This window comes from Ammospiza nelsoni, chromosome 14 (genome assembly GCF_027579445.1).
Source record: "Ammospiza nelsoni isolate bAmmNel1 chromosome 14, bAmmNel1.pri, whole genome shotgun sequence".
NCBI lineage: Eukaryota > Metazoa > Chordata > Aves > Passeriformes > Passerellidae > Ammospiza > Ammospiza nelsoni.
This window is the reverse complement of record NC_080646.1, coordinates 708,066-986,957: the sequence shown is the minus strand read 5'-3', so window position 1 is coordinate 986,957 and position 278,892 is coordinate 708,066. Positions and strand designations below refer to the sequence as shown.

At 54.4% G+C, this 278,892-nt stretch overlaps 8 protein-coding genes and 1 non-coding gene across 14 annotated transcripts; 2 read left to right on the top strand and 7 right to left on the bottom strand.

Moving 5' to 3' along the window:
* Positions 1–72,863: 72,863 nt before the first annotated feature.
* On the bottom strand, positions 72,864–99,863 carry UACA (uveal autoantigen with coiled-coil domains and ankyrin repeats). 3 transcript variants are annotated; one of them, XM_059482032.1, is made up of 19 exons: positions 99,744–99,863; positions 89,113–89,246; positions 88,522–88,610; positions 87,714–87,778; positions 86,958–87,015; positions 85,957–86,027; positions 85,760–85,866; positions 84,703–84,884; positions 84,230–84,267; positions 84,000–84,083; positions 83,113–83,220; positions 82,121–82,153; positions 81,520–81,618; positions 81,285–81,321; positions 80,577–80,629; positions 76,609–79,269; positions 75,915–76,067; positions 74,614–74,679; positions 72,864–74,533 (listed from the first exon to the last, which is right to left on the bottom strand). In XM_059482032.1, exons 1-19 carry the CDS (start codon positions 99,798–99,800, stop codon positions 74,462–74,464), a joined length of 4,167 nt encoding a protein of 1,388 aa, XP_059338015.1. In that variant the 5' UTR covers positions 99,801–99,863; the 3' UTR covers positions 72,864–74,461. The 3 variants fall into 3 exon arrangements, with proteins under 3 accessions (XP_059338015.1, XP_059338017.1, XP_059338018.1); XM_059482034.1 differs by lacking the exon at positions 82,121–82,153; XM_059482035.1 differs by lacking the exons at positions 81,520–81,618; positions 82,121–82,153.
* Positions 99,864–112,912: 13,049 nt separating this feature from the next.
* On the bottom strand, positions 112,913–127,583 carry MORF4L1 (mortality factor 4 like 1). Its single transcript, XM_059482088.1, has 13 exons — positions 127,426–127,583; positions 125,639–125,685; positions 123,651–123,718; positions 121,475–121,561; positions 121,242–121,322; positions 119,493–119,555; positions 117,482–117,507; positions 116,831–116,919; positions 116,624–116,725; positions 116,289–116,377; positions 115,036–115,208; positions 114,648–114,732; positions 112,913–113,578 (listed from the first exon to the last, which is right to left on the bottom strand). The coding sequence occupies exons 1-13, from the start codon at positions 127,463–127,465 to the stop codon at positions 113,494–113,496; spliced, it is 1,035 nt and encodes a 344-aa protein (XP_059338071.1). The 5' UTR covers positions 127,466–127,583; the 3' UTR covers positions 112,913–113,493.
* A 148-nt stretch (positions 127,584–127,731) lies between these two features.
* TRNAK-CUU (transfer RNA lysine (anticodon CUU)) lies at positions 127,732–127,804 on the bottom strand. The gene has a single exon. It is a non-coding gene; the product is annotated as a tRNA-Lys (tRNA).
* A 1,715-nt stretch (positions 127,805–129,519) lies between these two features.
* ADAMTS7 (ADAM metallopeptidase with thrombospondin type 1 motif 7) lies at positions 129,520–161,940 on the top strand. The gene is made up of 26 exons (XM_059482382.1): positions 129,520–129,764; positions 130,024–130,097; positions 130,140–130,480; positions 131,377–131,548; positions 133,699–133,904; positions 134,377–134,460; positions 135,037–135,161; positions 136,152–136,301; positions 136,916–137,059; positions 141,288–141,432; positions 141,705–141,797; positions 142,323–142,468; positions 144,108–144,277; positions 144,440–144,573; positions 145,004–145,124; positions 145,403–145,647; positions 147,268–147,409; positions 149,449–149,575; positions 149,934–150,147; positions 152,582–153,603; positions 153,916–154,645; positions 155,012–155,164; positions 155,246–155,419; positions 155,782–155,928; positions 156,015–156,174; positions 161,774–161,940. Exons 1-26 carry the CDS (start codon positions 129,520–129,522, stop codon positions 161,938–161,940), a joined length of 5,631 nt encoding a protein of 1,876 aa, XP_059338365.1.
* Positions 161,941–167,713: 5,773 nt separating this feature from the next.
* On the bottom strand, positions 167,714–170,331 carry CIAO2A (cytosolic iron-sulfur assembly component 2A). Its single transcript, XM_059482156.1, has 5 exons — positions 170,159–170,331; positions 169,723–169,887; positions 169,155–169,204; positions 168,781–168,826; positions 167,714–168,140 (listed from the first exon to the last, which is right to left on the bottom strand). Exons 1-5 carry the CDS (start codon positions 170,280–170,282, stop codon positions 168,043–168,045), a joined length of 483 nt encoding a protein of 160 aa, XP_059338139.1. The 5' UTR covers positions 170,283–170,331; the 3' UTR covers positions 167,714–168,042.
* Positions 170,332–170,946: 615 nt separating this feature from the next.
* On the top strand, positions 170,947–200,056 carry SPG11 (SPG11 vesicle trafficking associated, spatacsin). Its single transcript, XM_059481970.1, has 40 exons — positions 170,947–171,149; positions 172,218–172,402; positions 173,122–173,349; positions 173,847–174,033; positions 174,567–174,704; positions 175,385–175,842; positions 176,057–176,202; positions 176,807–176,924; positions 177,017–177,172; positions 177,633–177,808; positions 177,946–178,122; positions 178,858–178,929; positions 179,811–179,938; positions 180,506–180,678; positions 182,312–182,519; positions 182,959–183,162; positions 183,843–183,949; positions 184,658–184,803; positions 185,098–185,259; positions 185,614–185,680; positions 186,134–186,299; positions 187,308–187,486; positions 187,992–188,100; positions 188,303–188,462; positions 189,182–189,409; positions 189,724–189,924; positions 190,249–190,356; positions 190,919–191,078; positions 191,185–191,399; positions 191,807–192,497; positions 193,455–193,591; positions 194,162–194,360; positions 195,350–195,487; positions 196,005–196,138; positions 196,494–196,601; positions 197,085–197,253; positions 197,846–197,934; positions 198,387–198,542; positions 198,990–199,141; positions 199,673–200,056. The coding sequence occupies exons 1-40, from the start codon at positions 170,947–170,949 to the stop codon at positions 199,854–199,856; spliced, it is 7,122 nt and encodes a 2,373-aa protein (XP_059337953.1). The 3' UTR covers positions 199,857–200,056.
* A 444-nt stretch (positions 200,057–200,500) lies between these two features.
* Positions 200,501–208,458, bottom strand: EIF3J (eukaryotic translation initiation factor 3 subunit J). Its single transcript, XM_059481971.1, has 8 exons — positions 208,350–208,458; positions 208,161–208,261; positions 204,640–204,697; positions 204,327–204,418; positions 203,805–203,919; positions 202,837–202,995; positions 201,806–201,879; positions 200,501–201,494 (listed from the first exon to the last, which is right to left on the bottom strand). The coding sequence occupies exons 1-8, from the start codon at positions 208,375–208,377 to the stop codon at positions 201,366–201,368; spliced, it is 756 nt and encodes a 251-aa protein (XP_059337954.1). The 5' UTR covers positions 208,378–208,458; the 3' UTR covers positions 200,501–201,365.
* A 2,572-nt stretch (positions 208,459–211,030) lies between these two features.
* CTDSPL2 (CTD small phosphatase like 2) lies at positions 211,031–240,907 on the bottom strand. Its single transcript, XM_059482474.1, has 13 exons — positions 240,837–240,907; positions 225,661–225,869; positions 224,031–224,169; positions 222,453–222,602; positions 221,284–221,496; positions 219,616–219,694; positions 219,231–219,342; positions 218,299–218,385; positions 216,554–216,616; positions 215,845–215,924; positions 213,921–214,047; positions 213,595–213,690; positions 211,031–212,956 (listed from the first exon to the last, which is right to left on the bottom strand). The coding sequence occupies exons 2-13, from the start codon at positions 225,850–225,852 to the stop codon at positions 212,891–212,893; spliced, it is 1,404 nt and encodes a 467-aa protein (XP_059338457.1). The 5' UTR covers positions 225,853–225,869; positions 240,837–240,907; the 3' UTR covers positions 211,031–212,890.
* A 4,759-nt stretch (positions 240,908–245,666) lies between these two features.
* GOLM2 (golgi membrane protein 2) lies at positions 245,667–263,820 on the bottom strand. 4 transcript variants are annotated; one of them, XM_059482455.1, is made up of 10 exons: positions 263,217–263,820; positions 257,586–257,640; positions 256,512–256,614; positions 255,385–255,475; positions 254,395–254,539; positions 254,089–254,169; positions 253,652–253,750; positions 252,898–253,071; positions 250,033–250,200; positions 245,667–246,872 (listed from the first exon to the last, which is right to left on the bottom strand). In XM_059482455.1, the coding sequence occupies exons 1-10, from the start codon at positions 263,541–263,543 to the stop codon at positions 246,799–246,801; spliced, it is 1,317 nt and encodes a 438-aa protein (XP_059338438.1). In that variant the 5' UTR covers positions 263,544–263,820; the 3' UTR covers positions 245,667–246,798. The 4 variants fall into 4 exon arrangements, with proteins under 4 accessions (XP_059338438.1, XP_059338436.1, XP_059338440.1 ...); XM_059482453.1 differs by having other exon boundaries at positions 254,395–254,542; positions 263,217–263,818; XM_059482457.1 differs by lacking the exon at positions 250,033–250,200 and having other exon boundaries at positions 263,217–263,817.
* Positions 263,821–278,892: the final 15,072 nt, after the last annotated feature.

Below are 278,892 nucleotides of genomic sequence, written 5' to 3'. Positions count from 1 at the left end.
GGTTGGTATGAGCAGGTTTGGGATGAGCAGGGTTGGGATGAGCAGGGTTGGGATGAGCAGGGTTGGGATGAGCAGGTTTGGGATGAGCAGGGTTGGGATGAGCAGGTTTGGAGTGAGCAGGTTTGGGATGAGCAGGTTTGGAGTGAGCAGGGTTTGGAGTGAGCAGGGTTTGGGATGAGCAGGGTTGGGATGAGCAGGGTTGGGATGAGCAGGGTTTGGGATGAGCAGGGTTGGGATGAGCAGGGTTTGGGATGAGCAGGGTTGGTATGAGCAGGTTTGGGATGAGCAGGGTTGGGATGAGCAGGGTTGGGATGAGCAGGTTTGGAGTGAACAGGGTTTGGAGTGAGCAGGGTTGGGATGAGCAGGTTTGGAGTGAGCAGGGTTTGGGATGAGCAGGTTTGGAGTGAGCAGGGTTTGGAGTGAGCAGGGTTTGGGATGAGCAGGGTTGGTATGAGCAGGTTTGGGATGAGCAGGGTTGGGATGAGCAGGGTTGGGATGAGCAGGGTTTGGGGTTGACAGAGAGCCTAGGGCTGGGCTGGGGAAGGGCAGCTCCTGCTCTGCCACCCCAGAGCCTTCCCTTCTCCAGCTGAGCACTCTTGGTGTTCCCAGCCTGGCTCCAGAGGGGCTCCAGCCCTTGGAGGGCTCCATGGCTCTGGAATAGCTCCAGCAGCTCCACGCTTCCCCATGCTGGGCCCACCTGCTCCTGCACTGGTCTGATCTGCACATTCTGCACATTCTGCACACCCCACACACTGCACACCCTGCACACACTGCACACACACTGCACGCCCTGCACGCCCTGCACACCCTGCACACACTGCACACACTGCACACACTGCACACACTGCACACACACCTGCACACACTGCACACCCTGCACACACTGCACACCCTGCACACACACCTGCACACACACACACACTGCACACACTGCACACCCTGCACACACACCTGCACACACTGCACACACTGCACACCCTGCACACACACCTGCACACACTGCACACACTGCACACACACACACACACTGCACACACTGCACACCCTGCACACCCAGCACACACACCTGCACACACACTGCACACACACACACACACTGCACACACTGCACACCCTGCACACACCACACACACACTGCACACACTGCACACACTGCACACCCTGCACACACTGCACACACCCCACACACCCTGCACACACTGCACACACTGCACACCCTGCACACACACCTGCACACACACTGCACACACACACACACACTGCACACACTGCACACCCTGCACACACCGCACACACACTGCACACACTGCACACACACCTGCACACACTGCACACACACCTGCACACACTGCACACACTGCACACACTGCACACACACTGCACACACTGCACACACTGCACACACACTGCACACACTGCACACCTCTGCCCTCGTGCAGCAGGAGCAGTTTAACACCTCTTGAGCAGTTGGTGTGGCCCTGCTGTGACCAGAGCTGGTGACAAGGTGGCAATGGTGTGAAGGCAAAGTGACAGCAGGGTGACAGACGGGGAGGGTGCAGAGCAGGCTGGCGCTGGCCTGGCAGGAGCTAAGGAGGTGCAGGGTCCAAGTGCTGGGTACGGATGGATGCAGGATCCAGGCTCTGGATGGAGAATCCAGGTTCTGGGTGCAGGATCCAGGCTCTGGGTGCAGGATGCAGGCTCTGGATGCAGGATGCAGGCTCTGGGTGCAGATGGATGCAGGATGCAGGCTCTGGGTGCAGGATGCAGGCTCTGGGTGGAGGATCCACGCTCAGGATGCAGGATGCAGGCTCTGGGTGTAGGATGCAGGCTCTGGGTGGAGGATCCACGCTCAGGATGCAGGATCCAGGCTCTGGGTGCAGGATCCATGCTCTGGGTGCAGGATGCAGGCTCTGGGTGCAGGATCCAGGCTCTGGGTGCAGGATGCAGGCTCAGGATGCAGATGGATGCAGGATCCATGCTCTGGGTGCAGGATGCAGGCTCTGGGTGCAGGATGCAGGCTCAGGATGCAGGATCCAGGCTCATGCAGATGGATGCTCTTTTCCCCCAAACCCCTCTGTGCCTCAGCCCCCACAGCTGGCAGTCCCTGGGGATCTCTCCATGGGCACAGGGAACATCACTGCAGGTGAGTCTGTCCCAGCTGGAATCTGGAGGGGGCAGACCCAGCTCCTGGCCGTGTTTGCAGGCAGGTTTCACACAGGGGTGTCCACGGCTCTTTTTCCCTTTCCCCCCAGAGGATTTCCAGCCCCAGCGATCTGCACCGTGTGCTTCCAGCGCTCCCATCAAACCCATCCTTTACTGGAAATAAGGGGAGTCGCTGCTGGCTGGGTGGGAACAACCCAGGGATCACCATGTGGGAGCAGCTCGGTGAAAACCCCCCGCCAATCCGCGTCCTGGAATTTATTTATTCCCTTTTATCTCCCGCGAGGAGCGATCGGCTGGGGCTCGGCAGGAGCCGCCCCTGCCATGCGTTATCTCTGTGATATCCCGAGCCGACGATCCCGGCTCAGCTTTGTGCCTGACACCCTCGGGACGCGGCTGGAGCGGCCCCTCCGTCCCGCTGGGATCCTTCCTCCCTCCCTCGCCCTTGCAGCCCATAAATATTTGTGTAAGAGCCTCTCTCCCCCAGCCCCGACGCCGTTCCCATTGCTCCAGTGTCACGGGCGACTTTTTATTTTTTTTTTTTTTCAAACTTTTTAATTCCGTTCATTAATCATTTAGAGAAATGTGCAATTACTTGAGTCCAATTACAGAAAATGTGCAACTACTTGAGTCCCATTATGAGCCCCTAGAAAATGCCAAGAACTTGATTAGAGCAAAACCACCGCCAGTCCCACAGACTTTCAAAGCAAACACTGCGACTTCTCCTGGCAGGGGAAGAGAAATCCCAATTTATTTAGGCACAAACGTGTCCAAGCCTCGCTGACAATATGGGAAATCTTTCCTATCGGCTGGAATGTGAGCTCAGCGTTCCCTAAAGGAAGAGATGTCTCTCCCTTAATTAAAGCAAGGCCTGAACTCGCTGTAACCTCCCACTTTCATGGCGGGGATCTGCTCGGATTTTTCCAGAGGGTTTGTAATTACCCCAGGAGCCGACGGCTGCGGCTCTTCCAGCGGCGGCTGGATTGTCGGGAGTGGGGTCTGCTCCTCCTGGAGCCGGCAGCTCCTGCTTCCATCCCTAATCCGGCATCCCATTGCCTCCATCCATCCCTAATCCTGCATCCCATCGCCTCCATCCATCCCCTAATCCTGCATCCCATCGCCTCCATCCATCTCCTAATCCTGCATCCCATTGCCTCCATCCATCCCCTAATCCTGCATCCCATTGCCTCCATCCATCCCCCGATCCCACAGCCCATTGCCCCCATCCCTGATCCCACATCCCATTGCCTCCATCCATCCCTGATCCCACATCCCATTGCCCCATCCCTGATCCCACAGCCCATTGCCTCCATCCATCCCCTGATCCCACATCCCATTGCCCCCATCCATCCCTGATCCCACAGCCCATTGCCCCCATCCATCCCTGATCCCACAGCCCATTGTCTCCATCCATCCCTGATCCCACAGCCCATTGCCCCCATCCATCCCTGATCCCACAGCCCATTGTCTCCATCCATCCCTGATCCCACAGCCCATTGCCCCATCCCTGATCCCACAGCCCATTGCCCCCATCCATCCCTGATCCCACAGCCCATTGTCTCCATCCATCCCTGATCCCACAGCCCATTGCCCCATCCCTGATCCCACAGCCCATTGCCCCCATCCATCCCTGATCCCACAGCCCATTGTCTCCATCCATCCCTGATCCCACATCCCATTGCCCCATCCCTGATCCCACAGCCCATTGCCTCCATCCATCCCCTGATCCCACATCCCATTGCCCCCATCCATCCCTGATCCCACAGCCCATTGCCCCATCCCTGATCCCACAGCCCATTGCCTCCATCCATCCCCTGATCCCACAGCCCATTGTCTCCATCCATCCCTGATCCCACAGCCCATTGCCCCATCCCTGATCCCCAATCACTCCAATGTCTCCCGTGCACATCAGGAGCGGCTCCATCCCGACTCAGGGGCTCCAGCCACGCTCGCTGCCCCGATTTAGGTCAGCGCTGCCCTGTGTGTCTGCGGGAGCCAGAGGAATTACGGTTTATTAGGGATTAAGCCGGGATTTAAGGGCCTTTCTTAGCGTGGGGCTGTGGGGCCGGGGCTGCTCCGGCGAGCCCGGCTCCCAAAGTCTGAGATTTTCGGGAGAATCTCAAGCTAAGGGGCTTAGGGAGGGGAATTAATTTCCTGGGATGCCGCAGCTCGTCCGGAATAAAAAAAAAAAAAAAAAAAAAAAAAAAAAAAAAAAGTCTTATAAAAAGTATAATTTTCTCCTTGTTATTCGTGATTACGAAATAATAAGATTGTTTAAAAATCCAATAGAGTGGATGTCAATATTGGCAGGAGATGTAATTGCAAAGCACGTGCCAGCCGTCCGTGGCTTTTCTTAATTTTAATTAGGATAAAATTTACTAATCTTGCCGGGTTTGCAGAAGGAGGTTTGCCAAGAAGCCATCAATTGATCTGGATGATATTGGCTCCCTTTTAAGAGCCCCTCGCTAACTGCTATGTAAAGCCTGGGCTTTCAGCTCCCTTCTCAGATCCTCTCCGCAGTGTTTTTGGCATGTCAAAAGGCCAGATGTTTTTTATTTGAGAGCAAATTGACACGTTAAATTACATTGTGCAAACAGCAAAGCCAGCCATGAGTAAACAGGCGATGAGGATTCATTGAATTTTATGGGTCGCAATAATGTTTATGTAATTTAACAAATTTATGCTTCGTGTCAGCTTCACCGCAAGAGTTATTCATTCCAAAAGGAAAAACAACTTCCATGACAGCCCCCGTAGATTCTGCCTCGGAGCCAATCAGGAGCAAACCCAGCCTGGAGATGACAATGACACGGGCTGAGGGTGGCAATCAGGCCAGCACAGCCATGGCCTGGCTCGGCTCTTTTGGGGCTTTTCACTCAGATTTGGTGACTTTTCCTCCATCCAGCCAGAGCACAGGCGAAGAGCGGCTGGGGCTGCTGCAGGCTCTGCAGAAGGTTCCAGAATGCCTTTCCCAGGTCTCTGGGAGCGCGGCAGGCTGAGCAGGATTGATGGATCCGGCTGTCCCCACTCCCACCCAGCGCACACTGAGCCAGAATTCTGCCGGCAGGGAACGCGGTGTTACCATCCCAAACGCTCCTGGCTGTGCAAATGCAGAATTCCCTGTGGATCCCATCATCCCATCATCCCATCCCTGTCCTTTCCCACCTGCCCTGCTCCGGGTTAAGGTGGGAATGTGGGATTTTGGAGCAGCCAGGCGTGGGAAGTTCATCAGCCCTGGAGAGTGGCCTCAACAACCAAGGGCAGCACAAGGTGACAGCACCTGGTGGCTCTGGGTAAACCCAGAGAGCAAAGGAAAAGCATCTCTGACCTTTTACAGGGTCTGGAGGGACAGGACACAGGGAATGGCTTCCCACTGCCAGAGGGCAGGGATGGATGGGACATTGGGAGGGCATTTTTCCCTGGAAGGCCCTGGCACAGGGTGTCCAGAGAAGCTGTGGCTGCCCCTGGATCCCTGGAATTGCCCAAGGAGAGGGCTGGGAGCAGCCTGGGACAGTGAGAGATGTCCCTGCCCATGGCACTGGGTGGGATTTAAAGTCCTTTCCAACCCAAACCACTGCATGATTCCATGAGCTCCATCAGCCCCTCCAGGCTTTGTTCCCCTCCATAACAAGGTGGTGCCCTCAGGAAGCCCAAAAAACCCTGGAAGGGATGGCAGGGGAAGCTCAGGTTTTGTCAGCTGAAGGGAAAGGTGCTGCTCATGTCCCAAATTTCCCATCTGGCTCCTCCCTGCCAGCAGCAGTGCCCTCATCAGCAGGGAACTGATTCCCGTGTCTAAATGGGATTTAATGCAGGCCTGAAGGAGATCTGTGCCCAGGACATGGAGAGGGAACGCGGGGTTATTGCTGTCAATATAATTAATTTCAAGCTAATTTGAGCATCTGATTAAGTTTAGCATTACCATAAAAACTAAACTGCTATTTAAACCAGAGAGAGGTTTATTAAATAAGTGCTGGAATGCAACAGAAAGCAAAATGAAGGCAATAAAGTCACTCGAAGTAATAAAATTAAGTGAATGCCGGAGATAATCCTCTGATGGATCTTTCCTTTGCCCTTTCCCAGGATGGAGACCTTCCTTCCTCTGCTGGGATTTTCCATCCAGATCTCTGGAATTTTTATGGTCCAATGTCCAAACTCCATGAACTGGAATGTCCATGAAATGTCCAGATTCCATGAAGATGTCCAAATCTGCATGGAATCAAACCATGTAATAATAAACGGTCAGCAGAGTGATTTTCCTTTGGAGAAGGAGGGGAGGGGGCTGTCAGTGAGCTCCTGGCTGGAGCTGTTTGCTCGCACAAGGTCAGGGCCAGCTCATCCAGCTGGGAATTCTGCCGGGAGCAGAGAGTGGGTGGGAAAGGACAAATGGGATCCCGCCCTGGGTGCTGCTGTGGGGGCTCCCTTCATCCCTGCCCTGCCTGGAACGAGACATCAGCCCAGCCAGACAGCGGGTGGTGAAATCCCTGCGGGCTTTTCCCGCTCTGCCTGAGCTAGTGAGACGAGTCCCCTCCTCCCCAGGTTCCCGTGTCACCCCGGGAAAACACTTATTTGCTCTGAAGGCCACAGAAGCCTCGAAATCCAGCGGCTGAGATAACACTGATAGGATCTCACAGACATCCAGACTCATTTATCCCGATGGCCTAAGCGGGAGTGACTCGGGGAGTGCTGGCCCTGCGCTGCTCCGGGGGCATCCGGGCCAGGGTCACGCACTGGGGTGGGCTGGGGCTCCAGGGATCTGTGCCAGGGTCAGAGTTACACATTGGTGTGGGCTGGGGCTCACAGGGATCTGTGCCAGGGTCAGAGTTACAGATTGGGGTGAGCTGGGGCTCCAGGGATCTGTGCCAGGGTCAGAGTTACACACTGGGGTGGGCTGGGGCTCCAGGGATCTGTGCCAGGGTCACAGTCATACATTGGGGTGGGCTGGGGCTCACAGGGATCTGTGCCAGGGTCAGAGTTACACATTGGGGTGGGCTGGGGCTCCAGGGATCTGTGCCAGGGTCACAGATTAGGGTGGGCTGCTGCCCACCAGCCCCACTCTGCTCCTGGAGCCCCAGGCCCTGGCTGAGGCCAGCAATGGGAAGGGAAATGATGGAGGCACATCCTGAGGTCCTGCCCTGGCTGTGCCAGGCTCGGGAGCACTCAGGGATAGGGGTGGGATGGGATGGGATGGGATGGGATGGGATGGGATGGGATGGGATGGGATGGGATGGGATGGGATGGGATGGGATAGGATGGGATGGGATGGGATGGGATGGGATGGGATGGGATGGGATGGGATGGGATGGGATGGGATGGCGATGAGGATGGGATGGGATGGGTTAGGATGGGATGGGATGGGATGGGATGGGATGGGATGGGATGGGATGGCGATGAGGATGGGATGGGATGGGTTAGGATGGGATGGGATGGGTTAGGATGGGATGGGATGGGATGGGATGGGATGGGATGGGATGGGATGGGATGGCGATGAGGATGGGATGGGATGGGATGGCGATGAGGATGGGGCTGAGGATGGGATGGGGATGGGAGCACTCATGGTTCCCATGCTGAGCACGGTCCCTGTGCCCAGTCCTTGGCATCCTCTGCTTCTCTGAGGTCTCTGCTGCTCCAGCTCAGCACCAGCTCAAGGTGCCACTTCAACTGGTGCCACCCCTCCCATCTCAGGGACACCTCCCACTGTCCCGGGTGCTCCCAGCCCCAATGTCCAGCCTGGCCTTGGACACTTTGAGGGATCCAGGGACAGCCACAGCTGCTCTGGGCACCCTCCCAGGGAACAATTCCTATTTCCCAATATCCCATCCATCCCTGCCCTCTGGCAGTGGGGGGCCATTTCCCCTTTAGCAGACTTCATGCAAACCCTCAGAGTGCTCTGAGGCTTTTCCTGGTGCCCTCCAGGGCCCCTGGGGACATTGCCCAGGCTGTGACCAGACCTGGAGGAGCCCCACACCCACATTCCTCAATTTCAGGCAGTTCTGGCCAGTATTCCCCTCCATCCTGAGCCCAAACTTCCCCTCCTCGGTTTTCCATCCGGCACCAGGGTTTGCAGGTAACTTCCACTGCGATGCGATGCTGAGCACAGTTTAGATTATAAAATATATCCGCGGGCTGTTCCCTTAATTGATTTCTTTTGTTTCATTCTATTCCTCGAAGATTTGTCAACATTAATTTTTATATGCTTAACACTTTGCAAATACTGGCCAACTTTTTAAAATTAATGTGTTGAGATGGAGATTGAATGCCTTCCCTCCCCTGCGCGTGCGGCAGGGAAGGAACGCGGGGTGAGAGGAAAACACCTCATCAGCGTTTAACTGGGAAATTTGGGTTATTGAGAAGGGAATCCATTGGTTTAACACCGCCCATTCCTGCTGCTATTCCCTCATCCCGCAGGACAAAAATCCCAGCATTTCCCACCGAAATTTCAAAAAATTGGGGACAAAATCCCCACGTTTCAGCTGAAATAAGGAGATTTCAGCTGGAGTCGGGAAATCCGTGGTTTTTCCCAAGGTTCAAGTCAACAAACCAGCGAGGAATGGCGTTCAGGGGGAATTCTCGGGAAGAGGCCCAGGTGTGAATCCAGCGAGCCCCGGACGGTGCCGGGTCAGCCCCGGTGAATCCCCGGGCAGGAAAACCGACCGGGGCCGTGCCAAACTGTGCCGGGTCAGCCCCGGTGAGTCCTCGGGCAGGAAAACCGACCGGGGCTGTGCCAAACCGTGCCGGGAGCCGCTCCGGGGAATCCCCGGGCAGGAAAACCGACCGGGGCCGTGCCAAACCGTGCCGGGAGCCGCTCCGGGGAATCCCGCGGGGGGATGCGCGAACCTCTGGCTCCGAAAATACATCTCGGAGAGAGCTCCTATTAGAGCGCAATTACGGGTTAAGTAACGAACTGGCTGCGTGCCTAATCGAGAGGAAAGCGCTGTGACAATCGGATAAGGGAACGAACAACACGGCAACAGCCACCGGGGAGGGAGGGAGCCGCAAGGGAGGGAAGGAGCGGTCGGGAGGCACCGGGAGCCGGCGGTGGTCGCTCCCCCGGTCCCCGCTGTCCCGGCTCGGCCCCGGCGATGCAATGCGGACCCGGGAAAGCCGAGCCGAGCCGAGCCGAGCGCTGCGGGGCCGGCTCCATCTCGCAGCTGCTCCTCACGCTGTCGCCAAGGAAACCGGAGATTGCCGCAGCGATTGCCAGCGCGGCTGCTGCCGCTCCTGCGGGGCCGAGGATGAACGTGGAGAGCCTCTCCAGCCTCTCCAGCCTCTCCAGCCTCTCCTTGGGTCGGGGACAGCGCTCCGGCCGCGGGGGGACAGCGCTCCTCCGTCTCCTGCGGCCCCGCACTTCACCCGCACACGCAGAGAGGGCTCCGGAGGAGCTCTGGGGGCCCAAGGGGCTCCGTGGAGGCTGGGCAGGGCTCTGACCCCGGGAGTGACACTGGAGAGGGGCAGCGACACCGCTGTGAGCGCCGCAGTCACAGGGGACGGGGACAGGTGACAATGGCGTGTGGGCAGTGGGATGGGCCAGGAACGAATTGCCAGCCTGGAAAGGAGGGAGAGGGGTTGTGAAGGAGTCTCCAAGCTCTGGATGCGCGGAGGTGGCAGGGGAATTGGCAGGGACATCTCTCCAATCATCCTGGAGGGTTTGACTGTGGTTCCTCGTCCTGCAGGTGGAATCTCACAGCAGCTCTGCAGCACAGGCACTGCTCTCCTCCACAGGGCCTCACCACGGAGCCATGGAGAGGTTTGGCTTGGAAGGGACCTTGGAGGACACCCAGTGGCATCATCCCCTCGCCTCTGTGGCAGCTCTGCAGGTGGGACCTCACCTGGGTGGCCAGAGAGGACAATCCCCTCCTGGACAGAGAGAGCCAGCACACCCAACCTCAGCTCCTGAGGCAACTTTAGCATCCCCCAGCACCACCAGGGCCACCCTGGGCCCTGCTCGGGACAGAAACCTTTGCCAGGATCCGCCCTGGTGATGGGGAACACCTCCCGTTCCTCACCTGCCAGAGGGGCTGGAAAAGCCGCACAGGGAAACGCCTGCAGAGCACCCACAGGCTCAGGGATCCCGCAGGATCCTGGAGGGTTTGGGTTCGAAAAGCCCTGAGATCACGGAGCCAACCACTGTCCCAGCACTGCCCCATGTCCCCAAGTGCCACACCTGCACATTTCCCAGCTTTTCCGTCTCCATCCCAACCAATCCCCCTTGGAGCTGCTCCCAAGGGTGAGCAGGGCTGGCTGAGGATCCCTGCAGGCTCTGCCCGCTCCTCCCTCCACCCAACCCCACCCCAAATCTCCTCTTTGTGTTTATTCCCGCCTCGGCTCCAGCGGGGAGCGGCAGGAGCAGAATCCTCGAGCACAGCGAGTTCTCAGCGATATAATTCTCTTTAATCTTTTAAGCATTTGACAGTATTTGCTTGAAAGAAGAAGCAACAAGTACATAATTATTGCACTAATTAAGCTGCCAAAACACAAGCATGCTGCAAGAGCACCTTTGAAACAGTGAGCTCTCGATTCATTAGCATCTGCTGTAAGCTTATTAATCACCTAACAGGCAATTAGCAAGCTGTTACTGTTTGAGACTAGTATGTAAATAAATTCTTGGGTTAATTTCTTCCTCTGATAATAAAGAAAACATTATGAAAATTAGCTAAGCGACAATGTAAATGATCTTGACTGTTAATTATGTGCTGGTGTTACACACGCGGCCGCCGCACGGCAGAGAGAGGATGCACCTCTCGTTTGGCGCAGTTTGAAAAATAAAACTGTTGACAGAGGGAGCGGGGAGGCTTTCCTGCAGCGCAGCCACAGCTGTGTGCCTGCAGCTCCCCGAATCCGGGCATTGGCACTGCGGGATTCCCTGGCGTTTGGGCAGAGGGGGATGTGCCTGCTCAGAGCTGTCCTGGGGCTGGAGCCCCGCTCCTCTCAGCATCCCTGAGTGTGGAATTCATAAAAATTAATGGGAAATCCGCGGAGGTGCCTTGCCCTGTGGAAACCGGCCAGATGTGAGCTCACCCTCTGTCCTTGCAGAAGGGCCTTGTTTTATGGCCCAGACGAGAGGATTTGGCCGCAAGGACATAGATGATCTCCACAGATCCAGGCTGGTGGCATTGCCTCCTTCTTTCTGTTTCCTCAGGGGATAATCCCAAGGATTCCCTCTCCTTTTCCTGCTGAAGGAGCGGGATCCTGTGGCCAAAAGGGCAGTTCCAGATGTGCTGGAGGTGCATCCAGCCGCCTCTCCAGAGGGTTTGTCCTGGGGACAACCCAGGGGACAGCAGGCAGAGCTGTCCCCTCGCTGCTGTCACCACACCCAGCCCAAAGGAAGGGCCTTTCCCTGCCTGCCACCCTTCCCTGCCATGCTCTGAGCTCCTCTCTCCAGCTCCTCTCCCCCAGATCCCTCCCAGCTCCTTTAAAGCTGCTCCAGCGGAGCAGAAAACTCATTATCGAGAACTGCACAGAGCCAGCTCGAGTGAGGAATTACCAGCAGCAGAGGTTACCTCATAATCTCATTAATTTAAACTATTTTATCACCAGCTCCTGCCCCGTAATTACGCATGCAAAATGCACACAGGATATTTCACCGTGAGAAGCTTGAGACAGAAGATTGAGGGTGAGATGAGGCCCTTCCATGGGGCTGCAGGAGCTGGGGGCAGTGCCATGGCCCTGTCCCCAAGTTTCCCTCTCTCTATCTGAAGAGTTTCCCAAGGGAAAACTTTTGGACCACAGAAAAGTCCATAATTTTAACTTTAAAAATATAAAATATATAAAAAATGGCACCTTTTCAGGGTCCACTTTCTGAGTTTTGCCATTGGTGACAGCGACTCTTGGCCAGTGTCAGTCAGAACACAAACTCAGCAGCCCTGGCTGGGAAAAGCAGTCCCAGGTTTACCCCGTGGTTGTGCTCCCTTTCCCACATCCAAGTGCTCCAGCTGCCCGAGATTGGTTCAGTTCTCCACATGAAAAATTTACTTTTCAATGGGCCAGGCTGCGGCATTGCCTGAGCTGGATCCAAAATAACCTCTTAGCACACAGCTCCAAGGGGATCTCCAGCCATCCCCACAAACTGCAACACAGCTCGCACTAAAAAGCTCTTTACAGCCCTGCCCTCCTCGGCTTCTCAGGGCCTGCAGCGGTTGGAAAGCTCCAGCGCTTGCTCCAGGAGATGGAAAATGATCTTTTGGAACCACACTGCCCGTGGCTTTTGTTTTCCAGTTAAAGCAAGCTCCACAGAAATATATTTGGATTTATTTTTTTCTCCTCCAGGGTCCAACAGCAGAAGCAACCTCGGCAGCCTGGCCAAGGGCAGCTCAGGGCCAGGGGGAGCAGATGGAGGGAAGAGCTCTGGGATATTTTTAGGGCGTGAAGAAAGGTAGGACAACACTCATGGCCAGGGTGAGGTGGGGGCTCTGTCCGAGCAGGGGCAGAGCCCCACGTCCCCTCCATGCCAGAGGAACACGGGTCTGGTGCTGAGGGGATTCTGGGCAGAGCTGCAGCTCTGCTTTGGCCTGGAAGGAACCTCAAAGCCCCTCTCATTCCAACAGACCAGGTTACTTTTCATTTTTGCTCCTGGAGCTGGTGTTGTCTCGGAAATCTCCTTCGAAAAAAATTGATTTTGTACAACCAATCTACCTGCTGTAAGCAGTGCAGGAGGGCATCAGAACCACCCAGTTCATCCCAAACCCAACTGGGCTGTTAAACCAGCCAGGCCATGCATGGCCCTGTTAGCCCAGCGAGGCCCTGTTAGCCCAGCCAGGCCCAGCACGGCCCTGTTAGCCCAGCCAGGCCCTGGATGGTTCTGTTAGCCCAGCCAGGCCCAGCCAGGCCATGCATGGCCCTGTTAGCCCAGTCAGGCCCAGCCAGGCCCCGTTAGCCCAGCCAGGCCCCGTTAGCCCAGCCAGGCCCCGTTAGCCCAGCCAGGCCCAGCATGGCCCTGTTAGTCCAGCCAGGCCCTGTTAGCCCAGCCAGGCCCTGCACGGCCCTGTTAGTCCAGCCAGGCCCCGTTAGCCCAGCCAGGCCCCGTTAGCCCAGCCAGGCCCTGCACGGCCCTGTTAGTCCAGCCAGGCCCCGTTAGCCCAGCCAGGCCCTGCACGGCCCTGTTAGTCCAGCCAGGCCCCGTTAGCCCAGCCAGGCCCTGTTAGCCCAGCCAGGCCCTGCACGGCCCTGTTAGTCCAGCCAGGCCCCGTTAGCCCAGCCAGGCCCAGCATGGCCCTGTTAGTCCAGCCAGGCCCCGTTAGCCCAGCCAGGCCCTGCACGGCCCTGTTAGCCCAGCCAGGCCCTGAATGGTTCTGTTAGCCCAGCCACCAGGATTTCAGGATATCGATCCCTGAAATATTTCCCTGGTGAGTCATGGCAGAGCAGCCAAGCCAAAGTTTTGCCCATTTCAGGGAAGGATTGCTTTGGAATGGAGCAAGAGGTGAGGAAAATTCCTGGTCTGGCAGCAGTGGCAGTGCCACCCACTGCTGGGGCCGGGGTGTCACACAGCAGGGCCGTGACAGAGGGAGCACAGCACGGTGTGTGCCAGCAGCGGGGCTGGATCGATGGGCAAGGCTGCTCCCATTGGGCCTGACCTTGTCCCCAGGCTCTCCCACAGATCCAAAGGTCACCACAAAGCAAACAGCTCCCGAAGGACTGAGATATCCCAGCACAGGATGCAAATATCCCCGGAGAGCAAATAAACACCTGGAGAGGCAGCAAATAGCCCAGAGAGCAAATAAACCCCTGGAGAGGCAGATCCCTGGGCAGCAGGGAATCCTGGAAAGCCCAGCTCTGGGATATGGAGGGGATTGATCCCTTTGGCTCAGCCTGCTCCAGCTCTGGGATATGGAGGTGTTTGTCCCCTTTGGCCCGGCCTGCAGAGCTGCTCCAGCTCTGGGGTATGGCACCAGCACCACGTGCAGCTGTTGGAGCCACAGAGGAGGCCACAGAGTTGCCCCTGCCTCCAGGTGCCACATCCACGTGGCTTTAAATCCCTCCAGAGATGGGGACTCCTGCCCTTCCCATGAAGAAATTTCCCAATGGCCAACCAAATTCCCCCTGGTGCATCTTGAGTCCATTTCCTCTCATCCTGGCAGTGGATGGATGGGGAGACTTTGGCATTTTCCTCCTGATCTCAGTCTCCACCAGGGACAGCCCAGAGTTTCCCATTTCCCCCAGAACTCCCCCAAACCCCCTGGAATTGCTCTGCTCTGGCTCAGCAGAGCTCAGCACAGGGCTCAGGATGGTTTTCCCTGCAGGAGTGCCTGGCTCTCCCCCAGCTGAGGGTGAATTCCTGCAGTCCCAGCTCAGCTGGGTGTTCTGTGCTGTTCCACACAGCCATGCCCCGTGTCAGCTGCACAAACCCACCAGGCCAGCAAGATAAGGAGGCTCTGCCATCTCTCCCAGAGCTGCTCTGAGCTCCAGGTTGGATTTTTCAGGCAGGCAGCTGATGACTTCAAAGGCACCAGCGCTCATCTGATGGAAAATCTCCCCCTGACTGCCTGGGAGCCTCTGCCTGCTGGGGGGAGCCCTGCCCAGTCCCATCAGAGCCCAGTGCCACTGGGCAGGGACACGGGAGAGAGCCAGAGTTCCCAAGGGGCTGCCTTTGGGATGAGAACAAAAATCCAGGATTTATCCACCTTCCCAGGGCTGTTCAACCTCCAAGTTTAACAAGGGAGGAGGAGGAGGAGGGTTTGCTTTGATTTCCACACCGCTGTGGATTTGTGCACAGGAAATGCCCAGAGGGTTTGGGGGAAAACTCCCTCTGGCTGCTGCAGGAATAAACATTCTGCCCCAAAACAGGAGGAGGGCAGGGACGGATGGGATATTGGGCAGGAATTGTTCCCTGGCAGGGTGGCAGGCTCTGGTAAGTGTTCCCTGTGAAGAGAAGCTGTGGATGATCCCTGGCAGTGTCCCAGGCCAGGCTGGATGGGGCTTGCAGCACCCTGGCACAGTGGGAGGTGTCCCTGCCATGGCAGGGGTGGCACTGGGTGGGATTTAAGGTCCCTTCCAACCCAAACCATTCTGGAATTCTGTGATCAACCAGAGCTATTCCAAAGCTTTCCTGGGGCTGGGAAGCCAAGCACAGCTCCTGCATCTCCGGGGCTCCCGGGCACACCCAGAGCAGATCACCCCCTTGCATTCCCCATCTCCCCAGCACCACCCAGACCAGGATATCTCTGCCCCACAGCAATCCCTGGGCCCTTCCCAGCCGCCCCAGAGCCCGGTTAGGGGGTGGAAGCGCAGCAGAGACGGTTCAGAACGCAAAGGGCTGGGATAAATCCCCTCTGCCTGAGCCCGGCCATAAACCCCGGCAGGGAGGGGAGCTGCTCCCCCCGCCGTGCCCAATCAATTAGCGCTGAGTAATTGCAGCCCATTAGGGCCGGCCCCGCCGGAGGAAGGCTGGGTTAATGCTCCTGCCCACCGCACAGCCCCCAGAATCGATCGCGGCAGGAAATTGTTGCTAAGGCAGCTGCGGGTCAGCGCTCAGATCTCAGGCATTCACTGGCTGTGGATAATCCAGGGGAACAACCACGGGGGCATTCCCAGCCGGGAAAAGGGATGGGAGAACCCCACGGCAGTGCCCAATGCCTGGGGGTGTCTGAGCCTGGTCTGTGGAAGGTGGCCCTGGAGGAATGAGATGGGTTCTGAGGTCTGTTCCAGCCCAGGATTCCATGGAATGGCACTGCCAAAGGTGAATGAGATGAGTTCTGGAGTCTCTTCCACCCCAGGATTCCATGGAATGGCACTGCCAAATGCGAACTCCAGCACCCTGGTGCTCCACAAGGAGCTCTAGCAAACCCCCTTCATCAGCTCCATCCCTTCCTCCCATTTCCAGGATGGGTCTTCACCCTTTCCTTGGATGCAGAGAATGCAGGAAGGCCCAGAGGGAAGGCTGGGAGAGCTCGGATCCCACCCCAGAGTCCTCCAGCTCCATTTCTTCCCAATCCAGGATGGATCTTCACCCTTTCCTTGGATGCAGGAAGGCCTAGAAGGAAGGCTGGGAGCTGGGATAGATCAGATCCCACCCCAGGGCCCTGCAGCTCCATCCCTTCCGCCCATTTCCAGGATGGATCTTCACCCTTTCCTTGGATGCAGGAGATGCAGGAAAGCCCAGAGAGCTCGGATCCCAGCCCAGAGCCCTCCAGCCAGGGGCACAGGGCAGCAGGAGATGCCCAGAGCACCACAGAGACCTTTCCCTGCATGGATTAAAAACCATCCAAATGTAGGAGAGGAAAATCCCCCGTGCCCTGCCCTGGGGCCGGGGCTCAGCGTTCCAAGCATTCCCAGTGCCGGGGCTGCCCGAGGATTTCAATGGGATTGGCCTGGGCTAACACACTGTGATCAAAGCTAATCTCTGATTAGCCACACTGAGGAGATTTAATTTAGTTTAAAGCCTTACCTGAAATGCAGAACTGGGTATTATTGCATATCTGAGCGGGGCTGCTGTTGTAAAGCTGCAGTATTTATGGGAGAATTAAACCCTCCCTGCGAGCACCGCCCGAGGAGGCAGCGGGGCTGAGCGTGGCTCCAAACACTCCAAAATCACCCTCAGCCACGGAAATGGCACAGGGCTCTCAAGTGGCATTTATTGCTCTTATTTCTATCTAGTTTGAGAGAGCCGAGGTCCCGTTTTGAAGCCAGGGGGTTGAAATCTGCCTCTCCCTCAAGGAAGGGGAGATTTTCACCCAGATCAGGGATCCCTCCAGGGATGGGGGCTCCAAAGCTCCCTGGTCAGTTCCAAGGCCCGAATTCCTCCTGATGCCCAGCCTGAGCCTCCCATGGTGCAGTTTAAGACCATGTCCTCATCCTGCCCCTGTCCCAGCCCGACCTTCCCCTGGCTGCTCGCTCCTGGCTGGGTTCCTGCTCCCTGGGCTGGCAATTTCGGCCCTGAGGGGTTTTCTCAGCCCATCCCGGGAGGTGCAGGGTGCTGGGAACCGGGAGGGGTAAGTGCAGCCCTCCCCAAGCCTCAGTCCCTTGGGAAATCAGAGCGAGGAAGGGGGGGTGAAAATAACCGTAAGCGAGCTAATTCCTATTAGGAACGAGCTGCTCTCTCCCCTCATCTCCTGCGAGCGTTCTTGATTAGCTGATAAATGATTAATGGTGCCAAGAAAAGCCGGCTCCTTCATCTCCCGCTTTCATCCCCCAGCGCCTCCGGGGGACTCCGAATGTCAGGGGCAGATGAAAGGGGCCCCCCGAGAGCCCGGGGGTGCCCATGGGCCGGGAGGAGAGGCCGGAGCCCTCCCTGGGAGCCTCCGTGCCCTGCCCCAGCTGGGAGAGCATCCTTGGAGCTCTCCTTGCTCTCCTCCATGCCCTGGGATTGCATCCTCCCTGCTCTCCCTGCTCTCCTCCATGCCCTGGGATTGCATCCTTGGAGCTCTCCCTGCTCTCCTCCATGCCCTGGGATTGCATCCTCCCTTCTCTCCCTGCTCTCCTCCATGCCCTGCCCCAGCTGGGATTGCATCCTCCCTGCTCTCCCTGCTCTCCTCCATGCCCTGGGATCGCATCCTTGGAGCTCTCCCTGCTCTCCTCCATGCCCTGGGATTGCATCCTCCCTGCTCTCCCTGCTCTCCTCCATGCCCTGGGATTGCATCCTTGGAGCTCTCCCTGCTCTCCTCCATGCCCTGCCCCACCTGGGATTGCATCCTCCGTGCTCTCCCTGCTCTGCCTTTCCCCGGGAAGCATCAGGCACGTCCCTGGAATCCATCGCTCCTGACAAGGGCTCTATTTTAATGCTCCTAACAGCGATTTTTATTCCGGCACTATGCGGAGGCACTTAGGTTTCTGCGCGGTTTTTACTTTTTAATCTGCCATACTTCTTGCCGGTGTCAAAGTGTCACCAGTTAATAGTCTGACTGGAAAAAGGAGTGTTTCAGATCTTGTTCCCCCGTCCGCACTGTGAATACATTAGAGAGGCGCTGAATGATTTAAGAGGGATTTTTCTCCCCCTGAGCAGGCAGGAGAGGCGGAGGCGGGAGCGCAGGAGCCCGGCTGCTCCCGGATAAAAAGATGGGCAGCGCTCGCTGCTCCGGGCTCCCCCGAGGCAGCGCCTTTCGGCGTTTGGGGTGGGCAGAGCTCCTGCTCATCCCTCGGGGGTGCTGCCTCCCCTGGCACTCTGCAGCTCAGGCACTTTCCCCCAGGACTGAATCACCCCAGGGCTCTGAGCATCGGGAAAGCGCTCGGGCAGGCGGTGCCGGAGGGTGGGGAGCACGGGGAAAATTATTATTATTGTTATTATTATTATTATTATTATTATTATTATTATTATTATTATTATTGTTGTTGTTGTTGTTGTTGTTGTTGTTGTTGTTATTATTATCATTATTATCATTATTATTACCATTATTATAATTAATATCATTAATATTAACATTAATAATATATTTATTTAATTTTATTTTTAAAATTTTATTTTTACTTTAGTTTTAATTGTTATTTTTAAAATTTTTTTTTATTATTATCGCCTGCAGCCCACTAATTCCCCCCAGGAATCAGGGTTCCACAGGAAACCTGCTGAGGCCTGGAATGACCAGTGGGACTCTGGGGATTTTTTTGGGTTAAATCCGGCCTTACCCAGCGTCTGGCAGCTCCTCTCTCCCAATATATCAATATCTGATATCTGTCCCCGTATATGGATATCTGATATCTCTCCCAATATACCGGTATCTGGTATCTCTCCCATTATAGATATCAATACCTGATCTCTCCAATATATTGATAAGGTTTGGTGTGCCCACAGCAAGGGCTGGATCCAGGGAGCACCAACAGCTCTGACATCCACAGTCAGTGGGAGGGAAAGGGGCACTGACTGTGGGAGGGAAAGAGGAAAACCTGGGATTTCCACAGCCCAGCCCTGGCTGCCGTGATGCTCCAGCTCCCGGGATTACCTGTCAGGCCTCTGTGAATGTTAAATAAAAGGTAAAAGGGTTTAACGGGAACACGACACCTCCGAGCATGGGGATCAGCTCAGCTCTGGTTCCCAGGGACGCTCCAGAGCCGGATCCACCCCAGGCAAGGCTGCACATCCAGGGCCAGACACATTTCCCTTCCCTTCCCTTCCTTTCCCTTCCCTTCCCTTCCCTTCCCTTCCCTTCCCTTCCCTTCCCTTCCCTTCCCTTCCCTTCCCTTCCCTTCCCTTCCCTTCCCTTCCCTTCCCTTCCCTTCCCTTCCCTTCCCTTCCCTTCCCTTCCCACTCCAGTGGGACACAGGACAGGGCTGGGTTTGGGTGGGAAGGGACCCCAAACATCTCCCACCCCATTCCCTGGGTACTCAGCACACCTGCAGCCCCACAGGAGCAGGTCTATGGCCCGGCTCACCCCCGCACAGCCCTGGCATCCTGTTGTTGGTTCCCCATGGATATTTCTGGGTGCAGCTGATGCATGGGGAGCACTGGAGCCCGTGCCGAGCCAGGGCCGTGCTGCCAGGCCCAGGCATTAATTATTAACTCCGAGCAGGAGATTTGCCTCTCTCCCTGCACCAGGCGCTGCCGCAGCTCCCCACATAAAAGAGCATTAAGTGAAAGCCGGGATAAAGCCGATCGCTCGGCAAAGTGACGTCCCCGCTTTCAAGGCCCTATTGCTCGGCAGGAAAATTTACAATCCTTTAATTCCATTTACAAGGCGGCAACACAAAAGGGAGCCCGGAGACGGAGGCTGGAAGCCGGGGAGACTGAAGGGGAGGAATAAAATAAACAGGAGTCCAAGGGAGCCGGGATCAGGCCCCCCCTCTGAAATTCAGCCGCTCATTAAATTCCAGCCGGGAATAGAGGGGGAAGCGCCGGGTGGGGCTCTGCTGCCCTTCAATGGGAGGTGTATTAAGTTATATAGGTTCCATCTTGTCCCTATTCACGCCGAGCCGGGTTGTCTATACCCGAGCAGCTCGGCGTAATTTGCTTATAAATAATTGACTTCTTGGCGATTAAAATCTCTGGAGGGGCTCCGGGTTTATTCACAACAAGCCTCCTCGGCCTGCCGTGCAAATTAGGCCTTTCAAACCTGTCTCATCTCCAACAGAAATGTTATGAAGAGTGATTTTTTTATCCCCTGTAATAACCTTCAACTAACCTTTAAACTGAAGTGAATAATTTAAATCTTATTTTCATATCAATGGGGGAGTCAAGCCAAGCAATTATCTTTTATCTGTATACTCTGTCGTCAGAGCGAGGCATAATAAAGTTTTCCCAAGTGGGCAGAGTGAGGCAGGAGGGGAGGAGAGAGCGGGAGCGCGCTGGGATCTGAAGCCATTAATGCGGCGATGAATTATTCAGTAATGAGGACAAGATCTGCCGGCGAGGATCCGCCAGCGCCCGCCCGGAGCTCGCCACGAACCGCCGGATAAATCGCGGGATATTCGGCACAATCCGAGCGGCCCGGCTGGCTGGCTGGGTGGGAAGCTGCACCAAAAAACGGGGAAAAGGACAAAAGAAAAATCATCCCCAAACCCCCCCAAGCAAGGCGCTGAAATCCCCCCCCGTGCTCATTAAATGCTGCCGGGCTCGCTCCCCCCCGTCCTGCCGGGCCCTCCGTGATCTCCTTTTTCATGAATTCATAAAACACCGGCCCCGATCCCGCGCTGATCGCAGCAGCAGCAGCAGAACGCGGAGATGCTGGAACATCGAGCCCTCCAAGCCTGGGCAGGGGAAATCAGAGCCTGGCATGGAATATTCACCCCGTGCCCTGGCAGGGGCAGGCGGGAGCGGGATGGGGACCTGGGAGCCGGGAGAAGCCGGGGAAAAGGGAAATAATGGTCAAATAATGGTCAAATAATGGTCAAATAATGGTTAAATAATGGTTCAGGGCTGCTCCCTGAAGTGCCTCAGATCCCTCCTCTCCAGGCTTTGACCTGCAGCCACAACCACCCCAGGTTCGCATCCCCAAATTCCCCTGGCAGCATCCATAAAAGCTTCACACCGCTGTGCTCCAGGGGATCCATCGGTGTCCCCAAAGCCGGGGGTTGGCACAGGGACAGTCCTGTGCCCTCAATCCGGGCTGAGCACGCCCGCCGCAGCCCCCTGGCACCGGGTTTGTGCTGCAGCCCGGGGTTCTCTCTTTGGGATTTCGGGCACGGTTGGTGCTGCAGCCCGGGGTTCTCTCTTTGGGATTTCCCACCCAGCCAGTAAATGATGGACAGACGGGAAAAGCCCTCGGGTGCACAAAAGCAGGAGCCAGGGCAATCCCGGGAGGGAGCAGGGCTGGATTAGATGTCAGGGCAGCGCTGGCACCGAGCGGTAAATATCTTCATGTAATCTTTCCACTTAAACCAATGATTAAACAGATTTAGCAGATGATTAAACAAATAAAGATTAATGAAACAAGCAAAGCAATCAAATCTTTATGGGGGAATAAATGCGTGATCCAAAACAATATTAGGACAAATTGTCTAAAACTAATCGAGGCTGTGCTGCTTTTGTCTAAACAGTATTTGTTATGTTCGCACTTGGGTGCAATCAAAATATTTGCTCAAACCGGGGTGGAACTGAAAATCCCAAACACCATCGAGGATTAAAGGAAAAAATGAGGAATGTTTTGCAGGATTCCCTGTGCTCCGGGCCAGCCTGGGGGCCTGAGGGGTCCCGTGGGAGTTGGGTTGAGGGTGGAGAGGATCGGGATGGCCCAGGAATGGGAATGGGAAGGGATGGGACAGCTGGAGCAGGGCCAGAGGGACCTGGAGAGGCTCCATCATCCCACAGCCACCGGTGCTGGTCCCTCTTTAATAAATTTTATGGGAACTGCAGGATCTCCAAGGCCCCCCCCAGCCAGCCCACCCCATAATTCCATGAACTCAAGGCTTTGGTTGCTCCAGCAGCAGCAGCGGTGCTGGGTTTGGAGCTGTAAGTCTTTTTCTTTCATCAATTTTGCATAGGCGAAGATCGTGTTTGCTCTAAATACTTTTGTTTTTAAAGCCTCCTAAATTTTTGAAATGAAAATAACAAGGGGGAGAAAAGAGAAAAGACTTTTCCAGACAAACTGTCAGGAGGCTGCAGCCGCCAACAGACACAGACAGAGCTGAGCTTAATTAGGAGGGAAGGGAGGGAAGGAAGGAGGTGCCAAAGGCAGGGAGAGCTGAGCCTGGTCCTGCTGCGAGCAGGGATGGGCCAGGGATGCAGCGTCTGATGGGAATGGGGTGTCCCAGATGGATTTGGGGTTTCCTGGCTCTGGGATGGTGCTTGGGGACAAAAGCCCTCTGGGTGCTTTGGGTGCTGCTCCCAAAGCTTTGCTGAGGAAATGGGAAACTTGCCACTAATGCACATCCCCGTTTCCAAAATCAGCGGGCTGGGGGGAATTCCTCATTTCCCAGGGAGAAATCAATCGGGTTCCTCTGTCCGGGCCAGAGCAGAAACAGCCTGAGCTGCCACGCTGAGGGGAGCTGAGCATCCCTGTGGGCTCAGGGGATCCTGGCAGCCGGGACTGCTCCTGCTGGAAAAGCCCTGGGAGAGCGCAGAGCCAACCGTTCCCGGGCATCCATAAATCCCCAAAGTGCCCCATCCATGGGCACGGATCCTGGGGGAGCGGGGCCCCAGCCCTGCCCTCCCTGCCCGGCTGTGGCTGGGGCCGGGGTTGGGGGGAGGAGATGGGTACGGAGGGGTCCCCGTGCTGTGCCACAGGGACAGGACAGCCCTCTGTCCCTCTGTCCCTCTGTCCCTCTGTCCCTCTGTCCCTCTGTCCCCTTCTCCCTATCCTTCTGTCCCTCTGTCCCTCTGTCCCTCTGTCCCTCTGTCCCTCTGTCCCTCTGTCCCTCTGTCCCCTTCTCCCTATCCTTCTGTCCCTCTGTCCCCCTGTCCCCCTGTCCCTCTGTCCCTCTGTACCTCTGTCCCCCTGTCCCCTGTCCCTCTGTCCCCCTGTCCCCTGTCCGTCTGTCCCCCTGTCCCCCTGTCCCCTGTCCCTGTCCCCCTGTCCCCTGTCCCTCTGTCCCCCTGTCCCTGTCCCCTGTCCCTGCCGCCCTGTCCCCGTCCCCCTGTCCCCTGTCCCTCTGTCCCTCTGTCCCCCATCCAGCCCAGCCCAGCCCCAATTCCGGTGTCATTCCTGCCCCATCCCCGCGCAGGACAGGCACAGGAGCAGAGCAGGTGGATGCCATGGGCACGGGGGGATCTCCAGCATCTCCAGCAGCTCTGGCCCCTGTGCCACCCCTGCCACCCCTGCCAGCCCCTGGCACCGTCCCTGGTGTCCCACAGCCCCCGGTGCTGCCATTCCCAGCCGGAATTCTGGAGCCTTCCCTGGCTCTGCCCGGGCACACAGAGGAGGTTTGCATGGTGCAGCTGCAGCAGGAGAATCCAGCGAGTCCATGACACGAATTCCAAGTCTCCCTCCCTCCAGGAAGGGCTGGAGCCAGCTCAGCATCCCTCCTATCCCTCCTCTCTCCCCCTCCTCCTTTTTCTCCTTTTTTTTTTTTTTTTTGGAGACTCATTACTATATTGTGGATATTCTCCACTAAAGGGCATCTCTTTGAATGCATTTGCTTTTTTATTAATGTGTGCTAAGACAAGTCAAGCCTGATTATCATGAAGACAATTGCTGAATTCCCTCCTGGAGAAATCTCATCTAGACTGTGTAGGCGTTTTAATTTCAGAGACCCATTAATTGGCACAATTGCTTAAGCAGCTGCTTTCCGTGTCATTTTAGGACCACTTTATGAAAAACAGAGCTTAAAAAAAAAAAAAAAAAAAAAAAAAAAAGAAAAGAAAAGAAGGAAAAAAAATATATGACAGGCCGGAGCTTTCTACATGGCAACATAATTAATGCAAGGAGCTTCCTTGGAGCAGCAGAGCAACAAAAAGGCACCAAAACACGGCTGCCCTGTGCTGTGGGGAGGGGAGCCAGGCCCCTGCCCCGGAAAGGAGCCGGGAGAGCCGCTCGGCACCCTGGGCTGCCCAGCCCTCCTGTGGATCCTGGGGCACAGCACCCAGAGGAGCCAGCCGGGGCTCCAGGGTGGGCCCAGGCTGGCACTGGGGGTGCCCGGGGTTCCTCCCCGCCCTGGGGGTGCTGGGCAAGGGCTGGAGGAGGGCGAGGCCCTGGCAGCGAGAGGGGAGAAGCAGCAGGAGCAGAGGGGCCCAAAGGCACCGAGCTGAGCCCAAACGTGGGTGCTGCCAGGGCTGCTGCTGTGCCAGGGCATCCTGGCACATCCCAGTGCATCCCAGTGCATCCCAGTGCATCCCGATACATCCTGGGACATCCTGGCACATCCTGGCACATCCCAGTGCATCCTGATACGTCCTGGGACCTCCTGATACATCCTGGTACATTCCAGTGCATCCTGGTGCATCCTGGCACCCTCTGGTGCATCACAGTGCATCCTGGCACATCCAGGTACATCCTGGTACATCCTGATATGTCACAGTGCATCCTGGCACATCCTGATACATCCTGGCACATCCAGGTACATCCTGGTACATCCTGATATGTCACAGTGCATCCTGGCACATCCTGATACATCCTGATGTATCCTGGCACATCCTGGTGCATCCTGGTACATCCCAATACATCCCAGTGCATCCCGGCACATCCTGATACATCCTGGCACATCCAGGTACATCCTGGTACATCCTGGTACATCCTGATCCATCCTGACACATCCTGGTGCATCCTGGCACGTCCAGGCATGTGCCAGCACATCCTGGCACATCCTGGCACATGCCAGCACATCCTGGCACACCCCAGCACATCCTGGTACATCCTGGCACATCCCAGCACATCCTGGCACATCCTGTCACATGCTGGCACATCCTGGCATATCCTGGCACATCCGCCAGCCCCCGTGGCATCTCAGGCTCCTGGAGGCCCTGGCTGCCCCCCTGGCACTCACAGGCTCCCACCTTCCCTTCCCCACCTTCCCCACCTTCCCCACCTCTCCCGTCTCTGGGTTAATTCCGGCATTACCGAGGAGCCAACCCTCTCTCCAGGGGCAGAGCCCAGCCCAGCTCTGGGCTGCTCCTTGCCACAGGCAAACCCCACGCTCCCATTTATGAATGGCCAGAGCCCCTCCATGCCCGAATTATCAGCGGAATACATTTGCCAACCCAAAGCGGCGCTAGGAACAATTACTTATTAATAAAGCAATAGCTAAATCTAATTACATCCCCATCAGATCCTGCAAGTAATAAAACCACAGTTGCCTTCCAGAGCCGAGGGACCTGCTGACCTCAAATCAAAGTTTAAACCATCCATCAGCTCCCAATACATTCCCAGCACATCCAGCAATTACCGTGCCCTCCACCGGCTCCCCCGGCAGGGGCAGGGGTCACCCCATGTGCTGCATGGCTGGGAGCAGGAACAGAGCCTCAGAAATCTCATTATCCTGTTAACCATACATTTATCTGACAAGATAAAAGAGACTAGGTGACCAAGCTATCATTAAAGATTAATAGAAAGTATAAAAAATTCAGCTGCAACCAGCATTACTGTTTAGTGCCTGTGATAGGCCTGACAGGATTATTAATCAGGCAGCCGAAAAGATTTAGGGCTTTGCTCGGGGTTTCTGCGTGTGCAGCCCGTCCCCTCTGGGCACCCACTGTTAATCTGGCTTTGGCAGGACCCGTTCCAGGACCGGGACGGGGCTGGGATGCCCCGAGAGGGACGGGCTGTTTGTGCCAGGCTATTCATAAATGGCACAGATCAATGCCAGGATTCATTTTAATCGGGGGCTACGAGGATCGCGCGGCTCCCAGGGTGATTTTCACCTCATTCTTAATTCCATTTAAGTTTAACATGAAAGATTCCCAGGTAGCACCTACACGGGAAGAAACGAGATTTCCCTGTTTTTTGAGTCTTAAGTATTCTTTTTATTCTGCTGTGCTTTTTCCCTTTTGATCATGAATCAATGTCCGTCGCTGCTTTCCCGGGAAGCCGGGCTGCAGGCAGGGCTGCCCTGCATTTCCCCACCTGCCACAGACAAAAACCAATAAATCAGGGAAGGAGTTTTCCAAAAAACTCCTTGGAGGGGGAGCCGGAGGGGATGGGGGTCCCCAGCAGCCCCAGGGATCCCTGCCTGGGTTTCCCTCCAAACACACATTTACCGTAGGAAATTCCACTGGAAGCCTTTGTGGGTCCATCCCAGGGGGTTGGAACGGGATAATCCTCACAGTCCCTTCCAACCCAAACTTTTCTGGGATTCTGTGACTTTATTGTGATTTTATTTCCTCACATGGAAATATCCCAGTGGGAGCTCAGAGGGGCTCAGCCTTTCCCACAAAAATGGGACAGACTACAGCAACACCTGCGAGCCTCCCAGGAGAATAATTTACCTCAAAACAACCCCAGAAATTCTTGTTCCCTGAAAAAAAGTGCAGATCAACCTGTGGAAGCCCAGGAAAGGATCCAAGCAAGAGGCAGAGGGAGCAGGGGAACGTGAAGTGCCCAGAGCCTGGTTGGGAACACCATCTCCATAAGGACCTGGTTTCCCTCCCAATATCTTCACAGCGAGGTCTCTCTGCTGCAAAAATCACATTTTGAAGCATTTTTTGCCTGAATTTTTGTGGTTTCGATCAATTCCCTCCATTGTGTGGGATCTTGCACTTGGGAATTAATGACCAAACATTAACTGGGATTGTGCACAGAGGGAACTGGGCCTGGGGAGGCGCTCAGGGGGGTTTGGTGACATGGGCTGGGGGTGACACAGGATGGGACACACTACAGGGATTATTGATGTGGGCCATTTCCTTCCCTGAGGAAGGAGCAGCAGCACGAGAACAGGTTCCATTGCTTTTCCAGCAATGCAGAAATCCTGCAAACCTCCATGGAATCATGGAGTGGTTGGCCTTGGAAAGGACCTCAAGGCCCATCTTGTTCCAGGTTTAAAAGTGTCAAATTTGTACTTCCAAGGGAACACAGAATAGACCCAAGCGCTTCTCCTGGCTCTGTGTGCCAAACCTGCACGTGGCCTTTGGCTTTTCCCAGGGCATGCAGATGGCAGCCATGCAGGAATCCCAGGGTTTGGGAATTGAGCAGAGAGGTGGGAGCAGTGCACCCCCAGCCAGCTCCTCCTGCTTTGGGAAAACACCACAGTTTGTCCTTCTCTTGAGAAGATTTCCTTGGAAAGACTTTTCTTGTAAAGGCACTTTCCACCGTCCCAGGCTGCTCCCAGCCCCAATGTCCAGCCTGGCCTGGGACATTCCAGGGATGCAGGGGCAGCCACAGCTGCTCTGGGCACCTGTGCCAGGGCCTCATCACATTCCCAGAAAATAATTCCTTCCCAAATTCCTGCCAGGGCCTCATCACATTCCCATAAAACAATTCCTTCCCAAATTCCCTGTGCCAGGGCCTCATTACATTCCCATAAAACAATTCCTTCCCAAATTCCCTGTGCCAGGGCCTCATCACATTCCCAGAAAACAATTCCTTCCCAAATTCCCACCAGGACTTCACCACTTCCAATAAAACAATTCCTTCCCAAATTCCCATCCATCCCTGCCCCCTGGCAGAGGGAAGCCATTCCTCTGGTCACTCCAACTCTGCTGGACTGAGGAAATTCCTGTGCAATTCCTCAGAGAGGGGACAGCACCTGGCTTTGCCCAGCCTGGTGCCCTCCATGGTGCCAGGGTGCTGGAATGCCCAGGACCCTCCTGGTTCTGCACCCCCTGGTTCTGCCCAGCCCCAATCCAACCATTTCCAGAGGGTTCCAGAGCAGGGGCTGGCTAATCCCCAGCTGCAGGAAGGCAGCACTGGGCTCCCTGGCCTCTTTGAAGCTCACAAGAGCGAGATAAAAGGGAAACGTTAAAGCCTGTGCAGAGCGAGCGGGAGGGGATGGGAACGGCACAGCCCGGATGCGCCTGGCTCTGACACGGCTGGGATGAAAGGGAAACCTCCAGCACGTCCCCCGTGCTTCACTGGGGATCCCACTGCTCCTCCCGGCTCACACCGGGGCCGTGGGGCTGGTGCCTCAGTTTGGGGCCACAAGTGCCGCTTTCAGGTGTGGCAGGTGCCTCAGTTTGGGGCCACAAGTGCCGCTTTCAGGTGTGTGACATCGCCTGCAGCGTCACGCCTGCAGGAGGAGAAGCAAACCCACCCTGATCCAGAGCTCAGTGCATCTCCCAGGGCTCCACACCACAGGGAAACAGCTGGAAATTCAAACCATTCCTGGTTTTCTGTGGTATCCCTGCCCCGAGGGCCAATGAAAACCAGGTGCCAGGAGCTGCCCGAGGTGGGCTTGGGCTGGGGGGCTTCACATGGGGGTCCGGCTCTGGGACATCTCATTCCAAGGAAATCCATGTGATTCTTGCTAAAATATCCCCCCACATCCCCATTTCTCCCGGCCTGGGGTGTTGTGGCTGCACGAACACATTCCCTGTTCCTCTCCGGGTGACCCAGGGATGGTGCTGCTCCCCTTGGGGCTCCAGGCAGGAACTCCTGGGGACTGGAAATGGTGGGGACTGGAAATGGTGGGGACTGGGAACATCTGGGGACTGGGAGCATCTGGGGCTTGGAAATGGTGAGGACTGCAAACATCTGGGAGGAGAATCCGCCCCTTTCCTGGGGAGGAACTGTCCGAAGTGGATGGAAGATCAAGTCCAATTAATTATTTACTTCCATGAGCTCATGGAAACCTCCCCTGGAGGCTGCCAGGACCAGCGGGCTCGCAGCTTTTATTTGTTTACCAGGATGAGATGGGAGAAGGGGCTGGGGCGGGGGGAAGGCGCTTAATGACGGCGTCTGTTGATCATCAACGCGAGAAAAATGAATTGCTTCCCTGAACCTGAGAAATATCAAACTGCATAAATAAACCCATTTCAATTATTAATAAAGGAATTTACATTTGGAGCCTGAGCATGAGAATTAATTTCATTTCTTATGCTAAAGTGGCCAGTACGGCTGAGGAGTCGAGAATTGGAAGATGCAGAAATGAGGAGGAAATGGAGGTGGGGTGGGTTTGGAGGGAAAAAGAGGCAACGTGGAAACTCCTGCTCTTAATAAAACCATCTTCCAGCAGCTGTAAAGAAAATGGGAATAAAGGAGTTTGGGTGTGAGGGTGTTTTGGGAACGATGGTCCCGCTCCATCCTCGATGCTCTGCTGGCCAACACCTCCCACGGAAACATCTCCAAGCAGGATGCTGAGTGCAGGACGTTTGGGGACAGCCAATGCTGGCCCACAACTGATAAACACCAGATCTAGGCAAACCTGGGGCTGAAATCCTTCCCAAACCACTGCTGTGCCCTCCCTGCCTCTGCCCTGGGCCTCTCCCTCACTCCAAAGGGACCCTGATCAATAATTTGGGGTAAAGGCTGACCCGCACCATGGGCAGGGCAGAAATGGGAGCTGAAGTGCTGCAACCAGCACCAGCGGGATGTGGAGCTGCTGGAGAGACCCAGAGGAGGCCACGGAGCTGCAGCAGGGCTGGAGCCAGGCCGGGAGAGCTGGGAATGCTCACCTGGAGAGCAGAAGGATCCGGGGAGAGCTGGGAATGCTCATCTGGAGAGCAGAAGGATCCAGGGAGAGCTGGGAATGCTCACCTGGAGAGCAGAAGGATCCGGGGAGAGCTGGGAATGCTCACCTGGAGAGCAGAAGGATTCGGGGAGAGCTGGGAATGCTCACCTGGAGAGCAGAAGGATCCAGGGAGAGCTGGGAATGCTCACCTGGAGAGGAGAAGGATCCAGGGAGAGCTCAGGGCCTGAAGGGGCTCCAGGAGAGCTGCAGAGGGGACAAGGGATGGAGGGACAGGACACAGGGAATGGCTCCCACTGGCACAGGGCAGGGCTGGATGGGATACTGGGAATTGGGAATTGTTCCCTGTGAGGGTGGGCAGGCCCTGGCACAGGTGCCCAGAGCAGCTGCATTCCTGGATCCCTGGGATGTCCAAGGATGCTGGACAGGGCTGGGAGCACCCTGAGACAGTGGCAGGGGTGCCATGGATGGGCTGTGAGCTGCCTTCCCATCCAAAGCACTCTGGGATCTCCAGAGAGCCACTCTGGGGTCCCGGGGCAGGGGACAGGGGTGTCCCCATCCCCACAGAGCCCCAGAGCCCCGGGCCAGCCCTGCCTCAGGAGCCCACACAGCCAGCGCCGGGCGCGAGGCACAGCGGGATCCAAACCCTAATTTGGCCTGATTAAAGCTTAATGACTCCAGCTCAGTGATGGAGGAGCTGCCCCAGTTTCCTGGTGCCAGGACTCAGGTGGGTGGGCACGGCTGGGGCTGGCCCGGGCACAGGGACAGACCGGGCACTGCAGCGGGAGGAGGCTCCCGGATCCCTGCCCGAGGCTGAGCAGGGACACATCACAGAGCCTTAATGAGCATTTCAGCATGAGAAACAACCTGGCTGCCTCTCCAGCAGCAGAGAATGGCTCTGTGCAGCCATTTGGGGGGCCCAGAGCCACATTTGGAGGGTCCAGGGCCCCATTTGGAGCTGCAGCCTCCTCTGCCCAGGTCACCCCCAGCCTGTGCTGGGTCACCCCAGGGCTTGGGCAGGGGCACAGGGGCACAGGGGGCAGGGAATGGCTCTGCTCCCTGCAAGCCCTGGCAGCAAACCCATCTCCCCACATGCTCACGGGCTCTGGACCCCGTCAGAGGGGAGCAATGCACACAAGGTGCTCTCCTCATGAAAGCATCTTTTGATTATGTTATTGCAGCTATCAAAATATTGCCGAGTTCAGAGCGTTCCTGCGGGATCCCCGAGCTCTTCAAAGGCCGCAGCAGCAAGGCTGGGGAGAGAGGAGCCTTTAATTATGTCGGCTCCGCGCTCGCTCCGCCGCGCTTTCCTCGCAGAAAAAAGGCCTTTAATGAGGACAGGCCCGTATGGCTGCATTGTTCAGGCAGGGAAATAAAGCTGATTTTGGGGTTTTCTCCAATGGATGTGAGAGTTTTCCCTCCCAGCCCCACATTCCGAGGGGCTCTGGAGCACAGGGAAGGTGTGGAAATCCCAGCCTGGCTGCAGAGCTGCTCCCATCCCTGTCCCAAACCCAATCCCAGTCCCAATCCCAATCCCAATCCCAGCCCATGTTCTTGCCATTTCCCACCACTCTCACACCCTCCAGCAGCATTTTCCTCCTTCCCAGCCCCATTAAACCCCATGCAGAGCAAAAATGAGAGATTGCAGGGGGTGCCCTCCACCAACCCCCTCATTTTTGCTCAGGTTCCATTTGAATTTCAACGTAAATCCCCGTTTTTACCCCCAAAAGTAAATAGCAGAGCAGGGCCGTGTGCTACACACTCTAAAGGACTCACTGAGTACATTCTGCTAATAAATCCTGCTGTCTGGGGGATGTAATTAAAGGCCAGCGTGAGCTGCAGGATCCCAGCAGCTCTGCAAAGCTTTTGGACGCTTGGAGTCCTAATAAAAGAGAGTTCTGTTCAAGAACTCGCAGGGAGCAACCACAATTAATTGCCAAGGAGGGCGTGTGCCTCGCTGGAGTGACTAAACGTGAAAAATGATGGAGCAGAGGTACAGAAAAGCAACAAGCCCACGGGGTTTTCAGGAGAGCGAGGGCGAGCGGCTGTGACGCAGCAATTCCTGCCCTCCATCCCACATTTCACATCCCACATCCCACCCTGCCACCAGGCTGGCTTCTCCGGGGGGCTCTGAGCAAGGAAACCCAGCAAAAGTCACTCAATGTAAGCAAAATTTTTTTTTTTTTTTCCCTGGGAATGTTTCCCCGTCCTTTCCCCCTGAAGCTGAGGAGCAGAGCAGGATTTGCTCCCCCTTTTCCTGAGGATCTGTGGGCAGAGTTGGAGTCTCGCAGGGGGTCACGTTTACTTCCAAAACACAAATATTTACACTTCAATAAAAGATTGGTTTCCCACAAGGGATTAAAATCCACCTGAAGCCCGAGGTTCAGACTTTCCCCATTCCACATCACCAAAAATCCCCAACCCCCCATGCCCAGACGGAATCACAAAGAGCAGCCTCTCAAGGGCTGGAGAGGCAGCAGCGGCATTTTAGCGATTTTAGCTGCCAATTTCTTTGCTTTCCATGTTTTACATGACAATTGAGGGAAATCTTCCCCAGACAGCAATTCCCGTCCCGGTCAGCGGGACACCGGCACCACAATACACAAATTACAGCGCTGGCAGGAGCAGCAGCCGGAGCTGGAGACGCCACATTGATGCCAAAAAATTCCCATTTCAAGCCGCCACAAAGGCAGAGTTTTGCTGCGTTTCCCATGCAAATACCCAGGCAGGGGAGCAGCGGCACCTCTGGCTCGGGGAGCAGAGCCAAGGACAGGGCTGATAAGTTTAGGGAAAAGCTTGGGCAGCAAGTTCGGCTGTTTGGGGTAACCCGATGGATCCGAGCCTCAAAATCCCACAGGGTCGCAGACATCCTTTCATGAAAAAACCTCTTTTTTAGGATTTTTCCTCCTGAGAAGCTGGGAGGCCTCAGGAACAAAATGTAAACATTGATTATCTGCTGCTGTGGAATGCAACAGGTGCATCTGTGATTGGCCCATGTTAGATGTTTGTAATTAATGGCCAATCACAGTCAGCTGGCTCAGACACAGAGCCCGAGCCACAAACCTTTGTGATCATTCTTTGCTATTCTATTCTTAGCCAGCCTTCTGATGAAATCCTTTCTTCTATTCTTTTAGTATAGTTTTAATGTAATATATATCATAAAATAATAAATCATCCTTCTGAAACATGGAGTCAGCATTCCCATCTCTTCCCTCATCCAAGAACCCCTGCGAACACGGTCACACCACAGATCTGAGCCTCCCATGGATCTGAACTTCCCATGGATCCGAATTTCCCATGGATCTGAACTTCCCATGGATCCAACCTTCCCATGGATCTGAACTTCCCATGGATCCAACCTTCCCATGGATCTGAACCTCCCATGGATCCAACCTTCCAGTGGATCTGAACCTCCCATGGATCCAACCTTCCCATGGATCTGAACTTCCCATGGATCCAACCTTCCCATGGATCTGAACCTCCCGTGGATCCAACCTTCCAGTGGATCTGAACCTCCCATGGATCCAACCTTCCCATGGATCTGAACCTCCCATGGATCCAACCTTCCCATGGATCTGAACCTCCCGTGGATCCAACCTTCCAGTGGATCTGAACCTCCCATGGATCCAACCTTCCCATGGATCTGAACCTCCCGTGGATCCAACCTTCCCATGGATCTGAACCTCCCGTGGATCCAACCTTCCAGTGGATCTGAACCTCCCATGGATCCAACCTTCCAGTGGATCTGAACCTCCCATGGATCCAACCTTCCCATGGACCCTCCCTCGCTGCCTGGGGGTGAACAGCCCCCAGGGATGCAGGAACAGCCGAAGAGGTGCAGGAACAGCCCCATGGACGCAGGAACAGCCTCACAGTTGCAGACTCAGCCCCCACGCGGATGCAGGAGCACCCCACACATGGGGTTCACAGGCCCCTGGTATTTTGGGGCTCTTGCCCCAGCTCCAGGTTACATCCCCCAGCATTCCTGCCAGCTCCTGCTCCCCGCACATCTCGGGGTGCTGGGGGTGGCACCCGCCTGTGCTGGGGCTCCCCAGGCTCTGCCCGCCCAGGAGATGCCCCTGGCACACCCTGGAGCCGCGCGGGGATGCAGGAGAGCGTTTCCAATGGAGTTCCCAAAATCCCAGCCCAGCGGAGGCCAGTCCTGCCCCCAGCCCTGCAGCCACGGAGATCCCATTGATTTCATCGGGCAGGAATGCTGCGAGCTTCCAGAACCATTTCCCCTGCAATTCCTTCCCCAGCTGCCTTTTCCAAGAGTCCCTTTTTGCCAGGGGAAAGCAGCAGCCAACCATGGGAGCGAAGGCGTTCGGTTCCCCACCGTGGCCTTCCAGAACCAGGGATTAAAAATGGAAAGGGGCACCTTTAAAAGTTTAATACCATTTAAATGTTGCAGTGCCCCTCCTGCAGCAGATCGTTCCGTAAAGCAGCTAATTAAAAAATGGCTGCTGTGATGACAGACTCGATTAATAGCTTTTGAAGAGCAGCCAGTGCACCAACTGCTCCTGGAGCCATGATGAAAGCTAATAATGTAGAAAATTCTGCCAATTCTTCTAATTCATGAATATTTAAGCCTGTGAAAAATCTGTCAGATTATAGCACTTCTCTGGTGATTTTCTGCTTAAGTACAGGCATGGGTCTGTGCCAGGGGCTCCCAAACTTCGGGGAAGTTTTATTGTCTGCAGCTCCAGAGCCCTGCGCCCTCCTCAGGCTCCTTAACCCCTGCCAGGGCAGTGGGAGCCAAGGGAAAGGCTGGGCTGGGCTCAGAGGGACACCCAGACCGACACAGGGACACCCAGACGGACACAGGGACGCCCAGACGGACACAGGGACACCCAGAAGGACACAGGGACACCCAGATGGACACAGGGACACCCAGATGGACACAGGGTACTCAGATGGACACAGGGACACCCAGAAGGATGCATGGACACCCAGATGGACATGGGGTACTCAGATGGACATAGGGACACCCAGACGGACACAGGGACATCCAGATGGACACAGGGACACCCAGACGGACACAGGGACACCCAGAAGGATGCATGGACGCCCAGATGGACATGGGGTACTCAGATGGACATAGGGACACCCAGATGGACACAGGGACACTCAGATGGACAGGGGGACCAATGGAGGCATCAATGACGGCACTAATGCAGGGTCAGCCCTGGCACCAATGCAGGCTCAGCCCTGGCACAGTGCAGGGTCAGTCCTGGCACAATGCAGGGTCAGCCCTGGCACAGTGCAGGGTCAGTCCTGGCACAATGGTCAGCCCTGGCACAATGCAGGGTCAGCCCTGGCACAATGGTCAGCCCTGGCACAATGCAGGGCTCAGTCCTGGCACAATGCTGGGTCAGCCCTGGCACAGTGCGGGGTCAGCCCTGGCACAATGGTCAGCCCTGGCACAGTGCAGGGTCAGCCCTGGCACAATGGTCAGCCCTGGCACAGTGCGGGGTCAGCCCTGGCACAGGGCAGGGTCAGCCCTGGCACAATGCAGGGTCAGCCCTGGCACAATGGTCAGCCCTGGCACAGTGCAGGGTCAGCCCTGGCACAATGGTCAGCCCTGGCACAGGGCAGGGTCAGCCCTGGCACAGTGCAGGGTCAGCCCTGGCACAGGGCAGGGTCAGCCCTGGCACAATGGTCAGCCCTGGCACAGTGCGGGGTCAGCCCTGGCACAGGGCAGGGTCAGCCCTGGCACAATGCAGGGTCAGCCCTGGCACAATGGTCAGCCCTGGCACAGTGCAGGGTCACCCCTGGCACAGTGCAGGGTCAGCCCTGGCAGCTCCCTGGCTCCCCAGCTGGCTCTGCAGAGCCCAGCACAGGGCTGGCTGAGGCTGGGGCTGGGGCTGGGGCTGAGGCTGTGCTGGCAGCAGCTCCCTGGCAGCGCTGCTCCCTCACAGGGGGTGCTGCTGCTGTGCCAGGTGACTCATCTGACAGCGATTCCCTAACTCCAGACGAATGCAGCCGGTGGGAGCAGTCAGCAGCTCCTCTGCTCCTGCAGGCTGGCGCTGCCTGGGGGCAGGGGGGATCCTCCAGGCTGCCGCACAAGGGATGGTGCCCTGCTCCTCTCCCTCCTTCCCTGCCTTTTCCCCACCCAGCTGGCCTGGGTCTCGCCGCTGCACCTTGCTCCAGGAGGAGGATACGGGCAAGCAGCAGCAACAGCCACGGGCCCTTCTCCTCTTGTTGCCCATCCTGGAAGGGGGAATGGCCAGGGCTTGGTCCTGCCCTTCCAGCTGGGACAATCCTGTGCGAAGGGTCTGGGGCAGGGCAGCTCTCCCTGCCCATTCACAGGGCAAGGTGGGGAGGGGGCAGCAAAATGGGGTGAGGGGATGCTCAGCTGTCCCCCGGTGCAGGGAGGCCTCGGTTCAGAGCATTCCAGCAAATGAAGCACGGAGTGGCTTTGAAACAAAAACGAGGAAATAAAACCAAACATTCCCCAGACGTTACCTGGAGCTGAAGGGGCAGCCGATCCCCAGCCTGCCTGGCCCAGGGAACGCTGCCATGGCTCCATGGAAGCTCCCCCTGCCCAGCCCTGCCCTCCCTGCGCTGCCTGAGCCCTGCACATGTTCCGCAAACACTGCTCTGTAATTAAGGGCTTACAGCATTCGCAGCTCTGGGTTTCCTGGTGGGAAGCAGCTCCATTAAAGCTCTCAGGGCTTAGTGGGTCAGCCTAACCCCGAGGAATTCTCACCTCCAGGGATACCTGGCCATTCTCCAGCCACCTTGGGCAGATCTTGTGAAGGTGAAGTCGTTCCTGCCTCCCTTCCTGCAGCACCCACAGCTTCTCTGTCCCACTGGGAATGAGCTCTGCAGGCTCAGGGGGGAATTTTGACCTTCACTGGGGGCCAGGATTTCTGCCCAGCTGCCGGGGGATCCACCCATCCCATCCCCAGAGAAGAAGAGCGCAGGAACAGCCGAGCCCCCCTTCCCCTGCTCGTCACAGACCTTCAGCCACTTACAATGTCACTTCAGCTGAGTAATAAGCAATTATGATTTAATTACTCCAATGCTCTTCAGCGGAATTTTCTGAATAATAATAGTCACTTTTATGGCACCTCATTTATCCTTTCTGCTCCTCATCTGGGTTTATCCCACTCTGCTGCCAGCCTCGGCACTGCCAGAGCCACTGCAGCTGGTCACCTTGTCTGGGCTGCCACCAGCCAGGCCTTTGCTTTCCCCACTATTCCTGCCTTTGCTTTCCCCATCCCTGCCTTTCCTTTCCCCTATTGCTGCCTTGGCTTTTCCCCATCCCTGCCTTTCCTTTCCTTTTTCCCCATCCCTGCCTTTCCTTTGCTTTCCCCCATCCCTGCCTTTCCTTTCCCCCATCCCTGCCTTTCCTTTCCTTTCCTTTCCTTTCCCCCATCCCTGCCTTTCCTTTCCCCTATTGCTGCCTTGGCTTTTCCCCATCCCTGCCTTTCCTTTCCTTTTTCCCCATCCCTGCCTTTCCTTTGCTTTCCCCCATCCCTGCCTTTCCTTTCCCCCATCCCTGCCTTTGCTTTCCCCACCATCCCCAGTTTGGCACGGCGGGATCGCAGCCACACTCGCTCCCATCCTGGAAACTCTCAGCTCACAGAGAACCCGACAAGTGCCGCTAATTCATAAATATTTAACACCCAAATCTGCTGCCTCCTGATAGCTTTTTCCAGAGTTTCTATTCTAATCCATATTCCACCCCCTTCCCCTCCCCACCGGCCCTCCTCGGTTTTTCTCTCCCTTCCTCTCAGCCGGGCACCAATCCAAGTGCTGAGCTGACTGTTTCGCTTCCCCGCTGTCATCAGTTGTTTTTATCTTATCTGGCCCGTGGATGCCAGTCAGCACCCGCTGACAGCCCTGACCCGCCGGGGCTGCGAGCGCAGATCCGGCCCTCGGCAATGGGGCTGCGGCACTCGGCGCGTCCGTCAGCGCTTCTGGGGAAAACGGGGGGCAAGGGACAATCGGGCAGCTGGCACGGGGGGCAAGGGACAATCGGGCAGCTGGCACGGGGGCAAAGGGAGAATCGGGCAGCTGGCACGGGGGGCAAGGGACAATCGGGCAGCTGGCACGGGGGGCAAGGGACAATCCGGCAGCTGGCACGGGGGGCAAGGGACAATCGGGCAGCTGGCACGGGGGGCAAGGGACAATCGGGCAGCTGGCACGGGGGGCAAGGGACAATCCGGGCAGCTGGCAGGGGGGGCACGGGACAATTGGGCAGCTGGCACGGGGGGCAAGGGACAATCCGGCAGCTGGCACGGGGGGCAAGGGACAATCGGGCAGCTGGCACGGGGGGCAAGGGACAATCCGGCAGCTGGCACGGGGGGCAAGGGACAATCGGGCAGCTGGCACGGGGGGCAAGGGACAATCCGGCAGCTGGCACGGGGGGAAAGGGACAATCCGGGCAGCTGGCAGAGCTGACAGCCCGCGGTGACAGTGCCGGCAGCCCCGGCTCCTGCCCGGCCAGCTGAGCTGGGAATTCTGTAATGGGAATTCCGCACTGGGAATTCTGCACTGGGAATTCTGTACTGGGAATTCCGCACTGGGAATTCCGCACTGGGAATTCCGCACTGGGAATTCTGCACTGGGAATTCCGCACTGGGAATTCCGTACTGGGAATTCCGCACTGGGAATTCCGCACTGGGAATTCTGCACTGGGAATTCCGCACTGGGAATTCCGTACTGGGAATTCCGCACTGGGAATTCCGCACTGGGAATTCTGCACTGGGAATTCCGCACTGGGAATTCCGCACTGGGAATTCTGCATTGGGACTGCCACCCTTGCCCAGGGCCCCTTTCCTTCTCTCTTGTGTTGGGGTCTCCTGCTGCTCACAGTGACCCCAAGAAAAGTTCCAAAGTCTCTTTTCCCAGCCTGGAGCTCGAAGAAGGAGTCAGGGCTCTTCATTTTTCGATCTCAGAGTTATTTATTGTTCCTTATCTATAAAATTATTTCTCCTGTCCTGCCGAGGTCAGCTCAGCACGACAGTCCAGGCACTCTGCCTGCCCCAGGGCAGTGTTATGTCTTTATACTAAAAACTACATGTACAATATTTATAATTACTTTCCAATACCTATCACCTGTGTTAGACAGTGAGCTTCTACTCTAAACCAATCTGTGAGCGCCACCATCACAGCAGAAGATGGAGGCCAAGAAGAAGAAGGAGAAAGGCTGGACACATCCAGTTCCCTCCACCTTGCCTCCTGAACCCCCATACCAGAACCCCCAAAATCTACATTTCCACCCCAGGATAACTTCACTAATATTCTACTTAAACTGCTGTGGCTTGCTGATCTTCATACAAGGCTGGTGATTTGCTCCACGGGTCATAATCAAACCCAGAGGCATTCTGGGCTCTGTGCCAGGGCCTGTGAGCCCCCTGGCAGGGTCTGGGCTGCTCAGCACAGCCACAGGGATGTGCTGGGTCCTGATGGTTTTGGAACCCTTTGCCTCTTCAGGAGCTCCAAGTGCTGCCCAGAGCTTCCCCTTCCCAAATCTGCTCCCGTTCCCCGCACCCAGAGCCTCGTCCTTGCCACGTTCCTGTCCCTGTTCCTCCTCCCCTCTGGCAGCGCCGATTTGCACAGTTAATTTATCAGCTCCATAATGGCATCCCGGGGAAGGGCGAAGCGAGGCCAGCACGGAGCCAGCTCGACTTTATATACATCTCACCCAGAGTAAAAATGTCATGTAAGATTTACTCAACATGCATTTTATCAAAGTGCTCAAGCGCTGAAGTAAAAGGGCTTTTAGTTCCAGCAGATTGAAGGGGGTGGCATGTGGGGAAGGAGGAGAGAACGGATGGATTTGAGCTCTGCCAGAAGCTCTTGTTGCTTTTGCATCAACATCTTTATTTTCCAAGAGAGGATTTAAGACCTTGTTGTGTATAAACAAGCGAGACTGGAGGAACTCGAACGGTGAGGAACTGTAAAAGGTTATACTGAAAAATGCTCTTAGTCTGCATGAAATAAGATTCTTCCTGGAAACATGACACTGAACATTGCAGGGAGGGGGAGGAATAGCTGTAAAATGGCTAGAGAAAAGGGGTTACAAATTAAATATAATAAAAAGAATCCTTTGAATGAGATCTTAATTTAACCTCAACATCATGGCCGTATATTTCAGGAAATTAATCCCTTGGCCTCCAATAAATCCAAAGTATAACACAACCACTTACGGTTCAGCGACGAGCCATTAGCATGGGCTCCAGATCCTGCTGAACCACCAGAGCCATCATTCAGGAATGTGCTGAATTCCCATCGGGGCTGGGCTGCCCCCGGCACCGTCCTCATCCCCGGGAGTACCAGGAGGGGTCTGCTGGGTTCCTGCCCACCCATCCCGACCTTCTCCTTGTCAGGGATCACCTGGGGCGGGATGCACAGGATGCTCGGGGATGCTCGGGGCCGTTTGTGGGAGCACAGAAGTGCAGGAGAAAGCTTTTGTGGGAGCACAAGGAGGAGTGCAGGAGAAAGCTCCCTGCCAGCCTCTGGGAGCTGCTGCTCGGCGCTGCCAGCTTGGCACCGGCCTCTCCTCCTGCATATGCCCCAAGACAGACGAGGCAAGGAGCTCCTAATGAGCCGGGGGTGTAACCCTGCTCTGAGAGGGAACATATGCCACCGCAGCTCCCTTGGCACCGGCTCCTGGAGCCGCCTGCTGCCAGGGAATGCTCGTCCCAGCCAGCCCGCAGCTATCCGGGGCTCTGAGCGGGAGCACAGGGTGCAGGTGAGCAGCACTGGGGCTCTGCAGGGCTCCCTGAGCCTGCTGGAAGAGCTGCTTCGTGTCAGGGGGTTCCTCCTGGAGACACGGCCCTGCAAACCCACGGGGATGCTGAGGAGCAAGGGGGGGTCTGGGTGGTAAAAGGGATATCAAAGAGCAGGTCTGGATGGTAAAAGGGGAACCGAGGAGCAGGTCTGTATGGTAAAAGGGACATTGAGGGATCTGGATGGTAAAAGGGACATCAAGGAGCAGGTCTGGATGGTAAAAGGGACATTGAGGGATCTGGATGGTAAAAGGGACATCGAGGGGCAGGTCTGTACGGTAAAAGGGACATTGAGGGATCTGGATGGTAAAAGGGACATCGAGGAGCAGGTCTGGATGGTAAAAGGGCTCCTTACAAACAGCAGCCACTGCCTGTGACATCAGCCCTGGGGACAGGGACATCACGGCCCCAGCCAGGCTGGGATCAGAGCCAGCCCCTCTGGCAGCTGTCCTTGCAGGCAGGAGGAAGGATCTGGAGTGGGAGTGTGTCTGTCCCAATGGACAGCCCTGCAGAGCTGGAAATGACATTCTGACAGGCAGGAGAAACCAGCTGCCCATCAGAAAGCGTTTCTGTCAGCAGCACAAGCGCAGGGCAGGGCCCCAGCCCTGAGCCCCAGAGCATCCCAGGAAGCAGCCACAGGAAAGGAGGCAGAAGTGCAGCTTTTGGTGGGGAATCACAATGGGCAGGGGGCAGGGGACGGCTGGAGCTGGGGTAGGTGGATATTTGGAACAGGTTCTGCACCCAGAGGGTGCTGGGCAGTGCCCTGAGGCTGCCAGAGCTCCAGGAGCCTTTGGAACATGCTCCCAGGGGTGCCCAGGGTGGGGTTGTTGGGGGGTGTCACCCTGATTTTTGAAGATTTTCTAAGCCTTCTGATGCTGACATTCTTGTAGAGAACTTTCTCACACACTTTCTGCAAATATCTCACTGTTTTGCATTCCTTTATAGGAGAAAAAAAAGTTAATAGACTATTGTCCAGTGTCATTGGAGAGGCGGCACTGTCACCCTCCAATCCACAGTCACACTTAGAAAACTATAAATGTCAGAATAAAAAAACAAACTTCCCTTTCTTCTTCACCTTGAGAACAGCAGCATGCGCTTGTGTTCCTTTCGTGTCCAATAGCGACGGGGGGGTCTGGGCTGGGTGACCCCTGTGGGTCCCCCCCAGTTTGGGCTGTTCCCTGACCCCACAGGACCATCCCTGGTCATTCCCACATCCCAGCAAACCCTTTGCACAGGGGTCACCCCTTGGGGTCTCTCACCACCCTGACCCCACAGGACCATCCCTGGTCATTCCCAGCACACCCCTTGGGGCTCACACCACCCTGACCCTTTCCCTTCCCAACCCAAGGGCAGGATCTGCCTCCCAGGCCCGCACAGAGCTCCCCACGTGCCCGGGAAGGTGGGGAGCAGGGCAGCTCCGTGGTGCCCGGGAAGGTGGGGAGCAGGGCAGCTCTGTGGTGCCCGGGAAGGTGGGAAGCAGGGCAGCCCCATGGTGCCAGGGCAGGTGGGAAGCAGGGCAGCTCCGTGGTGCCTGGGCAGGTGGGGAGCAGGGCAGCTCCGTGGTGCCAGGGCAGCTCCGTGGTGCCCAGGAAGGTGGGAAGCAGGGCAGCTCTGTGGTGCCAGGGAAGGTGGGGAGCAGGGCAGCTCCGTGGTGCCAGGGCAGCTCCGTGGTGCCAGGGCAGCTCCAGGGAAGGTAGGAAGCAGGGCAGCTCCGTGGTGCCAGGGCAGGTGGGAAGCAGGGCAGCTCCGTGGTGCCAGGGCAGCTCCGTGGTGCCAGGGCAGGTGGGAAGCAGGGCAGCTCCATGGTGCCAGGGCAGCTCCGTGGTGCCAGGGCAGCTCCGTGGTGCCAGGGAAGGTGGGGAGCAGGGCAGCTCCGTGGTGCCAGGGCAGCTCCGTGGTGCCCGGGCAGGTGGGAAGCAGGGCAGCTCCGTGGTGCCAGGGCAGCTCCGTGGTGCCCGGGAAGGTGGGAAGCAGGGCAGCTCCGTGGTGCCCGGGCAGGTGGGAAGCAGGGCAGCTCCGTGGTGCCAGGGCAGCTCCGTGGTGCCAGGTGGGAAGCAGGGCAGCCCCGCGTTCCCAGCCAGCCCCTGCTGCCCCGGTGCCCGTCGCGGTTCCCCACCGCGGATGCTGCGGCCGGGCCGGGGGAAGCTGCTCTGAGCTGCAGCTCCAGCAGAGCAGCTGGAACAGAGCTGGCCCCGCTGGGAGCCCCTCCGTCGATGGGCTTACGGGAGATGAAATATTCAGCAGGATTAAGAATTTGGAGGAGGTGGAAATCAAAGTGGAAAAGGAAAACAAGCAAAAACAGCTTAATCTGGCCTCGGAGCGCTAATTGTCAGTGGGACTGGGGCTAAAACAAACACAGCACAGCGAGCTGCCGGCTGGAAAGGGGAAGGAAGAGGGTGAAGACGTTCCCATCGCATCGAAAGCAGCGTTTGTTTCGTCCCCAAAGCCACAGACAGCCCTGTCCCTGTCCCCTGTGCCCTGGCCTGGCTGTGACCTCCAGGGAACCAGTGCCCAGGTGAGTCCCCAGCCCTGCAGGTGCCCCAGGATGGCCCGGATGCAGTGACAAGGTGGGCACAGCATGGATTCCATGGCCTTGGGGGGCTTTCCCAGCCCCAGTGACTCTGTGACCCCCTCCTGCCCGGGCAGGGCTGTGTTCATCATCTGTATGACGCCACCACAGACACCCCAAAGCCCCAGAGCAGCCCCCCCGGGCCTGCAGCCCCCTCTGCTCCCTCTCCTGGCTCGCAGGGCCCCGGGCTGAGGCTCGCAGAGAGATTCTCTCAGCCCCAGCTCAGTTATCCAACACTGCAATTTAAGTTGACAATTACATGGTAACCGACTTGCACACAGAAAGAGGCTCTGGAAGTATTCCCAGAATACAGAAGTCTGACAGTATCCACCCAATTTGTTGCAACAACAAAGAATACTGGAATATGTCCTTTCATTTGGCAGAGGACTCCTTTATTTTTTAAGGCTAGGTGGGGAAATTTAGCCTGCTATTTAGGGAGCGTGTTGTGCCTTGAGAGTGACAAGCCAAGAGTTTCACTCGAAAGCCAAACTCCAACACAAATTGCAGCCTGCCACCCAAGGAAAGGAATCAGTGGGATGCATCTGCTGTGGGGGGCTGTGCCTGGGGGCCCTGCACAGCTCCCTTACATGTCCTCCCTCTCTGCAGGAGCTCCAGGAAAGGGAGCACCCAGCTGTAAAAAATCCCTTCTTCTTCAAAATGTCTGTGCCCATGGCAAAGGTGGATGGTGAGGGTGGTGAGACCCTGGCACAGGGGCCCAGAGCAGCTGTGGCTGCCCCTGGAGCCCTGGAATGCCCCAGGCCAGGCTGGATGGGGTTTGGAGCAGCCTGGGATCGTGGGAGGTGTCCCAGCCATGGCAGGGGTGGGATGGGATGGGATGGGATGGGATGGGATTTAAATCCCTCCCAAGCCAAAGCACTTTGGGGCCCTGGACTCCACGTGGTGCCTGTGCTCTGGAGCAGAGCCTGGCTGGGGATGCCCAGCTGCTGCCTCCCAGCCCTGCTCCTGCCCTTTGATCGCCCTCAGGCCTGGCTGCAGGAGGCTGGAGGGAAGGAAGGAAGGAAGTGGTTTGTGGAATGGTGGCAGCGCTGAGCCGGCTCAGAATGCGGCCGTGGCTTGAGGTTTGTGCCCTGGAACGCTGACTAATTTCCACCAGAAACAAGACCACAGGAATAAAACACCATCCCGACAAACAGCCGTGTCACCAGGCTCTGACAGGGAGCCCCAGGGGCCTGGGGTGACCTGGGGGTGCCCAGAGCTGGGTCCTGGGCTCCGTGTCCCCACTGTGACACCGCGGTGACACAAACCCCCCAGCAAACAGCCCGGGGTTCAAGCCCTGGCACCAAAACCATCCCCAGTAACAGACGGGGTTGGTGGGAAGGGCTCGGGGACCGCACAGGCACCCCAGGCCTGCTGCAGGCCGCTCACCACCCCCAGTGCTGCTCAGGTGCCCCCAGAGCCGTGGGCACGGCCCTGTGCCAGCAGCCAGGATGGCACAGCTCCCCAGAACCAGCCCCAGGCTGGGCTCACACCGCAGCCAGGGCTCGGCTGGCGGCACCGGCAGCAGGAGAAAGGTAATTAGGTGGTAGGAAAACATGAGAGGGAGAGAGCAGAGCGTGTTTTGGGGGGAGATGTTATCTGCGGCGCTCCTGGGAGCTTTGGCAGGGTTGGGGTGTTTCACTGGGGCACCGCAGCACCGGAACGAACCCTGGGCTGCCAGGGAGAGCCGCATCCCTGCCACCACCAGGGCCCCACTGCCACCTGGACACTGACACCCAGCCTTTCCCACCCAAATCTCCCCCAGCAGCAGCGGCAGGGGCAGTGAGCTCGCTGTGTGCAGAGCCAGAGCCGTCTCCATCCAAGGGCTCCGGGGCAGGAACAGCAGCACCCGTGGAGCTGGGAGCTGGGAGCTGGGAGCTGGGAGCTGCTCGGTGCCAGCAGCGCTGCTGGGGCTGCTGGAACAGCCACGTGCAGCTCTCCCCAGCCAGGGTTCTGCTCCTGGCTCGGCTCATCCAACCTGTGCCCCGAGCTGGCTCAGCAGGAGCAGCACCCCCTTCAAACCCGGGCCGGGCTGGGCTGGGCTGGCATTCACTGCCAGCAGCGCTGCTCCGGGACCAGCACCGAGCCTCCCCCTCCCTCCCGCCTGCCTTCCTCCTTCTTAACCTTTTTGGCTCCTTTATTAAAGCAACTGAACAGTTTAGAGGATTTTTTTCTCCCTCCCCCCTCCTCCTGTGTGGCTCTGGGTGTAATCTGCCTTGAATATTTGATGTGGAGTCTCTGGTGAGAGCGAGCGGGGTTTTTATGGGCGCTGGAGGAAAACTCTTGCAAGGCAGAAGTGGTAATGAGCACCCCTGAGTACCCTCTCGCTTTCACAACCGCCTGTCTTTAAAAATGAGCAGGAATTGGGCAAGTGGTTCTCATGTGGGAGCGGCGCTCCCAGCCCTGCTCTGCCTTCCAGGAGCTGCAGCAGCCCAGCAACACTTGTTTATTCCAATTGAAGCTGACACCAGCAGCGGGCCAGACCAACCAGACGGGCTCGTGTGTGTCCTGCTTTATTTCCAGCCCGGATTAACAGCATCTCTTTAATTCCTAATGGGCCGTTCTGGGACTCGCAGGGCTGTTCAAACAGCAGCCCGGGCTGTGGCACTTGTGTCCCTGCTCCTCCCCTGTGTCCCCTCCGTGCCCAGCTCCTGATTTCCCTCCCAGCCCAATTACACGCCATGAACTCCTGGGAAGCTTTTCATCACACCCACACGCGTTTTTTTTTTTCCACATCCAGGTCTCTGAATTTAACACAGCAGACACGATTCCTCTCCTTTTCAAAGGCACAATATTCCCTTTCATTTCCAGCCCTCTGTACATCATAACCCTGAGCAAATTCTGCAGGAGCTGCTCGGCACCGCTGCGGCTCCGGGCCGGAATAAACAGAGGGGAGAGTCCTGGGGGGCCCTGCTCATCCCCAGAGTCTGCCCCCAAAGCACACACCTGTGGGGCACCTGGCCAGGCTGGCACGGCTGGGCGCTGGCAGGGCTGATGGGGAGGAGGCTGGGGTGATGATCTGTGGGTGTCTCCCTGTGCCTGCAGCCAGGCCCAGCATCCAAACGGGACCAGCTGGACCCTGACAGGACCACCTGCACCCCAACAGGGTCACCTATATCCCAATAGGATCACCTGCATCCCAACAGGATGACCTGCACCCCAACAGGATCATCTACCTCCTAGCAGGATCACCTGAACCCCAACAGGATCACCTGCACCCCAATAGGATCACCTGCACCCCAATAGGATCACCTACACCCCAATAGGATCATCTACACCCCGAGAGGACCCCCTGCACCCCAAGAGAACCCCCTGCACACCCGGCTGGTGCCCCCCAGTCCCACAGCCACGGGATCTGGGATGCCTCGGGAGCAGCAGGGTCCCAGCCGGGGGCAGGGGACGGGCAGCAGATCCTGCTGCAATGCTGTCCCCTATTCCCAGGGACAATGGCAGAGCAGGCACTGAGAGGGAGGAGGTGCCAGTCCCAGTGGGACAAGCAGGGCATGGCTGGGATGCTGCAGAGCCGGTCCCTGCCCGTGCCAGCTGCAGGAGCTGCTGGAGCCGCTCCCGGTGCCCGCAGGGATGCCCGGCTGGGCGGCCAAGCCCAGCCCCGAGCTCTGCAAGGGCCGGGGGTCCCTTTGGGCCAGGCAGGCTCTGATTGTCCTGGGGAGGATTAAAAAGCTGATTAGTGCAGCTCGGGCTTTGTGCGGGAGCAGCTCCGGTGCCTCCTCCTTCCTGTGCCCTCAGCCAAGCGAGACCCGGCCGGGCTTTCCAGCTGCTCCCAACAAAGCCGGGCCCAGCTGGGCCAGGGCTGGCTCCAGGAAGCCCCTGCAGAGCCCCAGGTCATGCTCAGGATTCCCCCTGCAGCCCCTCAGGGATGGGAAAAGGGGCATTCACAGCCCCAGTGCCCACGGAAAGGGGCATTCCAGCACCCCATATCTGCTGGGAGGCACAGGGGATCAGCAGTTCCTGGGACGGGCTGAGGGTCATTTCCTTCTCCCAGTGACGAGGCCACGTTGGACAGGCCTTGGAGCGACCTGGCAGAGTGGGAGGTGCCCCTGCCCAGGGCAGGAACACAAACACGTGTTTGGGATTTAAGGTCCTCTCCCACCCAAACCGTGCCAGGATTCTCTGATTCCGTGTCCAGCGCCCTCTGTGCCAGCTGCCCCCTGCTCGCTCCGTGACCCAGGCCGGGCTGGCAGCTGAGGGGGCACCGGGGCTCAGCCAGGCTCTCAGCAGACCCAGCAGCACCTTACAGAAACGTGGGAAGGAGATTTGGTTTCCCCCCAGCTTCCTCCAGCCCCTCCCTGCCGAGCTGCAGCAGGATCAGAGAACGTTATTAAAACAGTGTCATGTTACCTATCAATAATAAATGACCAGAATAAATTCACTGCTCCCTGCCTAATAACCCTGCTGGATTTCCATACCAATATCTGCACAGAAATGGGTGCTCCTTCCAGCAGCCCTCCAGGTGGACATCTCAGACACAGCCCAGCACCCAGCCCAGATTTCAGGGGGAAATTCTTATTTCCTGCTGCAGAGGGAGGAAGGGGAATTTGGCACTGATGAAATGAATCCAATATCAGCGATGTGCTCACGTTCAGATGCAGCCCAAGCATCCCCACCCTGGTATTCGCACTGCTGGGAGAGGCTGGGATGTGCTGGGAGGGACTGGGCCATACTGGGAGAGACTGGGAGAGACTGGGAGAGACTGGGCCATACTGGGAGAGACTGGGCCGTGCTGGGAGAGACTGGGAGAGACTGGGCCGTGCTGGGAGAGACCGGGCCATGCTGCTGTTCCTCAGCCCTGCTGATCCCAGACCCTGCCCGGGGCTCTGCTCCTTCCCCAGCTGTCTGAGCTCAGCTGGCTCTGCTGGTGCCCCAGGCCTGTGCTGCAGCTGAAGCTCCTTCAGGGTGATGGAGCCATACTTGGGTGGGTGGGAGGTGCCCTACATCCCTAGAAATCCCCTTTTGCACCACTGCCAAGTGGGACAGCCAGCTCAAACAGCCCCCTGGCAAGGCCCAGCCACCCTCTGCCCTCCTCCCACAGCACAGCCCATGCCAACCCTGCTGTGCCCTTGCACAGAGGGGGCAAAGCAGGGCCAGCACCCCCAATACCCACACAGGGATATGACCCAGATCTCCCCATGGGGCACAGACAAACCCTGGCTCATCCTCCCTGCCCAGGAGCACTGAGGGTGATGCCACACCTGGCTGGGGATGCCCAGCTCAGGATCTGTGCTGCCCCAAGAGCAGCAAACCCAGGGCAGAGTGTTGGAGCTGCGGGGTGGGTGCCAGCAGCCCTGGCTCCTGCCGTGCTGCCCAGCGTGCCAGGGGGCTCTGCGTGCCTTTCATTTGGCTTTTTCAACATGTCAAAGCAGACTGCTTCCCTCCCAGCGCTCTCTGATGTGGTCAGATTGTTTTCGCCAAAACTTCCCAAATACAAAGTTTCAACCTAAAGCAGACGCTGCCCACAGAAAGCTTTTCCCCCCGAGCTAACCGTAAAGTTGTAAGCAAATAAAACTGGATTTAATAATGGGAAATATTCCTCATTCTTGTGCATACGCCTCTGAAGTCAAACCACCCTCGTCGAAGACGTCCCTCTGCAGCAAAGGGGGTCTGTGCTGGATGCTCGGTGCTCTTTGGACCAAAGCACATGGAAAACTGGGTTTGTTTCCCTTCATGTGGGCACAGCCTCCTGGCAGTATTTAAATCTCCTTCCCTTAGAGTCTCAGCATTACCGAGGAGCTGCTTTGTTGCAGCCTTTTTCCAAGAGCTCCCCGAGCCAGGCTCTCCCAGCACGGCCCTGCCCTCGGGCCTGCCAGCATCCCCAATCCCACGGGGCAGCCCATGGGCACAGCAGGGTCCTGGCCCAGTTGGCAGTCAGAAACCAGCTGTGAGGGTCTGGGAGCACCTGGCAGTGGCTGCAGAGGGGTGGCAGGAGGGCACTGTGCAAATACCCAGCAGAGCAGGCAAGGAGCACATCCCACCCCACCCACCCACCACCACTGCCACAGCCAGCAAGGCTTGGTACTGCCACAGCCCTCAGCGCCCCAGGCTCTTTGCTCTTCTCATCTATAACCTAATTAAACCCGACTGGGGCCGGGTTTCACATCCTGTGCCTCTTTCCGTGCTGTAAATCACGAGAAGCAGCCCCGAGTGCAGAAGCAGAGGCGCAGCAGCCACGCCAACATCCAGGGGCAGCTTCTCACGCCATGCCACGCCAGGCCCTTCCCGAGGGCTGCTGGTGAAACTGCAGGCTGGGATGACACACCAGGCTCCCACAGGAGCGGGCAGGACCGGGCAGGAGCACCAACACGTGTTTGGATGTGTTTGGGAGGCCCCGGAGCCGCTGCGGTTTGTGACGGGACCTTGCGCAAGCGGCACCGCCGGGCGTGGTGGGGTCTGTCCCCAGGGCCACCCTCGCCGTGGGGCTGTGGGAAGGGCACCCCGAGGTGCCCCGGGCACCCACAGAGGGGCTGCCAGGCTGCTCCCAGCCCCAGGCACCCCCGTGCCCCTCCAGTGCCACCCAGGCACCGGGCTGGGCTCCCTCTGGGGTTTCACAGCTCGAGGTTGTCACCAGAGCGTGAGGTTTACCAAGAGGGTTGGAGACAGGAAAATCAGCAGGAAGATAAAAGTCCACTCCAATCAGGCGCAGTGCACAGACAAATCTCTCCCAGGACGTGAGGAGGGAGGAAAACCAACAGTGCTCGGGGCTGTTTTTCTCTCCCAGGAGCCGGAGCAGTGGAGAGGGCCACAGCCAGCCGGAGCAGCGCTGCACTCACCAGGTGCCTTGGAAATCTGGGATGCGAACGGCACTTTGCCTCAATCCACAGAGCCCCCAGCTCCTCTCCCTGCACCCCTGCGCTGGTGGGACTGAGCTGAGCCTGACCTGCTGGCGGTGGCACTGGTGCAGGTCCTTGTGCCCCCGGAGCCGGGCAAGGGGACATAGCAAGGTCCAGGGTTCAGTGTGATGGCACATCCCTGCTGATCGTCCCAAACAGAGCCCTCAGAGACAGCCAGGTCGCACCCCCAGCTCCTTTCAGCCCAAAAGCAGCACCAGAGGCAAGAGGAGCTCACCTGACACGGGGACAAGCTCACACCTTGATCCAGGAGGCCACACGTGCCTGGAGTGTATCCAGCAGGACACACCTGCCAGCTGTGGCGAGGAGGAGGAGGAGTGTGGCTGAGGAAGGACACAGAACACTGCCAGCTCTGCCTCTCTGACACTGTTGTCTCGCTCCTTCCCCATCCCATCCAGCCCACGCTGCTGCTCTGCCAGGAGCCTGGGGCAAGGTCGTGCTCCTGACCCCGCATCAAGGCACCTCGCCATGCTCCCTGATCAGCTGTGATCCCTCACAGACATCCCCTGTATCCTTCCATCTCACACAGCCCTTCCCTGCCAGCCTGGGAGGCGCTTTGAGCCGCTGCCTCTGGTTTAAATGGAGGATCAGAGGCACAGGGTGGGAAGTGGCAAATCTGCCGTTTCCCCGGGAGCACAGCACCAGCCTCCCAGCAAAGCTCCTCTCCCTGAAAGGGAAGAGAAGGAAAAGAGCAACGCTTCAGAAATCAGAGCCTCCTTTGCAGGGATCTAAAAGGCAGAAGATGCAAAGCACGCCGTGAATTCCCCTCTGCGCAGCAGGGCTGTGGAGGTGAGAGCACAAAGCAGCGCAGCACAGTCCCTGCTCTGGAACGCTCCCTGGAGCCTGGAGATCCAGCCATTCCCACATTGGAGCCTTTGAGAGCCTTGGGAGGGACAAGATCGGCCTCATCCCAAATTCCTGCGTCCCTCTGGAGCTGCTGAGGGCGCTCACCATGGCCCTTCCTTAGCCCTGCCTGGTGTGGTGGAGCCCCTGGGGAAGAGGGGACCAGGGGGCAGGAGGGGCTGGGATGAGCTGAGGGATGACACCCAAGGCAGCCCCAGGCATGAGGGACACGGGGCAGTGTCACCCTGACACTGCACAAGCCGCCCTGATGCTGGGGAGGCCCTCTGCCCCTTGGTGATTTGGCATTTTGAGCCACTCAGATGTTGGGGAGCCCCTCTGCCCCTCGGTGATTTGGCATTTTGAGCCACTCAGATGCTGGGGAGCCCCTCTGCCCCTCGGTGATTTGGCATTCTGAGCCACCCAGCACTGCCAAACAAGCCCAAGCCACGGTGCCAGCAGGACTGGGCTGCCCCATATCCCAGTCACTGCTCTGCAGGGGAGGAAAGCATTTACAGAAATCAAGAATTCAAGCCTGGGAATAATGTATCAATCAACAGCCTCTTCTTTTGGGCTCACCGAGTGCCATTCAAAGCACTCAGAAAAAAAACAGTGATTCATCTGTGCTGTTATTGTTAAAATCCACACCAAGGTGCTTTTGACAAATATCAAGTGCTCTGAGGAAGAGCATCGGGAATAAAGACCTTAAAAAAAAAATTAGTATTTCTTTCAAAGGAGAGCTGATTTCTTACATTTTAATCCTAACAATCCATAGTCAGAGAGTCCAGAGGAGGCCGTGGGCAGGGCCTGGCACAGGTGCCCAGAGCTGTGGCTGTCCCTGCATCCCTGGCAGTGCCCCAGGCCAGGCTGGATGGGGCTTGGAGCACCCTGGGACAATGGGAGGTGTCCCTGCCATGGCAGGGGTGGCACTGGGTGGGATTTCAGGATCCCATCCCATCCCAGGATTGATGCCCAGCAGTGCAGGGGCTCCTGTGAGCGCTGCCCAGCTGGCAGGGAGGGGTGCAGGGGTTGTTCCTGCACCTCTGGAGGGATGCAGGGGTGGCTCCTGCACCTCTGGAGGGATGCAGGGGTTGTTCCTGCACCTCTGGAGGGATGCAGGGGTTGTTCCTGCACCTCTGGAGGGATGCAGGGGTGGCTCCTGCACCTCTGGAGGGATGCAGGGGTTGTTCCTGCACCTCTGGAGGGATGCAGGGGTTGCTCTGCACCTCTGGAGGGATGCAGGGCTTGTTCCTGCACCTCTGGAGGGATGCAGGGGTGGCTCCTGCACCTCTGGAGGGATGCAGGGGTTGCTCTGCACCTCTGGAGGGATGCAGGGGTGGCTCCTGCACCTCTGGAGGGATGCAGGGGTGGCTCTGCACCTCTGGAGCTCCCCAGGTGCTGCTGAGCCCTTGGCACCACCAGGAACACCCAGGATCTGGGATCAGCCCCAGCAGCAGGTGCTGCACAAGCCCTCACCACCCTGCCTGGCATCCTGGCACTGGAGGGGAGCTGAGAACCCAGAGGGCTCCAGGATCCCTCCCCAGCACGGGCAGCCCCAAATGCTAATGCAGATGCCAAACCCTTGTAAAATGCCTGCTGAATTCTGGGGAATTAGGAAATTTCCATTTCAATTCAAATACAAATTAAACTCCAAGTTGCCATCAAAGAAAAGAAGAAGATGAGGATCAAAGTGATGCAACACTCTGGGAAAGGAAAAGATTAAAGAAAGTAAATTGAACAAGATTTTAAAGAGATATTAAAAGGTGTTAATGCAAGCTAATGCGGCTAATGAAGAGAAAGGGAGGCTATTCAATTAACATTTGCAGCAAGGAGAGGAGAGCTTTCTACACCTCCGCTACAACATCAAAGGCTGCATGCTACCTCTTATTAAAAGGGAACATAGAATATTTAAAAGGCAGAATAGATTAAAATAGATTTCAGATAATTACGTCTACCTCCATAATGGCAACAGTTTATCATTATATTCCAAAAACAAATCTAATAATATGTGCCACATACTGCGGTTAGAAACATTCTTTGAAGTGCTCCAGAAAAGCAGCAATTAAACCCGAGCACAGACGGGTCTGTGGTTCCTCGGGGCAGTGGGAGGGCCGGGGTGTCCGGCTGGAGCTGGGAATGGTGCAGGGCAGGGAGCTGGGTGTCTGTGGTTCCTCGGGGCAGTGGGAAGGTCGGGGTGTCCGGCTGGAGCTGGGAATGGTGCAGGGCAGGGAGCTGGGTGTCTGTGGTTCCTCGGGGCAGTGGGAAGGTCGGGGTGTCCGGCTGGAGCTGGGAATGGTGCAGGATGCTCTGCATGGAGCTGGGGTGTTCAGGCAGGAACCCAGGGCCGTGCTGGCACAGCCCAGCCTGGGCACCCCTGCCACCCCAAAGTCACCTCTGGAAATGTGCCTGAACACTAAGGGTCACTATGAAAAGTGAACATGGAGCCATACCAGCCCGCTCATTTCCTAGTACTTATAAAAGCAGGAATGGAACCTACACTAGAGGAATCAAAACCCTCCATACTTACTTTATATGACTTTCTAGTAGGGTCAGCTAAACAAGCTATCTGGCCCATACCCCGAAAATGATGGTTCAACTCCTTCCCCTGCTAATGAACCCTCAGGCAAATCCAATCTTCATCACTGGCTTACTCCTAGGAACAACCATTAGTATCTCAAGTAAGCTCTGAATTGCGGTGTGGACGGCAAACCCTGGAGAGCAGCCCCAGGCAGGGCTCAGCCTGGGGACCCACAGGTGACACCAAAGCCTCCCTGTGATGTCCCCAGCAGGGCTCTGGAGCTGCTGCCAGAAGGGAACCCAGTGCTGGTTAACCCAGGAGAGGCAGGCTGGGCGGTTTCCAGCAATAATTACAGATAATTTGGGTGTTCGCAGACACCTCCAAAGCAAACAGGGCGGCCCCTGTGGCCCCGGGTGCTCCTCGGGTTGGGATTTCACCTGCAGGGAGCTCCTGCAGAGCTCTGCATTCCCGCAGGGATCTTTGCCACAGCACACCACCGGGAAGAGATGTGGCAGATCTGGGTGCTGGGAAGGGCAGAGGGGCACAGGGCACCCGCTCGGGGAACAGCAGAGCCCCAAACCCAGCTGGGAGCAGCCAGGGCAAGGCTGGAGAGCACGGGTGGGATGTGGGGTCTGTGCTGGCACCAGCTCCACACTGGAGCTCTTTGAGAGGTGTGGGCTGTGCAGGAGAGAGGCCCTGGAGGCATTCCTTGGGCCCTGTGTCTCTGTGCTCCCCATGCCAGGCTGCAGCCAGGAGGAGGCAGGGAGGTGCCAAGATCCCATCCCATCCCATGCCACTGATCCCATCCCATCCCACCCCATCCCATCCCATCCCACCCCATCCCATCCCATCCCACTGATCCCATCCCATCCCACTGATCCCATCCCATCCCATGCCACTGATCCCATCCCATCCCACCCCATCCCATCCCATGCCACTGATCCCATCCCATCCCATGCCACTGATCCCATCCCATCCCACCCCATCCCATCCCATGCCACTGATCCCATCCCATCCCATGCCACTGATCCCATCCCATCCCACCCCATCCCATCCCACTGATCCCATCCCATCCCATCCCATCGCACTGGTTTGAAGGGAACGTCGCTCTCACAGCTCCCTGCTCTCCTTGGGGGCCCTTTGTTGGCTCCTCACCTGCACAAAGCTGTCAGACCTGGGGAGTGGGACCTGGCACTGACTGAGGGCCCAGCTCGTGCTGCTGGACGTGGGCACTGCTCCTGTGCCATCCCTGGAGCAGCCCCATCCCACAGCAGAGGCAGCTCTGGGTGCCACAGCAAACCCCCTTCCCAGGAGCATTTCTGCTCTCTCCTGCCCTTGGATACTTCCAGCTCACTGACCTTGCCATGGAGAGGATTTGCTTGGCCAAAATTTCTTTTAGCCTTCCCAGATACCGCTGCTGCCCCTCACTGCTGTCCAGCTTGGAGCTGCCTCCATCCAGCAGGAGAGGAACAGCTGGAGCTGTGGTCCAGACCCAAGAGGACCCCTCAGGGCAGGCACAGATCTCCGGGCAGCTCCTGCTCTGCTCCTGCTCTGCTGCACAGAGGGAGCTGCCCAAGGCACGGAGCCCCCCCAGCACTGCAGGGCCCCGAGCAGGGGGAATGGGAGGCGTCAGCCCCATCTCATCCCAATCCCTCGCCCTGCCAGGACCTGCTCCCGCCCTGTCACAGCCGCTCAGCCTCAGCCCCGGCCCTGCAGCAAACGGGGGGTGAGGGGACCTGGCACAGAGAGAAATCCTCCTGCTGCTCCTCTGTGCCTGGAGTGGACACAGAGCCTGCAGGAGGGACAGCCTGCACTGCTCATCTGCTCTGCACTGCACTGCACAGCTGCCCTGCCCCAAATCTCACCCTCTCCCCAGCTCCTGAGCGTTTCCCTGAGCTGGATCAGTGATCCCCAGGCCCGGGGCAGGAGCACTGGGCCTGGAGGAAAGGCAGGAGCTCCCCATCCCAGCCAGGGCGTGTGAAACACCCAGAATCAGCAGAGCTGTGGTTTCACATGCCAGAGGATCAGTGGCTCAGCATCACCCTGGGACTGGGACCAGCTCAGCATCACCCTGGGGCTGCTCAGCATCACCCTGGGAATGGCTCAGCATCACCCTGGGACTGGGACCAGCTCAGCATCACCCTGGGGCTGCTCAGCATCACCCTGGGGCTGCTCAGCATCACCCTGGGACTGCTCAGCATCACCCTGGGGCTGCTCAGCATCACCCTGGGGCTGCTCAGCATCACCCTGGGGCTGCTCAGCATCACCCTGGGGCTGGGACCAGCTCAGCATCACCCTGGGACTGGGACCAGCTCAGCATCACCCTGGGACCAGCTCAGCATCACCCTGGGACTGCTCAGCATCATCCTGGGACTGCTCAGCATCACCCTGGGACTGGGACCAGCTCAGCATCACCCTGGGACTGCTCAGCATCATCCTGGGACTGCTCAGCATCACCTGGAACCGGCTCAGCATCACCCTGGGACTGCTCAGCATCACCCTGGGACTGCCCAGCTCCACCCTGGAGCCTCATCCCAGGGCAGCTGGAGCAGTTCTGGCCACCAACACCCCCAGGGATGTCCCCTCCACACCCCTCACCACCTGCAGGGCCTGTCCAGGCACCACCCTGGGAACCCCTCTCACCCCTGCTTGCAGGAACCCCCTGGTTTTGGGAATCTTTCACAGGCAAATGTCAGCCCTGCTGAAACATTTAAATTTTCCCATGGGAGACGTCTAAACAAAACATTAACATTTTGACTTAAAATGTCATTTCATTCTGGTTCTTCAATTAAAAACAAAATGACATTTCAAGTCAAAACGTTGATTTGAAACGGATTTTTTTTCCTGTTGTTTTACTTCAGAAACCAAAATTCCATTTCAAGTGAGAGAGACAAGAAAGGCTTGTTCGGAGCTGGTTCCTCCCAGGTTTGCTGAACAAGAGCCCCAGGAAACCCAGATTCTGGGAACAACCCGTTTTAAGGGAATTTTCTACATTTAAAAAGACGTGACAGGAAGATGCTGGCTCCTGGGCGGGTTCATCCCAGGAAGGGGAGCTCAGTGAGGGGGGCTGGCATTGTCCCCACGTCCCCAGGGCCACGCAGGGACTGAGGCATCACCTGAGCCCTGCCTCCCCTCCCACAGTCCCCGCCTGTCACCCTGGGAGCAGGGGCAGCCTTGCCTCCTTTCCTTGGCACTCCACATCGCCACCACGGCAGCATTTTCCCTCTGGTGAAATCCGAGTCCAGCAAAAATTCCCTGAGCAATGGACTGGAGGAATTTAACATCCTTTCCCTGCCTGTTTTCCTCTCTCTGCACATGAAATATTCTTTTCTGAGCTACAGAAACACTTGGAAACCGCTTTACCCTTAAGTGCTACGAGGCCTTTTCCTCCCAGCTGCACAAACACCGCGGAGCAGCTTGGGCTGTGCCACAGCCTCGCTCTGTGCCACCTCCTGGCACGTTTGGAAAGCCAGGGGAAGGTGTGGAGACCCTGACGGCATCCCAGGGAGCATCCAGTGCTGGCAGTGAGCAGTGTCTGCGAGAGCAGCTGTGGGTTTGAACGTGGGGAAATGTTCACAGCAGCTTCAGACCCTCCCAAAGGCCCTGGTTGGGTTTGGGTGCAGATCCCAGCTCAGCCAGGGGGTTTAATGCAGGGCAGGATGGGAGGAATTGCCCTGGGCAGAGTTCTCACCTGGAATTCAGGTGCATTCACTGCAGCCCCTTTGGGTTTCACCTGGAATTCAGGTGCATTCACTGCAGCCCCCTTTGGGTTCTCACCTGGAATTCAGCACTGCAGCCCCTTTGGGTTTCACCTGGAATTCAGCCACTGCAGCCCCTTTGGGTTCTCACCTGGAATTGGGTTCTCACCTGGGATTCAGCCACTGCAGCCCCTTTGGGTTTCACGCAGAATTCAGCACTGCAGCCCCTTTGGGTTCTCACCTGGGATTCAGCCCTGCGCCCCGACCTGGAGGCAGAGTCCAGCTGCTGACACGAGCAGGGTGAGTCCCAGTGGGTGAGGGCCGGCATTTCCCAGCTGGGTGCTCCCAGGAATAGCAGGGCTGCATTCAGATGCCCGGGCTGTTCTGGGATGGAGCCTACGTGGCTCCCAGCAGGAGCCGGGCCTGTCACGGATGCACAGACGTGGTTTCGCTCCAAGGAGGTCACTTATAAGGCAAGGCTGGCACACAAGAGCAAAAGCAGCCCGGGGTTGAGGAGAAATTTGCTGGAGGCCACCCCAAAGCAGTGCCAGAGCAGGGAGCAGCATCCAGGGCTGAGCTCCCAGCCCTCGACACACAAACCACATCCAAGGGCTCCGGAGAGGAGCCAAACCCAACCACAGAGCAGGCAGGGAGCTCAGCTCCCTTTGTCTGCAGCACACAAAGGGATGGGGAAAGTAACAGCCACCCTTTCCCTCTGATCCCACCCAAACCTTCCTCCCGACGAGACACTCCGGCACAGCCAAGCCCAGAGCAAAGGGAGGATGAGGTTTTGTGCATTCACCGCCCCTGGAATGTCCCAGGCCAGGTTGGATGGGGCTTGGATCACCCTGGGACAGTGGGAGGTGTCCCTGCCATGGCAGGGTGGCGCTGGGTGGGCTTTGAGGTCCCTTCCCACCCAAACCATTCCACAACTGGCCTGCATCCCCAGCCCTGTGTGAGCTGCAGGCGCTGCCCCAAAGCCTTTGGAGGTTCCTGGCACCGATCTGCTCCCACGAGCCTTCCAGCAGGGCTGCAGCACCCACAGCCGTCCCCACACCCCTGTGCTGGCAGCCCCAGGGCCTGCAGAGGCTGAGGAGGCAGAGCTGGCCCTGCCACCCCTGTCCCCTGCGCTGGCAGCCACAGCTCTGCAGTCACACCGTGTTCCTGCTCCGCGCAGGGGAGAAGCTGTCACTTCGCTCTAATTAGCCAATTAGGTCCCTAATTAGCTGATGTAATTACTCCGAGGAAGTGATTTCATTTAAGAAAAACCTTATTCCCGAAAGCAGACGGAGGAGCCAGCCCGGCACCAGCAGGAACGGCCGGTGGGGGCTGCACCGGGTGGGGACAGGACAGGGATGGGGATGGGACAGGGGTGGGGACAGGGATGGGGACAGGACAGGGATGGGGATGGGGACAGGATGGGGATGGGGATGGGGATGGGAATAGGGATGGGGACAGGACGGGGATGGGGATGGGACAGGGTGGGGATGGGGACAGGACAGGGATGGGGATGGGGACAGGGATGGGGACAGGACGGAGATGGGGATGGGGACGGGGATGGGGACAGGATGGGGATGGGGACAGGGATGGGGACAGGACAGGGATGGGGATAGGATGGGGATGGAGACAGGACGGGGATGGAGACGGGCATGGGGACAGGACGGGCATGGGGATGGGGACAGGAGAGGGATGGGCATGGGGACAGGATGGGGATGGGGACAGGACAGGGACGGGGATAAGACAGGGATAGGGATGGGGATGGGGACAGGGATGGGGATGGGGACGGGGATGGGGACAGGACAGAGATGGGGACAGGACGGGGATGGGGATGGGGACAGGACGGGCATGGGGATGGGGACGGGGACAGGACAGAGATGGGGACAGGACGGGGATGGGGATGGGGACAGGACGGGCATGGGGATGGGGACAGGAGAGGGATGGGCATGGGGACAGGATGGTGGCCAGAAGGAGAGGATGGTGTGAGGACAGGATGGGGACGGGGACAGGAGCGGGATGGGGGCAGGGGATGGGAACGGAGATGGGGACAGGACCGGGATGGGATGGTGGACACAGGCACGGGACAGTGGGACCGGGCCAGGCGGCCCCAGCTGCCCCCAGGGCCGGAGGAAGCGGCTCAGCGTGCGGGAACAGCCCGGGGAACAAACGCGGCGTCATCGCCGCCATCCCCCAGCCCGAGCGGAGTCGGAACCCACAAAGCGCTTCCCACCAACAATTTGTTCTCTCACAAGAGATCAGATAAGCTAATCAGCGCGGCTCCATCTGTCGAAAGGATGGGGGTGGGGGGGGAAATAATACTGCTTATTTACATTTTTTCCCTTTTCTTGATGTAACTTCTAGATCTAATCAGCGCCAAGCTGTGCTTTAATTGGAATTATGGAGCAGACGTGCATTTCTCTACAGCTCGTTTGTCTCCTCAGCACAAAAACTCCTCGGTCCGGTGCCCGAGGTGGCTCTCGGCATCCTCCCACCTGGGCTGGCACAGGTGTGATGGAGCTGGGGACGGCCCAGGCGGGCGCGGATGGAGACGCTGCAGGGCACCCGGACAAGCCCTCCCCGACCGGGCAGAGCTATTTCGGTGTGACACCGCCAGCAGCCCGCTCCGCTCTCCCCGATGAGACCCGACAAGCACGAGATGTCCCGCGGCCCTGCAGCAGCCCGAGCTGGAAGAGTCGCTGCGGATGCGGTGACCTTTGCAGACGGGGGATCGCGGCGCTTCGGGCTCCGCGGCTGCTCCTCCGCTGCCTTTCCGGGTCAGCAGAGCCCGGGCAGCTCCGAGACACCCCCCGGGCACCCCGCGCTGCCCCTAGAGCAGCCCCGGTCCGGGCTGGCACCGCCACACGGGGCTGGCACCGCCACACGGGGCTGGCACCGCCCGCCTCGCCGCCCACGGCTTCGAGCCGAGCCGCGAATTAGCACTGAAAAAGCGTAAAGGGCTTCAACTGAAGCAGGTTAATCCGCAAGGGATGGGGACAGGGACGAGACACCCCGTCTGCTCCCCGGAGCGCCCCATTAGGGCGGAATGAATGCCGGAGCGCCAGGCGGGTCAGCAGAGGACAGGGATGTTCGCGCTGCTCCTTTCCCACAGCCCCGCTGGTGGCTAAGCTGGAAAAATCCCCGAGATGGGCACATGCCAGCACACTAAACTGCGGTTTATGTCACCTAGAGCGCTCCGCAAAGTCTCAGTGATCTGCAAATAATTAAAGGAGAAAGCAATCAATCTTGTTGCTCAAAACAGCGATTAGCCCGGGAGAAGCCGGCATTGTAATTCCGCCGGCACCCGGGGGGGAGATGCCGCACGCATAATGAGAGCTGCGAGTCCTCACAAGTTCAAGGACCGCGGGGTGTTCTCCGCTCCCGGTGGGAATTTCCTGTGCTCTCCGCGGCTGCGGCACGCCGTGTTTCATTCCACCGGCCCCGGGAGCAGCGGAGCAGCGCTGGGGATGCTGCCCGGGGCACGGAGCTGCTCCCGGACAGATCCAGGTGGGATCCAGGGCATCCTCCCGGCCTCCAGCCAGCCCATCCTGAGCTGTTCCCAGGACAGATCCAGGTGGGATCCAGGGGACCCTCCCAGCCTCCAGCCAGCCCATCCTGAGCTGTTCCAAGGACACGATCCAGGTGGGATCCAGGGACCTTCCCAGACACCATCCTGAGCTGTTCCAAGGACAGATCCAGGTGGGATCCAGGGGACCCTCCCAGCCTCCAGCCAGCCCATCCTGAGCTGTTCCAAGGACAGATCCAGGTGGGATCCAGGGCATCCTCCCGGCCTCCAGCCAGCCCATCCTGAGCTGTTCCAAGGACACGATCCAGGTGGGATGCAGGGACCCTCCCAGACACCATCCTGAGCTGTTCCAAGGACACGATCCAGGTGGGATCCAGGGGACCCTCCCGGCCTCCAGCCAGCCCACCCTGAGCTGTCCCCCTCTGCGGAGAGGCCCGGAGGCTTCACCCGGACAGCCCTGCCCCTTTTTAGAATCATTTAGCTCAGAAACCTCGCTAAGGTCAAGTCCAGCCGTGCCCCCAGCAATGCCAAGGCCGCCACTCATCCATGTCCCCAAGTGTCACATCCGCAGGGATGGGGACTCCAGCAGCCTGGGCATCCTGTTCTGATGTTCCTCCCTTCCTTTCAGTGTGAAATTTCCCCCAAACTTCCCCAGCCCAGGCCCGGCCGTGCAGCCCCTCCCGCCCCATTTCTGGCGGGGTTTGGGGTCACCCTCCGGCGCCGGGCTGGCCCCGAGCGAGCCCCGCCTGCCCTGCCCTGCCCCGGGGCCGCTCCGGCGGTTTCGCAGCTCCGAGCCCGCCCCACCGAGAGGAAATTGCGATTATTTGTTGATGGTTTTTCAGAGCCCATCGCCTCCCGGAGGCTGCCACAGGAGCTCCTTGTTGGCGCTTCCCCACCGACCTGCCTCTGCCAGCTCCTGTGCCAAACCGATTCCCAGCGGGGCTGTGGGAAGCCTCGGCTTGGAAAACACTCATATTTCACATCCTAAAAGGGAGAAAGGCAGGAAACTTTTCCCTCAGGCTCCCTGCACATTGCAGAACTGCTCTGGCCACGAGGAGACCCCAGCCCAGGGCAAGGGGGCTTTGCCTGCAGGGATGAGCCCTTCTGTGCCTGGAATCAGCATCCTGGAGTCAAAAGGAATTCCCACCAGCTTTTCCAGCAGAGCCCCGAGTTCCTGTGTCCCCAGCACCCCAAAATAAGGGCATTGGGTGGGACACGTGGAATTGCTGAGCTTGGATCAGGCCTGGGGTTCCATATGGGGACTTTCCTCACGGAACTGCAGCGTTTGTGCTGTCCCTGCCGGGGCAGGAAATGCAGTCAGAGTGGTTAGGCTGGGAAAATACCTCTCAGAGTGCCCGGTCCAGCCATAAACACAGACCCAGCCATAAATGCAGACCCAGCCATAAACACAGACCCAGCCATAAATGCAGACCCAGCCATAAATGCAGACCCAGCTCGGGCAGGGCTGTCTCTGGCACGAGGGTCTCCCCACCAAGGGTTCCTTCCTTCTGCTGCATGAGGAGCACGAAGCCATGAGAGATCCAGACCCAGGACAGATCTTACCTCCTGAACATCCAGACCCAGCTCAAATAAAGGTCTGGATGGGCTGATGCTCAACTCCACCTGGCCTCCGGAAGCACCTGCAGGTTGGTTCCAGCCAGGCCCGGAGGTGACACCGACAGGAGACGGAAAAAGCTCCCTGTGGAACAAAACCAGAGCACGAATTTGGGCTGAGGGCCCTGAGCCCATCGTGTACCCAGGGCTGCTCACACAGGGTCAGAGCCAGCACCCAGCGCAGGACACAGCCCGAGGCAGCAGAGCTCCCGTTGGGGCAGATCTGAGCTGCTCAGCAATCTCAGAGCTGCTCAGCAGCCTCAGAGCTCTCAGCACCTTCACCCCACAGACTCTCCTGTTTCACGTTGGGCACCAGGAGCAATTTCCCGTGGAAAGGGTGCCCAGGCCCTGGCAGGGGCTGCCAGGGAGGTTCGGAGTGCCCATCCCTGAGGTGTCCAGGGCACGGCTGGAGGTGGCACTCGGGGCTGGGCACAGGGTGGGCATGGGCACAGCTTGGGAAGGATTTTCCAGCCTGGATGACCCTGGGGTCCTATAACAGCCCCAAGGTTGGGCTGCAGAGAGTGCAGCACTGCAGGCTGTGGGGAGCATCCCTCAGCTCCCCCAGACCCACACCCCGCTCCGGGCAGCCCCGCGGGAGAACCGGGGGGGATTCGCAGGAAATCCAGGAGGGATTCGCAGGAAAACCAGGAGGGATTCGCATCCGCGGCCGGGAGCAGTGGGAGCGGCGCTGGAATTTGGCGGCGGGCGATGGGAGGGCCGGCCCGGCGAGCGAGGCTCGGCGCAATTAGGAAGCCAATTTGGGTAATGTTTGGCTGGGAGGGGCTGACGTGCCGGTGGTCTCCGGAGGCAGAGCTCCCGCCCGGGGGGCTTCGCCTCCCAGCCCATCCCTTTGTGCGGCGCTCAGCCCGAGCTGCATCTGAGAGAATCGGCCCCGCTCATTATCAAAGCCGCAAACCATCTGGTTCCACTTTGCCGGGGAAAGGCAGCGAGCGCAAATCTGGTTTCACTTGGGTTTTCCTTCCCCGCGCTATGGTTCGCTCCGTGTTTAATGTTGTTGCTGCAATTCGATCGTTGGGCGGTGGGTGGCCCGGTTCCCCCATTTGAAACTAATTTACAGCTTTGTCTGGCAAAATTGTTGCTTCCAATCAATTAGCACTGACACCGAAATTAAACCGTCTTGGGGTCTCGACGCATGAGGAAGCAGGTCCTCGTTTTTTTGGAAGAAATTTGCTCTTCAGAGGGAAATCTGGTGGCTCGCCCTTCCCCCGTGCCGAGGTGGATTTTTTATATTTAAAGATCCAGCCCGTGTTTCTTTTCAGGAGGTTTAATAGGGGAGGCTGAGATCCCTGGTGGATGCTATTTTTGTTTTACAGCCGTGACCTTGTTAAGGAGATGGACAAACAAGCCAGAAATGGAACATTAATAAATAAAGCCGAATCCATCAGCCCATGCAGGCCGCCTCCATCAGCCCTGCAGAGGCACTCGGTGCTCCCCAGCCCCTGCGCGTCCCACCCCACACAGCCCCCGGTGTTCATTGTCCCCCCAACCTTGTTGTGAGAGCCCCCCGAGCGTGGGGACGCAGCCAAAGCCCGGCCTGAGCCCACCCAGGCGAGGCTGAGCTCAGCAGCCCCAGCTGGGGAGGTCTGGCTGCGATTTCAGTCCCTGGAGGACAAACAATGCCCTGGGACAGGCATTGGGGAGCCTGGGAGTGCAGGACTGGGGCTGGGAGCTGGGGAGGAAAGGACTCGCTCAGGGTGGGGATGGCGTCCCCAGCCCACCCCTCCCTGCACACAGAAATGCAGAATTCCCTTTGGATGGGGCCAAATGGGGCTGCACAGGGGGGAGAGGCAGAGCAGGACCCCAAACCTGCACATGGGTTCAGTGCCAGGGCCAAATGGGGATCCACAGTGGGCTGAGCAAGAGCAGGGCCCCAGACCTGCACATGGGTTCAGTGCCAGGGCCAAATGGGGATCCACAGCAGGGAGAGGCAGAGCAGGACCCCAAACCTGCACATGGGGCTCAGAGCTGGGGCCAAATGGGGATCCACAGTGGGCTGAGCAAGAGCAGGACCCCAAACCTGCACATGGGCTCAGTGCCAGGGCCAAATGGGGATCCACAGGAGCGCTTCCCTGTGCATGGACCCTCAGCAGAGCTGGGCTGCTCAGAACGAGCAAAAAACACCACCAAAAAAAAAAAAAAAAAAAAAAAAAAAAAAAAAAAAAAAAGGAACCTCTCTCCCAACAGGAAGAAAAATATTTTTGAAAGCCTTGAAGTTTTTACAGCTGGTGAGAGGCAGCACCGGAAGGGCTGGAGGGCAGCCCTGGCCAGCGGATTCCAGCCAAAGCAGGAGCATGGGAGAATACCAAAGCAGACGGGAAGAAAGAGGTGAAGAGGAAGAAAGGAGATGAAGCAGCTGAGATAAAAACGAGATCACTCAGGCTGGTGCCCACGGAGCAGGGCACCAGAGCCTCGTGTCTGAAGATGCACCAGCCAGAGCTGGGAAAATTCCCTGGCTTTGAAGAGCAGGTCTTCCTGGAGACAAACAGCTCTAATCCACACTCCTGAGTAATTCTCTCTTTGGCAGCACATCATACCAGCATCGATTTAAACCTCGGGGCAGCTGCACTGGCTTTAATCTGGGTTTTATTTTTGTAAACTCCAGTTTCAAGGAGCTGCTCACAGAGCAGAGCGGGGCTGGGTGGCAGGAGCAGAGCCAGAATCACTCAGGGCTGCAGTGGAAACACTTGAGCTCCTTCAAGAGCAGCGACCAAATGTGAAAAGCTTTGATCCTAAAAGGTAACAGCCCTGTCAGGGGGAAAGGGGGTCAAGCTGCTGCACTTGTGCCGGGGCAGCTCCCTCTGCTGCCTTTCTGTGCTCCCCAGCTGCTCCCGAGGAGCAGGGCAGGCCCAGATGGGCTCCCAGCAGTGGCTCAGCCACGTGTGCTCATTACTCTGCTCTGTAAAGTTCTCACCTCCCAGCAAACACCGCCCAAACGTGGAGAGGGGAATGCCATCCCTGCGAGATGCTGCATTTGGGAGCCAGCTGGGTCAGCCACGGAGGACAAACCCCATCCATGGAGGGTAAATCACATACAGGGAGGAGAAACACTGTTTATGGAGGGTAAACCCCATCCATGGGGAATAAACCCCATCCATGGGAGATAAACCCCATCCATGGGAGATAAACCCCATCCATGGAGGGTAAACGATCCACGGAGCGTAAACTCCATCCACGGAGCATAAACCCCATCCACGGAGGGTAAATCACATACAGGGAGGAGAAACACCATTTATGGAGGGTAAACCCCATCCATGGGAGATAAACCCCATCCATGGAGGGTAAATCACATACAGGGAGGAGAAACACCGTTTATGGAGGGTAAACCCCATCCATGGAGGATAAACCCCATCCATGGAGGGTAAAACCCATCCATGGAGGGTGAAACCCATCCACGGAGAATAAACCCCATCCACGGAGCATAAACCCCATCATGGAGGATAAACAACATCCATGGGGAATAAACCCCATCCATGGAGGGTAAACCCCATCCACGGAGGATAAACCCCATCCATGGGGAAGAAACCCCATCCATGGAGGGTAAACCCCATCCATGGAGGATAAACCCCACCCATGGAGGGTAAACCCCATCCATGGAGGATAAACCCCATCCACGGAGGATAAACCCCATCCATGGGGAAGAAACCCCATCCACAGGGGATAAACCTGGGAAGGGACAGTGCCACCGCCTGCGCGATGTCCCTGGGCAGTTCTGGCCCGTGTGGAGCGCTGAGAGATGGATGGAAGTGTCTGCAGGGAGATTCCCAGCCAGGGGAGACGCTCGCGGAACAGGCAGAGCTCAGAACCAGGTGGGAAGGGGCGGCCCGTGGGGTCCCCGGTTCAGCCTACAGAGACAGGACGGACAAGGGATGTGGGGTGAACCCCCTGGAACACCCTGGGGACAGATTTCCCCCCCCATTTCCCCTCGTTTCCCGGCTTTACCCCGGAGCAGCGGCGCTGCCCAGCTTTGTCCCGTCTCTGGCACCATCTGCAGGCGGCAGCGGCTCCTCCTGGAGGGTGGGAGGGAGCGGAAGGCTCCTAAAGCCGGGATCCTCTGGAGGATGGCGGGGAGCAGAGCGATCTTCCAGCCGGGGGTTCCAGCCCTCCCAGCCCAGCCTTCCCCGGGAATGGTCCCTGCAATCCCTGCGAGCCCGCAGGGCTCATCCAGGGAAAAATGAACTGGATGGATGGATGGATGGATGGACGGACGGACGGACGGATGGATGGATGGATGATGGATGGATGGATGGATGGATGATGGATGGATGGATGGATGGACAGATGGATGGATGGACGGACGGACGGATGGATGGATGGATGGATGGATGGATGGATGGATTTCAGGGAGAACCTGCCCACTCTGAGCCTCGCTGGGGCTCCAGCTGCACATCCTGGGGCCAGGGTTCTGAGCAGCACCTGGCCCTGAGCACATGCCACCCTCCAGGTGCGTCCCAGCCCCACAGCCTCACCTGCAGGGGCAGGTGAAGGGCTCAGGCTCTCCCAGGAGCAAGGGATGAGTTCCCAGGGCCGGCTGGAGCAGGGGGGAGGCTCCTTCCCCTCTCTGCCCCCCTCGCCTGTGGCAGCCCCTGGTCCTGGCCAGAGCTCAGCGAGTTTATTTCTCTTTCTTTGGAGGAGGAAACAGCTGGGAGAGCTCTGGGGAAGGAATGGTGCTGAAAAGGAGCTGCCAGCACGGGCCTGAAGGGTTCAGGAGGTCGGGAGCGCTGCAGGGCTGGGGTTTTGGGAGGGTACACAGCCCCCAGCCCACCTTGCACGGGCAGGAGCAGCCCAAGGGCTCCCAGCTGCAGGCCCTGATCCAAGCCCTCCGTGGAGCTGCTCACAGTCAGCAGGGCCAGGCCCAGCTCCCATCCACGCTCTGGGTGGGAGCGGGGAATTCTTGCCCTGGCTCCCTGGCACCGGAGCTGGCCGCTCTCCCAGCCCCTGTCAGCCAGCCAGCACCTCCCATGGGCAAAAACAAACAAGCAGGGAGGCTGCTGAGGAGCTTCTGGCTCCGGGTTTATCACAGAATGTGCTGGGGATTGGATGTTCCTCGTTCTGCTGCTCTGAACACCTGGAAGCAGTTCCTCAGGTATTGGATCAGCAGAGCTCAGCTCAGAGGAGATTCTGTACCTGAGACTCACCCTGAGCATCCCCTCTCACCCAGCACACCCCCCTGGATGCTGTAATTACCTTTAGCAGCACCTCGGACAGAACAGACAGAGCCCAAGCAGGGAAATGGAAAAACCCTTCATTCCTCAGCCTGTATCGCTGAGGAGATTCCAAACACAGCATTCCCAGCACGATGAGAGATGCCGCAGCGTTGGCATGTTTCCTTCCTGAAGAATTTGCAAAATATCCTTTTTCTTTTTTTTTTCCTGCAGCAAAATCAAAGCCAGGCTCAGGCTCGAATGATGAAAGGTTAACTAAGACTTCAAACAGTCTCACGCGATGGGTCGTTCTCCCAGGAATGACGGGACATAAACTGGGCTTGGCTTTAATATCTGCCTTTAATTAGGGCCGTGTCAGAGGGCCACGAGCAGGAAAAGAGCCTCTGGCACAGATGGGAGATGTGCTCTGCAAATTCTTCCAAAAGAAAAATATTGCTGCACCTGTTTGGGGCAGAATCCTGCCCCAGGGAAAGCATCCCCAGCTCGGGGTGAGGCGGAATTGGAGCTGTTTGGAACCAAGGTTCCCTGAAATGCTGTGGTTCTGTTCTCTGGAGAACAAGGTGAGCTGGCTGGGGATGTGAGGAGGCAAACACAGCCCAGGCTGGAGCCAGCTCTGGGACGGGCACGTTCCTGAGCTCCAGGAGAGCCTGGACACCGCTCTGGGGCAGGGGGTGGGATTGGGGCTGTCTGTGCAGGCCCAGGGCCTGGAGCAACGATCCCTTCCAGCTCAGGGCGTTCCATGGGCGTTCCATGGGTCTCTGGGGTTGGATTCTCCTCGAGGAATCGGCCTCTGGAAACCCGGAGCAGCCAGGGGAGGAACACAAACCCCGCACGGGGAACCAGCGGCTGCTCCTGCAGCACCTCCTCTCACTGCTCCCTCCCTCGCTGCAGCCCAGCCCCAGCAGCATTTTAATTAAAAGAGGTGGCTCCGTGCACCTTTTTCCTATTGATCTGCAGTCAACAAGAGCCCATAAACCAAGAAATTAAAGCCATAATTTACAGCCCTTGGCCGGGCCGCCCGCGAGCTCTGCTTGCCACATTGCACACGACGGTTTCCTGCCTCTGCCAGGACATAAACTCGACACAACAGCTCCAAAAGGGGAACAAAACCCACCCCTCACCCCCCAGCCTCGCAGGGCTTCCTGCAGGAGCCAGCTCCGAGGATGGCTTTCAGCTCCCCGTGTGTGATGTGCGGCCAAGCCGTGGTTCCAATCAGAGGCGAGCGGAGATGAAAGGGCAGCCCTGGTGCTGCAGCCCAGCCAGGTGTGCAGCTGGCACCCCCAGCTCCCGGGGCACGGCTCCAGCGCAGACATGTTAAAGCAATAAAGGCAAAATGAGGAACATGTGTCTAAAAACAGCGGCTCGTTTCACTGCTTTCTATAAATGAGTTTTCCCAGGGCAGGGTTTGGGGTTTCTTTAACGCGAGCGTGACAGGGATTCCAGCACTTCCATCCCTGGGAAAAAAGCGGAGCAGCTCTGCTCCAAACAGCCTCTTATTTACAGTTGTGTGGGCTCAAAGAGCTGACTTCAACCTTCAAATGACAACAATTCCTCCGAGGCGAGATGCCAGGGTTGAGCAAACAATTTGTAGGGAATGTTAAGTGCAGGGGAAGCCGCGGAGCTTGTAATGAAGCCGCGGTGGTGTTTCCAATCAGGCTGAGCCCTCTGCCGAGGGATCCGACAAACCACGGCCGGGGGAGGCAGGGCTGGGCTACAAGATGCTTTTCTGTGGCTTGTTGGACAGCCCGGCGTGGCTGCTGCCTGGCACAGAGCACAGAACCTGCTGCTGCTGCCGCGTCCCAGGGCCCAGGTGTGCTGAGGACTACGGAAAGGTTTTTAAACGAGATAATTCTCATGTCCTTTATGCCGCTTTGAGGCACCACACGTGCACGAGGTGCAGGACGAGGGGATGGCCTCAAGCTGGAGGAGAGGAGGTTTAGATTGGGCATGAGGAAGACACAGAGAGACGAGGGTGCTCCAGCCCCAGTGTCCAGTGTCGCAGACATCTTTTATGGAAAATCCTTTCCTTAGGATTTTTCCTCCTGAGAAGCTGGGAGGCCTCAGGAACAAACTGTAAACATTGATTATCTGCTGCTGTGGAATGCAACAGGTGCATCTGGGATTGGTCTCATGTGGTTGTTTCTAATTAATGGTCAATCACTTCCTGTCCGAGACACAAACCTTTGTTATCATTCTTTGCTATTCTATTCTTAGCTAGCCTTCTGATGAAACCTTCTATTCTTTTAGTATAGTTTTCATATAATATATACCATAAAATAATAAATCAAGCCTTCTGACACATGGAGTCTCTTCCCTCATCCTCAGACCCCTGTGAGCACGGTCACAGTCCAGCCTGGCTTGGGCACTGCCAGGGATGCAGGGGCAGCCCCAGCTGCTCTGGGCACCCAGTGCCAGGGCCTGCCCACCCTGCCAGGGAACAGCTCCTTCCCCAGATCCCATCCATCGCTGCCCTCTGGCACTGGGAGCCATTCCCGTGTCCTGGCACTCAGCGCTCCACACTTGCCCCCGGAGGCATCCAGCTGACACAGGTAAGGTGACACCTTCCTGCAGCCCCAGGAAAATCCCGGGGCAGGTTTGTAACCTCTCCTGGGCATCTCGATTTCATCAGGAGCACAGGCTCCTGCCCGCGCTGGGAACACGGCAGATAAGCACATTCCTGGGGAGTGTTCTGGGGGCAGAGCCAGAGCCCGGCCCTGGTTCCTGACTCGCTGCTCTGGCCCTGGGGAAGGCAGCTGGGAGAGCTGGAGCCACAGGGCACAGAGCAGCTCCAGCAGAGCCTGCAGGCAGGAGCGGGGCACTACAAGGCAATTAAAAGCCTCTGAAACCACGCTGGGAACGTGCGGCTTCCAGAGGCGGCTCTGCCAGGAGCTGGGATGAGCCAGATCCTCCTCCTCCTCCTCACACAGCCCAGCAGGCACTGCTGCAAGAGCAGCTTTGCTAGGCCAGGTCTGGCCCCCTCCAGTTTTGATCTTTCCTAGAAGACCACAGAGCCTTCCTGCCCCCTGAGCCCCTCCTGGTCCCAGAAAGGATCTGGAGACAACGGACACCCAAACACCCCAAACCGGCACAGAAATGTCACCTCAGAGGGCTGAGAGCAGAGATCAAAGCAGTTTGTGACACAGAGCCAGAGGGGATGAGCCTGGAGCCCCCATCTCAGTGTTTCATCACCTTCCTGCTGTGAGGTGTCTGATCCAGGGTGGAAGTGCTGATCAGTCAAAGCCCCTGAGCCAGGTCAAACACATTCCCAAGGGCTGGCACATCAACTTTGCCCTGGCAGGCCCTGTGCCAGGGCACTGACCTCTGTCCTCACCTCTGTCCTCAGCCTGCTCCAGCCAGGCAGGGAGCTGCTCTGCCCCCACGGGCACTGCCCCTTCCAGCTGCTCCAGAAAGGCACCGACAGATCCCGCTGGGGGCAGAGGGGTCTGAACCCCGGCGAGCCCATGGCACAGGGGAATGTGCCAGTGATCCCAAAGCAGGGCCAGAAATACCTGGAACATGGCCCCGAAGGCACCAGAACGTGGCCCCAAAACACAGCAGGAACACAGCCCCAAAGGCACCTGGAACAAGGAGGATTTGCAATGTCCCCCAGGGATTGAGCACAGGCTCTCCCAAGCAGCCCCAGCACTGCCTGGGGTTTGTTCAGCTGACCTTTAAAAAAAGGCAACAATGGATTAGAATGGATAAATATATCCTCAAACCCCCAGCAGTCAGTGAGGGCCAGGGTTCCCAAAGGCACAGGAGCGCTTTAGGAACAGATTGGTTTATTTGTTCCGTGTAATTTACCTCCAAATGTGGCCCTGGAGTCCCCATCCATTGCACTGGAGATGCTGCAAAGGCGACCGGGGAAGGTTTTGTTCTTTCCCACCATCCCATCTAACCCTGCCCTTGGGCAGTGGGATGCCAGAGTGTCCTTGCCCCACACTGGTTGTGGATTTACTCCCATGTGGATGTGGATTGATTTCCATCTGTGGATGCACTCCCAGGGAATCTCCAGAGCCCTCTCTCTGCATCCTCTTCCTCAGGTGTGTTTACATCCTCACTCAAGAGAGGAAAAAGAAACAAGCAAACTGCCAGAATTCTTCAAAGCTGTCCAAATGATTGCATTTTTGTAGGCTGCCCTTTTCCAGGTGAAGCTGAAGCCCAGGAGAAGCCTGGCAGCCTCCCCACAGCCTCCTGCAGGGCTCTGCTGCCTGCCAGGGAGCTCCCTCTCATCCCAGCAAGTCCCTGCTCCAGAGCCCACTCATTTCTCCCCTTTTCCACCTTCTAGCAGGAGTGGGATGTGAGAACATCACAGCCCGGGGCTGCAGGAGACACAGGGGCACGGGAGCGCTGTCATTTCTTGTCAGGAGCACACACAGGAACAGCAGAGGTCCCAGTGCACCCTCCCACTCAGTGCCAGCGTGCAGGATCCAGCACAGCACCTCCAAACCCTCCAGCAGCTCGAGGGTGTCAGCCTGACGAGCTGAGATCCACACACGGAGCTGCCTTTTATCTGATTTTTGGGGATTTGACAGCTCCATGGAGCTGCAGCGCAGGAAAGGAGGAGGCCATTCCCCTGCAGGCAAGGAAAACATGGATATCACCCCTGGGAATTCCAGAGTCCATGTTGGAGCACCTGGCTCCTGTGAAATCAGCTGTTGAAGGCCCTGCTGCACTTTAACTCTGCAGCCAAACCCTTCCCTGCAATCCCCTGCCAGAGCCCCTGATCTCCCATTTCTCCTCCCAGCACCCAGAGGTGCTGCCTGGGCTGGGCTGCAGCTCTTCCCCACACCAGCAAGAGAAGTAATTCCTGAATGTCCAACTTCTGTCCCTCCTCCCAGCAGGAGCTGAGATCCTGCAGCACTTCTCACTTGCTTGTCCACTGGGACACAAGTCAAAACCTTCCAAACCCCAAACTCCAGCAAGTTGTACAGGGAGACCAGAAGTGTCTCTGAATTCACACTAATTCTCATCCCATCTCCCTCTGAAATTCCTCATTACATTATAAAACTGTAACTTGATGCCCTGCTGAGGATTTTTAAACCTTCTCCACTGTGTTCTTAAAGTATATAAGCAAAAGCCCCATCACTTAATGAAGTGTAAAACTAATTATTATGAAATAAAACTAGCTGTTCACCAAGTGGAAAACCAGCCCATTTTCATGTCCTATTTTCCTGTGCAATGTATTCCCTCCCCTGCTCTGCAAATGTAAAAATAAATATCCCTCCCAGCGTCGTGCTGCCTCGGAGGCTGCAGCCCACCAATGAAAACCTGCACAATTTAATGGCCCTTAAATGCTCAACATCTTTTTCTCTTCCTGTAAAATCCATCTGACCTAATGGCTGTGACAATTACGTGTATGGCCTCCCTATTAAAAGGCAATTTTCTGAGTTGGCAGAGCAACACAGGCACGAGATGACAAAAGCAGTAAACTCCAGCCTCCCAGCATTCCCAGCCATTCCCAAGGCAGCTCCTGGAGACAAAAGGCAAATTTCCCTTTGCAGAGAGCTGCTCCACACAGAAGCCCGTGCCAGCCCCAGCTCCAGGCTCCATTACCTCGTTAATGTGGCGCTGCTGCTCCAGGGGACCCTGGGGCGCCTCTGGTGGCATCTGACATTCTGGTGACCTCCCATTTCCTCCTGGCCATGGATGTGGAACCTTCCCCAGGGAGGGGACAGCGCTGTGGCTGGACTGGCTCATTCCAGGAGCCTGCAGACACCCCCATTTCCCCAGGATTTACACAGTGCACACCTATTAAAGCTCAAAACTCCACTGGTATTTCTGTACCGTAAAAAGAATTGACCACTACAATGCAAAAAAAAGAAGAAACCGTTTTATTGAAGTAATGCGGGAGAGATTTAGAAAAACATACCTAGAACTCCCTGGATAAGGAAACACAGTATCAAAATAGGCCAGTTAGTACAACAAAACAAATCCTCTCCAGTAAGTTTCAAGTAATGCAATCATAAAAGAATTTGGCTAAAAAGTAACTCTTTACTCTGAGATGTTTTCTGTAATAGTCCTCTAAGAAACTAAAGGAAAGCAGCAGCAGATCTGTTTTACTACAGACACATATTTAGTAAATATATTAAGGGTATTTCTATATAAAACCTGCCCTGCACATCCATCACTGTCTGGAGCCTCCACGGGGCCTCTTCAATCCTACAAGACTCTGCCCAAAAAGGGAGAAAATAAAAGGAGATAAACACAAGTGTAGTGTAAAAAAAGGAGCCCAGGGCCTGGAGGGGCAGCTGGGGGAGCCCAAACAGCACAAAGCAGGGAACTCTGACTTCAGCCCTCATTTTTCAGGAACATGGAGGGGAAGTTTGGCTTTTCTGCATCAGAATGCCGCATTCCCCCTTGGTGGTTATCAGCAAAGGCTTTTAAAAAGCAGACTGAGGTCAGCACTCACTGGTGCTCAATTTAAACAGCCCTGTTCCTTAACAGGCTCATTTTTCAAAGACTTCCCTTGAACAGTAACAAATTTCATGGTTTGTTTTTTTTTCTTTTCATAAAACTTCCTTATGGAAACCATCCTTCAGTTAAAAACGAAGCCTTGTTTCATGGGGAGATTCCAGCAATTAAAATTTCTCCTTCCATTAATCCTCACTACTGACATCTCCCCCATCAATAAGATTAAAGCACATCATTTACAGTTCAGACTTCCATGAGCTGGTGTTTGAAAATGCAGTACGTGAGCTGCTCAGTCCCAGCCTGAGGAGGAATGAAATTGTGCAGCAGCAGGACATGGCACTGCTGCTCCCCAAACCAGGCCACTCCAGCCTGCAGGAGTCAGGATTGAAGCATTCAGGGACACTCTGGGGGCAGGGAGTGTTAGTGTTTGGATGGAAAACCTGATTTTTTTAAGTCTTGTAGAGGCAAAGGCACTAAATCTTAAGCTTATATATTAAATAAAGGCTGTAACTTGGCCAGCCAAGTTACAAGAGACAGCAAAACACCTTCCTGTGCGTGTCACAGCACATCCTGCTCAGCCAGCGTGACAAATGAGCCACTTTCTCTTAATCATTAAGGGACATCCACAGCTACAACACTCAGCCACACTGCTCTGCACAGTTTATTTTTAAGCATCCCATAAGAGTTCAAGTTCAAGGATCAACTGAAGCTTCTGGGTATAGGTCCTGCTTTAACAAGTGGTCAATCAGACATTAAAACAATTTAACCTCTATGTCATCATTTTGACAGTTTTAAAAGATGTTCTAAACCTTTTATCCACCTCATGATAAAAGCACCAGGCCTGAGATGCCACAGCCCCGGTTTAATGTTTGATAGGAGAAAATGCTTCAGCTTTGAGCGCTGTTTGGCGTTGGGAGGCTGTGAGTGCAGCTTTACCAGCACCACCAATTCAGTATCAGCACGAGGGCCCTGCAGTTCTCACTCCCCAGCCCCAGCAGCACTCAGCACACCAGGCCCTGCCTCATGCGGATGATCTGCAGCAGGGCAGCCTGCACATCTTCATCCATGTGACCCTGCGGGAGCAAACACCCATCACAAACACCGAAACCCCCGTGAGCATCACCCTCCCTCCCAGGGGACCCTGCAGCCTCACCTGGACAGCGCTGAGCAGGTGTGTCCTGTACACTGCCACCACCTCCTGGTGCTGCCGCGCGGCGTCCTGCGGGAGGCAGCAGGGACACGGGTGAGCTCCGAACACCTTCAGCCTCTGCTCCCTCCCCTCCCAGCCCTGTGCTCCTGGGCTTGGGCACTGCCACACCAGCCACAGCTGAATTTACAGGTTTAACTTTTATCCCTTCCACTAATCAAGGAAAAAAAGTGACTGCTCTTCTGCTGGGAGAATAATCACTGAATATCCTGAGCTGGAAAGGGCCATCAGAGCCCGGCTCCTGGCCCACTGTGGTGGTGGTTGAGAGTCTGGTCAGAAAGAAAGTCAGATAAATTTTCCCAGACATTCCTGTGGGAAGTTTTGAGAAAACTCAGATAAAGAATTAAAACAATCCCACAACTAGTATTCTGAACTTGTAAGATGTTTACAAGTGTTGTTCCTAATTAACCAACAGTGTAAGCAGTGTTAATTGAACATCAATCAAGTCCAAGCTTCTCAGATCTATCTATAAAAAGAATGTGAGTCTAATAAACTCAGCTTTTACCTTCTAGAAACATCAGTCATGTTGCTTCATTCAGCCATCCTCAATACAACAGTGACAGCCCTGCACACTGCCTTCATCACCAGCATCAGCTATTGGGTTAAAACCACCCTTTTTAGAACACTTTGCCTCATAAGAATCAGCCCTGCAAATACTCTGATAGATGTATTTGTGAATCTGAGCAGGAGCAGAACTCACTTTGCCCAGTCACAGCTTTAATAATGAGCTTCACTGAGGTAAAGTGTGCACAAAATCCCAGCACTCAGGATATGTCCTCTGCTCTGTCTGTCAGTGCTTCATGACAAACAACACACCCAGGGCTTGCAGGCAGAGGAACACAACTCAAAGCCATTAAGAAATTACCACCTCAGCCTTCCAAGGTGAGAAAAAAATATATGGTTGTAAGAAATGGCTAAAGCTGAGCCTGCATTCAGAAATGGTCTTGGCAGGATTACAGCACAGTATCACATAAGCACAAATTCTCCCACTCTGCTTATATCCCTTTTATCTGGAGAAGCTGTCAAGTGTTGCAACTCAAATTGAAGAGGAAAGCAGAAAAAAAAAAAATGTACAGAGAAGCAGAACTCAGGGGCAAAGGCCCAAGCAAACAACGGATGGTGTGCTTGTGAAGTGTGAGGCTGCGGTCCCACCCCCTGCTCCAGCGGGCACATCCACATTTCCCTGTTTACACAGGGAATTAAGCAATGCTACTGCACGTCAGACAACACCTTGTGTGAGCACTTACAGCCAGCTGCTGCTGGAGTGTTTTCACTTGGCTCTGGAGCAGTTCCACCTGCTGGTTGTGCCTCTTGGAGGGGATCCCAGTGGTGTATGTCAGCTGGGACAAGCCGTTGAGAGCCTGCTTTAACCGCTCCACGTCGTTCAGCAGTTCTGTTATCTTTAAATAAAAAAAAAACCCACAGAAAACGCCATTTAAGGATGTCTCACTGCAGACTGCTCTTTAACATTCTTTCAAGTCTGATGAAGCCCAGCAAGCACTGAAGGGTCTTTGTCCCAGCTTGCAGAGAGGACTTTGCTTTGCTGACATGCTGGTTGCCATTGTGCTCCCTGGCACTGGGGTGTGGCAGGTACAGTGACATAAGAGACTGAAAAAAGGGAGGATCTAAGGACATTCCAGGTCTGACTTCTAGGAAGAACAGTGAACCTTTAGAAGGCCAGCCAGAGATGCCCAACAAACACAGCTCCAGAGGAAGCAGGAGCTGATATCCCCAAAAGTCTGAAGCTTTAACAGAATTTAAACACTACACAATGTCCAGAACATATAAGGGACTGGAAAAACTTTGCATGATGTAAAATGAGGACTTCAGCTGCTTTGGGCCAGCCCTGAGTTCCTAGTGCTCAGCACAAAGCGGTGCTGGAGCACCTCAGGAGCTGAATATTGAGCTGAGAGCATCAGGAGCACGAACCCCAGATCTCACCTTGTTGTCCTTGGCTTCCACCTGCTTTGCAGACTCCTGGATCCTCTTCTGCAGGTCAATGATGGTTGTCAGCGATTTGTCACACCTCTCCTTCTGGTCCTTGATCTCCTGCTCGATGCTGCAGCTCCTGAGCTGGAGCAGCTCCTTCTCATCCTTGAGGGACAGCTCGCTCCTCCTGGCCTGCAGGGCCTCCTCGCAGGCCTGCTCGTACTTGTGGCTCATGCTGGCCAGGTGACCGGCCATGCTGCTCACCTGGGCCTCCAGGGCAGCCTTCATGGAGCTGTACTCTGCCACGGCCACCACCTCCTGGCTCTGCAGCTCCGCCAGGGCCTGCTGGCTCTGCCGCAGCTCCTCCCGCAGCCTCAGCACCTCCTGGCTCTTGGCCTGCGTTTCCGCCTCCTTTTCCTCCAGGCCGCGCTTGATGGCCGCCATTTCCCCCTCCAGCCCTTCCTTCAGCTGGGTGTACTCCACCAGGGGCACCGAGGACTCCTTCAGCCGGGCCAGCTCCTGCTGCAGCTCCCCGACTCTGAGCGTTTCCTTGTGGTACCTCTCCTCCTTGCTGCTCAGGGCCTGCCGCAGCTCCTCCACGGTGCGGCCCAGAGCCTCCCTCAGCGCCTGCAGCCGCTCCGCCGGCACCTCGTGATCCGCGGCTCCCTCCTGCTGCCCCTCCTGCCCCGCGTGCTTCCTCAGCAGGGCCCTCAGCTGCTGCCTCAGCTCCTCCATGCTGCTGGCACACAGCCTCTCCAGCTGGTGGGACTTCTCTGCCAGCACGTAGTTGTGCTGCAGGTCGTGCTGGATGGACAGGAGCCCGCTCCGGAGCTGCTCGCTCTCCTCTCTGCACCTCTGCGCCTCCTGCTCGCTGCCCCTGCACCTCTGCTGCTGCTCCTGCAGCTGTGCCCGCAGCTCCTGCACCGTGCCCTGCAGGCTCTGCTCCCTGTCCTCAAAGGAGGCCACCGGGGCGTACTTGGACTTGATGCACTCTTGGATTGTGTCCAGTTCCTTCTTCTGGGCTTCAATTTCTGCGTGCAACTGTAAGATTTCATCTTGCCCCCTCTGGTGCTCAGCCCTAACGGCAGCGTTGCTCTCCTGCAGCTCTTGCACGCTTTTATTTAAAGTATTTACCGTGGCTTCGTGATCCTTTAAACTGATATACTCCGTTTTTAATTGGGTCTGTAAGAGTTTCACCTTGTTTTTTAAAGCTCCGTTTTCTTCGTTTACCCTCAGGAACTCCTGCTTTATCTCTCCAATTTTGCCCTTCAGGTCTGACAGCTCCCCGTTGGTCTTTTCCAGGGTGCTGTTGAGGACAGTTTTAACCTCCTCGTGCGTGGTGGCCAGCACGTACTGATCCCTCAGGGTCTCTCTCAGGCCCGTGTTCTCAGCCACCAGTTTGCCCACTTTTGCCTGCTCCTCATCATATTTCTTCTGAAGCTCAGCAAGCTGCTTCTCAAGCTCAGTCCCATTAGATTTTAAAGCTTCCAGCTCTTTCTTGTGCTGCTCTGGAGACAGGTACACAGCTTGCAAGTGGCTGATATTCTCATTTAAGTTGTTCTTCTCTGCCAGCAACTTTTCAGCTTCTGCTTTGCTTTCATTGTACTTCTTTGTTATTTCAAAAAGCTTTTTTGTCAGGTCACCCACAGCCAGATCGTTTGCTTTCTTCAACTCCTCATGAATTTTTAAAGGCACATTCTGGCTTTTAATTTCAGTTTTTAGCATCTGGACTTGCTGTTTCAGCACCTTGTTATCAGCCTGCAATCTTTCAAGTTCCTTCTGCAGAGTCTCATTCTTCTGTGATAGCTCAGAAATTGCCTTCCCCAGCTCCTCTTCCCTCTGCTCAAACCCACTCCTCATCTGCTCGTGCTCCTCTGCCTTCACATGCTGTGCCAGCTGAGCTCTCTGGCTCTCAGACTCCCTCTGTAACAGCACCAGCTCTGCCTGCAGCTTCTCCCGCTCCCCCTCCACCTCTGCTAACCTCCTTGCCTTCTCCTTCACCTCGTTTGACAGCAGACCCTTCACCTTCTCCAACTGCTCTGCGCTCACGGACTGGGCCAGCTTGGCCGCCGTCTCCCTGAGCTGCCCTTCCAACTCCGTGACATTCCTGCCCCTTTCATCTCGCTCCATCTCCACCTTCACCAGCTCCTTCTGCAACCTCTTGTTTTCCTCCACCAGCCTGCCCTCGTCCCTCCGGAACTCTGCCACCAGCAGCTCGTTCTGCTTGATCTGGTTCCTCAGTTTCCCCACCTCGGCAGAGGCTCCCTCGTACTTGGCCTTCATCTCCTTGAGCTGCTCCTTCAGCTCCTCCGTCGCCTTGCCGCTCCCCGAGGCCACCTCGCTGGCCAGGTGCTCCTTGAGGGCCAGGAAGTGGCTCTGCATCTGCTTCACCTTGCCCTCGGAGTCGAACATCCTCTTCTGCACGTCCTTCAGGGCGTCCTCCAGCTGCCTGACCTGCCTGTCGGACTCTGCCTTGCTCCTCTCACACTCTGACACCAGGGCTCTGCACTCGGCGCCCTTCAGGGCCAGCTCCCTCTGCAGCTTGCTGATCTCCTCCTTGGCTGCCCCAAAGCTGCTCCTCAGGCTCTCCAGCTCCTTCTTCAAAGCCTCCTTCTCGGAGCTGGGCGGCTGGCTAGGCAGGGACAGCTCCAGGGGCCTCAGCATGGACCGGGACTGAGGGCAAATTGGCACAAAAAATGGAAGTTCGCACCTCTGACAGGTCATGTACATGTGTTTATTACTTATTAGTTAGTATGGGAACTGCCATTATTTAGAGTATGGGAACTGCCATTACTTAAGGTATGGAAACTGACACTACTTAAGGTATGGAAACTGACACTATTTAAGGTATGGAAACTGACACTATTTAAGGTATGGAAACTGACACTATTTAAGGTATGGAAACTGTCTAAAATCCAGTTGATCTGAGCATCACTAGTTCAAGACATTTTTTTTTCTTTTATTTTTTAGGTTAAGTTATTCTTGCCCCTATTAGAGAACAGGTATTTCAGCCTTTAAGAGCAAAAATCTCAAATACAGCTCTGCATTACTGCTCCCCAATCATGGAATGATTTGGGTTGGAAGGGACCTTAAATCCCACCCAGTGCCACCCCTGCCATGGCAGGGACCCTTCCCCTGTCCCAGGCTGCTCCAAGCCCTGTCCCTGGCCTGGGGCATTTCCAGGGATCCAGGGGCAGCCCCAGCTGCTCTGGGAATTCCAGCCCAGCCCCTCCCCAGCCTCCCAGGGAACAATTCCTTCCCACTATCCCATCAAAACCTAGAGGGGCAGGTATAATGCATTGTTTCCACTTCCTCTGTTCTGCATTCATATTTAGTCACTCATCTGCTAGAACAAATTTAATTTATTAAGATATTGCTCCCATCCCTCAAGTGCGTGAAAATAATTTTATAAGGAATCAGAGCAGAGTGCCATGGCTAACAGACCCTTCTTGCTGAGAGGGCTGAGGAGTGCAGTCACTTGGAATTCTAGAAGGGTTTGGGTTGGAAAGGACCCTAAAGCCCATCTCAATCCACCCCAAAGAGTCTGCTGGACCTTGTTTGTACCCAAATTGTTGCTTTAAAAGGCTGATAACTATCAAACAGAATTGTCAGGGAATTATTACATAGCATGCAGGAAAATGAAATAATCTGTATATTCTATTATTTTATTATAATAATATTATTATAATATTATAATATATTAATAAATTAGAAAAATATGATGGAGATGAGTCCCCAGTTTACAGAGTGACTGTGTAAAACACATTTAGGAGGGCTCAGGACAGCTCTCCCAGCATTTCCAGCCTGTCACAGACAGGACTCTAGAGGGCACCCGCAGTAAAAAATAAACACAGAAAAGCAAGAATTCCCCAAAACGGTGTGCTCAGAAGCAATGCTCAATAAACACACTTTTATAAGCACGTTTAGCTTTCCCAGCACGACTATCTCAGAGTTCCTTCCAGTGGTAAAATATTTATTACCTGGGATTCCACTGCAAATGCTTGGCCTTGTTTAAGTAATAAATCTTCTTTTCCTGGATTTTGAAAGCAAACAGTGTTTAGCTCTGGTTAAAAACAGGAACACAATCACAAGAACACCGATTTTCCTGCCCAGCTCTATTCTGGTCACTGGGGTCACGCCAGGCTGAAGGCCGGTGTTTAAGCACTTGTTATTAAAACAACTTCTACTTAATTAATCCCCACGGGAAGCCTGGCCAAAGCCCTCCAAAGGAGGAGGACAGAAGTGGTTTGCCAGGCTGGTTCTGTCCTGCAGAAGGGGCAGGGCTGGCAGCGTGCCCAGCTCATGGCTGCACCAGCCATAGCGACCCCAGCAGGGAGAGCATCCCCTGCCCTCCCCACTCCTGCAGGCAGCCAAACCCTCCAAATGCCGTTGAATCTGTCAAGAGCCCTCGTGCTACACAGGGCAGGGCAGGCCTGCAGCTGGGCTGGAGGCAGGAGGCTGGGAAAGGGCTCGTTCCTCACACAGGTGGGAGCTCAGGTGCTGCGCTGAAGGCAGAGCTGCTCCGCTCCAGCTCTGACACTGCCACAGCTGCAGCCCCCAGCCAGGGCTGGGCACGAGGCCTGCCTGCATTTCAGACCAGCAGGAAGAGATGACCGAAAATCCCCTTTCATCCCTGTATTCCAACACCCCGTCATGCACAGCAAGCTTTAACAACTAACTGTACTCACTGTTTCCAAAGTTACCTCCAGACCCCGCAGAGTCGCCCTAAAATCAAAGGGCAAGAAACAAAAGTAAGGCTCAAAATTCATTTCACATTTCTTGTCTATGTTAAACTAGGGTGAAGGGGCAGGGAAAGCTTTTGCAATGAGATAACCATTCAGCACTTTCAGCAATTTAACATGCTGAAGTACTTCCTACTGTAAATACCAATTGCTATATCCCATTTCAAATCACTCAACATACTTCATAATACTTGAGTTTAGCTTTGAGAGCTTCAATAGTCCTTAAACTTTCTTCCTGCTGCTTTTCCTTGGTAGTCAGGATTTTCTTCAACTCATCTTTCTGAAAGAGAAGGAGTGCCACATAGCCAAAGCCACAAGAATGGACAGGGTTGTAAGACCTCAATTTGAAGAGTTTAGACAGAACTTCAACCAAGATCAGCACCAAAAGAATCCCTAATTTTTGCTTCTGGAGTTCTTCATGACTGCTCCTTTACAGGAGGAGTCTTGAGGAATGAGTCAAGAATATGCACCAACATAACCTGCTGCTGTTTAATTAATTCATATTTGTTAGTCTTGCATTACTAAAAGTCACTACAGAGATGCTTAATATTATCAATGTGCTCAATATCCTAAGTGCGCATTAAAGGAGCCATGGGAAGGACAATTATTTGTAGTTACAGAAATGCTGTGCAGCTGCATAAGCTGATCCATAGCAGTAGATGCCTCACTTGGCATTTTTAGGTAGCTTTTAAGTAGTGTATTTACAACTGCAGAGGAAATAGAAGAGAGAGCTGCTTCCCCTGCTCCCCAGTGCTGTTACACCTGCAGGTGACACATCCTACCTCATTCTCAAGATCATCTGCAAACATTTGCTCCTGCAAAAATGACAAAAAATCCCCCCCCAAATAATTTTTTTAATGATGTTTAAGGGGCTCACACACAGTTCATCCGCTGACAAATCTACCCCAGCTTCTAACGCTGCCCTTCCAGTTTCCATCCAGCTGTATTGCTCTGTTTCCTATTTCTCTAGCCAGGAGTTAGGGGTGTCTGACAGAGCAATGTCTGAGAACTGGAATATCTCCTGTTTTCCACCTCAGACACTACTGAGGCAGCCAAGTGCAGCTTTTCAGAAGAAGTTTGCTGATTTGGGGAAATGGCTATTAAGAAGCTCATTTTATAAAGGCAATGCTTTAAACAGGAGTTCAGAAAAGCCACTGACTGCACTAAGAAATATTCTACCCATGGGCTACATTTAGGAGAAGCTGCATAAATGTACCTCTACAAAAATACAGCAAAGGAACAGCCTCCACAAAGCAAAAAACCAACCAAAAATCCTCTTTGTATTTTCTTTCTACAGGTCACACTTAGACCTCCAAAAGGAGGGAAATTTTTTTTAAGATCAACATTTCAAATTTGGGTGAGAAACTTCTGTCGGAAACCTTTGGCTTTGTTTTCTTGCTGATTGAAGAATTTTTTCTCTTGCTTGCACTTGCAGTAACAGCTGGAAAATCAGCTGATGACAAAGCCCTGCCACTCACCACCTACATTTAATGGAAAGATGAAGCTCAGCTCCAAACTGCAGCACTCCAGAGCAGCCCATGGCTCAGCTGCACTGGGGGGCAGAGCCACAGATGCTGCTGCCCAAATTTCTGGGTGTCAGGCAAGGACATGGCACCAGCCCCCTCACAACTGTGGTGTCACTACAAGACCAGAGGCTTTTCCAGCAGACAATGGGGACACACATTGCAGTGATTCCCAGGAAAGCAGATCCTAACCCCATGGGCCTGCCTGTCAGCCCCAGGTGGCTGTCCCAGCTTTCCAAGCCTTGCTTTACCTCAGTGAGCTGCAGCTGTAGCCCACTGATTCTGTCCAGCAGCATCCTCTGCTCCTCCTGCACTTCCCTCATGCGATCCTTCAAATCTTGGTTTTCCAGCTCCAAGTCCTTGAAAGTAAAATATGGCATTTAGAAACAAAAATTGAGATCTCCCCACACTACACAGACATTGGGAAAGGTAAAGACTCTGAGCCAGCAGATTGAACAGCTACTGAGCACTTTGAGCCCTGCCCAGCCTTTTGAAAGCTGCAATGACAAGGGAATGAGAAGGGAAAATTAATGCTGGTTAGTGGAACAATTATGACACAGATTATTTTTAGTATGACACAAACATACATCTCTCGAGACTGATTTTACTGCAGAGGCAGAAGGTTAAGAGGTAGGAAAGGTTAAGACAGGGACACTTCCAACTATTTATTACCCAAAAAAGGTGCAGTTTTTTCCTGAAAAAAGTTTACAGCTCCTCTGCATAATTGCCACATCATGCAATTAGGTTTGAAGCAAGCAGCAGTACATGACCTTTGCTGATGGATCATCAGTGCTCACCCCAGCAGCCCAGCCTGCCTTGGTGCCTGTGCCTCCTTATCCCATTGGGAACCCCCAGGTGCTCCCTGCCCACCCACCTGAGAGCTGGGCTCCTTCTGTGCCTCCTTATCCCATTGGGAACCCACAGGGTGCTCCCTGCCCACCCACCTGAGAGCTGGGCTCCTCCTGTGCCTCCTTGGGAACCCACAGGGTGCTCCCTGCCCACCCACCTGAGAGCTGGGCTCCTCCTGTGCCTCCTTGGGAACCCACAGGGTGCTCCCTGCCCACCCACCTGAGAGCTGGGCTCCTCCTGTGCCTCCTTATGCCATTGGGAACCCACAGGGTGCTCCCTGCCCACCCACCTGAGAGCTGGGCTCCTTCTGCAGCAGCTGCAGCTCCTCCTGTGCTCCACAGCCCCGGCCCCACTTCTGGGCCACGCTGCAGACCTGTCAGGGCAGCAGGGGAACATTCCTTCAGATCCCTGTGCCATCCCACCTCCCCAGTTCCCACTGGGACAGGGGCCACCCCGGCCTCAGCCCCCCACAAATGATGCCCCCTCAACCCCTCAGTGACACATGGCTTCACCAAGTACCTTTTGCTCAGCCTGCCCTCTCTTGATGCTGTCTCTTCCTAAAAAGGCACCACAGAAACGGGGAGTTACAAAAGGCATTTAGTTCAGATCCGTGCAGCAACGTGACACATTCAGCTAATTCCATCCCCTTCCACCCTGGGAGGGCGTTTCAAAAAATAGCTCACCACACCCCCAACTAATCAAACATGGAAACATCCACAAGGTTTCCTATAAAATAAAGGCTATTTATTGCTATAAATAAGGGTAAATAACTCCCACGATCAATACTGTTAAGCCCTCAAGGCATCAGAGCCTGCAACCCTCTAAAAGCTTTGCTAAAACCACACAACCCCAAAACTGCCCTTCCCCTCCCAAACAGGCAGATCATAACCTTTGTGGTCAAAGCACCACAGCTGCCCTCCCAACCAGCCCCAGGAGCCACGGGAGCACGGACACAATCCCACCCCCAGGAAGGGGCTGAAGGTTCCTCCTACCTCTGCTGGAGTCCTCAACGGCAGCTTTTATTAAAGCCAAAATGTCAATATTGTCCCCAATCCTGGCATAGTAAGCACAGTCATGGCCAAGGCCATCAGTCAACCCAACATCAGCACCATTCCTGAGCAACACCTCCACGGCATCCTTGCAGCCATATTCACAGCCTAACATTAGGGCAGTCCTGGCATGGGAGAGAGAGGGGTTGAGAGATCTGGGACCCCACAGAGCATCACTCACAGAGCCAACCCTGGTACAAGCACGTCTGATCACAGGAACCTCAGCCAGGGCACCTTCCCTCTGCCCACAGAGGAAACAGACACTCAGCAATGCTTAAATATTTGTGCAAAAGCAAACAACCCCACCATAACAACAGCATTTCTTTAAAACCAGCACAGACTCGCTGCCTTTGAAAGCCACCCAGTGTCTGGAGAACTGCCATGACTCTGGTTTCCTCTACCAGATACAAATCAACAGACACAACAGACACCGGGCAAGGAGTTCAGACAAGGTTTGGAGAGGGGGGTGCCTGGGAGCCCTGGCAGAGCTCCCCCAAACACTCCCCCTGTAGCTGCGGGACGTGCAGTGTGAGTAGCCAGGCTTTGTCCCACGGCAGCCTCATGTCAAGGAGGAACTCTCCAAGAAATCACTGGCAAAAGCAGCAGCTACAAACAGAACCCAGGAATAAACAGCTCAAGGTCCCTTGGGAGCTCCAGTGGACTCAGGACTTCTTGCCAGAGCACCATTTCTGCCATGGCCCTTGTGCACATTGATCCCAAGGGCTGCTTGGGACAGAAAAACCCTTTAAAGAACCAAGTGCAGGTTCCCTGCTGGCAAGAACAAGCCTGGGAATATTTTGGATGCCAGCAGGAGCAGGAAAAAAGGCCAGGTGTTCAATTGGCAGATCCACTCGTGAACTGACTCCCAGGTTCTCCTCCCCCAGACTGAGCACACATCCCTTCTGCCAAGGGCAGCCTTCCCCCAGTGCCAGCCATTCTGCCAAGGGGCAGCCTCCCCCCAAGTGCCAGCAGGAGCCCAGCAGTGCCCTGCAGGCCTTACCTGCTCTGCTTGTCCCTGGCATTGACGTCGGCGCCCCTGTCTATGAGCAGCTGGCACACGGCGGGGCGGCACATCTGGGTGGCCAGCACCAGCGGTGTCCTCCCGTCCTGGGGGACACAGGGGACAGCGTGAGGCCAGGGAGGAGGCACAGGGGGGGCAGCGGGGAAGAGCAGGAGGAGGGGGAGGCAGCCCCTTACCCCGTCCTTGGAGTTGACGGCGGCGCCGTGGTCGCAGAGCAGCTGGATGCTGGCGGAGCAGTCGGACATGGCTGGGGACAGAGCAGGACAGAGAGGTGACAGGGGCAGGGAGGGGACCTGTGCTGTGACAGCAGCCTGGGGAGGGCCCAGGCACAGCCCTGGGGGTGTGTTTCACCAAAACCCCCATGGCTGGGCTGAAGGGTGACCGGGCTGCAGGGCTCAGCTCTCACACCACCCACAGCAATCGGACACTGCTGCGCAGCACAGGGAGGCTGCAGGAAAACACACACAGCATCAAACACTGCTGTGCCACACACTGCAGCACAGGGAGGATGCAGAAAAACCAGAGCAAAGGCTCTTCACCCACCCCCAGCACTGCCCTAAAACTCTGCTCGTGATGCTTGAACATTCTACCCAACTTCACCTCTGTCGCAGACATCTTTTCATGAAAAATCCTTTCTTTAGGATTTCTCCTCCTGAGAAGCTGAGGCGCCTCAGGAACACAATGTAAACAGTGATTATCTGCTGCTGTGGAATGCAACAGGTGCATCTGTGATTGGTCTCATGTGGTTGTTTCTAATTAATGGCCAATCACAGTCATCAGGCTTCGGCTCTCTGTCCGAGCCACAAACCTTTGTGATTATTCCTTTCTATTCTTAGCCTAGCTAGCCTTCTGATGAGAACCTTTTCTTCTAGTCTTTTAGTATAGTTTTAATGCAATATATATAATAAAATAATAAATCAACCTTCTGAAACATGGAGTCAGACCCTCGTGTCTTCCCTCAACATAAGACCCCTGTGAACACGGTCACACACCTCAAACCTCCAAGCTCTGTAACATTGTTTTATATTGTCATGACATTTGTCCTCAATAACGAACTGAACAATCTCTCCTTCTACAGCCACCAAAATTAAAAGAGAAGGATTCAGCCCATCTGGAAGTAAATGCATTAATTAAATCTTTGTTTCCATACAGTTACCAGCAAAGGAAAGCCCTTCACCTGCATCATGAAGAGCAGTTCTTCCCTGGAGATCCACATTCTCTGTTGGACAATTGTACTGTTAAAATAAATAATCCCAGTTATCAATCAGAATCCAGGCTGCATTTACAACATCAGGTGTTTGAGCTTTAAATTAAAGCAATAAAACGTGATTTAAGTAAAAAATATGCACAAGAATTGCACAATTCATTGGACTTCTCACAGATAATGAGCCTTTATATCTGCATGGAGGCATGCATCAATTAAAAGTTTAAAAGAACCCATTCAAAATAAAAAAAAAAAAAATCAAATGATCATACACTGACCAGGAATAAATGAAGAAAAAATAAACATCACACAAACCTAAGACAACCCTCAAATGCTGTTTCATTATTGAGAGTTTGTGCCTATAAATGCCACAATGTTTGAAGAAAACACTACTCTGGAGCAGCCAATATTGCTGTTTCTAAACATACAGGGAACAGAAGCCTTTTAATGACACTCAGCCCCACCTTCCTCAAGAACCACAAACTATAACTTGATTTGACAGTTTATGAAAAGATTAAAAAAAAAGGTTTATTTTCTTTATTTTAGCCCTCTTTCGGTTCCAACCTGGAATTTAACATGAAAAGGTCTTCCCCCATGACTCTTATTCTTAAAAAACAATCTGATTGGTTAAGAAAGAAATCCCATATCCCAGTTTTGAAGCAGTGCATGTAAAGCCACCTTTCTCCCCTCAATACAAGAGCTGTGAGAGACAAGCTGTATTTTCAGTACCTGCAGGAGCTTCTGCAAGCACAAAGCATGGCCATACTTGGCAGCCAAGTGCAGGGCGTTTCTGCCTGAAAACAGAGAACAGCAGCTCAGGTTTGGGTCAGAGAATTCCTGAGGAGTATTCCCAGCATTTTAGATCCAACAGTCCCTGTGTGCCAGTCCCTGCAGATCTGTGCTGAGACATCTCCTCTCTACACCTCACTTTGTTACAGTTCCTTTGTGAAATTCATCTTGAAATACTGCATCTGACTCCACACAAGGATTTAAAAAATCAACTCTCCCATAAGAGGAGGAGGCCAAGTTATCTCTGTAAATTTTCTTGTTCTCAGCTTCATATTAAACCTGATAAATTCTGAGTAACAACCTGAAAATTAGCAGCTGTTTTTGACTGTCGCTTCCATAAGACCTTCCACAAACTCTGCTACCACTCAAGGAAATCTGGAAGGTTCTGAGCTCCTGAGGCTCAGCTGGGCACACAAACACCTCCCACAGCATTCCACTGGATCCTCACCTCGAGTTCATTCAGAACTGCTCTTACCCTGTTGTTCTCACCCAGAAATGCTGATCTCACCAGCGAGTCTGGAGCACATTATAAACACAATTATAACAGCACAAACCCACATTCCTTAAGTTCTGCTGCATTCACGAATTCCATGACAGGCCAGTTTCCTCCAGACCAGCAACCAACCACACAAATAATTTGGTTTTTACCAGCTTCAGAAAGAAGGAGGAGCTATCCTGTGGTCCAGCTGAACTTTATTTCAGGATGAAACTCAGCTGGAAGCATTTTCAGGGCCTGTGAGGAACCCACCTGCAGCATCAGTGGCTGTGATATCAACTCCGTGCACCAGGATGGTGTTCAAGCAATCCAGGTTTCCCTTTGATGCTACAACATGGAATCTAAAAAAAAAAAAAGAGAAAAAAGAGAAAAGACCTTGCTTAGGCACAGCTGGTTTGTACACAAAAATGGCAATATTGGGCAGGAAAGCCAAAGCAGCAGGGAAGTGCTGCAGGGGCCAGCTCTGGACAGCATCCAGAGTTAAGGGTTCTGCAAACATTACTCCGAGGAACAAGGCAAATTTCCTGAGAAACAATCATTATTTACCTGGATCAGTGAACCAGGTGAAATACCAGGGGGGTTTCAGTTTCCCTCTAACACTCAAACCTGGCAAGAGCAAGTGTTTAAACACTCATCTCCACTCAACTGAAGATTGTTTGGGAGTTTCCCTTTGCAGCCAGCTGGGCTCCAGCTTGGTGGAGCTAGGTTTAGATGAGGCGTTACACAGATTTCTGTACCCAAGAAGGTTTCTGGAGCAGCAGGAGGATGATTTCCATACTCTAGTGCAGGAGGATGGTTTTCAGCAGCCCCCAGCAGCATTCCCAATCTCAGGAAGTCACTTACGCGGATCTCCCCTCCACGTCCAGCTTGGTGGGACTGACCCCCTTCTTGGCCAGGATGGATGAAACCTTCTCCACATCGCCCCTCTCAGCTGCCTTCATTAGCCTGTCATCGTACTTGCTCCAGTCTGGGTTCAGCTGGGGGACAGAAGCACACATGGGAGTTTATGGAGCACCAGGAGCCACCGGGGCTGAGCCACAACAAAATCCAAAACTGGTTTACAAACAGCGCTGCACCCACCAGGGTGTTTGGAGCTATTTGTGCAACAGCCCTGTCACTGTTGTTGGCACTGAACAACGTGCAGAGCTCTGGGACAGCCTGGTTAAATCACTTTGGTCCTAAAGAAGACCTTTAGGATCAAATTTCTTTGGTTTTCCTCATTCTGTTTCAGTTTGTCATATTCCGACAACAAATGGATGCACTAAAAATACACTCCAGGACATGGCTTTTCCTGCCTGTGCCAGACTGTTCAGTGGGTCAGAAATTAGCTAAGTGTGATGCTCAAGGGAAGGACAGCTACTGACTGAGCTGCAGAAGGAAGAAATTCAAAGCTGATAGCGGGGAATTGCCTGCAGTTCCCAAAGCACTGTGGAGGGCAGAGAGATCCCAAGCCAGTTATAAACAGACCACCACCACCCAGCCCCAGACAGCCCTCACCCCCCACTCCTCTCTTATTTACTTCAAACTCAGAATTTCAGGCCCCAGGCCAAGCCTCCCATCCCAAAATGCAGAGCTTGCTCTCTTCCCTGCCAAGCTGTCCCTCTGGATGGCTCAGGGCTTTTCAGGATCCTGCTCTGGGACAGAAACCTCACATCCATGCTGGACACTGATGGCTGGATATCCAAGGAGCTTTTAAGGGAAGAACAAGGCTTCCAGAGCAGTATTTTACTCAAAACAGGAGTGTAACATTCAAATCTAACTCTGCACAGCAAAAGGATTTGCTGGTAAGGGTGAGACACAAGCAGCCTGCAGGTGCATGAAGTTACTTCTCAGTGTGGGTCAGAAATTCCTCACAACATGAAGAACATTAAACCAGGAAACCCCAGCCCAGGGTTTAAGTAAAAGAGGAGACACAAAAAAGAACAACCCCAAAAATCCACTGCCACCACCTGCAGTGATTTGTAAAAGGGAGCTGCACTCGTGATCAGAGCAGACAGAGGGGATCCCATCAATCCACACAAATATCTCCAAAGGGTGTCAGAAGATGATTCCACACCGTTCAGTGGTACCCAGGACAAGAAGCAATGGCCAAAAACTAAACCACAAGAATTTCCACCTCAACGTGAGGAAGAAGTTCTTTCCCCAGAGGGGGCAGAGCTGGATTCTCCCTCTGGAGCCATCCCCACCCCAGCTGGCCATGTCCTGTGTCACCTGCCCCAGGTGAGCCTGCCTGTGCAGGGGGCTGGGCCTGGAGCATCCCCAGAGGGCCCTTCCAGCCATAACAACTCTGGGTGATAATCTTCATCTGCTTTCCCACAATAAACAAGATTACTGTAATCACCAAGGCTTAGCCGCAGCTAACCCAGTCCAGCCCTGCTAGAAGCGACAGGAGTAATAAAAATAGAGCACTAATGAAATTAGCACCAGGGCTGCCGGGCTGAGGTGCAGCGCTGACTCATCAATCAATTAACACATCCATTAGCCTGAGAGCCAAGGCAGCCTGGCCCGAGAAGGCACTGCTCTGGTGACATCACCAGTGCCATGTCCAGCATGGACAGGCTGCCCTGCAAAGCCACCTCCTCATGCAAGGCTCAGCTTTTCATGCCAAATACCTCGGGGACTGTGCACACACAGCATCACAGCCTGTGCTCCCGAAATTCTCCTGGTGCCTTCCCATCCCTACAGGACAGAGACCACACCTTGGGTGCTCATTCTCACTGGGGCGGGATTGCTGGGTTGATACCTGCCAGCACAACTCACCGAAATGCACAGCAAGCCCTCCCAAATCCTCCCCAGCCAGTCCCTGCTCCCATTTTATAAAAGTTCTGATTAACAGAAGCATTACTTAAAAAAACCCAACACTTCAGTCATTTGTACCCATGGCCTATGGCGCACTAAGTTTAAAAGGGGATGAAGAGACAGGACACAGGGAATCATTCCCACTGCCAGAGGGCAGGGATGGATGGGAGATTGGGCAGGAATTCCTGGCTGTGAGGGTGGGCAGGCCCTGGCACAGGGTGCCCAGAGCAGCTGTGGCTGCCCCTGCATCCCTGGCAGTGCCCAAGGCCAGGCTGGACATGGGAGCAGCCTGGGATGGTGGGAGGTGTCCCTGCCATGGCAGGTTGTGGAATGGGATGAGCTTTAGGATCCCTTCCAACCCAAACCATTCCACGATTAAATCATTATATATTTAACAAACACATTTCACATTCAGGGAGATTCCTCGCAGGAGGAGTTGCTAAGGAGATACAACACTCATCAATTAAACAGAACTACTACACCCCATTTGCACAATCAAACCTTTCACATTTTTTCAGTAATTTTTGCAAATTCCTGCCGGGATATGAAACCCCAGCTAGAGCTCCCAGATACCTACTGTGTCCCTGGCTGCACAGGAGAACCAACAAATCATGCTGAACTCGAGGTGCCAGGAGCCACCAGCCCGGTCACATCTGCCCCGGCTCACGGCGAGGAACCGCTGCCCTGCGCCGCCCGCGGCTCCTCCTGCTCCATCCTCACTTAGCTCGGCTCCCCGAGGGTGCTCTCCCCATCCTCAGCATCATCCTCAGCCTTCATCACTCTGAGGAGCGCGCGGCCGTGCTGCCCAGAGCCGCGCTCGGTGCCGGACAGATGGACGGACAGACGGCGCTCAGGGAAATACTGCCCGGACCCAGGAGCTGTAAACAACACGCAGGCAGCCTCACCAGCCCGATCTATTTTCTGATAAGGCACTACTTGATAGGCAGGCAATAGAAAGCAATAGCTATTAATACATTCCCGGCGTGCCCGCGCCCTGAGTCACGGTGCTGCAGTGAGCTCAGGGGCCAGGCACGTCCCAGCCCCGCAGACAGGCGGGCCAGCACTCCTTGGAAAGGACAACCACGCTCCTCGTCACGCCACGGGCACCCACAGCACTAATAACGCAGCAGCACCGAAATACTCCCCGCAGTAATTCCTTCCCCGCTCTGCCGCAACCAGACTCGGGCTCGGGCTTCAGACAGCCGCAACCGCCGAGCAGATGGAATGCGTGATCCTATTTTGACAGAAATGTAACCCATTTTAAATTAGAAAACACACATGCCTCCGCTTAAAAAAAAAAATCTCCTTTTGCAGCGCTGAAACCCTTTCTGAATAAAACCTGGTTTCAGCTTACTGCTGCTGCCAGTCTGTCTCCCAACATGTGAAACGAGAGGAGTCACAGAGGCTGTGAAAACATTAAACAGACAGCACAATGATTAACAGGAGGGAGATGGAGAATCCCCTTTCACAAGTTTTAAATTTAAATGGAGAGCTCCCAAGTGCCATATTTAGAGGAGTAGGTCAACAAGACAAGCAATGCACTGTTTTGTCTGCAGGAGAGAAACCTGGTCCAGGGCCAGGAAAGCCACTTACACTCACCCTGGAGGACACACTCCAGAGGCTGCAAATAACCTCATAAATGGATCTTCTCAGCAGAGAATTCTAAAATCAATCGCTCAGATTTGGGCAAATTCTCTCTTTGCCATAAGTTGTGAGCTGTCCCCTCATCCCCTGTGTGAGCACCAGCCTTTGCCCCACAGCACCAACATTCCCCAAAGAATGTTCCAGCATCTCTCTGCAATTAGCATCCACGTGACAAAGCCACTCCAAAACAGTGCAGTGACTGTGTTGTCTTCTGACCACAACCAAGTCTGTCTCCTCAAGCTAAAAATGGGTATTTTTGGGGGGAGAATAAATACACCACCCAAGTGGCTGCAACAGAAAAGCCCCACTTGACCAAAATCAGTTTGGTGAGAAATGCAGGTAAGACTGTGGCTTCCAGGTGTTCATCCCAAAGGTTTTCCTTGTCTCCATCTCATCTGCCTGCAGACATCCCTCGTGTCTCATGAGCTGCACTCATGCTTGCCCATGGCAAGGGGTGGGATGAGCTCTAAGGTCACCTAACCCAGCTCAGAAATACCTGCTGTAACTCAAAGCAGCTCCTAAGCCCTTCCCGGCGAGCTGGGATAAAGCTGTGAAAGCGAGCCCAGCTCCTGCCACCACGGGGCCAGGCTGATCCTGTCCCCAGCACAGCCCAGCGGGGACACAGCCCGGTAATGCCATTAGTGGGTGACATAAGCACACGGGAGAGCAGAGAGCTCTGGGGACACTGCCAGCACAGCACAGCTCACACACACTCAGCAGCCCTTCACAGAACCCCAGGAGCAGCTGGAAGGGATTCAAATCCCATCCCATCCCAGCCCTGCCATGGCAGGGACACCTCCCACTGCCCCAGGTGCTCCCAGCCCAATGTCCAACCTGGCCTGGGATCCAGAGCACCTCACTCCCTCCCAATGAGGAATTTCCCCCCAGAATCCAACCCAAACCAGCCCTTTCAGAGCCACGGCAGCTCACACGTCCCCCAGGCCCCACACTTTGAGTGCCTGCTCTTTCTCCAGAGGGCAGAGTTCATTTGTCATCAAGCCTACATGGGGACAGACACACCCTGCCCTTTAAATGGCACAAAGTGACAAAGGCTTTTGAAGTACACTGACAGAATGAAAGGGTAAGTTAGATTAGAAAACTGGTTTTTAAAAATATTCCCCAGGTGCAGCTTCCCCTGCAGCACAAGGGCACTTCACTAAACCCATCTCTCCTGAAGAATTTGGCTCACCTGTCTGAAAAAATACTGCACATACTGGGTTAAACCCCACTGGGGCAAGCAGAAACGGCATTTTTTGTATTTTACAATCAGATCTCACTTCCCAGGACACGTCTGTCCCCACGTGTAAAGGCTTTGGAGCACCAGACTGCAGGAGTGGGATGTGGGTTTAGTCTGTGCAAGGGAAAACCAGACACAGCCTGAACACAGGGCTCTTGTTTCACCCTGCACCTTCCCACAGGCAGCACTTTGTGTTACAGCCTCATTCACCAAAAATCCCCCAGAATAAAAAAGCCATTCAATGCCACAAAGTGGGCCAGGCTCAGCTCAAAATGGGATAAGAATCAGCAGTTCCCTTAGGCCTGCTCTGGTTTGGTATCGTGCTGAAAACATTCCTGTCAGAAACTCACCTAAACAGCTGTGCCTGGTGTGCTTAAATGGAACTGCAGCCTGTCATCAATGCAGGTAACAGTGTCCCAGTGAACAGCTTAAAGCAGGCAACTACATCTCCTCAGAAACATCCCTGATTTTACCCTGTTCTGAAGGTAGTTTCCTCCCAAGTCAGCATATCCTGTCAAGACCTATCTATTAAGAATCAAGAAAATTCAAATTGACTTCTAGGTCAAAAAATCCTCTCAAAATGAAATTTCCCGCTGCAAGGAGTGAGAGATCCCCCACAGCAGTGCCAGTTTCTCTCTTCCAGGCTGTGCCAGGGGAAAATCCACCAGCAGCAACCAACAAGAGCTCATGGGCTACCCTGGAAGTGCCAAAGGATTCTGCCTACAACCCCTGCAGGAGGCAAAGCCGACTCAAAGAACTAAAAACAGCCCCAGTTTTGTTCTCAAACAGCTTTCCCATATCTCACGGCCAACACAAAACTCAGAGAGCTTTCCTGATAAAACAGCCTGAGAGTGCCAGCCTTGAGGCACAGCCTGGACAGCAGCAGAAGTGGGCAGAGCTGCTGGGGCCCTGCATCTCCCAGCTCTGCTGAGGACATCCCTGGTTACCTGGGGCCAGACTCACACCCCAGGAACATCACACCTGGGTAACGGGGAGCCCTGCCAGCCCAGCTTCACCCCACGGCAGAAATATTTCCCCTTTAAACAGGAGCAGGAGCAGGGGCAGAGTCCAGCTGCCAGCAGCAGCAGCACAGCTCCTGCCTGCCCAGGGCTCCATCAGCTGCAACTTCTGAGCTCTCAGGCAAGGCCCCATTGATCTGTGTGCTGCCATTTATTAAAGCATCAGGAGATGTCAGGGCGATAAACCTGACATGAGTAAAGCACACAGGGACCAGAGCACCAAACCCCAGCCATGGTCAGCCAGCACTAAAGCATCAGGAGATGTCAGGGTGATGAAAGCTGGTGTGAGCGCTGCAGCCGGGACCAGCCCTGAGCACACGGGGAAGGAAGGGAGCACCAAACCCCAGTGAGTGGTGCAAACAGGATCAGCCTCAGGTGCCCCAGCATGTGCTTGCTAGCATTAATATTTAAATACTGACAAAGTACTCCATAAGTTGCTTCTACACAAAAGGTCATGTGAACTCCAAGCAGATAAGCAGAGTGCTTAACTGTGTAATTATGTCTGCACATCAGCTCAGGATACTGAACTCCCAGGCCTGCACTGAACCTGCACTCTTTTAAATATTTTTAATTGCTACATTCCAAAGCGATAAAGCATTAACTCTCCTTTCTACGGAGCCTGAAAATTACACTGCACCTGTAAACAGGCTGCACCACAAAGCTTCTGCTGCACCACAAATTGCCAGTTGTGTTTCTTCAGCTTCACCCCACAAACAAGCTCTAATTCCACTTAACTAAACGCAAATGAATCACAGAGAGATTTTTTTTCCAAGAACAAACACATTAGCACGAGCCTGAATAAAGCTTCCTGGAACCAAACTTGCTCCGAGGAACAACCCCAGCCAGGCCAGGAATGACATTGGAATATTACAGTGCAGTGGCTGCTTGAGGATGCCACGGCAAAGTCACCTCAGGGAGGGGGGACAGGGCAGAACTGCTCCAGCCAGAGCAGCAGCAGCAGCACTGGAAAATTCTGCTGATGGGTCAGGGCACCGAGATCAGCCTGGCTGACAAACTGCTCTGTGCCCTTGCACAGGGCACAGTCAGGACACAGTGCCACAGAATTCTTGTGCGTGTACAAACTCTCGTGTGCCCCCAGCAGCACCAGGCTCTTCTTCTGTGAAAAACCCTTTAAAGGGTTAAAATCAGGTTATCAAACACCTGGTTTTCATGTCACCCCTTTGGTTACTAATGTGCATTTGTCAGCACACTGGGGCTGTAAATCTCTGCTAACATTGATGCTGCTGCACAGCCAGCAAGAGGTGCTGCTGATGAATTAGCAAACCCCAGCAGCATCCGTCACTGCCATGACAAAGGGTCAGCCCAGAGCAGGAGGAGGTACCTGCCCTCTCTGCTGCTGACAGGCCAGGAGCAGGTGTTTCATGTGCACTGGGTCACCCACAGAGCCCCACTCCTCTCCCAGAGGAAAACTCAGCCACTCAACAGAGCTGGCAGCACCCACGGGGAAAGGAGTGTTGACACAGCCTTGAACAAGCTCAGCTGTCACTGACTCCCGAGCTTGTTCAGAGATTCGTTTAATAATCACAGCTCATTATACCAGGGCAAGTGCTCAGGTGTCCCTTTGTTCCTTGCACAATGCTTTCACGCTAATTATACGGCAGCTTTGGTTTCTCTTAATTAAACAAAACGCAGCACCACTTTTCCCAGAGGAGAGGGGATTGGTAGGAGTTTTCACATGGTTTTGTAGCTGCTCATCCCCATCACCCCTTCCAGGTGATCCCCATCACCTCCCCCAGGTGAGGACCATCAGCAGGTGATCCCCATCACCCCTTCCAGGTGATCCCCATCACCTCCTGCACCTGATCCCCAGCACCCCCTCCAGGTGAGGCCCCTGAACCGTGGGGATCCCACTCCTGGGGCTGCAGCTCCAGCTCTGCTCACAGCACCACCAGGAACCCCACTGGTGGTTTCCCAGTAACTCCAGGTGCCCCTTCCCTGAATTCCAGGCCCAGCTGAGGGGATAACACACCTGAGACCGAGCAGAGCCCTGCCCAGCTGTTCCCCCAGAGTTACAGCAATAAGCAGGTGCCTTTCCCCTGCAGAGGCCACTGTCAGAACTCTGAAGGTCCATTTGCAAAGGTCAGACCCAGAGAAAACAAGTTTTTTTGCAGAACAATGAACCAACCCTTCCCCAATCGCCTTCTCAAGAGAGACCAAGCAGCGAGTATCTCACAGGTACGGACACAACTCCCAGCTCTGCTGAAGAACACATTTCCTTATCTCAATCCAGGTCCCAGACACACATTTATGGTGTCAGGATGTACTCTGCAATCTCAGAGGCACGGGCAGTGGGAGCTGCTGTGGTCCCAGTGGGATTGAGGACATTAATTAAGACCTTTCCTGTAAATGCTGGTGGATGAGGCACCTCCCCTGACCTTCACACCCCACAGAAACCCACACACAACTTTCCAGCCTGCCCTCCTGCTAATGCCAGGCATTTGTCTCACTATGCAGAGCACTGAACAGGCTGCTCAGATGATTTTCCAAGCACCAGCAGCACCAGCTGGAGCTGGCAAAACCAGGTAACTCCACTTTCAGGTTCTGGATAACTGTGGAACTGATAATAACTAACACGGTTTTTACTTTCTGCTGCTTTTTGTGGCTTCCCTCCAGCACAAATCAGTAACAAAGCCATTCCCATCAGAAGGCACGTCACTACCACCTTCACCTGGAGGAAAACTCGCCAAAGCAGGAGGAAAACTCGCCAAAGCAGGAGGAAAACTCGCCAAAGCAGGCTGGATTAGGTTTCTCTGCCCCCCGCAGGTCACAAGCTGGGTGAGGAGAGGAGAGGAGAGAGGGATGAGGTTTCCCAAAGAGGCAGCCCTTGTGCACTCCTTTCACCAGGATCTCTGAAGCTGCCGCTGGCAGGGATCCCACCCTCTGCCCCTCCTTCCAGCAGAACAGAGACCGGCTTCATCCCAAACACCCACCGCGATGGCTCTGTCCCCCACAGAGAACATTAAAAGTCGCTATTTGATGAGATGCTGGAGTGATCACACAACCAAGCTAACAGGGGAAGTAAGTTTACTATGCACAAAAAATCCCTGTTTTTACAGGATCTTGCTGAAAGGAATTTCCCTGCACGTATTTCAGAGTAACTTCAGCTCTCAAAGGTATTGAGACTGCTCAAACCTCCTCTGAAGAGAGGGTTTATTGGAAGTGAAAAATCTCCATGTCTACTCAAAACCAAACACAGGTGCTGCCAGGCTTTGTTTGAATGTAATTACCGGGCTAATTTGAGAATAACAAACAGCTCTAAAGTACAGGACAGCTAATGAACACGGAGCAGTGCCAGCCCACGCATGACAAATCCTCATAACAGGCTCATGAATCACTGTGGAGCCTGGGAGCTGTCATCAGCCAGGGCAGCACCCCAGAGCAGCTCCAGGTAACATCCTCAGAGCAGGATTTCAGAGATGGCCAGGCACCATCCTCAGAGCAGGATTTCAGAGATGGCCAGGCACCATCCTCAGAGCAGGATTTCAGAGATGGCCAGGTAGCATCCTCAGAGCAGGATTTCAGAGATGGCCAGGCACCATCCTCAGAGCAGGATTTCAGAGATGGCCAGGCACCATCCTCAGAGCAGGATTTCAGAGATGGCCAGGCACCATCCTCAGAGCAGGATTTCAGAGATGGCCAGGCACCATCCTCAGAGCAGGATTTCAGAGATGGCCAGGCACCATCCTCAGAGCAGGATTTCAGGGATGGCCAGGCACCATCCTCAGAGCAGGATTTTGGAGATAGCCACTATCTCAAAGGACTGCTGATAAAATCCAGCGCCTGGCATTCACCTCCCTGTGCCGCTATTCCCCGCAGCCAGCGGTGAGTTCAGCAGAGGAGCACAGGCACAGCTCGGGATGGCGAAGCATTCACTAACAGGCACAATTAACGATAATTTACCGCGCCAACAGCTTCCAAACGCGGCTTTCTCCAGTTACAAAAAACCTCCTCCCTGAACTAAAGTCATCCGCGGGGATGAATGAAGTGAAAATAAAGGCCGACAAAGCCGGTTAAAGGCAGCTAAAACCGGCCTGAATTTTGGAAGCCGGACAGAAGGGGCAGAGAACTGCACCATAAAACAGAGGTGCATTTCCAGAGGTTCTGCCTGGTTCAGCCCGGCATTCCAGAGGGGATGAGCGGCATCCACAGCCGCGTGCTCACCAGCTCCCTGTCCACTTTCCGAGCAATTCCTGCATCAGGAGCGCTCCGGTTTCACATCAATCCCTAGCGCGGAACCCGCTCCTGCCGTGCCCCGCGCACGGACCGAGCGGCCCCGCGGCGGCTCCGCACCGGCTCCCCAAGGTTTGGGGAAAAACGGCGTTAACGTGTGCGGGAGCCGGGACACGGCGGAGGGGCACGGGGAACCTGTGGGGTCAGCCGGAGCGAGAGGCGGCTCGGGGCCGCTCAGTCCCGCTCCTCCAGCCCCGAGCTCGGATCCCGGGCTCTGCTTACCGCAGCTCCCCGAGCTCTCCGCTCCCCGCCGAGTCCCCGTTCCCGGGGGAGCCGGGATCCTCCGTGCTCTGCGCCCCGAGAACCGGACCCTCCGTTCCCCGCCCGTCCAAACACCGGGACCTCCGAGCTCTGCGCCCCGAGAGCCAGACCCTCCATTCTCCGCCCCTCAAAACGCCGGGACTCCCGAGCTCTGCCGCACCCCAGGACACCGGACCTCCCCGTGCTCTGCCCCGCCGGGATCTCCGTGCCCTGCCGCACCCCGGGACCCCCCAGCCAGTCGGGGGCCGTGCCCCGGCACCCACCGCGCTGCCCCCGATGACCGCTTCGTGCTTCTTCAGCCGGGACTTGAGGCTCTTCATGGCGCGGCCGCGGGCGGGGGGCGCGCACCGCACCGGCCCCGTCGCGCTCCCGCCGCCGCCGCCACGGCCGGGACGCGCCGGCTCCGCCCCGCCCACCCGCGCCGCGGCCAATGGCGGTCCGCCCTCGCGGGCGCTGCGGCCAATCAGCGAGCGGGGCGGAGGGGAGGGACTTCCTCGTGGCGGAGGGGCGCTGGCGGCGCGGAGCCGCCCGGCCGGCAGGGGGCGCGCGGCGGGCGGGGCAGGCGCGCGGCGGGGGGGGCGGCGCTCTGGCCCGGGGCGGCCCCTCAGGGCACCACAGAGAGGGCGCGGCTGCGGCTCCTGGGGCTCGGGGAGAACCGCCGGGAGAACCGCCGGGATAACCGCCGGGGAAAGCACCGGGACAGGTGCACGTGGGGCCGGGGGGACATCGTCTCTGTCCTCTCAAGTACAGAGCTCCCGTGGCTGAGAAGGAAGCTCAGAGCGCTGCCGCTCACCTGCTCACCGAGCCAATGGCCGCCGTGCAAACAGTCTGTGCAATAAACGCGACCTGTGTGCACAAAGGAATGAAGGGGTCACGCCGCAGAGGCCCGAGCTGGGCACAGGCAGCGGTTTAAACAACACAATGAATTCCAGCCTCGGCGTGAGCGTGTCCGAGCTTCAGTTCAGTTCTGCTTGTCCCAACTCTTATTTACTGTCCCCTTCTCACCCCATGTTCCCCACAGCCCCACCACACTGCACTGATGACAGAAGGTTTTAAAGCTTATCTAACATTTATTTAATTACAGCCCATGGGTTGGGTTTAAGACCTTGCTTATTAGAGCTGGAACGGGGCTGTTTGATCAATGGATCTCTAATATAAGCAAGGCTGGAGGTAAATGTCGCTGCCTTTTAATCAATCTGGCCCAGCCATGTTCAAACACTTGGGTTACTCCATAGGCGGCCTGTTCAGAAGGCAAGGAAATGGTGCTGATAAAAATGAGCTCATTTTGTGCACAGCGGGGTGGTTGGGGAGCCCAGTGAGCTCCGGGATGGAATCCTTCCCTTGGGCACTCTGACCCCTCATCCCGCACGGATTAATCCCACGTTTGGGCTCTCTGGAGACACGCTGTTCATGCCCCAAACACCATTTAAAGTTTGTGGTGTTTTTCTCCCTGAAGAGCCATGTTTCAGGCAGTGTCTGTCACCAACAGAACTTCAGCCTGTCCTGGAGCAGAAGCCACAGCTCCGGACACCTCTCACCAAAGGTTTACCAAAAGTTTCAGCTTTACAAAAATATTGTCACATTCCCAGGGCCAAGCTAACACCAATAGCTTTCCCCTTTTCCCACCAAATCTGTGCTGTTTAAAGGAAGCTCCTTCTGAGTCATTCCAGTTCGAGGGAAAGCAGAATCTTAAAAATAACTCCTTGCTCTCGAGTCAGTGCCGAGAAGCTGCACGGAGCGGTTCCAAGGGCTCGGCCAATTCCGGAGCCAATCCCTGTCCCCTGATAATCACACACATCCAAATGTGTGCCATGGCCCAGCCAGCGGAGCCAGGGCTCTGCTGAGGGCTCACACTGGGAGGGTGGCACTGGGAGGGTGGCACTGAGAGGGTGGCACTGAGAGGGTGGCACTGAGAAGGTGGGACTGAGAGGGTGGCACAGAGAGAATGGCACTGAGAGGGTGGCACTGAGAGGGTGGCACTGGGAGGGTGGCACTGGGAGGGTGGCACTGAGAGGGTGGCACTGAGAAGGTGGGACTGAGAGGGTGGCACAGAGAGAATGGCACTGAGAGGGTGGCACTGAGAGGGTGGCACAGAGAGAATGGCACTGAGAGGGTGGCACTGAGAGGGTGGCACCCAGCCTTGGGATCCAGCTGCATCCCCCTGTAGCCCATCCCAGGGCAGCGTGTCCCGGGCACGCCGCAGTTCTCTCTGGGCAGCTGGGTGCAGGGTAGAGCCCTCAGCCCGAGCAGCTGGAGCAGAACCTTCCCCTTTTCCCCTGCTGTCAAAGCAGGAAGTTCCCTATCTGAGCACCATCTCCAGCCCGATGTGTCAGCCCAGGACAAGATGTTTCACGCTGAGTTTCTGGAGCCTGAGTCGTTGGTGTGAGTGGCAGCCCCGGGAGCCCAGCTAACCAGCCTCACCTCACAGTCCCCAGGCCAGGCCGGGCTGTTCCAGTGCAGTCCGGGCAGATTCCACAGCTGGCCCTTCCCTCACCACACTGCCAGGGCTATCCCTCATTCTGGACACTTCTGCAGCCTTTTTCTCCAGACTTCTCACTTTGCTCTTCAAATTAATTCAGGCTGCTGCTGTTAAGATTCTTGGCGTGCAGTTCCCACTACATCACCCCTCTGCACGCCCCATCCCCTCTAGATGATTAGCTAGATGATTTATCATGGAATCATGAAATTCTGGAGTGCTTTGGGTTGGAAGGGACCTTAAAGGCCATCCAGTTCCAGCCTGTGCCAGGGGCAGGGACATCTTCCACAGACCAGGTTGCTCCAAGCTGCTTTTTTGTTCCTGCTCCCTGATTTTGTCTCGCTGTTGCCATCGCTCCATTCCTGGTTCTTGGCTCCTGTCCCTCGTTGTCTGGCCAGACGTTCTCGCAGCTCTCTTGGAAGTGAGACGAGCCAGGACAAGCCAGCCCGCTGTGGTTTGTGTTCCCAGTGCGTGGGCACCCAGAGCAGAGCACAACCTGAGGCTGGGGAGATAAGGTCACTTTGTGATTTCCAGACAGAAACCTGGAGCTCCTGCTGGAGATCCGTTCCCCGCTCTCCCCGCTCTCCCGGTGTGTGATTTTCCCCTCCAGAGCGCAGGTTTCCTTGGAGCAGGGGCTGACACTGCACATCCCTGAGCACTGACTCAGGCCTGGTGGCTGCTGTGCCTCAGCAGTTCCGTGAGCAGAGCGGGGCTGGCGCCTGAGCTCGGCCAGCAGCTCATGCAGCTCCCAAACCATGGCCCCGCGTGTGCTCGCAGCTCATCTTTGTGACAGCCTTCGCTTACAGCAGCACAACAAAGGCAGATTTATCCCCGCAATGTTCGCCCGATAAGTGCCGAGTTAATGGCACACGAAATGTGCTGGCTGGTGCTCTGCAGGCCTGGGATCTAATTAATCTCTGGCAAGTTCCCCTGAAATAGAAGCGGTGCTGGCCTGCACATGCAGCAGGCGAGACCAACTAATTGGAGCCAAACTGTACAGCGAGGCAGGAGGAAGGAATTGCTGCAGCACCGTGGGATTTCCAGAGTTACGGTGCCAGAGCCGTGTCTCTGCTCCAGTAGAAGAGCATCTGTGCCATTCTCTCACCCCAGCCAGAACCCAGAGAGCTTTGGAATCATCACAAAATCACAGAGCTAGCTGGTCACACACTCCACAAAATGAGGTGGAACTGAGGCCCATATCCATAGGGATGTGACTCCAGGATCCACCTGAGCTCAGTGACACCATCCTGCAGCCACACAGGAGCTTGGGAGCCCCCTGTGCACAAGCCATGGCCACATCTATCCCCAGAAAGAGCTCAGCAAGCTCTGGCTCTCAGCAGTTTCATACGACAGAGAAGCAGATCAGTGTGAATATGTTCCACTTCTCCAGGGGGTTCATTTATCAATCCATTTGTAACAGGACATAAAAATCAAACCCCAGCACGACTGAAAGGGAAACATGCTCCTGGCTTTCTATTTCCACCTGGGTCATTAAATTACCCAGCCACCTCCTGCATCACTTGCTGCCATAATCATGCGGATAAATTAATCCCCATGCCAGGCACACACAGAGGACAATATAATTTTATCTCCCTTTGCTCTGGAGCCCAGGAGGGGTCCCAGTCTCCACTGCAAGGATAGAGGGGCCTTGGGGTGTCTGCCACCCCCTGGGTGCAGTGTTCCCAGCAGGACACACAAGTCTGATCCGGGTCCCAGGGTCACACCAGGGATGTCCCAGCAGCAGCAGTGACCACATGGGCAGGAGCACACACACGGTCAGGAGCTGCCCTGGAGCCTGCCTGGCTCCCACCTTCCCCAGGCAGCACCTGCCCACTCCCAGGTGTGCCAGCCCAGCCAGGTGTGCACCAACCTGCACTGCTGGGTGGGGAGGGGGCACGGCCCCAGGGACGTACAGACAAGTGGTGGGAAGGTTTAACAACTCATAGCCAAGGCAAACCAATGTCCAAGCTCCAGGGAATTATATCCATGGAATTATAGAATTGTTAAGGCTGGAAAAGACCTCTAAGTGCATCAAGTCCAGTTGTCAACCATGCAACACCACCATGCTCAGCACTAAACCTCTTCCTTGAAAGCCATATCCAAGTGTTTTTTTGAACACTTCCAGGGATGATGACTTCACCACTTCCCTGGGCAGCCTCTTCCAAAGATTGGTAACCCTTTCAGTGAAGAAATTTTTCTCAATATCCAACCTAAACCTCTGCTGGCACAACCTGAAGCTGTTTGCCCTTATCCTGTGGGTTGTTCCTGGGAGAAGAGCCCGATGCCAAATCACTGCCACCTCCTTTCTTCTCACTCCTTTCAGCCCCATCTTGGGTTCCCAGCAAGGGAGGAGGAAGGGAGCATGTTTAGACGGCAACCTGCGCTCAGCAGTGTTTGCACACTGAGCTCTGAGCCCGCCTGGCCTGAGGCCGAGCTGGGGAAAAACAAAGCGCGTGCCAAGCTCTGGGGAGCCGGGCGAGTGCCCGGTGCCAGCTTGGCTGGCGTCCCTCACTGCCGCAGAGCGGTGCCCGACAGGCACAGGCAGCGCTCGGGCCGTGCCCAGAGCCAGCGTGTGCGCGATCCGTGCCTGGCAGGAGCTCCGGAGAGCCGCGCTGCGCCGGTGCCCATCCCGTGCCAGCCCAGCGGGGCAGCCCGGGAGCGGCAGCGGCTGGGAACGGCTCCCAGGGCTGTTCGTCAGGGCACAAGTGGGTGCAGAAACCGGGGCTGCTGCCTGCTGCCCCGAGAGCCGGCAGAACACGCTGTCCCGAGCATTCGCTGCGGATTGTAGCACGTCCCGAAAGGAGAAAACGCCCCAAAGGAAGGGAAGCTGTTTTGGCAGCAGGAGAGGGTAAAGTTCAGGTTGTGGATGAAGACTGAAAACAGCTTTCAGGGGAGTGGTGAATTTAATTTTCTGAACTGCAGTGAACTCTTGTTCCAGATGCCAGGAAAAAGGTTTGGAATGTCACTGGGGAAGGTGAACATCTTTCCTGGGAGCTCCAAGCCTTGCTGAGCACTTCAGCTGCTGAGAGGAAGCAAATTCACTCTCAAGGGACAGCCAGCAAGCCCGTGTTCGCTGTGGTGGCAGGATCTGTGGTAAATGCTGTTAATTGAGCAGCACATTCCAGCAAGTGTAAGGGAGCTGAGTTCCCAAGTGAACCGAGGGCAGCATGTCCCACACAGACTGAACTGTGTCACCGTGCTCTGGGCACACCCGAGGGTGGGAACAGAATTAGAAACAGAAGTGGGTGCAAGAGCAAAAGCTTCTCACGTTCCCATCAGGACATTGCTGCCAATAGGTTCTGGTTCCCCTCGCCTCAAACAGAAGTGGGGTTTGCTGCTGCCTGGTTTATCAGCATGGGCAGGCAGGCTTTCCTTGGGATTATGCAACTCCTGGAACATGGAGGCAAAAGGGACCTCGGACCAGGGCTCCTGGGGCTGCACCAGGGGACAGAGCAGTGTCAGGAGAAACTCTGATCTCCTCTGGACTGGTTTGATCCCAGAGATAAAGCCTAACCATGGACTACGGTAAATGGGAGGACAGACTAACAGCAGGGATAAGGAGAAGTGATAAGGAGCCAAAGGAATGTAAAGATCAAAAGGAACTTAAGCAGAGCTGAATGCCTTCCTGCACAGAGCAGTCTGGCCAGGGAGTGATCATGCTGCAGTTTAACTGTTTCATTTGCAGCAAAAGAGAGAGAAAAACGGGACTCTGTGGCAACAGAGCGTGCAAATCCATCAGAGCACTGGCCGAGCTGCAGACAGGTCTTCAGGGAGACAATGCTCTATCTGTGGGGAGCCAGCCCAGCTCAGGATAAAACATCTCAAATAGCTGCTGTCATCAGCACATCTCCCCCATCCTCACGGATGGGCTGCGCTGGAAACCAGAGCTCCCAGGCAACCACAGCACACTTTCCAAAGCTTTAGAGTCAGTAGCAAAGGCAAAGCTCTTCCTAAGCTTCTTATCCCTGTGTGTGTGTGATATCCCTGGGGTTGGACCATCAGCAGCTCGGAGCCTTGTGTAAGCTCAAGTGGATCAACAGTGAAACTGGAGCCTGGTGACCTTCAGTAGCTCCCTCACCCTGCGTCTCTTCTTAGGAACTCCTGTCAGCACCGGAGATCCTGGATTCATTTTTAGGGTGATGAGGAGCAAAGCCAGCAGGGTCCCAGGTTAGCAACCATCCAGGCATGCAGGATTTTCAGTGTAATAATAGCAACCCCAGTGTCTCCCACAGTAATCCCAACCAGCAGTGTCTCCTGAAGCCAGAGAAACCCCACACAGCTCCCCGAGCCTCGCAAATGAGCTCCATTATCTTGGCCGGGCCTTCCCTCTCTCCATCTGCTCTGAGCAGTGGGAAACCAGCGGGGTTTGAGCTCCTGCCTGCTCCAGGGAGCAGCTGAACCTGCAGCAGCCAAACCAGCCTGGCCTCACAGAACAGAGGCTGGGCATGGACAGCCCCGGGGTGGCACAGGAGAGCAGGGTGACCTGAGCCTGGCACACGACTGTCGCTCACACCAGTCACTGCACCCCCGAGCTCATGGCACTCAAAATAAATCCTGTGTCTGCTGGTATTGCTCTCTCTTGGATGCTGGCCGATGGCAAACGGGGCTGAGTTTCCTGTGAATAGGATTCGTTCTGGAAAGGAGCTGCCCCTCCTGCTGGGCAGCAATCTGTGCGCAAATCCCGGAGCTGATCGCGCTGTGGGCTGAGGCCTCAGCCCTTGGAGCAGTCCTGGGAGAGGGGCAGGCACTCTGTGTCCTAATTCCAGCGGCACCCACAGCTTGCTGGACAAAGCCTCGGGCTGCCCGAAATACCTGCTGGATGGCTTCGGCAGCTGGGAAACCTGAGCTGGCTCCTGCCGAGCTATTCACGGGTGGCTTTGCTCAAAGTCTCGTCATCTCAGGAGAAGGCAAAAAATACCCGTGGGCAGAGCACCCAAACAGCCTGGGAACCTGTCTGGGAGCGCTGTGCCGTGCCCTTTTGGTGTGGTGAGTGGCACCAGACACTGCCCCAACATCAGCCCCTCCAGCGTGCCAGGGTGGTGTCTGCTGTGGGACATCCCACTGGGAATGCTTCCCTGGCTGGGCATCCCACTGGGAATGCTTCCCTGCCATGGGGCATCCCATCTGGGAATGCTTCCCTGCCATGGGGCATCCCACTGGGAATGCTTCCCTGCCATGGGGCATCCCACTGGGAATGCTTCCCTGCCATGGGGCATCCCATCTGGGAATGCTTCCCTGCCATGGGGCATCCCACTGGGAATGCTTCCCTGCCATGGGGCATCTCACCAGGCTGAACCCCCAGCTCTCCCAGCCTGGCTCCTTAGGGGAAGAACAGGAGGAACCTGAGATACTTCAGAAATACTAACTCTGAAAACTTGGTGAAAAAGGGCCAGGACAAAGCAAGCAGGGAAAAGTACTGAAACCAGGGAGTGAGCAGTCAAACACAAGGTAACATTCAGTGTTTAAAACTCAAAAGCTCAGGAGATGATGCCCAGGCAGGAAAAACCGAACCCCCAAGAAATGTCCTTTCAGAGTCCCCTCATCTGGCCAGCCTGGCTGTGTCCCCTGCAGCCCTCTTGGTCACTGCCTCTCTGTGACACCAGTCCCTGGCAGTGCCGTGCCAGGAGCAGCCTGGGCACAGCTGTTTGTGCTCACACCAAGGAGCTGCTGCTGTGCTGTGTCCTCAGCAGAGCCTTCCAGGCTGCTGCACACTCCACGTGCTGCTGGTTCCAGCTGCTCTGCACCTGGGCATTCTGGTGTTTGCACCGAGGAGGGAAAGAAAATGCCTTGTATTTTAAATAACAGCTTCAATCCTGGAGCATGAGACCCAAACTTTGGGGAGGACAGCCTGTTGCCAAGCCACCCTAATCCCAGCCTTTTCCTTCTCTTTGTTTAGCATTCCTCTAATGGAATTTGGGCTACAGCTAATGCTGATTAACATTTCCATGTTAGTTATTTCACATAATCTCTTCTCCAGCTGCGGCAGAGCCTGGAAACGCACCATTTATCCTTGTTCAGTCTCTGTTTCCCAATCTCTTCCCCGCCAAACCACTGGGACAGCAAGGCTGCTCTGTTTAGCTGCCCCTAACATGGATCAATTCCTGAATGCAGGGATGGTGTCCTTTTCCTCTAAACCTGCAGGTGGATAACAAGACTGTGATTGCAGGCTGACCCTGAGGTGGGAGCAGGGCTGCGGGGAGGCAGCAGCACACACACAAGGCTGAGCAGGACGTTTCTGTGGTGGGGCACTGGTAACTGCCAGCCCAGAATAATCCAGCTAATTTTACACCTGCGCTCATCCTTCCCTGCGGGATTCAGCGCCAGAGACCTAAAATTAGGGCAGGTTACAGACACAACCCCTAACATGTTAAAAGTAGAAACATGCCAGTGGATGCAGGGCTCTCATCCCAGCGCTCCCACTCGGGCCAGGGGACATTCCAGACACCACTGGGGCACCTCCCAGCTTTGGTTACAGCCCCTGGCTGCCACACACAGGGCAGGAGGTGCTGGGGTGGCACACAAGGTGCCACACTCTGCAGGTCACCCACCAGAACTTCAGTCACCGGTGTCACAGCCGGGCAGAGCTGCTGTGCCCCCAGCTCCAGCTGGCCCAGCACTCCTGCAGCCTCCAGCACTGCCCTGGGGATGCAGGAGCTGAGCGTGGAGCAGAGGTGGCAGGTGACAAGCCAACCCCTGACAACCCTCTGTCCTGCTGCACCTTCTCCTTCCAGCACCGACCCTCACCTCCGTCTGCCTCAGTTTCCCCTGCTCCTGGAGTACTGATCCCATCTCCTCAGAGGACTGGCTGAGGAATCAGTTTGGGATTATTCTGGCATAACTGTTTTCCCTCTCATTAAAAAAGAAATCAGTTTTGGTGACACAACAGTTGTTAATTAAAATTAATTTTTCTCTATCATTAATTCCCCATGGGTGAAAAAAATATCATGGATATGTGTGACTGCGTCTGTTTGCAGGATACAATGAGAGCCTACTGTGATGTTGGCTTTACGGAGGAACCAGCGTTTTCTTTGCCCAGACCTGCGGGCAGGTGAGGCAGCAGCTGCCGCACAGGTTCAGCTGGGGCAGCCACACTGCAGAGCAAATCACAAATCACAAATCACGGGGAACAGCTCCTGCTGGGAAACCCCGAGAGACAAAGGATCACGAGGGGCTCCTCCCCGGCCGCTCCCAAGCGCTAATTGCCGAGCCGCTGGACCACGAAAGGACGGCCCGGGCCACTCATTATCCCTCCTCCTCCTCCTCCTCGGACCATCACCTGCACCTGCGGCCGGCTTCGAGCGCAGGCTCGGGGCTGTCGGGGTCAGGGCTCCCCGCACAGGTCTGGGTGTGGTGGCGATACCTGCCCTGCCCTGGGCTGGGCTGCCAGGGCAGGAGGAGCTCGGCCAGCCCTGCATTCCTCGCTCCCGGCATCACCCGTGCGCCGAGCGAGCCAGGGAGGAGCAGGGAACGTCGGCACAGCCCAGTGGCTGCCGTGCAGCGCTCTGTCCTGTCCCGCTGTCCCTCGGATGTCAGCGGGCACTGGCAAGGTCCTGGGAAGGGAAGGGCCAACTTGTCCCTAAGCACGGAGCGTCCTCTCAGTGCGGGGAGAGAACAGGGACCGGGGCATCCTCTCAGTTCGAGGACACAGGGACCGGGCCATCCTCTCAGTGCAGGGAGGGCACAGCTGTTCTGGTGCCAGCTCGGAGCCCCAGCCCTGATAACCCAGCGTGGCTGTGGGACTCGGGTGATGATGCTGATCCCGTTTCCATGGAGAGCTCCACAGAGAGCAGGAGGGATGCAGAAGGGTGGCAGCTCCAGCACTGGGGCCCTGGATAACGAAGCCCTGTTGTCTTATACGGGAAGGGACGCCGGGTTTCCACTCCCCACCCAGCTGAGGAACAAAAGCAGCGATTGTGGCAGCAGGAGGGGCTGATAGCGCTCCCGCAGCTGTACAGGGAGGGGATCCCGAGCCAGCTCACACCGCATGGCTCGGGAAAAGCCCCTTCCCTCGGGCTGTCACAGGGCTGGCGGCCAGGGCCGCTGCTCAGCACTGTCCCCCAGGAAGGTTCCCCAGGTTCAGGGGTGCCCGTACCGCAGCAGGGACTCACGGGCCCACGGCTGCTGTGTCACAGCAGAGCGTGCACAGGTTTGTGTTTCCCAGCTCCATTAGCTGGCCTAACGAGGTAATGACACCCCCGTCCAGCCCTGGCCTTTCCCAGATCACTGAGCTGCTACTGAGAGGCTGTTTTAGAGAATAAACTAATTAGCCAGCAGCCTTCACTGCTGCATTGAGCAACCCCTCAGTGCCAATTACGGGTGAGAGCAGCGGCTGAGCCAGAGCTGCTCCCTGGCCCTGCTGCCCTGGCTGCTGCTGCCAAGGACAGGGACTGACTGGATCCCATGGGACTCCCACCCTCCACTCACTCATGCAGCCAGTGGCTGCTGCCTGGCCAAGGCCTTCCAGACCCTCCAGCAGCTGGTGAAGCCATGGGAATGGAAACCTCATGGTGCCACCCAGCAGCAGGGTCCTCAAGGGGACACACGGCTCCTGGCAGCCCCTGGCACCCCCTGCTCGTGGCCCAGGGCAGCTGCAGAAAGCTGCTTTACTTCAGAGAAGCTGATTACAGCTCCCTGGCACCCAGGAAGGCCACACAGGCAGCAGAACCCACATGGGGCTGAAGGCTTTGGTGCTGCCTTTGCTCTGGGGGTACCAGCAGGTCCTTGAGGTGATGGGGCAGGGGAGCCTCCTCTGCAGCACTCCCTGCATCTCTCCACCCTTCATCTCATTAATTCCAGTTAATAATTAACAGGAGAGAGTAGGGCAAAGCCTTGGCATAATCCTGGTGTGGCATTAGAGTGCAGAAAGCCCAGTGAGCACGTGCCTATTGCAGGTAACAGGGAGCCCCATGGAGCCTTAATGGGCTTTGGGACCCGTTAGCTCCTTATCCCCTGCAATAAGCTCCTTGTCCCTTGTACAGAGCTCCAGAAGGCCCAGCAGCTCTGACAGCCCCAGGTCCTTCACTCAGCCATGTCAGGGCTGAGCCCCCAAGCCCCTCCAGCACAGATCCCTGGGCAGGGCACAGCTCCCAGCACAGCCCAAGGCACAAGGACACAGCACATGGAGGACACTGGGACATGGTTATGGGGCACTCACCTGTGCAGATGCCATGGCTGAGCTGGGGCAGTGCCACAGGGATCGCTCTGCTCCCCCTCTCCTCTCCAGGCTGTCCCGAGGCAGCAGTGCTGGGATGGAGCAGTGTTGGGATCGCTCTGCTCCCCCTCTCCTCTCCAGGCTGTCCCGAGGCAGCAGCCCCGGGATGGAGCAGCACTGGGATTGCATCTGGCACAGGCGCTGCTGTGCCGGCCAGGCTCGAAAGGGCAGCAGGAAAAGAGGCGAGGAGGGAGCCAGCCCTCGGCACCCACAGCACAGGAAACCACCCTCGCATCGGGGCAAAGGAAGGAAAGAGGGACACAGCGTGGGGCAGCAGGCACAGCCAAACACTGGGAACAGCACGGCTGGGACATCAGGAACGGCACAGCTGGGACAGCTGTACTAGCACAGCATGGCCCTGCCCTCCCGCCAGGGTCACCCCAACAGGGACAGCTCCTCCCTGCTCCCCACCGATCATCTCACGTGTGTGAAAGCACCTTTTCCAGCAGGGAGCTCGGCCGGCTGAGCTGCCCCAGGCTCTGTCACATCGTGCTGCGCCAGAGACTCCATTTCCAAGAGCCTCCCTTCCTGGGCACGGGGCTTGGCCTCCAGCAGTCCATCCTTGCAAAGACCTCGCTTCCTGCCCTACAAACTCCTCAGTTTCTCCAGGGGGTACAGCCCTGTCTGAGGAACCACACCCAGCCTCCTTGGGGGCCAAGGGCACCAAGAAAGCCAACAATTCCTGCCTCAGGCCAGCCTGGAAGAGCTCACCCTTTCCAGGATAGCTGGAGGGAGCAGAGGCTCCCAGCTCGGAGGGGCAACACAGCACCAGGTGAACTCTCCCTGGGAACCCTGGTTTGCCAGCAGGAGCCCAGGGAGCTTCCCACATAAAACAGAATGACCAGAAGATCCCAACAGGCCTTGGTACAAACCCTGTTCTGTGAGCACGAGCACCGACAGCAAAAGGCCATTTTCACTCTTGGGGTGGTTGGCAAAGGATAAATCCATTGTTCAGATTGGAACGTGATCCTGGCTCCGGGTAATGGCCAGGACAAATACTGAGAAGTGGCTAATTAACAAGGCTGAGGTGAGCAGGCAGTGATTGGAGCAGCACCGGGAGCAGAGGAGCACCCACCTTCCCCCACTGTCCAGCCCAGCCTGGCACTGGGCAGGGAACCCACAGTGCCCCTTTCCCTACTCCCGGCCTGCCCTGACCAGAATTCAGAGCAGGAACTGCCTCGGAAGGGCCACAGCTTCTCCCAGCCCTGCCTCAGTTCCCATGGCAACTTCCCCTCACCCCATTGCTCAATATTGTCCTTTTTCCACGGAACAGCAGATCCTGCTGCTTTTTCAAACAGCTCCTTATCCAATGGACCATCCCCTCCCCAGCACCACCGGGGCTGTGCTCAGCACAGGAGGGCACCAGGGCAGGGTGGGACACGACCCTGCTGGGCTCCCGTCCAGGGAATGTGCTCACACCTTCCCTGAGCCCGGGCAGCCCAGCCCATCCTCACCCCCACGCTGGGGACACGGGTGGGACCCTCCTGCCCCTCAGCTCCTGCAGGAAAGGCTCAGTCCCACCCCAGAGCAGCCGTGGCACAGCGTGGGTCCCAGCTCCCTGGCCACTGTGGCTTCCTGCAGTAACATCTGTGATTAAAACCTGGTATTTTGCCTGCAAAGAGCAGCTACTCAGAGCCAAGTCATGCAATGCCTTCAAGAGATCCAAACCCCTCATTCCCTTGCTCAGCCTGGCCAGGACACTCACACGGCAGAGACCGATGCAAACACAAACACCAGAAACCACATTTGAAATTAAAAAAGTTTATTTGCAGATCTGTAAAACAGTTCTGCCGAAGACCAACATTTCCAAACACTACGAGATGAGAATGCATTTTCCTATCATTAGAATATAAAAAAAAGTCACAGTCCTTCAACTACCCCATGAAAAGCAGACATTTATGAACCAAACATTGAACTTTCAACACCAAAAAGTCACTGGGGTGAGTGAGACAGTCAATAGCACCGAGACAGGTGACACAGCCCTCGTGGTCTGTCATTACTATGGAATAAAGCAGGTTAGCGAGGCTGAGCCTCTGGGGAGAGCAGCCCTACGAGCACTGAGTCCAGACAATGACACACCAGAACACATTCCTTTACATCCCAGCGATGCACACACCGAGCCAGAAACACCACGGAGCTCCCGGAGCTTCCACTGTGGGACAAGAGATTCCAGGACAGAACAAGGAATCCTCCGGACTCACGTGGCAGCTGCACTTCACACACACAACTTGAACCACTCTACATTTACAGGCGCTGTGTGACGGGGAGGTGAAGGACAGGATGCAGGAGTGGGCAGTGGTGCAGGATCCAAGCCTTGCTCCGTGGGTTACACCGCTTTCCGGTGGTACTCCGGAGGGGCCACCTCATAGTCACTGGCACTGAACAACGCAGAGGAGTTCTTTGCTAAATATCTACAAAAACAACAAAAGCATTACATTGCTGCTTGCCCAAATCCTCTGTGGTTCAGTGAATGCCCAGACACACAACAGGGTTTGAGAATCTCAGCCAAAAAATCCATTCCAAACGAGCTGCCAAGCACCTCTGGCTCCAGGTGAGCGCTGGCAGCTCAGGATGAACAGGATGAAGCTGTTTGAGGTTCAGGCAGCTGCTGTACCAAGAATCGATCTGGTACTGCTCTACTCAAAGGAGGAGGAACAGAACAGGACACCAGGAAGCTCTGTCTGCACAAACAGGGACCTTGAGGGCTGAGTGAAGGATGGCAAAACAAGGAATGGCCAAAGGTAAAGGTTGTGTGCCATTAATTCTCATGGGATGGGTTCAGGATTTCTGCTCACTGGGTTCACATTTCTACCTCACAGCCAGAGCTCTCCAGCACCTGCATTTACCCCAGACTGCCCCAAAGGACCAGGGCTATATCTGGGCAGGTTTTCCCTGGCCACCAGGCTGACTCCTGTCAAGCCCTGCTTCAGAGCTGTCTTGAATTTACTGAGGCTTTTCTTTCAGCTTCCAATAGCTCCCAATCACAGAATCACAGAATGATTTGGGTTGGAAGGGACCTTAAAGCTCACCTCATTTCACACTGAAGTGCTTTATTATTATAGGATGTTTCCCTCCTGAACATCCCACGGCTACAGGGAACCATAGCACACTAAAGCTCTGGTGACAGTCTGTCCCAGAAATAACATTCCTAAAGTTCATCACTTTTTAAACATTTGCTCAATTGTTGTTGAGTAACTGTTGTGTAATTTAATAGCTTGCTGGAATTATCATCTGCTTTTTTTAGCAGCTATAAATAAATGTTGAAGCATTTATTTTGCAACAAGGAGCAGATGGGACAGGGTAGGAGTGCAGATTAACAGAACCAGAGAAGTGGAGTCTGAGAGGCTTCACTGCAGCCGTGGGGAAGATCCCACACACAGGTCCCAGTTACACAACAATTCACTGAGAAGGGGCAGCCTCACAGCAGCCTGAGCTCCCTGACCTCTCTCTTTCTTGCTGGAAGACCTCACAAGTACTCACTTTAAGAAGTCATGCAAGTAGTTCAAGAGCAAAGCCAGACTCTTCTCATCCAGGGGCGTGTAGGCCAGCATGGCTCCGATCCGCACTGCCCGAAGCAAAGACACTTGTCACAAACACTGCTTCAAGTCACTGTGTGAGCCCACAGCCTTACAGCAGCACAGGAAAGCAGCCCAGGAATCTATTCCAATATACACAATTTCACCCAAACCAACCAGACTTTAAAACTTCATTTCCATCCCAAACCCCACAATGGCTCTGAGCCTTTTGGGTACACGGATAGGGAATGAACCCCCCCCTTCAGAGCTGCCTGTCACAGGCTCGAGAGGGGGAAACAAGCACTTGACCCCCTCCCAGTGCTGTCCACCCCCCCTGCCCAGGTGGCACTCACCAAAGAGCCTCAGGAGGTGTGGGGCCCCGTACACCTGGGACATGGGGGCGTCGGGGTGATCCGCCAGGATCTCGGCGTACTGGGGCCTCTCGAACTTGTACAGCAGCTGGGTGCCCAGCATGACATTGAAATACTCCTTGATGCCAGCCACCACCTCGTTGACAGCGTATTCCCTGGGGACACAGAGCTCTGCAAGGCCTGCTCCAAGGAACAGGGACTGCTCCAGGGCGAGGCTTGGCTTGGGGAGACCACCAAAATCAGGAGGGTCTTTCACATCTTGCAAGGAAATTTGTCTGGGGACCTTAAAATCTACAGCCACAGGAAGGGATGCAATCCCAGACCTCCCTGGAAAATGGGCTGTTCTGAACAGAGCCAGGATGTAGGCAAACCAAGGAGTTTGGCAACAGGATGTAGGCAAACCAAGTCTGCTCCCAGACTTGGAGCAGCCCTTCTGAAAGCACAGGCAGCAGTGGGGACATTCAGCAGCTTTCTCTGTCACCCAAAGCTCATCCCAGCTCACACCATGTTCAAAGGACAATACTGAATTAATTACACTGAGCAGGGGGACAGTCCCCTGGTATTTCAGGCACCTGCTCCCTTCCTCCCAGGCCTCTCCTGCCAGATTCCTGCAGGCCTCCAACCTCACCCTGCCTGTACAGGACCTGGCAGTGACAGAGGAGCACAGCCCTCACCCCGCCCTGCCAACAAATTTAGAACAGGCATCAGGACAATTACATCAGAGCAGGTTAAAACACCCTGACAAGCCAATAACCTGCTTCCTCTTGAATGGAAGAAAATTACTTCCCTTTCTGTTCTCCCTTTCAAACAGGAAAGCCTCCTGCAGAGTAAACACACCTTGTTTTGCTCAGGGCTGATTGCTGGGTAATTACAAACAATAATTGGCTTTGCCCATCTGAGTATTTACAAATCCTCCGCACCTCCCTGGCCCCTGGCTCTGTGAGGGAGCCCTGGGGCACTGAGCTCACCCCACACGGCTTCTCTGGGAAGTTTCATCAGCTTCCTTCAGGAAAAGGCCTAGGGCAAGTGGGGAAGCAGAACTCATATCCAGAAAGCAGACGTGCAGTTTGGAATTACTCCCTCAGGATTTCTGAGCACCACTATCACCCTGGGCTTGGAACAGGGCATTGGACATGGGGCTGGGTCACGTTTCACAAGCTTATCCCATTTTCCATGGAATCCAAGTCCAACAAGAGCCAAGGAGGTGTTTAGGGCTGGCAGGGAGCACTACTCACTTGTTATCAGTATTTCCTCGGGATTTTTTGTAGTTTGCATAATCCTCTAAAATGGAGTCCACGTTCTTCTTGGCAGGGAGGTAGAAGAGCTACAAATGCAAAACAGAATACAAAGTTTGTCTCATTCTTGCAGACATTTGTACCTGGAAGCTGAACTGAAACCCTTTCTCACCAGGACATGTCTAGGATGAAATCAGCAGGTTAAGATGATACAGGTTAGGAAAGAGTTCCTCTTACTCCAAGAGTTTAATTGGGCATTAAAAAACCCAGCCAAGATGGATAGCCTGGGAAAGTGGAAGGTGTCCCCCAGAGCTGGGCAGGATTTTCACAGATACCTGTTTCTGCCTGGTGATCAAGTCCCAGTCATCCACCAGCCATGGCTTCAGCTCTTCAGGGATCTTCACCTTCACTTCAACTCTGTTCATAAACGTCTCCTCCTGAGAACAGCCAAGCCAGACTAATTACTCTCAGGTACTAATTGGGAGCACAGCACCCTTCTGTTTTCCACCCAAAACCCCTGGGAGGGAATGGAAAATACTCACACTTTCAACAGTTGGATCCACCCGAGCCCTCTTCTTCCTGGGAGGCTGGGGAGTCTCACTGGTGCTGCTCCCCTCCCCAATGCCTGGAGCTGTGCACAGCACACACAGCAGCACAGAAAACAGCAGGCAACATTTAGGGCAAGGATTTCAAAGTAAGGCTCAGATTTTTCTCAGATCACCTTTGCTCCTGTTGGGGTTTTTTTGTTGTTGTTTTAAATATTGCTTCTGTTCTGGGAGTCCCCCGTTTGTGCCAGTTTAAACTGCTGCACTGGCACTTATCTGAGGGAGGTCTCTGCACTAGAAGCACACCAGTCTGTCACATTTTTGGGGGGAGAATTTTTGGAGCCAGCAGCTCAGCTTTGCAGCTGTGTCATGTCTCCATCTCATTAAGGAAACCTAAGTTTGAGTTAGGAAATTATTTCAGCAGATCAGCTTCGCTTTGCAATTGCAAGAGCCCAAAATCCTGACAGACTGGAACGAGTACATTTTGTACCAAGCAGAGAAGTGTGAACCTTCCCCTTCCTGGGCAGGGAGAGCCCCAGGAGGGACAGCACAAGGTGTCAGGGAATTATTGGGGCAGGCTGCAGCTCTTATTTCAGCTACAAACCTTTCACTAGAGACCCACTCAGATGCAAAATAAAACACACTTACTTTTCTGCTTGTTCTTTTTTGTTTTCCTGCAAGAAGAACACAAATTAGTGCACATGTCAAGAGAGTGATACTTAAGGAAGCCACAGCAGAAAGCCAGAAAATGTTTCAAGCACTGGGAGCAATCCTCAGGGGCCTGGGCAGTATTTAGCTAAGGACACAGGGAGGAAACACAAGCTACAACTTGGCTTCAGAGCTATGGTACACAAGATTCCTCATGGAACAGGTTAGAATTCACTGTTTTTGAGAAGTTTTGTCCTTCCCAAGTGCTCTTGGAGGACTACATGAGGTTTGTGGCTGTTTTATTTTGGACAGAATATGGCACAAGGAGACGGAAGTGCTGGGAATTCCCAGAAAAATCTCACTAAACTGAATTAAATTCCAGTAAAAGACTGAAAAACCCTCCAGCTTTACCAGTGCTGCAGCAGAGGGAAGATGCAGGAGCACTTTGTCTATTTTCTATCCATTTTCAGCCAGTTTTAGCTGGAGTACCATGATTTATTCTCAGTTTGCTCCCGGCCAGGAGCAGCCTGGATCCACTGCTCAAAAACTGGGCACAGGGTGGATAAAACTCTACCAGGCCAACACTGATCCCTTGGAAATTGAGCACTCCCTCAATGACTCTTGTTTTCAGGCTCTGGACTGGGTTTATCAGGGCCAGGAAACAGGCAGAGCTCTGAGGAAGGGCTGGAGATAGGGAGAATAAAGGGTTTGTTTAAAGGCAAAGCAGCTGAAATGAGGCTGAAACTGGGCAGGATAAAGCTCATCCCTCAGAGGGAACAATAAGTCACCAACAGTGGGCTGGTGCCTTGAAGAGAAAGGATTTTCTTCCAAACCCAAAGCCAACAGGGACGAACAGGGAGCCCTTCCCAGGATTAATTCACAAGATAAAAATCAGGTTAACAATTAGAACAGAAGCAGAGTTTTTAAAAACTCCATTTAGGTAATTTACAACCAGATGTTATTCCCTAATTTGTTACTCAGTGCCATATCTTTCCTCCAGAACACTTGGTTACCTTTCCTAGTTTTCAAGCACCCATTAACTCTGTTTCCTGATTTTTAGGCCCATGAAATGCAGAATAAACTTTTGGAAGCGGAGATTCAGCAGAGCTACATTTAACAGAGTCAGAAGGTGTTGCACAGGCAGCCTGCTTTAACTACACATTTTTTTTCTGCTACAGTTTCCAGTTACCAGAAGATGAGCAATTATTTCAAACCCAAACCTGCACTTCATACATATTTCTATCTGATCACAGATTGCTCCACAGCTTTTGGAACAAGTTGCTGCAGTTTGCAGAACAGTTACCCTGAACAGACTCAAACAAAGGCACAGCACAAGGAGCAGGTTCTGAGCTCTCCCTTCCCCAGGCCCCTGAAAACTCCTCGGTGCTGCAGGCTCTAGAAGCATCCAGGGCTGAAAGCCTGGAGTCAGCTGGGCACAGGGAGTGTGCTCCCACTGCACCCAGCCCCACCACAAAGTGCAGGGCAGAGGAGCTGCAGATGGGCTTTCAACAGCCCCAAACAGGGCCCTGCTGGCTGCCAAAGCAGCCCAGGACAGCCACGGCCCCCAGGGCCTGCCCAGAACCCAGGGAGAACCCAGGGGAGAATCCAGGACAGCCACGGGACCCCAGGGCCCGCCCAGAACCCAGGGGAGAGGAAAGGTGGGCCCCAGGGCCTGCCCAAAACCCAGGAGAGAACCCAGGGCCTGCCCAGAACCCAAGGGAGCCAAGGGCACCCAGGGCCTGCCCAGATCTCAGGGGAGAGGAAAAGAGGGGCCCCAGGAGAGCTGAGGGCTCCCAGGGCCTGCCCAAAACCCAGGAGAGAACCCAGGGGAGCTGAGGGCTCCCAGGGCCTGCCCAGAGAGCAACAAAGAAACCAGGAAAGAACCCAGGAGAGAGGCACGCTGGGCCCCAGACAGCTGAGGGCTCCCAGGGCCTGCCCAGCAGCCAGGGAAGAAGCAGGAGGTGGCCCGGGCTGGCAGCCCTGCATGGCAGCTGCCCCAGGCCTCACTCACCGTGTGGAGATGGCCGGGGTCTCCAGGCAGCACACGGTGTGGGCTCCATCCCGCCGGAAAAACCTGGGGACAGGGCACACACAGCTCGTGGGCAGCCCCACACAGCCCTCCTGCCTTCCTGCAGCTCACCACACCGAGCACTGCTGGGACACGCTGTGCTTACACCAGTGCCACCACTGCCTGCTTAGCAGGCGAATACATCTCAGATGTATTAATATAACTAATGTATTAATATAAACCACCTTTCCCTCAGATCCTCCAGGAGTGCCACAAAAGGTGGCTCACAGAGGAGGACAGTGTCACCCTTTTAGAACAGTTTCTCCCCTCCCCACCACCAGTACTTCGTGTGTCTGCAATGAGCTCCATGTACGAGGGAACAATCCCGAGGCTGGATTTTGGAAGTGTATTTTGGGAAGCATTACCCTGCGGTGCAATCAACACACACTCACAGCTGAGTCAAACTCACACCCACCATCAGCTCCCTCCCACCACTCACATGGGAGACACCCAGCTGCAACAGCCCCTTCAGCAGCCAAATCAGTGCTGGTCATCATTCAGACCTGTTTTAATTAGGTTTTAATGACACTTATCATTATCAGCTGCCTACAGAGTTGGGCTGGGTTCTGTCTAACCCCAGGTGAGGACAGCAGTGAGTGAGTGGTTCTTGTGCAGGCTGCTCCTGAGCTGGCAGCACTCAGCTGGAGCTCAGCACCTGGGCACAGGGGAGCACCCAGCCAGGGGATGCAGGGGAATCCAGCAGATCCACTGATTCCCCCTTCCCCAAGACCAGGAGCCAGCTACAGCCAGCCCTGGCCAGGTTTTGGCCAGTCCCAAAGTGAAACTGCCCCAGGATCCCAAGCCAACCCCAACTCCCTGTCCCCACCTGTGCTGCACTCCTCAAAGCCACGACTCTCATTCCACGCCAAACCTGCCCCTGAGTGAGCCCTGCAGCCTGAGGCTGCTGCCAAATCCACTTCTGAAGAACTGGTGGCATTTCAGCAGCTTCCTTGTGACAGCCGGGATCACAAATGAAGTTAGGGATTCAAAACAGCCCATTAGCAAGGGCCATGTTCATCATTAAATGAAACCCTGCCCAAACTGAAGATGACAAATGAGCAGAGCTGGACTGATTGTCTACAAATCTACCATAAAATCTCTCCTGAATCACCAAAAGGAGGGAGTGAAGGAAATCTGACAATCACAGCTCAAATTGAGTTTTTCTAGTAGATGCCTGAGCTTGCTTCTGGTATCTTAGGATGCAGGCCCATTTTTAATTGTGTATTTATTGGTTTAGTTTTGCCAAAACCAGCCAAAGAAAGGCTCTTTAAATGCAGTTTTGACAGCTGCACAATGGCAGAAGGCAAGGCATTGTGAGGATTTTATTCCAAAGTGCTTGGAAGAGCTAGGAAATTCTATAGAGAAACTGATTTTACTGAGATACACAGGACTTATGAGGAATCACCACTTTTTGAGTGTCAGGCCACCAACAATAGACTGCAAAAAATGCAGAGTGTGTCTGCTCAGCACCTCAATTCAACATTAACTGTGCACCACCTAAAAGGCATTTTAAATTAAATACTTTAACAAAGGCCTTTTTGGTGCCATTAAAGTGCTTTTGCACAGGCTGTGCCACAAGAGATGGAGTTGAGCTGCAGAGCCATTAAAGTAAAACTGATGAGCCAAAGTCTGGGAGGTGTTTTGGGCAGGGCTGGGGGTGGGTTTTTTATTTTTAAATAAAAAGAATCTTACACTTCAACATTCTTCTGCTGCAGACCAGAAGTCTTCTTGCCTGGAGCAGCTCCTCTCATCTTCCCCTCTGCATATTGTTCCCTTTAAACAGAGCGTATTCAGAAATAAGATTCTGGTGGAAAAAGAAGCTTCTTTGGTTTTGGTTTGAAAGTCAGTAGCTTCCCCTGATAACTGTGGATGGAAGCTCTGTTGAACAAGCATTCCCTGACAATCCCTCCTTCCCCACTACTCACTGGTTGGCCTTCTGGAGTTCTTTTTGTTTCTGCAGGTTGGTATCCACGTATTTGAGCACTCTGCTTTCTGGAACCCATTCATCCCAGCTGGAAAAAACCCAGAGAGAAATAAATCATCACTCAAAGCCCCCCCATGATTGCTTTCTACACACAACAGTCAATTAAAAGCTTCACAGAATTTGGGACTAAACTCTGCTTTGTGTCAAGTCATGGACTGGCACAGCTCAAGGCCAAAGTCACCAAACGTTCCCCACTGACTGGAGCTGGAATGATCTGTCCAGGGAAGTGTAACCCTCTGGCATTTCCAGCTTCCCAAACTTGAGGGATGGGCAGCTTAGGAGGGAGAGAACAATCTCATTCAAAAGAAGCATCACAGGGGAAAAAAAGTTACTCTATGCTTACAAAATTATGGGATATCTGTAGCCACAGTATATTACTGAGAAAGTTTCCTTTATCTATTCCAACATTGTATAGGTTAACAAATTCAGGATAGGATCTTTCTGTAAGGAGAAGAGCTCTGATTTCTGTCTGTGAAGGGAACCAAGATGGCATGAATATTTGCAGAATCTGAACGATTTAAGAGAACAGGTGTTGGGGAAATTGCCATTACAGCAGGAATTCCACTTCAACACAGAGTGCCTCAGCTGAGCAATCTGACAACTTCTCCCAAACAAAACGCATTAAAAGTGGCCGAGGTATTCCAAAGCACATCAGTTAAAGCTCTTTATGAAGAGTTCTGTGCCAGTTTTCAGCAGCTGCCACTCTTGGAGCAGCACGTGGCCAAACCAATATTGCTGCAGGAGCACCAGGGCCTCCGAGGGTGGAGAGGAGGCAAGGGCAGCAGCTGCAGACTGCAGAGACAGCTCCGGCTGTGCCCAACGCCTCTGGGGCTCAGGCAGTGCTCAGCTGTGTGAGCGCTTTTCCCACTCCTGCCTGTCCAGCTGCAAGGGACCTTCCAGATGTGCTGCGTGCCCAGGTGACACCTCTGTGCCCCACAGTGACAGAGCTCTGTGCTATCCCGACTCTGGACACTGGCAAAAGAATTCCAAGCCAGCCCTGACAGCTGCAGATGAAGGCTGTGCTGCCCTGGCTCTCGCAGCAATGCCGCTTTTAATGTCCTTAATTGGAGCTTGAAGGCAAAAATGAAAACTCAAACAGCACAAGCAAGAAAAGCGGGATCAGGACAGCAGCTCTGCCCCTCCATGGCACAAACAAGGGAAGGAAGGGCCACACTGATGCTGCCTCATTAAGAGGAGCCAGCACACAGTGATTGTGCCCCTGTAAGTGCTGTGTTTACACTGGGCCATCCCCTGGCCCTCTGGCAGCAGGGAGAGCAGATGCAATTAAAAGTCACATCTAAAACACGAGCTTCAGCTTTTAGGCACATCACAGAGATCAAGGCTGCTGTGACTAAGAGTCCTCAGCACTGAAATCAGACCAAACCAAACAGGAAACTGCCCTCTGAGACTTCTGGGTCTGAAGAGCTGAGGTTTTTAATCACCTAGAAAAAAACCTCCGTTTCCTAAATTCAACCTGAGGGGCAGAAAACAACTCAAAAAAAGGGAGAAAAGTACATCAATACAAAAACCTCATGGAAGCTTTCATCTCTAATGGGCTCAGCCATTTATCCCACAGAGGTGCCTGTAGCCCTCAGCCATCTCCCACCTGGAACCCTGCCAGTTTTGCAGGAGGAAAAAGCATCTGTAGGTTTACTTTAATCTGAGAGGCTGGAGCTGCAACACAGGCTGCACCTGCTGCTAAGCCAGCCCTCAGCAAGCTGTGCTCCAAAATGCCCTGAACACTGGGCTAAGAGGCAGGGGATCGGAGTGGTTCTGCCCCACCTCAGCAGGAGCTGCCCTTCCTCCCAAGGCATAACCAGGAAGTTTTCATAGCCAGGGAGGAACTCCAGTGTTTCCCACCCTGAACAACCAGAATGTCCCAGAGCATTCCCAGCAGCCTCTGACAGCTCTGCAGGAAATGGCCAGTTTGGCAACATTCTCTGTGTTCCATAAATCAGGTATTAAATCAGCAGCTCAGGTATTAAATCACTCTGGTCAGTCCCAGAGGATCTGGGACCTGCAGGGACAAGGCAGGGCTGCTGCACCCAGCCCACACTCAGACAAAGCATCTTCCTGGAAAGAAAAGAAATCCTGCTTTTATTCCATGCAGTACTTACTTTTTATTCCAACCACTGTAGTGGATAAAGTATTTCACTTGCTTGTCCTTTATGGCAACCTTTACACACTGGAACAGAGAAGAAAGGTCAGTCAGTCCCAGGGAAAACAAGGACAGCTCAGGAAATTTTGCTGCTTTAGCTTGCAGAGTTTTCCCTGCCCCTGAACTTCTTGGCTGCACAAATCAAATCCACCAACTCAACACTTCCTCCATGAAGTTCAAGTCCTGTTCTGGAGGTGCTGAGATTCAGCTGCCACTGCCCCCTGAGCAGTGGCAGAATGAGGCTGCTGTAAAACCTGCAGGGCTCCAGATCTGAGTCTCTGTAAAAGGGGCTTTTCCTGCACTGAAGTAAAAACTGCTCCCAAAATTATAATTGGTATTTGTCTGGCGCACAGAGCCACCTCCAAGTGTTTGAGAGGGCAGAACCTTTGGCTATACAACATTTTCCCAACACCACACTGTGCTGTACCCACTTCAGCTACAAAATATTGCCAGAGAGGAATGTCCCGTTTCAGGAAACGGCTGCAAAATGCCACACATGCAACTTAAAACCAGCCAGGACTAAGTGCTTGTTCTGACAGCCTGGAGCTAATCCAGCCACACACAGCCTGTGCCTGCCCCTGCTTGTCCTGGAGAATAAAGAGCTGAGCACCAAGCAAAAGATGACTCAAATACAGTTCTGCAGCAAAATATTTTCCCTGCTGGGGGTTAGAAGGGCCTGAAGTGAATCTGCTTTAACTCTGCATGGCAGAGATGCACAAACAGCTCCTGTTTGCCACGAGCCCTCACAAAGAGCTGCTCTGACCACCTTGCTGTGGCACACCAAGGATGTGGTCAGGAACAAAACAACTGCTCGACTGAGAGCCACGGGAGAAAAACAGATCAAAGGAGCAGGAAGAAAGCCAAGGTTGTTATTCATTAATACTGACAAAGCAGCTTTTAAAATTAAACCCTTAAAATAAACAAGCCAAACCTTTTTAAAATGAAACTTCAAGCTCACCGTGCCAGTGCAGAAACTCAGAAGGATGCACTCAGTACAAAGAGGCAGCCAAAAGCCACTTGTGAGCTGGGACATCCCCTCAGCACCCAGCTGGCACAGCCTGCCCTGCAGCACCCATTCCACTCTGGGAAAGGAGGGCAAGCACAGCTGCTCTCCAGCTCAGGCTGAGTGGCACATGGTCATTTCCTCAAAACCAGGAGCCTCCATCACCCTCCTGTCTGCAGCACTGGCACAACAGCTCCCAACAAAGGGTGGGAATTGTCCCATGTTCCCACAACCTCACCCTCCTGTTCCAGAGGCAGCAAGGAGCAGATCAGGAGCCCTGAGGTGGGAATGGTTTGGAGCAGCCCAAACCCTCTCAGTGCTCTGGGGTGGGATTTTAGCATTACAACTCTTTGTCCTGAAGAGAGAAACTGAGTGTTTCACGCACTGACACCAAATCCTGAAGGACTGAAATCCCTGTCTGAGGCAGCCCAGGAATTTCTGCACACCTTCCAACCCACACAGCTCCAAGAGCCCTTTCCTTCCCTTCCAGAGGGAGTGGGAGCACTCAGACACTGAGGCAGCAGGGGCACAAATCTGCAGTGCAGGCTCCTGTGGTTAAAATGCCAGAACTGGAAAGCAGAACTGGGGCTGCCACTTCCTTTGTCACTGCAGTGCAGCCCCTCCTGGGCACTGAGGAAGATCATGGACTGCACTCAGCCCTCTCCCCCTGAGCAGCTCAGGCACCAAATCCTGCAGGCCCAAAGTGTTCTGGGATATTTGCAGTGTTCTGGGATGTTCTAAGAGCCTCTGGGAGCTTCCCAGAATAGCTGCACCGTGCCACTGGGCTTCCTGAAATTGTTCTGGAACGGAGCCCCAGGGCCTGACACTGATTTCAGACAGGTTTTTGTTAATTTTAGTTGCAGCCCTTGGTCCCACCTAGAGGCACAGCAGACAGAAACACGTCCTTGTTTTCCTGGGCAGCAGCAGCAGCCACACACACCCACCTTGGCTTCATAAAGGAGAGGTCCATGGAAACAAAGCACTCGCTCACCTGCAAGGGAAGCACAGAGACAGCTCAGAGGGCCACCAGGAACAGCACAGGGCAGCCAGGGAGGGCTCTGAGGCAGGAACTGACCGCAGGAGCGATTTCTCTGTCCCACCAAAGGGACCAGAGCTGAGATTGTTTGGAGCCCGGAGCAGAGATCCCTGAGGATGCCAGGAGCAGCTGCACACTGGCACAGTCACAGTGCTGGTGCCTTTGGCAGCAAACCCCACATCCCTGCCCCTCCCTGGCATGCCCAGATCTGCTGCCCAGGCTCAGGTCAGGCTGCAGCCCCCACAGCAGGCTGGGCTCAGCCACAGGCAGGCAGAGCTGCCCCTCTGGGGCGTTACTGATCCAGGGCGTTCCTCTAACATCGCACCTCTGCGCCTGAAGCCCCTGGCACCTCAAAGCCACCGTCACCTGTGTCCCTTCCCTGCAGGAAGGGCAGCATGTGGCATTCCCAGCTTGGGGAATCAGGAAGGGAGACCCCCATGCTGCTTCCCCACCCAGCCTGTGGGACAGGGCAGCAGCAACCCCTCACTCTGGGGTTTGGGGCAGGATGAGATTGTCCTTCAGCCTGGCTTTATCTGCTCCTGGCCAAGCCTCATTGCGTGGTTCCACTGTGGGATTTGCAGGGTACATAAAACAGGATATCTGAGGGCACACATCCCCTGCTGGAAGCTGCAGTGCCTCTCGGTTTTGGGAAATAAGCTGCAGAGCTGTGATATGCTTCTGTGTCTCAACAAAGAGAAAGGCTCAGAAGGGCTCTCCCGGAAGTGCCCACACTGATACATCACACAGGCAGTACTTTTATTTATTTAAAATGTCCCTACAGACGGGGCTGACAATCAGAGGTGACATTTCCACCCTCATTGTCACAGTGCTGGTGGCAGACACGCCCCTGCCTCAGGGCTGTGCAGTGTTTTCTAGGAGAGATGCCCACAGTTACTGAGGAACATTCATTTTTAAAAAGCACACGGATGATTTGCAGAAAGGGCTCTTTGTCTCCGTGATAACCCGGCAGGCTCCTGCTCCCTCACACAAGGGCTGTTCCCTGGATGCACACCCTGTTCCTTACACCAAAGCCCATCCCATCCCACCCCTGCCAGGGCAGGGACACCTTCCACTGTCCCAGGTGCTCCAAGCCCATCCAACCCGGCCTGGGACATTCCAGGGACGGGGCATCCATCTTACACTGCATTGCTATTGTTATTTATCCTACCTGCATTGCTCTCGACCGCAACCATTACAGAAAAATCAAAATAAACACAGAATAAGCCTCCTAATAAGCCCGATCATCCTCATTCACCCAAAGCCCGGTGCTCTGCGGCAGATGTGGATTCCAGCTGTGCTGGAATCCAGCGCTGCCTCCATGAATCCTCCTGCGCGGGGCTCCCTTCCGGGGGACAATAAATAATCATTTTTCAAAGGCATTACAACAAACCCCCGACAAACCAGAGGGATTTCAGCAGTTTCAATGCCAAGGAACATCCGCGCAGGAAAACGAAGCATATTTAGAATAACGGGGTGGGAAGGGCCCGCGTGTTCCTGGGAGGAAAGAGAAGGGCCGGGAGCAGACAAAGCCTGCGGGAACCCATCTTTCCCACCTACCGGGGGCTGAGCCGGGAGCGCGGGGAGCGGATCCCGAGCCCCGGGGCCGGAGCCGAGCCCCCCGCGCCGGGCGCGGCCCGCGATCCGCGGCACCCCCGGCCCGCCCGCGCCGCGGGCCCGAGCCCGGCCCGCACTCACCCTCCTGGAACTTGGGCTTGGGGTCCTGCTTGGGCGCCATTTATAAGGGCCGGTCCCTCCTCCGGCCGCTCCCCGCGGGGCCCCGCCGCTGCCCGGCCCGGCCCCGCCGCTGCCCGGCCCGGCCCCGCCGCGCAGCCGCGGCTCGGGCATGCCGGGACATGGAGTCCGCGGGCTCCGCGCCCGCTCCGCCCCGCTCGGCGGGCGGGGGCGGCTTGGCTGCTGAGTGCTGGGTGCGTGCGCCGTGAGGAGTCACACTGGGCGGAAAAAAAATAATGAAATCCGAGAAAAAACCGGAAAAAGCTAATGCGCCCAACGTGGGGCTCGAACCCACGACCCTGGGATTAAGAGTCCCATGCTCTACCGACTGAGCTAGCCGGGCGGCACGCGCGCCTATTGGCCGCCACAGGTGTCGGCAGCGGCCCTGCCGGCCCCGGGCATTCCCCGCTCCGGCCGCCAGAGGGCGCGCGCCCCGGCTGAGCTGCATATTTAACATTATCGTCTAACTAAACAGCATCGCAAACGTCTGTTAATTATCCCCTAATTAAACATTATCCCTTCATCCCGGCAGGTACGGAGAGACCGGACATGCGGCCGTCACGGGAAAGCTGTGGACTGCTTGAGCGGCGAGCAGTATCCGAGGGAGTACTTCATAGAGCCCAGTAATCCCGGGCGTTTGCTCTCGGTGCGCTTCAATCTGAGAGAAAATAAAAGGAGACTGCGACGGGCAGCCTCGGCCGAGGAAAGGAGGGACGTGGCGGCATCAGCCAAGCACCGTTTTTCATTTGTGATCGAAAATTCACTGAATTTTTGTGATTTTTTAATCGCGATCCTCACGACGGGGCAGACGAACGAATGCGGCAAGGGAGCGCCAGAGGGCGCCATGGGCCACGCCGGCAACGCGTAACATAAGCCCCGCCCCTTAATGTGCATAACTCCGCCCCCATGTACATAATCCCGCTTTTAATATTTATAACCCCGCCATCTGGCATGCATTGATGCCTTGAGAGGCTGTCTGGAGCACAGCTGGGCAGAGTTAAAGAATAAAGCAGGGATTTATTAAAAGGCCTTCACGGGGCACACCTTGGGCAGTAAAAGAGCCTGGCTGTGGCTACACCCAAGTTGTACTCCAGGTCACAAGTTTTCACACTCTCATAAATTTTAGTCCATTTCCATATTGGAGTTAATTGTCCAATTGCAGCTCCAGGTTATGCAGTCCCACCCTCCCAGTTTGCTCTCCTCAATTCAGTGTTATTTTACACTTCTTGGGCCTGAAGCTGCAGCGGTGTCCTTTGTTCTGGGGCTGGAAAAGGATTGTTTTATATGACTGAGCTATGAGGAGAATTGCTAACACTTCATATGAAGTTCTGAGTTATAAACTAACGCGGTACAGAATGTGAAAGCCAAAACTTAAGGCGTCAGTATAACCCCGCCCCCTGATGTACATAACCCCGCCCCCACACCGAATAACCCCGCCCTTCCGATGTGCATAACCACGCCTCTCTGATGTGCATAACCACTCCCCTAATGCTCACAACCACGCCCATCTGTTGTGTGTAGCCCCGCCCCCTGTTGTGCATAGCCCCGCCCCCGCGGAGCCGCCCCGCCCCGCGGAGCCCCCAGCCCGCCGCAGCCATGGCGGCCCCGGCCGCGCTGCGCCCGCTCCTGCCCCTCGTCCCCGTGGCCGCCGCGCTGGCGCTGGCCGCGGGCGGGGGCACCGCGGGGACAGGTCCGAGGGGACGGCAGGGCGGGGACCGCGGGGATGGGGGCGCGATGTCCGTGGGGAGCGGGGGGGACCGCGGGATGAGCGAGGGGCTCCCGCGGGATGAGCGGTTTGAGCGCGGGGTGTCCGCGGGATTGTCCGTGGGGATGAGCGGAATTAGTGCCGGGCGTCCGCGGGATGAGCGGGAATGAACGCCGAGTGTCAGCGGGATTAGCAGGAATGAGCTCCGGGTGTCCGCGGGATGAGCGGGAATGAACGCCGGGATTGTGCGCGGGGATAAGCGCTGGGTGTCCGCCTGATTGTCCACGGGGATGAGCGGGATTGGCCCTGGGCGTCCGCGGGAATGAGCGGGATGAGCGCGGGGTGTCCGCGGGATGAACGGGAATGAGTGCTGGGTGTCCGCGGGATTGTCCCGGGATGCTCGCGATCCGGACAGCCCGGTGCCCCCGCCGCTGCCGCGCCCCGTGCCCGCGGGCCGGGCACGCTCGGAGCCCGCGGCCAGCCCCGGTCCCCGCCCGGCTCCCCGCGGCCACCGAGCCCCGCCCGGGGAGGCTCCGGAGCGCTCCGTGCCCGCGGGTGCTTTGCCCCCAGAGACGGCGTGTCCCAACGCCGCCTCAAAGCGGGGATTGCATTTTTCGGGAGTTTTTCCGTTGTTTGTTCCGTGGTTATTTTACTGGCAGCCGGAGTTGAACGGCGGGAGTTACGCGGGGCCAGCCGGGGCAGGGCTCCGGAGCTGCCTGACTCCCCTCGCCCGGCCGGCCCCCAAGCCCGACCCCAACGCTGTCCCCGGCGGACCCCAGCGCTGGCCCCGGGGGCGGCAGGGCAGTCCCTGCTGTCCCTGCTGTCCTGCTGTCCTTGCTGTCCCCGCTCCGTCCCAGCGGGCACATCCCGCTGCTGTCCGTCCAGCCGCCGCCGCAGGGGAATCCGGCGGGGAAAGGGTGTGAGAGGAAAGGTGAAGGACCCTGCAGGTAAGCGCTGCACCCCCTCTCCCCAGAGCCGCGCTCCGGCAGCGACATCGTCCATCCCATCAAGGTCGACGAGAGCGGAGCCTTCCTGTCCTACGACTTGTCGCACCGGGCCCTCCACCGGAGATCTCCTGCCTCCAGGAGCCAGCTCCCCGCCTTCTACGAGCTGCAGTACAGGGGGCAAGCCCTGAAATTCAACCTGAGCCTCAACAGGCACCTGCTGGCCCCGGGCTTTGTCAGCGAGCGGCGTTTCGGGGGCATCGCGGGCGCCAAGATCCAGCCGCGCTCCTACAACCCGTGCCACATGATCGGGGAGGTGCGGGGCCCGCGGCAGGCGGGGCTGGCTGCCCTCAGCACCTGCGACGGCCTGGTGAGTACAGCCCCGCTCCACAGCAGCCCTGGGCCCTAAGGGAATGGCAGGAGCTCGGTGGAACCCTTGTTTCTGCCAAGAGACTCCAAAAGTCCCAGCAGCAGAGTCAGCATCTCATCGTGCAGGTCTGGTACACCATGGATGGGCTGACTATGAATTTCCCGTGGACTGCAGTGGTTTGGGAGCTCTCCGGGGCTGGGTTTACTTGTTTGTGTCCAAATTCCCAAAAAGAGCAATTCCCTGCCTTGTGCTGCATGAGTGGGATTGTGAGGAGCAGACCTGGGAACGAGGGGCTGGGAGCTGCAGGTGTGATAGCACAGCTCCTGGGCAGTGAAGCTGTTTCCTCAACTCTCCACTGTTTGTATTTCCTGTATTTCCTCCAGTGACCTGGAGGAGTTTGGGGGAAAGGGTTTAGAGCCTCCTGTGTGTTTGCAGAAGTGTCCCATGTACCTGGTGGGGCAGTGCTCACGCTCATGTCCCTCTCTTTGGAGGGGACACAACTCCCTTGGATCCTCCACGGCTTCCCACTGCCAGAGGGCAGGAGTGAATGGGACACTGGGGACAATCCTTCCCTGGGAAGGTGGGCTGGGGCTGGGATGGAATTCCCAGAGCAGCTGTGGCTGCCCCTGGATCCCTGGCAGTGCCCAAGGCCAGGCTGGACATTGGGGCTGGAGCAGCCTGGGACAGTGGGAGGTGTCCCTGCCATGGCAGGGGTGGCACTGGGTGGGATTTGAGGTCCCTTCCCACCCCAACCATTCCAAGGTCCCTTAATTCCGTTGATTCCTTGATTCCCCAGCCATTCCAAGGTCCCTTGATTCCGTGATCACTCCCAGTGCCAGGCTGCACCTGGGCTGCAGGCGGTGGCCTCACGGCGGCACTTTGTGTCTCCCTGGCAGAAAGGAGTGTTTCAGCTCATGGACGAGGACTATTTCATCGAGCCGGTGTCCGGCAGCCCCCGGGAGGAGGGAGCAGCCCAGCCCCACAGGATCTACAAGCGCCAGGTGCCCGAGGCCAGGGCCGAGCAGGGCAGGAGCCCCCCGGCCCCGCGGGAGCCCTGCGGCGTGCCAGGTACTGTCCCTTCCTCCGTGTCACCGGTGGGGCTGCACCCCAGGCCTGTGGGCTCGTCTGCTGCCCCGGGGGGAATGTGCAGACAGAGCTTTTGCTTTCATTTACACCAAAACTTTGGTCGTGACCTGGGATGTTGGACTTTGGGAGTGGAACTCGGTGGCTGCCCTGGGAGTTCCCACTGTGGGCAGAGGGCTGTGGGTCCCTCCCTGTGCGCTGCAGATGGATAAACTCCCAAATCCAGCATTTTGACTGCTGAGGAATTCAGTGCATTCCCACAAGCTCATGGGCACTTTGCTCCCTGATGAAGCTGCAGTGCATTACGTGCTGCACGTTTTCTGGAACTCTCTGCTTCCACAAACCGGGGTTTGCTTCTGTAACAGGGTTATCTTCAGGCATTCCTCTGATAATCTAAATTAATTATTTAATCAGTGGTAATGATCTTAATGGCTTCTTCTAGGCTTTGAAGTCTGTTCTTGACTCAAGTCCATTCTGGACTCTGAAGTCTATTATTGACCATTAATTTCTCTGGGTGTACCATGGCCTGTGTGTCATTCACGTGGCTCTCTGTAATCAGCACCAGTGGAGTGGACGTGCTGGGCATGCCCTGCAGGGGAATCCCAAAGTCTGTAGGATTTTAGTGACTGCCATCCTCTCACTGAGCTCTGCTGTGTTGCTCTTTGCTGTGCCCACAGCAGGCAGGTGCTGCTGGTGTTGTTTAACTCCTGTCAGTGCCCAGGGCTGCCCTGTGCTCACTGGGTGGTGTTGGGCAGGGATTATGCCAAGGGGAAATGCCCAAGGATGCCCTGTGCTCACTGGGTGGTGTTGGGCATGGATTATCCCAAGGGGAAATGCCCAAGGATGCCCTGAAGCTCGCTGGGTGGTGTTGGGCAGGGATTATGCCAAGGGAAATGCCCAAGGATGCCCTGATGCTCGCTGGGTGGTGTTGGGCAGGGATTATCCCAAGGGGAAATGCCCCCAGCCCTGCAGCAACCTCACATCTCAGCTGGGAGCTCAGCACTAAGGACACAATGCGAAGGAGCTCCAAGGAAGCTGAGGCGATTAAACTGTCACAGTGGCGTTAGCAGTTCATCAGGAGGTGCAGATAGCTGGGATTTCTCAGGCTGGGGCTCAAACGCCCTTTCACAGCACGCTGCTGCTCAGCGCAGCCCGGGAAGTGTAGGAGCCCATTGTTAGGGGAGCCACGAAAGCGACTCCCACTGTGTGGGATGAGGTTTGTAAAGCCTTCACCCGGCTCGGGCTGACCCTGACCTTGCTCTTGGAGCCGTGTCACAGGAAAAGTCCCCGCTGCACAATTCCCAGTGGCTGGTGTGCGTGAGGAGCCGAGCTCTGCCCGCCTCCGCACTCCCAGCCAACGTTCCCCTTGCTCCCCCTTGGGAAGGAGCAGAGCTCCTCTCCTCTCCTCTCCTCTCCTCTCCTCTCCTCTCCTCTCCTCTCCTCTCCTCTCCTCTCCTCTCCTCTCCTCTCCTCTCCTCTCCTCTCCTCTCCTCTCCTCTCCTCTCCTCTCCTCTCCTCTCCTCTCCTCTCCTCTCCTCTCCTCTCCTCTCCTCTCCTCTCCCTTTTCTCAGGTTGTTTCTCAAGCATCTCTGCAGTGTTTTCTGTAAATTCCTGTGCCATTATAAACCCTGACTCTGCTTTGGGAGGCTCCCTGTTCCTTGTGGAATATTGCAAATCTTGTTCTGGTCAAAGAAATTCCTTCAAATTCAAATGCTCTGGTTTTGGGTTTTTTTTGTTTTTTTTTTTGTGTCCTGCTCATGTGCAGCAGGCTGAGCTCAAGAGTCCTTTGGAACAGAGCGCAGGAAAATGCACAGGAGTTATTGAGTTATGGTTCACTCTGCTTTGGGAGGCTCCCTGTTCCTTGAGGAATATTGCAAATCTTGTTCTGGTCAAAGAAATTCCTTCAAATGCTCTGTTTATTTTGGTTTTTGTGTCCTGCTCATGTGCAGCAGGCTAAGCTCAGAGTCCTTTGGAACAGAGCGCAGCAAAATGCACAGGAGTTATTGAGTTATGGCTCTAAGTGTGGAGCCTTCTCCACATCAAAGGTGACTCCTTTGAATTAAAAAGGAAGATATTAAAGTTGCAGGCACTTGATCAAGGAAAAAAAAAACATTTTTTCCCCTTCAATCGCTCAGAGTCTCAGGAGAGCCTGGAGCGGTCTGAGAGGCGCAGGGAGCGGTGGGAGCAGAAGCAGCACAGGAGGAGGAGGAGGAGGAGGATCAAGCAGCGCTCCATCAGCAGGGAGAAGTGGGTGGAGACGCTGGTGGTGGCAGACACCAAGATGGTGGAGTTCCACGGCAGCGCCAACATCGAGAAGTACGTGCTGACCGTCATGAACATGGTGAGTGCGTGACACAAGCAGAGGAGGAGGTGGCTCAGTCTGTCCCTCTGCTGCTGCCCGGGTGGCACCTCTTGGCATTCGGAGGAAAGCTTTGGTCGATGCCAGGAAAGGGTGGGATGGGGCAGAGGAGCTCAGGTAACATCCCTGGGTTTCTGGGGGTGCTGAAGGACCCAGAGAGCACCGAATCCTTTGGGATGTTAAACACATGCAATGGGAGTGAGAGCAGAGGGGTCCCCCGGGTGTTTCTGGCTGGGTTCCAGTGCCTGCTCAGATCCCATGGAGCGTAAATGGATTTCATGGCAGCTCCAGCCCCGTGTCTGCTCTTGCCTCCCATGTGGGGAATTCCTGAGATAGAAATTCCTGTCAGCAGCCTCAGCAGCTTCCCCCGCAGGAGCTGCCGGGCTGGAGGTGGCAGGGGCAGCGTGCTGGCTGCCCTGTGTCCCCAGCCGTGTCCCCTGGTGTCCCTCTGCAGGTGGCAGGGCTGTTCCACCACGCCAGCATCGGGAACCCCATCAACATCGCCATAGTGCGGCTGATCCTGCTGGAGCACGAGGAGGTGAGCCCCAAACCGGGCTGGGCTGGAGACCCCAGGGTTTGCCTCCCTCCTGGGCTGTCCCCCTGGCCTGGCTCGGTTTGTGTGTGTGGGAGAAATCCAGGTGCCCACCTTTGCCTTGTCCTCGTGGCAGGTGGAGCCAGGGATGGTGTGGGGTGGGCAGAGGAGCTGCACACTCTGGTTTGGGCTGGTTTATGGTGTCACACACAGTGTCACTGTGCTGCCAGAGGGCTCTGGGCCACTGGTGGCCGTGTCCAAGCTGCTCTGGTGGCTCGGGGGGTCTGAGGCCACTCAGAGTCTCCACAGCCATGTCCTTCTCTGTCAGCCAGCACTCGGGGTTTTCCTGCTGTGGTTCTTAACCCCTGTTACTGGATGATTTAATGTTTTGGTTGAATCAGAGATGAAAAAAAAGCAGGAAAAGGGCTGTCTTCCCACCCAGCCTACAAGCTATAAACATGGAGCAATTCCATCTGGATGGCAGTCACTCCCAATCCCCCTCTGATGTGCCTGGGCTTGGACCCCTCCCCTCCCCATCCCAAAACCCAAACAGCTCCAGCAGATCTCCCTTTTTGTTGGCAGGAGGACCTGAAGATCTCCCACCACGCAGACAACACCTTGAAAAGCTTCTGCAAGTGGCAGAAGAGCATCAACGTGAAGGGAGACTCACACCCCCTGCACCACGACGTGGCCGTGCTGCTCACCAGGTGTGGGGCCCACACAGGGCTGGGGTAGCCAAAAACTCACCTGGCTGCAGGTGGGACAGCCAGGGAACATCTCCTGGCAGCTCTTGGAGTCTCACTCTCCCTGCCTGGACACCTGCATGTGATGTGAAATCTGGGGACATTTCCCGGCGGCTGGAGCTGCTGTGGAAGGTGGCCCTGCCCATGGCACAGGGTTGCATTTACATGGTCTTTAGGATCCCTTCCAACCCAAAGCGTTCCATGAGTCTGTGATTCCATGGACTGGTCCAGATCTCAGGTTTAAACCTGGCCACAGCTCCCAGCTGAGGTTTCCAAAGCAGGTTTTCACCGTGGCCCCGTTGCCAAGCCCCAGAAGGGCTGGATCCAGGAGCTGTACGTGGCATTAACTCTCCTTTTCCCTCAGAGGCTGGGCTTGGCAGAGGAGCCCCTGGGAAGCCCCTGGCCTCCCACGGAGCTGGCAGGAGTTCCTGCCTCTGCCCAAGTTTGTGTACCTTGCAGTCAGAGCCTGCTTTGAGGCTTTCAGGCTGCCTGAGCTGGCTGCTGTGGTGCTTTGGGTGATGATTCACAACCCACAGCAGCTCTGTCTTCCCTGGGAGGTTGCTTTGTAGCAGAAATGAGGCACTTCAGGCCTTGTACTTCAGTGGGGCTGTTCTTCCTGGGTGGCTGGAGCTGCCCTGGAAAACCACGGCACCTCTGGGATGTGCTTCCCCAAAGCATTGTTTGATTATCCCCAGCATCAGCTTTATTTATACAAGGGAATAAATGCAGCCAGGCTGGCCAGCAGCTCCCATTAATCAGGCTTAATGGTGAGCTGGGGATACTGGGAGAGGAAAGGGGGAAGGAAAGGTCACAAATGTTTCCCCTGTGGAAGGAAGCTGGATGTCCTGCTCTCACTCCTGTTTGGCCGCTGTCCGTGTGCCGGGTCCTGCCGCATTCCAACGCCCTCTCTGCTCTGTCTGTCTGTCTGTCTGTCTGTGTGTCCCCTCGGCCAAGGAAGGACATCTGTGCTGCCATGAACAGGCCCTGTGAGACCCTGGGGCTGTCCCACGTGGCCGGGATGTGCCAGCCCCACCGGAGCTGCAACATCAACGAGGACACGGGGCTGCCGCTGGCCTTCACCGTGGCCCACGAGCTGGGACACAGGTACCACCCTCCTCCTCCTCCTCCTCCTGTTCTCTGTGTGCACCCTGGGGCTGGAGGGGGCACGGGGGAAGTTGGGAGATGGTTCCCAGGTGGTTCCTCACGGGTGCAAACACTCCCTTGCTCCCTGAGGGTTTCATTCCAGAGTTAAGTTTTGGGTTGTCCCACGTTTAATGAGAACACACAGTCCAAGGCAACCTGGAGAAATTGCACCTGTGATTGTCCTGGGGTGGTGTGGGAAGGTTCTGGAGCAGGGGTTGCCCAGTGAGGAGTTTTAAAGTAGGATCTGTCTGTAATACCAGTGACAGAATTTCGCTTGCCCCAGTTTCAGTTAAATTTGACAAGATCACTTGAACATTGCAGTTTCAGTTAGACATAGACCTCTAACTGAAGACGTAGACATTCCCAGTAGACATCTGCATGTGGGAAAGCACCCACCAGCGAGATCTTGTTGAATATCCCTGAGTTTCAGTGGGGAAGCTGCAGTGAGAGCAGGGACAGAGCTCAGGGCTGTCAGTGCACATCCCCAGGGCAGTCCCTGCTCCGGGGCCGGGAGCGGCGGCGGCGGCTGTGGTGCTCGTGGCTCACCTCCCCTCCGTGGGCTGTGTCTTACACAGTTTTGGGATTCAGCATGATGGAAGCAGCAATGACTGTGAGCCAGTTGGGAAAAGACCTTTCATCATGTCTCCACAGCTCCTGTATGACACGTCCCCACTCACCTGGTCCCGCTGCAGCCGCGAGTACATCACACGCTTCCTCGAGTGAGTGCTTCCTCCTCTTCCTCCTCACTCATGGGGCTGGGGGTCGGGGCCCAGGCACGGGGGTGCTCTTATCTCTGAGATATCTCTCTAAGAGAGCTGGGGGTCTTTGCCCAGAGCGGCTGTGGCTGCCCCATCCCTGGGAGTGTCCAAGGCCTGGGGTAGTGGGAGGTGTTCCTGCCCATGGCAGGGGTGGGATAAGATGGGCTTTGAGGTCCCTTCCCACCAAACCATTCCACAATTCCATGGATCCTCCCTGGGTTGCCTCACTCTGTGCCGTGAAGGGGGCTCAGGGGCTTTTGTGGGGGCACAGGGGCTGTGCCTGCACAGATAAAACCAGAGTGTTTTCCCTCAGTGCTCCCTGCAGGTTCTGCAGAGTCTCTTCCATTCTCTCTGCCTGTCATGGGCAAACCAGATCCAGCCAAATTCTTCCCTGCCTTTGTTTATTTTTAGCACCCGTGGCTGATTTTCCAGCCTGTTGTTAGGAAGTTCCAAGGAGCCCAGCCCGAGTTTGGTTTGTCAGCCAGTGGTTTGCACTGGAGGAGCATTTCCCCCGTGCTGCAGGAAGGTTTGAGGAGCAGCGAGGGGAGAGCTGGGCCAGGGAGGCTGCTGGGGCCAGGCTCCGCTCCCAGATCCCAGCCGGGGCCGTGTGGGCTGGCCCCGTGCAGGGAATTAGTGCTGATTTATGGCTTTCAGAGGAATGGAGCTCTCCCGCTTCCTCAGCGCTCTTGGCCCTCTGCTTGTAACCTTCACTTGGGCAGGAAGAATTTCCTGCCTGTGCTGACCCCGGGCTGCTGCTGATGGGGAGGCAGAGCAGCTGGAGGCTCCTCTGCTGGGGTTTGGTGTCTCTGCTCCCCAAAAGGAGCAGCTCTTCCTTGGGCTGTCTGTCACTGGCCGTGACACCCGGGCACAGACAGGAGTGTTGTAACGGGATGCTGGCAGGAGGACGGCAGGGAGGGAGCCAGGAAACCCGACCCTGCTGACCTGGGGTTGCTGGGTGTGCTTGGAACAGACCTCATGTTCGGGAAAACCACGCTCTTGCATGGTGATGATTATTATTTTACACAAGATCATTGTTATTTCACAAGCACCGCCGAATGCCGGAGCGTCTGAAAGTGATTCTGGCAGCAGCAGGGCCCCAGCACTGCAGTCAGTGCTGCTGCAGCTGGGGCTTCACTCAGGGCCTGCCTGAGCATCAGGGGGCACTGGGAGGGTGCTGTCCCTGCTGTGGCAGCTGTCCCCAAGGAAGGTGTCCCCTCTCTCAGGCCGCTGTAGGGTGCTGGCACAGCGTGGCTGCTGATGCTCAGTGCTGGAGGGATCCTTCAATCCTTGCTCTAATCAGACAACCTGATTTTCAGCCTCTTTCCTCAGTGCTGGAGCTCTTCTTCCATCATCCTCCTCTTGCCAGGGCCTGCTGCCCTTGCCCTGCCCTTGCCACCCTCTGCCAGCCCCTGCAGCCCCGTGGCTCTGCTGCTGATTCTTCCCGAGCTCCAGGCTTTGCCTTTGTTTTTGTGGAATTCTGTCCTGGCTTCTTTGGACCCTTCCTCCAGTTCTCTGGGAGCTTTTGGAATTTTAATCCTGCTCTCAGATGTATCTGCAGATCCTGTCAGGCTGCTCACAGATGGGGATTTAATCATTGCTCCATCCACTCCATCCTCCAGCTCGTTAAGGAGCGGGCTGGGACAGGCAGAGCAGTGCAGGCCCCTGCATCTTTCCCTGTGGACTGGGATTTACTGCACAGCCCTGGAAGCCAGAGGGAAACTCAGGCCAGTTTTTCCCTGCTTGGAGATGTGTTTTGGCCAATTGAACAGAAAAGGAGAATGACTATTTAATATTTAACAAAGCAATAGATTCTGGAAAAGCTGAAAGCTGAGGCAGATCCCAGAGACCCCAGACTGGACAGAGACCCCTCTGTGAGCTGGGGCAGGGCAGGGGGTGCCCCAAGCTGGTCAGAGGAACAGGAGGAGGCTGGGGACAGTGCAGGGGGGACCTGGGGAACCCCAACAGGCACGGGGTGGAGTCCAGAGCAGCACAAGTGTCACACCTGGGGCTCATCCAGGATGGAGTGCTTGAGCCTGGACTTTTTCCAGTAAGGACACCTTCTGTTTTTGGAGAAAACACCCCAAGTGTACAGAATGGGATGGGCTTTAAGGCTCCTTCCAACCCAACCATGGCAGGATTTTGAGATTCTGTGGAACTACGTGGGGAGGTGCCCTGCAGTGTGTGCCTGGCACAGGCTGCCCAATCCACGCCCCATCCTTCCCAGCTCAGCCCCACATCACCCACAGGGATGGGATCCTGCCCTTCCCACTGGGCTGGCAGCAGCAGGATGCTCCTGCTCTTGGGAGTTTGGAAATGGAGATTTTTGAGTCCCTGGGGTGCTGAAAACAACCCCTTTCCATAGGGAAAGATAGGTGTATTTCAGTGAGGACATGCAGGGGAGTCTCGAGCCCAGGGAGCTGTTTGCAGGGGTCCCGTGTGGAACTCGGTGGTGGGATGGGAAAGGGAGGAGGGTGCTGGTTCTGCTGGGCATCACCCGTGGCACTGCCAGCGCCCCATTGCAGCAGCTCCCCTGCTCCCAGCCCTGTTTCCATGCTGCTGCTTTGGCTCAAAAAGGAATCTCACTGCACGTGAATTCCCAACAACCCGAGTAACCCGATCCCACCGCAGCCTTGCCAGAGCCCCGGCCTTGCTGGAAACGAGTTTGTTGAAATAACACCAAATAACACCGTGGGCTGAGCGGGACAATCCCGGCGTGTTTGGGAGGTGTCAGCAGCAGCTGGAGCAGGGCAGGCACCTCTGCCCCAGAGCTGTGCTGTCCAGCCTGGTCTGAGCAGGGTATGGGCATGTCCAGCTGCTCATCATCTCCTTTATTCATGTCCTTTATTCATCTCCTTTATTCATCTCCTTTATTCCTGTTAGCAGCGTCTGCAGGGACACTTCTGGCTGTTGACATAAATGTCACTGGGACATTTATGGCTGTTGCCCCTTCTGTCTTTGTCCCTTCACCTTCCCCATGTCCTGCCGCTCTGGGGGGATATGGGGGGATCACTCTGGGGGCTCCCATCCCAATGAGGTGCCCAGAGGTGCCCACCCACACCGGGGCAGCCCCAGGGACTGCAGAGCCGGGGCTGTGTCACTGGGAAATGCTGGTTGCTCATCCGGGACATTGACCAGCAGCTGTTCCATCCCGTGCCAGCAGTGTGGGACACGGGGTGACACTGCTGTGGGACACAGGGTGACACTGCTGTGGGACAGTGGGTGACACTGCTGTGGGACACGGGGTGACACTGCTGTGGGACAGTGGGTGACACTGCTGTGGGACACGGGGTGACACTGCTGTGGGACACGGGGTGACACTGCTGTGGGATGCTGGGTGACACTGCTGTGGGACACGGGGTGACACTGCTGTGGGACACGGGGTGACACTACTGTGGGACACGGGGTGACACTGCTGTGGGACAGTGGGTGACACTGCTGTGGGACAGTGGGTGACACTGCTGTGGGATGCTGGGTGACACTGCTGTGGGACACAGGGTGACACTGCTGTGGGACAGTGGGTGACACTGCTGTGGGACACGGGGTGACACTACTGTGGGACACGGGGTGACACTGCTGTGGGACAGTGGGTGACACTGCTGTGGGATGCTGGGTGACACTTCTGTGGGACATGGGGTGACACTGCTGTGGGACACGGGGTGACACTGCTGTGGGACACGGGGTGACACTGCTGTGGGATGCTGGGTGACACTGCTGTGGGACATGGGGGGACACTGCTGTGGGACAGTGGGTGACACTGCTGTGGGATGCTGGGTGACACTGCTGTGGGACACGGGGTGACACTGCTGTGGGACAGTGGGTGACACTGCTGTGGGACAGTGGGTGACACTGCTGTGGGACAGTGGGTGACACTGCTGTGGGACACGGGGTGACACTGCTGTGGGACAGTGGGTGACACTGCTGTGGGATGCTGGGTGACACTGCTGTGGGACACGGGGTGACACTGCTGTGGGACATGGGGTGACACTGCTGTGGGACAGTGGGTGACACTGCTGTGGGATGCTGGGTGACACTGCTGTGGGACAGTGGGTGACACTGCTGTGGGACACGGGGTGACACTGCTGTGGGACATGGGGTGACACTGCTGTGGGACACGGGGTGACACTGCTGTGGGACACGGGGTGACACTACTGTGGGACACGGGGTGACACTGCTGTGCCCTCTCTTGCAGCCGGGGCTGGGGGCTGTGCCTCGATGACCCCCCGGCCCGGGAGCTGCTGGACTTTCCCCTGGTGCCCCCGGGTGTCCTGTACGACGTGGGCCACCAGTGCCGCCTGCAGTACGGCCCCTACTCCACCTTCTGCGACGACATGGACGTAAGGGGGACATGGGGGGCTCTGGGGGGCTTGGCTGGGGCTGTGCCCACCCTGCCCCAGGGATGGGTGTGATCTGTACCCAAGGGATGCATCTGTGCCCGAGGGATGGATCTGATCTGTGCCCCAGGGGATGGATCTGTGCCCCAGGGATGGATCTGTACCCAAGGGAGGGATGGATCTGTGCCCGAGGGATGGATCTGTGCCTGAGGGATGGATCTGTACCCAAGGGAGGGCTCTGTGCCAGGCAGGAACCTGTCCCTCTCTCCCCACAGAGTGTCTGCAGCACGCTGTGGTGCACGGTGGGGAACACGTGTCACTCCAAGCTGGACGCAGCTGTGGATGGCACAGCCTGTGGGGAGAGCAAGGTAATGGTGGTGGGGGGGGACACCCTTCTATGGCCTTGGGGAGCGCTGCTCCTGCACACACAGGGCTGGGCTCATCCCACTGCCCCTGCTCTGCCCAAACACCCGCTGCCCCAGCAGGGACTGCCTTCAGGGAAGGTGACTCACTCGGGGTCACCTGAATCACCTGGGAAGGTGAAACCCAGTTAATGACCGTGGCAGGAGAGCACAAGGCTGGTTCTGCTGCCATGGCGGATGCTCCTCCCTGGGATCTCTCCCACTGCTGGGGAGCCCCTCTGGGCTGACACTGGGCTGTGGATCCCCTTGCCGAGGGGTCTCCATGGAGCTTTGGGTTTGTTTTCTCCCTCAAACCCTCACACGGCCCAACACCTCTGGGTTTCCCACAGCTTGAGGAGCTGCAGGCTCTGGCAGAGCCCAGCTGAGCCCGGGCACTCCCGTGCAAGCAAGGCAGGGATTTCCAGGGCCCAGTCTGTGTGCTGGGCTCAGTGCCGCCCACCCCTGACGCCGCGCTCCCCTCCCGTCCCACAGTGGTGCTTCAACGGCGAGTGCGTTCCCGTGGGCTTCCGGCCCGAGCCCATCGACGGCGGCTGGAGCTCCTGGAGCGCCTGGGCCTCCTGCTCGCGCAGCTGCGGGGCAGGAGTGCAGAGCGCTGAGAGGCACTGCAGCCACCCCACGTAAGCCAGCCCCGAGCCTGCGCTGCCCACACCAGGACAGCGGTCAGGCTCACAGAGCGCTGGGGTGGTTTGGGCGGGAGGGACTGCTTCCATCCCCTGCCTGGAGTGCTGGGGTGGTTCTGCTTCCATCCCCTGCCTGGAGTGCTGGGGTGGTTCTGGTTCCATCCCCTGCCCCAGAGTGCTGGGGTGGTTCTGCTTCCATCCCCTGCCCCAGAGTGCTGTGGTGGTTCTGGTTCCATCCCCTGCCCCAGAGTGCTGGGGTGGTTCTGCTTCCATCCCCTGCCCCAGAGTGCTGTGGTGGTTCTGGTTCCATCCCCTGCCCCAGAGTGCTGTGGTGGTTCTGGTTCCATCCCCTGCCTGGAGTGCTGGGGTGGTTCTGGTTCCATCCCCTGCCTGGAGTGCTGCACTGTGACCCAAACAAAGGGCAGAGGCTCCGCGCTCAGAGATGTAAAACATATCCACAGTGTCCTTCAGTGACAGAACAGCAACCCAGGCATTCTTGGAGCCTGATTCAGAGTTGTTTTGAAAAATCCTGCTGCAGTTTATCACCCTGCTGCATTCCATCAGCCAGTGCTGGCTGGAAGTGTCCGGGCACTGCTGGAGGAGCTGCCATCTCCATCCTGGCATTTCTGCTGACCCATCTGCTCCCCACATGTCCCCTTGGTCACCAAACCCCTGCTGCACAGATTCAGCCAAAACCCCCAGCTTGCCCTGGTGTCAGAGCAGCCTGGGGTGGGGAGGAAAGGGGCTTTTAGTGATGTTCCATGGGAGTTGCTTTTCCATGGCATGGGGAGCTCTGGCAGCCCTTGCAGTGAGCTCCTGTCCCTCCCAGCCTTGTTCTGCCCATCCTCTTCCTCGGGTGAGTTTGGTACGTGCTGCTGGGCTCTTGAGGGGAGTGCTCTGTCATCTCGGTCCTGGGTCAGGACCTGATTTGTGTTTGACATAAACGCTGTGGCAGAGGTGCTGTGGTGGTTTGTGGAGTGTTCAAACACAGCTGTGGACAGGCAGGAGAGCAAACACTGGGAATTTCCCGGGCAGTTGTTTGCTTTGGCCACTGGAGGTAAATCTTCAGCTTTGCCCTTGGGATGAGGTGAGAAAATGTGTGCTGGGCATCCCCCCTTCCCACAGCCATTCCTCAGGGCAGAGTGTGTAAACACAGCCCTAAAATAATCATTAGCTTCATTCTCTTCAGCACAGTGTGCCCAGGAGAAGGAATTCTCATGGGGTCACTGGGACATGGGATGTGGACAGTGGTGTGACCGAAGGACAAGGCAGCAGGGTGGGAGATGGTTGTTGTGAGGGTGTGCTGGCATCTGGAAAAGCACTGCTGTGCTTCTCGAGTCTCTCTTGCTTTACAAAGCCCACTGTCAGCTTTGCCATTCCCTGGGGCAGCAGAGGAGCAGAGCCAGGAGGATTCCCTGGGTGGGATGGAGAGCAGCTCCTCCAGAGCAGCTGCAGGAAGGGCACCAGGCTGGAGGGGCTTGGAGCCGCCTGCTCTGTGGAAGGTGGATGGAACACCCACGGCAGGGGGTGGAACAGGGACGGGCTCTGAGGTCCCTGCTGACCCAAACCATTCACAGCTCTGTGACTCTGAGGCCTGTGCCCTGCCAGCCCTGGTGACTGTGTTTGCCTCCCCCAGGCCCAAGTACGGGGGCCGGTACTGCCTGGGCGAGCGCAAGCGGTTCCGGATCTGCAACGTGCGGCGCTGCCCCCCGGACAGGCCCTCCTTCCGCCAGGTGCAGTGCAGCCAGTTCAACCCCATGCTCTACAAGGGCAAGCTCTACAAGTGGACACCGGTGCCCAACAACAGTGAGTGCAGGGCAGACACCTCAAACCTGGAGCTGCCGTTTGCGTCCCTGCCTTGCCCCGCGGCTCATGCTGTGTTTTGTATTTTGCGCTGCCCTGGGCTTGCGGGGCGGGTTGTGCTTTCGGCTCTGCAGCGCCGGGGCTGAGCGCGTGCCTGTTCCCCAGTGAACCCCTGCGAGCTGCACTGCCGGCCCGAGCACGAGTACTTTGCGGAGAAGCTGCGGGACGCCGTGGTGGACGGCACACCCTGCTACGACAGCGACGCCAGCCGCGACGTCTGCATCAACGGCATCTGCAAGGTGGGCTGGCGCCTGGGGGCACGCGGGCCTGGAGGGCACCCCCGGGGCAGCGCCCAGCCTTGGGCACTCAGCATCCCCTCCCTCTGGTGCTGAGCTCGCTCCTTTGCCATTCCCCACTCGGAGAGCGTTCCTGGTTCCCGTGGGGTGAGTGCTACGGGCTGTGTCAGCCTCTGTGCTGGCCTCAAGGAGCTAGGGCGCCGCCCGGGCCAGGATGGGTGCAACCTGGAGCAACCTTGGAGCACCCTGGTCTCAGGGAAGGTGTCCCTGCCCATGACAGGGGGCTGGGACTGCATTGTCTTTAACGTCCCTCCCACCCCAAGGCATCCCAGGGTGCTGTGAATCCCCTGGGGATGGTGCAGCTGGTGCTGGGACGGCCTGGGAAGTGCTGGTGTGGGGCTGGTGTGTGTGGGGCTGACAGGCTGCCTTGCAGAACGTGGGCTGTGACTACGAGATTGACTCTCACGCCGTGGAGGATCGCTGCGGGGTGTGCCACGGGGACGGCTCCACCTGCCACACCGTGCACAAGACCTTCGAGGACAGCGAGGGGCTGGGTAAGGGCACCCACTGCTGTCCCCAGAGCGCCCCGTGCTGCTCCAGCACAGCTGGGCTGCTGCTGCTCCTTTGGAAGGGGAGTTTAATTCCAACTGGTTGATTTTTGGGGGATAAGACAGCAGAGAACTCAGGTGGGGCTTGGTGCCCACTGGTGCCTTACAGAGGTGCAAGGATCGGCACAGTGCTGGCACCCGGGGAACACAGCATCCACCCAAGGACAAAAATCGTCTCAGACACCTCTGACTCCCCCAAGCCCAACGCTTGGTTCCATTCCCAGGCTACGTGGACATTGGCATTATCCCCGTGGGAGCCCGGGAGATCCGGATTGAGGAGGTGGCAGAAGCCGGGAATTTCCTGGCGCTGCGGAGCGAGGACCCCGAGAAGTATTTCCTGAATGGAGGCTGGACCATCCAGTGGAACGGGGACTACAGGGTGGCAGGGACCACCTTCACCTACAAGAGGACAGGCAACTGGGAGAACCTCACCTCTCCAGGGCCCACCGTGGAGCCCGTGTGGATCCAGGTAGGATGGATCCAGGTAGGATGGATCCTGCCGTGGTCCCTCCCAGCCCTCCCTGCATGCTCTGCCCTCCTCGGGGTGAGTTTCTGTGGGAGCCAGCACTGGGGCAGCCAAGCACACGCTGCCAGCCTGGGGATGTTTCCAGCCCACACCACTTGGAGCTGAGCCTCATCCCCTTTGCAGCATTCTGCAGAATATTTGCACAGGAGAGGGAGTGTGAGGAGAAGGAGCCGTTTCCTGAGGCCTTTCCCAAATCTTATCACCAGCAGGGGAAGAGCCCCCGGTGCTTCTGGCTGGGCTGGACAGGAGGGAGGGAGCTGCCAGCTCACGCAGAGCTGTGGGAGGCACTGTCCTTGTGACCGTGAGGCCGAGCCTTCCTCTGCAGAAACCAGTGGGAATGATCCCACGCGCGACGGCACAGCTGGCACCAGGCTGGCATCCCTCGTGGTGCAGGGGTGGTGGTGGCCACGGAGCTGCATCCCACGGACCCCCAGGATCCCCCTGCCCTGGCAGCTGTGGCTCAGCCCCACGCACTCCCCAGAACATCCCCTCCTTTGCACGGGCTCACCCCGAGCAGCCGCAATCTCCTCCTGCCTTTCCTTCAGCAGCAGCTCGGGTGGGATGTGAGCAGCGTCCTGGGCCTGCTGCTGCCAAGGGCTGCTGTTAATGGGAGTGCTGGCGCGCTCAGCACCCACAAATCACTTTCTGGGATTCATAGCCTAATTAAAACCCGTGGACAACAACGTTTCGATGTTCATGGAGAGGTTTTGGAAAGGCGCCCTGGCTCTCCCGCCGAAGCTCCAAGAACAACAAAGCTTTGGCAATAATGGGAGCGCTTAGGCTAAGAAAAACAGGGATGAACTCCCGGCCCTGGCGAGGCGGGCGCTTCCAGCAGGGCTTGTGTCAGCCACGGGAGCAGCAGGAGCCCCTCTGCAGTGGGAGGCAGCTTGGGAAATTCCACCCGTGGGCAGGGACACCTTCCACACACCGGGTTACTCCAAATCCCACCCAGCTCTGCTGGGGTGCTGGGCACAGGGTCACGTCCTCCTGGTCCTGCTGGGCAGCTCCTTCACTCTGAGAAGCCCCTGGGGCAGTGCCACCCCCCACTGCCCTGCCCAACCACCCCCTGCCTGTCCCCTGTGTCCCCAGCTCTGTTCATCCCCTGCCTGTCCCCTGTGTCCCCCAGGTGCTGTTCACCCCTGCCTGTCCCCTGCCCAGCTGCTGTTCACCCCCAGGTGCTGTCCCCTGTGTCCCCCAGCTCTGTTCATCCCCTGCCTGTCCCCTGTGTCCCCAGCCGCTGTCCCCTGTGTCCCCCAGCTGCTGTTTACCTTCTCTCTGTCCCCTGTGTCCCCCAGCTCTGTTCAGCCCCTCTCGGTCCCCTGTGTCCCCCAGCTGCTGTTCATCCCCTGTGTCCCCCAGCTGCTGTTCACCCTGTCTCTGTCCCCTGCCCAGCTGCTGTTCACCCCCAGGTGCTGTCCCCTGTGTCCCCCAGCTCTGTTCACCCCATACCTGTCCCCTGTGTCCCCCAGCCCCTGTTCATCCTCCTCTGTCCCCTGTGTCCCCAGCTGCTGTCCCCTGTGTCCCCAGCTGCTGTTCATCCTCCTCTGTCCCCTGTGTCCCCAGCTGCTGTTCCAGGAGACCAACCCCGGGGTGAGGTACCAGTACACGATCCAGCGCCCGGCTGACAGCGAGAACGAGATCGAGCAGCCCGAGTTCCTGTGGCGCTTTGGCTCCTGGACCACCTGCACGGCCACCTGTGGGACAGGTGAGCACAGCCTGGGACACGGCTCTGAGCAGTGGGGCGTTCCTGGGGAGCCTTTGGCATTCCTGGTTTCACAGGTGCTAGGGGAGAAGCAAGGCACGTCTGCTGAGGTCGTGCCCGCGGTGCTCAGCAGGAACCCCAGGGCTTTATCAGTGCTCGGTGTCCTGTTACCCTGCACGGGATGGAGACAAAAGAGCTTTAGAGAAGTCAGGGAGTGTGGAAGGGCTGGTCTCCTGCCTGGCTGGGCCTCTCCAGGGGGAGGATATCCAGGGTTTTACAGAGAGCACTGGGGTCCCGCAGTGTCGGTGTGTGCACATTTGCTTCCCCCCTCCTGCCCCACTGGCTGGGTGTCCCAGGGTGCCCGGGGCAGCTTTTGGGGCAGAGGGACATTTCTGGAGCACTGCCAGGGGAGGCTGGAGCAGCAAGCATTTCCTCGAGAGCAGCTGGCACAGGAAAAAAGGGGAATTCAAGGACACTTTTGCTTTCTAGGTAGCACAGAGTGCCGGGACACGGCTTTGTTTGAAACCAGCTTTTCTACGTATGATTCGAGTGCTTGGCTTCCAGAAGGGAAGGGAAATAGAGGAGTGAATCAGGCAGGGGTCGGGTGAGGGTGAGCAGCAGGAGGAGGGCTGAGCCCCTCTTCCTGCACTGAGTGATGATGTGAGATGAGACGGGGTTTGGGAGAGCTCGCAGCGAGCCTCTGGCGAGTCCCAAGGCCCTGCAAGCTCCCGAGTGCTCGAGCCAGAGCTCGGCAGCCTCAGCAGGGTTCTGTCAGTCTCAGCTGGGTCTGCGGTGACAGCTCTCCATGTCCCAGGTCAATACGTGTTACAGAAACGGGGACAGGGCCGAGCGGGGCGGTGTGCTGAGGTCACCGCGAAACCCCTGTGAGCGGCCTGGGGCCACGAGGCCTTGGGCAGCGTCCGTCCCTGAGCTGGGCTGGGACGGGGCCGCCGAAGGAGCCCGGTGCTGCCCCTTGGCAGCCCCGCAGCTCGCAGGGCACACGGTGCCCGGGTGAGACGAGGGCAGCGGTGCCAGCCTGGTGCAGCTCCGTGGCTGCACGGCTCCAGCTGCCGTCCTGCCCCGGTGCCGGGGGCTCTGTGAGGGCACCTCAGCCTCAGCACCGATGGACCTGCACCTTCAAGTGGTGCTTTCATTTTCTTCCCACTGTCCTGGCTCACCGAGTGACCCCTCCTGTGCCCTGCTGGGTTCGGTTTCCAAAGTGGTGCTGGTGCCTGTGTGGTGCCGGTGCCCCGGGTGTGCCCTCAGTGCCCCGGGTGTGCTCTCAGCACCCTGGGTGTGCTCTCAGTGCCCTGGATGTGCTCTCAGTGCCCCAGGTGTGCTCTCAGAGCCCTGGATGTGCCCTCAGTGCCCCGGGTGTGCTCTCAGAGCCCTGGGTGTGCTCTCAGTGCCCTGGGTGTGCTCTCAGTGCCCTGGGTGTGCTCTCAGTGCCCCGGGTGTGCTCTCAGTGCCCTGGGTGTGCTCTCAGTGCCCCGGGTGTGCCCTCAGTGCCCCGGGTGTGCCCTCAGTGCCCCGGGTGTGCTCTCAGAGCCCTGGGTGTGCCCTCAGTGCCTCGGGTGTGCCCTCAGTGCCCTGGGTATGCTCTCAGTGCCCCGGGTGTGCTCTCAGTGCCCCAGGGGTGCTCTCAGAGCCCTGGGTGTGCTCTCAGTGCCCTGGGTGTGCTCTCAGAGCCCTGGGTGTGCCCTCAGTGCCCCGGGTGTGCCCTCAGTGCCCCGGGTGTGCTCTCAGAGCCCTGGGTGTGCCCTCAGTGCCTCGGGTGTGCCCTCAGTGCCCCGGGTGTGCCCTCAGTGCCCTGGGTGTGCTCTCAGTGCCCCAGCTGTGCCCTCAGTGCCTCAGGTGTGCCCTCAGTGCCCCAGGGGTGCTCTCAGAGCCCTGGGTGTGCTCTCAGTGCCCCAGGTGTGCCCTCAGTGCCCCAGGTGTGCTCTCAGCGCCCCAGGTGTGCTCTCAGTGCCCCGGGGTGCCCTCAGTGCCCCAGGTGTGCCCTCAGCGCCCCGGGGGTGCCCTCAGAGCCCGTGTTCCCGCAGGGGTGCAGCGGCAGGTGGTGCACTGCGTGGAAAGGCTGGCGGGGCTGGTGGAGGAGCGGTTCTGCGATGCCCTGACGCGCCCCGACGACCAGCAGCGCACCTGCAGCGAGGAGCCCTGCCCAGCCAGGTGCCACCCGCCCTGTCCCCCCTCCCTCGCCCTGGGCTGGTCCGTGACAGCATCCCTGGGGTTGTCTGACCGCCGCGGGCATTGCCTGTCCTCAGGCTGAGCCTCACAGACGGTCCCGTGCTGGCAGGATGCTCCTCTCTGCCTCTGTGCACATAACCCTGGCACAGCTCGGGGACTGTCCCATCCCTGACCCTGTGTCCCAGCTCCCAGACCTCGGGCTGACACATTTGGGATCCTCCTTTCCCCACGGCCTCACATGAAGGGCAATGGGATGGATCCTGGAGCATGGCTGCTTGCTCTGGCTGAGATCTTTCTCTTCCCTTTTCTCCCTTTTTTCCCCCTTTTCCCCCCTGTGCAGGTGGTGGGTGGGTGAGTGGCAGCAGTGCTCAGCCACGTGTGGCCGGGCAGGGCTGATGAAGAGGACGGTGCTGTGCATCCAGAGCGTGGGGCTGGACGAGCAGAGGGCCCTGCAGCCAGCAGACTGCCAGCACCTCACCAAGCCGGATGCCACCATGCCCTGCCACCCAGAGGTCCCCTGTCCCTCCCCGTGGGCTGTGGGCAACTGGTCTGAGGTGAGAGGGGACGCTGGGGATGTGCCAGTGTCTTACAAAGGGGTGGGAGCTGGGGACGGGGGTCCCTGGACACCTCAGCCTGCCCCGGAGCGATGGGTGTGCTCCTGCTCACAGAAACCCATGGCTGTGTCCCTGTGGGCTCCCCTGGATGGGAATTCCATTGCCTGGGGAGCTCTCAGGGTGGGATAGGGGCATTGGGCAGTTTAACTGCGCCCCAGCTCCCACGGATGGAAGGAATTTCATTGCTCATGGAAGTCTCAGGATGAGGAGGGGGCATTGGGCAGTTTATCTCTGCCCCAGCCCTGGGCTTTGCAGCCCCCTCACTCACACAGGGTGAGTGCCACGCTCTGTGCTTGGCACAAGGAGGGCAGAAATGAGGTTTTCAGCTGGACATGGCCTGGTGTACTGGAAGGTGTCCCTGCCCAGGGCAGGAGGTGGAACTGGATGATCTTCAAGGTCCCTTCCAAGCCAAATGATTCCATGGGGTGATTAATGGTGACATTCTCTGTAGCCTTGATTTATTTTTGTGTTTTTGTGAATCAGCTTAGCCACAGGCTGAGGGTTTCAAGCAGAAAATGATAACTCCTAATTTAAACAGCCGTTCCAAAAGTGTTCAGAGTGAAGACAAATATCAGGAGAGAAAGGGGAGAGCCTGGGAACAGAGCTTGTTGCTAAGGAACAAATGGAATCAAATGTGAGCAGAGGATTTGAAGGCTAGATGAGAGCGAGTTGGAAATATTTTTCTAGGGGCCCACAAAAGCCACAATTAAGGGCTGAGAAAGATGGATGCAATGATTTAAAGGGAAAATTATGGCTTGTAGGTGGGTCAGAGCTGGGCAGGGCAGCCCCAGCCCTCACTGCTGGCCTCTCTGGTGTTGGCACCAGTGGATCTGTGAGCCCTGGAGAAAATGTGTTTGGGATTTTGAGGTTCTGTAATTTTTCTGTCCTTTAATTTAAAGGGAGAGCCCCCTTTCTTTTCCATTTCCACCATAATCAGGGGGATTGGAGGGGCTGGGAAGCTTCCCAGAGCTGTGGTCCTTCTGTCAGCAGAACCAGCAGGGTGGCACAGCTTCGTCTGCAGAGCCCAGGCGGCAGCAGAGTGCCCACCTGGCACTGGGGCACCTGGCCCTGGCACAGGGGCGCTCTGGGGGCCCACAGCTGCATCACACTGGGACTCAGTGCCTCAGGACGACCCCGGAGCTCTGCACGCACAGCTTTGTGGAGTTTCCAAAGGAGCTGGTTTGTGGTTCTTCAGGGGAGCAGCTCCTTGCAGCCCTCTCGCGGTGTTGTGTGTGGTAATGGTTGATTCCAGCTCTGGAAATGCCTGGTGATGGCCATTCCCAATGGGGAATCCTGGAATGCTCTGGGGTGGAAGGGACCTTAGAGCCCATCTGGTTCCACCCCCTGCCATGGGCAGGGACACCTCTCACAAGCCTGCGTTGCTCCAAGCCCCAAATGCAGCAGAAAATGCTGCTGTTCTCCTTTCCAGCTCCTCAGTTCCTTTTGTGCTGGCCCATCTCAAAGATCCCATTATGGGGGGATGCTGTGTCCCCACAAAGCTCCTTCCTGACCTTTGCTTTTTCCCTGCTGGGACAACACACATGTTGTTGTTCCCTGCTTCAAAGAACGCTCTTCTAGAAGAAGAGCTGCAATTCATGGCCATAGGTCACAGGAAAGGCCCATTAGCTCATCTCACCCCTGCCCTTCCCAGCCTCCATCTCCCGGGAAAACTGGGCAGGAAAGCAGGGCAAGGATCACCCTGAGCAAACCCCCGCAGCCCCAGCCCTGCTCTGGCACGGTCTGCAGTGGGGCTTTGGGCAGCAGTGCTCTGCTGCCAGGGCGGGACTGGCACAGGAGCTGTCTGGGGCCCGGGTGGGTGGTGGGGTTGGCAGAGGGACGTGGAGCCCTCACAGAGGGAGCACTGGCACCACTCCTGGCCGTGCCCCTCTGTGACCGTGTTCACAGGGGTCTCAGGCTGAGGGAAGAGACAAGGATCTGACTCCGTGTTTCAGAATGTTTTTTATTTATTATTTTATTATATAAATTTACATTATTTATGTATTTTATATTTATATATATTATAGATTTACATATTTTATGATATATATTTACATTAAAACTATACTAAAAGAATAGAAGAAAGGATTTCCTCAGAAGGCTAGCTAAGAATAGAGTAGCAAAGAATGATCACAAAGGTTTGTGGCTCGGGCTCTCTGTCCGAGCCAGCTGGGCTGAGATTGGCCATTAATTACAAACATCTAACATGGGCCAATCCCAGATGCACCTGTTGCATTCCACAGCAGCAGATAATCAATGTTTACATTTTGTTCCTGAGGCCTCCCAGCTTCTCAGGAGGGAAAATCCTAAAGAAAGGATTTTCCATAGAAGCTGTCTGCGACGCCCCACAGCGCTGTCCCTCTCTGTTCCCTCGCAGTGCTCGGTGACCTGTGGGAACGGGACCCAGCGGCGCCCGGTGCACTGCAGCAACAGCACTGGCACCCCGTGTGACCCTGCCCACAGACCCAGCCGCGAGAGGGCCTGCTCCTTGCCACAGTGCCACCAGAGCTGGGACAGCACAGACTGGTCTGGCAGCGGCTCCTCCAGCAGGGAGCTGTTTAATGACATCCAGTACATCCCCAGCAAGCACGTTCCTCAGTTTAACCCCTTCATCCCACACGGCCCGGAGTCCAACGATGTCAACGTCATCGCCGAGGAGGACTTCTCAGCCAGGAAAGGAAACGTCTTTGTGGATGACTTTTACTACGATTATAACTTCATCAACTTCCACGAGGATCTGTCCTACTACCCCTTCACGGAGAAGGAGAGCAGAGGCGAGGAGCCAAGGGCAGAGCTGAGCACGGATGGCACCGAGGGGCCCTGGGAGGTGCCCACCGAGGCCCTGCTCACCACTGGGCTGGGAGCAGAGAGCCAGGGGCAGCCAGGCCCCCGGGAGGAGCACACCTCTGCCCCTGTGCATGGGCGACACACAGAGCCCGGGGGTTTAGGCAGGAATGACCTCCTGAGCATGGTCCCCGAGGATATGGGATCAGCCACCCCCAGATACAGCACCCCTGCCTTTTTGGGGGAGCAGGAGGAGGAGGGTGCAGTGCCTGTGCCCCGCTCTGAGCACCACCCGCCCACCCAGAGCTCCATGAGCCCTGACTCTGCAAACCACGGCCAGGCACCCTGGGATGAGCCCCAGAGAGCTGTGCCCAGCAGGAGCAGCCTGGGGCAGGGTGTCCCCGCTCCCTGGGGTCCCCACCCTGCCGGCGTGGGCTGGGGCAGTGCCCGGGTGGATGTGTCCCTGGGGCCAGCAGCACGGGGCAGCAGCGAGGGCAGTGTGGGCACACAGGGACGTGGCACTGCAGGGAGAGGCCATGGGGACTCCAGGGAAATGGCTCTGGCCACCAGCAGTGACAGTCCTGGTGCAGCCCCACAGCCCAGCGAGCAGCACGGGTGGGCAGGGGTGCCAGAGGGGATGCTGGACACGTGGGCAGGAGGGCAATCACATGGCATGCAGAGGGCAGATCTTGCCTTGCCCACCCCGCAGGGCCTGGGCTTGGGGGTAGCAGGGAGTGCTGGCAGCCCCCACCCTGTCCTGAGCCCCCCTCCTGTGGGTGCTGATGGGGCTCCCGTGGGGCAGGGAGGGCTCCAGCCAGAGCTGCACGGCCCCACAGCCCCCACCTCCACCCCCTCTATGGCCACAGCAGCCCCTGCAGTGTCCCTGTCCCCTGCCATGGCCGGGCCAGCCCCCCAGCTCACCCCCAGGGGCCGGCAGGATGGCCTGGGCCCAGCCGTGCCCACAGCCCCAGCTCAGGGCCCAGCTGCCCACAATGCAGGGTCCCCCCGGGAATGGGGGGCACAGGGGGTGTCCCTGCACCCGGATCCGGCATTGTCCCACACCGAGCTGACCTCCCATGGGACCCCCCTCAGCATCCCTGCTCCGAGGGACCCCTCACCATGGGCACCCTCAGGGACATCAATGAGGGACCCCTCACCATGGGCACCCCCAGGGATACCAACAAGGGACCCCTCACCATGGGCACCCTCAGGGACATCAATGAGGGACCCCTCACCATGGGCACCCCCAGGGATACCAACAAGGGACCCCTCACCATGGGCACCCTCAGGGACATCAATGAGAGACCCCTCACCATGGGCACCCCCAGGGATACCAACAAGGGACCCCTCACCATGGGCACCCCCAGAGACATCAATGAGAGACCCCTCACCATGGGCACCCCCAGGGATACCAACGAGGGACCCCTCACCGTGGACACGCCCAGAGACACCAACAAAGGAGCCCTCACCACGGGCACCCCCAGGGACACCTGCCTCTGGTGACGGGGGGCAGGAGTTGTCCCAGCCCACCCCTTTGTCCCCCCCGCTCTGGGAGAAGAGGCTGGAGGAGGAGGAAGAGGAGGAGGCTGCGCTTCCACCATCACCCTCTGCAGCAGCCACTGCCAAGCCCAGCTGGGAGGTCGGGAACTGGAGTGAGGTACGTGGTGAGTGCCATTGAAAGGGCCAGTGTGGATGTGAGACCTGTCCCTGCCCTGGCTGCCTCTGGGACCTTTCTCTTGGCAGCATGGGGTCATTAGTGCTAATTAAGAAGCAACTGGTAATCAAAAGCTACAGGCACCCCCAGCGCCAGGGTGCTGCCCCATTTTCCCCTCTGCTGTGGCCATGAGAATCCAGGGAGCAAACCCTGAGCAGGGAGAGGAAGGGTTGGTCCCAGCCAGAGCAGAAACGGCTGGAATGGGCCATGGAGGAGCGTGTTCCTCCCCTTCCCTCCCCGAGTGCTGCCTGATGTGGGATTGCTGAGAGGGGTTTTGGGGCAGGTTTTTCAGCGTTCCCTGTGTTGCAGTGCTCGGCCACATGCGGCCTGGGTGCGGTGTGGCGCTCGGTGCGCTGCAGCAGTGGCGCTGACGGTGGCTGTCCCATGGCCGACAGGCCCGTCCCCGCCCGGAGGTGCTCCCTGAGACCCTGCTCGGCCTGGCGTGTGGGCACCTGGAGCAAGGTACGGGGCCCAGGGTGGCTCTGTGTCCCTCCCCTCCATGGCTCTGTCCCCTTGCCCACAGTGTCTCTGTGTCCTCCCCAGTGCTCCAGGAGCTGCGGCGGGGGCACCAAGGTGCGGGACGTTCACTGCGTTGACACGCGGGACCAGCGGCTGCTGCGGCCCTTCCACTGCCAGGCGGGGCTGGCACAGCCCCCGGCGCAGCTGCCCTGCCACAGTGCCCCGTGCCTGGACTGGTACACGTCCTCCTGGAGAGAGGTACGGGCTGGCCTGGGCCCCGCTCGGCCCTGCTGCCAGGCCAGGGACACCTGTGCTATCCCATGTGGCTCTGAGCCCCGTGTCCCACTGGCCTGAGACACCGCCAGGGATCCAGGGGTACCCACAGCTGTGCTGGGAACTCCATCTCAGCTCTTTGCCACCCTCATCCCATCCATCCCTGCCCAATCTCCCATCCATCCCTGCCCTTTGGCAGTGGGAGCCATTCCCTGTGTCCTGTCCCTCCATGCCTTGTCCCCAGCCCCTCTCCAGCTCTCCTGGAGCCCCTCCAGGCCCTGCTGTGTGCAGCAGGGGCTCAGCCCTGCCCTGGCCTGCCCTGCCCTGCCGTGCCGTGTGTCCCGCAGTGCTCGGAGCCGTGTGGCGGCGGGGAGCAGGCCCGGCTGGTGACGTGCCCGGAGCCGGGGCGCTGCGAGGAGAGCCTGAGGCCCAACAGCACCCGGCCCTGCAACAGCCAGCCCTGCACCACCTGGGTGGTGGGCTCCTGGGGACAGGTGAGCGGGGCTGAGCCCTCCAGGGGCGCCTGCAGGGAATGGGGACCCGCTGGGGCTGTCCCAGGCTGAGCCCCGGGTCCCCGCAGTGCTCAGCTCCCTGTGGAGGGGGCATCCAGCGGCGGCAGGTGAAGTGCATCGACACCAGGAGCGGGGTGGCCGAGGAGGACAGCAGCCTGTGTGACCACGAGCCGTGGCCAGAGAGCACCCAGAAGTGCAACCCCCAGGAGTGCGACAGCTCCGAGCCAGGTGAGCAGCACCGGGCTGGAGAATGGTGTGGGAGGTCTGGGAGATGGAGGGAGCGGTTCCTACGTGGATCGTGTAAGGATGACTTGATGATTCAGTGGGAATGTTGTAACTGTAAATGTCCAGAGCATCTGTCCCTCGAGGGGCCAGCAGGGTTTTGTGAGCTGGGATAGGCTTGTTGGGGTCAGCAGTGTCACCCACCTCAGGGACACCCCAGGGACCCTGTGGGGTGAAAGGACCCGTCCAGAGGCAACGGGGCATTCAGGGAAAGGAAGGCACAGGGAATACCCAGTGATGGAGCTCTCAGGAAGCTGTTCAGTGGTAAAGTCCCAGAACACAAGACTTGTGAAACAGGCTGGGCCCAGCATGAGAAAATGGAATAAAGGAACCGTTCTCAGCATCTTCAGGTGTGTCTGAGCAGGTGCTCCAGGGAGCCAGCCCCTCTTTGTCCTTTACCTGCCCCAGCTGCAGCCACAATGCTTGGCCACACCACGGGCACTCACTTGGCTTCTTCTCCCTCTTCCACTCACAGAGATACATCCCAAGCACCAGACAGTTCCCTGGGAGACAGAAATCTGGGCACTGCAAGGGTTAACAGCACTTACAGAAGAGCAGTATAATGAGGGATTAGATGTCACTGATATCAGCATGTCAGTCACTTACCAGCTTTATCTCTTTAATGTGTCTGTGCAAAAGAAAAGCTCTTTGGCTGCCCAGAAGGTATTGTTGGGCCTCCAGGAGGTTTGCTGGCCAAAGGGAGGGCTGAGAGGTGGGGCAGGGGGCAGCAGTAGCTGCCTGGGGTGGAGGAGTGGATCCATGGCTGCTCCACACATCCCTGAGGTCCCCTCTGGACACTCATTCCAGCCTTCCAGCTCTTTTTGTTTATCCCAGCACCAATTCCAGAGCAGGCAGCGCTGGCTTTGGTTAGCTGGGATTTGGGCACTGGCACTGCTGGCCATCAGGAAGTTTTCAGCCATGAATCTGCTCCTTTTCTGGAGCATTTGCAGGGCCATGGGGCACTCCAGCGTTTAGGAAATGGTGAGTCAGCCCTGCTCAAGACACGATGTGCGGTTCCGGCTGTTTTGGTCAGGGGAAAATTTCCGTGCCAGGCTTGGTGATGAGAGCCGTGGAGCCAAGGCTGGACCAGAATAACCACTGAGATGTGTAGGAAGCACACAAATAAATGGTAAAAGCCTGGATCAAAAATGACATAAATGCTCTGGCTGCAGCCCAGGGCAGGAAACGCCTCTTGGAAATACAAACGTTTCCAGCCAAAGCATGAAGGGGAACAAAACTTTCACATGGCAGGAAATCCCAGATGTGTAAATGCACAGGCAAAGGATCCCAGAAAGACAGAAATGTAACTCCAGCCCTTTCCTGTGCTTTAGGGGATCTCTACTGCGCAAATGGGCTCAGGCTGGAGCAATCTGTGTTTTTGTGAGGAGCACAAGGAGCCTCTCCCTCCTCTGCACAAGGTGCTCCAGTGCCAGCAGAACCAGGGCTGGCTCTGTGACTGCCCATGTCCTCACTGGACACGAAAGTGCCAGTAACCCCAGCGGGGTTTAAATGTTCAAACCATTATCAGATGGATGTGGAGCAGAGATGGAGCAGATGAAGCACAAACAAACATCTCACAGCAGTCGGCTCCTCAATTAAAGGAGGTCGGGATTAATTAGAACCAGAGTTCTGAGCTGTTGCCAGGTTATAAATTAATTGGAGATTCCACCAAGGTTATTTTTGAATGTGGCTGTTGCCTTACAGCTGCAGCCAGCTGTGAGGGTGTCCTTAGATGGCTCCTGGGAGCTCCAGGGCCGTGGGCACCCCAGTGCCTCCGTGTGATGCTCCAGAGCCTGGGGATGTTTATCTGGGAATTGTTTATGGTGTTATGGAAAGGAGCTGGGCCCAGGTCTGCGTGGGGGCCTGGAGAAGCCTGCAGCAGTTCATCCAGATTTAAACCAGATCAGACAGATTTAGAACAGAAAAGTGGGAATTGCTGTGCACTGAAGGAGGAATCAGGGTGAACGGAGCTGGTCACTCAGCTGGTCCCTGCAGGGTGGTGGCCGTGCTGGGCACAGCAGCTCCTGGTGGTGGTGGTGGTGACACATCCCTGCCCAGGCCAGAGCAGGGCAGCCCTGGGTGCTCATCAGGTCATACCATGGAATTAGTCGGTTCTCTTGTGCCCATTTCTCCAGATCTGATACCAGGGAGGTCTCTGAGCTCCCCAAATCTGCCCAGGCAGGTGATGGGGCCAGTTCTTGGCTCCAGCAGCAAACACAGCTGCTCCACAGGTGTCTCAGCTTGGAATTCCAAGGGGATGAGGTGCAGGCTCCACTGGCTGGAGGACAAGTGTGTGTAAAGTGCTGTGTGTGTGTATCCAGTGGTGCAGCTCCTCTGGGAGCAGGATGGAGCCCAGCCCGTGTCCTGGGAGCAGCAGAGCCTGGGGGCCAAGGAGTGAGGGCTCTGCTCACACAGGGTCAGTCCCTGACACCATCTCTGTCCCACTGCTCCTGTTTGCTGGCTCCTTAGCCAGGGCTGGCCGCATTTCCATTAATTGCCAATTAAACGTGGTGCTCTGAGCGAGGAAATGAAATTGTCCATGGCTCGGCAAGTCACAGAGTTCATCCACAAGGGATCCATGTGGGAAATAATTGCAACAAATCCCAATTTTCCGAGTGGTGAGGCCAGGAGGTGCTGCTGAGTGAGGCATGGAGAGCAATTAATTAACTGCTAATTTACAGCAGGAGCCAGTGGGAAAGGGATGCTGCAGAAAGGACTCCCTGTTTGGATAAAATGTAGGAGAAAGATGTTTGCAGCAGGGCTGAAAACTGTGGGGTTTGTGGGTTTCTCCCAGTTTTGCCAGCCGTGGCTGTGTCAGTGGGGATGCATCCCATGCATCCCCTCCATCCCCTTCATCCCATCCATCCTCCCCATCCCCTCCATCCCCTCGTGCTGACCAGACACCCAGGGAGGCACCTCAGCCCCAGAGCAGGACCCTGGGATAATTTACTTGTTAAATTCAGCCCTGGCTCCGAGAGCGTCCCGAGGGCCAGAGGTCAGCAGCCTAATTCCCTGGATTTGCCAGCTCAGCTCCAAGCTCAACCTTTCCTTGTTTTCACAAAACCTGTTCCAGGAAGTTTGTTTTTCCCAGGAATAAAAGTAAAAGCTTAGGCCTGGCTGGCAGAAGCTTAAATGAAATTTAAAGCGACTTCCACGCCAACCTAAAATAACAGCCCCAAAAAAAGTGGGGGTTTTCAGTCCCTAATGTGCTGACTTAGCCTGGATTTTTAAAGCCCTGCTTTAAGCTATTTCTTTAGTCTAAAATTTGGCACGGAATTATGGAATGTGTTTCCAAATGAAGTGTGAGCATTATGTAAAAAATTGTTAATAGAAAGAAATAGCAGTAAAAGCATTCAATGAGAATTGGGTGGGTTCTGTAGGTCCCTCTCTGAAGAGCTGACAAATTAAGTGCTTATCGCAGCTTCCCTTGCCCAAGCCCGAATTCCAGGGAGGAATCACAAGCTCAGCCAAGATTTTCAGACCTGAGGCTGACCCTGCATGCATCCACCCCGAGACTGAGCAGGATCTGGGAGAGTGATGGGAACTCGACCCCACAATGACTCCCACTGGCTGCACGGAGTGCAGGGAGCGCTGGGAACGCTCCCAGGCCTGGGTGGGACTCAGGGGGTGTCCTGTGCAGGGCAGGACTTGGATGGTCCCTGTGTGTCCTGCCAAGCTGGATATTTGATCATCCATGAGGTCGCTTGGCTTTGGAGCCCAGGGTCTGCTGGGGTCTCCTGTAGGGTCAGCAGAGCTGCAGCCAAGGGTGGTGGCTCTTCTCCCCATCCCCAAGCCCATCCCTGCTGTTCTGCAAGGTGAGCCCACCCTGGGTGGCTGAGGAGCTGTTCAGGGAGCAGTGACCCCTGGCAGGGTGGGCTCGGTGCTGCCTGGGCATGGGGCAGGCACAGGAATTTCCTGATGGTCCCAGGGTTTTCTGATGGGCCCAGGAATTTCCTGAGCCACTGGAGAGGGAGCAGGAAAGAGCTGAACCATCACCCCAGGCCTGGAAAGCAGTGTGAGCCTTCCCAGCTCTTTCCAGGGAAGGCAGCTTGGTTGTGATCCATAAATAACTTTCTAGGAAGCTGTGAGCGCTGAATGTCCTGAGGGGCTGGGCAGGCAGGGAATATCCAGCAGTGCCCAGGACATTCCCACCCCTCCATGGGCATCCCCCAGCAGTGCCCAGGGCGTTCCCACCAGGGCAGAGCATCCCCCAGCAGTGCCCAGGGCGTTCCCACCCCTCCATGCAGGGCTGGAGCAGCCCCCAGGCTGAGGTGTGCTGTGAAGCTGGGATCCCTCCACCCTGCTCTCTCAGCACTGCTGATCCAGCAGAGCAGTGATAAATGGCTTTTTGGGGGCACAGGGACACCCTGGCCGGGCACAAAGAGCTGCAGCTCGGGAGGCAGGGAGGAAATACCTCAGCTGAAACAGAAAATAAGTTTTAGAGCAGTGTAGTGATCTTCTCTCTGCTGGGCTGGGGGAGGGGGCTGTGGCTGGAATCCCAAACCAGGGAGAAGTCTCTGCTCTGCGTCTGCCGCATCCCTCGCTTCAGCTCCTCCCGTGGGAATGGGGGCAGCAGCCCTTCCCTCAGCACAGCCTTTGTTCCCAGAGGGGACAGGGAGAGGGCCAGTGGTCAGCCAGAGCTCCCCTGTGTCCTGAGAAAGAGAAAATCCCATTGCCCTGCCCCATTTCTGTCCCATGGCCCAGGGAGAAGCCATGGGGGGTTGGCCCCAGAGTGCATCAGCTCTGCCCTTTTGCAGAGAAAAGCTGTGATCTATTTTAGTTCCTTGTACAGGAGGTAACATTGGAATCACAGAATCTTAGATTTCAAGCTTAGGCTCAGTTTTGAGTTGGTGTAATTTATGTGAGTCTGACACCGCTGGGTGAGAAGCTGCAGGCTCAGCGAGTTGGGCCTTGCTCTGAGACAGAGAAGGAGGAAATCAAAAACTCCAACAGAGCAGCTCTGTATTCATATAAACCATGAGTACCTGGGGATGGGTCTGTGCTGCTGGACTGAGCCCAGTGGGGCCTGGGCTGCCCCTGGAGCAGCCGTTCCCTAAACAAAGCCCGTCCCCAGAGCAGCACCAGAGTTGTTTTAAGGGCTGCAGGACACCTGCAGGAAGCGAACCAGATGATGCAGGTTCTCAAAATAACCAAAACAATTCAAAGAAAAAAGGAATTCTGGCCTTTCCGCCACTCTGCTGGCACTGGGGGGGCTGGCAGGAGGTAACACTGGGGGGGTTTGTCCCCTGCACCTCAGCTCTGTGCCCTGGGCAGGTGCTCTGGAGCTGCTGGCAGCAGCACAGGTGTGCTTCCTGCTGGGGATGGCAGTGCCCAGGTGCTTTGGAGCTGCCGGGGATGGGCAGTGCCCAGGTGCCCAGGTGCAGGAGGGCACTGTCCACGTCTCCCCAGCCCTGCAGCTCCCGCAGAGCCCGGGTCGGTTTGGGCTGGAGGGGACACTAACGGTGATCTCATTCCCACACCGGACACCCGGTGCCCGCGGTGCCAGCGGCACTGACACCCTCCCGCGCTCCTCTCTCCCCTCCAGGCGTCCCCTGCGAGCGCGACCGCCTGAGCTTCGCCTTCTGCCAGACGCTGCGGCTGCTGGGCCGGTGCCCGCTGCCCACGGTGCGTGCCCAGTGCTGCCGCAGCTGCCAGCACGCCCTGCCGGCGCCCGGGCAGCAGCGCGGCCAGCAGCGCCTGGCCCGCAGGTGACGGCGCCGTGCCCACCTAGGCTGGCACCGCCGCTCCGCGTGCCCGGCGTGCCCGGCTCTCCGACTCTGCCACTCTCAAACGGTGCTCAAACCATCCCCGGGGCTGCCGCTGGGGCTGGGCAGGTCCCGCTGCTCCCCACCCACATCCAGGGGATGCTGCCAGGGTCACCCTGCCCCAGCGTGCCAGCGGAGGGCAGGGGAGAGGGAACTGAAAGCAGCAATAATTTGGGGAGAACCTCTCAGAAATGCTCATGGTGCTATCATTTGACATTTGCAGCCTCTCGAAGGTGTTGGCTGGCCAGCACAAATCTTGATTTTTATTGTTATTTTTATATCTCTGAGGTGAGCATCCAGCATTCCACCGGCTCTGCCGACCCTTTGGGGTAGGGATTTTTTATTTTAACTTTAAGGGACTTGAAGCTGGCAAACCACTCCTGTAATTTTCATTAAAATGTTTACCCACTGAAGCTAAATAGATTTAATTTAAGAAGTGGAGGCAGGGCAGAGGAGTAAAGTTTCAGCTTCAGCTGGGGCTGTCAGGGCTCTGTCTCCCCACTGCTGGCTTCCTCTGCCAAAGCCATTGCTGTGTCCCTCTGGAGCAGAGGGCACCACCAGGGACACCGAGGTTTGGAGGCCACCAGGGCATTCCCTTGCATGATTTGGGCAGCAGAGGGAAGCTGCCCTGGCAGTGAGTGGCACATCCCCTCCCTCGTGGGCAGCCAAGTGCTCAGTCCCTAGATTTCTCTATGTGTAGCAGTGTAATGCTTGGTTAAGGTGTTTTTCTGTGTCCTTACGGGCTGAACCCTTTTCCCCTGCTTATCTAGATTCTCCTCTGTTAAGGTTAGCTGATTTTTAACTAGAATATCCAATTTACTCTGAGGCACAGCCCCTACTGCCCGCTCCCAGAGCGGTGTGGAAACAAATCCCTGCCTGTATGGGGAGGGATTCCTGCCAGGTTGGTCTCTGGAGGAGGGCAGGAGCGTTTAGGTAGGAATTCCTTTCCCTATTACTCTTCAGGCTGTGGAGGGTGCCCAAAACCTGGGGCACCTTGAAGGGCAATCCTCCCTGCATGGGCAGAGCCAGGCTGGAGCCCATCCCATTTGGGCTGCAGAGCTCCAGGTGCAGCAGCACTCAGCCCGAATTCCTGGGTGTGATTTGTATGTAAAACACAAGCCGTGACCTCACCATTTGTGCTTTATTCCGTTCCAAGGTGGTGTACCGTTTTTATGGTCCAAGAACCCGTGTCCAGTCCTGGTTTCCTTGTCCCCAGCACCATCTGTCCCACACCCTGTCACCCTCCCAGGATTGCAAAGGGACGACCCTTGTGCTGGGGCCTCATGGCCACAGCTCACAAACTGTTAAATTAAACAGTTACTGAAGGAAGCAGGTGGGTTTCACATTTTCTCCTCCCCATGGGGAATTCTGAAGGTTTTCAGCTAATTGGAGATGGTTCAGGCACTGGCAGCAGGAAGGAAGGATCAGTTTGCATCTGAAAATCATTCACAGCTGCCCTTTGCAACTGGGATTTGTTGATTAAAACATGAGCCGGGCTGATGGGGTAAATCAGTTCTGCAAATCAATTTATTTGTGACACAGGACCTGGTGAGCCCCTCCTGCTGTGCCTCTCCATGTGCAGGGTCCCAGCTGTGGCTGAGGGCACGGGTAATCCCTCCTGTGGGACACCAGGCCGTTTTTAGCCACATAACAAGCACAGAAACTGCATTGTCGGTGACAATAAAACACATCTGGCTTAAATATCTGCGATATTTTCTTTCAGTGAGACACCTCCAGTGAGTGTCTGTGCAAGGAGGCTCTTCACAAGGGCTGGCGTGACAGGAGAAGGGGAATGGCTTCCCATTGACAGAGGGCAGGCTCGGATGGGATGTAGAAATGCCTTTTTTCTTCTTCTAAAGGCGCTTTTATTGTCTCAACACAAGCAGGATGTTACTCAGACAGAGCTGCTGCGGTGGGGCGAAAGGAGGAAAGGGCTCGTGGATCAAAAGATGTTTGAAATAGGATCGTGGAATGGTTTGGGTGAGAGGGGACCTGAAAGCCCATCCGCTCCTACCCTGTGGCAGGGGGAGGAACTGGATGGGCTTTCGGGTCCCTTCCCCCCCAAAGCCCTCCGTGCTTCCATGATCTCCTGGAGGACTCTCTGAGAGACCTGTTGGCTTCAGACCAGAAGTCAGACCTTGGTGCCTGCCTTGGTCACCCCCAGCCGTTTCCACGCTGGAGCCAGGAAGGAAGAGGAGCTCGTTGGTGGGGAAGCAGCAGCAGCAGCTGTGGAGGAGCCTGTTTGTGTCTCAGGCCCTCGGGAACGCTCCAAGGCTTCCGCAGCCCCGGGAGCTGCTGGATGTCCTGACAGAGCACCTGTGGTCACAGCCCTCAGACCTCACCTCTGTCCAGGCGCCTCTGTCCAGCCCAGGTGAGCTCACCTGGAGGGATTTGGCTCCCAGGGAGCCAGAGGGGCCACCAGCCCTTCACCGTGGGCTGGGAGGGGCACAATCCCACCCTGAGCAGGCAAGGAGGCAGCGAAGCCAGAGGGGCCAGGAGCAGCTCAGCTCCCGCTGTGCTTTCTAGATAACAATAACAAATGGGTTTATTTCCTCTTGTTCTTAAAACCTCCTTGTGCCGCACAGAAAGGCTTCACAGGCCCAGCACAGAGGGGCGGCAAAGCCAGGACAGCAAGGGAAGGATTTGAAAATGTCACTGGCTGATGTTTTTGTTTGGATGTTATTGGCAGCTGATCCCTGCCAGCTGCTCCCGGAGGGAACAGCCCTCACCCAGCCAGCCACCTCGGGGTGCTGCACCCCGGCCACAGCTCCGGCAGCTCATCCCGGGGCTGCCATTGCACAGGGACATTCCCGGGGGAAGTAAAGCCCAGAAAAGGGCAGGAAGGGAGGGAAAGGAGCTGCCCCCTCCCCAGCTGGTGCCAGGGCACGCTGTGTTTGCTCACCCGGAGCAATCATTTGGTTGGGAAATTCAGTAAAGCTGTTCCACATGTGGGAGGGCAGGGCTGCCCCAACCCACAGCCCCCTCCGAGGGAAGGCTCAGCCGGGTGTAAACATTTAGAAATACCCACGCGGTAAAAATAGCTCTGTCTGTACACGCGACTGCTCCGCTGCCGTCTGCGGTGAGTAAGTTACACCCCGAGTAAAGTGTGTGCAAACCCTAGCGCTCTGCGTGGCCATGGCACAGGGGAGCAGCCCCCGGCTCTCTTTCTCCTCCAGCCAGGAGCTCCGGGATGGAAACGGGATTTCAGCCCTGGAAAGGCGGCTGGGTCCCCGCGCTGGGTCCCTAGGATGGGTCCCCGGGATGGCCCCGGAGCCAGGCTGGGTCTCCGGGATTGATCCCCGGGATGGATCCCGGGATTGATCCCCGGGCTGGGTCCCCGGGATGGATCCCGGGATTGATCCCCGGGCTGGGTCCCCGGGATGGATCCCCGGGATTGATCCCCGGGATTGATCCCCGGGCTGGGTCCCCGGGATTGATCCCCGGGCTGGGTCCCCGGGATGGATCCCGGGATTGATCCCCGGGCTGGATTCCCGGGACTAATCCCCGGGTTGGGTCCCCGGGATGGATCCCCGGGATTGATCCCCGGGATGGATCCCCGGAATGGATCCCGGGATTGATCCCCGGGCTGGGTCCCCGGGCTGGGTCCCCGGGTTGGGTCCCCGGGATGGATCCCCGGGCTGGGTCCCCGGGCTGGGTCCCCGGGATGGATCCCGGGATTGATCCCCGGGCTGGGTCCCCGGGATGGATCCCCGGGCTGGGTCCCCGGGATGGATCCCGGGATCGATCCCCGGGCTGCGTCCCCGGGATTGATCCCCGGGCTGGGTCCCCGGGCTGGATCCCGGGATTGATCCCCGGGCTGGGTCCCCGGCAGGCTCCTCCCGGCGCTGCGGTGCCGTGGCTCGCTGGTGCCCTCTGCAGTTGTCCCTCCCTGCTATAAATGCACAGGATTCCTAATCCCAAGGAACGATTTTAGGACTTTTTGCTCCAGATGAGGGCGGTGGCCCGTGTGTGTCCTCCCGGCTTTGGAGGAACATCCCGAGTTCCTCCAGCACCCCAAATCCTGCCCGATGGGATCCCCCTGGAGCTGTCCCTGTCCCCTCCTCGGTGGCTCCCTGGCTGTTCCTCAGTGTCCCCAGAGGCCGATGGCAGCAAATGCCCAGCCCGGTCCGTGGGGCAGCAGCAGCAGCAGGGAGGGACAGGGATCCCCAGCCCAGTTAAACTGGAAACGCTGGGAAATGCAGCAGCTCCCGGGAGTCCCCTCCCGGTGCCCCAGCAATGCTCCACTGCCCGAGGAACCGGGAACATCCCTGCTTCCAGGGGCCTGGGTTAGGGATCTGGCTCGTTTTCCCAAATTGTTGCTCCAGAGAAGAACTTTCACCCTTTTGTGTCCCAGCACGAAGGACCCCAGGGCACTGCAGGAACCAGGACGGCCACCCTAGGGTCACCAGAGCGTCCCATTCCCTGTCCCCTGAGCTTTTGTCAGAGCTGGGGGTGCAGTTTGGGTGGTGGCACGGAGCCGTGCAGGGGCACACAGAGCCCCCCAGGACAGGAGCTGCTATCTCGTGGCCCCAGGACCCGCAGAACCTCCGTGCTGGCAGAGATATCTGCACTCTGAAAAGAAAATACCAACCCCCCTGCCGGAGGGCAAAAAAGGGAGAGCAAATTCCAGGAAAGAAGGCAGCAGATAATGGCAGCTCAGGCTCCTGGAGCATTTGGTCCAATCAATCCTGCAGGAATGACCTGCCTGGGCCCCTTCCCAGCCACGGAGTGGGACACAGGACGTGTCCCCTGTGCTGGCACACGAGGCACATCCGTCCATGGGCTACAAAGCAGTTTGAAATTTAACTGAAATGTAATTGAAGCTAAATAACTGGAGTTGAGAAATGTTTTTTCACACCTGCACGAACCTGTGGAAAAAAGGAGATTGTTCTCCTCCCCCTTTAATTAATTTTTTCAGCTGATTTGGCACTTGAGGGGAGGGGCCTTGCAGTGCCATGGAGCAGTTCAGTGGTTTGCCAAAGGGAACATTCCCTGTTTATAATGCTGAGTCCATTCCATGCTTCCATGCCCTCAAGGAAGCTTTGTGGGGTTTATTAAAATGGCCAGAAATCCCCACAGATGTTTGCTTCGTGCCCCAAGGATCTCTCCCTGTGGAACAGCCACAAACCAGGGAGCAGCAGCTCCCCAAATCCCTCAGGAGCCACAGCAGCAGATCCTGGACACCTGCCCTGGAGGAGGGGCAGGAGGGAACTGCCTGAGTCCCAGGGAAAGGTAAATCGATAAATCCATGCTCAGATCCATGCTGGGAATGGCCCCAGTGGGAAAGGTGGGCAACTGGAAATGCTGTGGGTGCTCCAGGTGAGGGTGCAGTGACAGGAGCAGGACAGTGGCAGCCAGCAGAAGGAGGGGCTGGGGGATGCTGCCACCTCCCACACTGCAGGAAAGTCAGAAGGAACAGCAGGATCAAGTTCTAATCCACAGGGAAACTTCACCCTCCGGGTGGTTATGAAGCAAAGCTTCCAGAATCAGAAGTGTGTGACACTAACAGGAAAAAAAGCACAAGGATTTGGCAGGAATTGTGCCCCAGAAAAAATCTCCTTGTTCTAGTCCAGTCCGTCAGCTCCAAATTCTTTTGAATTAATTTCAGTTTTAATGTTTATCAACACTGAAATGTTGAATGAAATTAATTTCTGGAATAGAAATCTAAACTTGATCCTTAAGAAAAAACCAAAACAAATTCAGGACCCAGAAAGCAACACTTCAGTACAAGAATCTGTTTTATTTTTACAGTGCAGTGATTGAAACAATGTAGAAATTCAACTTGCAAAACTGAATTTGTATCACAACGTCTCTCAGAAGGCAATGCAGATGTGTTGCTTCGAATCACAAAATATTCCTCTGGACACCAAAAATTACAAACTCCCAGCACTATACACCGGGCTTCCTTTAGAGACCGATTCCTCATAATTTAAATCTATCTTATAAACAATTTCTCTTTTAAAAAGAACACATGGAAGATAAAAACAACTCCGGTACAAAGCGCGAGGCGTTGCTGGTTGATCAGCTCGGGCTCAGCAGGGCTGTGTCCCTAGTCGGGCTCGGTGACACACTGCTCCACGATCTCGCGCAGGTTCGGGTTCTCCATGGCTGCTGCCACCCTCTCCTTGTCATTGATCTGCTTGTTGACTGCAAAACACAGCACGGGGCTCAGGGGCTCAGCAGGAAAGGGCATTTTGAGGGGCATTGCTGGGAAATGGGGAACCAGGCAGAGACAAGAGCAGTCACCACAAAGCAACCACGGGAAATCATAATTCCTGTCACTTTTCCAGCTCAGGAAAAGGGTGTGAGGTGTTCCAGTGGCGTGTCCCAAACCTAAAAGTGAAATTCAGGGTAAATGAGTGGGCCAGGTTCAGTGTGCAGCTCCTTAACCACAACATCCCATTTCTGGCAGGCACTGAATGCTCTGGGCACTGCTGGGCTCTGGCTGGGCAGAACACCCAGGTAGGTCATGCCAGCTTTCCTGCAAAACCTGCCTGAGAAACCTCCAGACTTGGTGTGGGGAGCTGAGGACAGTGGGGCCAAGAGCTGAGGCAGCTCCTCATGTCAATTACTCAATTTTTGTTACAAACACCTGCCAGAACTGGGGGGGTTTGTTATGAATCCAAAGCAGCAGCCAGCAGGTGGTCACAGAGCCACCACAGCCCTGGGGACACCGTGATGCCACTGGGTGTGCAGGCTCTGACAGGGGATTAGTTCCTGGGGAGGCAGGGCAGCACAGGACAGGGCACAGGAGGCTGAAGCAGCAGCATGCACAGGCTCTACTCACTGTCCTCCTCCGTGGAATGTGTGCCCTCAGAAATGTAGATTTCCAGCTGCAGGAGAGATCAGCAGTGTTAGGGGCAGCACAGCAGTGGGACACTTCCCTCCTGGCAGGAAAACCCCGTCCCCACTCACACAGGGCTGTCACCCTGCTGCCCCAGGAGGGGACAGCTGCCAGGAGCTCCCTTTGCAGTGCTCGGCCGGGAGCCTGGAGCAGCTACAAAACCGGAACCACCACCCAAAAACCAACTGCAGCCATCCTCAGCTAATTACTGTGTTCTTTACATTATTGGGGTCAAGTCTCTAAAGGTCTGTGTTTAATTTAGGGAGGCTGCCATTCACTGATGGAATTTAACACAGGCTTCAAACCAGGCACTTTACCTTGTGTCTAAAAGGCAAACATCTCTGAAGTTTTATTCTTAAACAAAGGCCTGTTCAAAGAGAACACAAAAGAGATTTTCCTGTAAAATTGAAGGTCTGAGGAGCATTTTCAGAGAATCTATGTTTAATAACCAGTGTAACTAACAGTGTCCTTTTGTACTTTGAGCAGCACAAGCCACAGAGGGAAAGGGGACAAGCAGAAATTGTATTTTTTTTTCTTTTTAAAAGTTTAAGAGTTGACAAATTCAATTAATAACATTACTGAAGTAACTTGGAGAATACATAGAAGGAATCCTGTATCACTTCCCAGCAGAGTTTTGAGAGATTCTCTTTGAAGAGATTCCCTAACATGACACAAACACATGGGAGTCCCCATTTCTCTGGATTTGGGGTTTTTTTGCTCGGTTTGGTTTTTGGTTTGGTTGCACTGGTGTTGGGTTCTTAAGCTGCAATTCCTGATCAAACCAACACAGGCAGGCAAGACTGAACCTGCACTGGGACTGGTGGCATCCAGACAGCCCCCAAGGACCCCGAGCTCTTAGTCTGCGATCTCATTAAGGGATCTCACCGATGAGAGTGGCCAAGGAGCAATGAGGTACTGTTGGTGTAAACCTGATGATGACCAGATATTCATCCTCCCCTATCTCCTGCACTTCCACGCAGTTTTCCGTCACCACTTCCAGTTCTTCCAAAGTGTTTGGCTTCTCCGGGTCCCGGATAGTCCGGATTATATCTGAGACAAGGGGCACAGTAAGGAATCTTCCCTGGGATTCAAACAAGGGATTTCCACGAGCACCCCTTCCAGCACTGCTGATGCTGCACTCTTTGGCAGCCACGAGCGATCCCAAAGAGCCAAGCGGGCCCCTTCTCCCTGCCCAGCCCCTCGGGGCCCCCTCAGCGCTCCGAGCCCCTCAGGACCCCGCGCGTTCCCCCTCAGCCCCCCAAGGGCAAACCGGCACCGCTCCCGGGGCTCCCCCGCGGCCCCCGCGCCCCCCGGCAGTCACCGTAGACCTCGATGGCCCTGTCGTGCTCCATGGCGCGGCTCGGGGGCGCATGGCGGGCGCTACTGGCGGGGCTCCGCCACACCCGGCCCAGCGCCTGCCACAGCAGCGCCAGCGCCAGCGCCATGGCCGCGCTCCGCCATCGGCCCGCGGGCCGCCGCGCTTCCGCCTGGGCGGGGCGGCGCCGGCCAATGGCAGCCGGGGGCGGGGCCGGCGCCGGCCAATGGGCGGGGAGGTACCGGGAACGACGCCCATGGGGGCGTGGCCTCGCGTCCGGGGTGGGGCCACAGGGAGCTCTCGGGACACGGAGAGACCCCGGGACAGCGAGTGGGGACACGGAGGGACCCCGGGACACGGAGAAGGGACCCAGAACACGGAGTGGGGACACAAAGGGACCATCCCGCGACACGGAGTGACCCCGGGATAGCTGCGGGACACAGAGTGGGGGCACAAAAGGACCCCTCGGGACACAGGGAGACAGCTCCGGGACATAGAGGGACCCCCGAGACAGCCGCTGCCGCAGAGTGGGGACAGAAATGCCATGGGGATCCATCTGCAACAGACATCAGAGAAAAGACACGGAGAATTCTACTTAAAGATAAAGAAAACTCCGCTGCAGTTGCCAGTCGGGGAAAACTACAGCTCCCAGCGCGCATTGCTGCGCCGCGATGCCTGCTGGGGGCTGTAGTCGGGCCCGGCGGTGCCCAGCTGACCGGAACGAGGGGCGGCCCCGCGGGGATGGCGGCGGCTCGGGCCGGGCGCGTCGGGCGGCGCTGAGGCCGGGCCGGAGGATGGCGGCGGCCGGGACCCCGGCGGAGCTGCGGGTGCTGCTGGTGCCCCGCTCGGAGCAGCCGCGGGGCGCGGCGCGGGTGCGGCTGAGCAGGGCCCGGCACGCCCTGGGCACCGTGCTGCTGGCCGGCGGCATCCGCCTGGAGTCACTGGGGGCCGGCGGGACCGGGCAGCGGGGCAGCGTGCTGCCGGGAGCCTGGGCTGAGTGAGTGCGGGCCGGGGCAGTGGGGCAGGGTCCTGCCGGGAGCCTGGGCTCAGTGAGAGCGGGCCGGAGCGGCGGGACCGCAACGGGAGCGCTCCCGGAGCCGCGGCGGGGCCGGGTGGTTTCTGTCTGTCCATCCTGCCGGGTCGTGTGTGTCTGTCTGGCCGGGTGGTGTCTGTCCGTCCGGCCGGGTGTGCTCGCGGCAGCTGATCCCAGAGCAAACAAGAAGGGTTTGTCTGTCTGTCTGTCTGTCTGTCGCGCCGTTGCTTCACGCCCCAGAGCCTCCCCCGCAGCCCGGGGCCAGCCCGGGTGACACTCGGCGGTCACATGGTGGCTTTAACACGTGGTGGCTTTAGCGCGTGGTGGCTCCAACATCTGCCTCGGCAGCCTCCGTGCCGAGCCAAAAGCACGCCTTAGTTCTGAGCATCTGCGGTGTCCGGCAGCAGCAGCCGGACGTCCTGTGTCACGCAGAATCCCCAGCTGTTTCGGCTGTAAGGGACATTAAATCCCACCCAGTGCCGCCCCGGCCGTGCCAGGGACACTGCCCCTGTCCCACGCTGCTGCCAGCCCCGGTGCCCAGCCTGGCCTGGGGCATTCCGGGGCTGGGCAGTGTGTCAGTGCTGTCGCAGGGCTCTGCTCTCTGGTTTGCCCTGCGCCGTGCTGAGCTGGTCGCTCTGTCCCCTCCCCATCACCGCGGAGCCGGTGTGACACACCTGGAGGGGTTCTCAGCCCAAAAACCAGGGGAAGGTCTGGAATGGACTGTGTGTTCTGCTCTCCCTTGTGCTGGTGCTCTCCTGAGGCAGAGCATCCCTGGTGTCCTGGCTGCAGTGGAGAATGCGGAGGGTGGAACCCCTTTATCCTGGAGAGGAGGAGGAGGAAGAGGAGCTGGGCTTCCTCAGGCTCTGCCCTGCCAGGGATGAAGCAGCTCAGTGCTGGGGGTCCAGGGTGGCAGCAGGGGTTTCAATGATGAAGTGAAGGTGGTGTCCCCAGTCAGTGCACACCCAGAATGGTCAGCCTGGGAAACGGGGACAGGGAATAAAGCCATAACCTCCCTGAATGTTTCCCCTTCAGCTTCCTGTGGGACAGCTCGGAAGATGATGGTTCCCAGTCCAACAAGACAAAGCTCCTGGCTCTTGCTCAAAGCCATGACCTGTTTGTCTATGAGTTCAACGTAGAAGATGGGAAACACAACCCCAATTCCCTGCACAGCTGTGAGGCAGAGACGCTGAAAAGGCTCCTTGAAGATAAAAACATCAGTGAGTAAATTGCAATGTGTGGCATGTGTGAAATACTGCAGCTCTGGTTCTGCTGCTCCTGGTGGGATGGAGCACCAGGGAATTTCAGGTACCTCCCCACTGCTCCAATGGGATCAGCAGGATTCACGGGCTTGAAAAATAATGGCGACATTTCTGTGTTCAAAGGTGACATTGTCAGAAGGAGTTAAACTCTTGTAGGGTCGTGTTTGAGTGATACGAAGTTAAAAATGAATTTTAATAAGATATATGCGACCCTGCTCTCTCAATTTTGAACTTTAATATTGGGACTAATGGGAAGAAAAGGGAGACAAGGCTCATCAATCACCCTGCAAAGACTAATTAAACATTTTACCATGTATTTTATGATTAGCAAACATAGTGTGCAGTTAGAGTGAGCCTTTGGAGTTTTACATGTTCCTAAACAGTCTCCCTTCCTAAAATATTTTATTTCCAAAGTTTGTAGCTTTTCTTCTCAGTGCTGAAATACTATTTTGTGTTGATTTTTTTAATGTTCTTCACAGCCACATAAAAAATTTTGGGAAATGGTTGTAGAATTAGTGCCCCTGGCACAGAAAGTGAGATTTAAAACCAACCACCTCAACTTCTGTTAGGATGGGAATTGGGGCAATGAATTTGAGCTGTCATTTTCTTGGGATTCCTTTACAAATCAAAAGTCTGTCTGGATGTAATCTGAAATTTAAATATCTTTAAATTTACAGGTCTGCCTTCAATTTCTTCTGTGAAGATTCTGTCTTTTGGAAACAGCAAGTGCAAACTTCTGCTCAACCGGTTTCTCCTTGTGCACCTGGCCTTTCCTGGGGAAGGCTCGCCCCCAGAGCCCTGTGGCTGCTTCCCCCTGGCCCTGCCTGCAGGAGCTGTGGGGAGGATTGCAGACTCCCACTTCTGCAGGGGGATCCTGTTCCTGTTGGACAGTGCTGGCTGGATTTGTATCCTTTGCAGGAGAGATCAGGGAAGATCATCTGGAAGAGCAAAGTTGCTTTTCTCTGCTGTCAGGGCTGAGCAGAAATTTCTTTACAGGCATTTAAGTGGTGCCTGCAGAGAAGGTTGTGCAGCCAAATCCTGGTAGAGAAGTGCCACAGCTGTGTGTGCAGGGTTCCCCACTGCATATCTGGATTTATGGCTTGGATTCATGGGTCTGTGTGTAACAGGCTGACTTCTGCTGTCACCTCGTGGCTGAATTAAAACAGAAATGATCTGCAGGCTCCCAGGGAGCCTGGTGTTGGGATGAGCAGGGGCTCAGGCCCGTCAGCTCCACCAGCTGCTGGCATTGACCTGTCCCTGCTCATCTCCCCTGGCACATTAGAGCACAGGGAAGCCAGCTTGCCTTCCCTGCTCCTGGAGCCCAAACTCAGCACCTTGCCCTGCTGTGTCACTGCTCTGTTGTTCCCTCCAGGCCTGGCCTTTTCCTTGATGCTGTTTGCAGACATATTTGACTGCTGTGATGGTGCCAGCCTGGGGAAGGTGGGTGTAGCCCTGGGGGCTGGGCAGGGGCCGGGCCCGGCCCCTGTGTCCCCCCTGGCTGCCCTGGCAGTGTCCCCTGACCTCAGCACGGCCGTGGTGACCAACAGCTGCCACCGGGCCCTGGCTGTGCAGCTCAACACCTACTTCAGGTACAGCTTGGGGCTCTGGGCTCCCTGAGCCTCCCAGCTCCTGATTTCTGGGCCTGTCCTCACCGGGGTGCTGGCAGCTTTTCACTCTGGCTTCTGTGCTAGAGCAGAAATTCCCTCTTTGTTTAAATATTGTCCTTGCATTGCTTGCTTTAATTTATTCTCTGTCACAAAGGATGCTGTGTCTATAACATCTCTTTATTTTAATCTGTCTGTTAACAAGCAGATAAATAGTCTTGCCCTTCATGTTGTTTCCAGGAAGATGAGGTGCTCTCAGTGCCAGGGGTATTTAGAAATACCGTAGGATGTGGAATTATCAAACTGTGCTGGTACAGCTGTACTGATTTAGCTTGATGAATTAGGGCCAGCTGGTAATTAAGAGGTAGAATCCACCTCACAGGAAAGAGCATCAGGTTTTGATGGCTCACCTGTTACCCTGAGAGAAAACTGCACCCAGAGCTGCTGGAGGAGTTAAACATGAAAAAAAACATCTCAAATCATGAGCAAGGTGAAATTTCATGTTTATTTCTTTACAGACACTTCCCTGAACATTTGTTCTGTAAGAGAGATCCTGAAAATCTGCCAGTGAAGCCTGCAGAGGGGCTGGATGAGGATGAGCTGGCCAGTTCTGAGCACAGCATGGAGCTCCTGCCGCTGCCCTTCCGCACAGACAGGTACGGGGGGAAGAGCTCCTGACACAGGCTGGCCTTTGCCTCCTTTGCATCACTGGGAATAAACTGCTGGGCTGTGTTTTCACTTGTAGTTGGGACAGGTAAAATCAGCCATTCTGCTGTAAATGTTTTGAATTTGGGGTGGACCAAGACAGCTTTAGGTGTGGCATTGGACAGCTTCCAAACAGGAATTGCTGCTTGGGGGTTACCTGTGAGTCTTAGAGCATTGCTACTAATAAAGCATGTCAGTTATAGCTTGGTGTATAGATGAGAAAGGTTCAGTTCCGGAGTTAATTCTGTTAGATGGTTGTTTAATTAATAACTATTTGTTATCAATTAAAATGTAGTAGAACATTTATATATAACTATCTATAACTATAATCTATATATAACTATCTATAACTGCCTGTTCTGCTATTTTTTACTTGGCATTTTCTGTGAGGAAAAGAAAACTTTTCATTAAAAATGCTGGACGTGGATGTTGTCAGCTGATCCAGCTGTGGTCACTCAGCTTGGCTGCAGGTGGTATTTAAATACAAATAAAGAGGCTGTGCTAAGGTTAAAATGCAGGATGCTGGATGGATTTTATGAGGTCTAAGTGCATTTTGTCTAACTGAGAAAGCTTTGCCTGCCTTGTTCCTGGGGTAATACCTGGTGTTAAGGTGACTCTGTCCCCTTGGCAGGTCCTGGAAGGCACACCTGTCCTCACTGTGGGACAGAGTCAGGAGGAGAAGAACACCAGGCTCTGCAAATTTGGTGAACGACCTGAATTTGCCTTGGTATCAGTTTTTGACCCATCTGGAAGATCACGATCCTGAAGTTTGCGAGGATCCAGAGAGGATGGTGGCCTTTGTCCCCCGGGCTGTCACTTGGGCAGCTTCCCCAGCCCTCCAAGGGCAGCCTGGGGGTGCAGGACAGCAGTGGGCACAAATCCCCGTGGGAGCAGCCCAGGGCATGGTGAAACTGGAGTGCAAGCTGGTGACTGGAGCCAAGGCAGTGTTCGTGGTGCAGGCACAGCACACGGGGCTGTCTGTGGCGCTCTGGGATTTTGAGTCCCAGCAGGTGACGTGTTCCCACTTTGGCAGGAGCAGTGCCTATGTGGAGTGCGGTGCAGAGCTGCCACTGTGCCTGCTGCTGGCAGGTGAGGGCCCATAAACTGTTCTGAGAGCTGCTTTGGGGGTTTTAGTGTTTTACCTGGCTGCTGGTGGGTGACTTCCATTGCATTCCTGCTTGGGGAAATCCAAAGGGAGCTGCTGCAGCCTTGCCTTGCTCTTCTGGAAGCAGCAGTGGGTAGAAATGCTGCTGCCAGAAAGGGGCTGCTCTGTCTTTAATAATGCCTTGGTCGTGTCCTCCAGAGCGTGGTCTGTCCCTGGTGCTGTTTGGGGTCACTCAGGAGGAGTTCCTGACCAGGCTGATGATGTTTGGCAGTGCTGGGGTTGTGGATTCCCTGTGCCACCTCAATGGCTGGGAGAGGTGCTCCATTCCCATCCATGCCCTCGAGGTGAGGAAAGCTGCCTGTCGTTTGCAAGCTGTCCTGCAAATAACAAATTCTGTATTTCAAACATTGAATGCTGTTTAGCAATGCCAGTGTGGGTTTAGACACAATTAAAAGCGTGCCTCAAACCTAGGGGCAAAAGAAAGTGGTTTAGTTATTGAATAAACAGCAAAACCCCAAGCAGATGAGTAACCCAAAGGAAGAAGTACAGCAGCAAAGTGAATGCACATTAATAAAATAAGAGAACAAAGCAGTGCTCAAAATTCCCTCTTAATTGGACTCAAAAGCAATTTTGCCAGCAGTTTTTGTCCCCTTGCAAAATGTTAAATATGAAAAGAAATCCTTGTATCTAGATTTCTGTGTTTATTGTGCTGTTCTTATAAAACAGCATCCTGATTCTCACAGTATTTACTTCATACTGCTGCAATAACATTTTGTGTGTGGAGATCCAGGGCAGGGCTGGAGCAGAGGCTCTGTGCAGGTCCCCTTGTTACTGCAGGCTGCACACAGAGTTTAAATCCCCTCTGGTTTCTGTGTCACTGAGGCTGGAGTAAGTGCATGGTGTATGGGTGTAAATCCATGCTTAATTGTTGTGTTTGTGTTTGTCCAGGCAGGTTTGGAGAATCGCCAGCTGGACACGGTGGACTTGTTTTTGAAAAGCAAAGAAAGTGTTTTCAGTCTGTCTGCAGCCTGCCCTGGGGCTGCTGCCTCGCAGTCCTACCTGAGAAGTGAGTGAGGAACCTCAGGGGTTCATTTCATCCCTCTGTCCATGGCTCAGTGCAGGATGCTGATGTGTGAGCTGTTTCTGGAACCATTGCAGGTCTGGAGGAGCTCAGGCCAGCTCTGAACTTGCTCTGCTCAGCAATCCAAGACAATGATATGGAGCCCCACAGCAAACCCTTCTCTGAGCAGCTCCTGAACCTCGCCCTGGCTTTCCTCACCAAGCAGCTGGAGGAAATCTTTGTGCACACAGAGGGTAAGAGCACTCCTGCTGGTCATACCTAGTCGTGTGTCATCATTTAAGTAAGTAAGAACTGCTAATTCTTTTAATTAAAAGCTTGAATTTGCTTGGGATTAACATAAAGATACTAGAATTAAGTGAGTGAAAGATGTTCATCCCTGTGTTTTAGATTGGACTTACCTAATGAATAATTGGTGGGATTAATAGAAAATTTCAGTTCTCCTTTACTGGTCCCTGGGCAGGAAAACCCCTCAGTGAGGGCAGGGAGCTCTGTGGGGCTGGGGCTGTGTCCTGACAGGGTGCTGAGAATGCTGGGCTGTCACTGCCTGCACAGGGGACAGAGTTATGTGCTCTTCCCTCTGAGGGGTGTCTGCTTATTAATCATAACCAGCACATTTGTTAATTCAGCATTGCTAAGCATTAAAATCCTGCCTGTTCATTCCCATTTAACTGAAATCTTGGATGCTTTTGGCAGAGCCTGATGAGTTCCTGCAGAAGGCTGCAGATATTTTAACTGATTACATCATTAAGCTGAGGAAGTTCCTGAGGAGATACCCTCACCCAGCAGTGACCCCAGGGCAGGGAGCTGAGCTGGATGAGGACCTGCCTGAGATAGAGGAGAGCCAAGAATGGGAAAAACTGACTCCAGAGGTAAAAACCAGCAACCCAGGTTTTGCTACTGTGATGAAGTTTATATAAGGAGATCATTTATGTGGAAATATCTTTAAGTACTGGGGAAGAAAATCAGCACAGGGATGATCTAGTTTGTTCCATGTTTTTCCCTTTAGGAAGTCATTGCTGAGGCCATCCTAAGCAACAAAATACCCGAGGCCCAGATCTTCTTCAGAAGGCAGAAACACCCTGCTGAGAGTCTGCAGGAGTTTCTGCAGACAGGCTTGAGCCTGGTCTATGACTGCCTGCTGAGGGGCAGCACCAGGGAGGCCTCAGAGCTGCTGAGGAACATGGTGAGAGGTGTTTGGGGTGCTCACTCTGCTTTGGGACTGTGCAGGGCGTGGGGAGCCTCAGGTTGATGCCCCAGAAACAGGGGGGATTGCAGTGGGAATGGCTGCTTTGGGGGAGCCTGGCTGGGGCTGTGTGCTGGCTGAGCAGCAGAGAAAGGGTGGCTCTGGAGAGGGGTGACAGGGTTTGGGGACAGCAGGGACATCCCTGGGATGGGGCCACAGGGTTTGGGGACAGCGGGGACATCCCTGGGATGGGGACACAGGGTTTGGGGACAGCAGGGACATCCCTGGGATGGGGACAGCAGGGACAGCCCTGGGTTTGGGGACAGCAGGGACATCCCAGGGATGGGGACAGCAGGGACATCCCAGGGATGGAGACACAGGGTTTGGGGACAGCAGGGACATCCCTGGGTTTGGGGACAGCGGGGACATCCCTGGGATGGGGACACAGGGTTTGGGGACAGCAGGGACATCCCAGGGATGGGGACACAGGGTTTGGGGACAGCAGGGACATCCCTGGGATGGGGACAGCAGGGACAGCCCTGGGTTTGGGGACAGCAGGGACATCCCTGGGATGGGGACAGCAGGGACATCCCTGCAGGAGCTGGGGCAGGGCTGGCACAAGCCTGCTGTCAGGGCTGTGTGCTTTGGGGGAAAGCTGCTGCGTTCATCACTGTGTGCTTGATGTGAGCAGTGCATTCGTGGGCCCCTGCTGCAGTGGGTGTCTCTCTGTGGCAGGGCTTGGACGTGGAGCAGGAGCTGCACAAGATCTGCTTGCACACACAGGACAGGCACGTCAGGGAGCTCCTGGTGAGTGCGGCGAGGGCTGCCTGGCTCCAGCCCTGCACCCTTGCCTGCCTTTGTGCTGAGGGAAGCTCTGGGAAATAGAAAATTATAGAAAATTTTCAAAGTTTCATGGAAGGCTCACGTGGTGTGCGTTTGTATGTAAACTTTGAGATAAGGAATGCTGGCTTAGAGATGTTATAGAACAGGACAGACATTGTTGAGAGAGAAACGGAACTAAAAACAAGTTTCAAAGGATAGTCTTATAAATAAGACTAGATGTTTTAGAGAAATGGAGCTATGAAAGATGTATTGCAGTAGGACTTACAAGGGGTAATTTTAGATTATTTACTTTAAGGTATTTACAGTATACTGCGGTAAAAGCTGATAGGCCAAGAAACGCTTCTAGTGTCATTAGGAAATAGTTGGCTTCTGATTGGGATAGCATGAATTATAACATCTGTATTGTCTCATCCTTCACATGAGACTGAAAATGGATTAAAAGTTATTGAACACCTCTCAGTTGCCCCATCTCTGGGTCAGAAAAAAGCTTAATCTGACAGTAAACCCTGACTGCTGTGACCTTCAGAGCAGAGACAGCCAGGGCTTGTACCTGCACCCTCCTGATGGCATTCCTGCAGCATCCCTGTCCCTTTGCACCTGCAGTTCAACCACAGAGCTGGTACAGTGTCATTCATTGCTCTGGTCTGCTGCTCTCACACCGTCTGAGTCCTCTTGTCATTTAAGTGCATTGCCCTCTGCTTCCAGAATTATCTCCCTACAGTTGGTTAATTGTTTGCACTTGCAGGATCATTTACAACTTGAATAGATTAAAGATAGATAAAGACTGGGGGGAATTGGAGGTAATATTTTAACAGGTGGAGGTAACGCTTTAATTTGAATTAAAGGTGAAAGTCTTACAAGAAGAAAATTACTTTTCTGAAAAAGAGAAGAAAATTATTGACTTTGTGCATCAGGTTGAAAGCTTCTACTCAGAATCCTTCCAGGAAAACAAAGAGACTCAGTCTCTTTCCAGGTAATGTGGTTTATTAATTTTAATTATTAATCAATAGTATTAACGCGGTTTAAAATGTGCTGGATTCTACATTCGGAGAGATTTACTGCACTAACAAATACAGTCTTTGATTAATTTCACACTGGTGTTCACTTGCAGAAATCAGAGTCAGTGTGCGGACTGAGTCATTTTCTCGTTTCTGTGGCAGTTGCTGTCATGTTCTCTCGTGACACACTGCTGTGTGAGTCGTGACAAACCATTGTGGGGGTGACAGCTCTCCTGCTTCAAAGGAAGCATTTTTAATAATAATATTAGAATTACCACTCAATTATTCACGTTCAGGTGTTTGCTCTGGTTTTGATCTATGATGTCTTTAATACAGCAGGCCAAATAACCTAGAAAATAATGTTACAGCTAAGTGATGGTAAAACTGTTATGATACCGATAATTTGTTGGAAAAACAGGCAGTTCTTTCTGAAGCCTTGAGCTCAGCTCAGTCCCTGTGGCACGCTGTGCTGGGGGCTTTGCTGAGCCCTCCCAGGTGCTGTTGGCTGTGCCGAGCCCCCTGAGCCCAGGCCGGTGTTGCAGGTGCAGCAGCTGGAGGAGGCAGCAGGAGCTGGCTGGGCCCCGGGCAGTGCTGGGCTCCCAGCTGGGCTGGGGCAGCCCCGGGGCCCCCCGGCTCACCCTGAGCTTCAGCTGGGCCCTCTGCTGGGAGCCCCTGCTGCAGGACATGGTGCTGCTGCCCTGGAGAGCACAGCAAGGCAAGTGCTGGGCCACGGGGAGCACTGGCACCGGGGCACGGCCACTGTGTGTGTCACTCACAGGGGGTGCCAGGGGGGCTCACCCTGTTCCATCCTGATGGGGCTCACCCTGTTCCATCCTGATGGGGTTTCACCCTGTTCCATCCTGGTGGGGCTCACCCTGTTCCATCCTGGTGGGGTCTCCCCCTGTTCCACCCCTATGGGGCTCACCCTGTTCCATCCTGATGGGGTTTCACCCTGTTCCATCCTGGTGGGACTCACTCTGTTCCACCCTGGTGGGGCTCACCCTGTTCCATCCTGATGGGGCTCACCCTGTTCCATCCTGATGGGGTTTCACCCTGTTCCATCCTGGTGGGGCTCACCCTGTTCCACCCTGGTGGGGCTCACCCTGTTCCATCCTGATGGGGCTCACCCTGTTCCATCCTGATGGGGTTTCACCCTGTTCCACCCTGCTGGGGCTCACCCTGTTCCATCCTGGTGGGGTTTCACCCTGTTCCATCCTGGTGGGGTTTCACCCTGTTCCATCCTGGTGGGGTTTCACCCTGTTCCACCCTGGTGGGGTTCACCCTGTTCCATCCTGATGGGGTTTCACCCTGTTCCATCCTGGTGTGGCTCACCCTGTTCCACCCTGATGGGGTTTCACCCTGTTCCATCCTGATGGGGTTTCACCCTGTTGCATCCTGATGGGGTTTCACCCTGTTCCACCCTGCTGGGGCTCACCCTGTTCCATCCTGATGGGGCTCACCCTGTTCCATCCTGGTGGGGTTTCACCCTGTTCCATCCTGGTGGGGCTCACCCTGTTCCATCCTGGTGGGGTTTCACCCTGTTCCATCCTGGTGGGGTTTCACCCTGTTCCATCCTGATGGGGCTCACCCTGTTCCATCCTGGTGGGGTTTCACCCTGTTCCATCCTGGTGGGGCTCACCCTGTTCCATCCTGGTGGGGTTTCACCCTGTTCCATCCTGGTGGGGTTTCACCCTGTTCCATCCTGGTGGGGTTTCACCCTGTTCCACCCTGGTGGGGTTCACCCTGTTCCATCCTGATGGGGTTTCACCCTGTTCCATCCTGGTGGGGTTTCACCCTGTTCCATCCTGGCTCTGGGCTCCTCCTGTGGAGAGGGGTTTGGAGTCAGCTGGAAGGGACTTGCCAGGTGTGAATGCCACCCTCTGCCACCCTCTGCCACATCCTGTCCCACTCCCTGCCCTGGGGAACTGCGTCCAGCTCTGCCAACGTGAGGCTCCAAAACCTGGAACACCACCCTTGATCCCATGGCTACTGTTCATTGAAAATAGATACCTGGAGGGGCAGGACACAGGGAATGGCTCCCAGTGCCAGAGGGCAGGGATAGATGGGATATTGGGAATTGGGAATTTTTCCCTGGGAGGGTGGGCAGGCCCTGGCACAAGTGCCCAGAGCAGCTGGGATGGGGTTTGGATCCCTGGCAGTGCCCAAGGCCAGCTTGGATGGGGTTTGGAGCCACCTGGGACAGTGGGAGGTGTCCCTGCCCATGGCACTGGATGCTCTTTAAGTTCCCAGCCCAAACCATTGCACAGTTCTGTGTAAGAAAACACCAGCATTTCCCTCAGAAGTGTTTGTGTGTGCTGGTTCCATCCATTTGCCTTTTGCAAACACAGAGCTCAAGAGCTGCAGTGCTGAGGCGCTCTGGATGCACGCGACAGCCCAGCATGACTGGCTGAGGATTTGTTCCTGGATTGAGGAGTCAGAGCCCAGCCAGGCTCCGTGTGGCAGCGCTGCCTGGCCCCCCCTGAGCCCTGGCATCGTGGACAGGAGCACTCTGTGCAGCCCCTACATGAGACAGGACATCCTCAACAAGCTGGCCAGGTAGGACCCCCAAGGCTTCACACTCTCTCTCCTTCCTGTGTGAAACCAAAATCAGAGATAAAATCCTTGATAAATATTAGCTTTTATACTGCTCTTTTTGGAAGCAGCATGAATCCATTGATAAATGTGATTTTAGTCTCCTGCTTTCAGTTATCTGCCAACAGTAAAAGCCAGGAGCACTCCTCCCTCAGCCCTTGGATGTGTCAGGGGTTATATTCCTGCTGCCCACTTTAATGCCAGGGAGAAATGCTGAGCATTTCCCTGCTCTGGGCAGTGCCCTGCAGTAGCCACAGTGTTGTGGGGTGCAGGCAGGTGGATTTTGGCACTCTGTGTTTGCCTCTGCAGGAAATTAATCCCTGCTCTAATTCTGAGCTGGAAACACCCATCAGGACTTGTCAAAGAGAGCTGTGTGATCAGTGTCTGTGCTTTTTCCTGACAGAAAGGGAATTTTTGTCCCTTCTGAGCTGGAAGATTTCGAGCTGCTGCTCCAGAGGCTGTCGTGCCTGGGGGGAGTCCTGCAGAATCCTCACCCTGTTCCAAAGTACAGCTCTGCCAGTGGCCTGGACTTCCATGCTCAGTTTGTCCTGCACTGCCTGGAGCACAGCCTGCAGTACCTGCTCTACACTTACCTGGACTATTACAGGTAGGAATGCTTCCCATCCCTCAAACCCAACAAGGGATCCCAGATTTAAAGAAGGAAACACAATTTGAACAGTTGGTGGGGAGAGTTTTCCTCAGCCCTGGCAGTGTCATTCCCCAGAAACTCTGGGGCAATATGTGAGATTTTAAGCTGTATTTTGAAGCTTTATTCAGATTGTCTTAATATTAATTTGTGTGTCAGTCATGAAAGGAAACAATTCCATCTGTAATTAGTATAATGCTGTAAGCAGTACAATCCTAAATGAGCCAAGTTAAGTTACTCTTCAGAAACTCAGAATTTACAGAATTCAGAAACTCTCTTGAGCACAAGTGTGAGCTGACTCCTGATATGTTCACAGATAAGGAAATTGCTGATTTCCACCTAATCTAGGGTTAGTTGGGGTTTGAAGGTGGTACCAGCAGTAGCTGTTGGAGCTATGTGAATGCTTCCCACTTGATGGATACTTGGCAATTAAAATTTCTGAGCTGTAACTCCAGTCTAACACTGGAATTAGCAGAGATGTAGAAGTCGACCAGAAGGAAAGCCAGTACATCATTTCCTGGTTGTTTGTCTAACCACTTTTATTTGGCACTAACACCCATGAGATGCTGCAGTCTTTAATGCTGTGTCACAGCAGTGGTTACCAACGCTGTATTTTCACCGTGCTGCTCATTTATTTGCAGTTTAACCCCTGCAAACTGCCCTGTGCTGGGTAACAAGGAGCTGCAGGAAGCACATCCCTGGTTTGAGTTCCTGGTGCAGTGCAGAGGGGTTGCCAGCAATCCCCGAGGTAGGAATTGCTCAGAGGGGGCTGATGTTCCTGCCCTGCCCAGGGCTGGGCACAGCTGGATTGAACCTCTGCTCTGCTGCAAAGCCCCTGTCCATCCATCACCTCCTCATCTCTGAAATCTGGTGTAGTTCCTGCTGGAACTGTGCTTGCAGACCTGGAGACTGCTCAGGAGTGAGAATCACTCTGTGTGTGACCATCCTGCCCTCCAGCTCAGTTACATTGCCAACAGCTTGAGCAGAAGGAGAATTCATAGGAAAACACACATCCCATTAAAATGAAACCTTCCTCTAGTCCCTGTGGTGCATTTTGATTTCCCTGCCCTTGGATTGTGTGTTTGCTTCACTGAAAACCAAGAGAGTTTGTGGCCCTAACTCCTTGCACTTTTGAAACATTTCATCTTCTGCAGAGTCACACATCAACAAAAGACAAAACTAATCCCAAGTGAAAGCATGCTCAGTGTAGGATAAAGAATTAAACCACTGCAGTGCTAAACTGTGGGGCTCAAGCCCAGCCTATCTGTGTGGGCAAAGCTTGGTAAACCTGAGCTTATCTTCTCTGTGTTTATAGGCAAAGTGAGGGAAACCAGTATGGGCAACAAAAAGTAGAAAATTCAGCATTCTTCACAGTCGGAGGACAGCTGTAACGTGTGATTGATGGTTTAACACTGGTTTTACATGGAATTAAATGTCACTTTTTTTTCCTTTTAAGATCCCAAGATGATTTTCCAGGCCAGCCTGGCCAACGCTCAGATGCTGATCCCCAGCAGCCAGGGGGGTGTGAGCAGCATCCTGCTGGAGGGCAGGACCCTGCTGGCCCTGGCCACCACAGTCTATGGGCCTGGGGGCATTGACCAGGTACTGCCCGACCCCCTGTCCTGCTGCTGCACTCCTGGCTGTGACAGAAAAGTGTCCCCTTTGATAGAAAACTGCTGGAGCAGAGGGGGTGACCGGAGTGTCACGATCCACAGCACAGTCTCTGCAGCATCAGGTGCTGGGAACGTGGCTCTGATGCAACTTAAAAGCATTTTACAGGAAAAAAGATGATACTTTCTGTGTTGTCAAATTGGGGTAGATTGGGACACCCCAAAATTGGTTTGTTGCTATTGAATGCAGTTTCCTCCTAATTATTTTTGCTTGCTTGCAATGTAGGTCCTTCAGAATGAAGATACAGAAAAACCTCTAAAGAAAGTTGATCCACAGCTCTTGAAGATGGCCTTGACCCCTTACCCCAAGCTCAAGGCTGCTCTCTTTCCCTCCTGCACTGCTCATGGGATTTTGCCTCCTGACATCTCTCTGTACCACCTCCTGCAGGTGCACAGGGTGCTTTTGGCAGGGCACCAGGACAGAGGGGTTTGTTGGCAGCTAAAGCTGGGCAGGGGGGGCAGGGGTTGCTTCTTTGGGATCCTGGATGTGCAGCTGAAGTTCACAGCTTCGTCCTGAGCTGCTTTTTCAGGTGGTCTCTGCACCCTGTGGGTTTGCAGTGCTGGAATGTCAGAGAGGGATGTTCTTGCAGTGTTCAGTGGGCAAGGTGTTTAATAGTGCAGAAATTGCAACATTTCAATTTTATGATGTTTGTAATGGTAAGATAATTAGAAATTGAGAGTTTCAGGACAGTGATGTGAAATTCTTAAGCTGCCTCAATTAATTTTGTTTCTGATCTTTCAGTCATTAATGCCCTTTGATCCCAGAAAATTGTTTGGCTGGCAGTCAACAAACACTCTGGCTGTGTCAGGTATGTCCCTTGCCAAGGTCTACATGCTTTCCTAGCCTGAGCACCTAAAGTAAATTACTTTCCAGGGGAATTGTTTGGCAGATAAATTTACTCTAAATGTCATTTCTTTCACAAAAAAAATAGCGTAATCTACTGAAATTCTGTTTTGAACTAGAATTCTAGATTTTCGCGTTAAGCTCTTCGCAGGCAGAACTTTTTCTAAATATAGAAAAATTATCTGAAGTATAAGATAGAAAATTATCGAAATATAAGCTAGAAAACCATTGTTTTCTTTTCCAAGCAGGCTGAGGTGATGGAGCTCTGTTTTCCCAGGGAGGAGTGGGATTTCAGAGTGGTTTTGGGTGTGACCTAGAGCCCGAGGAGCGCGGTTGGCTCTCCCTGAGGCTCTGTAGCTGAGCCCTGCTGCTGCTGTGCCCTCAGAGTGTCCCTGACCGTGCTGCTCTGTGTCCCCAGATGCCTGGAGCCAGCTGCCCCACTTCTCCAGCCCCGGGCTGGTGAGCAGGCACGCCGTGCAGGAGAGGCTGCATTTCCTGTTCTACCTGCGTCACGGCCGGCCCGCCTTCGCCTTCGGCACCTTCCTGGGCCAGCAGCTGGCCAGGAGCAAAGCCCCCAGGCTGCTGTGAGTGTGCCCAGCGGGGCAGGGAGCCCCTGCATCCTCCCCAGCAGCACAGGGAGAGTGTCCCCAGCAGGGAACCGGGGGTCCCAAGGGTTAGAAATCAGATAGCGCTGAAAGGAGGCGAGCTTGGTTTGGAGTTACCTCAAGAAATCCGCACAAGAGAAGTGAAGAAAAGATCCCTAGTTTGATCAAACATGGGTGGGCTCTTCTTTTAGGAAATTGAGCCTCTAGTTGAGTTTGTAGGAGCATGATGCCCCTTTTCTGTGACATTTCCTAGTGGTGATACTTCTTCAGTTTAACTAGTAAGGCAAGAAATGCCCTGGGGGTTGATGGAATTAAATGTCCTGGCTGAAGCTTCGAAATCAGGTGTTCAGTCAACTGACACATCTTGCTTGAATACTGAAATTTGCTGTTTAGTGTGGGAATTAGAACAAATCACTTTGTTTCTGTCTGGTTTGTGTATTAGTCACTGTTTGTTTCTCTCCATCATTTCCACACAGATTGGTTTCTCTTGTGTAAACAGGTAAAACTGGGGCAAAAAGGGAAACACATTAATGTGAAGCGATGGTTTAACAGACAGTCAGGGATGCAGGGTCATTGCAGTGACTGCTGTGGGAAAACCCTTTGGGTACATTTTTCTCTTAGCACCATCTGCAGGTCAGACTCAGGTTCCTGGTGCTGCAGTGGGCTGCAAACTCTGCAAGGGCTCTTTCTGCCTTTCTCAGCTGCTGAGGGGGTGTTTGTTAATTATAGCACAAATTCCACTACCTTTAGTTTTGATAAAGGTACTGAATTGCAAACTGTGCTTGTCACGTGTGAGCCTTCATTCTCATCCCCACGTTTTTCACAAATACGAAACTTTAGGCTCACAGTTACCTCCGGTGCTGATGGCTCAGAGTTCAGCAAACCCCGCAGTGCTTGTTTGCCCGGGAGGGAGTTTGGGGGGTGGTCTGGGGAAGGGAGGCTGGCTCCCCTCACCCAGGGAGTGCCAGCTGTGTGTGCCCCTTGCAGGATGCAGCGGGCGGCTCGGGAGGCCCAGCTGCTGGCTCTGAGCTGCTTTGGTGTCCCGTCGGTGGCTGCAGCCTGCGTGTGCTTCCTGGAGCTGCTGGGCCAGGACAGCCTGGGGCTGCGGGTGGCCCTCAGGGCTGCCAGCCTCGTCTCCAGCCACAGCCCCACCAGGGACTCGCTGGGTAAGGCTGTGCCTGTCTGCCCTGCCTGGGTGCCTGGGGAGGGAGGGTGCAGGGTGCTGCCCGGGGCTCGGCAGTGCTCTAAAAGCGTGGAAGAGCTTTTTGTTGTTTTGTTCCTGTTGCTTTACTCATTCTGAAAGGTGCATTTTGATCCTGTAGTGTGAAATAAGGCAGGAGGGCTGATATAGGCTGTATCAGGATCTAACAGGCACTGTCCAGCAGCTGCCTGAGACTGATATTAGTGAGGCTCAGCTGTAATAATATTACAGGGAGTTAAACAAAGTCCATTGCCAAATCTCCTCTCTCCTTCCTGTCATATACCTGCAGGGAGATCAGGTGTTAAAACCTGTAGGGAAATTCAATTTATCCTAGAAATAACTTGAGAAAGTTGAATTTCTAACTCCAGGGCCACAGGTATCTGCTTTCCCAGCTAGGGAGCTGCTCCTGAAAGTGCTGCCCTGGCTCTGATCCCCATAGCACCTCGGGAATGTGTTGTTCTTTTAACCAGTGGAGAAGTTAACAAGGTTGGCTGATGGTGACAAGGCAGCAGCAGCAGCAGTTCTGACCTCCTTGGAAGAGGCCTTCTGGGATAACATTGAGCAGCAAGGCATAAAGAGGTGAGAGCAGCCCGGTGTGAGGGCTTGCCTGGGCAATGAGGCTGAGCACTGCCTTCTGCTGTGTGTGTGTCAGATAAGCCCAGGAGGGCACACGGGACAGTGACCTGGTGCAGGGATTCCTGGTGCTGTGTGCAGGCAGCCCCAGGCTCCCCTCAGAGCTGAGCTCTGATGCCAGCACTGCAGCCCTCTGCGTTCCGTGCAGGACATCCAGTGACTGCAGCAGGCAGTGGTCCCTGGTCGTGCAGTTCTGCAAGCTGCACGGCCTGGAGCTGAGCACGTCCTTCCTGAGGGAATGTGCCAAAGCCAACGAGTGGCTGCAGTTCCTGATCCAGAGCCAGCTCCACGGCCACCAGCCCGCCCAGGTGAGCTCCCTGTGCTCTAAACTGGGTCCTGAAGCAAGGGAATGCCCCAGTGTGCAGGCAGCGGGAGCCTCAGCAGTGCTGGGGTTTGGTTCTCTTGGGATCTCCATACCCTGGGGCTGTGGGAGCCCTTCCCTTGTAAATTTAATTGAAACTCAAGTAGTTACTGCTTTTTTTTTAATTGGAGACTTGCCAGATGTTCCGTGTAAGTTATAATAAAGCCGCTCATCTGTCCTTTCAAAACTCAAATTGATTTTTTAGTAAAGATACTTAAACTTTTGAGAATCCAAATTTTCCATCTTTGGTTCTGAATGTGATTTAAAAATGAATAAAACACTCCAATAAAAGCAATTGGGAGAAGTCATGTGAAGAAGCTAAGTGGGAAATTCCAGGTGAGATGGTGCTTAGCAGGGCAGGATTTTAACTTGGATCTGCCTGTTGTTTTGTAGAATCTATACCTCCACAAAAGCACCCGAGTAGACTCTTTTCAGCTCTGTTGTACAAGAGAGAGCAGAGCTGAGGCTCCCTAGGAGACATTTGAGCTTTGTGGAAAAGGATGAGCTCTCATTACAATAATTCACACCTACAGAACCCCTTTTCCTCTCCAGGTCTCCAAAGCTGTTCTAAAACTGAATTTGGGGAGCGTTTTGTCTCTGTGTGTTCAGTGCCTCCACCCCGCCCTGTCCGTGTGGCCTCACGAGGCTCTGCGCTGTTCCCCGCAGGTCATTCCCCTGCTGCAGGATTTCCCTGCCGTGCTCCAGGATCACCTGCAGCTGGCCCTGGGGCGGCTGCTGGCAGCTGGGGCCGGTGCTGCTGCCAGGGCCCGTGCGGGGAGCCTGTTCCACACCCTGCTGCAGTGCCAGGAGCAGCCCAGCCCCTGCGGGTTCCTGCTGGCCGAGGGGCTCAGGGCACGGGCGCCCATCCTCGGCGTGCTGGCAGCCTGCTGCCCCGTGAGTGAAATTCTGTGGGGGTGGGTGGTGGCACAGCTGGCCGTGCCCCAGGGCTGTGCCAGGCTCTGCTGCCCTGTGAGTGTGTGTTTCTTGTTCTGTTTGGATGGGTGGTGGCACAGCTGGCTGTGCCAGGCTCTGCTGCCCTGTGAGTCTGCACTGCTGGGCATTTGGGGGTGGGTGGTGGCACTGCTGGCTCTGCCACAGGGCTGTCTGCAGTGACATCGCAGCTGCTCCTGTGTTTCTGTGATGCTGTGCCCACCATGCCCCCTTCCAGCAGGAGGGGAGGTGCAAACCCCTCCTTTTGGCATTTCCAGGGTGCCAACCTCATCTCCTGCCTCTGTGTGTGGATGATCACTTCTGTGGATGATGCCACCAGGGCTGAGGCCACTGCCCACACGCAGGGCAGGGCAGAGGGTCCCCAGTGGGACCTGCAGGACCTTGCTGTCATCTGGAAAGTCTTCCTGAGGAAGCAGAAGAGTAAAACACTTCTGAATGGCTTCCAGCTCTTTTTAAAGGTGAGGCTTTGTGGTTTCAGGGGTGTATTTGATGTGTCTCACCCTTCTGGGCCTGTAAATCCCCCTCTGTCTTGCTTTGTGCCAAGGATAACCTGGCTATCCACTAAAATTCCCAGTCAAAGTGGAAATTTTCCAATGATCACAGATTTTTAGATCCTACATCAACCTTGCATGCAATTTTAATAAATTAAAGCTTCATTGTTCTGCTGGTGAGGGGGACAAATTCTGCATTTATTGAATGAAATAATAGATTATTTTTAAAAGTATGATTTATTTATTGGGTACTTCTGGGAATTTATTATGATCTGGTTTTGTGTCTTAAAGGATTCCCCTTTGCTGCACATCCTGGAGATGTATGAACTCTGCATGAACTGTAAGAAGTACAACGAGGCTAAAACCAAACTGGACAAATTTCAGGAAAGCCTCACAAACGTAAGGAAATCAATTTTCTCTGAATGTCCTTGCTGGGATTGGGCAGCTGGGCCAAGAGGAGCAGTGTGTGCAAACACTCTGTCTCTCAATGCAGATGCTTTAACAATTCTTCCCTTTCCATCCCAGTTTCTGTTTCCCTGCTGACATTATTCCCTGTCATTCATGGTATTCTCTCCTGGACACTGGGCTCAGGTAGCTCAGTTCCCTTCCCCAGCAGTGCCAGGGCTGTTTGTGTAACAATTAATCGTACCTGGTCCTTGCCCTGCTCAGCCCTCCCACCTCCCCCTGGCTCTGAGCAGCACCTGCAGTGCGATGTCCAAGCTCAGCTCAGCACACCTTGGGGCTGGCAGCTCCCTGTGCCCTGAGCAGGGGCACAGCTGCTGCCCCTTCCATCCCCCCAGGAAAGCCCCCCCTGATCCTGAACCCCTTGTTTTGATTCCCCAGCTGGGGGCTGCAGGGGCAGCGGCCCCCCTGATCCTGAACCCCTTGTTTTGATTCCCCAGCTGGGGGCTGCAGGGGGAGCGGCCCCCCTGCTCCTGAACCCCTTGTTTTGTTTCCCCAGCTGGGGGCTGCAGGGGGAGCGGCCCCCGCGGTGCCGCTGCCGTGGCTGCGCTCGCAGGCGCTGTTCCTCCTGGAGCTGATGCTGCAGCAGTGCCGCACCGACTACGAGCTGGGCAAGCTCCTGCAGCTCCTGGCTGCGGCAGCGAGCCTGCTGCTGGATGGTGAGCACGGCCTGAACCCCAGCCCCGGCAGGGCTGGCTCCTGAGGGAGCCCCGGCCTGCCCTGGGCCGCAGCCCCGGCTTTGCTGAGCTTGGTTCTCTCTGCCAGGTCCCCACCTGAGGAGGCTCCGTGCCCTCAGCGAGGCCCTGAGGGACTCCTCCGTCCCCATCAGCCGCTCCATCCTGACCCCCTGCAGCCTGGAGGCCTTCCAGGGGCAGTGCAGCTCCATCCTGGAGCAGCTGCAGGAGAAGGGAATGTTCAGCCTGGCTCGGGAGGTGGCAGCCCTGGCTGAGCTGCCCGTGGACAGCGTGGTCATACACGAGGTACGGTGCACGTGGCGGCAGTCACCTCTTCCTGCTGCTGCCAGGATGGAGGATGCGACTTCTCAGCCTTCCTGAAACATTAATTTTTTTGTTAAGTAATTTTTTACTTTAAATGCAAGTGCACCCAACACACAGGCTGTAAGTGCTGAGCTGCAGAGTGCAGGACAGCTGTCCTCATTCCCTTCCTGGTTTTATTTTTTATTTGGGGACGGAAATAGATGGGTTTGTCCATCAGGGAGTGTAAACAGATGATCTTTAAGACCCCTTCCAACTCAAATCAGTTCTGTGACTGGTTGCATGTTGGGGCACTTCCCTAAATCCAGTATTTCAGTGCTGCCCATCCTGTGTGAGCTGGAGTTTTCTTTCTTGGAATGAGCATTGTGATGAAACCTCTGTGGATTTTACAGGTTCTGAGGGATCTACATCATTTAAGAGACAGTGGCCAGTGGCATCAGAGCCAGAGCAGAGCAGAGTTCTGGCAGAAGTGCAACGACACCTTCAGTAGACGTTGCATCTGCAGCCGAGCCGCAGCACAGTTCTTCCTGCAGCAGGCTGACAGCGTGTGGGACGCCTCGGGGCAGGAGAGGACGGCCAGCCTGATGGAGAGGCAGCTGCTGCTCACGCTGGCCGGGCACTGGCTGGCCAAGGAGCCCGGGGTGGCCGTGCAGGAGCTGCAGGAGGTGGAGAAGCAGCTGTGGCAGTGCCGCGTGGCACAGCGGGCGCTGCTGCCCGAGGGCTCGCGGCCGTGCCCCGGGGCACGGTGCTTGGGCAGGCTGGCTCAGCAGTTCTCCTTTGCCAGGCTGGCAGCCCTGGAGGCGGCCGAGCCCCGCGGGCTGCGGGCGCTGCCAGCCCGGGCGGCACCGGGGGTGGCACCGGGGGCCGCGGAGCGGGCGGCGCTGGGGACCCTGCTGGGCACCCTGCTGGAGCAGGGCAGCGTGCACGAGGCCGCCCGCGTGTGCCGCTACTTCCAGCTGTGGCACCGGGACGTGGCCCTGGTGCTGCTCTGCAGGGCCCTGGCCCTGGGCGAGGCGGGGCTGGAGCAGCTGCAGCCCGAGGTGCAGAGCCTGCTGTCGGCCGAGGCCAGCGCAGAGCCGGGCGGTGAGTGGCTGCTGAGCCCTGTCTGCCCTCCCTGCAGCTCCCCTCAGCTCTGCAGAAACATCTCCCGCTGCCTCCCGTCCCTGCAGCTCCCCAGAGCTGTGCAGAAACATCTCCTGCTGCCTCCTGTCCCTGCAGCTCCCCAGAGCTGTGCAGAAACATCTCCTGCTGCCTCCTGTCCCTGCAGCTCCCCTCAGCTCTGCAGAAACATCTCCTGCTGCCTCCTGTCCTGCAGCTCCCCTGAGCTCTGCAGACACTCAGCTCCTCCTGCCCTCTCTCCCTGCTGCAGAACTGCTCCTCTGAGGGCAGTCTGTGGCCTTGCCATGCGCGTGTCCCTGTGTGCTCCTGGCAGTGTTTTCTGTGTACAGTTTCCATCAATCCTGAACCCTTCATTTGTCATAGCTCTCAGTTCTGGCCCAGTAAGCAGCACTGTGCTTTATCCCTCTAATTCTAACACTCCACTAATTTTTTTCCTGTAGCTGAATCAAGGAAATGCCTTAGTTAATACATTTTTCTGACACCTTTGTGCATTATGAAGGTTTTGGTGTTTCTTGCTTAGTAGCAAGGCTAAGGCTGAGAATGTTTATCTGTAAAGTTCTCTGCATGTCTGTGAAGTCTGAGTGAGCAAGTTTCAGCTGGAACATCCCTTTCTAATACTGATGTGTAAAGCTGAATAGATTCAGAAAAGCATAAATGAATCCTAACCCATCAGGAAGGCTGCAGAACCCCTACTTAATCTTATGCTTAGAAATTTTATACATGAGATCTTATCAAGGATATTTGAGTTCTGTTGCGTTGTTTGTACCCTGAAACAAGTGTAAGATTTGAAAAATGACAAGAGCTCAGTTTTCAGAGTCTGAGGAAGTGTTACAGAATTGCTGCAGGTTTTGGGAGCCTTGCCCAGGTGTAAGGGAGTTGTCTGCCTTTATGAGATGGGAATTGATGTTTTTTTGTTTCCAGCATCCAGCCTGGAGGACTGGACCCCTCTGGGGTGTGGGGATGATGCCGTGGTGGCAGCACTGAAGGCCCTGGCAGAGGAATGTGTCCATGGCAGGGGTTACTGCAGGCAGGTCCTGTGCCTCTACGAGCTCTCCAAGGTAAGCCAGGGGCCGGGGCCTTGGGCCAGCCCTGCTGGGGCTGGGCAGGGCAGGGTGAGGGGGTGAAGGTCTCAGCAGGAGCTGCAGAGGGTGGAATTCCAGCTCTTTGTGTGGGAAAAGGGCAGAGGCTTCCTGGGCGTGAGGTGCTGAGCTGAGCTTGAGCACAGCTGATCCAATTCCAGCTCCAGGTGATGCAGTCCCACCCTCCCAGGTTGCTCTCCTCAGTTCCCTGTTGCTTGCACTTTTTGGGCCTGAAGATTTAATGCTGTCCTTGGTTCTGGGGCTGGAAAAGGATTGTTTGGTGTGACTGAGCTGTGAGGAGAACTGCTAATGCTTTATATGAAGTTCAGTTATACATCAGTGCAGTACAGAATCAGGAAAATAGGAAAGCTGAAACTTAAGGAATCACCTGGGGTTAAGGGGAGGTGCCGTGGGTGGGGATGCCCTGATGGGTTTGGGTGCTGCTCCTTCGCGGAGGTGCCACGGGTGGGGATGCCCTGATGGGTTTCGTGCTGCTCCTTCGGGGAGATGCTGTGGGTTAGGGATGCCCTGATGGGTTTGTGTCCCCAGGAGCTGAGCTGCTCCTTCGCGGAGGTGTCGGCGCGGGAGCCTCGCGAGGTGCTCGGGGCCATCCTGGCGCGGCGGGGGCCGGAGCGGGGCCGCAGGGCCCAGGCCTTCATCACCTGCCAGGGGCTGCCCCCTGCCACCGTGGCACCGCTGCTGGCACAGCAGATCACCCACGAGCTGCTGGCCTCCGCCCAGGGAAAAGGTGGGCACAGGGAAACGTGGGGACACGCCTGGGCTGTGCTGGGGTTTGGTCTCTGCACAGGGGACACACCTGGGCCGTGCTGGGGTTTGGTCTCTGCACAGGGGACACACCTGGGCTGTGCTGGGGTTTGGTCTCTGCACAGGGGACACACCTGGGCTGTGCTGGGGTTTGGTCTCTGCACAGGGGACACACCTGGGCTGTGCTGGGGTTTGGTCTCTGCACAGGGGACACACCTGGGCTGTGCTGGGGTTTGGTCTCTGCACAGGGAACACACCTGGGCTGTGCTGGGGTTTGGTCTCTGCACGGGGGGCACACCTGGGCTGTGCTGGGGTTTGGTCTCTGCACAGGGAACACACCTGGGCCGTGCTGGGGTTTGGTCTCTGCACAGGGGACACACCTGGGCTGTGCTGGGGTTTGGTCTCTGCACAGGGGACACACCTGGGCTGTGCTGGGGTTTGGTCTCTGGGGGGATTTGTGTGTCCCAAAGCAGCCCCTGCACTCTATCCCTGAGGGCTCAGCTTTGCTCTGTGAGCATTGTCTGCCTTGTGTGAAGTTCTGTATTCATTTGCAATTATTCCTGTGCCCAGTGTGGTGTTGCAGTAGCTAAGGTTGCATTTTTGTGGACATAATTTTTTAAAAAGGATTTTTAACCTTGCTGCCCCACATAACCTGATTTGCAAATATCATGTGCATTTCCCTGTGTGAAGCATGACAACAGGTTCTCCCCTTCCTTTTTTCCTTTGGGAAATGAGGGCAGCTGTATGGTTGTCCACTAGGATTTTGTTGGGTTGAACTGGCAAAAAAGTACTTTCTGATCGTTATTAAGCAATAACACCCTAAGTGTCTTTAGGGTTGTAGTCCCACGTCCTTAGTCAGTCTGGAAGATACCAGATTGGTTTGTTTGGGGTTTGTTAATTAATGATAAGAAATAACAGGAGTTCTCTCGTGCACAATCAGCAGTGGTGACAGAATTCTCTCTCTGGCCACAGGGCAGAAGCAGGCTTGGAACCCTGCAGTGGAGAGCCAGGAGCTCCTGCAGCTTGCCAAGCTGTGCCAGGATCACACCTTGGTTGGGATGAAGTTGCTGGAAAAAATCTCCTCAGTCCCCTGTGGGGAGCTGTCGTGCAGTGAGTAAATGGCAAATCCTGCCTGGTGTAACCTGTGTGTAACTAACGTGGCATTGTTGGCTTCAACTCACAGCTCAAAGGAGAGGCTCTATTGCTGATCTCAAATGTGATATTCAGTTAGTAGGGCTGAGGATGTGCACAGTAGATAGGGGTGTTGCTTAAGGGTTTATTTTCCAAACAAAATTCAGATTTTTGTGCTAAGCAAGAAGTGGGAAATGCAGCCAGGGAGTGACCTGAACTGTTGTGGTGGTTTGTTACAGAAGGGGCATTGTGACTTTGTTCATTTTACCACAGTTACAAACTGAATGTTTCAAACCCAAATGGAAAACTCGTGCCCTTCCTTTCGCAGTGCAGGGCTGGCAGGCAGGGCAGTGATGATGTGTTACACATTTGTCAGCCTTGGCTGGGGGGGGCTGCAGCTTCTGTGCTTGTGTGCTCTGTGTTTTCTGGAGAGAGGCAACAATTCACGATTTCCTCAGCCCTTGAACTGAAGTGCCAGAGCCCTTCTGCTCCTCAGTTACAGAGCTGCTGATCCTGGCCCACAGCCTCTTCAGCCTGACGTGTCACATGGAGGGCATCGCTCGGGTGCTGCAGGCAGCTCGGCTGCTCACCGAGGAGCACCTGGCTCCCAGGGAGGAGTACGGGCTGCTGGTGAGTGTTCCCGGGGCTGGGGCTGCTCCAGGGCTGGCTGTGCCTGTCCTGGCTGTGCCTGCCCAGTGGTGATTCAGCTGCTGGGGAAATGTGCTGCTCTGTGGCACTGGGCATCTTTAATTGCTGCCTTGAAGGATCTCCTGGAGCCTGGGACGTGCCCAGTGGAATGGTGTCAGTGCTGAAAGCTTCACAGCCTATTTTTATGAGATAAAATGATGCCCTTTGAGCTCACAGCTGCAGTTTGGGCTGGTGTAGGAGTACCCCCATGGCTCCAGGGGCACACGTGCAGCCAGGGCTGCCCTGGGAGGGGATTGTTCACTGCCCTGGAGCTGCTCAGGTGCCCTGGTGTCCCCAGGTGCGCCTGCTGACGGGCATTGGCAGGTACAATGAGATGACCTACATCTTCGAGCTGCTGCACCAGAAACACTACTTCGAGGTGCTCATGAGGAAGAAGCTGGACCCGGTACGTGAGGGGCAAACGTGCAGGGAATTTACACCCAGTTTACACAGACTGAAATTGTCTGGGCATTTTACTTCCTGAGTAAAATTTACTTATTGAATTGAGAGTCAGGTTTCATAGAAATAAGTTATTGCTGGGATTTAGTCTTATTTTAGTTGAACCATTATTTCCTAATTAGTTCAGTGCTACAACGACAGCAGCGTTGAAACTTAAAACTTGGCACTGTCAGAGTTTTAACATCCTGCTTTGCTTTTATTTGCAGTTAAAGTTTCATGGGGGTTTTAAAAATCACAGATGCTCATAGGTTTAAGTAAGCCATGAAGAAATGTCACATGTTGACATTGGTACGCAAAGAAGCACCCGGGTGCTGGATTTTCATGCCCAGCTGAGCGCGGGTGGGGGGCTGCTGTTGGGTTTTGGGTCCCTTTGGGAACAGGGTGGCCTGTGGGTGCCCAGGGCTGTGCTGAGGGTGCCCTCTGTGCCCAGAGCGGGACGCTGAAGGCGGCTCTGCTGGACTACACCAAGCGCTGCCGGCCCGGCGACAGCGAGAAGCACAACATGATCGCGCTGTGCTTCAGCATGTGCAGGGAGATCGGCCAGAACCACGAGGCTGCCGCCTGCACCCAGCTCAAACTCATCGAGTGCCGGCCCTGGGGTGAGCGGGGACAGACGGACGGGGCGGGCCTGGGGTCCCGAGCAGCCCCGGAGCTGCTGCTGATGGGAGGCTCCTGCCCTGAGCAGCCCCCGGGTGTGCGCAGAGGGCCTGGCACGCGGGGCTCTTTCCTGGTGTAATGTTCCCGTGGAGTGGGTACAGACGCAGCCAGGTTTCCCTCAGCCCACAGGATGTGACACGGGGGCCTTGCAGGGTTTGTGTCTGTGAGTGTGGCACCCACAGGGTGAGCTCTGCAGCGTGGGCAGCCAGTGCTGTGAGAGCAGCGACACCAGGAGCTGTGCCAAGGGATTTCTGAGTGGCTCTGGCAGTGGTCAGTACTGGGATCTGCCACAAATGTGTGGCTGGGCTTTCTTTCCAGCCTCCAATCACTCAGTCAGGCTCCAGCAAAGCTTTGAGCCATTAACTGAACAGGCACTGTGTTCCTTCCCACTTTTTTAATACATAAATTGTGGTTTAGTTTGTTGGTGCTTTATGAGACAACACCAGGGACAGACTTGGCACTGGGAGGGAGTTTTAAAAGTAACTTTGTCACCTACATAAATAATTGGTTATTCCTTCTTTTTTCCCGTTTCAGAGGAGTCTCTTCAGGATGTTGCAAATTTAAAGAAGCTGCTGCTGAAAGCTGTGACTCTCTTCATTGATGCAGCAGAGAGTTACTCCAAGGTACAGTGAGATGGAATGGAATGATCTGTGGAGCGTGTGAGGAGTGGGCTGGGCTGGGAGAACACACCGAGCTGCCCTGGGGAGGGTGTGCAGGGCCCAGTGCAGAAGGGATCTGTGTCTCTGCAGCCCCCTGGCACCAGCAGCATGGCTGTATTTGAGTGTGCTGTGCTGGCCCCTGCTCAGGCTTTAACAAACCCTGAGTTACAGGTGTGTTCCCCACTGTCAGGGCAGGGACCATGAGCTTAATGAGCAAGGGTAGAACAATTACAGCGTTTAAACCCAAGCGTAATTATGGTGCAAGTATTTGTGGGAATGAAGCTTTGTTTAATGCCGATGGAATACGGTGAATGTGAAGCTGCAGTGCTCTGTCACTGCTTCAGGCCCTGCAGGGCCCTGAGCTCTCTCAGGGATGCTCCCAGGCTCCCTGCAAGCTCTTTGCTGCTCTGTTGCAGGACTCGTGTGTGCGGCAGGCGCTGCGCTGCCGCCGCCAGACGCGGCTCATCACGCTGCAGCTGCACTTCCTGGGCTCAGGGCAGAGCACCAGGATCATCAACCTGGGCAGGCAGGAGCTGCCAGGAGCCATCCTGGCCTTGCCCAGGTTCTACCAGGTGAGCTGGGCTCCCTCGGGGTCCTCTGTCAGGAATGACTTGGGCGCTGCAGTGCCCGAGTGCTCAGCTCCTGTGGGATGGAGAGACAGGACACAGGGAATGGCTTCCTGAGGGGCTTGGATGGGATAATGGGAGAGAATTGTTCCTGGCAGGGTGGGCAGGCCCTGGCACAGGGTGCCCAGAGCAGCTGTGGCTGCCCCTGGATCCCTGGCAGTGCCCAAGGCCAGGCTGGATGGGGCTTGGGGCAGTCTGGGATGGTGGAAGGTGTCCCTGTTTAGGGGCTGAGGAAAGTTGTTCACAGTGCTTTGTTCCCTGTATTTCTCTGCTGTATTTGTTACCCCGCGTTTCACAGCAGCAAGGGCTGGGTTGAACAGAGGCTCCCCAGTACCAAGTTCTCAGTGTGGAGCGCTCTGTGCCATCCCCCTCGTGTCCCTGCTCTCCCTGCAGGCAGCCATCGTGGCCGAGGCCTACGAGTTCCTGCCGGACTGGGCTGAGGTTCTGTTCCAGCAGGTGATCACCAGGGGGGACTTTGTGTACCTGGAGGAGTTCCGGCAGCAGCGGCCGCTGCGGCCCGGCCTCTTCGAGGAGGTGGCCAAGAAGTGAGTGAGGCTCTGCAGCTCTGCCTGCACAGGGCCCCTGACAGGGGGGAAAGGGGTAAACTGTCCAACTGTTATGGATTTGAGATAGAATTCCAGAGTGGTTTGGGTGGGAAGGGACCTTAAAGCCCATCCAATGCCATGGCAGGAACACCTTCCACTGTCCCAGGTGCTTCAAGCCCCACTGTCCAGCCTGGCCTTGGGCATTCCAGGGATCCAGGGACTGCCTCAGCTGCTCTGGGCACCTGTGCCAGGGCCTGCCCACCCTCCCAGGGAAGGATTTGTTGGTAGGCTTGGTTCCTGGCACAGCATGGAAGTCACTCTGATCCAGCCTCGTCCTTGAGCTGGACAAGGAGGGAGCTCAGGGCTGGGCAGAGCAAATCCCTAAAATGAATCAGAGCAGGTAAACAACCAGGAGATTCAAGTGTAGGTGTTGAGTACGACCTCCTGTTGAAATGTCACTCTCGCAGGCCCAGAGCAATTCTCAGGGGCCTGGGGAGGTTCTGTGTGTCAGTCCATGTGCAATTGTTGCAGGGTCAAACAGCAGCACCCCCCTGCTGATGCTGCCCTGAGGAACCTGAAGCGGTTCCTCACCCACTGTGAGGACATCTACACCTACTACAGGCTGGCCTACGACCACAAGTTCTATGACGTGGTGAACTCCCTGCTGAAGGACCCTCAGACTGGCTGCTGCCTCAACGACCTCTTATCCAACTGAACTCCAGCTGAATCCCAGCCCGGAGCGCAGGCTGCAGCTCACTGCTGATTTACACTGATTTTATCCATGGCCTGCTCACAGGGCTCTGCTGCTCTGTAAAAATTACTCCAGAAAACTGCACAAGGTTGTAAGTAGTTAAATGCTGACTGTGTTAACCTAAAATTGTGTTATGTATAATAAATCTTATTGTTTATAAATTACTTGAGTCACCAGCAAACACTGACTAGCCCAGGTGGGGGGTGAAGCAGAGATCCAGCAGCCCTTTAAATCAGGGGCAGGGGGAGGGAGCAGCCCAGGAATTGTACCCAAAGAGGCTGAAACAGGTGTGCAGAATGGCCAGGCAGCGGGGGTGGAATGAGCAGAATCACTGCAGGTTTCAGGTACCCAATAGACAAATGCCTTCTTTGAGTCCAGTCTGATTTCTAAAATCTTGTACAGCCTTAAACAGCCCATTCCTAATTCTGCTGTCTTGGAGTAAAAGAAATAATCAAGTGCAAATGAATTTTTACAGTTATTAAATATAAATTCCTTTCCAGGCCCAGGCCATGGGTAGACTCCCACCACACCTCAGCTTTGCAACTCTCCCTCTTCAGGTATTTTTCCTGTCAGGCCCCAAAAAGAACTCTGCTCCAAGGCCAGCCTGGTGAAGTCCTCAATAGTGATTTTTATTAAATTAGTTGCTTTATAAAACATTGCAGATGTTGTAATTGTTAACATAACAATTTGCCCAACTGTAGGAACTGCTGCAGTTTGCTAAGCAAGTTTGGTTTTTAATGAAAGAAAACGGCCGAGTTGTGAGAGACCCACCACAACCCAGGAGAGCCCCAAGGAATTCATGTGGCTTGGTTTTTTCTTTTACACTTAACCCCTTAATTAACTGTTAAAGAACACCCAACCCAGACAGCTGCATTAGTAGAAATTTAAATGACTGGAACTAAATAAACTTCATCCTCGAGACACAAGTGGGTTTTACCTTGCTCTGCCCCAGCAGGTGCTGTTCAGGTGTCAGGCTCTGGAGCAGTGGCTGTCCCAGGGGACAGGCTCCCAGGTGCAGTATTCACACTGAAGTTAGCAGTTCCCTTCCCAAAATACTGAAATCCTCAAGCTCTAACTCAAGACAAAGCGACTGGAACTCTACGTGCACACCCTGCCCTTGCTGCAAACTGCTCTTGCTCAGCCCTGGCCCTGGAGCAGGGACAGTTAAGGCCATGTCATGGAGCTGTGCTGGTTATAATCCTTCACCTTGTTCCAATTCCTTCCCGATTTAGTGGCTGCTGCTATGAATAGCAGCAGTGCCCATTATCAGAATTTTGGGTTTTTAACTGCAATTTACAGACCTTTTCCATTCTACCCCGCCCGGAGCTTCCGCCCGGACCCGGCACCTCCAGCCCCAGCACACAGATACTGCAATTCTGATTGTAGCATTTGGCAGAATTTAGAGGAAGAAAGGTTGTGCTACATGTTTAAGGGATTATGGGCAACAGAAAGACAACAGAAGAGAGATAAATGTCACATGAAGTCTTCAAAGTCTTGTACGTACTCGCCATCGTAGCCGCCGTAGTCGGCCAGGTCGTCTTTCATGGTCGCCTTCAGCCCCCCACCAGGCACAACACCTTTTTTCTTCTTTTTGGCTTTATTCTGTGCCAAGGGGACAAGGGTGGTTATTGCACAGCCCAGAGCTCTGCCATTACCCCAGCCAGGCCCAGCCCAGTGGCACTGAGCAGCCACAGCCCCTGCACTGAGCGTGGCCCTGCCGATGGTTTCCACCCCGCACATTTTCTCTTCCTAGGAAAGCTGTGACAGTTCCAGGTGTCCCCAGCTCCCTGCACCACAGCCCTGCCCCCCTTTGCCTTTCGTCCTATTTCCCCTGGACTCTCAACAAGTAACTAATAAATGCAGGGGAGCCCCAAGCAGGGGCTGTGATCCCTGAGGAACAGCCCCAGCCTTACCTTCTCTTGTTTTTGTTTTTCACTGCATAATACTGTCAGAGTGTTTGTGATCTTTTTCAAATCATCCACCTCCACTGCATCAGGGAAGAAAAAGGAAAAAAAAAAAAAAGATTCCTTATCAATTTTGTTCTTATAAGGCAGTTAAGTAACATTCACAGTCTCTAAAACTAGAAATAAGCATTAGTGTAACTATGGGCAATTACTTGATTTAAATCAGCAGAACACAGAGTGGGTGGTTCTGGTCCTTACAATCCCAACAAGGATTCCAGCTGGTTCCTTGGAAGCCTGAACCTTGTTGAAGGTAAAACTTGCAAATAAAGTTACTGAACACAAGAGTCTTACAGAGACATTTGAACAGTTAAATCTGGAGACAGTAAGATACAGTAAAATGTATTAAAAGTAGCACTGGATTAACAATAAATTATTCTGTTTATCAGTAAATGGTGCGAGAGGCTGGCAGTCCCTCCTGTTAGGAGCTCTGCAATCCCTGAGATGGAAGCTGCCAGCTGGGATGATGGATGTAGCCAGCTCCTCCTGGGATCGAGTTACCCCTCACTGAAGGACAACTGGGTACAGGACAGAAAGCCATCCCAGCCACTGCTCCAGCCACCAGGGCACTGGGAATAGGAGTTTAAATTACTTCATCTCTGTAGAGTTACATGCTGAATTCCAGAACAGTTAATCTGCAGTTCCAGAATTACATGATTTTGTAATAGTTTCCCTCTAAATGAGGTACTCAAAATTATCTGCCTCAGAGAATTTACTCTTATTATTATTTTAGAAATGGCTTCAAGAAAAACATGCAAGGTTTAGATCAGCATCAAAATTCACACATTTAAGAGAACTGTCTCTAACCAACGTGCAGAAAGAGCACTCTTGCACGAGGAGAGGATCCTAGGTGGAGTTTGTGGGAATGGAATCAGGTCAGTGCCTCATTTAGTCCAGACTCACGGAGCAATCCCCTCTGAGCACTATCACAGCACGTTTCCCACTCCAGCTGCAGCCAGCAGAGCTGGGCTGTCTGCACTTACAGGAAATACAGACGTCCCGAAGCAGCGCTTCCAAAAAGCCGGCGTAATGTAGGGACTTCTCGTACTGTGTGATCTTCTCCTTGAGCAGCTTCCCAAATTCCGTGAAGTCATCTTTTGAAGAGGGGTTCATGGCATCTATTCCACAAGTGCTATTTACACCTGCAGGACAGGCAGGGGTGTTACAGAGGCCATGAGCTGTGAGCCCTAAAAGGGGCCTGGCTCCCACCTCCCTGAGCTCTGCTCCTCCACAGCCAGGGTGATCCCTGCCCTCACAGAAGGAAGGAAGTTTGCTGCAAAACTCAGAAATTTCATAGAATCCCTGAATGGTCTGGGCTGGAAGGGTTAAACCCTATCCAGTGCCACTGTGGCAGGGCAGGGACACCTTCCACTGTCCCAGGTTGCACCAAGTCCATCCAACCTGATCTTGGGCACTGCCAGGGCAGCCCCAGCTGCTCTGGGCACCCTGTGCCAGGGCCTGCCCACCCTCACAAGGAACAATTCCTGCCCAATATCCCACCTAACACTGCCCCCTGTCAGTGGAAAGCCATTCCCCCTTGTTCTGTCACTCCAGACCCTTGTCCAAAGTCTCTGCCCAACAATTTCTGAAGCTGAGTCCAACTCAGTAATTTGACCCAGCTATTCCTGTTCTCTGGACAACCTGCACCAGGAAAGCAAGCCCCTTTTCCCTCAAATAAACAATTCCTGCCTCAGCCTCCTGAGTGCAGAACTCAGCTGGTTCTTTGCAGCTGTGCACACCCCCCAAGCTCTGTGACAACCTCCCCTGAGCAATGAGCTGAATCATTCACCATAATTAAGGAAACTCTTCCAGTTTGAGGAATGCTGCTGTGCATCAGCATCTTTGCTACTTCTTTGTTCTCAGTGCCACAACTCTGCGTGCTGAGAGCCAAACCCTGCCCATGCTTTGCAGGGTCCCAGGGGTTTATTTATTTCCTGCTGCTTTCACTCACCAAAGGTTTCCTTTGCCAACTCCAGGTCTGACTCCTCTTGCAACTTCTTTAGCCGTAGTTTGTCTGCCAACTGTTCTTCTGGTGTGAGCTCCTTCTGTTCCTCAGGTGCCTCTAACTGCAGGGAGGGCACACAGAGAAGGTGGCACGTTAGAGACATGGTGCCTTCTCCAGAGCCACTGCATCACCCGCTGCTGCCTCGACTCAGGACACGTGGAAAACCTGGGACCCACTCCCTGCAGTCCCAATAAATTGTTCATTTCACAAGGAATGGGAAGAGACACAAACTCCCACTCCTGCCTGTTCCATCACTGCTGCACACAAAGGAACTGGGATAACACTGATCCAATCACTGGTTAAACTATGCAGGAATTAAAGCTCTCAGCCCCAGATGGGATCACGTACAAGACCTAAGTTTGGTTTATCAGATGAGTCAAGACCTTTTCAGATCTTGCTCAACCTCCAAAAAACCAAATCAAACCCACCCTCTGAATTTTATGTGACCCAAAAGAAATCAGGAGTTACCCTTTTTTTAAGCTCCTCTTGCTTTTTCTTTTGTAGCTTTTCTTTTTCTTTGATTTTTTCTGCTATTTTCTTTTTTTCTGAAACTTTTGGTTCTGTAAAGAGTGGAATAACAAACACAGCTCTCAGAAATCTGATGATTTTTTCTCCCTACACAACCACAAACACTGGAAGCTCAGTTCCTGGGACTGAGCAGAGAGTTACAGACATTTCTGTTAAACCCAGCCCCGCTCAGGTTCCATCCTCACACACCCCAGACACAAGCAGTGCCTGTTCCCATGCTGATACAGAGCCAGGGGTTATCTTCAAGTCTCACCTTGTTTTACCTCTGTCTCCTTCACCTCCTCCTCTTCCTCCTCATCATCCCAGTTATCCTGCAAAACAGTGAATATCCTTTTACAGACACCTGTCGCCTCTTCCAGAGCCCACAAACCCACTGATCTGGTATCAGAGTGAGGGAGCCATGGGAGCTGTATCTCAGGGGTTTTTGGAGCTGTCCACCCTGGCTGGGGCCAGTTCTTACCATGAAAAAGGCAGGTTTTGGTCAAACAACCATCTTGTGTCAGTAATTACAACAGCCAGGTCACAAACAGTCAAACACCACTGGCACAAAGAGGACTTTATTCTCATTTCTGGCATTTTGAGACACTGAACATCCCTGAGGGATGGGCACAGCACAGCCCTGCTGGAAGCCCCCAGCCCAGCTGAAAGCACTCAGAGCAGCACAGGCCGCTCTGTCCCACAGCACCAGGGCCCCTCTCCTGGGCTGGGCAAAGCTTCCACGGCTGCAGGGATTTTCTGGGAGGCCCCAGCAGAGGCAGTGGTGCAGAGCCCCACGCCGCACCGGGACGTGCTGATCCAAGCAAGGAGACACCGAGTCCTTCCACAGCTCACCCCAGATAATTGGCACCTGCAGGGGACTCGGCTTCCCTGCCACATTCCATGGAGCTGACTTGAATTTGGAGCAGCATTATTTTAGCTCACATCTAATTAACTGTGCTACACCCACTGCTTAAACAGCTCCACTCAGCACTGAGGAGCTGCCTCAGCCCCAGCCCGGCCAGGCTGACAGTCAGGTGCAAACTGCAGAGGAAGGGCAGCCTGGCCATGAGGGATTCATCCGTGGCACTGGGATGGCTGGGACACTTCACAGAGGGCACGGAGGCAAGGACTCTATGTCATGAGATGTGCCTCAACCCCATCCTGACAGCCAGGCCTGGTTCATAACCCAGGGAATTCCAAATCCTGACAGCCAGGCCTGGTTCATAACCCAGGGAATACCAAATCCTGCCAGCCTTGCCTGGTTTATAAACCCAGGGAATTCCAAATCCTGCCAGCCAGGCCCCCTTTGTAAACTCCAGGGAGCTCTCTTGGAGGAAGAGCCAACTGCCCCAGTGCAGTGTCCTTGCAGTGATACAGTAATTCCCAGAGAACACATTCATTCCCCAGTATTTCAACACTGTTTCTGTGTCCTTCACTGCCCCAGGAACATCCTCCCTGTGGCTGGGCCTGGGCACTGGCTCCCAGCTCCAGCCGAGCTCTGGGATGGAGCAAGCACTGCCCTGCTCTGGCTGTGCCAGCCCTGAGTCAATAGATGAAAATTCCTGGCAGCAGGCCTGACTTCTGGGGAACATGTGCTGGGGAACACTGAGAGGAGTTTTGTTACCAAAGGTGCTAATTTTAAACCCGGGAAGTTGACGTTTCCCAAATTAACAGTTACTGCAAGTTCATTACTCAAAAACCCTCCAAAACATAGATCTGCAGATACAAAGCACATTCCACAATGTGAGATGCCTTAGGAAAGCCATGGCCAGAAAACATTTTGTGTGCTGCCACTTTAGACCACGTCATCTCCCTCACATGGGGATTTCCCCATGTGGGCCCTCGCAGGGGCCTTTGGAGTCTGGCAGGAAGAGCAAACCAAAGGAAAACAAACCAAAATAAACCACCTTTCCTTGCTGGATCCTCTCTAGATGCAGCTCTGGCACTAAACCCATAATCCCTTGGAAATAGTTAAGCAACTGCATTAAACTATGTGTAGATGTAAAATGTCTTCCCAGTGCCAGAGGGCAGGGATGGATGAGATATTGGGAAGGGATTGTTCCCTGGCAGGGTGGGGAGGGACTGGGATGGAACTCCCAGAGCAGCTGTGGCTGCCCCTGGATCCCTGGCAGTGCCCAAGGCCAGGCTGGACAGGGCTTGGAGCAGTGGAAGGTGTCCCTGCCATGGCAGAGGTGGCACTGGATGGGATTTAAGGTCCCCTCCAACCCAAACCATTCTGGGATTCCACGTGGGGAATGTTTGTTCCTTTATTAAACAGACAGAGACCCCTCAGGTGGTTCCTGGAGAACCTCTCTGGTCCAGTTCTCCTGGACATATTCTATCCAGCAAGAAAGCTTCTCACTTCCTGAGGAAGGAGGAAAAGCAAATGTCACAAACAGCCTGAGCTCCAGGTGTCTGTACACACCTGTCAGTCACAGAGCTGTCAGTCACACACACCTGTGTCAATCACACACACCTGTGTCACTTCCACGCTGCCCACACTCATTCCCAGTGCCTGGAGCTGCTGTGAACACACCTGTCCTTGTCCTGCTGCTCTAATGTCACACCTGGGACACTGGGCTGGGGCTACTATTCCATTTAAGAAGGTAAGTTACACACAGAATCACAGAAATCGGGTAACTTCAGGGTTTTTAAAAGATTAACTACTTTTTCCGTACTGTTTATGGGAAGAACTCCACCCGAGCCCAAATAAAAACTGCTGGTGCTTTTCAGAGATTCTGGTAACAGTGTCCCCAAAACCAGCCCTGAGTCCTCACCCAGTGTTACAATGTCCCAGGACTGGAGGAAACAAAAAGGTCTTTTGTAATTGCCTTATTCCACTGACAGAACCCCGGGATGGTTTGGGTCCACAGGGACCTCAGAGACCTCCCAGCTCCACTCTCTGCCCTGGGCAGGGACACCTTCCACGGTCCCAGGCTGCTCCCAGCCCGGCCTTGAAACCCATCTGGTGTGCATTCCCGGGCAGCCCTTAGCACTATCCACATGAATATGGAGGTTTCTGTGGCACCACCAGCCTGCCAAGGGGAGCCGAGCAGGAGCAAACAGCCTTTGAGGGAGCTCTGCCTGCACAAGCACCAGCAATGATCATCCACACTTTTTATCCCACTGCCGTGCAGACACCACGCTGAAACGCGGCAAGATCCCGCCTCGTGGCGCGTGGAGAAGCAGGAAAATCGGGTGGTAAAGACGTGCTGGCAGAGCACAGAAGCTTCTGGTGAGCAGCAGAAGCACCAACGCAGCACAGCCGTCATTACCCCCGTCCCGGCGCCTCACCAGCGCACCCCGCTCCCAGTGCCGGGCCCGGCAGGCTGCAGACAGCGGGGCACAGTGCCCCACAGCCGGGGAGCAGCTGGAGAGCAGCAGGTGGATCCCCAGCGAGCGGGAGGCGCCGCTCCCGGAGCGCCTGTCCGACCCTCCGTGCGCCGCCCGTCCCGGGGCAGCGGTACCGGCTGCGGCCGGGGCGGCTCGGCGCCTCCCGCCATTGCCACTTGTCACCGTGACCGAGCCGGGGCCGCTGCCGCGCGGGCGGAGCCGCCGTGCCCGGGAGCCCCGCGGTGTCCGGCCCGGCCCCGCCGCCCGCCGAGGCCCGAGCCCGGCCCGGGGCCGCGCCAACCCGCCCGGCCCGGCCCGCCGGGGCCCCGAGCCCCCGCCCCGGCCGGGCCCGCGGCCCCGCTCTCGGCCGCCATACGGCAGCGGCCCGCCCGCCCCGCCGCCCCCAGAGCGGCCCCGCGGCCGCCGCGCCGCGGGGTCCCGGCGGGGCCCGCCCGGCCGCACCTTCACGTCGTCCTCCTCATCCTCGCCGGCCCAGCGGTCCCCGGCCACCCCCGGCACCAGCCGCTTCGCCACCGGCTCCACCACCTCGAAGCTGTCGGCGTCTGTGGGGAGAGGAGCGCGGGTGAGCGGCGGGCAGCGGCGCGGGGGGGGCCCCGCCGGCCCCGGGCCCCGCGGCCCCGCCGCACCCACCCCACGAGTCCGCCGCCTCCGCCGCCATCTTGCCCCGACCGCGGCCGCCGGGCAGCGCCGCGCGGGGCACGCCGGGACGGCGGCGGACTGACCCCGCCCCGCCCCCGGACACGCCCCCCGGAGGCGGGGCCTGAACCAGCGCGGGAACGGGGCGGGAACGGGGGAGAGGGGGCGGAGCCGGGACAGGGAGCGGGGTCGGGATCGGGGTCGGGAACGGGATAAGGAACGGGATCGGGATCGGGATAAGGAACGGGATCGGGAACGGGATAAGGAACGGGATAAGGAACGGGATAAGGAACGGGATCGGGATCGGCCCTGGGCCTGGCATCCCGCTCCCTCGGGCCTGTCCCGGGGCAGTGCCCGCCCGGCGCTATCGCGGGCCGCAGCCGCGGGAGCCGCCCCGGCCCCGCCGCACGCCCAGCCCGGGAGCGGAGCGCAGGGAGCCGAGCCGGGCCGGGCCGGGCCGCGCTCCGGGCACCATCCCGGTACCATCCCGGCACGGCTCGGGCACGGCACGCGCGGGTTTACCCACACCGGGCCGCCAGGCTCTCCTTCCCTCTGTCCTGGAACATGAACAGAGGAAGGCTGGAATTGTTCACCTCTGCACTGCCCGCTCCCAGCTTCTGTGACAACCCCAGGAAGTGGAAAAGGAAGATAGATTTTGTCTGAAGGTATTAAATTTAAAACGTGTCTTTCATACACCTAATCAATGATCTCTGTATACGCCTGTACAAATCACACACGTGTCTAGGAAAACACAAAGGAAAAACAGAGATATCCAAATTTATCATCCCTTTCCTGTTCTTCTCCATTTTCCAGACAATATAAATAATAACAGACGGCCCCAACAATGTCAATGCTCAAATAAGTGATATCCTCACCAAATCTACAGTTTCACAGCCTCGGGGTGCTGTGGAGATAATCACAAAATTGCCAGGAATTGTGCAGTAATTTGGAATATGTTAATACTGGAATACGTAATTTGGAATGCTAAGAATTTACACAGAACATTTAAATTTTTCCTTGACAGTAAAACACAGACACGACTTCTTCCACTTCAAGGCTGAAAACTGACAGGAGCAATGTCTTGACTTACAGAAACATCAGGCTCAGTGAAGGATGAGATCAGCTAAAAATCATAAAAACAGAATCCAGAGCATAAGCATTTAATTAAATCTTTGTGCTTCTGCGGACTAGAAACGATTGTTGAAGAAACAGAAATCCATAGCACAGGGCTTCTCTTCCCATCGGTATTTTACAAGATTGGGCCCCATCAGTACAAATGACATTTTTGCAAGTACCAAGAACAAAATCTCCTCCTCCTGTGCGGGTCCCTCCTGCCCCGGAGCTCGGTGATTTCCAGCGGCCCCACTGCAGCCGTGGGGCTGCGGGGCTGGCAGGGCAGGGACGGGCAGGGCAGGGCTCTTGTCACCCCCGCCAGGCTCGGTTCCACACTTCAGGGCTCCTCCCGAACGCCATTCATCCCTTTGACGCCTCCCGATGGCAGCAGGGTGGTTTGGTGGATTCCCACTCCCGTCCGGGCACATTCAGCCTTCCTGCCACATCCAAAGCCATGGAATCGCCAGGTGGGCTCAATCCGAGCTGGGGCAAGCAGGAACACCGAGGCTGGGAAAGCAAAGGCCTGAACAGGTACTGCCACCCAAGGGCTGGGAGGGGTGACATGGAACGGAATCCACAGGGACACAGAATCCACAGGCCACCAAAACCCGGCACAGACCACAGAGGAAATGGTTCAGAGCTTTGGAAATAGGATGTGGTGCTTTCCGCAAGGACAAGACCATACTCCATAAGGAATCAGTGATCCTTGGGGGGCACAAGCCACACTCACACCTGCTGAGCCCCCCAGGCACAGGGGGTTTTGGGGACACAGCCTGACCCAGAGCTGGGCACAGGAACAGGCAACTCCCCCTGGAGATGAGCAGGACAGAAATAAAACCTGTGGATGGAAACTGCCTCACAGCAGAGAGGCAGGAGGCAGAGGCACTGCAGAGCTCAGTGATGAACACCAGGCTGGCAGCACAGGAAAATATGAATATTTTATATGTTGACCAAGCGCCTCTGTCAGTCCCGTTGTGCACCGCTGCAGAGCACATCCCCTCGTTCACATTCGGGTTTCCCTCGCGGGTCTGATGGGCGCAGCACACACACAGCTGCAAAGTGCAACATGCCTTTGGTGTCCTCAGCTCTGGAAGCACTGCTGGCATGGCTGGAGCCACAGAGGACCTGGGGATGTCACTGGAACACTGCACATCCCACCACAGCTGGAGATGTCACTGGAACACTGAACATCCCACCACAGCTGGAGATGTCACTGGAACACTGCACATCCCACCACAGCTGGAGATGTCACTGGAACACTGCACATCCCACCACAGCTGGAAAAGGCCGTGAGCTAAAGCTGGGCTCCTTCTGGCAGATCCGTGAATTTCACAGCACTTCTGTGATGTGGAAGAACTGGGAGGAATCCCCCGTTAGGCAAAGCTTCACCAGGGAACTGAAACCCCTCAGACTGAGATTTACATTGCAAGGAACAAGGGAGAAACGGCTGCAAAGCAAGGGGCAGCTGCACACAAGCTGCCCCTGCCTTCCAGAGTCCATCCATCCATCCATCTCTCCATCAGCTGCCCAGGGGACACGGCTGCACCAAGCAGATGTAAAGGTAATGTTCTGTACATTTTATTTCAATAAAGACATAAGACAAACAGCGTAAAGATGCCCAGATGCCCTAAAGATAAATACATTTAAAAGATTCTCATTAAAATGAATCTGTAGTATTTCTTTCCTGCAAGCAAAATACCTTTCTTTAAATACAAAAAAAATCAGTATTCTGAATTGCAAATGTTTTCACTTTTTTTGCAGAAAATCTGCCATGATGATTTTGTTTTTAATGAATAAGGATTTTCCACAAAACAGGCTTGCTCTACATGCTAAGTTTTAACAGTTCAGTGACACCATGTGCTAGCTACATACACAACAGATAATATAGTAAGAAAACACTCAACCTGATGAAAAGTTAAAATCTTCATTAATACACTGGAAAAAGTTGACATAACTCATGCCTTTTAAAATCAAAAATACAAAAATTAAATGTTTTGCTAAAAAGATTTTCCTTATTTTAAGGACTCATTTGAAAATGAAGCTGCATGTAATTTGTACAATAAAATTGTACAAGTAAACAGGTAATATACATAAAAAATTAATTGACATACTTCTCAATTATCAGCTGTCCACCTTTAATTTCCAATACTGTACTTTCTTATCAAGCATACAAAATAGCAAACTTCTCTTTAGAAAAAGTGCCGTTCTGTGACATCTTTTACACAAAACCAGTCCGAGCCTGTGGCGTGGTAATGCAGTCGAGAGGCAACGCTTCCTAACTGGTACAAATCCTACCTTCCGCACAAAGCCTCCGGGCACAAACATCCCTCCGGGCGCTGCATTAGGGGCCAGGGCCGGGCTGTTCCCCCCAAACCAGTGGCACGGCAGGGCAGCCCTGCCCCGAGAGGCCGACTGGCAGCAGGAGTGTCACAGGAGCCCTGCCCGGGGCGGCCTGGCACAGCTGCCCGTCCTGCCCTGCCCCTGCCCCTGCCCCGGGCCGGGCACGGCAGAGGGTGAGGTATTCCTTGTCCATCGTGGTGCCACTGCCAGCTGTGCTCTGTCCAGAGGACGTGCCATCGCAATGGTTCAGGGTATTCCCAACGTTAGTCGTTCTTATCTTCGCCTTATCTAGCCAGTCTCTTGATTTTTTTTGAAAAGGTTTTCGACTACAGTAGAATATTACGGAAAGAAAATATAAATGCAGGGTTTCTTTTTTTTTTTTCTTTCTAAATGAAACTTACGTGGGCTAAAACTAGAGAATATTTTTAAACAAATATACAGGATGCAGGCAGACAAAGCAGGGAAACGGCCAGCCAACTGTTTAATAAAAAACTAACAAAATTTGGCTATTTCCAGAAAAACTATGAAGCGCCTCAACTAAAAGGAATGCATAATGAAATTCTAATCTAATACAGGTCAAAAATGTAAAAAGGTTATAAACCTTAACAGGAAAAATAAAACAACTTTTACTGGCCATTCCTGTTGAAATGAGAATCTTAAAAGTAACAGAAAAGTGGCTACAAACCCACTTAGAGCACCGAACAGAGAGAAAATCCGAGTCCGTTTTCAATCTCTGTTGTATCATAAAATCCTGTGTTTCTACAGGTCAAACTGCTGGTGGCAGAAACAGAATTTTCTTTATAAACTGCAGATGTCCTGTACATAAAAAATTTCCTTGGAGTTGCACTAGTTCTAAAGACTTTTCTGTTCTAGCCTCCCTACTGCGGGTACTGGATTGTACTGATGGCGGCAACCTCAGGTGTAGAAAGTCTCTTTCTGTAACCCTTGATCATTGTTGGGCACCAAAGATAAGAAAAGCAAGACGGGGTACAAAAATGCAAAATTTCAACAGTAATGGCAATGTTTTGTATTAGTCCAACAGGGTCCTGCATTTCCTCCCCTCGGCAGCGAGAGCACAGGCTTTAATCGGGGGGTAGCAAATCATGCAAGCGAAATCTGTCTCTGATGTGAGGTCGGACGTCTTCGTTCTGTGGGGGAAAGGGCAGGATTAGGAGAATGAGCACAGCCAGAGCCCCACTGCAGCAGGGCTCCTGGCCTGACACCCCTCTCTGAGCACACACACAGAAACCAGGGAGGATGCCACTGCAGAGAGCTACAGGAACAACCCCATAGCACCCACAAGAGCTCAGGAGAGATTTACTGGCCTTTCAGGAGACCTACAGGAACAACCCCACAGCACCCACAAGAGTTCAGGAGAGATTTACTGGCCTTTCAGGAGACCTACAGGAACAACCCCACAGCACCCACAAGAGTTCAGGAGAGATTTACTGGCCTTTCAGGAGACCTACAGGAACAACCCCACAGCACCCACAAGAGTTCAGGAGAGATTTACTGGCCTTTCAGGAGCAAACACACACAGCACAGCCAGCAACTAGGGCATCCAAATGCTCAGAGGTTCCCAATTTCCTGATGACTGATGTCACAATCCCACAGCCCTGCATTTTCAGCACAGTCAGCAGTGACAAGCCCCCTCTCTGCTGTGTGAACACGTCCCTGGATCTTCCCCAGCCTCAACCTCAGTGACTCAGAAACCCTTAACAGCAGGTGAAAATATTAAAGGAACTCACTGACAGTTCTGGGAAAAGCCAAGAAAGCAAACACTTACCAGCTCTACTAGTTTCTCCAGAAATGGAATCAACTTTAGGAGTTCATTATCATTTTTATCCATGAACCAGCTTTCTATAGGAATTCCATTGGAAAGCTGAAGTTAAAATACAAAAAAAATTAATCAACACACAATTTATATTTAATTTATCTACAAATACGACTTGTGAAATAGCATTTGGGGGAAGAATGTTTCCCAGTTACAGACTGCTGAGTGTTTTCCCCACAGTCTGGTTTGCAGACGTCGATACCAAGCCCCAGACTTACATTTCCCTGTCCCCCTCAGGAAGTCCTGCCCCTGAGGGGTCCCCTGGCCCAGCCCCTCACCTGGTAAGCAAAGGCTTGCGGTGAATTGTCAATGATGATGGTTTTGGAGAGGTCTCTGCCCAGGATGTTCAAATCCTTGATGTAATTCCCTTGTACACACACACAATGCTCACGGAAGAGTCGATGCCTGTCGTTAAAGGAAAGGACTCATTAATGAGGCCAAAGACAGCATCCACACTGCACCAGCAACATGCAGCTTTGCCAGCATTATCCAGTTTTTTTCTCTTCCCACCTCCTGTTAGAAAATTGTGCCCCTTTTCTGTTTTTTAGACCTTTTTATTGGTAAAATGCCCAGTTCAGGTGATTTTGCACTAACCCAGTTCCGGTTAGTTCCTTTCCCATTAGGGCCAAAACATCCCATCACCTCCTTCCTTTGCCATCAGCCTGCTCCTGTGTAATTCATGCCAGAAGGAATGGATGGATTGACTAAAAGGACTCAGACTGAAAACCCAGCAGAATAAAACTCCCATCCCATGGCATACCCACAGAACCATAAATTGCCAAGTAGGCAGATTTGGTGCTGCCCCACTGCAGAGCAGCCCCTCCAGGCTGCTGTGTGTTTAAATGATGCTCAGGAGCTACACACAGTGTGCCTAATTCCATGCAGGAGCTGAGCTGCCCACGTTGCCATGGAGGGGAAGGAGCTGCTGCATTTATATATAGAGTGTGAGTCACACGTGTGGGGCCTGGCAGGCACTGGGGCTGGTGGCAGAGCTGGGCCCACGAGCGCAGCCACAGCAGCCCCAGACAGAGCCAGGCAGCACAGGAACACCCCTGCAGGCTCCCTGCCTGCTGCTGGAGCCATTGGCCCTGCCCTGTGCCACGAGCACTCCCAGCCCTGCAGGTGGATCAGGGTCTGCAGGGAGGTGTGGAGGGTGAGAAGGTGTGGAGGCACCATCCTCTGGGGTGTGCCCACAGGGAGGCCTTCCCTGCCATGGAGGCACCATCCTCTGGGGTGTGCCCACAGGGAGTGTTTCCCTGCCATGGAGGCACCATCCTCTGGGGTGTGCCCAGAGGGAGTGCTACCCTGCCATGGAGGCACCATCCTCTGGGCTGTGCCCACAGGGAGGGCTTCCCTGGGCTGGAGGCACCATCCTCTGGGCTGTGCCCACAGGGAGGGCTACCCTGCCATGGAGGCACCATCCTCTGGGGTGTGCCCACAGGGAGGCCTTCCCTGCCATGGAGGCACCATCCTCTGGGGTGTGCCCACAGGGAGGCCTTCCCTGCCATGGAGGCACCATCCTCTGGGCTGTGCCCACAGGGAGGCCTTCCCTGCCATGGAGGCACCATCCTCTGGGGTGTGCCCACAGGGAGGGCTTCCCTGCCATGGAGGCACCATCCTCTGGGGTGTGCCCACACAGGGAAAGCCCTGAGCAGGAATCAGTTTGGGTCCAGTGACAGGTACAGTCCCCCTGCCAGGTGACAGTGACAGCATCTCATCCCTGGAATTTCCTTCTGCCCATCCAATAAAAGCCAAACACTTCCCGACAAAGATCACTACTGAGAAATGAAAAACCAAACCAGCTCCAATACAAAACCAGCAGACAAATGACGTTGTGATTGAATGAGAATTAAAAGGATGCTGATTGCAAAAGCTATACAAGTCACAACTGATAATAAATAACTCAAGTTATTAAGTTTAAAAGCAATCAGGCACTCATTTAATTTCCTTTATTTGCAGTGGGTATTCCAGAGCACATTTTTGATTCCCAAGAGGACATTTCCCACAAGCCAGCCTAACAGAGACTGAGCAGGGACAGGTCTTGGCCTGGGGTTATTTTATCACAAGGCACCAATTCCATCACTTCAGTCCATTTTTCCCCCTCTCTTAGCCCAGGCAAACCCCCAAGGGATCAGTCAGGGAGACACTGCAGTAAGTGGGCAGGCACGGGACTCATTGTTCACAACATTATTCTGGTTTTACCTGACCAGCTGCTTTTTGGGGTCCAGGATGTTCAACAACTTGTCTGCATACACCTTCTTAGAAGCAGTAAACAGAATAATCTGGGGATTGGAGGGGAAAAAAGTCACCACTGGAGGTACAAGGAAGTGGATACACTTTAAAAATGAAATTGAAAGGTGGTTGTGGGAAATGAATTTGTAGAAAAATTTTAAAGTTTGATAGAAGGTTCTTATAGTGTGTATTTGTATGTAAACTTTAGGATAAGAAATATTAACTTAGAAATGTTATGGAATAGGATAGATATTGTTGAGAGAGAAATGGAATTAGAAATAAATATTAAAAGGTGGTTTTGTAAATAAGATCAGATATTTTGGAGAAATAGAATTATGAAAGATGTATTGTAGTAAGATTTATGAGGAGTAATTCTAGATGATTGGTTTTAAGGTATTTATAGCACGGTGTGGGTAAAGTTGATAGGTTAAGAAATGTTTATAGGGTATTGAAACTAGGAAATAGTTGGTTTGTGACTGTAATGGTGTGAATTATAACATTTGTATTATTTTACTTTTTATATGAGATTAAGAATAGAATAAAAGCTTTAAAAATATTTTAGTTGTTTTACTTTTGGGTTATAAAAGGGTTTGATCTCTTAAATTGGTGTTTAGTGCGGGGAAAAAGGGTCTGAGAGTTGAGAAGTGCCAAAGGGAGAGCTGGAGTGCGCCAGCCTTACCTCGTAGATCTGAGACATGCGCTCCAGGAACTCGCGGAAGAACGGCCTTAGCCGCACGTACACCTGCACAGAGAGGGGTCAGAAAAGGGCAGCTTCCAGCCTCCCCAGGGTGAGCATCACACACAGAGGGGCTTCAGGAATGGGGCAGCTTCCAGCCTCCCCAGGGTGAGCATCACACACACAGAGGGGCTTCAGGAATGGGGCAGCTTCCAGCCTCCCCAGGTGAGCATCACACACAGAGAGGGGCTTCAGCAAGGGGGCAGCTTCCACCCTCCCCAGGGTGAGCATCACACAGAGAGGGGCTTCAGCAAGGGGGCAGCTTCCACCCTCCCCAGGGTGAGCATCACACACAGAGAGGGGCTTCAGGAATGGGGCAGCTTCCACCCTCCCCAGGTGAGCACCACACACAGAGAGGGGGTCAGAAAAGGGCAGCTTCCAGCCTTCCCCCAGGGTGAACATCACACACAGAGAGGGGCTTCAGCAAGGGGGCAAGGTTCCAGCCTCCCCAGGGTGAGCACCACACACAGAGGGGCTTCAGCATCCTGCACCCTCCCACCAGCACCACACAGAGGGGCTTCAGCAAGGGGGCAGCTTCCAGCCTCCCCAGGGTGAGCACCACACACAGAGGGGCTTCAGGAATGGGGCAGCTTCCACCCTCCCCAGGGTGAGCACCACACACAGAGGGGCTTCAGCAAGGGGGCAGCTTCCACCCTCCCCAGGGTGAGCATCACACACAGAGGGGCTTCAGCATCCTGCACCCTCCCACCAGCACCACACAGAGGGGCTTCAGCAAGGGGGCAGCTTCCACCTTCCCCAGGGTGAGCATCACACACAGAGGGGCTTCAGCAAGGGGGCAGCTTCCAGCCTCCTCAGGGTGAGCACCACACACAGAGGGGCTTCAGCATCCTGCACCCTCCCACCAGCACCACACAGAGGGGCTTCAGCAAGGGGGCAGCTTCCAGCCTCCCCCCAGGCTGAGCACCACACAGAAAGGCTTCACCAGCCTGCACCCTCCCACCCTGCCCACAGGGTCGGCATCCCAAACAAACAAACAAACAAACAAACAAACAGCAAGGATCAGGTTCCTGCGCAGCAGCACCCCATGGACACCAAAGCTCCAGCAGCTCCCAGCCTGAGCAGCTCAGAGGGAGCAGTAACACACTGACAGCAGCCTGAACATTCTCATGGAAAATTGGGTGGAATTAGGGAAAAAAAAATGAATAAAATACAGATGTTGGATAATCTCTATGTTATAAAAATGAAACTGGTTGCTTTGACCAAACACCCTGACTTGGCTCTCACCAGCAGGGCAGCACCAGCTCAAGCCCTGGACACAAGATATAAATCCTCTTCTGAATATCCACCCACAACTACCTGAGGCTGGGGATGCCAGAGTGATTTAAAAAAAGGCTCCAGCTGTTTGTATAATTGCATAAACTCAAGCACCACCAGCACAGAACTGCACACACAGAGAAGCCATTCCCTGTGAGGAGCTGTGGAGTCACAAGAGCCCCGGCCAGGAGGGCTCTGCCTCCCTCTGACTCCAGCAGAGGATTTGGGCTCATGGGCAGGAGCTGAAAGGGGAACAGCTTCAGTGAATACAGAATTTCCTGCCAGAGCTGACACCACAGCTTATCACCAGACAGGTGTAAATGCCAGGCTGCTGCTTCTCCCTCTTCAAACAACTGCACACAGCAAGGAATCCCACAAAACAAAATCAAAAAAGTTTGTGTTTCTCTATTTACCTGGTAAATGACATCTTGAAAAAGAACTGGAAAAGTGAGTGCAGCATCTTCTAATTCATTTAGACTACAGTGCACTAATGTTTCATCCTACAGAAAAAGTTACATAAAAGAAAGAAAAGAGTGTGAAAAAACAATGTGGAAAATAGAAGTTGCTTTCTGCATTTTATGTTCATTTTAAAGCAGGTTCATTTAGAATGGAAATTGTACTTTCATGCAAGTGCTGTCAAGATTGAAGAAAATTCTAAGGATGAATTAAACATTTCATTATTCTTGTAATCTTTTAAAATTTTCAGTAAAACTGCGTGCTGGGGGTGCAGTTATAAAGAGATATTTTATTTTGTAGGCTCTTCTCTCATTCAGTTCCAGCCTGTATCTTCCAGTGTGAATAATCCACCCATCCCTATGATCACAGGGATGGCCCAACTGGTGCTGCTCAAAAAATCACACCACCATTAACAGGGCCTGAAACAACTTTCAAAACAGAGACACTGAAACAAACCATCATAAAGACAAATATATCTTATAGAGTATTTCAAAAAGTGGATTTGTGCCCTTTAAGAATGTTCTAAAAAGTAAAAGTTTAATTTTTCATCAGTCTTGATGAAAGGCACTCGAAACTGAATTTTCCTATTTATTCCATCTCATTTTTCCCATCCTGGATTTAGGGAAGCTCTATGGGGACAGATAAATGTTTGAGATGTAAAAACTGTAATGCTTTTCTTTTTTTAAAAAAAGCAGGATGTAAGTATTTGACAAAAGCAGCTCACATTCTATTCCTATGACAATTAATTCTTTTTCAACTATTTTTAACTAAAATTATGCAACATTCAGCAGTCTTTGTTTAAAGCAAGCATAACTTGATTTTCACAATGAACAAAATAAGGGAAATGCTCCATTGCCCTGCTCTGGTTTGTGTTTATAAAGGTATTTACCAAGTCTAGAACTAATGAGAACTCTGGTGTGCTTCTGGTTTTCAGTGGGAGAGCTGGTTTCCTGTTCAGCTGCTCTTCTGTTAGTGGGGGGACATGTTTGATGAAATAGTATCTGAAAAGAAAAAAGATTTGGCTGTAAAAATGTATACTATTGAACTGCAATGTTGCAGCCTAACTTAATATTTGAAATATTTAAGGTACCAGAAGTAAGTATTTTAAATTGAAATAAACCCCACATGAGCATATACATTTTTTTTTAATTTAAGCTCAGAGCTTTTGGAGTTCGTTATCATAACATGAAAATGATCCAATTTAAACAGAAGTATCTTAATTCAACACCCCAAATGATAAATTTACTATTTCTAGCAGAAACACTGGCACTTACGGATCAAAGACTTCCCAGTCCTCTTCATAGGTGGCTTCTGCATGAGCTGATGAGTAGCCACTGTCTGGAGATACTGGTGCTGAAATTCAACGAAAATGACCGAAACAAAAAATAAAACAAAAAACCACAAGAGCTGGTCTTATTAGTGCAGTTCTTTAAAGTGACATTTGGACTCGAGACTCCGGGCAGGAAAACAGGGGCACAGTCTCCCTGCAGCCCCAGCTCCCTGCTCAGAGGTCACATTCACCCTAATGCAAAGCTGCTCATCCAGGACAGCTTGGAGGGTCTGGGGAGGGTTCAGTTCAGGATTTGATGCTGCCCATGCACACAGAAGCTGAACTTTTGTCAAAAAAAGATGTTGTCTTCTGAAGAAAATAGGGAAAATGAATGGAGGATCTGTGTGTTTCTCATTTACCACGTGCTTCTAATATAAGACATCAAAATGTAGCAAACATCTTTGGAGATCAGCAAGTTCAGAGTGTGCAAGTCCAGTGTTAATAGCAATTCCTTTCCTCTGGAATCTCTGCTTCCATGGGAAGAAGAGTTATGAGGCCACCTGAGTTACACCAGGAACAGCTAAGCCCTGCCAAAACTGTGTCTTTGGTGCCTAAACCAGATCTGCCTAGCAACCACAAAAATCAGAATTAACACTGTCTGCACACCCCAAGGGAAGGTGAGACAGGAGTCCCTGCCAAGCACAGTCCCTGCCAAGCTGGATTTCTGGGATCAGCCCTTCCCTGTCCTGTGGTACAGGCACTGTCCCCTGTCCCTTACCCAAGGACAGGGGGGACAGGAGTCCCTGCCGAGGCGCTGCCCCCAGGATCACCACGTCCCCCCCAGGATCCCCGTGTCCCCCAGGATCACTGTGTCCCCCAGGATCACCACGTCCCCCCAGGATCCCCGTGTCCCCCCCAGGATCACCACGTCCCCCCAGGATCCCCGTGTCCCCCAGGATCACCGTGTCCCCCAGGATCACCACGTCCCCCCAGGATCCCCGTGTCCCCCCCAGGATCACCATGTCCCCCCCAGGATCCCCGTGTCCCCCAGGATCACTGCATCCCCCCAGGATCCCCGTGTCCCCCAGGATCACTGTGTCCCCCAGGATCCCCATGTCCCCCAGGATCCCCGTGCCCCCCCAGGATCCCCGTGTCCCCCAGGATCCCCGTGTCCCCCCCAGGATCCCCGTGCCCCCCCAGGATCACTGCATCCCCCCAGGATCCCCGTGTCCCCCAGGATCCCCGTGTCCCCCAGGATCCCCATGTCCCCCCCAGGATCCCCGTGTCCCCCCAGGATCCCCGTGTCCCCCAGGATCCCCGTGTCCCCCCAGGATCCCTGCATCCCCCCAGGATCCCCGCATCCCCCCGGATCCCCGTGTCCCCCAGGATCCCCGTGTCCCCCAGGATCCCTGTGTCCCCCAGGATCCCCGTGTCCCCCAGGATCCCCGTGTCCCCCCAGGATCCCCGTGTCCCCCAGGATCCCCGTGTCCCCCTGGATCACCGTGTCCCCCAGGATCCCCGTGTCCCCCCCAGGATCACTGCATCCCCCCAGGATCCCCGTGTCCCCCAGGATCCCCGTGTCCCCCAGGATCCCCGCATCCCCCCAGATCCCCGTGTCCCCCAGGATCCCCGCATCCCCCCGGATCCCCGTGTCCCCATGCCCGTCCCTTACCGGTGAGCGGGGGCAGGTCGCGGTCCCCCGGCTCCTCGGGCTCGCCCAGGCCGTTGTTGAGGGCCCTGCCCTGGCCGGGCTGCGCGGGGAAGGCGGCGCCGTTGGTGGACGTGGCCGTGCTCGTGGTGATCTCGTCCACCTGCTCCATGTCCAGCTGCTTCACGATCTCCTCAGCCTCCACGGCCTGGCCCGGCGAGTCGGAGCCCGACGTTCCTGGGGCGCATTGCAAACACCCTTACCCTCTGGGGCACACTGCAAACACCCTTACCCTCTGGGGCACACTGCAAACACCCTTACCCTCGGGGGCACACTGCAAACACCCTTACCCTCTGGGGCACACTGCAAACACCCTTACCCTCTGGGGCACACTGCAAACACCCTTACCCTCTGGGGCACACTGCAAACACCCTTACCCTCGGGGGCACACTGCAAACACCCTTACCCTCTGGGGCACACTGCAAACACCCTTACCCTCTGGGGCACACTGCAAACACCCTTACCCTCTGGGGCACACTGCAAACACCCTTACCCTCCGGGGCACATTGCAAACACCCTTACCCTCCGGGGCACACTGCAAACACCCTTACCCTCGGGGGCACACTGCAAACACCCTTACCCTCGGGGGCACGCTGCAAACACCCTTACCCTCGGGGGCACACTGCAAACACCCTTACCCTCTGGGGCACACTGCAAACACCCTTACCCTCGGGGGCACACTGCAAACACCCTTACCCTGGGGCTGAGCTCCCAGCACGGGGCTCACACTCACTACAAACCGCACACACACACGCACCAAGTCTCAGAATAAATAAAGATACCTGACTACAGAGTCATGCCACAAAAATAAGAACCCAACTGAAGACCATGACAATGACTTTAAAACATGTCTGGGACAAGGAATGTAATCCCTTTGTTTTTCCTTCTCCCTATTTTCTTTTTTAATGAAAGGTGCACCACTAAATACACCTATGAAATAGATGTTCTAATGTTTGTAAGCTTCTTTCACCAACCATCAACCCATCCAAGAATGAGGGAGCCTTTTTGCCTGCCAGCAGTAACTCTTGGTTTGTAAGCCAGAATGAAAAGTGTACTGTCACTCAGAGCAGCTATTTCATACAAAACTCTATCACTCTCAGCTTTAAGCTATTGGCTTTTTGAATAATACTCACCATTTTTATTTGCTGGTGAAAAAAAATTGAAAACAGGAGAAAATATGGTTCCCAGTAACGTTGTTCGTGGAGGACTGCCTGTGGTGGGGTTATCTTCCAATTTTCCATTTTGCTTTACGTGTTGGTTCGTCATCTCATAACTTCCAGCTTCTGGAAAAGAAACAATATGAGTTTTAACACCACCCAGCTGGGCTTCAGGTGCCTCTGTTCCTTTATGATCAGCATTTGCATTCTAGGGGTGTACTCTTGTTCATGGCTCAGCTGGGTCCATGAGAGTCAGCAACTTTCTACCAGCACAAACCTAAAATGTCCACTCTCAACACCCTCAGAAGCTTCTCTGCAGATGGGGCAGCAGCCCCTGCTCACAGCAGCAGCAGAGGTGGAAATCCTGGCAGAGATTCGGTGGAGGCAGCCCCGGAGCTGCCAGTGCCAGGACTCCACTAGAGGGAGGCACCAGAAAGGGTCACAACTCCCTGGCTGAGCCTCCAGCTGCTCCAGAGCCTGAGATTTGTTCCACTCCACACACACACACAGAGGCACGGCCACAACTTGGAGGAGAAGGAATTGTTGGTTGTGATCACAGATAACACAGGACAGAATTAAATGAACATCCACGTTCCAGATCTGACACGTAACAAGGGCGATTTCTCATCCCACAACTCAAATCCCTATCTCACAACTCTGACAGAAACCTGTGTTTGACAAGAGCTCTCAGCATCTAAAGACACCTGCTTATTTCCACAGAAGTCAGGAGCTGGGAGGTCATGTTTCCCTCTTATTTGTGAGAAAACAGAAGAGCTAAATCAAATTATTATGGGACTTTTGGAATAATAATTAAAGCCAAAAAAAAGTTAAATTAGTTCCAAAGCAGCAGCTGCTGATCCAAACTGTTCTCCCAGAGACACAGTGGAAGGTGGAAGTGTCTGGAAGTGTTGCTCACCCTGGAAATCATGTTTGGTTGTGATCAGCTCAGCCCTGCTCTCCCTGCAGGCAGCCAGAGGCGCAGTAACCTCCCCACTGCAGCAGGGCCCTGGGTCAGTGCCCAGCTGGAGGGGCAGAGCTGCCCTGCCCTGCAGTGCCCAGTGTGCCCACAGCCCTGGGTCAGTGCCCAGCTGGAGGGGCAGAGCTGCCCTGCCCTGCAGTGCCCAGTGTGCCCACAGCCCTGGGTCAGTGCCCAGCTGGAGGGGCAGAGCTGCCCTGCCCTGCAGTGCCCCACATTGCCCTGGGTCAGTGCCCAGCTGCAGGGGCAGAGCTGCCCTGCCCTGCAGTGCCCAGTGTGCCCACAGCCCTGGGTCAGTGCCCAGCTGCAGGGGCAGAGCTGCCCTGCCCTGCAGTGCCCAGTGTGCCCACAGCCCTGGGTCAGTGCCCAGCTGGAGGGGCAGAGCTGCCCTGCCCTGCAGTGCCCCACAGTGCCCCACATTGCCCTGGGTCAGTGCCCAGCTGGAGGGGCAGAGCTGCCCTGCCCTGCAGTGCCCCACAGTGCCCCACATTGCCCTGGGTCAGTGCCCAGCTGCAGGGGCAGAGCTGCCCTGCCCTGCAGTGCCCCACAGTGCCCTGCCCTGCAGTGCCATCACCCACCTCCATTGAGCTGACTTTTCCGCCGCACGCGTGAGAGCTGTTTGTTGGGCTTCTCTCCTGCCTGGGGCGTGGAGGTGATCAAGTTGTTATCGATGTCCCGCTCAATCCGACTCCTTTTGGGGGGATTTTCTCTTTCTTCCTTAAAATACAAAAGAGGGGAGGAACAAACGTGCTGAGCAGTGCCTTTTGCCACGGAACAGACCAGAGAATGTCATCTCCTGGAGAAAGTTCACCAAAGATCCCTTTGCTGCTCCACTTCCAGGTGCAGAACGTGCAACAAGGGGCTGGCCAGCTGGGATCTTATGTGAGTTTAAACTAAGTCAAAGTATGGGGAATGAAAACTGTACATGGAGCTGCTGTAGTAGAAAAATTGTCTTTACAGCCAGGCTAAATATTCCAGTGCTGCAGAGGCTGGGAAATGCAGACAAAGCAACTAAAATTACCTGAAACTTGATTTCTCTGCCTGCTAAACACACAGGAAGTGAACTGCCCAACAATATCCAATGTGACAATCCATATCAGTACAGGGCAAAACTGAGCTGTGAAAAATCCAAGGATTCTCCTTACCTGGGAATAAGTGACTGCAGCACTCATGGCAATGAGACAGAACCAAACAGTTCTGCACATCTTCTGTGCATGGCTGTATGTGCAGGCATATGGCAGGTTTATGGCAGGTTTCTTACCCTTTTCCCCCAAAACACCTACGACAAGTCGATAAAATGTTGAAATTTTATCAGATTTTTATTTATCACAGAGCTGATCTGGGATACATTGTAAATTAGTTCTGACTTCCTGGATACTCTTCTTTCGAATCTGCAGTTACATAATGGCAGTATCTGAACGGCTGGGATGGATGGATGATGTGGGGTTTTTAACTGGCCTCCATCTAGAGAAAAAAAGCCAGTTTTTGAAGTAATTGCAAGGTTACATTCAGCCTTAAAAGTTTTTCTACATAAATTTATATTTTAAATTTATATGTGTGTGTGTGTTTGTGTATATATATTTTCCGCCCTCAAATATCCATGCAGCACACACAACAGGAGCTCCCATCTGCAGATCAGTAAAGCTCAGCTCTCTAGCTGCACCAAGATGTGAGATTTTGTGGTTTTCCCCAGCAAAACCTGGATGTGATGCTCCAAGCAGGGAAGTGCTCACTGCAGGAATCCCTGAGCAGCTGCATCAATTCCATGGCACTTGGATTTGTGAGGTTTGACCCTCATTGATTAAATGACTCCTGAACAATCTTGAACAAAATTGCCAGAAACAGTCAAGAAATGAATGCTTACAAACTGCCTTTTCTAAGTTGTTGGTACTGGTAATTCCTTGAGTTTGGATCCAAGGAATCGTTAAAGTAGAAATGAAAAATGTACTGCATTTATTTGACATTTTCACAAAGAAACACCAGGCAATAAAGCCTGTGATTTATTGGACTGTTGAATACACCTACAATTGACTCCTGAAGGTTTCAAAGTCAGCTTTACCTGACACAACTCACAGGCACCTGTTGCCTTCCAACTCTTTACATTTTGCTTCCACCACACGATTAACTCTTAACAGAACTGGATTTCAATCAAACTTGAGGTGATTACGACCCACTTGAAAGCAAAGCAGGGCCCTGCAGGCGGCATACCTTGGGTGTGCTTCCTTTAATGAACTTTTTGATCGAAGACAAGAGGCCCGTCTCATTTTTGGGTGGCTTTCCCCCGCCGCCAGCTAAGGGCTCCTCCACCTCCGAGTGTTTCCGCTTGGCCCGCAGTGCCCGCTGCGTGTGGAGCTGGTTGGACTGCTGGGAAGCTTTCCGTGTCCTCAGCCTCATCTTCATGGGTACCACATGGAAAGCTGCAGGGGGAAAAGGGGAAAAATCCCTCACTGAGGAAACGTGGTAAAGCCGCAGCTCCCGAACCTCAAGGGTGATGTGAGGCCGGTGGTGCTCCTGGTGTATGGCACACTGCAGCACGGAGCTGTGTGCTCAGGAGGGCACCACGATGCCAGGGGAACAAACTGTGGGATCTGCCATGGGTACAGCACCCAGCACATCCATGGGTACAGCACTGGGCCTGGCACAGCCCTGGTACAGCACCCAGCACATCCATGGGTACAGCACTGAGCCTGGCACATCCATGGGTACAGCACCCAGCCCATCACTGAGCCTGGCACAGCCCTGGTACAGCACCCAGCACATCCATGGGTACAGCACTGGGCCTGGCTCAGCCCTGGTACAGCACCCAGCACATCCATGGGTACAGCACTGAGCATGGCACAGCCTTGGTACAGCACTCAGCACAGCCCTAGCACAGCATCCAGCCCATCAGTGAGCCTGGCACAGCCCTGGTACAGCTGGGACAGGCAGGAAAGCCCGACCTGCTCAGAATGACAGGGCTGTCTAGGGTGGAAAGCACCTCTCAGGTCACGGAGTCCAACCTGAGAACAATGACACCTTGTCAACCAGCAGGGTGTCACCTGCCCTGATGAAAGCGTTGATTGTAGGGTGCCTGTTGTCTCCAGCCCCAAATGACTGGACTCTGTGACCCAGGAAGTTCCTTCCTCTCTCTGTTCCTCAAAATCCTCCACTGCAAGTCTCCACATTACACTTGGGATGAGGCACAAATGTAAATTCCTGTGGAGTGCCCACAGCAGGAATCACGAGCCTGTGCACTCAGTGGGTGAGGACAGGGCAGCCCTGCAGAGGAACCCAAACTGAGCTCCAGCAGAGCTGAGTCTGGGAACCACACCAGACCTTGGGAACACTCCTGCAAGGGCAGCATCCATTAAAGGCCATTCCAGGGAATGCACCCCATTTATCTCCAGCCTCCAAGGGGGCTGCTGGTACTGTCACACTCAATGTCACTGTTCTCCGGGCTGGGGACGTGCCCTCTGCAGCTGCCTGGAGCTGGGCTGCGTTGAAGGGGACTCCTCCTGATTAAAATCATGCTCATGATGGATCAGGAGCAGAAAAATGAAGTAGCAAGAAATCCATCTGAGGTGTGATGCACAGAAATACTGGAAATAAAGTAATTTGCCTTTCCTAGCTGGAATCATGACAAAACCCAGGTTTTTATAGAAAATTGTATGGTTATCATTACAGGAATCAGTGCCTGCCTTTCTGGAGTCCATTTAGTGTGGATCTGATTGCTGCAGAGACAGAATAAACAATCTGCAACATTTAACACATAAGCACTGTCACAACAGGCATGTTGCTCAGGAAAAGGCAATGGTGGCACTGGGTGAGTCACAGACAGGGAAACACGGACAATGTTTTTGAAAACCTGTTACACAGCAGTGTTTGTTCCCAGGTCAGTCTCAGTGTCAGTCTCACACAAGGGTGCTGCAGCTAACGAGGAATAACCCGAGCACTGACACTGCTGCCAGGCTTAGCAAGGAAAGTGCTCTGTGGGTATTGCCAAGGGTGAAACACGGTGTTACACAGAATCACCGATGGAATATTCACTGGCACTGCCAGCAAACACGGGGCTCATTTCCCACAGCTCCATGCTCAGCACTTCCATCAGTGGCCAGTCCAGTCCAACCGTCCCCAGCACTGCAAGGCCACCACTGTCCCAGGGGCCACATCCACAGGGCTGCTAAATCTCTGCAGAACAGGGTCCCCAGCACTGCCCTGGGAAGCCGTGCCACGGCTGGACAGCCCTTTCCATGATGAAATTTTCCTTGATATCCACCCTGAGCCTCCCTTGGCCCAGTTCCCTCTGCTCCTGTCCCTGTTCCCAGCCTGATGCCCCCGGCTGTCCCCTCCTGGCAGGAGCTGTGCAGAGCCACGGGGTCCCCCTGAGCCTCCTTTGCTCCAGGCTGAGCCCTTCCCAGCTCCCTCAGAAGCTCCTCACAGGATTTATGGTTCAGACCCTTCCCCAGCTCTGTTCCCTCATCTGGACACGCTCCAACATCTCAGTGGCCTTGCTCCTGCTCTCTCCTCATTTCTTTCCCACACTTACTTCAGCTCCTGTCTCCTCCTCATAGACCTGAGCAGCTCACCGAGATAACAGGGGAAATCCCTTCATTTTTACACCACCAAGCCAGTCTATAAGGGGAGCCAGCGAGCATCTGAGCAATGCAATGGAGTGTCCGTGCCACAGCTGGACATCCCACAGCCGTGGGGACGCTGGACAGCTGGACAGCTGGACAGGACAGAGCCAAGGACAGCAGCGGGGAGTTTCAGGGGGCTCCTTTGGCAGAGCACTCGCTGTGCTGCAGCCCTGAGCTCAGGAGCAGCCCCTCACCCTGCAGCGGGCTGGGCAGTGTGTGTGGGGCCATGGCACACGGAACAGAGCCAGCTGGCCTCTGTGACCTGCCCGTGATGTCACGGAACCATGAGAACACCCAGCCCAACGGCCCCCAGCACTGCAGGGCCACCCCAGCCCGTGTCCCCAAGTGCCACATGCACAGGGCTGTTCCACCCCTCCAGGGATGGGGACTCACTCCACCGCTGCCTGGGCAGCTGTGCCAGGGCTGCAGAACTCCCAGTGAAGGAATTTTCCAACATGAGCTCCCCTGGCCCAGCCTGGGGCCGTTCCCTCTCCTCCTGTCCCTGTTCCCAGTCCAGCCCAGCTGTCTCCTCCTGGCAGGAGCTGTGCAGAGCCACAAGGGCCCCCTGAGCCCCCTTTTCTCCAGGCCGAGCCCTTCCCAGCTCCCTCAGCCCCTCCTGGGGCTCCATCCCCTGCCCTGCACACGCTCCAGCCCCTCCATGTCTCTCTTTCTGGGAGGAGCTCAGAGCTGCCCCCAGCACTCGAGGTGCCCCAGCAGTGCCACCTCAGGGCACGGGCACTGCCCTGGGCTCTACTGACCACACGAAACAAATGTGTGCAAAAAGGAATTAAAACCATAAAACACGGAAAGGAGACAGACACTAGTGAAATTCCAATGTGGGAATGAAAATATCACTTCAAATTTGTTATACTATAAGTTGCCTGATTTTTCTAGAACTGAAACAAATATCAGTGGGACAAAGGATGAATCAATTAAATACTTGTCAGTGGTGAGGACACATTTATGCAGCAGGGAAACGCTCAGCTCCTCAGTGCAGCCCTGCCAGGGACTCCTTGGGCTCACTGCTCATGCTGGGTATCGAGCCTGGGGTTGTAAATATCTCTAATGGACTTAGCAACAGGTACCTACAATCCTCTCAGAGACAGGAGTTTGCTTTCCTAGCCCTGGATCCAGATGGGAGGAGAGTTTTTATTGAATTATAGTCGTAGTTCTTTCCTGAACCAGGCTACAAAACTTAATGCAGTCAAAATAATCAAGTCTAAACATGCAGGAGAATTTCCTTCCTCAGACCTGCAGGATTTGGATTTCATCAGCATGTGCCATCCCTGGGTGACCAAGGACTGAGCCCGGGCTGGCACTGCCACCTCCACTGTGCCAGGGAGTTTGCCCAGGGAAATCAGCTCCCAAAACCTCTCCTCAATTACTTCCACACTTACAATAAACCCAGAAAGAGTGGGGGAAAAAAGGGAAAAACCTTATTCTTCAAGAGAGAATTACACGGCAAAGAAGGACTAAAAGGAATATCCACTCAATAATTTGTGGGACAGGAAAATAAAATGTAGGAGCTCTTTAAAAGCAGCAGCCGAAGGTGCTATGGCTGCAATAAATTCCATTTTCCTGAGTTCACACACAGCAAGTGTCAGGCTCCCCACCTTGACAATACTGTTGTTATTCCAGGGCCCAGGTACACTGTACTTACAGGAAAGAAATTCCTGTGAATGACTCATGTTTCAAACTGAGAGCACACCTCCACGGGATCTGCACTTAGGGATGGTTTATTTCCCACCACGTATGACACTGCTGTTTTCTCTGCTTTCCCCCAAACTATTAAAAGGAAAATTAGGTGAGGCACATCTAATTACAGGGCTTAGGGCTTTCTGATACAGGAAAAGGTTGAAGATGGTAAAAGAACAATGGTGAAGAACAATAGGCAGAGATAAGCGACAAGAAAATTCAAAACTCTGGTGTTGAACAAATTCTCCATTCAGTTTGGCACTCAGGAATAACACTGAGCTGCCACCACAGAAATCAATCCATCCCAAGCCTCCACACCGCAGCAGCTCCAGAGCATCCAGACAACCTGAACGTGTCCAGAGTGTGACTTTGGTGACAGCAACACAGGAGGTGCAAAACTTCTATTTCTTTATCTGTGGTTTTTCTTGAAACATTTTTTACACAAAGCCAAGAAAGTAAATTTTTTCAACAATTTTAAAATTCTGAGCAAGAGCATCAACACATGGTGTAAAGAGAGATGGAGACGTGACCAAGCGCACAAAGCTGTGACCTGTCCCCACATTTCACAGCTGTGACAACTGAGGGTTGGAGGCTGAGGGAGCGGCAGGCTCGGTGTCCCTGTGCCCTGCCAGCGCAGCTGCCACCACCTCCCTGCTGGGACTGGGATCTCTCGGTCCCTGCTCGATCAGCAGCCACAGCCACGGGAACCGGGAGCAGGAATTTTGCTCCGTTTCCTCTCAGACAAGTCACGGCAGAGGTGTTTGTCAGCACGTTCCTCGCCTGTGGAGTGACCCAGATCTCAGGGTGAGGAGCAGCCCAAGGAGGAGATGTGCTCCTGCCTGGCTGGGATCCATCCCCACGGTGCTGGGATGCTTCCAGGAAAGCCAGAGCCCGAGCTGGGACAGCCCCGAGCCACAGGGGAGGTTATGTTGTTAATATTCTGTTATTGTTATGTTATATGTGCACGCTGGCAGGGCTCTGGGGACACAGCAGCGTGGGCTGAGCCGTGGTGTGCCCCCAAAGGCAAGGGCAAGGGTGGGCAGCCAAACCTGCACCCAGACAGGCCCCAGAGCCCCTCTCACACCTCAAGGAAATACTCCTTGTTAGCTCAAGATGCTGAGACTCTTCCCCTCCAATGACTCTTGGTCTTTTTTTAACCAACTTATTCTCCTTCCCCAGAAAATTACAGCCATTTCATGTCACTCCAGCAGATGTATTTCATGTTTTCCAATGTACTGCACTACTTGTCACTCTTCTCCAACCTTTAGTGTGTTTTTCTGCCAGTGCAGAACTGAGAGAGCAATAAACCAGGAAAGCCTGACTCAAAGCAGTCTGGAAGTGATGCTAGTCTGGGGTAGGTGAAAGCAAAATGAAAAGGCACTGATTTATTAAAAGAGCAAATCACCCAATACATACTATTCAGCTGCTGGTGCTGGGTTATGAAATCTGGATAAATGTATAAAGCAAGCACAAGTTCCACCAAAACAACAGTAAGGAATTACAGCTATCAAAGGCACCTCTAAATTCTCCCTGTTTCACTGAAAGCCCATTTTCTGCTCCTCCCCACCTTCCAGGGCACCAAATCACTTCCATCTGAAACAAAACCCTGTTTGAAATCCTTGCTCTTCAGTCACCCTGTTCAAACCCTGATCCCTCAGCACACCTACCTTGTGCTCACTCCTACTCTCCCAAAGTCTGAGTATGTCCCCTAAAACAAGCCCATCCTCAGAAGGATTTGCCAAAGAAGGACGACAGCTTTTTATAACTGGCCTCAACAGAAAATAGATCTTCTGTTCCCTTCTTTTTCTGCCCTAGCCATCGTATTTCTGTTTTGCCATTGCTTTGCTAGCGAGGCTTTGTTTTGATTATACCAAATGCATTTGGAACTGAAAGTTTATTCCCTCCCAGCCAAGATATTTTTCTCTTTGCGCTGAGGGTACACGCTGGTAATTAATTCAGGCTTTCCAGTTTGTGTCACACTAAGCAAGGAGGAAACTTGGAGAAGTGGGGTAAGCAAAGCTCAGAGCAAACCCCAAAAGCTGCTGCAGAAAGAAGGGCCTATTTCCAACCTCTGGTGCTGCCAAGATGACAATTCCACATCAGCACCTCCAGATCTTGTGGGGCTCCTGAGAGGCTGGGAGAGCAAAGTTTGCAGAGCTGGAGTTGTGGACGAGCAGGAACAGATTCCGCAGAAGCAGCACTGCTCCTGTTGGGGTTCTGGGAGGGACCAGCTGTCCTCAGGCTCTCTGGACATTTAATCCACGCTGCCAGGCACACAGGGAGCCTATTTATGGAAGTCAAGTCCCTCTGTCAGGAGCCGTGGCATGGACAGGTTGCAAACACTTCCTGAACACAACCGGGATGTGGTCTGAGCACAAAACAATCCCGAGGACTTCCTTGTGCTAATTGTTCGGCTCACCCATACCAGTTATCTTTTCCATTAAAAACCAACAGAAACAGCAGATTAATGAGCCTGAGTAAGTCTGGGCTGGACTATGGAAGCTGTGGAGCAGCTCCTGTGTTTGTGAGGGGAATCCGGGAATTTCTGCACGGCCTGTGCAGCAGCAGAGCTGCCTTTTGCTCAACTTCAGAAAACCTAATCCTGCTCCACTCCACCTGAATCCTCCCGGGGGATCACAGCCACAACCGTGCATCCCACAGGACCCTGTCAGGCTGCTATCTTTTAAAGGGACAGATAAGGGCTCTGGCCGCTCCTTTGGCCTCAAAAATAGCAGCCTATTTTTATTGCAGGATAAGGACTCTTTAAATGATAATATGATTCTCATTGCCCTGGCAAACACCTTCCTTGGTACAGTGAACCCCTTCAGAGCCTTTCACAAGAGGTGAAACTCTGCTCTCCCCTTTGCACGGGGCTGCTTTCATGCTCTCCCCGCACCTGGCTTCCCCGATTTACAATAAAAAATCAACCAACTCTGTTGTTAAAATGGGGAAAGTTCCAGCACAGTCAGGATTCATATTACTCAGTGTCCAGACAAAATTTAAACGAATCATTTTCCCTTATGAATACATGCTGAATTAATACTGACTCTTTCATAGCCCATCCTGGCTTCTTTCCTGCATGGAAAACTTCATTCTTACAAAATTGCAAATCTGAGATTAATTTGTGCCTGTACCTGAGTTAAAACTGACATGAAAATAAGTTCTAAAGGTTTAACAGCTGTACTCACTTGTGAGTGATACTGTGTTTTTACCCTTAAAATATAATATTGAGACATGATGAACTTTAAACTTATCCAGTCCCAAAAATTTGCCTGAAATGAATTTCAGGGACCTGCCTGATTCCATCACAATGAAGTTATTTTGTACATTTTATTTCATTCTCTTTTTTTACTCCCTGTTTTATTTTGGGTGAAAAATCCACAAGGAAAAAAAAAAAAGAAAAAACAACAGCAAGCCTTGTTGCCTACTCAATGGAAAGTTATAGGAAGTTTCTGCTCAATATTCCAATAATACAAAGTATAATAAGCACAAGCTACCATCGACAACAGAAATTCTGTAGGGTGAAACCGCCCTGCATCCACACTGTAAGGTTTCCAGTCGATTTCACCCTGAATTTCAATTATTTCTTTCACAAGACAGTCACCTCCGGGTTGGTCTAATGTATCTCTGTCACTGTAAAATGCACAACATGCAATGAAATAAAACAAAACTTTCTGGCTGTGCAGTGGAGCTCTGGCTCTGCTGAGCGAGGAGAAGGTGCCTGGCTCTGCCCTGCTTTGGGAAGTTCTGTCTGAGGGGCTGTGGAGCTGGAAAGGGGGGTCCTGCTCCTGTACCACGGAAATCTGCATGGGTGAGTGCCCTGATCCCCATCCACACAGCAGCTGAAAATCTGAACTGGGGGTCCTGAACCACAGAAATCAGCAAGAACAAGAAATGCTGGTACCACCTGGGAGCTTCCACAGTTGTTGGGTTTGTTTCCAGCCATTCCCCAGCATCAGGAGTGAGCCTGGCCTCTGATCAGAAATCCCTACGACGGAGAAAGCACCAAGCTACGTTCCAAAGCAGCACAAGTGGTTAATTTATCACACTGCAAAGCAGCTACATTAGGCTTTGGGGAAATCTTCCAGATCCTGAGGAAACCTGAGCTAACTTAAATAACAAATTTCATTCAAGTTACCTTAAATACCAAAGAAATACTTGCAACAAGTTAGCCGCCACCTCTGTGCCGTGCGGCATATGACAGAGCACACACCGCTTCTCACCAGCAGTGCTGAAGAAACAACTCAGCAAAACTGTGGGAGAGCAGAAATGTTTTACTGGAGGTGAAAGGAATGCTTTCTAATTCCCATTCCTCCTTTCCCCACATCCCTTCCAGCCCCACAGCCCCTCTGTCCTGACCCTCCAGCCAGCCATGTCTTCAGGCTGCAGCGCTTCCACGCGGGAATAAAACATGTAACCCCTGGCAGGGAAAGGACAGCTCCAGCACGGGTTTCCTCTGCTCACTGCACTCTTTGATGGGCTCTGTCCTTCGGCACAGAAACACTGGCCAGCTCTTCCTAGAGAAAATGGGGCTTATCCAACAGCAAGTGTCTGTGTGTCCGTCAGTCCTCCCTGGGAAAGGCAGAGCCCATGGACCAGCATCAACCCAACGTCACAGAGGAACAGAAATTTAAATATATAAATTAAGTATATAAATATATAAATTAAATATATAACAATTAAGTCTGACATCTCTTCACCTGAACCTCTGCAGCCCATTTGTCCAACTGAGCTCCCAAAAACCTTTCTCTAAAAAAGTACCAATGAGCTTCCTAGTCCCTAAGCAACACAACAGTAAAGCACTCTAAACCCAGTAATTACAGTTGTTTAGGAATATTATTTTAGCTATAATGAAGTCCTCAAAAGTTTCTTCCAAATCTTTAAGATCATAAAAGCACCAAGATTACACTAACTTTATTTTCTCCTGTAATCTTTGTAATTTCTGGCCTGATAAGCAAAATAAACAAGCTTTTCCAATTGTATTTAAATTGATTTAACTACAACTGCTTGGTCTTGACACAGCTCAAGGTGTCAAACTGAGGTAGGTAACTCAATCAAATATACTGCAGTTAAATCCCACATTCACAATGCCTGCAAGCACCTTGAACATTCTTGTAAATATTCCTGCTATTTATCAAGCACTTCCTTTACTTTTTGCACGCTGTTTTCCCCTTCTGAAAACAAACCTTAAACCTGCAGTTCACACTCTGCCTTGCTTTGGCAAGCCCCAACCCAGACCTGTTGCACACAGAGCTCACAAGGAGCTGGGTATGCCTGTCTGATTTCCTTTCTGAGCTCCTGACCATCACCCATGGGTTCCCAGCTGCCCCCAGAGCTCGCAAGGAGCTGGGTATGCCTGTCTGATTTCCTTTCTGAGCTCCTGACCATCACCCATGGGTTCCCAGCTGCCCCCAGAGCTCGCAAGGAGCTGGGTATGCCTGTCTGATTTCCTTTCTGAGCTCCTGACCATCACCCATGGGTTCCCAGCTGCTCCCACAGCCCACAGGAGAAGGAGCTCAGCCCTCACCTGCAGGATTCCCCTCCAGGTGATGGACTGGAACTGGGTACCAGGCATCACCCTGCAGCCCAGAGCATTGCTCCATGCAAAGAGAAGCCTCCTGGCCCTAAATGAGCTCCCCTGGGACGGTAAAATGAGAGAAGCTTCGGGGATGGGGAGGAAGGAGGAGCGGTGCCGCTGCATCCTGTGGCAGGGAACTGGCGGGCGAAGCGAGGACACGGGACAGGTCCCAGCTCTCGCCCGGAGCCAGAGCACACACAGCAGCGCCGGGAGTGAACCAGAGCACAGCACGCACAGCAGCCCGAGCTCTGCCCGGCCTGGGGAAGGAAGCCGCGCCAGGCGGGGCCCAGGCCAGCAGCCTCCCAGGCAGTCCCAGCCGCGGAGCGGGGAAGGGAAGGGAGGGATGCTGCTGCTCCCCAGGCAGGCTGAGAGGCTCCGGGGGCACGGGCACCCCAGGAAGCCCAGGGGGGCTCCCCTCCAAGCAGGCCGCTGCCGGGGGGCCAGGGAAGCCCTAGACTGAATTACCTCCCTTCCACTAATTAGCACCTCCTAAAGCGCGGGGTGCATCAAAGCAGCCGTGGGTTAGAATGGCCTAGGGTAAACTGAGTTATGATTTACGCTGAATTGGTGCAGCACAGGCCAAACTGCTCAGAAGAACTGCTCTGATTTGATCGGAGCTCTTGCTACTTTATTAACTTAAATTAGCTATTCCCAAACACAGCCTAAATAAGGACAGGATCCCTCCCTTCCCTGGGAGGCTTTGAGGATGCTAATGAGCCCTGCAGCATCAGCTGCCTGGCCCTATTCTGCTGCTAACAACACTCTTGTTTATACATATAGGGTAATTAATTTACAGGTAAGTTCTAAACCAAACGCTCTAGAGCCCTAGATTCTTTTCTCCCACTTACACCTGGAATATTGGCAATGACTAGCAGGATGTATTTTTTGTAACTATGCTCCTTTAAGTAAGTATCCATACTTGAGTAAGTATCCATAGTTTATTTTCCAGATGCCGTGGAGTTAACAGCTCCTTTTAGTTAAACTTATTTTCACGACAGTATTATGCTTAAAATTATACTGCCACACTAAACACTATGGGCACAGAACTAGAGGTGTTTCATGCATACTAACCAGACTCCTCACCCACCAAGAAGGAATCCTGAATTCAGACAGGTTAGGACTGTTAGGGACAATTTCTATTTCCATCATCTCTTTTCTAGGTAACTCCAGCAGAAGCATCACTTGGTGGGCAGTGGATCCTTGCTGGACCTAGTACAGCACAGGCACTTCCCAAATGTTGGATTTAGGGTTGTTTTTAGCAGGATGCACAGAAATCTGGCTGATGGGGCTGGACTCTGAAAACGTTCCCCATGGGGAGCTGTATCTTGAATGTCCCGACAGAGCAGAGATCCATGTGCTGCTGAGTTAATCCTGTCCACCAGCAGCTGCACAACTCCTTCCCTGCAAACACTGACCCATCAGACAGGGAAACTGAGGCAGCAAAGGCTGTATCTCCTCAGATCCCACACGGATCCACAGTGCTGGCAGAGGTGGAAATGCAGTGCAGGCTGTGCTCAGCTCCCTGTTTTCTTACAGCACATTGTCCTGACAAGGGTTTTCCCTGGATCACAGGATATGATGAGAGAACTTATCATTTGAGAAGTTAAGAGCACCTTAATCAAAGTAATTACTGAAACTGATCTGATTGGGAAGTAATTTATTTAGAAAAAGTTAGGACTGCCAACTGGGAAGCTCCGACCCAACCCCTGAGCTGATTGCTTTAGATGTGGATGATTTCCCACTTAATTTTTCAAGTGCTATTGAAAATGTCTTCATCTGTGAATGTCAAATATTTATTTTTCTAAAACACTAAATAATGGCCATCTAGGCATCTCAACATGTAAACAGCATGTTAGATAGGCTTTCAAGCACCCTGGTGTGTGTGGGTTTCTCTGAAGCAATCAGAGCTGCACCTCACTGGTGGCACTCCAGGGAATTCCCTGGGGATGGAGCCCTCGTAGGGCTGGCACTGCCACATCCTGCCTGGGAGAGCTGCTCTTCAACCAGCTGCTGAGAGCTGGCTCTTCCCTCCCGGATCCCAGCAACGATCCCATTGAACAGTCTGCCCCCGAAAATCACAACCCATCGTGGATTTGATTAATCAGCTCTGCACTTGTGGCGCGTATTTGCATTTTCTGAGGATTTAGCTGGGACGTACAAACATCAAATCACAGAATTGTAAAACGGTTTGGGTTGGGAGGGACCCTAAAGCTGATTCTGTTCCACCCCCTGCCATGGGCAGGGACACCTCCCACCATCCCAGGGTGCTCCAAACCCCATCCAGCCTGGCCTTGGGCACTGCCAGGGATGCAGGGGCAGCCCCAGCTGCTCTGGGCACCTGTGCCAGGGCCTGCCCACCCTGCCAGCCAGGAATTCCTGCCCAATCTCCCATCCATCCCTGCCCTCTGGCAGTGGGAAGCCATTCCCTGTGTCCTGTCCCTGCAGACCCTTGTCAAGGGTCTCTCTCCATCCTTCTTGCTGGTTCCCTCAATGAGATCACCCTGAGGGTTCTCTTCTCCAGGCAGAACAATCCCAGTTCTGCCAGGCTCCCCCCACAGCAGAGCTGCTCCATCCCCCTGATCACCTGGTGGTCTCCTCTGGACTCAGCCCAACAGGTCCATGTCCCTCCTGTGCTGGGAGCAGCACCCCAGGAACTGTTCATGTACAGCAGACAAAAACCAGCCTCCTCTTTGAAATGTACAAGAGATGGTGACAGCAATTCGGGTGCCAGCAAATGAAGGGATCTCATTCAGACTTGGTCCTTTGCTTTCTGGGCTCTGAGGAGTAACAATCACCACATCTGATCTACTGTGAGTGAAGAATGAGAAAGGCACTTGTGCAGAGGAACACTCCTGAGGAATTACAGAGTAAGGATGCAGGATAATCTCAGTGGTCCTGCACTGACACCACCAAAGTCCAAAACCCAGCACACATCAGAGCTGCCTTCCCTAGGGAGACCAGGCTGAAAGCACACGGATGGGGCACAACTTGGACAGGGCACAGCTGCACACCCACAACCTGGAAAAGGCACTTTTAGGGTTGTCTGGTTACTTATCCAGCTGTGATCCTGAAATGATCACAGTGATGCTCTGGAACCTCAAGGCACTGTCCCAAAAGGGCAAGAAGTCTCAAGCTGCTCTCAGAGCACACACATGTCTAGAAATACACAGGGATTTTAAATTTATGTCAAATTCCAGCCCTACTTCATGCATCCTGCTTTTCTAGACTCCCAGAATGGCTGAGGTGGTAGGAAGGTAACTCTGGAGTTTCTCTTGTGCAATCGCTCTGCTCAAGCTTTTCTTGCAAGTTTTTGCCAAAATAGTTCAGCCTGACTTTCAGAATGGTTTTTACAAAAACGTGCAAGTGCCCCAAGCTGTTCTTCCCCTTACACCTGTGGAAAAGTTTCTTCCACGGGAATGAAATATGTGCACAGAAATCTGTCAAAAGAGCATATGTGATTCCCAAAGTCTCCTGCAAGCACGATTTCTGCTGGTGTCACCTCACGGCATTACAAGAGATCAAAGAGGAGCCAATGCAGTATGGAAAACCTTGGGAAGGTGAAGACTCAGTTTCCTTTTGAATTCTGACAACTTTTCCTGGTTTTTCAACTGCTTAATGCCACCCAGCCTCTGATAGTGTCACATCCTTGTGCTGGGGAATCACCACCCTGGAAAGGGTGCAAGGCTGGGGATGGAAAATCACCTTTCAATTATGAAATGCACGCACGGCCCCAGCATACGTGGAATGTTTACATCCTTAGAAAAACGATCCAACTGTCCCATTCAATCTCCAGGGCAGACCGACAGGGGAATTTTAGTTTAATAAAGAACTTTGATGGAACAGGAATGTCAGCTTTGGTGCACACTGCACTGACTGGAACAGGATCAAAACTGAGTTCCACACAATGTTTTCAGGGGAAAAGAGGAGAATGTTTCATGGAATTTAAGTTGGGATTTGGCTTGCATCCTAGAACATATATCTTGTTATGAAAACTGCTGAAACACTTTTAAGTGGGCAAGCCATAAGTGTCCTTGGAGCTATCCAGTCAACTGGAAGTCACACAGGCAGAACCTCCTAAAGTAGAAAAGCCTGAAATTGGGAGGGGGGGGTGAGGGAGGGGCAAGTAATCTTGGAATCCTATCTGTTATCCAGAACGGCTCCCTTGTGCCTACAGCATGAAGTAGTTACAACTTGTTTTCTGCTATTGTCACAGATCCAGGACGTTACTCTGGCTAAATCATAATCTCTTCCTGCCTCAGTTCATCCATGTGCAAACCTTGCTCACTAACTCTTACCTTAATGTGTCATGGGGCTTAATTAATAACACTTAGGTCTTTTAAGTCCTCTACAAACATTAACTACTTCTTGTAACAACTCTCCAAGGTATTATTATCCCCATTTTACTCATGGAGAAACGGCAAAAGAGGTTGTCACTTGCCCAAGGCAACAGAGTAATAGTTATACTTCGAGATCCTCTTCACGGGCTACTCTAACAGCGGAAACACATCAACAAAGGCAAAGACGACAACGACAAACCCGAAGTTACTTTTCAAAGTGCACCATAAGCATCTGGAAGGCGATGGAAAATCCCTCCCAGAAACAACAGGCTTGGGACCAGAAGCAGCATCACAACTGTCACCACAGAGAACGAAGCTCCTGGACGGACCCAGGCTTGAGCTCACCCAAACAGCCTGACACAAACAGCCAGACCTGTCCTCTCGAGCGCTCTTAAGTACCATAAAATTGAGCAACAGGCTCGTACAGTGCTCTCCAGTAACACCGAGCGAGCAGATAATCAATGTGGTATGCAGCATGCTAATTCCTTCCGCCGCGTTCCCAGCAGGGACCGGCAATGCCAATAACGGCCCCGGACGGCGGGGGTCCCGCACGGTGCCGGCGCGGCCGCCGCCCCCGCCGCTCACGGCGACAAAGTTGGCGTCCCCCGCGCCCCGCGGCACGGACATCCCCGGAGCCGCCGCCTGAGCCCTGCCCGGGCAGCGGAGCGCGGGGCGGCCGCCCCCGCCGAGCCCGTCCCGCTGCCCCCGGGGCCGCTGACAAGCGCGTCCGGCGCTGCCGCCCCGGCGGCGACAACACGGGCAGCAACAGGCGCGTCCTGCGCGGGACCCGCGCGGGCACGGCCCGCGATGCGCCCGCAGCGCTGCGGCTCCGGCCCGGCCCCGGGGCGCGGGACGGGCCGGCCGGGCGGGACCCGCCGCAGGCCTCGGCCTGGAGGGGCGGGCGGGGGGTGTCAGGCGGGGTGACACCGCTCCGCCGCTGCCCGCGGCAGGGCCGGCCCGCCAGGGCTGCGGCCGGGGCTCGCCCGGGGCTCCGCGGCGGCCGCGGGGGGCGAGCGGGGGGGACGCGGCGCGTCGGCGGGCGGCGGGCCCGCCGCGGGCAGGCCCCGAGGGGACATCCCGCCGGTCACTCGGAGCGGCCACCCCGCGCCCCCACCTGATCCCGGGCTGGGACCCGCGCGGCTCCGCCGCGTCACTCACCTGCGGGAGCGGGGGCCGGGGAGCGGCGCCGCGGGGCCGCGCTGCGGGCGGGCGGGCGGCCGGGCGGGCGGAGGGGGCGGGCGGCGGCGGCGGGTCCGCGCTCCGGGCGCTCGGCGCTCAGCGCTCAGTCGCCATTTCCCGCCTACCGACCCGCTGCACCGCACCGAGGGACCCGGATGGCAGCGGGGCCGCCGCGCAGGCGCGCCCGGCCGGGGGAGGGGGCCGGGCCGGGGCAGGCCGGGAAGGAGGGAACGGGGCCTGGCGCGGCGGCCGCGCCGGGGCCGGCGGCAGCGGGACCGGCAGCGCGACCGGCAGCAGCGCCCGGCGCCCGCGGTGCCCCGGCGGAGGAGGCGCGGCCGCTCCGGTGTCCTGGCGCCGGGCCGGGCCGGGCCGGGCCGGGAGGTGCGGGGAGAAGGGCAGCTCTGAGGGCGCGAGCGGGGCGGGGGGCGAGCGGCGAGCGAGTCCCGGCCCTGCCCTGCCCTGCCCTGCCCTGCCCTGCCCTGCCCGCGGCCCCCGGCCCTGCCCGCGGCCCCCGGAGCAGCAGCGGCAGCGCCGGGCAGTGCTCGCCGCGGACGGACGGACGGACGGACGGACGGGCAGCACAGCCCCGCGCCGGCCCCGGCTCCGGCCGCTCTCTCCCCGCTGCCCTGGGCACCGCCGGGCGCTCCCCGCTCCCAGGCCGGCCCGGCTGGCTCGCCCTCCGTCCCATTCCCCAAGCGTAGGGCAGCGCTGGCTTGCGGTTTCGCTTGCTGTTTTAAGTCGCCTGTGGAGAGTGTTGTGAAGTTTTATTTCCGCTTTCTCTTTTTTTTTTCTAGGCAGCCTCTTTGTGTGGGAAATGCTGAGGATGCTGCGTGCTTTACTATTTGAAGGGCTTAATGAAGCAGCTTGGCCATCTCTTGCAGTACAGCAGCATGTAGTGAGGTTACATTTCTCATCTCAATGCTACTGAACTTGGGTATCTTAATTTTTCTTTTGATGATCACTTTTACTTACCAGTCTTTATAACAGAAATCAGTTCTCAGGTTCCTCAGTTTATGACATGATGACATCCCAAGGTACTGCCCGGAGTGGAAGGTTTTCACAGGACTATCTGGCATCTAATTTAGCAGTGAAGAAACTTACACGGGTGTTGTGTTTCCTGGTACCTGTTGACTCCCTGCTTAGCTTTTGAACGTGGATCAGATTATAGAAGTCCCAGCTCTCTAGTCACCTAAAATATTCATTGGCTTGTTAAAGAGAAGTACATCTGCTGCTGTGAAGCCAAGATTTGTTTTAGAATTCTGTCATAGGACTCTACTAGTCTGTCTTTAACAGAAGACACTATAAAGCTAATTTTGCCATAGAAAAGAGGTTGTAGGAAGGCAGTGGAAACACATTCAGAACAGGGAACCATATTCCTTTAGAGCATTCAGGTATTTCTTGTGAATATTTTGTGAATGATCAGCTGTGAAAAAGGTTGGTTTGGGCATGTTGGAGCCTCATTAAGATGGTTTGGCAGTCCCTGACGAGGAACCTGTATGGCAGGATAACTGTGTGATGTCTCACACTGTTACCCCAAAAGGACAGTCACTGATACTTAGAAAGTGGGAGTTTTGGGAAATGGTGAGTGCAAATACTCTCTCAAGCCATGTAATTAAAATTAAACAAGCGGCCAGAGGAGCTGATCCAGCAAGATTCAAAGCAAGCAGGTATTTGTGTGAGCACCAGCATACCAAAAACACCGACAAGAGATCAAACATGTGACTCAGGGTTCAAATTGATCTTTATGGCAAAGAGAACTGCCCTTTTCTGTGTAACAGGATATCAAAATTTGTTTTTCACAGTACCTAATGCTCTCCTCGAGTTCCCTGGTGCTGAATTAGGGAGAAGGGGCTGGACTGGCAGGAAAGGGGATGTGGAAAATCACCTTGCTGATGGTGTTGCTGTGCAGGGAGCAGTTCAGATGTGCCCTGCTGTACCCTGCTCCCCATGGAGCACAGCCTCAGCCCCATGTGGGCAGTGTGAAACCCTGTGCTGGCACACAGAGCTCAAATGCGTGTTTGGGCCAAAGATAAGGCTGAGCTGGCAGCAGTGGGCTTCCCCTGGCCAGAGCATCTGGGCTCCTGAGAGATTTGGGGCTTTGAGGAGCACGTTTGCTTCACTTCACAGAGACACTGAAGGGGAAATGTGCGCCTGTCAGACCATTCCTGCACTGGACCCCAACTGCTCCTGGAAGGCATTCCTCAGGGTTTAGGATTTCCTCCCAGCTCTGTCCCCGAGCCTTGCAGAGCTCTTAGCTCTGTGTTTGTACATCACATAAACTGACGTGCTCCAGAGTGAGCTCCCTGGTGGTGCAGAGCTCATGTGGGGCAGGTGTTTGCAGCATCTTCAGCTCAGGACTGGGTGGGGTTTATTCCAGTTCCACTTTCAGTTGAACTGCAGCATCTGGCACTTCTCAGCAAATTCAGGAGTCTTCTTTGGTTTTGTGTGTTACAATTGCCCATTTCCAGTGTTTGCTGTGCTGTTGCCTTTCTGAAGGGGATCAGTTCTATCGGATAGCTGACCACCAGAGTTGAGAGAAGCAGCTCCCAGGCTGTGCTGCTGCTCCATCCCCGGCGTCTGGGAGCCAATCTGGCTGTCCAGGAGCAGCTCCAGACTCGCTGCTCTCACTGCAGACACTCCAGCTGACAGCACCAGGGATTCATCTGCTCCCAAAGCCCGCAGAAACACATGGGAATGAGCCTTGTGTTTGATCTGGCACAGTGCAGCACCAGAGAGTGGCATGAGACATTCCTCCAGGGATGGAAATGCACAGCCACCAGTAGTCAAACCTGGTTTTGGGAAGTTAAACTGTAGATTATCCATCCCAGTAATCCCAGTGTGGCTACACAGGGTTTCATATAGGTTGAGGAATTGGAGTATTATGGTTTCTATATTAGCATAAAAATGTTCAGGCATAAATATCACTACTCTGTTTCTGGCTGACTTAAAAATTCCACTGCACTCTCCTAAATAGGGAGAGATGGCCCCGGTTGGTTTTGTGGGTTTGTTTTCCTGTTTTATTTAAACTACAGAAATCTGGTCTCAGTGCTGGAGCCAGCTGGAACAGCAGGGCACTGCTCCTCCTTATAAAGTGCCTAATCTCACATTTTCTAGTTCACTGCAGCAAGATTTGATGCTATCAAGTATTTTGGTCAATCTCCTCAAGGAAGGATCCCAGGTTACTTCAGCTGGAAGTTCTCTGTGTGGGTGCCAGGTTACTGAAGGCTCCGTGTATCTCCTGGAGCAGGGATTGCAGCTGGCAGATTTATGGCATGTGAAAATTCTCCGTAATAGGGATAAAGGAGAAAGTTTTCAGATAGAGAATTTCTTCAGAGATGTGTGTGTACAGGGAAATGGGTCCTGCTGAGAGCTCAGGACCTCCAACCACCACATGAATGGGCTTCACTCAGTCCATTGTGCAAACTGTGAAAAGGCAGTAAATAGATTTATAGAGAAGAAACCTTTTGTACTTTCTGCATGTACTACTGCAGAACACTCACTCACTCACCAGCTCTTCCATCCTGCAGGCTTTGGATTTCCCACTGTTGCTGTGTTTGCATGTCTGAACATGTAAAATGATAACATTTAATAAAATCCACAAACCATTATCTTGTGTCTTTTTGTTTCTTGTTACTTCAAAGTATCTTCAGCTCTTCATGGCTACTAAAATGCTGAAAAATATGAGGGTTTGTTTCATCTAGAACTGGGTTTGACCTTTTGGCAAGATCCTGCCCATCAGTTTGATTTTCCTCATTTTGAAATTAAAATGGGTTCACCAGTGATTGGTTGTTTTTGTGGGATTCATGTGACTTCGGGAAAGCTTTGGCAGAGTCTGCTTGCTGAAAACCTCCAAATCTGGGCAGCGAGGACTGGCTGCAGTAACTCAGTTGTTTCTCTGGCTGCTGGGTGGAGGTGCCTGCATTTCTGACACTGCCTGAACTCATCCCTCAGCCCTGGCAGTGGAATCTCAGCTCCCTGCTGTCTGAAACGCATTGCCACGTGGATGCCAAGGCATTTGGAAGCGGAGCCTCGGACCCAGCAGCGGGTGTGCTGGTTGAAACGCGGGCTGGCCGCGGTGGGCAGAGGCTTTGTTGGGTTTCTGCCGGGGGGCTGCAATGTGAGAGCCGGTTTGGTCGCAGTCTGTCAGCGTTGTGTGTGCTGCATTGCCATGGCGACGGGAGCAAACGGCACGGGGTGTCGGAGCAGCATTTCCAAACAAACCGAGCTGGTTTGTGCTCAGAGCCTGCACAGCCCGGCTGCAGGGGCAGTGTGAGCCCGCCCCTGTGCGTCTCCTGCTCGGAGAGGGGCTACGCACCCCTCAGCACCTTGCTGGCCTCCTGCACCCTCACCAGAGCCCCTTGTCCTTCCTGAGCTGTGGAGCCCAGGATTGAACACAATGCTCCAGGTGTGGCTGCACAAGGGTGAAGCAGAGTAATCGCTCTGACAGAAAGAGGAAAAAAAGAGAAAACATGGAATGCAAGAAAAAGAAAAGGCGGAGAAAGAACATGGAGCAAGCCACCTTCAGCACAGGGGCCCAAAAGGGATGGTCCTGGTGATGCGCAGGGAAGGGAAAAGCAGCTGAAGCTGAGTATAGAACGGTCTCATGTCAACATTTCAGAAGTAGCTCTCTGTTTAGGGGTCTCCCAAGCTGTGCCATGTGATGCTGCACTAGTTTGGAGAATGTGGGCTTCAGCTGGAACCAGGACACGGCGCTGAGCTGGAGTTCCACTTTTTAAATGCAGAAACTGGGGGGAATTTTATTTTGCATTGACACTTGAAGTAATAATAAACTGTCTTAAAAACCCATAATTGTACAAGCATTGAACTTTATTTAAGAGGTTCGCTGAGCTGCTGAGGAGCAAACCTGACCCATTACTTCAGCCCAGCACCAGAGCACAGGGATGAGTTCAATCACCCTCACCAGGGCCATCAGCCTGTGTCCTGGGGGAGCAGGGGGGACAATCCCCTTCACTCCCACCACTGCAGAGCAATGGAACCATCCCCATCAATTCTGAGTGTGAATACAGAATACAGAAAAGGGTCTGACTTACAGGTCTGATGGAGGAAACCAAACCATGGGATGTGCTGGGTGTTCAGGATCAGGGCATTGAACTGGAAATGAACTGGAGTGGCTGGAGCTGGGATGGACACTGGGACAGCAAACCAGCATCCACAGCATGTTTACCTGGGCACAGGCTGGTCCTTCCATCCAGGGGCTGACACAGCTGCTGGAGAGGTGTCTCACTGACACACTTACCCTCTTTAACACAAGGATTTCCTACAAGCTGCAAATTATTTATATCACCTTTTAAACTGAGCTATTAGTTGCACAGCTTTTTTGGGATGTATCGAATTATTCAAGTCCTACTACAGATTTGCAGCTCTAGCTATGAGATGTGGTCACTGCACAGGAGTTCAGTGGGATGTAGTGCTGGGTTGCAGTGAGGAAGGAGCAGTTACTGCACCATTCAGTTCCCAGTCCCTCTGACATGCCATTCTCACTGCTGTACAAGCCCCAGCACTCGGGAGCAGCAGCTCTGCCACACAGGTGGGACTGTAGAAAAGGAGTTCTTGGCTGTACATGGCTTCCACAGTGGCTTTGTTACATCAGGTACAAACTGTACAAGTTTTCTGGGTTCCAAGTGTTCTACGTGGCAGAAACAGTTCAGCCTGTGTTTATAGACTGGGTTTAAGTGTAGAGATTATTACAGGTAAGGACCAGGCTGAGTAACCAGCTCCATCTAACAGCAAAGATGTGGGTTTAATACAACCTGCAACAGTACAAATATGTACATATGTACAGAGGGGGTCCTCTCCTCCTGCTGCTGAGCACCCTCGGCACTTGATCCTCAGCTTCCCTGGAAGCAGGAAACACTGGAGTAAAACAGGTCCAGTTCTGCAGCACCTCAGGGTCCTGGGTTGAGCTCTCTGTGCCCGGGGCCTACAGGACCCCCTCGCTGAGGCGGGACTTGCTGTAGTCCCCCAGGTCGTTCTGCAGGTCTCGCTCCTCGTCATCTGCAATTACACATTGCAATTAGATCACTACTGAAATGCTCGGGTCAGATCTCATGTGGTATCACTGAAAAAACACCCGAGTGCAGTTCCCAGGACATGCTGCTAAGGGCACAGGCCTGAGCTGGCCAGGGCAGTGCCAGGCTGTGTCCAGCCCAGCTGTGAGTGCTGCAGGGGGATCTCTGGCTGCAGGGCAGCCCCAGCTCACAGACTGCCTGACTGCAGACCCTGCAGCACTGCCACACCAGCTGCTGGCTTTGGCACTGCCTATCAAGCTTTCAAACTCCCCCACTAAGCCCAGCTCCAAGTCCCATGCCCAGGGCTGACACCATTCACAGAGGGTGGGAACCTCAGGGACTGGCACAGGGCCCTTCTTTACCAAGGGCCTCCTTCCCTCAAAAAGTGAAAAACCCTAAAACTTCCATTTGCTCCAACTAATAAGCTTTTCCTGCACCTCAGAGCTACTCCTTTCTATCAGGAAAGACTCTTGTTCACAGCAAAAGAAATCCAAGTTCAGCTCCCCCAGCCGCACCTGGAGCTCTGCACACCTTCCCACCCAGCACCCCGGGAGCCAGGCAGGGGCCTGGGGGGCTGCTCCAGCAGCAAAAGGCTGGAGTTCACTGCACGACACAGGTTTGTTCCACAAGAAAGTGCCACCACAGCACCTGGATGTCCTGGAGTTACCCCCCTCCACCATCCAGCCATCACTAACAGACATTTTAGAAGCTGCCACCTTCAAACATCCCCTTGCCCTTCAGCAGGTGCCTGAGAGCAGGAACCAGGCTGGTGCCGCCCTGCCCCAAGAACATCCCCCAAACTGGCTGCTTCCCCTGGATAATTTCAATCTAAGCCTGCACATTCCTGGAGGTAAGAGAAACCATGTGGAATCCAGTGGCTTTGCAGCACGTGCCACAGGCTTTGTTCAGCCTGACGCAGACCCGGGTGATGTTTACCTGACAGTTTTTAGACAGAAATTCTCGTTTCTTTTTTCTCCTCCCTAAACAATTATAACCACCCTCCCTTCAACCCTCCCCTTCTGCCCTCTCCTGCCCTGCAGACAAATCAGTATAAAGCCTGAAGCAGCCACTTTTTTGAAATACTGCCCCAGAAGCTCCACCAGCCACACTCAAATCACAGCTCAAGCCAACACGACAAGTTATTGAGGAACAACAGAACAAAGCCTGGGAAATGTGGTTTGAGGTAGTAACACATCTGTTCAGACGATCCCACAGGAAGAAGCTTTCAGAAGTCACCCTTTAACCCTAGCTCTTAATCCAGTCTGTCTATACAGAGACAAAGAGGGGTTCATCAGCAGAAGGACCTTCCCCAAGTTCAAATCCCAAGCCACCAGAGCAGGGACCTTGCAGGGACCCCACCTGGCAGGGAAATGTTTGATGGGGTCATTGTCAGTCAGAGCTCTGTTCTTCCAAACACCACTCACACTGCAAGTTACACAAGCCCAGTCTCTGGGGTTTCGCATTTTCCCACCACTCAGAGCTGTATCCCACCCACCCTTTCCAAAGAGCACTGGGGAATGCTGCCCCTGTCAGTGCAGCTGTTCAATCCCTGCTGCCCCAGCACCAGCTCCCCCTCAAGACCCCGCAGCCGGGTACTCACTGATGGAGCAGCACCGAGCTCTGTGCGATGGGGACAGGGACAGGCTGTGGCATCCCTGCCCCGTGGGGCAGCCACCTACGGTCTGGCTCTGCCCCCAGGGAACAAGGACAGGATAGGAGGGAACGGCCTCAGGCTGTGCCAGGGGAGGCTCAGGTTGGATACTGGGAACATTCCTTCACAACAAGGGCTGTCCAGAGCACGCAGGCTGAGCGAGGCAGATGGCACCAGCAGCACAGACTCGGCTGCAGTCACAACCTCCACAGCTCCATCCTGAAGCCCACGTAAGGAACTCCTGCAGTGAGGAGCTGGGCAGGACCCACTGAGGGCTCAGGGACACACAGGAGACCCTGCACTCCGTGCCCACAGCAGCCCAGCACCCTCAGGGGCACGGCTCCCATGGCCCCAGCACGGACAGGAAAGTGCCATGGCAAGGGACACCTGCTACTGGAGCAGGCTATTCTGCATGCCCCTGTGCCTTTGTGCAGCTGCCAGCCCAGGGACACCTGCCAGACACACAAACCCCCTGCGAGTCCTGAGCACGAGGGGCACACAGCAGCCTGCAGCTGGAGCAGCAGGCACTGCGGTCCATTGATAAGTTAATCAATTGGCACAGGTTCTGGTCCATCCCATTCCTTCACTTGTGCACGAGTTTCAAACTGCCAGCCCAGCCCAGCCTGCTGACACTGCACTCAGCTGCATGCTCACACGGTCAGCTGCTCTCTACTGGCTTTGCCCATTCATTTTGCCTAGATGCCAGTTAAATACAGTGCCTGAAAAACCTCCAGCTAAAAACTTATTAACTTATATAACTTATGAGGGTCAAAATCAGGGGGCCTGTAGGATTTTTGTTTCCTATTTCCCCCCCTCTTTATTTTACACTTCCATTTAACTGGAAATACTCTCTGTTTACCCAACATTCTCACCCTGCAGACATGCAGGCCTGTCCCAAATATCCCCCAAGAGCTGGATGGAGAAGGCAGACAAGGCAGGCAGAGGCAAGCGAGGGAGGCGATGCAGGAGCTGCATGCAGGACAGGGAATGGCCATGCACACACAGGTGTTAGGCAGCACTGGATCAGGAGCTCCAAGGTAGGTTAGCAGAACACCACAAGCCTGTTGAATCTGTGTATAATGCACAAAGGGACACCTGGAATCACCACCTGAGGCCTCACTGCACACCAGCCCCAGGCAGGCGTGACAAGAGCAGGAATCAAACCACTTCATTCCTGTATTTGACAATTTAACAATGTCAAGGCCCAAAGCCCTCCCAGCCAGGAACCAGAGCTGGGGGGTTTGGGTAAAACCATGTCTGGAATTTGGACTTGCTTTTCCTAGCAGGAGCTATAGACAACTGCAGTGAGGTAACAAAACCCTCTCTCTCAAGACTTTCATTGCTGCTGTCCCACAGAGAGCGAGACCAAATCTCAAGCTTGTTTTTTCTGTCTGAGCAATTTGTGATCAGCTGAACCAGAGAGGCTTTACACAAATTCAACAAGTAACTCAGCATGGATTTATCACAATGGGATGGAGGTAAGGCCCAAGCTCACCTTGGACGTCTTCTTCTCCACCATCACCATCCTCTTCCTCATTGTAAGCCAGCTCGGCCTGTTTGTCTGCCTCATACTCACCCACGTTCCCATCATCCCCATTATAATCTGCCAGTTTAGAACCCTGCTGCGGGTCCACAGGGGATTCATTCTCATCAAAGAACCGGCCTGTGGAGTAGGAAAGGAGTGAGTCAGCAGCAGAGAGGAAAGAAACAGGGAGATCCTACACGAGAGCAGATCGCAGGGGGAGGCAGTCGGGTCTGTGGTAGATCCAGCTGGAGAGAAAGGGGGAACAAGGGAGAGGGCTGAGGCAGGGCTTGGACAAGGCTCCTGGAGCACCTCTGTGCAGGTGACACCTCTGTGTGACCCTCGTGACACCTGACTGTCCCACACTCCTCTCTCCACAGGAAGGGCTGAGTGAGCACCAAACAGCTCCACCTTGGATTGCCCACAGGCACCGACACAAGAATCCTCAAAAAGCGCAAGAGCTCTCACTCTTGGAAGGGTCAGTAGCCAATTTGCTGAGGCCTGGCATTTTGCACACCCTGGAGCCAGCCAGCGCTGCCCTGGTGCCCTGCAGAGGGTGCCCTGCTGGCACGGGAGGGAGCCCAGCACAGGCCTGCCCTCACTGCCCGGCTTGGAAACTCTAGCTGGCTTTACACTCTGCCTCCCTAGCAAGCTGTGACCGTTTCCAAAATGCCCCAAATCCAGTATTTTCGTCTCCCAACAAAAATTTAAGAATGGTTTCAGATCCTGAAACAATGCAAAAGAAAAACAGGAATCAGCTGGAAATACAGAACGAGCAGGCAATCACCCAGGCACACGGTGAGAGATTACTGGTGAGATGTCAGCTCAGAGCTGGTGTTCAATGGGATACAGGGAGATCTCCTCCAGCCCAGTGCTGGACAGAAGCAGCTCTGAGTCTGCAGAGGTCACTGGCCTGGAAGACTCTGTGTAAATGGGAAAAATGGGATTAAAGTGTGATACAATTCCTGCACACTGGGCACCAAGGCTGCCAGGGCAGGTGATGACTGCCAGTGCAAGCAACTAATGGAGAAGTAAAACTGGAGCATGATTTCAACATCAGGATTAAAAATGGACAGATATAGAAGTAAAATTATTCCCTAAAATAAGGTGTATGTAAAAACTAGGACAGAAGCAGTACCATCCTGCTTCTCTATATGGGGAAAAGCAGCAGAATCACACGTAGCACAGCTCGAACGTACAGGAGCACCAGTTTCAGGTATTGTCATAAAACAAGCAAGAAAAACACCCACGATCTGTTTAGAAATCCAAAGTTCCATACATTATTCATTGCCTGTTCATGTCTAATGGAGTGATCCTGTTGGTATTTTTGACACTGCATTATATACAAAACCGAGGTAGGACAGTGGGATTTGCACATGTTAAACCCAAACTGAGCCATGGAAGACAAGGGCATGTACCCAACTTCCAGCAAAACCAGCCCGTGGGTAGCCAGAGACAGTGTGACAAATGAATTGAAGTTGACAGAAGGAAAGGTTGGAGTTGATGAAGAGATCCCAGGAAATGCAGCAGGCCCACAGGGGCTACCGACTGAGTTCAGGGAGCACAGTCAGGCTGGTGAGCCCCTCCAGTGCCACCCTTGCCATGGCAGGGACACCTCCCACTGTCCCAGGCTGCTCCAAGCCCCATCCAGCCTGGCCTGGGGCACTGCCAGGGACCCAGGGGCAGCCACAGCTGCTCTGGGAATTCCATCCCAGCTCCTGTCACCCTCAGAGGGAGCAATTCCTTCCCAATCTCCCATCCATCGCTACCCTCTGGCAGTGGGAGCCACTCCCTGTGTCCTGTCCCTCCATGCCTTGTCCCAGTCCCTCTCCAGCTCTCCTGGAGCCCCTTCAGGCACTCTAAGGTCCCCCCAAGCTCTTCTGTCCCCCAGGCTGACCAGTCCCGTTCTGCACCCTCTGCTTCACAGCCCTCAGTCACCAACACCAGCCAGGCACCTGCCCACGGTGGGAGCTGCAGGGCTGGGCCACAGCTGGGCTCCTCCATACCAGGGGTGAGTTTGTCCCCAGTGGACCTCTCTGACCATCAGGACAGACCCTTACACAAACCTTGGTCAGCTATTTCTTTCCATGATAAACTCTCTCCCTCATTGCACTGTTAAAGCCTACAACCAGAGTTATTCCAAAGAGAAGAGACTAAGTGGGGAAATTCCTGACTCTCAGGTACCCCCTCCCAGCCTACAATGGAGACATTTCCTTCCCAGCTCCAACTACCCCCATCATTTCATCCGTGACCAGGGAAGAGAGACAATCCATTAACAAACCCAACCACTGAAATGAGAAGTTCTCACTCCAGAAGTTTCTTCCAGAAGCTGCTTTGATAAAATAAGGAGCCTTGCACACCTCAGGATACACACAGTGGAAGCCAGGCCTGCCCAGGTTCTGTGACAATTTGTAATACACTTGTCCCTGCTCCATCACAAAGTTCCATGAGTGATATTAAAACAACGAAAGTTTTCTCAGTTTTGACTGAATTCCTACAATAACGTCCAAAAAGTGTACTGAAGTCAAGTAATAAAGTGAGTAACTCAGCATCCTGCATCTATTAACGTTCTGACTTAACCAATTTAACTGTGCAGCAATTTCCAAAAACATCTTAAATTCCGATAAGGAAATAATTTTGTAAAATAACTGAATGTACATGTGAAAAATAACACAGTAAAGCCTATCCTTTACCGAGGAACACATTATATTCCTTCTCAGACTCCCTCTCTGAAGCCACCCTCTGCAATGGCCCCCATTTTCCAGACAGGTACTTACACAGATAAAAAATGAAGGGATTTTTTTAATATACTGAAGTGTGTGATATTGGCCAACTTACTTTGCTTAATCTTCTGCAAGTCGCTAACTCGGCTCTTTGGGATTTTTATCTGGTCTGGCTCAACCTTGTGCTCTTTCTGGGTGTCCATATTTTCTTCAAAATTCAAGTGCTGGAGAGAATTTGGAGGGATCTGCTTGGCAATGTCAGCGTTTCCATCGCTGTCACTGGGCAAACCTACAACGGTGAAATGGGAAGTTACACTCAGAATTTCAGCAGGACAGGACTGGAACAAGCCACCTGCAGTGCAGGCATCACCTGATATTCTCTGACCTTCAAGTGACTTGATCAAACACAGAGTTTATTTTCTTTGGGTTTGTCTCTCTTCTAACTGCAATTCCTTCAAACCCTGTCACTGCAGGACTTTAAGTTCTCACCTCCTAAACCTTCCCCGTGTCACCCTCAAGTGAGCTGTTCCCAGGGACAGGAGGACACTGAGCAGGCAACAGGAAAATCTGATTGTGGCTACCAAGAGATCAACAACCAACCCCTAATCAGTACCCTAAGGAGGAACATGCATTTAAATTACTCTGTCCACTTGAAGCACTTATCTTTCAAATTTTTAACTCAAATTTAGGTGTGATTGGTCAAAAGGCTCAGAAATTATTGGTTTGGAGGATACAAGAAGAGATCATACAATAGCAGCCCAAGAATCTCAGCCAGGTGAAAACACAGGCTTGGATCCTGCAGAAATTTATCCTTGGTTTTCTTCTTGTAACCAAAATACTGTCCCATCACCTGCTAACAGGAATTTTACCTGGTGCCAGGTTTGGAGCATGGGGCTGTTCAGTTGGAAGACTGATAACAGGCTGATGCCCTTCACTTTTAGGAGCTGAAATAAGTGGCCTCTTTAAAGCTAAAACAGAACACAGGGACAAAAGTATTAATGTGAAACAAACACACTATTTACCTGGTCTTGCTCTAACAATCCTGTAAACTTCTATTTTTTTATAATTTTCTAAATGAAAATATAAAAGGTAAGATTTCAGGAGGGGCATTATCCAAAACATTCCATTTTGAGAATTCAAACCTCTAAGGCACAGTAGAAATGATCTGATTTTACACCCCACTTGAATTTTATTACCACAGAGAGACTTTAAAAGCTTGCACTCACTGTGAACCACATGGTGTTCACACACAACATCTACATCACCAAGACCCAAATGTGAAAGAATGAAGAGTATTTCTCCTAACCAGTGGGAGTATCTTCAGCTTTAGCAGGGTCATTATCTTCTATTTCAGGCATGCCTGCATCTCCTCCTGGTTTGATTTTCTCTGCAAGACAAGAAAAGGATATTCTGCCTTACTAACCCTTCAGTCTGAACTGTGAATTTCCCTCTTGTGGAAAGCTCTAATTTAGAACAATCACTGCAGCTAATAAACGTACCTGAGCCAAACAATTCCTCCTTCTGCTTCAGAGAAATGCACAGTCTGGAGGCTGGCAAAGGATGCAACCCAACTGGCCCATTCTCTATCACAAATGCCCAAAAAAGGAAATACCTTTGCCATTTGCAACATGTTCTGAAGGCTCCTCATTCTTCACTATGTCTTTATCTTCCACCTCTGCAACGGTCTCAGGGATTGCCTGCTCACCATTGCTGGGGCTGACTGCAGTGTCTTTACTAGACTGAACTTTTTGTGTGGCCTGCTAGAAAAAATAGAGAGACAACATCAAACACTTCCCTGGAGATTACAAAATAAACATCCTCAAATTCAAGATTCATTTGGGTCAGCAAAACTGCATTTATGAATTCAGTGATCACCAAAACAAAGAGCAGAGCACTCTATGCACAAAGCTGGACCCTGGAAACACAACTGAACAGAAAATGTCCATCACAGCACAGCTGCAGCACATTTCTACTGCCATACAGAGGTGTTAAGCACAACAAAAACAGGTTAAGGTAAGCCTTAAGCCTCAGGTCAGAGCCTTGAAACAATTCCAGACTGTGAGAGAAGATGTGACAAACTTGCTCTCAGTCTGCCCTATTGTTTGAGATGTTTATAGATGAAGTAAGGACACAAAATTTTAAGCATCTGTTTGCAGAAAAGAGGCCCAACTCTACTGGCAGCCTGCTTGATGTAATCACACACTCAGATAGCATTCCAGCACCATCACAATTTGCATCACATTAGCACCTGGGGCCTCAGCAGAGCTCAGGCTCCCTCTGCAGTAACCTGGGCAAGGCTGTGAGAACACAGATCCCACCCTGGAGAGCTGAACAGAGATATCCATGTTACAGGCAACAACTGAAATCCTCAGCAGTGACATCATGGAGCAAGGCTGGAGCACAGCAAAGAATTTGGCTTCAGCTCCCAGCTCAGTCCACTGGGTGAGACGTAGGCAGGTTTCTTGCACTAACACCCACTTAGGGCTGCTCAGGGGGATCCTGAACACAAAGTTAGGGAAGAAATGTCCCAGGCCTCCACATCTCTGAGGCAAACAGCAGGCTTTGGGCTCTTCTCATTCAACACAAACTTTTTTGGCATTACCTTTTGTTCCCGAGCAATTTGGTCCATTAATTTCTTGATATTCTCTTCATGCTGCAGTCTCATTTCCTTGATCTGCTGCCCACACTGCAGGCTTGAGGAGAAACACATCATTAGTTACACTTCATTTGTTGGAGCCGCTCTCCCACAAATAAAATAAGGGGAAATATATGAAGTGGCACAAAAAGCCAAACCTGAGCTATAACTAGAATAGTCTGTCCAAGAAGCCTCGTCCTGGCATGTATATGGAGTGGGAATGGACTGAATACAGTAATAAAGCAGAGCTGGAAAAAAATAGGCACAGAGCCGAGAAAACAGTAAAATAAAGAGAATGGCCTTGAATATACTTCCTCCAGGAGCTGGAATGCAAACAAAAGGTCAAGCTGCACAGTTAATCTGTCCACAAATATTAATTCCGCTGGGAAAGCAACGTGTCTCCCCTGGCTGTCAACAGAGAAGGTGCACGCGTGCCACTATCAGTTACTGCTCCCAGCTCAAATAACACCATCTGAATACACAGCCAGCTGCCCCAACTTCCCCAGCAAGCCACAACATCAGCCCAATCACCAAAACTCCCATGTCCCACAGACTCTCAGCACAGCACAGAACTTTATGAGTGTAAAAGTTTCAAACACTTTCTCAAGAGTTAAATCTTCCTCACTCCTCAGAGCAGGAGTAGTTGTTCTCCCCGTTTCTCTATCAGCAACTGAAAGGGCTGAAGTCAACTTAAAATTTCAATCTACACAAGGTGCTTTCAGCTTCAGTTGAAACAAATGAAACTACACTGCTAGAAAGGCAGCAATTAGCAATGCTGGTGACACAGGACTGTGTCCTTTAGACTCCTTCATGTGTTAATGAGCAAAATCTCCATGTTATAAAAAATACATTGACTTAAAAATGCAGAACGATTCCACTAAGTCAAGATTCTCCTTAGCTCCTATCTCACGTTGGGGGAAGGACTACAACATCACAAAGAACTTGAAAGTCAAACCTTCAGCTCAGGTGCATCACCAAGTGATCACACTTGTGTTTGACAATTAGCAGACACGAGACTAATTAGCACTTTTTAGTAAATACAGGTCCCACTCACACACACCAGGCTGCAGCTGCCAACACTCCTGAGGACATACCTGTCATACTCCAGCCTCCTTGTCAGGTACGTGTTGTTCTTCTTGTACTCGTGCAGCTGATCTTCCTGGCGGATGAACTCCTGCCGTAGCTCTGCCAGTTGTTCTGGGCCGAAAGAGCAAAACCACCATGAGTACAGAAAGATAAGAAAAAATGCCCCGTGGCAGATGGCATTTCCAATATTGCTAAGTAAGTAAGAAATTGCTCAAGTTTCATGTCTAGACGTACTTTAAAGGTTCTTAAACTGATCTGAGGAAGATGCCACTTTACTCATGTATGCCAGATGGCAGCATGAATTAGAGACAAATTCTTCTGATACTATGCCCATCTCCCTAAGTGTTTCTGCACCTCTGCATTCAGAAACCTTGCACAATGCTATTTTCCTTATCTGCTGGAAATGTCCATAATTTCCTGAATGGCTCTGTCACTCTGAGTAACACAGAAGTGCTGCCAAGTTGCTCCAGGCAGGATGCTCAAACACTGTTTGTGGCAGCGAGTGTACAAAAGGAGGCACCTTTCTGCTACCCGTAAAGCAAACACAGATTTCCTGTCTTCACAACTGCTCTAGAAGCTCTCCCTGCTCCTCAGGCTAGGAATAATGAAGCTGCAGCTACATGGATACAGGCAGAGCCCATGTGTGTTGTGTGCAGGCATGTTCAGATGTGATCACGTTCTGGCTCCCTCTGAAGTGCTCTGAATAGAGCAACACCTCAGGCATTATAATCATGTCTGCACAGAACTGCAGAGATGCGTCCTGGACCTTTTCTAACCTGGCACAACAATCACAGTGCTTCTGATCAAACTCTGCTAAACTGCGTGTCTGGCCATGGAAATGATTCTACTGTCATGTAACTCAGCAGTGCCAGAACACACATCCTTTCTGCAGCAAGGTGAGAGCCAGCTCTGCACTTACCCACACCAGGTAACAAACACAGTGGGATTTCCCATTATGAGAAATGTGAAATTACGAGTTCCAGCATCACCAGATCCTTCATTTATACTGCATTCTGCATCACCTGGGCAGCTAAAATGCACAACTTCAGCCTGCCAAGTGACTTTGGCCATGAGTCCCTCACCCTTTAGCCGATGTATGTCTGCCATCTGATACGAGATGTTGTTCTGCAGCTTCATCTGGAAGGAAGAAAAGGATTAATAAATACAGGTGACCAGCAGGTTGGGGAGGGTTTGAGCTGTGAAGACTCAGGTGTGTCTGTTTGCTTGGTGAAGCAACGTATGGACAGGATTATCAGAGTGACGTGCACAAAGTTCCTGTAAATCTGAGAAATGTGTATTTAGTGAGTGTAAGTGACATCACCAAACTAAACACTGTGTTCAGGCTTTGCTAACAAAGGCTTAAATTTTAATTCCAGAACATATTTATATCAAAAAAAACCCTAGATTGTCTCAACTAAAATAAACATGCTGCATCCTGATATTGCAAGAAGGACAGTAAACAGCCAATGTCAAAGCACAGGTGGATAAAAATAAATGCAGCATTAACAGCAAAACCAACTTACCTAAGATATATAATAGAATTGTTATATTTAAATAGCTCTTTTATATGCTGCTATCTAACATCCTAACACATTTTATTTTGAGAGAGAATCTCACACCAGTAAACAACAACAGCTTTTAATTTGGCATTTTTAGTAAGGAAAAAAATAGTTACAATAAGTAAGAAATGCACCTACACAAAGTCCTGAAGTAAAGATGCTTTGTTTTGTCATTACATAAAGACAAAAACCAGCAGGAACAAAGAGAAAGATGAATGTGTGGAATATTCTAAGAAAGCAGGTAAAAATCCCTGCCTGCCCTCAGGCACCTGGGGTGCTGTGGCTGTTTTTGTTGCAGTTTCACAGAGACACAAAGGGTAACTGCAGGAAGGTGCTGAGCAGGGCTGTCACGCGTGGGTGACAAGGTCAGCATCACCTCTGGGAACAGCACACCGCAGTGCCAGCACAGCCCCTTGGCCAGGACATGGTGGGACACACATGGGGACACACCAGGACACAGGGGCTGTTTCAGTGCCCCCCACAGTCCCTGAAGTGTCCGTGTCAGTCACCTCCGTTTCCTGCCAAAAAACCCCAAAACACACCTGCCCTGTCTGTAGGACTTCCTCCCTGCACCCGAGCCTCCCTTTTCTCAAATTATCCATTCTGTATTTCCCGTTGTGTCTTTGCAGTTACAAAAGCACTCCGAGCAGGCTGATCCCTTTGTCCCGTGTGGGTATGATCAGGCATTGCTGCCTTGGCCCCCAGCCACGCAGGAACTGCAGCGATGGTGCTTTCCTGCAGCACAGTGCACATGGAACACCCCACAGCTCTGGGCACACAGCAGAGGCTCCAAGGGCAGCAGAGCTTTTGTGCCAGCCTGCAGGATCCTGGCTGACCCTGCCTCACCCCTGGAGCACAGGCAAATCCTGACCCACGCCCAAAACAAAAGCCAAGGGGGCTCTAGAGCCTGGAGAGGCACCACCACGGCTCCCACCTATCACAGGACACAGCACTGCTTCACCCAAGGCTTTTCCCAAAAAGGAAAGCAAGCAGAACTGGACAATTCTAGAGACAGAGCAGAAAAACTAGTAAAATAAACAAAATGGCCTTGAACATATTTCCTCCAAAGCCTGGAACATAACTGAAAAGTCTAGCTCCACAGTTAATCTGTCAGCATTTATTAATTCCACCAGGAATGTGATCTTTAGGTAACCTGAGCCCTCTGACCACAGTGCTCTGAAAGAGGGACAAAATTACTCCCCAAAGGAACACCTTGGAGCCTCCTGGCACGTCAGAGCCACGATTGTCTCATGCTCTGCCCACCGAGGCATTCAAGCCCCCTCACAGGATGCACAAAGCAACACCTCACCAGGGCCAGCCTTGTAGAGCTGCACTTCAAATGCACAACCCACCCTGCAGTGGGGACACACAGGGAAGCAGAAAACACAAGTCACCACCAAGCCCCTTCATCCACTGGGCACCCACTGTGCCAGCTGCCCCTCCAAGAGGGGACAGGGGAGCAGGTGCACCCAGTGATTTGTTCTGTGAATGAACAAGTGTCTCCCCCTCTTGCAAAGCCACAGGCAATAATCATATTTTCCTGTATTCCACTCTAATGCAGTTATTCCCCAGAACCCAATAAATCTGTGAACAAAGGAGATCCTGGGAAGTAGCAGGGCCTGTTTTCAGACCCTCATCTATGAGAATCCCTCACACACAAACCCTTCCCACTGGCTCTTGCTGATCCCATAACCATGTGCCTGGCTGGGGGAGGGCTGCTGTCTGTGAGCAGGAGCTGCATGGAAATGTGCAGCACTTCTATCACACAATCTTTCCTTTTGGTGATTTTGAGTTTCAGAGAGAAGTGACAGAATTTATATCCAAACCCGCTCAGCTGACAGCAAATGTCCCTCATCTGAAGGACAGAAAAGGAGGAAGCTTTTTTATGATTCATGGGATCTGTTCCACCTACACATGCAAAACCCACAATCCATGAGCCGTGGCGCAGGTCCAGCTCTTCCTGGGCCCCATCCTCCTTTGGTCTGGACCTGTTTGTATTCCGGAGCTCTCAGGGGCTCCTCAGGGCCTTTCCAAGCACTTGGGATGGAGAAAATAAACCCTCAGCAGCCCAATGAGCCCTGCACAGGAAAAAAACCCACCAGAAATCCCATGCATGGTCATGTGGCAACCCTCCAGTGAATCCTGAGCTGTGAATCTTGCGGTGTAACAACTCCACATTGCTGCTGTCAAGCTACAGCTTTGCAAACTGAGGAGTTACCAAGTTTTGGCAACAAAGAGCAGAGCCAGCTGCTGCTGGGGATGTTTGACTAAACAGTTCATTACCTGCTGCATTTCTGGGCAGCAGGTAAGGGCAGGGCAGTGTTGCAGAGCTGGCAGGGCCAGCAGCAGGCAGGGAATGAGAGGTGCACTGGGCGCCTGCCACCTGGAAGCTCTCCACCACAGCCTCCTGCCAGTCCCACGGCAGCATGCTCACAGCAAATGGATGTGCTAAGCCATGGAAAAACCCCAAACCCAACGGCATGCTGCCAAAAACCCATGGAATACCCAGGGAGCTGGCGCTACCTGAGCATGCAGCACCTGCCCAGCTCCAAGGTAGGCATTACCCCTGCTTGCCTCTCACAGGGCGCTTCAAATGAGACCTCCTTGTTTGTTCCAGGCCCAACAGACCCTCAGGAGCTCACTGCAGGAGGGGAGAATTCCCAAAAATTAATGTTTTCCTTTTCTTTTTAAACACAAGACACACTCCCATATTTGCTCCCAAAAGCAAACACCACCCTGGTGCAGTGTGATGGGCTCGTTCCACAAGCAGGGGACAGAGGGGACAGCCAAGGGTTTGGCCTTGACTCCAGAAATCCCTGAGCCAAGAGCAGGCTGCTGCAGAAACCAGGGCTGCCTCAGCACTGGAAAGGCATTTGATTTATGTGACCACAAGGCAAAGAACCTCGGCTGAGGACAAAGGAGCACAAAGCACAACTGACGCTGAGACTCTCCAAATGAGTTTTCCTTAAAATGAGCCTGACTTTGTTGTGATCACTTGATACCAATGCTGGGGTTTTATTTCAGCTCCTGCATTTCACAAACAGATTAAGATCACAGGTAATGAGCAGTTGGATCAGACAGACTTGCTAAATTCTATTTTGAGAGGGAAAAAATGATTATTCAAGCCTTTTTTGGTCAGACACTTTACATCTACTACTGTTTCCTTGCGACAGACTTTCATTCTCTAAAACAAAGCTTTACTCTCTACTGTCACAGAAGCAGTAGTCCTTAAAAAAAGTAATTTAAAGGGTTTTAGGAAAACAATAAACACTGTTGCCACTGAGAAAAGACAGTGGCTTACATGGGAGGAAAAAAGGCCAGTGAGTGGTTTTTGATAAAATCCTGCTCTTCTTAGAGCAGAGTGCCTCTTAGGGCACTCTGAACATTTTGAACACAAGAGAGAGGATGTTCAAAAGCTACGAGCTCACACGGCCTTAGCTGGCAGCTTCCGGAACAAAGGAGGAAGACTCACGGCACACGCTGCAGGCAATTAACATTAAATTTAATTTGGCAGGTGTACTGGGCAGGTTTCTCTGGCTGCCCTCCGGCCCTGCCCTGTGCAGTGTCACACTCAGAGTGTCCAAAGCCCAGGCAGAGGGTGGGCAGGCAGGGGCAGCCAGCAGCAGCTGCTCCTGCCCCTGGTTCCAGTAACCAGTGCTGCACCGCCCAGCTCAGACCTACATCTCCTGCCCCAGTGTCCCACAGGAACACATCACATTATCCAAAATAATACCAGTTCCTTCATTAAAAGCCCCCCTTGTCATGCAGCCCAGTAACTGATCCCAGAATCCCTGAGGCTGGAAAAGCCCTCCCAGACCATCCAGCCCAACTTGTGCCCGACCCCCACCCTGACACTGCCCAGCCACATCCAGGAATTCCCTGCACACCTCCAGGGATGGGGACTCCAAACCTCCCTGGGCAGTTCCAGTGCCTGACCACCCCTTCCAGGAAGGAATCCTTCCTGAACTGTGCCTGACAGCTTACCTGAATCCTGCCAGGGCAGTTTTACACCCACAGGCAGTGACACTAACACACCAAACAAGCTGACTGCCCTTTTGCAGACAGAAGGGAAAGTATCTTGGCTAAACCCCAACTGCTTTAGAATCACTGAATCACTGAGGCTGGAAAACACCTTTAAGATCAGGGAGTCCATGTCATATCCAACTGGAATTTTCATTGCAATCTAAGGAAAAATAAAAATTAAAAATATGCTTGTTGAACAACCAAAGGGCTTAGCTTTAATGGTTCAGTAGGAAACATTAATACAAACTTAATCAGTTTAAGGGAGTCTAACTCTGGAATGTGATGTGTACATATTCGGATTTTTCTGTGACAACTCAATGCATTTTCTGAGGCTGTTCATCCAATGTGCAATAAGAAAGGGCCAGAAAACAAACCTAGCCGGCACTAACCCTGGAGAGTGTGGCATTTCCATAAATCCCACTGTGAGAACAGTGTTCAATGGGCAGAGGGATGACCTGCATGCAAATACACCCCACACGCCCCCTGAGCAGGACTTGCGTGCTGAGCCCCGTGAACTTCCCCGTTCAGGACGGTTATGAAAGCACAACAGTGAAAGTTGAACCATTCACTCATCTTCCACAACAAAAGAAATCCCCAGGCCACCCCCACTGAAAGGGCAAGCTGAATTTTCAATGAGCTTGGCTTCTCCAAGCCAAGGAAAATGACACGTTAGTCAGCAGCAGGGTTTGTTTGGATTTTTTTTTCCCTCAAGTACACGCTGGCAGCATAAAAATCAGAGTGTGCTGTACCAGGCATTCCAAGAGGCAAGCTCAGGGTGCTACTGAACACCACACTGCTTTCATTTCCCTTGAAATGTAGTTTTTGCGTCTGGGTTCTTGAATGATCACAAGAGATCAAATATTCTCAGCAGAGACAGAAAGCTAAAAAACAATAAGTAAATTTGAAACAGCCGTCCGGAAAGGAGCGATCTCTCGGGATTTTCACTGTTCACAGGACATCTCCAGCTCTTTTGGGGGACGTTTACAGAAAACAGAGAGCGCTGCAGCTGTCCCAGCAGCATCAAACCCGAGCCTCGGGGCCCGGTTCAGCGCCGGGCTGCAGAGGCTGCGGGGACACCTCGGGCAAGCGAGGGCCGGCAGCGCCCCGGGCTGAGCCGCCCCCTGCCCTTACCTTGCCGTCCTCGCAGCGCTTCACCTGGCCGTCCCTGGCCTGCAGCTGGCTGCTCAGGTGGGTGTAGTCCGCCTCCTTCTGCTCCAGCTGCTTCCTGTGCGAGTCCACCTTGCCCAGCAGGTCCGAGTTGCGGCGCTCCAGGCGGCCCCGCGCCACCTCGGTGCGCTGGGCCTGGCTCTGCAGCTCGGCCAGCTCCTCCCGCAGCAGGGCCTGCCGCGACGCCGCGTTCCAGCAGTGGAAGGCGAGCACGGCGATCACGGCCAGCAGCGCCACGAGCACCAGCGAGGGCAGGCGCCCGCCCCGGCGGTTCGCCCCGAACCCCACCATGGGGCAGGCCGCGGGCGGGGGCTTCAGGCGCGGCGGGGAAGGCGCTCAGGAGCCCTGAGCGTGCGGGGGATGTGAGGGGAAGGGGATAACCTAGGGGGGAAAAGAGGGAATGGCCGGGGGCAACTGGGGGTCCGCGGGGAGGGGGGTGAGGTGGGGGGGTAAAGAAGGGAAGAGGCCCTGAGGGCAGCGGGCTTGGGGAGCTGGGAGAGAACGGCGGGAGGGAAGAGCCCGAGGGGAGCGGGCGCTGGCCGGCAGGGCGGTGCCGGTCCAGCCGAGCCGCCGCCGCCGGGCCGTGCGGGACCGACCGGCCGAGCCGCCACCGCGGCGCCCCGCCCGCCGCCCGCCCCTTGCGGCTCTCGCGAGAGGAGCCCGCGGAGCGCTCGCGAGAGCCGGGCCCGCCGGCCCTGAGGCGGCGTGTGCCGGGCGGTGGCGTGGTTGGATGGTCAGCGTGGCGGGGGTACGCTAAAGGAGATTAAAACCTGTCCGTGTCACACCGTGCCGTGCGCGGGGAAACGCTAAAGGACATTAAAACTTGCCGGTGTCACACTGTGCTGTGCGTGGGGAAACGCTAAAGGACATTAAAACTTGCCGGTGTCACACTGTGCTGTGCGCGGGGAAACGCTAAAGGACATTAAAAATCTGCCGGTGTCACACTGTGCTGTGCGCGGGGAAGCGTTTCACAGTCCCAGCCCTGTCCAGCCTGGCCTTGGGCACTGCCAGGGATCCAGGGCCAGCCCCAGCTGCTCTGGGCACCCTGTGCCATGGCCTGCCCACCCTCCCCGGGTAAAATCCCTGCCCAGCATCCCATCCATCCCTGCCCTCCGGCAGTGGGAAGCCTTTCTGTCTTGTTCTGTTCCTCCATCCCTTGTCCCCAGTCCCTCTCCATCTCTCCCGGAGCCCCTTCAGGCTCTGGAAGGGGCTCCGGACCCTTCTCCAGGCGAGCACCCCCAGCTCTCCCAGCCTGGCTCCAGGGCAGGGCACACTGCGGCAGGAACCTCACGGGCTTCTCAGCCCACACCTGAGAGGTGTTTCCTGAGGAACAAAGCGTGTCCTCGGGGTGAAGTGAGGGCGTGGATCGTTCATTTTGTAAGAAACACTCACATAACGCATTTACTCCTGGGGCAGATCTTCACACCCCGTTAATGTTACGGTGCCGCTGGTTCTCACAGGGGAAAATGGGATACTGAGCTGGGCTGGATCATGGAACCTGGACTAAGTAAGAAAGGAGATTTTTCTCCTATTGAATGCCTTTCTTAAAAATCAGCTCGGGTGGGAAAAGCCCAGAAGAGTCACAAAGAAAAGCGTGCAGTTTTATCCACTAGTCTGCAGGCAGCGCTTAGGCTGGCGCACGCACGAGAGTACCGGCTGCTTTGGCTCAACATTCGAGGTCCTGCTTCTAGCCGACATCTTTTGAGGTTAGGGCGAGAGTTAAAAAGGGTCTTAGCGGACACTGAATTCTGCTCCTTACGTCTAGATATCATTTCGATCCCTCAATTCCGTGTTGGCTCGTTGTTTTGAGGGGTTTTTGCTAGGTTTGGTGACGGGCTTCTTCATTTGCATGCCGACCCCGATGTCTTCTCCTCTTCACCGTCTGGGTGCCATCCTCCAGGAAGCAGCAGGGTGTTGCTCGACAAAAAAGGGGAATTCCCAACCATCAACAACAGGTAGTTAACGAAAAACTATTAACAACAGGTGATTGCAACAACAAACAGTTAGAACTCCACCCTGGCAGCAACTGGCCCAACCTGTGAACTCTGCAATCTTTTTAAAAAATAGGCAACTTTTCTACTCGTAACAGAACCAGCTCTGGCCGTGGCTGCAGCCCCTGCCTCGGTGTGAGGAGAGAAAGATGCCAGCAAAGTCAGGGTTTGGTGTAAGGAGACAGGGATCCCAGCAAAGTCAGGGTTTGGTGTAAGGAGACAGAGATCCAGGCAAAGTCAGGGTTTGGTGTAAGGAGACAGAGATCCAGGCAAAGTCAGGGTTTGGTGTAAGGAGACAGAGATCCAGGCAAAGTCAGGATTTGGTGTAAGGGTCAGGGATCCCAGCAAAGTCAGGGTTTGGTGTAAGGAGACAGAGATCCCAGCAAAGTCAGGGTTTGGTGTAAGGAGACAGAGATCCCAGCAAAGTCAGGGTTTGGTGTAAGAGGACAGGGATCCCAGCAAAGTCAGGATTTGGTGTAAGGAGACAGAGATCCAGGCAAAGTCAGGGTTTGGTGTAAGGGTCAGGGATCCCAGCAAAGTCGGGTGCACAGGTGTTCACCCACACAGAGGCTTTGGGCTTGGCTTTGCTGCCTGTGATGGGATTCAGTAACACTTCTGCTGCGCTGCTGTGACCAAGCACCTCGGGCAGCAGAGGGTCACAGGAGCTTCTGGGCACAATCCCCGTACCTCCAGCTGCAAATGGTGTGAGGAGCATGCGGGAGAAACAGCAGGGGATCAGTTTTCCTCATGAAAGGAACAAAAAGAACAATATTTAAGAAATAAAGTATAAAATACCTTGCTGAGACACAGCATACCTTGTGCAGAATTGCCAGCTGTGACAGTGATGTCACAGCTTTCTCCTTCCCACCTGATTCCATACTTTACATACCAATAATTGCACTTTGGCAATTTAATTGCTGCTACGCTGATGGCCCATTAATTACCAGCCTACTCTCTGCAGATGGCAGTGCAGATTCACATTCCAAATCCAGCGTTACAAATTTTCCCTCCTTGTGAAGTGGATGGTTCCAGGGTTTAAGCTTCCCTGTTCAGCTTGTTCCTTCTGGCTGCACTTACTCTGTGCCAGCCTGACCGCTGTGAGCCAGGAAATGTTTGTCTAAATAATGGAAATACAGTATAAATGTGACCAATTTGAGCTCACAACTATATCTGGGTTTGTTTTATTTAATCTAGACCTGGGTTTCACACACTTTGGTTTTGTACTAACCTGTAAGAGTCAGCTCAAAAATCTCTCCACGTAGTGCTCAGGTGCTGGCCCCTCTCCTGTTTCAGCTCTTTCTGTTGGAATTTGTTTGATTTCCCAGCTCCTCAGAGTTCAGGGTCAGAACCTGCCCCTGCACAATTTTTTGTGGCTTCCTTTGCGTATCTGGGAACTGAGGCAATGCCAGGAAGTTTTCTTTTTGCAATTAATTTGCCATTTAATTTCATCTGTGTTCCCCACCCTGTGTGTTCTTTTCCTGGTAGGAAAGGTGCTCCTGCTGCCTCTCCCTGGCTGTAACCTTACACTGTGTGTTGGAATGATGTATCCCATGGCATGTTGAGCTCAGCCTCTGACAAGATCTTGGCTGATCCTTGGCTGCTCTGCCCACGACCTGGTGAGAATGAGGATATCACTGCCCGGGGCACTCAGGTGTTTCATCCTGAGACAGGGCAAGCACAGAACTAAGCCTTAATCCCTCTGCTTACCGTGGAGAAAGTGAAGGATCCAAAGAAGAAAATTTATTTGGTGTTGTACTAAAACCTTCCAGATCTTCCCGTGCATCTTTTCCATTTGTCTGCCACTAATCTGATTAATATACACAAAGGTTATTTAACAAAATAGTAATGAACCAGCAAACTCTTGTATCCACTAATGTAATCAAGAAGAAGTAACCCAGCCAGCATTTATGGACCTTTTTCCTACATCACAGAGAAGAAAAACTGATGTAATTGAATGACTTTTCTGTTAGCATTACCAGGGTGTCATAAAAATGTGCAGAAGTTTGATAATATAAAATTACAGTGGTTCTGGAAGGTGTTAACATTTTCCAAGGAAGAATGCTCAGGACTGGTGGTGCTGCAGCATAAGCAGCAGCATGAGAGCCCTTATCAGCAGAGAAAACACACAAAAGAGCCTCAAAAACTGCTGCTTCAACCCTTGTACTGTTGCAGCCCAGGACAGGGCATCCTCCTGGCTTGGTTTTGCTGATGAAATCCATCACATACATTTGATTTTCTTCTTCCCTTCAGACATTCCACTTTGCGAAGGAATTGCTGATTATTTGCTTCCTTTTTCTTATTATTTTTTCCTGCTGTGAGGTTGGAAAGTTTAGGAGCCCCACATGTGGTATTTTTAGAACCAGGGTTGTATTGTTACTGCCATGGCATTTTTACCAGTTAAAGCAATAAAAAATCTGAGGTGTTGTTCCAGCCAAGTATTTTGATCCCTTCAGAATCCAAAGCAGGTTTTTAAATGAAGGATAAGTTTAGCCATATTTTTTTTTTGTGCATAATTTAACTCAAAGATAAGAAGACAGTCTGATTTAATAATCTATTCAGCAGTACAGAAAATTGGTGATTTTAAAAGCCTCTGATTAAAGATTCTAGGATTCCTTTTCCTTCCACAGTAGCAGAATAAACCTTTTTTAAAATCCATTACAAGTTTGTGTTTTTTTACAAACATTCTGAACACAGAACTCAAATTATCCCAGACTTTTAGCATATCCTTAAAAACTGATTAACATACTCCATCTGTTGGTATGCCAAGCAACTGTCCAAATGAGCAGCATTTCCATGGAGATTTGTAAAACTCCAGTTAAAGTAGGAAAACAGCTCTAGCAGGGGGATGGCATTGGAGGGGTTTTATTGGAATGTGGTTCTTGCACTGCTGGGTGAGGCTGATGCTCAAAGTGCTGTTGTCCTGCAAGGTGTCCATCTCCTCATCCCAGAGCTGTGTCTGTGAACACTTTGGGTGCTCACTTGCAGGAAGAAAGGTAAAAATAATTCCTTTCCATTTCAGCACATTCAATGAGTACCCACAAGTGGCCCTCAGTGCTCTGAGGGTGTCCCTCTCCCATCTCTAATGAAGTGTGACTTGGGCTGCAGCAGCCAGGTAAGGCCTGTTAACTTCTCAGGAAAGTGTTTGCTGTATCTCTGAAATGTTTGCCATCTCTGAAGCTGGCACTTGAGCAGCTGGGGAAGGACCTGAATGGAATCCAAACTGGGGTTTGGAGCTGAATTGGGGTTGTGTTTATTTACGGGCACCTGAGGTTTGGAAGTCTTTGTGAGAATAAGGGCTTTGGAGTGAGGCATCAGAGTCAATCTCCCGGAACATGCTGCTTTATGAAAACAAACCCAGGAGCATCTGGGATTGGCTCAGCAAATGGCAGCCCAAAGAGCAGACCTGTGCCCAGGGAATTGTGCTTGGCCTGAAGCTGCAGCCCAGCCCGGGAGCAGGGAGCACATCTGTTCCTGGGAAGCAGCTGGGGAGGCTCGGTGCAGGCTGGCATTTTCCAAAAAGGTGCTTTCTCTCAATAGTATTCCATGGAAGGAGGTTTGTGTTCATTTTTAGTAGCAGCTCCGAGGGGTTGGTGGAATTCCTGTAACAGCAAATGACATTTCCAGCAAGGATAAAGCCACAGCTGCTGGCAGGAACTCCCATAGGTTATTGTGGATAATCACTGAAAAGGCAAAGCATTGATTTTGGAGTGATTCTTGCGGGGAAGCGTCTGTGAGGGAATGAAGAGTGAATGGTGCTCTGGGAATGGTTTTGTCTGAGATTCGGAGAGGAGCTGACAGCTCGGGGCTCACGCAGCTCCTGGGGATGCAAACCAGGCTGGGAATGCCCAGAGTGGCCGTGGGGGGATCAAAATTCCCCTGTTCCCTGCAGCAGGAGTGGCTGCACGGGTGGGAAGGCATCGCTGTGGATTTCCCTGAGCTGCAGAGGAGCAGAGCTGCAGCCAGGGCCGCACAGCAGCTGCTGAGGAAGGCGACCTGGGCAGCAAGGAGTGGAGCAGAAAGGAGAAAAAGGAGAATATCCCTGGAGATGAGGTAGCCGTGGCCCCAGAGTGGGGCAGGAAGCCTGTGGTGATTCCCTGCCCCTGGAAGGAAAGGTTCTGTGTGCTGGAAAGGAGCTCAGCCAGAGTGCAGACAAGTGTTTCGACACAGGGAGCTGAGGTTCTGTTGTCTCATGTTGTGGTTTCACAACACATCCACCTCAATTACTGTTGCTTTGTTGCTGGGGAGCACAAGCAGAGGAGGAAAATAATAATTTAAATTTAACTCTGCTAAATATACATGAGATTTCCTGGGACAAAGAAAAGACTTCTGTAGCTTGAGGGGGTGTTGCTGTGCCAGATTTCAGAGGCTCTACTACAGCCAATAACATTCTTGGAACAGCTTAGTTGGAAGCATTTTCATAACATTTTTTGAGGCAACACAAATACAGCCATTGCCTCCAGGAGTGGATGGGACTGCTCTGGAAGTCACACCAAGTGTGTCTGTGTGCTGCTGATTGTTACTGGGTTTATTTGGGGGAATTAGAGAGAGTCCAGGATGATACAATTTGTAGATCATACCCTTGAAATGTAAAGAAAATGTTTAAAAATATGTGTTTGGCCTCACTTTCCTCAGATGTTTATGGCCACAGTATGGACATTCAGATATTCTAAGGGCAAGGGCTCTGTGTTTTCACTCTCCCCAGGACAATGAAGCCTCAACTCTTGGTGCTGAAACTGCCTTATAATGAAGACTCCAGCTGCCACATGGTGCCAGTTACAGCAGATCTAAGATAACTACATTTCATGGTCAAACAGGTAGTAGGCAATTCTCCAATAAACATGCCTTATTAAAAAAATCTTCTGTCTGGTGCATGGTATTCTTCTGAGGTACTTTCTGATAAATGGGAATTGGTTGCACAAAACATCTTTTTAAAAACCTTAATTTGATAATGTGAGCGCTGTTAAAGTAATTTATTTCAGAACTGGTAAGGATGATGGCAGTTTTATGTTGCTGCCTACTCTAAATTTGATAGCAGCTTGAGGCCAAGATTTTAAGGCATTTAAGCATCCCCAGCTCCATCAGGGAATTTTCTGCTCCATCCACCGAAAACCCCAACAGTTTTGCCATAATGTGTAAGGGTTCATGTGCAGTGTCACAGGACAAAATCTCACCTTGTCCTGGTTGTGCTCTGGATTCACAGCTGGGAACTGATGTTTTTGTTTTAATAATTGAATATCCCCGAACTCACATTAAAGTAACAAAGCTCATCATGCTGAGGCACTCTCCTCCTTGGGGGTGAGATGGTTCCACAGGGAGGGGGTGGATTTTTGGGGGCTCAGAGCTCAGGCAATGGGCCTGGCTGGGAAATGCACTTCACCCAGTCAGCCTTTCCTCTTGGGACAGGGGCTCCATTGCTGAGTCCTCCTGCAGGGACAAGAATATTCTGAATTGTACAGCCTAAACCTCTCGTCAGGCTGGAGCGAGGTGGGCCTGGCCCCCTCCCCACATTCCTGTCCCAGGGGCCCCGTGCTGTACCCAGGGCAGTTTGCCTGGGAGCTGGGAGAGGGTTTTTCACTCTGGTTGCTGAGCCCTGCTCTGACCTGCACTGGCTGCTTTACTGAGATGATTTGGGGTTGGATACCGTGATCCTTGGGGTGCATTCCATGTCAGGATATCCTGTGATTCCACGATCTCAGGCCGGGGTGCCCGTGCCCTGTCCCAGCCGGGCATCCCAGCGCTAGATGGTGCCAGGCACCGCCGTGCCATGCTGAGGAGCGGCAGATCCAATTGCGCGGGCACCGGAGCGAGGCAGAGCCATAAAACTCCGCTGCAAACAATGTTCATCAATTATGGCATAAGTACTGGGCTGCGATGAAATCAGCAATTAAGGCCAAATGCTTATTAAGGATGGAGAGATTCAATGAGAGCTCACTGGGCCGTGAGCAGCGGTGCTGGAGCCCAGCTGATTCTTCTGCCTCTCCCAGCTCACACACAAATGGCTGCTGCTGTTTACTGCTTGCTCCGGGAGACAATTGGGAATGGCAATTCCACAGGAAGAGCTCTAAAAGGCTGAGTAATTTGTTTCAAGCAGGTGATGATGGTTTCTGTACGTGAGTGCAGGAATCTGCTGTCTCAATAGCCCAATTCCTTGTGCTGTTTGTGCCCGCTGGTTAGGTCACAGTTATCATTCCTGGCCTAAGTGGCTTCTGGGTTTTTTTCTTGTAGACTAAGACAGCCACAAATTGAGCATCAGAGATAGTCGGTGTGTGTATCAAACCCTGACATAAGCTTGGAGCATGCTTTTGTATTCCCAAGTATATTTTAAGAAGGAAAAAAAGGAAAACAAACTATTATTGCAACACCTGGATTGAAAAGCACTTTTCATCATACTTGGGAATCTCCTGTGGTTTTTTTCTGCCTTCAGAGTAGAACCCCAGGATTTGATTAGTAAACTCCTGGTCACAATTTAGGCAGATTTCCTTTATTGCTCTAGAGGAATTGTCATTTACATGTAGGAAAAGTAGCAGATTGAGCTGAGAACTAGGAGAGCTCTCTGTGCGCATTGTGCATTAGCATAGTTTCAATTATATATAAAGTGTGCATTTCTAATTCAATTTAGGTGTCAGTGAGACGGCAGCCGTTGAACAGTGGATATTTACGGGCTCTCCAGCACAGAGCTGAGCCCGGCCCCACTCCCATTATGCTCGTCACATCAACAGCAATCATCTTCCCTGGGACTTCTCTGGGAACCTTCCAGAGGGTGCTGAGGGCTCAGAGAGCCTGTGCAGGGCCCAGGAGGGGTGAGAGGAGACATCCTGGGCTGTGTCCCTGTCCAGTGCTGGGTGTGGGTCAGGGACGTGGCTTACAGCAGCCACAACACCTGGATGTGCTGGGTCCTTCCTCAGCAGGACGCCAGCTGTGTGCTCTAGTGTGGGTTGGGTGAATCCCCAAGCCCATTGCGGGTCTGTTATCCACAAATCACTGCAGTGAAATCCTGTGCTCCAATCTTAAAGGAAAGTGAAGCAGACATTGTGTAGATGCTCCCGCAAAGGCAAAAGGAATATCGAGATATCGAGCCAGCTTAAGGAAAAGCTGACATAGGGCAGAAATGGGATATGTTTTCAAGAGCAAATAGTTCCATTAAGTCCAGGGAAGAGGTTGTGTCCTTGGAAGTCGGAGCTGGCCTGAAACACTGTGTCCATCCAGGGCACTCAAAAACTGAACAGGCCGTGATGTGCTAAATTAGGTTACAAATCATTTAAACAATGCTTCCAGAGAAAATTTGTATTTCCCTGTCCCCCTGACTGTGGTCCTTCCCCTTCTTGCCTTTGCTCCTCGTCCTCTGCCGCACACCCGCTACAGAATTTTTGTTGTTCTCTGAGTGCCAAATTGCTTCTGTCCCGTCACTGGATTTTTTCTAATGCTCAGTGCAATTAAGGCCTCGGAGCCAAGGCGTGCAGAACAAGGGGGTCAATTGTGCTCCCACTTGCATGGTGCGAGCCCAGAGTGGCTCTGTGGAATGCTGCAGTAAATTTCCATGAGCCTGGGCAGAGCCGCTCCGCCGGGCAGCTCAGGGGGAGCTGACTCAAACCTCCAGAGCGCCAGGAGGGCACCAAAGACAATCCATTAGCACGGGGAGCTGCCACACTGCATGGGAATGAGAGAGGAGAGAGCTGGGAGGCAGCCAGGCTGCCTCATCCCGGGCTGTCCTTGGGAGCTCTGGCAGAGGGAGAGCAGGCTGGGCGGGCATGGGGAACATCCTCGGTTTCCCCTCTCATCACAGTGGCACAGAATCCCAGGATCACCGAGTTGGAAAAGACCTCCAAGACCACTGAGTCCACCCTGTGACCAGCCCCAACCTTGTGGAGCTTTTCCCAGCAATTGGTTTCCTTTCCTGCCTTCTAGATGCGTTTCCCACAGGACAGCGGTTGGCATCAGGAGCGTTCCTGTGGGAGCAGGGAGATCAGGAAGGGGAGTGGTTGTCAGGGCTGCTTCAGGGATGGGCCCAGTTTAATGGGATGGCTGCGACCCAGGCTGGGGGGTGAGCAGGGAAATGATGCAAGGCGGAGCAGAGAGGAGAGGTCACGTAAATAACATCACGCAGAGTGTTTGCTGTGAGCAAGCAGAATGTGAGTCGGGCAGAAATCTGTCCCTGTCAGGGACTCCTGCCGATCCATTTCTCCATGGATCAGCTGCACGTAAACTTAATCTGCTTATGCAGCAGCTGAGAGACTGAGATGCCCTCAATGCCCTCATCTCATCCCTGCATCCACACTGAGTGTCCAGATCCCAGGGGAGCAAAAATTCCATCTGCATTTGGCGTGACCACCCCTCACGCCTCTCCTTTCCCCCTCTGCAAGGCACTGGGTGGGACAGGACTGAGCAGGAGTCACCTCTGAGGACACAGCTCATGGAAGGTGTCCCTGTCCATGGCAGGGGTGCAATGAGATGAGTTTTAAGGTCCCTTCTTGCCCAAACCATTCCATGATTCCATGATTCTGTGGGCTGGGGTGGAAGCTTGTGGGCTTAGAGCCTCAGTGCCACTTCAGATTGTCCTTATCTCTGTCATGGGTGTTCAGGGCAATCACACGTGTGTGTGTCCTCCAAACCTCCATCAGTGGCTCCTTGTCCTCACCAGCAGTGTCAGCTCCAGGCAGTCTGCTCTGCCCAGTGTGGTTGTGCAGCCACAGGAGCTCAAATGCTGCAAAAAGGAAAAGAAAATCTTTATTTTTCCTATTTTAAACTCAGCCAAAGTGTGTAGGTTGGAAGATTCAGTTAATGTTTGTAAACATTAGTGGCAAATGTGTAATTTAATCTGCATCTTATTTATTTAATTTACAGTATCATTCATAATACCTCATCCTGTATAACATTTACAGTCACATTGCAAGGGCCCACCAGAATTAATCTGTGACGCTTCCCTCTGATTCATTTCCAGGTAGAAACCCTGGAAGATAATTTACATTCAGTGCAGGTGTTCTCTACCACTTTGGACCCGTGTTCCTTGTCACCTGCCTGGTGGGTCAGCACAGTCCCTTCCCTTTTCCATGCAGTGCTGCCTCCAGGCCTGGCTGCCCCACGATCCAAGGGCTGGTGGGTTCCAGAGCACTCATCCATGCCTGCACTGCTGTGCTTTCCTGCAACAAGCAGAGCAAGGTCGTTGCTGTGGGGATGGCTCACTCCTGGTGCTGCTCCTGCAGAGCTCTGCAGCGCCGGCTGCACGTTGGGCACGTTCCAGTTGCAGCGGGGAGCACCTGCGTGGGCACACGGCCCTGGGCAGGGCACTCCTTTTGTGCTGCCTCACTGCAAGGCAGGGAAAGCGCTGAGAGAGCTGTGCTTCCGTGGGGAAGGGCTTGGCACGGGGAAGGGCCGGGCCTGCCTGACCACATCAGCGTGCAGCCTTGGCCTCCCTGCTTCAGCTGGGTTTCTGAGGCCCCAGCCACACGCACCCCTTTGTTTGGCTTTATTCAGCTTTGTTCTCTGCAGGAGACCACAGAACTCTGAAAGTGCTTCTCCCTGATTGCTTCCCTTCCCTTTTAGCAGGACAGCGGGTCAGACAGCAGGACCTCCTGCACTTTGAACTCTGTCCTAGGAGCATCATCTTTCCAAGCCCCCTCACCCTCTCTGGGATTTCTGTCCCTGCTTAGCACCACGCACAGCAACAATCCCATTCTCATCACCTGAGCACCTTCAACAGATTCTCAGTTTCAACAAGTTAATTAGATTAGAGTGTTTAAAAAAAAAATCACTTTCACTGTGAGACACGAGCAGAAAGCAAGATGCTTCTCTTCATCTAAGAGAGCAAGAGCCATGTATTATATCAGTTAATTGGTTCAGCTGAAACTCGGATAATTCAGTTCCTCCAGAGTGAGTGATTTCATAACAAACCCTCCAGTTCAGAGCAGCCCAGCAGTCGGGGAGTGTGAGGATGTGCAGCAGGGCTGTGCCAGCAGGGCTGTGCCAGCAGGGCTGTGCAGGGGCTGTCAGGAGCTCCAGGTGCCTCCAGCCAGCACAGGCACCAAGGGCATGAACCTGCCCGGATGAAGGGAGGAGCGAGCAGCAGGTGCCCAGAGAGCAGTAATTATTCCTGGGGACCTCTCGACAAAGGTCATCCTCAGATGGTTTTAGTGCAGCCTCTTCAACCTGCACCTCAAGGCTGTCTCTGTTACAGTGATCCACATTTTCAGCCCAGTTTTCCCCAGGATGAAGCGTTGCAGTCACACCATCTGGCTGCCTGCACACCTCCCGCCCAGAGCCTTTGACATGTACTATTTGGTAGGTTTTACCAAATTGCATTTGCTATACTTTAGTGTTTTTCAAAAATTAACACTACTAAAGTTTGCTTTTAAAAATAATTACCCCAAAGACAGTGGGGAAAAGGCTCCCAAGTGGTATTGAACATATGAGATTATGCAGGAAAATGTGTTTCTCAATGGGGAATTTTACGTCCACTTAGCTGCAATCACAATACAGTTGTGTTCATCCCAAAACTGAGTCCTCACCTTCAGTACCTCCCCACAGGACAGCTAAAGCTTAATAATTGCTGCAAACATTAGTGAGGATTGAAATTAGATGATTTTTAAGGTCCCTTCCAACCCAAACCATTCCAGGTTCATTCTGCACCTGACCATGACCCCAGGGGTCAATGGAATTGGTGTTTTTTGACTTCTTGGCTGTTCTGTCCTGGTTGAGAGTAAAGTGAGGGGGGCCCTTGGGCAGGGCTCTGTCCATACACCCCCTGCCCCTGGAGAGGGTCAGAGTGCAGAGAAGCTGAACATCCTCCTTTGCTGGGCTGGGCTGGGCCGGGCTGAGCCGGGCTGGGCTGGGCTGGGCTGGGCTGAGCTGAGCTGGGCTGAGCTGGGCTGGGCTGGGCTGGGCTGGGCTGGGATGGGCTGGGCTGGGCTGGGCTGAGCTGAGCTGGGCTGAGCTGGGTTGGGCTGTGCTGAGCTGGGCTGGGCTGGGCTGGGCTGTGCTGAGCTGGGCTGGGCTGGGCTGGGCTGGGCTGGGCTGGGCTGAGCTGGGCTGTGCTGGGCTGGGCTGGGCTGGGCTGGGCTGGGCTGGGCTGGGCTGGGCTGGGCTGGGCTGAGCTGAGGTGGGCTGGGCTGGGCTGGGATGGGCTGAGCCAGGCTGAGCTGAGCCGGGCTGGGCTGGGCTGTGTGCCTGCACTGCCGGGCAGCAGAACACCAGCACTGCCTGTGCCGTGGCTCTGAGCCACAGCCCTGTTCCCTTCCAGCTCTATTGAAGTGCTTCTCCCTGTCTAGACTGTTTCGTGTCCTTCTCAGTGCCTTTTTAGTGCCCAGAGCTTTATGGCAGCAGCCTGGGAGCATAATTCCCTTGCCCTGGAGGAACAGCCATCAAGGCAAGGGCAGTGCTGGGGCTGTTTGTGCTCTCCTGCAGCGTGGTGCCCCCACAGAGCAGCTCCTGCCTTCCTCATGGCATCTGCTCTCTGCACAGTTGATGTAAATATCCTCAAAGCCATTTTATATCCAGCAGCTAGCAAATCTACTGGAAGTATATGCACACATTTTCGACCTATAGCTCATGGAACATGGAGTCAGGAGCGTTAAGTTCTTTGTTTGGTAGAGGACATGCTAGAAACTGCTGCTTCAAAAAGATTAGGCACAGTAATTAAAGCATAATTGCTATTAATAGTTGTCTTCCTAATCAGAATTATCTCTGTATTGCTCCTTACCTCAGAGGACTTTTTTCCTTCTCTGTGTTTTTCTGGGAATGTGTTTGTTGTGCGGGAAACAAAGCGAACCATGGCCATAAAGCTGTGGGTGAATGTGTGTAATTCAGTGAGCCCAGCACACACCGGTGGCTCCTGGGGTGGGAGTGGATCTGTTCTCCTCACCTGCCCTCTGTTTAGCAGCTGCTGGCACTCTGGCACTGCCTGCAGCCCCGTTTGGAGCAGTGCAGCGGGTGGGTGCTCCCTGCTGTCCCTGGGTGCTGTCCCTGGGTGCTGGCAGGAGATGCTGCACTGCCCGGAGTGCAGGGCAGGGAGTGCTCCATCAGTCCTTTCTCTGCTTCACTTTGTGCAGAGACAACACATTTTCCTCCTGTCTTGGTTTTCTCTTTCCTGCACTGTCTCTATCCCACCCCTCTGTGCTTCCCCTTTCCTGCCATCCCCATTTCCACTCGCTCCCTCCTTTCCCTTTTTTCTTTCCCAGTATTCGCATTGCCCCCGAGTGCAGCCGTGCAGCTGCAGGAGAAATCCCCAAACAATCTGGCAGCCCTTTGAAGAAGGGTTGTGTTCTTCTGTGTCAGCTTAATTGCTGTGTCCCACTGAGGATGCCAGGGCCTCTGGGGAGGGAGAGCAGAGGCGGCTCTGAGCGCTGGATTCAGGCTGGGAGTGTGCTCCCGTGGGACACTGCCTGTCCCTGCCCTCTGGTCACCCTGCCTGTGCCTCCAGCAACTGATTGTGCTGGATTTATTACGGGCTGCTTCTCGCAGACCTGTCCCTCAGGCGCTGAGCTCCTCACCTGTGATCTGGGAAAGTGCTGAGCACAGTGCTCAGGAATAAGCACTTTATATATATATATATATAAATAAAGCACTTTATTCAGTCACTGCGCTGGGTCAGAGCCGGCCTGCACTGCACCACGCAGAGGGGAAATCAAACTGCACAGTCCCTGAGGACTCATGACTGCCCTCCCTGCTGGCTTCTCTCCCCAAACCTGTGGATTCTGCTTTTCCCACACCCCAGGTTCTGCCTCTGCCCCTCCTACCTGGTCACTGCCAATATCGACAAACTAAGCTGCCCAGAGCATGAGCTTTGCAAGAAAATCCACATATTTCATGGCTCACCACCTTTCCTGCCCAAACACTGTGATTTCCTGGAAACAGCATCAAGCTGTTGTTAATGGGCCTGATCCCATAAGCTCACTTCATTCTCACTACTTCTCACTACTTACATGCTAATTTATCACACAAAATGAATATATCAATTTACATTTTTATTATATAAATATTCATATATTCATTTGACTTTTGCAGCCTGCTGGCACGTGTCTACCCTTCTTATGAGGACTTGCTTTAGCAATGGAGAGAGGCAATGGAAGGGATATACAGGATTTGGGCCAGGCTTATCTTATTCCCTGTCCCAATCAGTCAAAACCAGAGCACCAGAACCAGAACCCTTCTGGAGCCTCACAAGGAACCTGCAGCTCTGGTGCCACCGAGCTGGAACCCCAGTTGTTTTTCAGGAGGGTGTTTTGGGGTGGCCTGTGCATGCTGTGTGCATCAGCCCAGCGTGTTTCTGGAGCAGACAGGGTCACATCAGCGCCGTGCTTTTTACAGAAATAGCTCCCAGATGTAACCATTGTGTCACAGCACATTTATGGAATTTGGCAGAATTGCAGGATGTGTGGGGTTTGTGTGCGTGAGGGTGAATCTGTGCTCCAGCCTCCTCTCTGACCTGCAGATGAGGTTTGTCCCAGCTCTTGGGCTGTGTGTCCTTGCCTAGCGTGGGACACAATAAACAGCCCTGGATGGTGATAACACAATGACAGGGCTTGAAATCCAGCTTAGAGCTTTCCTCCGCTGGTGGAGATGGACATGGAAGTAGAGTCAAGGCATTTCCAGTCTCCAGTGGAAAATGAGAATAGAATTACTTCCCTTCTTGCATCTATTGGCAATTTTTCATGGCT

Excerpts from the sequence above, each read along its gene's own strand:
- UACA (XM_059482032.1), bottom strand. The coding sequence starts at position 99,800 with ATGAAGAGCCTCAAGTCCCGGCTGAAGAAGCACGAAGCGGTCATCGGG. Across the intron at positions 81,322-81,519 it reads CTAAACTCAAGTATTATGAA|GGCGACTCTGCGGGGTCTGG; the intron begins GTATGTTGAGTG and ends CTTTGATTTTAG. Across the intron at positions 76,068-76,608 it reads TGGAAGCCAAGGACAACAAG|ATAACAGAACTGCTGAACGA; the intron begins GTGAGATCTGGG and ends TTTTATTTAAAG.
- MORF4L1 (XM_059482088.1), bottom strand. The coding sequence starts at position 127,465 with ATGGCGCCCAAGCAGGACCCCAAGCCCAAGTTCCAGGAGG. Across the intron at positions 125,686-127,425 it reads CAAGCCCAAGTTCCAGGAGG|GTGAGCGAGTGCTTTGTTTC; the intron begins GTGAGTGCGGGC and ends CTTCCCTTGCAG. Across the intron at positions 116,378-116,623 it reads TGATCACCAGGCAGAAACAG|CTCTTCTACCTCCCTGCCAA; the intron begins GTATCTGTGAAA and ends TTGCATTTGTAG.
- CTDSPL2 (XM_059482474.1), bottom strand. The coding sequence starts at position 225,852 with ATGAAGATGAGGCTGAGGACACGGAAAGCTTCCCAGCAGTCCAACCAG. Across the intron at positions 224,170-225,660 it reads TTAAAGGAAGCACACCCAAG|GAAGAAAGAGAAAATCCCCC; the intron begins GTATGCCGCCTG and ends TTGTATTTTAAG. Across the intron at positions 212,957-213,594 it reads TGGAGAAACTAGTAGAGCTG|AACGAAGACGTCCGACCTCA; the intron begins GTAAGTGTTTGC and ends TTTCCCCCACAG.
- EIF3J (XM_059481971.1), bottom strand. The coding sequence starts at position 208,377 with ATGGCGGCGGAGGCGGCGGACTCGTGGG. Across the intron at positions 204,698-208,160 it reads ATGAGGAGGACGACGTGAAG|GATAACTGGGATGATGAGGA; the intron begins GTGCGGCCGGGC and ends ACTGTTTTGCAG. Across the intron at positions 201,880-202,836 it reads TCGGGACGTCTGTATTTCCT|TGGAGGTGGATGATTTGAAA; the intron begins GTAAGTGCAGAC and ends TCCCTGATGCAG.
- CIAO2A (XM_059482156.1), bottom strand. The coding sequence starts at position 170,282 with ATGGCGCTGGCGCTGGCGCTGCTGTGGCAGGCGCTGGGCCGGGTGTGG. Across the intron at positions 169,205-169,722 it reads CTCCTTGGCCACTCTCATCG|GCCTTTGTTTAAGAATAAAA; the intron begins GTGAGATCCCTT and ends CTCTTTGAACAG. Across the intron at positions 168,141-168,780 it reads ACATTCCACGGAGGAGGACA|TCAACAAGCAGATCAATGAC; the intron begins GTGAGTAGAGCC and ends TGTGTTTTGCAG.
- ADAMTS7 (XM_059482382.1), top strand. The coding sequence starts at position 129,520 with ATGAACGGGAATGAGTGCTGGGTGTCCGCGGGATTGTCCCGGGATGCT. Across the intron at positions 130,481-131,376 it reads TCAGCACCTGCGACGGCCTG|AAAGGAGTGTTTCAGCTCAT; the intron begins GTGAGTACAGCC and ends TCTCCCTGGCAG. Across the intron at positions 134,461-135,036 it reads TCCTGCTGGAGCACGAGGAG|GAGGACCTGAAGATCTCCCA; the intron begins GTGAGCCCCAAA and ends TTTTGTTGGCAG.
- GOLM2 (XM_059482453.1), bottom strand. The coding sequence starts at position 263,543 with ATGGTGGGGTTCGGGGCGAACCGCCGGGGCGGGCGCCTGCCCTCGCTG. Across the intron at positions 254,543-255,384 it reads AAATTGCTCGGGAACAAAAG|CAGGCCACACAAAAAGTTCA; the intron begins GTAATGCCAAAA and ends TATTTTTTCTAG. Across the intron at positions 246,873-250,032 it reads TGGAGAAGAAGACGTCCAAG|ATGACGAGGAGCGAGACCTG; the intron begins GTGAGCTTGGGC and ends GTGTAATTGCAG.
- SPG11 (XM_059481970.1), top strand. The coding sequence starts at position 170,947 with ATGGCGGCGGCCGGGACCCCGGCGGAGCTGCGGGTGCTGCTGGTGCCC. Across the intron at positions 184,804-185,097 it reads GGCCTGGGGGCATTGACCAG|GTCCTTCAGAATGAAGATAC; the intron begins GTACTGCCCGAC and ends CTTGCAATGTAG. Across the intron at positions 191,079-191,184 it reads AGCGAGCCTGCTGCTGGATG|GTCCCCACCTGAGGAGGCTC; the intron begins GTGAGCACGGCC and ends TCTCTCTGCCAG.